General features: G+C 48.7%; 4 protein-coding genes across 10 annotated transcripts in view; 2 read left to right on the top strand and 2 right to left on the bottom strand.

Annotated features, from left to right (window-relative positions):
* Positions 1-39,257: 39,257 nt before the first annotated feature.
* On the top strand, positions 39,258-139,549 carry LOC140210768 (Fanconi anemia core complex-associated protein 24-like). Of its 3 annotated transcripts, XM_072280021.1 has the most exons (13): positions 39,258-39,712; positions 45,932-46,031; positions 50,752-50,825; positions 57,177-57,247; positions 65,737-65,890; positions 66,567-66,607; positions 76,195-76,276; positions 77,936-78,013; positions 79,630-79,710; positions 79,824-79,918; positions 120,186-120,325; positions 123,863-124,015; positions 132,514-139,549. In XM_072280021.1, the coding sequence occupies exons 1-13, from the start codon at positions 39,384-39,386 to the stop codon at positions 132,760-132,762; spliced, it is 1,647 nt and encodes a 548-aa protein (XP_072136122.1). In that variant the 5' UTR covers positions 39,258-39,383; the 3' UTR covers positions 132,763-139,549. The 3 variants fall into 3 exon arrangements, with proteins under 3 accessions (XP_072136122.1, XP_072136120.1, XP_072136121.1); XM_072280019.1 differs by lacking the exons at positions 39,258-39,712; positions 45,932-46,031; positions 50,752-50,825; ... (5 more) ...; positions 79,630-79,710; positions 79,824-79,918 and adding exons at positions 117,784-118,108; positions 119,654-119,840; XM_072280020.1 differs by lacking the exons at positions 39,258-39,712; positions 45,932-46,031; positions 50,752-50,825; ... (6 more) ...; positions 79,824-79,918; positions 120,186-120,325 and adding an exon at positions 119,713-119,840.
* LOC140210766 (uncharacterized) lies at positions 89,599-118,230 on the bottom strand. Of its 3 annotated transcripts, XM_072280016.1 has the most exons (7): positions 117,606-117,824; positions 114,073-114,281; positions 103,275-103,373; positions 102,347-102,448; positions 100,509-100,619; positions 96,103-96,217; positions 89,599-95,309 (listed from the first exon to the last, which is right to left on the bottom strand). In XM_072280016.1, the coding sequence occupies exons 1-7, from the start codon at positions 117,742-117,744 to the stop codon at positions 94,330-94,332; spliced, it is 1,755 nt and encodes a 584-aa protein (XP_072136117.1). In that variant the 5' UTR covers positions 117,745-117,824; the 3' UTR covers positions 89,599-94,329. The 3 variants fall into 3 exon arrangements, with proteins under 3 accessions (XP_072136117.1, XP_072136118.1, XP_072136119.1); XM_072280017.1 differs by lacking the exons at positions 114,073-114,281; positions 117,606-117,824 and adding an exon at positions 118,050-118,230; XM_072280018.1 differs by lacking the exon at positions 114,073-114,281 and having other exon boundaries at positions 117,606-117,693.
* A 2,284-nt stretch (positions 139,550-141,833) lies between the features above and the next one.
* On the bottom strand, positions 141,834-204,009 carry rhpn2 (rhophilin, Rho GTPase binding protein 2). The gene is made up of 15 exons (XM_072280015.1): positions 203,684-204,009; positions 174,123-174,238; positions 173,209-173,337; positions 172,007-172,082; positions 168,931-169,008; positions 167,906-168,030; positions 167,364-167,530; positions 166,063-166,250; positions 161,852-162,008; positions 160,149-160,268; positions 157,322-157,513; positions 156,620-156,696; positions 154,072-154,218; positions 149,817-149,975; positions 141,834-143,377 (listed from the first exon to the last, which is right to left on the bottom strand). Exons 1-15 carry the CDS (start codon positions 203,735-203,737, stop codon positions 143,141-143,143), a joined length of 2,022 nt encoding a protein of 673 aa, XP_072136116.1. The 5' UTR covers positions 203,738-204,009; the 3' UTR covers positions 141,834-143,140.
* A 22,075-nt stretch (positions 204,010-226,084) lies between these two features.
* The window catches only part of gpatch1 (G patch domain containing 1), a 72,714-nt gene continuing 10,440 nt past the window's right edge, over positions 226,085-288,358 (top strand). Inside the window, exons 1-19 of one of the 3 annotated variants that reach the window (XM_072280023.1) lie at positions 226,085-226,160; positions 232,094-232,234; positions 238,508-238,593; positions 240,333-240,493; positions 241,529-241,626; positions 243,971-244,029; positions 249,203-249,451; positions 254,543-254,690; positions 256,343-256,422; positions 258,599-258,803; positions 260,530-260,760; positions 261,498-261,676; positions 265,626-265,753; positions 267,263-267,396; positions 271,022-271,197; positions 274,016-274,217; positions 275,368-275,499; positions 286,949-287,154; positions 288,131-288,249. In XM_072280023.1, the coding sequence (XP_072136124.1) occupies positions 226,085-226,160; positions 232,094-232,234; positions 238,508-238,593; positions 240,333-240,493; positions 241,529-241,626; positions 243,971-244,029; positions 249,203-249,451; positions 254,543-254,690; positions 256,343-256,422; positions 258,599-258,803; positions 260,530-260,760; positions 261,498-261,676; positions 265,626-265,753; positions 267,263-267,396; positions 271,022-271,197; positions 274,016-274,217; positions 275,368-275,499; positions 286,949-287,154; positions 288,131-288,249 (2,810 nt within the window). Of the gene's footprint in view, positions 226,161-232,093; positions 232,235-238,507; positions 238,594-240,332; positions 240,494-241,528; positions 241,627-243,970; positions 244,030-249,202; positions 249,452-254,542; positions 254,691-256,342; positions 256,423-258,598; positions 258,804-260,529; positions 260,761-261,497; positions 261,677-265,625; positions 265,754-267,262; positions 267,397-271,021; positions 271,198-274,015; positions 274,218-275,367; positions 275,500-282,323; positions 282,611-286,948; positions 287,155-288,130; positions 288,250-288,358 lie in introns of those variants that run through there. The other 2 variants (XM_072280024.1, XM_072280025.1) reach the window with 2 other exon arrangements.

Below are 288,358 nucleotides of genomic sequence, written 5' to 3' on the forward strand. Positions count from 1 at the left end.
AGAAGAGGTTCACTAACATGTGTCCTGGAATAGAGAGTATTGGGTATTAGGAGAGGCTGAGGAGTGACATGATAGAGTATATAAAATTTTGAAAGGTATAGGCAGAATAGAGCCGTTTTTCACAGGGTAAAAATGTCAAATAACTGCACTATGGGCAGCCCCAAGCCCAGCTGCAAAAGGAGGATGGTTCGGCATGGGGATAGCAACCCATCCTGTCGAAATCCAGAGTGTCCCAGACACTTACCCCCTTGCTGGTAAGGTCCAAATACTGCTTTCCTTCCTAATTGTTCATTGTGGTTGTAAGTTACATAACTTTCAGTGGCTAGTTTACTATGCACCCTAGTTCCACATTCGTGATTTTTCAGTCTCTTACTGTTTAAAAGAAAACTTGTTTTTTAAAAATTCTTCCTTCCAAGGTGGATGACCTCAAATTTTTGTTGTTCCACATTGTTGGAATGGTTATAAAATGCATGGAATTTTACAAGCAGTACCTCCAATATCTCTTTCAAAATCTGAGGGTTCATAGTTTTTTGGCCCCATCAGCTTTCAGTGCTGATGTCTGAAGTGAGCTGTTCATTCAATTCAGAGCCTATACTTTGCCATTGTCACCATGAAGTTCTCTGTGTATTTTGTGAAGTCATTTACAATGACCAATTAACCTATCATCTGGTACGTCTTTGGACTGTGGGAGGAAACCAGAGCACTCGGAGGAAACCCACACAGTCACAAGAAGAATGTACCAACTCCTTATAGGCAGTGGCAGGAATACTCTCTGGTTCAAGAGCCTGATGGCTGAGGGGTGACAACGTTCCTGAACCTGGTGGTGTGGTCCTGTGGGTCCTAAGGCTCCTGTCATTGAGGCATCCTGTCAATGATGTCATGATCACAATATCATGGGCCAAAGGGCCTGTGCCATGCTGTAATGTTCTATGTTTATTACTCCCTTAACCACCAGCTATTAACTCTCATTCTACAACACTGAATCCAGAATAAAATGTTTCCTCATGTATTCTCAACATGATGATGTAGAAAACAATCGTTTATACACCTGCTGCTTCACTCTCAATGAGTTCAGTGCCTTTTATGCATACTTTCAGAATCAGGTTTATTATCACTGCCATGTGTTGTGAAATGTATTATTTTGAGTCAGTAGTATAGTACAAGGCATAAAATATTGCTATAGGTTACAATAAAAAAAATTGAAAGAAGAATAGTGAAGTAGTTTTCATGACCGTTCAGAAATCTGATACTAGAAGTGAAGAAGCTGTTTCTAAAACATTTAGTGCGGTTTTCAGGCTCCTGCCCCCTTCCTGATGGTAGTAATGAGGAGGGAGCATGTCATGCGTGGTGAGGATCCTTAATGATAGATATTGCCTTCTTGAGGCATTGCCTTTTGAAGATGTCCTTGTAGGTGGGGAGGCTTGTGCCCATGATGGAGCTGACTGAGGCTACAACCCTCTGCAACCTGTTCCGCCTTCGTGATTGTATCAGTATGTTGGGCCCAGGATAGATCCTCTGTGATGTTGACACCCAGGAACTTGAAGTTGGTCACCCTTTCCACCGCTGACCCTTCAATCAGGATTGGTGTGTGGTCCCCCAACTTCCCCTTCTTGAAGTCCACAATCAGTTCTTTGATCCAGCTGATCTGTGTCACTCCTGTATGCTACTTTGTCCCATCTGAGATTCTGTTAACAGTGTTGTCGCTGATGATTTTACCAATTGTCTTTGAGCTGCACCTAGCAACACAGTCATGACGGTAGTGGGTAGAGCAATGGTATCCTTGAGGTACTTCAGTGTTGATTGTCAGTGAGGAGCAGACGTTATTTCTGATTTTCACTGGCTGTGGTCTCCTGACAAGGAAGTCAAAAATACTGTTACAGTGGGAGGTGCAGAAGGCTGTGTTTTGAACCTTGTTTATGAATACTGAAGGGATGTAGGTGTTGAATGGTGAGCTGTAATCAATAAACAGCAGTCTGGTGTAGGTATTCCTGTTGTCCAGGTGATCCAAGGCTGAATGAGGCACTAATGAAACTGTGTCGGCTGTAGACCTGTTCTGTTGCAGCAGGTCCAGGTCCTTGCTGAGACGGGAGTTAATTTTAACTTTGACCAACTTCTCAAAGCACTTCGTCATACTACTGCAAGTTAGTTGTTGAGGCAGCTCACCCTGCTCTTCCTGGGCACCGGTATGACTGGTACCCTTTTGAAGCAGGTAGGAATCTCCAACTGCAACAGAGATACTGAAGACGTCCTTGAACACTCCAGCTAGTTGGTTGCCACAAATTTTCAGATCCTGCCGGGTACTGGAAATGAGCTTTCAAATAGAGAATAACACTACATCTGTCTGAATCCCCACAGCATCGGCACTATCAGCAAGCACTTAAGTGTGAGCAAAGCAACAGCAAAAACACAGACTTGCAGCTACCCCAAAGACTACGAGTTACACCTGGCATTCGACATAACACAGATTCTCTCTCTCCATAATAAAGGAGAAAAGGATATCTCCATTTTTCCAGTGAGCAGGGAGTCATAACAAACAACTTGCTGGTTTACGATGTGAAGAAGTCCATTGCATCGCTTTTATCAAGCTCTGTACCTGAAGGTTGCAAATATTCCAGGTCTTCAGGTCCACAGCAGATATCCTGACTCCCCCAACGACACATGGGTCTCCTGTCGTGCCAGTGACCCTCGATCCACCCGTCTCCAGAGCCCTGAGATCTTCGGCTTCCGAATTCGAACCAGGCTCTCAAGCCGGACCCTTGGCGTGTCCTGAAACCTCGAGGCCGGGTCCCATTCCCACCAAGAACCAAAGTCAGCGTATGACTCCTGGTCAGGGTCTTCAAAAGAACCCTGAAAGGGAAAAATAAAGATATTAAAGATGGAAATAGAGCTGTTTCCAAAGATACAAGCAAAGGAGTCGCTGTTTAGTGCCATCGTCACGCTGCCTCCGTCTCCCAAAGGGCCCATTTTAATGAAACAGTCTAATGTGCATAAGTTGGAACTCATGGTTTCCATTTCGCCGATCCTCCATTAGTTTTTCCCAGACTTCATTGACTCCTGGCCCCACTCCAAGTCCACTCCGTTCTGGTGTCTACGACCTCTCCTGTTTGGCATCTTCTCTCTCCATTTTCTGCTGAACAAAAGAGCCAGGTCACCTTGGTGTCAGGCACACAGCACGAAAGCACACTCCCCTCACTGGACGGCTCACATTCCAAAGCACCCGTTACCTCTAACCATAACCCAAACACTGCTTCTACAGAAAGACCATTACATTAGCAGTGAAACCTTTCCCAGGTTGTTACACTAGCAAGAAAATATATCTCAGGGTAGTATATAGTAACATATATACTTTGATAATAAGGTTACTTTGACTTTTGATTGGTTGTGTATCTGGCCCTTGAGTTCTGGCAATATCTTTGTAAGTCTCCCTGCACTCTTTCCAGTTTAATAGTATTTTTCTTATAGCAGGGTAACCAAAAATGAGCAAAATATTCCAAATCAGCCTCACCAACATTTTGTATCATTGCAACATAACATCTCAACTTCTGTACCTGGAGCTCTGATGGATGAAGTCCAGTATGCCAAAGCTGGCTTCACCAACTTGTCTGTGATGCCACTTTCAGGGAACTGTGTACTTGTATTCCAAGGACCTTGTGTTCAACAGCATTCCCCAGGGCCCTGCTGTTCACTGTAGAAGTCCCACCCTCATTTGTCTTCCAAAAATACGATACCTCACACTTAACTGCCTTAGCTGTGGTTGCCATTCCTTAGGCCACTTACCCAACTGATCAAGATACTTCTGTAAATCCTGATAGCCATCTTCACTGTCAATTACACCACCTATTTTAGTGTTATCTGCAAATTTGACTGACTATGCCATCTATTCTCATCCAAGTTATTGATATAGATGATAAATAACATTGAGCCCAGCACTAAGCCCTAGGGAACTCCAATAGTTTCTGGCCTCTAGTCTGAAAAACAGCCTACTACCATCACCATCTGTTTTTTTACCATTAAGCCGATTGTGCATCCAACTAGCCAGCTCTCCCTGGATCTTCCAGTCTAACCTTTCAGAGCAGCCTACCATGTGGAACCTTATCGAAGGCCTTAGTGAAGTCCATATAGATCGCCCTGGCCTCATCAGCCTTCTTGCTTAATTCAAAATAACTCAAGTTCATGGGAAATGATCTGCCATGCGCAAAGCCGTTTGTTTATCCATAACCATAAGCAAACCATCGCTTTCTAAGTACTCATATATCTTATCCCACTGAGAAAACTCAGTCAGCTCCATCATAGGCACTAGCCTCCCCACCATTGAGGACATCTTCAAAAGGCGATGCCTCAAAAAAGGACATCCATCATTAAGGACTCTTGCCACCCAGGACATGCCCTCTTCCCCTGCCTATCAACAGTGGGGAGGTACGGGAGCCTGAAGGCTTGTACTCCCATGTTTTAGGAACAACTTCTTCCCTTTGCCCCCTTACTATCAACAGAGGGGAGGTGCAGAAGCCTGAAGGCTTTCACTCAGTGTTTTAGGAACAGCTTCTCCCCTTCTGCCATTTTCTGAATGGTCCATGAAAAATACCTCACTATTTTTGCTCTTTTCTTACACTACTTGATTTTAATTATATACTATAGTAATGATGTGTCAGTGATTATAAACGTAGTTCTGATTCACTGAATCCCCTCAAGTAACATAACTACTACAAATGTTAGGCTTATTGGTGTATAGTTTCTGTCCCTCCTTAAATAAAGGTGCAGCATTGGCCACCCTCCAATCCTCCTGCACCTCACCCATCTCCACTCATATGCATATACCTCAGCCAGGGATCCTGCAAATTATTCTCTAGCTTTTCACGGTGTTTTTGGTTATAATGGGCTGCCAGCGACGGTGGGGAGGCGGATACGATACAGTCTTTTAAAAGACTCCTGGACAGGTATATGGAGCTCAGAAAAATAGAGGGATATGGGTAACCCCAGGTAATTTCTCGGGTGGGGATATGTTTGGCACAGCTTTGTGGGCTGAAGGGCCTGTATTGTGCTGTAGGTTTTCTATGTTTGCCTGATCCGACCTGGAGATATCTCAGTCCAGATAAAAGACCCAACTGTTCATCTCCCTCCATAGATGCTGACTTCCTCCAGTTTAATGTGCTTATTTATGATATTCTCAGCAGGTGAGAGGAAAGAAGAGGTCAATCCTTATTTGCCAAATTAACAGGTTTGTCTGGAATGATTTGCCAGGGCTTGTTTCTTATAAAATTCTGCACTTTGACATCAGAATTGGTAGTCCTTGTACTGTACGACTTCCTATACTTTCTGGTTTTCACAGGAGCAATTCTTATTGACAGTGATATCTGTCATTGGATAGGTGTACAAGCTCGACTTTTCCCTTCCTGCAATTAAAACTTGGTCTGCTTCATGTGCAGTGCGCATGACTTTCTAATGCATTGTTTTTACCTAAGATGGAGGAGATTACACAGGATCTTTGCAATGAATAGTAATTCATTCTTGTGCAAAGCACAATGCTACACATGTTAAAAGAACAGCAAAGTCCCGACTCCATGGTGTGTTGTCTCTTTCCACTGGACACAAATCTTGTTTAGTTTTGGGATGTGGTGTTTGTACAGTTCTAGAGCATAGACCAGTACAGAACAGGAACAGGCCCAGGCCCTTTTGTCCACAATGTTGTGCCAAACCAATTAAATTAGTAATCAAATGGCTAACTAAACTAATCTCTTCTGCCTACACAATGTCCATACCCTTCCATTTTCCTCATGTTTACGTGCCCATCTAAACGTCTCTTAAAAGTCTGTAATGTTTCTGCCTCTACCACCAACCCAGGCACCCACCATTCTCTGTGTGTTTTTTAAAAAAACTTTGTCCCTCACATCTCCTTTGAAATGATCCCTCTCATTTTAAATACATGCCTTCTGGTATTTAGACATTTCAACCTTTGGAAAAAGAGATTGTGTGCACTAGTATCTTTCCATGGAGGCCCACTGTTGGCCGAGGTTGACCGTGGATGTTGCATCCCAGCTGACTGCATGATACACAAGCCAGGGCAGTACGATATGAAGAGCAAGCTGTTTCCCTTTGCCTGTCCACGCAGCCCATGAACCTGAAGGAACAGCATAGACTGATACAGTTTGGCACCAGCGACATTACAGGAGTTGCCAGACAGTGTAGAGCTGAACATAACCTTGAGGACTCCAGCTCCAGACTTTTCCTCGGAGTTTACTCAGGCCATGAGCCAGTATAGACACAAGGCAGTGGAGATTTGAGATCAGGGTTTTCCTCTTGGATGAGCTGCCAACCACAGCTGATGAACCCCATCTGCCCAAAGCGACTGGTTCTAAGGCACCAGTAACACGCTTTGCCCTTTCTGTCAGTAGAAGCTGTTCTGCCGGACTTAGTAGCTAGGTTGAGTGTGAAGGTTAGGAGCTGGACTTGGTTATCAGAGACTATTAGAGATTCACACCATTGGGAGCATTTAATAGTTGTGCAAGCTTATCCCCACCCCCCACCCCCCACCCCTGTCTATGACAGCCTTAAAAAACCCTACTCCATCTATGCGGCTCATAATCTTATAAACCTCTATCAGATTTCTGCTCACCCTCCCCCACTCCAGAACAAGCAGCTCAAGTTTGTCCAACCTCTCTAATCCAGCCCCGACATCTTCCCTATTATGAGGCGACCAGATATTTTGCTAGCTTTGCTAGTATTTGATAGGTTCACCTCTTGTCTCTGTCCTGCTGAAAGGCTTCTGAAGGCTCTGGTTCTTTTCCTAGTTTAGAGTAAGCTAGTGGAAAACCTGGCACACTGCATTTGTTCTGGGGTAAATAATTATACTTCTTCACCCAAAGGACTGGACTTCAAGAAGATATTGGCCTCATCTGAAGAGTATTTGGGGTTATAATTAGGGTTATAAATCCTGATGCATGGGGAACCTGAGGAGGAACTTCACTGAGAGTGTGGTGCAAGTGTGGAACGAGCTGTAATTGGAAGTGGAGGATGAAGGTTCAATTTCAACAATTAAGAGAAGGTTGGATAAGTACATGGATAGAAGGGGGATGGAGGACTATGGTCCAGGTGTGGGTCAATGGGGCTAAGCAGAGAAACAGTTCCACAGTGACTAAAATTCACAGTAAATTTATTATCAGAGTAAGTATATGTCACCGTATACTATCCTGAGAATCATTTTGTGGCAGGCATCTACAGTAGATACAAAGAGACATAATAGAATTGGTGAAAAACTACATACAAAGAAAGATGAGCAAACAACCATTGTATAAGAAGACAAACTGCAATGGCCTGGATGGTAGGGGTCCTTGATGATGGATGCTGCTTTCTTCTGGCAATGGTGGGACTAGATGGGCCAAATATCCTGTTTTAGTGGTGCTTTGTTCTATGATTCTTAAATGCTGGCCTTATCAGTGGGAGAAGATTATGAAAATTGATTATAATTTTAAAAAAAGCTCTAAGATTGGCATGTCAGCTTAGATTTTTGAGCAGTGCGGTTGGTGTGTGACTTGAACCCTCATTATTCTTTGGTGGAGTATTGGTTTGATTTACATAGACTTTGGTAAGGTTCCACATGGGAGACTGGTTCAAAAGGTTAGGGCCCAAGGGGTTGAGCATTTTGCAAAGTTGAATCCAATATTGACTTAGCAGTAGGAGACTGAGGGTGATATAAATTGGTATGATTGTATCCCTTAGGTATTGGTGGTACTGAGATAGAGAAGAAGCTTTGTTTTGCATGCCATCCGTGCAAATCATGTAGATACACTGAGATAGTACAAATGAAAAACAATAACAGAAAACAGAATATAGTGTTACAGAGAAAGCACAGTGCAGGCAGACATTAAGGTGCAAGGACATAACAAGGTAGATTATGAGGTCAAGGGTTATTCTTAACCATTCAATAGTCTGATTATGGTGGGATAGAACTTGCCTCAGCCTGGTGGTACGTGATTTCAGGCTTTTATATCTTCTGCCGGACGGGAAATGGGAAAAGAGTGTGTCCAAGGTGGGTGCTGTATTTGATTATGCTGGCTGCTTTATTGAGGCAGTGATCTTGGAGGGCAGTTTGGTGATGTCAGCTTTCTTTAGCCTCCTGAGGAAGTAGAGGTGTTGGTGAGCTTTCTTGGCCTGAACGCCAATGCAGCTGGACCAGGTCAGGATTTTGGTGATGTTCACACCTTGGAACTCGAAGCTGTCAACCTTGTTGACCTCAGCATCTTCGATGTAGACAGAAGCATGTGCACTGTCCCCTTTCCTGGACTCAATGACCAGCTCTTTTGTTTTGTTGGCACTGAAGAAACGGTTGTTGTCATCACACCATGTCACTAAGATCTCTATCTCCTACCTGTATTCTGGCTTATCATCCCTCTACACTGGTATCACCAGCAAACCTGCTGATGGAGTTAGAGTAGAATCTGGCTACACAGTCGTGGGTGTACGGGAAGTAAGGAAGGGGCTGAGGACACAACCTGTGGGGCACCGGTATTTTGTGGCAGAGGGGTTGCTGTCTATCCTGGCTGATTGCAGTCTGTTGGTCAGGAAGTCGAGGATGCAGTTACCAAGGGTGGTATTGAGTCTCAGGTCTATGAGTTTGGAGATGAGTTTGCTTGGAAATATGGTACTGAAAGCAAGCTGTAGTTAATAAGCAGTAATCTGACATGTGTGCTTTTAATACTTTAGATGCTTGGGATGATAATGAACTTCTTAAAGCAGGCTGGAACCTTGAATTGATGTCACAGGCAGAGTGGAGACCTTTGTTGTTTATCATAAATGTGGACAAGTTGGATGTGGGAGGCAAGGTCAGTAAGTTCGTGGATGACACAAAGATTGGTGGTTTTGTTCATCGTGTGAAAGGTCCTCAATGTACTGGTGAAATAGCCAGCAAGTGGCAGCTGGAGCTTAATCCAGACAAATGGGAGGGCATTCACATTAGGAGTACCGACGAGGCTAAGGCATTCACGTTGGGAGTACCGGTGAGGATAAGGCATTCACCTTGAGAGTACCGGTGAGGCTAGGGCATGCACTTTGGGAGTACCGGTGAGGATAAGGCATTCACATTGGGAGTACTGGTGAGGATAAGGCATTCACGTTGAGAGTACCGGTGAGGATAAGGCATTCACGTTGGGAGTACCGGTGAGGATAAGGCATTCACATTAGGAGTACCGACGAGGCTAAGGCATTCACGTTGGGAGTACCGGTGAGGATAAGGCATTCACGTTGGGAGTACCGGTGAGGCTAAGGCATTCACGTTGGGAGTACCGGTGAGCATAAGGCATTCACGTTGGGAGTACCGGTGAGGATAAGGCATTCACGTTGAGAGTACCGGTGAGGATAAGGCATTCACGTTGGGAGTACCGGTGAGGATAAGGCATTCACCTTGAGAGTACCGGTGAGGATAAGGCATTCACGTTGGGAGTACCGGTGAGGATAAGGCATTCACGTTGGGAGTACCGGTGAGCATAAGGCATTCACGTTGGGAGTACCGGTGAGGCTAGGGCATTCACGTTGGGAGTACCGGTGAGGATAAGGCATTCACCTTGAGAGTACCGGTGAGGCTAGGGCATTCACGTTGGGAGTACCGGTGAGGATAAGGCATTCACGTTGGGAGTACCGGTGAGGATAAGGCATTCACGTTGGGAGTACCGGTGAGGATAAGGCATTCACGTTGGGAGTACCGGTGAGGATAAGGCATTCACATTAGGAGTACCGGTGAGGCTAGGGCATTCACGTTGGGAGTACCGGTGAGGATAAGGCATTCACGTTGAGAGTACCGGTGAGGATAAGGCATTCACATTAGGAGTACCGACGAGGCTAAGGCATTCACGTTGGGAGTACCGGTGAGCATAAGGCATTCACGTTGGGAGTACCGGTGAGGATAAGGCATTCACATTAGGAGTACCGACGAGGCTAAGGCATTCACGTTGGGAGTACCGGTGAGCATAAGGCATTCACGTTGGGAGTACCGGTGAGGATAAGGCATTCACGTTGAGAGTACCGGTGAGGATAAGGCATTCACGTTGGGAGTACCGGTGAGGATAAGGCATTCAAGTTGGGAGTACCAGTGAGGATAAGGCATTCACCTTGAGAGTACCGGTGAGGATAAGGCATTCACGTTGGGAGTACCGGTGAGGATAAGGCATTCACGTTGAGAGTACCGGTGAGGCTAGGGCATGCACTTTGGGAGTACCGGTGAGGATAAGGCATTCACCTTGAGAGTACCGGTGAGGATAAGGCATTCACGTTGGGAGTACCGGTGAGGATAAGGCATTCACGTTGGGAGTACCGGTGAGGATAAGGCATTCACGTTGAGAGTACCGGTGAGGCTAGGGCATGCACTTTGGGAGTACCGGTGAGGATAAGGCATTCACCTTGAGAGTACCGGTGAGGATAAGGCATTCACGTTGGGAGTACCGGTGAGGATAAGGCATTCACGTTGGGAGTACCGGTGAGGATAAGGCATTCACGTTGGGAGTACCGGTGAGGATAAGGCATTCACGTTGGGAGTACCGGTGAGGATAAGGCATTCACGTTGGGAGTACCGGTGAGGATAAGGCATTCACGTTGAGAGTACCGGTGAGGCTAGGGCATGCACTTTGGGAGTACCGGTGAGGATAAGGCATTCACCTTGAGAGTACCGGTGAGGCTAGGGCATGCACTTTGGGAGTACCGGTGAGGATAAGGCATTCACGTTGGGAGTACCGGTGAGGATAAGGCATTCACGTTGGGAGTACCGGTGAGGATAAGGCATTCACGTTGGGAGTACCGGTGAGGATAAGGCATTCACGTTGGGAGTACCGGTGAGGATAAGGCATTCACGTTGGGAGTACCGGTGAGGCTAGGGCATTCACGTTGGGAGTACCGGTGAGGATAAGGCATTCACGTTGGGAGTACCGGTGAGGATAAGGCATTCACGTTGGGAGTACCGGTGAGGATAAGGCATTCACGTTGGGAGTACCGGTGAGGATAAGGCATTCACGTTGGGAGTACCGGTGAGGCTAGGGCATTCACCTTGAGAGTACCGGTGAGGATAAGGCATTCACGTTGGGAGTACCGGTGAGGATAAGGCATTCACGTTGGGAGTACCGGTGAGCATAAGGCATTCACGTTGGGAGTACCGGTGAGGCTAGGGCATTCACGTTGGGAGTACCGGTGAGGATAAGGCATTCACGTTGAGAGTACCGGTGAGGATAAGGCATTCACGTTGGGAGTACCGGTGAGGATAAGGCATTCAAGTTGGGAGTACCGGTGAGGATAAGGCATTCACCTTGAGAGTACCGGTGAGGATAAGGCATTCATGTTGGGAGTACCGGTGAGGATAAGGCATTCACGTTGAGAGTACCGGTGAGGCTAGGGCATGCACTTTGGGAGTACCGGTGAGGATAAGGCATTCACCTTGAGAGTACCGGTGAGGATAAGGTATTCACGTTGGGAGTACCGGTGAGGATAAGGCATTCACGTTGGGAGTACCGGTGAGGATAAGGCATTCACGTTGGGAGTACCGGTGAGGATAAGGCATTCACGTTGGGAGTACCGGTGAGGCTAGGGCATTCACCTTGAGAGTACCGGTGAGGATAAGGCATTCACGTTGGGAGTACCGGTGAGGATAAGGCATTCACGTTGGGAGTACCGGTGAGCATAAGGCATTCACGTTGGGAGTACCGGTGAGGCTAGGGCATTCACGTTGGGAGTACCGGTGAGGATAAGGCATTCACCTTGAGAGTACCGGTGAGGCTAGGGCATTCACGTTGGGAGTACCGGTGAGGATAAGGCATTCACGTTGGGAGTACCGGTGAGGATAAGGCATTCACGTTGGGAGTACCGGTGAGGATAAGGCATTCACCTTGAGAGTACCGGTGAGGATAAGGCATTCACGTTGGGAGTACCGGTGAGGATAAGGCATTCACGTTGGGAGTACCGGTGAGGATAAGGCATTCACCTTGAGAGTACCGGTGAGGATAAGGCATTCACGTTGGGAGTACCGGTGAGGATAAGGCATTCACCTTGAGAGTACCGGTGAGGATAAGGCATTCACGTTGGGAGTACCGGTGAGGATAAGGCATTCACGTTGGTAGTACCGGTGAGGATAAGGCATTCACGTTGGGAGTACCGGTGAGGCTAGGGCATTCACGTTGGGAGTACCGGTGAGGCTAGGGCATTCACGTTGGGAGTACCGGTGAGGATAAGGCATTCACCTTGAGAGTACCGGTGAGGCTAGGGCATTCACGTTGGGAGTACCGGTGAGGATAAGGCATTCACCTTGAGAGTACCGGTGAGGATAAGGCATTCACGTTGGGAGTACCGGTGAGGATAAGGCATTCACGTTGGGAGTACTGGTGAGGATAAGGCATTCACGTTGGGAGTACCGGTGAGGCTAGGGCATTCACGTTGGGAGTACCGGTGAGGATAAGGCATTCACGTTGGGAGTACCGGTGAGGATAAGGCATTCACGTTGGGAGTACCGGTGAGGATAAGGCATTCACAACAGTAGGGTTTTAGGGAGTATTCAGGAACAGAGTAGATCCATCAATCCTTGAAGGTAACAATATTCTGGTGAGGATTCTGCCTGTCCACCCCTAACCCTTTTATTCAAAGGGCACAAAGTGCTGGTCAGTGCCATTTAGATACATGAGTGTGAGTCATGGCCCATGGAGAAGGCAGGAAAATTTGCATATTACAGGAATCTTTTAACGAACTATATCACTCTTGACTTGCAGACTCTGCCAATTAAATGCTGATGACATTTCCCTCAGGAGATATCAATGAATAATTGTTTATAGAACACAAACTTGTTTAGCAAATAAAACAATGTCTAGGGAGTTCACCGTCAGCTCCAATTCAACTGTATAGTTTAGGATGAGATGTGTTCATTCCTTACATCCCATTAAAATGTGAGCTTGCAACACAGACAAAATGCTGGAGGAACTCAACGGGCCAGGCAGCATCTATGAAAAAGAGCACAGTCAATGTTTCCGGCTGACACCTTTTCCGTAGATGCTGCCTGGCCTGCTGAATTCCTTCAGCCTTTTGTGTGTGTTGCTCGGATTTCCAGCATCTGCAGATTTCTCTTCTTTGAAACTGTGAGCTTGGGCAGCGTTCCTTCCAGCACTTTCCCTTGTTAATGAAGAACGTGGCAGTAACTCTGATCCCTACAAATATTCCTCATGCAAAGCTCTAGTGCGGCCACCGAGTCATAGAGCATTACAGCACAGATGTAGATGCTTAAGCCCATTGAGATCACGGTGCCTAACCAGCTAGTCCCAATTTTCTGTGTTCAGTCCATCTCTTTCAACCTCACTCCTTCATGAACCTATCTAAGTGCTTCTTAAATGATACTGTTCAACTTGCTATGTCTTTTTGAAAGTCTTATCAAATGGTTTGTGTAGGATTAAGAAATAAAGAGTTACAGGTTGATTCTGATGACCAATCATAACGTGTGTATATAAGGTGTTCTGATCAAAAGAAATCAAACAATGTTCATGTTCCAACTCCATTCGCCCATCCCTTCCTTCAGGTTACCATCACGGTGAAGTTTCGATAGTGAAACAGGCTTAAGAGGGAGTGTTAATGTACTTGCAACACTTCCCCAAAAATAAACTGTATAGAAACTGGTTAGTCAGTGACTGGATGCCAATCTGCTCCTTAGGGAAGAGTCTCTCCATTATCTTTCCAAACCTGCTAGTTCAGTAGGTTTCTCTCCCTGCAGAGTGTTGCAACTGGCAGTCACGTTCACTCCATGGCTTCTATGAACTATGCAGCCAATGAGAGAGTTGTTAAAGTTAGGGGAGTCCATGACCTCTCTGGGAGCGGCCTGAGCTTTGGTTAATCTACCGCGGTGTTGATTCAATATGTCATCGGAATCAGAATCAGGTTTATTGTCACCGGCATGTGTCGTGAAATTTGTTAACTTAGCAGCAGCAGTTCATTCAATACATAATATAGAAGAAAATATATATAATAATAATAAATAATCAATTACAGTATACGTATATTGAATAGATTAAAAAACATGCAAAAAACAGAAATAATAACAAGGTTGTCGTGATGGGAGATTTTAATTTCCCCAATATTGATTGGCATCTCCTTAGATCAAGGGGTTTAGATTGGGGTGGAGTTTGTTAGGAGTGTTCAGGAAGGTTTCCTGACACAATATGTAGATAAGCCTCCAAGAGGAGAGGCTGTAATTGATCTGGTATTGGGAAATGAACCTGGTCAGGTGTCAGGTCTCTCAGTGGGAGAGCATTTTGGAGATAGTGATCACAATTCTATCTCCTTTACCATAGCATTGGAGAGGGATAGAAGCAGAGAAGTTAGGAAAGCATTGAATTGGAGTAAGAGGAAATATGAAGCTATCAGGTAGGAACTTGGAAGTATAAATTGGGAGCAGATATTCTCAGGGAAATGTGCGGCAGAAATGTGGCAAATGTTCAGGGGATATTTGTGTGGCATTCTGCACAGGTATGTTCCAATGAGACAGAAAGGATGGCAGGTTACAGGAACCGAGGTGTACAAAGGCTGTCAAGAAGAAAAGCTTACGAAAGGTTCAAAAAACTAGGTAATGATGGAGATCTAGAAAATTATAAGGCTAGTAGGAAGGAGTTTAAGAATGAAATTAGTAGAGCCAGAAGGGCCATGAGAAGGCCTTGGTGAGCAGTATTAAGGAAAACCCCAAGGCATGCTGCAAGTATGTGAAGGGCAAGAAGAAAAGACGTGAGAGAATAGGACCAATCAAGTGTGACAATGGAAAAGTGTGTATGGAACCGGAGGAGATAGCAGAGATACTCCATGAATACTTTGCTTCAGTATTTACTACGGAAAAGGAACTTGGCGATTGTAGGGATGACTTACAGCAGACTGAAAAACTTGAGCATATAGATATTAAGAAAGAGGATGTGCTGGAGGTTTTGGAAAGCATCAAGTTGGATAAGTCACCGGGACTGGACAAGATGGACCCCAAGCTACTGTGGGAGGCAAGAGAGGAGATTGCTAGGACAGGAGAGGTTCCGGTGGATTGGAGGGTTTCAGATGTTTTTCCTTTATTCAAGAAAAGAAGTAGAGATAGCCCAGGAAATTATAGACCAGTGAGTCTTACTTCAGTGGTTGGTAAGTTGATGGAGGAGATCCTGAGAGGCAGGATTTATGAACATTTGGAGAGATATAATATGATTAGGAATAGTCAGCATGGCTTTGTCAAGGGCAGTTTGTGCCTTACGAGTCTGATTGAATTTTTTGAGGATGTGACTGAACACATTGATGAAGGAAGAGCAGTAGATGTAGTGTATATGGATTTCAGCAAGGCATTTGATAAGGTACCCATACAAGGCTTATTGAGAAAGTAAGGAGGCATGGGATCCAAGGGGACATTGCTTTGTGGATCCAGAATTGGCTTGCCCACAGAAGACAAGGAGTGGTTGTAGACAGGTCATATTCTGCATGGAGGTCAGTAACCAGTGCTGTACCTCAGAGATCTGTTCTGGGACTCCTCTTTGTGATTTTTATAAATGACCTGGATGAGGAAATGGAGGGATGGGTTAGTAAATTTACCGATGACAGAAAGGTTGGGGGTGTTGTGGATAATGTGGAGGGCTGTCAGAGGTTACAGCGGGACATCGATAGGATGCAAAACTGAGCTGAGAAGTGGCAGATGGAGTTCAACCCAGATAAGTGTGAGGTGCCTTGTTTTGGTAGGTCAAATATATGGCAGGATATAGTATTAATGGTAGTAAGATTCTTGACAGTGTGGAGGATCAGAGGGATCTTGGGGTCCGAGTCCATAGGACACTCAAAGCTGCTGTGCAGGTTGACTGTGTGGTTAAGAACACATACAGTGCGTTGGCCTTCATCAACCGTGGGACTGAGTTTAAAAGCCGACAGGTAATGTTACAGCTATATAGGACCCTGGTCAGACCCCACTTGGAGTACTGTGCTCAGTTCTGGTCGCCTCGCTACGGGAAGGATGTGGAAGCCATCGAAAGGGTGCAGAGGAGATTTACAACAATGTTGCCTGGATTGAGGAGCATGCCTTATGAGAATAGGTTGAGTGAACTTGGCCTTTTCTCCTTGGAGTGACAGAGGATGAGAGCTGACCTGATAGAGGTGTACAAGATAATGAGAGGCATTGATCATGTGGCTAGTCAGAGGCTTTTTCCCAGGGCTGAAATGACTAGCACAAGAGGGCAGTTTTAAGGTGCTTGGAAGTAGGTACAGAGGAGATGTCAGAGTTAAGTTTTTTACGCAGAGAGTGCTGAGTTTGTGGAGTGGCTCCCAGCGACAATGGTGGAAGCAGCTATGATCGGGTCTTTTAAGAGACTCTTGGATAAGTACATGGAGCTTAGAAAAATAGAGGGCTATAGGTAACCCTAGGTAATTTCTAAAGTAAGTATATATTTGGCACAGCATTGTGGGCCAAAGGGCCAGTATTGTGCTGTAGATTTTCTATGTTTCTAAATAACATACATTAAAAAGTTAGGTAGTGCTCACAGGTTCAGTGTCCAATTAGGGATCAGGTGGCAGAGGGGAAGAAACTGTTCCTGAATCGCTGAGTGTGCGCCTTCAGGCTTCTGTATCTCCTACCTGATGGTAACAGTGAGAAAAGGGCATGCCCTGGGTGCTGGAGGTCCTTAATAACGGACGCTGCCTTTCTGAGACACCGCTCTTTGAAGATGTCCTGAGTACTTTTTAGGCAAGTACCTAAGATGGAGCTGACTAAATTTACAACCCTCTGCAGCTGCTTTCAGTCCTGTGTAGTAGCTCCCCACCACCCCGCCCCCCCCATACCAGACAGTAAGGCAGTCAGAATGGTCTTCGTGGTACATCTATCGAAGTTTTTGGTGTATTTGTTGACATACCAAATCTCTTCAAACTCCTAATGAAGTATAGTCGCTGCCTTGCCTTCTTTATAACAGCATCGATATGTTGGCACCAGTTAGATCAGTGGTCCTCACCCTCCGGGCCGTGAAGCATACAGTGGTTTATTAGCTTGTTTATCTCGGCCTTTTTCTTAAAGATGTGCTGGGTGCGTCCCGGCCACCACTGCACTGCTGCAAGCTTCCGGTCCGCGGCCCAGAGGTTGGGGACCACTGAGTTAGATCCTCAGAGATCTGGACTCTTGTACTCAGTGTCCCAAATGATGAAGGCAAGCGTGGCGTTTGTCATCTTCAGCACTCTGTCTTCAGTGGTAAACCCTCACTCCATTCATTCCAGCATTGTAAAGTTGAATTATGTGTGTGGGTGGTGGGGAGGCCATACAAGCTTTGGTTTAAAAGGATGAAACGTAGAGACCTCATTAGTCCATTCACTTGTGGAGCCAATGGCTGTTAGCTCGGTGCAAGCTTACCTGAGGATAGTTTAGTTTGCTATTTGATTGTTAATTTATTTGGTTCTGCACAACATTGTCGGCTGAAAGCCCTGTTCCTGTACTGTTCTACATTCTGGCACCATGGACCTGTACTTCTCAAAGCTGGTCGAACCTAAACCTACGTGCTGCCTCTAGACAATAGGACCCTTGATCAACCTTGACAAACTTATTGGCAAATATAGCAGGACTGTGTGCAGTTTGGATTTGAAAATATAGTCGGCCCTCCTTATCCGTGAGGGATGGGAGGTGATAGAGGTATATAAAATTAAAATTATGATGGGTATAGATAGAGTGAATGCAAGCAGGCTTTTTCCACTGAGGCAAGGGGAGAAAAAAACCAGAGGACATGGGTTAAGGGTGAGGGGGGAAAAGTTTAAAGGGAACATTAGTGGGGGCTTCTTCACACAGAGAGTGGTGGGAGTGTGGAATGAGCTGCCGGACGAGGTGGTAAATGCGGGTTCTTTTTTAACATTTAAGAATAAATTGGACAGATACATGGATGGGAGGTGTATGGAGGGATATGGTCCGTGTGCAGGTCAGTGGGACTAGGCAGAAAATGGTTCGGCACAGCCAAGAAGGGCCAAAAGGCCTGTTTCTGTGCTGTAGTTTCTATGGTTCTATGGTTCGGTTCTGAGACCCCCCACGGATACCAAAAAACGCAGATGCTCAAGTCCCTTACTTAACCTGTCTCAGGGTGGGTGGACTTTAGGACCCAGGGCAGCACAGGACCCGCCGCCCTCAGTGTTTGTGTTCCGTTGACTTATAATACCTAATACAATGTAAATGCTATGTAAATAGTTATACTGTATTGTTTAGGGAATAATGACAAAAAGAAGTCTGTACATGTTCAGTAGAGACGCAACCATCGTAGCTCTCCTGGGAATGCTGATGCCGATTCTCCCGTGATCATTAAGTTCTTGAGGCTGTAGCACTTTACATGGCCAGCCAGCCATCCCTAGCACTAACACTTCCACGAATTTCAGCTTCTTTCTGCGTTATTGTACGAATGCTCGATTCGTTCTTACCGACCTTACAGCTCACTTCAGAATGCAACCTGCCACTTTTCAAAAGATCTAATATTTCTAATTTCTCAGTGAGAGATAGCACTTTACGCTCCCTCTTAGCCTTTGAGGAATTGCTTTGACCACGTAATTGCTTTTTAGGAGCTAGTTTTTCACAGAAACAAAGTAGCGAACGAACAAGATGTGAGGCGAACAAGGAGCGCTGGAGAGAGAACTTCCAGGTTTTCTCGATTCGCAGTTGGTTGAATTCGCACATGTGAAACTTGCGGATAAGGAGGGTCGACTGTATATGCTCTGAATTCTAATCACTGTTGTACTGATGAGCAGGTGGATGCTGGATCTGTGACTATGCCTACCTCTTTGCTGGGTTAGGTAGGTACCTTCTGCTCCTGTTGCTCTCGGGGCCATCAGCCCAAAGAATGGCCAGATTCTGCTCTAACTCTATCTACAGGTTTGCAAATGATACCACTACAGTGGGCCATGTCGCAGACAAAGAGTCGTAGTACTGAAAGCAGATGGAGCTCACAGGTGTGGTGTCATGTCAACAGCCTATCCCTCAGTGTCAGCAAAAAAAAAGGAAAGGGGATGGTGCACTTGCTCCTGTCTACATAAGCTGTTCTGAGGTCAAGAGCTTCAAGTTCCTAGATGTGAACATCACCAATAGCGTGGCCTGACCAACTGCAATGACACAACCAAGTGAGATCACCAGTGCCTCTTAAAGAGGCTAAAGACATTTGGCATGTCCCCACTACATGGATGTTCTACAGAACACATCCTGTCTAGCTGCTTCACGACCTGGTTCGGCAATTACCACAAGAAGATGCAGAGAGTTGTGGACACAGCTCAGCTCATCATGGAAACTAACCTCCCAGGCTCTGTCTAGACTTCTCTCTGCCTCGGTAAAGCTGACAACATAATCAAAGACCCAGCCCACCCTGCATATTCGCTCTTCTCCACCCTTATCTGCCCCACTCCAGATTCAGGCAGAACAAGATCAATTGTGAGATGAAGAGTCCTGAAAGCATGTACCACAAGGCTCAAGGACAGCTTCTGTCCTCTGTTGTAAGGCTATTGATTGATTCCCTTGTGTGACAGAATGGACTCTTCATCTTACAATTGATCTTGTTATGATGTTACACCTTACTGGCGACCTGCACTGCACTTTCTTTGTAACTAACAGTTTATTCTATACTCTTTCCTCCTTCCCTTGTACTACCTCAATGCACTGTATAATGAATTAATCTGTATGAACTTTTTGGCTGTACCAGTACATGTGACAATAATAATCCAATTTACCAAGGTATTTTATAAATTCAAACTTTTCAAAAGGAAACAGTTGAATGCTTAATGCTGGCTCAGAGATTGGTGAAATCAGCTGTGTGGGTTGAGTTTGGATTATGAAGGATGATTCTGGGTGTAATGCTGAAGCTTTATAAGGCATTAGTGGGACTCACAGAACATATGCGCAGTTTTGGGCCCATCTCCAAGAAAGGATGAGTTTACATTGGAGATGGTCCTGGGGATATTCACAAGAATGATCCCAGGGATGAAATTGTCAGTGTATGAGGGGGGTTTGATGGCCATGTACCTGTAGTCACTAGAGTTTAGAAGAATGAGGGGAGGGATCTCACTGACTATTGATTAGATCAAGTGGATGTGGAGAGGATGTTTCCTATAGTGGACGAGTCTAGGATCTAGATAGGTTCATCTTCTACGCACAGCTTCAGAATAGAGGGACGTCCATTTCAGAAACCAGAAATCAGAAAGGGGTTTAATATCACCAGCATATATCATGAAATTTGTTGTCTTTGTGGCAGCAGTACAGTGCAATACGTAATAAAAGGAAAAAATGTGAATTAGAGTAAGTGTGTGTGTATATGTGTGTATATGAGTGTATATATATATATGTGTGTGTGTGTGGATATATGTATGCATGTATACAGTGGCATGCAAAAGTTTGGGCACCCCTGGTCAATATTTCTGTTACTGTGAATAGTTAAGTGAGTAGATGAACTGATCTCCAAAAGGCATAAAGTTAAAGATGAAGCGTTCTTTTTAATATTTTAAGCAGGGCTAAGGGTCTCGGCCTGAAACGTCGACTGTACCTCTTCCTAGAGTTACTGCCTGGCCTGCTGCGTTCACCAGCAACTTTGATGTGTGTTTCTTGAATTTCCAGCATCTGCAGAATTCCTCGTGTTAAGTGGAGGTTGATAAGTTCTTGATTAATCTTGATTAATTTGTGGAAAATTAATCAATTTTCCACAGTTGATTAATTGTGGAAAAGGCAAGAGAATGGAGTTGAGAGGGATAACAAATCAGCCATGATGGAATGCTGGTGCACACTTGATGGGCCAAATGGCCTAACCCTGCTCCTATGTCTAATGATCAGGGTGAGGTGGTTGCTCTGTGTTTGTTCACGGATAGTGTTCAGTTGCCTCTCTTTGTTTTCGCAGTGCTTTCTGTATGAAAGCAGTTTCTGCCACCAGGTACAGAACTGTTTAATTGGGTTCTTGTTCTCTTTCTGTTTGGGGACGGGCTGTGCTTTCCATAGCCACCTGATATGTATAATTAGTTTTCCTTTTCCAGTCACGTTTGTTGACTCAGCTGAACATTGGATCTGGTTCACCGTCCCTGCCCACTGCAGGTTGTCCTTGACGTCTGTATATCCGGCCTTGAAATGTGGAAATGAAATGTGTGATTGTGTGTCAGGATAATTCATCACTGGGTTTGGTGATCACTGCTCTGAAGAAGGTGTCATTTCTTACCAGTGAACATGTTTCAGGAAAAGGAGAGATGATTGCATCATCCCTTGTGTTCCTAATAGAGAAGTACAGCTCACAAACAGACCCTTCAGCCCATCTAGTCCATGCATTCCCAACGACCAGCACAGGAACCATAGTCCTCCATACCTCTACTATTTTTGTACCTGTCCAAACTTCTCTTAAACATTGAAATCAAATTTGCATGCACCTGTTTACAGTCAGCTCATTCCACACTCTCACTACCCTCTGAATGGAAAAAGTTTCTGCTCATGTTCCTTTAAACATTTCACCTTTCACACTTAAACCATGACTTCTGCTACCCAACCTTATGTGGGAAAAGCCTGCATGCGTTTACCCTATCTATACCCCTCATAATTTTGTATACCTCTATCAAATCTCCCCTCAATCTTCTATGTGCTGAGGAATACAGTCCTAACCTATTTAATCTTTCCATATAACTCAGGTCCTCCAGTCCCAGCAACATCCTTGTAAACATTCTCTGTACTCTCTCAACTTTGCTTATATCTTTCCTGTTGGTAGGTGACCAAGACTACATAAAATACTCCAAATTAGGCCTCATCAATATCTCATACAACTTCAACATAACATCTCATCTCCTGTACCCATTACATTAATTTGTGAAGGCCAATGTGCCAAAAGCTTTCTTTATGATCCTATCTACCTGAGACACTTGTTATTGTAACCTGTAACAGTTAAAGAACCAGCAGAAATGGAAAACACCTTTAAGTCTGGTATTGCTGTTATCACAAACTATTTTATTAGTAACTACGCAATACAGTAATATAAAATCAGATAAATCAAACAGGTCAGCAAAATTCATGAATATATGTGTGGAAATATAAAAACCAAGCTTCTTCAAGCCTAGGGGGTAAATGGATACAGCTTATGATAGGTAAATGAAATCAGTTCAGTTCGTGGTATTGAGTTGAGTAGTGATGGGGGGAGAGAGAGAGAGAGAGAGAGAGAGAGATGTTTAGTTATTCAGGGAAGTTGATGCCGTCGATTCTTTGTTGTCCTCCAAAATCATTTAGAAGTCACTGAATGTGACCACTACAAGGAGACCGTTTTCTGTGGTGGAGTTATCAACCCAGACGATGGTTGAACACACCAATAACTTCCCACCGGTCACAGCTTTTCCACACTGCGAGAGCCGCTGATCGATTCTCCTGATTGATCCTCCAAAAACCCCACTTTTCTGTGGGCATAACAAAGCTCATGCAGTGTACAAAACTGTGTGTGTCTAACAACCAGCTGACCTTGTATTTATCTGTGTATGCTGAACACCAGCTGTCCATCAAATAGCTCCTCCCTTCTCTCTCTGTAGCAACTCAGAGGCTGACAATGTCCTTGCAGAAATTCCAAACAAACCGTGAGCAGTCTTCGCCCCTCTCCCTTTCTGTAACAAGCTGTTGGTGCTGTACAGCTGCACACTTTTTTTTTAAAGGTACAGTCCATAAGGGATAATTCAGGATCCCATCACACACTACTTTCAACAAATTATGGACCTGTATTTCATTTGTTCTACCACACTCCTCAGTGACCTACCGTTCATTGTGTAAGACCTACCCTGGTTGGTCCTATCGAAGTTAAAAACCTCACACTCGTCTTCATTAAATTCCATCTGCCAGTTTTCAGCCCATTTTTCCAGCTGCAGAGATCCCTTTGCAAGCCATAATAGCCTTTCTCATTGTTCACTACACCCCCAGTCTTGGTGTCATCCACAAATTTGCTAATCCAATTAATCACATTATCATCCAGATCATTGATATACTGTAGGTAACAAACAACAATGGCCCCAGCACCGATCCCTGCAACACACTACTAGTCACAGGCCTCCAGTCAGAGAGGCCACCCTCTATTACCACTCTCTGGCTTCTCCCACAATGCCAATGTCTAATCCAGTTTACTACCTCATCCTGAATGCTGAGCGACTGTACCTTCTTGGCCAGCCTCCCATGTGGGACCTTGTCAAATGCTTTGCTAAAGTCCGTGTAGGCAACATCCACTACCACTTCATCCACTTTCCTGGTAACTTCCTCACAAACTCTATAAGATTGGTTAGACATGACCTGCCATGTGCAGAGCTGGCTGTACTTCCTGAGGAGGCTCCGGTCATTCACCATCTGCAGTACTGTGTTGCAAATGTTCTACGACTCAGTGGTGGCCAGCATTCTGTTCTACACTAGTCTGCTGGGGCAGCAGGGTGAGAGCAACTGACACCAAGAAGATCAATAACCTCATCAGGAAGGCTGGTTGTGTTCTGGGGGTGGAACTGGATTCTCTAGTGGTTGTGTCGGAGAGGAGGATGCTGCAGAAGCTATGGAGCACTATGGACAATCCCTCTCATCCCCTCCATGACATGCAGAGGAGCACTGAGGTGCAGCACTGAACGCCACAGGAGATCCTTTCTCCCCATGGCTAGAACACTCTACAACTCCCCCTCCTCAAGTATGCAAGTATCTGGTTTCATTGCACATCTGTATTTTCCACTGTTACTTTTTAATGCACATCTTGTCTTTTTCGTACCTCAGTGCTTAACATTTTGTACTTTGAGGTATATATTTCTGGCTGAGCATCCTTGCAACAATAACTTCCTTAGGGATAAGTAGTTTTGTAAATACAGATGGCAAGAAATTGTTGATCAGATGTGTCCTGGACCCTGGCACCCAGGAGGCAACAGGGGAATCTTGTTTTCACCCACAGAAACTCCTGTCCATTCCCCTAATGTATAATGTACCACTGCGGCTTATCACAGAAACAAAACAGACTCTCTGTGCTGTTCCAGCTATCTTTTCAAGTCTACGATTCTGGCTGAAGAACCTTGTCCCTGAAGAACAAAAGACCATAAGACATAGGAACAGAATTAGGCCATTCAGCGCAGACCCCACTCAACCCCATCCACTTGTCTTCTCACCGTGTCCTTTGCTGCCCTGACTGATCAAGAAGCTGTCAGCTTTCGCCTTAATTATACCCACGGACTTGGCCTCTGTGGCAGAGTATTCCACAGATTCACTACTCTCTGGCTAAAATAAAATCCTCCTTACTTCTGCTTTAAAAGGTCACCCCTCAATTTTGAGACTGTGCCCTCTAGTTCTGGATTCCCCCACCACAGGAAACACCCACTCCATATCCACCCTATCTACTCCAGTCTTAATCTTCATGTTGATGTGTAAGCAAATTTCACATCATATAAAACTCTATTGAGTCTCTATGGACTGCAGAACTATCAAATTCTCCAACGTTAGCTAACTCGCCCTTTTTGTTCACATTCAAACTGGCCACTTCTGTCTGTCATCGTCATTGTAGTTTCCTGTTTTTCTGTATAGTTTGGCCTTTGTGTATATCTCCAAGCCTTATCAGCACAAGACAGAGAAACATAATCTGACTTTACCTTCTCCTCAGCTGCCACATTAGAATCAGAATCAGGTTTATTACCATTGATATCTGTCGTGAAATTTGTTGCCTTATGGTAGCAGTGCAGTGCAATACATAAAAAAATTACTAAAGTTCCAATAAGAAATTTATATAAATAATAAATAATTAGTGCCAAAAAGTGAGGTAGTGTTCATGGTCTGTTCAGAAATCTGTTGGTGGTGTTCCTGAAGCATTGTGTGTGTGTATTCAGACACCTGTACCACCCCCTCGATGGATGGTAGCATTGAGAAAAGGACATGTCCTGGGCGTTGAATGATGGATTCTGTCTTCTTGAAGCACTGCCTTTAAAGATATCCTCGATAGTGGGGAGGCTAGTGTCCATTTAGGAGCTGGCAGAGCTTACAACCCTCTGCAGCTTTTTCCAGTCCTGTGAATTTGCTCCTCCATACCAGATGGTGATGCATCAAGTCAGAATGTCCTGCACAGTACTTTTGTAGAAATTTGCGAGTCTTTGAATACCAAGTCTCCTGAAACTCCTAATGAAATACAGCCTCTCTGGTGCCTTCATCAATATGTTGGACTCAGAATAGATCCTCAGAGATGTTAATACAGAGGATTGTCACCCCATCAGAGAGATTCCCTGTGTTTCACAAGTGACTTCCTCACCTTCTCTGCTATCTGAAACGCTTATTTTCTCCAAGTTTTCACTGAGATCCCAGACCTGAAATGTTAAGTAATGCTGCCTAACTTACTGTGTTTTTCCAACAGCATGTTTAGTTCTAAACATCTACCTGTGGTGGGGGCATGAGTGGCCTTGGGGAAGAGGTGGGCATTTCTGAGTATCCTTGGAGATGGTTCATTTGAAGCATTGGTGCCCACGTGTCTGACCTACTGAGTAAATCCCCCACCTCCTGCTTCTGATCACACTAACATCCATTTGGACGGAATGTCGAAGTCGGTATTCCTGATGACCACTAGTTTGCATTGATGTAGAATGTGTCATTGAAGGGCAGTGCTGTTTCTTCCCTGATCTAATCTAGGATGTTAAAAACAGAAATCACAGAGTGCATAGCAGGACAACTAAGCTGCTTTCAGCTGTCTTCTAAGCTCAAGCATGCTTTCATTTGCACCTATTAATTATGGAGACTTGGCAAATTGTACTAAGCATAAGACACAGCAGCAGAAATAGGCTATTCGGCCCATTGAGTCTGTTCTGCCATTCCATCGCCCCATTCTCCTGCCTTCTCCCCATGACCTTTGACACCCAGACTAATCAAGAACGTATCAACCTCTGTCTTAAGTATACCCAATGACTTGCCCTTCACAGCCTTCAGTGGCAATGAATTCCACAGATTTACCAACCTCTGGCTTAAGATATTCCTCCTCATCTCTGTTCTAAATGGATATCCCTCTATTCTGATGCTGTGCCTTCTGATCCTAGACTCCCCACTATAGGAAACTTCCTCTCCACTGCACTCTATCTAGTCCTTTCAGTATTCAGTAGGTTTCAATGAGATCCCCCCTCCCTAAACACTGAAAGTTTAACTGAAAGGTTAAATTGGATAGAAAATTATAAAGATTCCAGACACAGAACTTTATCTAAATAAATATTCCTATCTGGCAGTTAATCTGTCACCATCTTGTCAACAATTGGGATGAACTTTATTGACTAACTTTATGTGCCTTGTAAAAGTATTCATCCCCAACCCTTTGTTCACATAAATGAGTATTTGAACAGGGATTTGATCAATTTAATTGACAGTTTTTATCTGTGAATCGCATGCCCCTTTTTTCACAATAGAGCCCAAAAACAGGGAAAATTGTGAACAAACGAGAAAATCTGCAGATGCTGGAAATCTGAGCAATACACACGCAGTGCTGGAGGAACTCAGAAGGCCAGGCAGCATCTATGGAAAAGAGTACAGTCAAAGTCTTGGGCCGAGACCCTTCGGGAGGACTGGAGAACTAATGCTGAGGGGTGGATTTAAAAGATGGGGCGGCGGAGGGCAGAGAGAAACACAAGGTGATAGGTGAAACCAAAAGGGGGGAGGGGATGGAGTAAAGAGCTGGTAAGTTGATTGGTGAAAGAGATACAGGGCTGGAGAATGGGGAGTCTGATAGAGGACAGAAGGCCATGGAAGAAAAAAGAGGGGGAGGAGCACCAGAAGGAGGTGATGGGCAGGCAAGGAGATAGGTGAGAGAGGGAAAAGGTGATGAGGAATAGTGAAGGAGAGGGAGTTGGGGGTTTATTATTGGACATTCGAGAAATCGATGTTCATGCTATCTAGTTAGAGGCTATGCAGACGGAATACAAGATGTTGTTCCTCCAACCTACATGTGGCCTCATTGCGATAGTGGAGGAGGCCATGGATAGACATATCTGAATGGGAAGTGAAATTAAAATGGGTGGCCACTAGGAGATCCCACTTTTTCTGGTGGATGGAGCATAGGTGCTTGGTGAAATGGTCTCCCAGTCTACATCAGATCTCACCGATAACAGTGTAAACGTAACTTTGCTGGATCAAATAACGACAGCACAAAAAGATCGTTACTTATCTTTTCAGCCATTTATTTCTTCGAGCTCAGCCAGTGAGTGAACTTGGACCCGACATGAGGGAGAGACCCTTTCTCATCTCCCCGGCGGTTCTACAAGTTCACTGCCCGATGTCAGAATTGTCAGAAGTTTTAAGGCCACAGATACAAAAGAACAATCAATTGATTACCATTCTGGCCAAGTCAATGGACTATTGATACAGAGAACAATCACTTTGATAACTATTCTGGCCAAGTCAGTGGACTATTGATACAAAAGTACAATCAATTTGTTAGACACTCCAGCCACCTTAATTAAAGAAAAGAATATCCTGCCTGGTTTGCTAGCGCCACAACTTAATTACAAAGATAAGAACATCCGTCAAATTTATGCTTGAATTAAGAAAGCAATGTTCTGTCTAATTTCCATCAGGTACTGCCTTTTGTCAAAATCAAAAGGTGTGAAAAGCCCAGAGACATCTATGTGGATCTTGCTCCAAAGAAGGCAGCTGTGAGACATTATTCAAACACACTGCAGTCACAGACATAGTCAGTACTGAATTCATTGTTTACAGGAATCTTGAGAATCCCCCATTCGCTTAAACTTTATCAACAGGAGGCCACACCGGGAGCACTGGACACAGTGTATGACCACAACAGACTTGCAGGTGAACTGCCACTTCACCTGGAAAGACTGTTTGGGGCTCTGAATAGTAATGGAGGAGATGTAGGGGCAGGTGGAGCACTTATTCCGCTTGAATGGATGAGTGCCAGGAGGGGGATGAGTGCCAGGAGGGAGATCAGTGGTGAGGGATGAATGAACAATGGAGTCATGTCGGGAGCGATCACTGCTGAAAGCAGAAAGTGGTGGGGCGGGGGGAGGGAAAATTTGCTTGGTGGTATGATCCTGTTGGAGATGGCGGAAGTTCCGAATAATTATGTGCTGGACGCAGAGGCTGGAGGGGTGGTAGGTGAGGACAAGAGGAACCCTATTCCTAGTAGGTTGGTGGGAGGATAGAGTAAGAGCAGACGTGCATGAAATGGAAGAGATGCGGTTGAGGGCAGCATTGATGGTGGAGGAAGGGAAACCCCTCTCTTTAAAGGAGGACATCTCCTTTGTTCTGGAATGAAAATTATGAAGCATGAGAAACTAAAGATTAAAAAAATGTAATGTCAGCAGTCCAAAAGTATTCATCCGCCTTTGCTCAGTACCTAGTTGAATTGCCTCTTGCACCTATTACAGCCAATAATCTTTTCGGATAAATCTCTTAGCTTTGCACAATGTGATGAAGCAAGATTTATTCGTTCCTCCTTGGAAAATTGCTCAAGCTGTGCCAGGTTAGTTGGGGAGAGGCGATGAACAGCAAACTTGAGATCTTGCAAGAGATGTGGGCCTGTGGCTGTGACATCAATTGCTATGAAGTGCTTCGAGCGATTGGTTATGGCACACATCAACCACAGCCTACCGGTCAACCTCGACGCTTTGCAATTTGCCTACCGGAGCAACAGGTCAATGGCAGATGCCATCTCTCTGGCCCTACATTCCTCCTTAGAACACATGGAGAATAAAGATGCATGCGTAAGGCTCCTTTTCATTGACTACAGCTCTGCCTTTAATACCATCATTCCAAATAAACTGATTCCTAAGCTCAGGAACCTGGGCCTTAGCACTCAGATCTGCAGCTGGATCTTCAACTTCCTCACAGACAGGACCCAGGCTGTAAAAATAGGGGACAAGCTCTCCTCGACAATCACTCTGAGCACCGGTGCCCCACAAGGCTGTGTACTCAGCCCCCTGCTGTACTCACTGTACACCCATGACTGTGTAGCCAAGTTTCCATCAAACTCAATATATAAGTTTGCTGATGACACAACAATTGTAGGCCGTATCTCGGGTAATGATGAGTTTGAATACAGAGAGGAAATTAAGAACCTGGTGGCATGGTGCGAAGACAATAACCTATCCCTCAACGTCAGCAAGACGAAGGAATTGGTTGTTGACTTCAGAAGGAGTAGCGGACCGCATGACCCAATTTATATCGGTGGTGCGCAAGTGAAACAGGTCAAAAGGTTTAAGTTCCTTGGGGTCAATATCACAAATGTCCTGACTTGGTCCAACCAAGCAGAGTTCACGGCCAAGAAGGCCCACCAGCACCTTTACTTCCTGAGAAAACTGAAGAAATTTGGCCTGTCCCCTAAAACCCTCTCAAATTTTTATAGGTGCACCGTAGAAAGCATTCTTCTAGGGTGCATCACAGCCTGGTATGGAAGTTGTCCTGTCCAAGACCGAAAGAAGCTGCAGAAGATCGTGAACACAGCGCAGCACATCACACAAACCAATCTTCCGTCCTTGGACTCACTTTACACTGCACGCTGTCGGAGCAGTGCTGCCAGAATAATCAAGGACACGACCCACCCAGCCAACAGACTTTTCGTCCCTCTTCCCTCCGGGAAAAGGCTCAGGAGCCTGAAGACTCGTACGACCAGATTTGGGAACAGCTTCTTTCCAACTGTGATAAGACTGCTAAGCGGATCCTGACCCGGATCTGGGCCGTACCCTCCAAATATCCAGACCTGCCTCTCAGTTTTTTTGCACTACCTTACTTTCCTTTTTCTATTTTCTATTTATGATTTATAATTTAAATTTTTAATATTTACTATCGATTTGTACTCCAGGGAGCAGGAAGCACAGAATCAAATATCGCTGTGATGATTGTACGTTCTAGTATCAATTGTTTGGCGACAATAAAGTAAAGTATAAAGATGTTCAGTTGGGTTAAGGTCAGGATTCTGACAGGGTCACTGGAGGACATCAATTTTCTTCATTTGAAACCACTCCATATTTGCTCTGGCAGTGTGCTTTGGATCATTGGCCTGCTGAAAGACAAACTTCCTCCCCAGTTTAAACTTTCTGGCAGAGGTGCTCAGTTTTTATCCAGGATCTCCCTGTATTTAGCAACTTTCATCTTCTCATCAATCCCGACCTGAGTTCCAGTCCCTGCTATTAAAAAGCATTCCCATAGCATGATGTTACCTCCATCATACTTTCAGTAGCGATGGTGTCACCTGGCTGATTTATGCCCACATACTGTTCAGTGTTGAAGCCAGTAAGTTCCACTTTAGTCTCATCTAATTACAAAACCTACTTCCATATCTTTACGGCATCTTCTAAGTGACACTTTGCAAAGTCTTTACGAGCAAGGGTACGCTTTTTATTTTAGCCAGGGTTTCTTCCTTGCCACTTAGGCCTTAGAGATTATGGAGCCATAAACTTCATCTCTAGTTGCAGCCACTGACTTCTGCAGCTCCCTCAGTGACTGTTAGCCTCACAGCCCCTCTAAGTGCCATTCCTCTCTGGCAGTCTGACTTGGGTAGTGTGGCTGTAGGTTCATATTTTTTTCCACTTTTTCACAATGGAATACACTGAGCTCTAAGGTATCACAAACAGGAGAAAATCCGCAGATGCTAGAAATCTAAGCAACACACTCAAAATGCTGGAGGAGCTCAGCAGGCCAGGCATCATCTATGGAAAAGAGTAAACAGTGGACGCTTTGGGCCGAGAAGGTATGTTCAGTGCTTTTGAAATGAGCTTATGCCCTTCCCAGATTTATGCTTCTCTATTATCATTTCCCTGACTTGTCGTGGATGCTCCTTTGGCTTCATTTTGATTTGTTCTATTGAAAATCTACCATACTGTTGGGGATGAATACTTTTTTCAGCCTCACAATTTTGATTTTTAATTTTAATAATTTTGGAATTTTTCTTTTGACTTGATGTGACGCACAATGTTCTGTAGATTTAAAAAATCCTACTTCAATATATTTTAAATTTAGAAAAGGCAACAGTAAAATGTGAAAATAGTTGTGGGGCTGAATATTTTTTCTGGGCACTGTATTATCTTTTTACAGAGAGTAGTGGATGCATGGAATGCTCTGCCAGGACTGGTGGTGGAGGCAGTTACATTAGGGGAAATTAAGAAACTCTTCGACCCGATGGCCTGTACCCAACGGTTTTAAAGGAAGTGGATGAAGCAGTGGCCCCATCAGTTGAAACTTTTTCAGAACATATTAAATTTCACAAGAGTACCCAAAGATTTTAGAAAGTCCATGTGACTCCCTGTACAAATTGGGGGGAAGACAGAAAGCAGGGGCTATAGGGCAGTTTACCATCTATTGGTGGCAGGATGCTGGAGTCAGGTTGGGACATTGCTTTGTTAGACAACGTTCATATGATGTTGTCTGGAATGGAGGGTGTGACCATAAAGGGCCGTGGATAGTCCGTCTTCATTCTAGGCTGGATAATCGAGAATTAAAGGGCACAGGTTTAAGATGAGAATGGAGAAACTTAAAGCAGATTTGGGGGGAAGTTTTTTACTCAGAGGGTGATGAGTATCTGGATTGAGATGCCGGAGGAAATGAATGAGGCAGTTGCAATTACAGCTTTTAAAAGGCAGTTGGATGAGAAAGGCAAATGGGATTAATGTTGACAGGCATCAGGGTTAGCATAGAGGAGTTGGGCTGAAGGGCCTTTTTCTCAATGATTCTGTGGGAATGGTGGGACAGGCTTCTTCTGTACCTACGTACCATTGATTTTTCCTCCTAGTTCCTATAATAGCTTGCGTTTGTAAATCAAAGTAAAATCTGTTTTGGAGCAACATGCAGTTTTCACTTAAAATTACTCTTTTGCAATCTCCTTCCCTCCTCCTAACTTTATCATTGTGCAACAGTTTGTCGAGTCAGACAGGTGATGTATTTGTGCAACAGTGAAACTCTTGAGTTACAACCTGTTGAATTCCAGCTTGAACTCTCTTCTCCCACTCCTTTTCAATTGGTTTATTGTTGTCACAGGTACTGGGATAGAGTGAAAAGCTTGTCTTGCATACTGTCCATACAGATCAGGTCATTACACAGTGCATTGAGGCGGAACAGTAACAGAATGCAGAACGCTGCAGGAACTCAGCAGGTCAGTCGGCATCCGTGGAGAGGAATTAACAGTCGATGTTTCAGGCGGAGACCCATCCTCAGGAATGGGACAGAACGTAGAGTAAAGTAACGGCTACAGAGGAAGGGCAGCACAGATAAACAATAAAGTCCAAGATGATAATGAGGTAGATTGTGAGGTCTAGTTCAATTTATTGTACTAGGGAACTAATCGTTAACAGTGGGGTTGAAGCCGTCCTTGACCTAGTGATATGTGTTTTTCAGGCTTTTTTATCTTCTGCCCGATGGAAGAGGGGTGAAGAGAGAATGATGCTGCCTAGTTTACTGAGACAGTGAGAAGTGTCGGCAGGGTCCATAGTGGGGAGGCTGCTTTCTGTGATGTGTTGATCTGTGTCCACAGCACTGTGCAGTTTCTTGCAGTCATATGCAGAGTAGTTACCATACCAAGCTGTGATACACCTTGATAGGTTGCTCGAAGTGTAATATGATCATCCCTGAGAAGCTGGTGGGTAAGTTGTCGTCGTTGAATCTCAACACCTCTCTCTGTAACTGGATCTTGGACCTTGACCGGAAGGCCACAGTCAGTCCACGTTGGCAACACCATCTCTAGCTCCATCACACTGAGTACCGGTGCCCCCGCCAGGGCTGTATGCTCAGCCTGCTGATACGTGACTGTACCGCTAGAACCAGTTCAAACCAAATCATCAAGTTCGCTGATGACAACAGTGCTTGGCCTCCTCAACAACAACGACAAGATGGCGTACAGAGAGGAGATAGAGTGGCTGGTAGAATGTTGCGAGCACAACAACTGGAGTCTCAATGTGGGCAAAACCTAGGAGATGATTGTGGACTTTAGGAAGGTACAGGCTGACCAGTCCTCATTGCACATACATTGCTTCTTCATTGAGAGAGTTAGGAGCACTAAGTTTCTGGGAGGGCACATTGGATGATCTCAACTGGTCTTCACAACCATCTCTTTGGTCAAGAAAACACAGCAACGTCTCCACTTCCAGAAGACATTGAGGTGAGCGAGACTCCTCCCTCCCCACCTCCCATTCTAACCAGTTTTTACAGGAACATCCTGACCAACTACATCACTGTCTGGTACAGGAATTGCAAGCCACCTGACACAAGTCTTACAAAGGATTGCAAGGACTGCAGAGAGAATCGTCGAGGTCTCTCTTCCACCCACCAGAGATACTTACCAGTAGCGTACACAGGGCTCTCAGCATTGTCAATGATCCGCCCCATCCATCCAACTATCTTTGACCTCCTATCATCAGGGCATTAGGACAAGCACTGTTAACATGGGAAATGGTGTCTTCTCCCAGGCCGTAAAACTATGGAACTCCCTGCCACCACCCAAGTCTCATTACGTATCAAATGCCAGTAGTATTATAATGTATGCTTTTTAACTTGTATCGTAAATGAATATTATTATTTTTCTATTGTGGTAATATTATTTCGTTATATGTGTGAGTAATCAGTACTGGGATATGCACCTTGGTCCGGAGAAGTATTGTTTCATTTGGTGGTATACATGAGTACATCCTCAGCAGCAAAATAAAGACAACAATTATCATTACTTGTAACGTGCATTTAAACAGTTAAGTATACCATGAAATACATTGTTTATATCAACGGCCAATACGGTTTGAGCATGTGCTTTGGCAGCCCATAAGTATCACCAGGCTTCTGGCACCAACGTAGCGTGCTCACAACTCGCTAACCCTAACTGTATGTATGTCTTTGGAATGTGGTAGAAAATAATAATAATTATTGATCTCGAGTGGGAAATACTTTCGTTACAGCAGCAACATTTAAAAGCACACTTAGCAGTGTGCAGACTTAACTAATAATAATGTACAGAATACTAATATACATAATGTACCAATGTGCAATAATAATGTATGAAATAATAAAGCAGAGACTATTGTACTCCTGTCGCACAGAGATGGGCTGTTGTATATGTTTATTGCCTTTGGTAGGAAAGGTTTTCTGTAACAATCCTTGTGACAACAGAGCTGAATAAGTCTGTTTGAAAAGGTGCTCCGCTGCTTATTCAGTAGGTCATGGAGAGGATGTGCCTGATTGTCCATAATGGATAACAGTTTGTTCAGTGACCTCCTCTCCACCACCAACTCAAAAGAGTCTGGTTTGTAGCCAAGGCCGGATCCAGTCTTTCTGATGAGTTTATTTAGTCTTTCTGCATCATAGAAACATAGAAAATAGGTGCAGGAGTAGGCCATTCGGCCCTTCAAGCCTGCACCGCCATTTATTATGATCATGGCTGATCATCCAACTCAAAACCCTGCCCCAGCCTTCCCTCCATACCCCCTGACCCCCGTAGCCACAAGGGCCATATCTAACTCCCTCTTAAATATAGCCAATGAACTGGCCTCAACTGCTTTCTGTGGCAGAGAATTCCACAGATTCACCACTCTCTGAGTGAAGAAGTTTTTCCTAATCTCGGTCCTAAAAGGCTTCCCCTTTATCTTCAAACTGTGACCCCTTGTTCTGAACTTCCCCAACATCGGGAACAATCTTCCTGCATCTAGCCTGTCCAATCCCTTTAGGATTTTATACGTTTCAATCAGATCCCCCCTCAATCTTCTAAATTCCAACGAGTACAAGCCCAGTTCATCCAGTCTTTCTTCGTATGAAAGTCCTGCCATCCCAGGAATCAATCTGGTGAACCTTCTTTGTACTCCCTCTATGGCAAGAATGTCTTTCCTGAGATTAGGGGACCAAAACTGCACACAATCCTCCAGGTGTGGTCTCACCAAGGCCTTGTACAACTGCAGTAGTACCTCCCTGCTCCTGTACTCAAATCCTCTCGCTATAAATGCCAGCATACCATTCGCCTTTTTCACCGCCTGCTGTACCTGCATGCCCACTTTCAATGACTGGTGTATAATGACACCCAGGTCTCGTTGCACCTCCCCTTTTCCTAATCGGCCACCATTCAAATAATAATCTGTTTTCCTATTTTTGCCACCAATGTGGATAACTTCACATTTATCCACATTAAATTGCATCTGCCATGAATTCGCCCACTCACCCAATCTATCCAAGTCACTCTGCATCCTCTTAGCATCCTCCTCACAGCTAACACTGCCACCCAGCTTCATGTCATCCGCAAACTTGGAGATGCTGCATTTAATTCCCTCATCCAAGTCATTAATATATATTGTAAACAACTGGGGTCCCAGCACTGAGCCTTGCGGTACCCCACTAGTCACCGCCTGCCATTCTGAAAAGGTCCCGTTTATTCCCACTCTTTGCTTCCTGTCTGCTAACCAATTCTCCATCCACATCAATACCTTACTCCCAATACCATGTGCTTTAAGTTTGCACACTAATCTCCTGTGTGGGACCTTGTCAAAAGCCTTTTGAAAATCCAAATATACGACATCCACTGGTTCTCCCCTATCCACTCTACTAGTTACATCCTCAAAAAATTCAATGAGATTCGTCAGACATGATTTTCCTTTCACAAATCCCTGCTGACTTTGTCCGATGATTTCACCGCTTTCCAAATGTGCTGTTATCACATCTTTGATAACTGACTCCAGCAGTTTCCCCACCACCGACGTTAGGCTAACCGGTCTATAATTCCCCGGTTTCTCTATCCCTCCTTTTTTAAAAAGTGGGGTTACATTAGCCACCCTCCAATCCTCAGGAACTAGTCCAGAATCTAACGAGTTTTGAAAAATTATCACTAATGCATCCACTATTTCTTGGGCTACTTCCTTAAGCACTGTAGGATGCAGACCATCTGGCCCTGGGGATTTATCTGCCTTCAATCCCTTCAATTTACCTACCACCACTTCCCTACTAACATGTATTTCGCTCAGTTCCTCCATCTCACTGGACCCTCTGTCCCTTACTATTTCTGGAAGATTATTTATGTCCTCCTTAGTGAAGACAGAACCAAAGTAACTATTCAATTGGTCTGCCATGTCCTTGCTCCCCAAAATCAATTCACCTGTTTCTGTCACCGGCACTGATGCAGCAAAGAAGACAGCACTCACTACAGCAGACTGGTAAGAAATCTCCAGCATCCTGCTGCGCACATTGAAGGATCTCAGCTTCCTTAGAAAACCGGAGCACCGGAGGAACCCCATGCAGTCACTGAGAGAACATACAGACTGCTTATAAACAGTGGTAGGAACTGAACCCTGACGGCTGATGCTGTGAAGCGTGTCTTTAGAGTGACGCTAGGCACAGGAGTGTCTGTACAGAAGGTAACTGACAGGAAATGATAAAGTTGTGGTGGTGGGGTTATGGAGGGGTGGGTTAGTGTTGATTAGCCTCACTGCTTGGGGAAGGTAACTTTTTGTGACTGGCGGTCCTGGTGTGGATGCTATGTAGCTTTCTCCCTGATGGGAGTGGGACAAACAGTCTGGGTGGGATCGTTCCAGGTGTTACTGGCCCTTTTCCAGCACCTTTCATATTATTTATCCTTGATGGTGGGTAGGCTGGTGATGTGGTAGACTGTTTTGACTACCCACTGTACAGACTTCTTGTCTGCCACAGTGCAGTTTCTATATCCATGAAGTGATGCAGCTTGTTAGGATGCTCTCTACTGCGCATCTGTGGAATTGAGGACCAGGAGGAAGTATGCCTAGGAACAAGCTGTACAAGGCCGTAGTGAGACTGCATTCAATTTATTGTGTACAGTGTGGTCTCCTTATCTGAAAAGGACATGACAGGCAGTCCTTGGGGTTGCACAAGTACTCCATTCCTGAGAACTGTCTGTCAGATGATTTCTCAGAGTCAGAAGCATTCCTTTTCCTTAGTAACCAACTTCATAGTGCTCTACATAATTGAGGATAATTCACCCTCACACTGCCCATAATTAAACCTGACGGATCCTATACTGTATTCAGTTATTAATGCACTCCACAAAAGGCTTTTACTATCTTGAAAGATGCCTTTAAAATGTTAGTGTTGTCAGATATCTGTAAGCCAGGCCATCGCTGACCTGATGAGACCCTGAACTTGCTATAGAGCAGGATGAGCTAAGATTCTCCAGATTGCCTCCAGAGATGCCAGGTCTTTCGGATGAGCAGAAACCGGGCAGGCTAGGCTGGTGTTCTCTCAAGTCTTGAAGAGTGAAAGGAAAATATTTACATCAGGCTGCTATTTATCGACTACAGCTCTGTGTTTAATACCATCGTACTCTCAGGACAAAATCAACAAGCTCTAAAAACTGGGCTTCTGTACCTCCTTCTGCAACTGGATCCTCGACTTCCTCACCTGGAGCCGACAGTCTGTGCAGATCCGAAATAATATCTCACTGACAAGCAATACTGGCGTACCTCAGGAATGCTTACTGAGCCCACTGCTCTACTCTCTCTACACCAGCGGTCCCCAACCACCCGGCTGCAAAGCATGTGCTACTGGGCCGTGAGGAAACGATACGAGTCAGCTGCACCTTTCCTCATTCCCTGTCACGCACTGTTGAACTTGAACATAGGGTTGCCAACTGTCCCGTATTTGCCGGGACATCCCGTATATTGGGCTAAATTGGTTTGTCCCATACGGGACTGCCCTTGTCTCATATTTCCCCCGCTAAGGTAGAGCGTTCCTATGAAATCTTTCATGCTGAAATGGCGTAAAGCGAAGAAGCAATTACCAGTAGTTTATATGGGAAAAATTTTTGAGCATTCCCAGACCCAAAAAATAACCTAACAAATCATAACAAGTAACACGTAAAACCGAAAATAAATAACACTAACGTATAGTAAAAGCAGGAATGATACGATAAATACACAGCCTGTATAAAGTAGAAATAATGTATGCACAGTATAGTCGGGAAGATGAAGGAAAAGCCGATTTGTAGGGAAAAAATCAGCACGTACGCGCATGCGCACACAGGTGCCCACGCGAGGCTTCATGGTCATGGTAGTCTTTCCTGGGGTAAAGTGTCCCAAGATTTGACTGCTACTTTTGACCCTTATTTGGGAGTGAGGAAGTTGGCAACCCTAACTGTAAAAGACATGTTGAGGTGAGTTTAACCCTACTTGAACCCCCCCCCCCCGCCGTCGGCTGGTCCGCGAGAATATTGTCAATATTAAACCGGTCCGCGGTGCAAAAAGAGTTGGGGACCCCTGCTCTACACTACAACTATGTGGCTAGGCACAGTTCAAACCCCATCTATAAATTTGCTGATGACACAACTATTGGAGGCAGAATTTCAGGTGGTGATGAGGTGTTTAAGAGTGAGACAGATCAGCTGGTTGAGTATAACAGCCTTGTACTCAATGTCATGAAGACCAAGGAATTTATTTTGGACTTCAGGAAGAGGAAGTTGAGGGAACACACAACAGTCCTTATCGAGGGATCAGAAGTGGAAAGGGTAAGCAGTTTCAACTTCTTTGGTGATGCGATTACAAAGAAGGCATGACAGCAGCTATTTTTCATTAGGAGCGTGAGGAGAATTGGTATGTCACCAAAGACACTGTGGGGAGCATTCTAACTGGTTGCCTCACGGTCTGGTAAGGAGGGAGAGGGGCCACTGCACAGGGTTGGAGAAAGCTGCAGAAAGTTGTAAACTCAGCCAACTCTGTCACGGGCAGTGAAGACACCTGTCACCCAGTGAGGACCCCTTCAAAAGGCATTGCCTCATTAAGGACCCCCGTCAGCCAGGACGTGCCTCTTCTCATTGTTACCATCAAGGAGGAGCTACAGAAGCATGTAGACACACACTCAACATTTTGGGAACAGCTTCTTCCCCTCTGCATTTGATGTCTGAATGGATTATGAACCCATGAACACTACTTCAGTATTTTCCCTTTATGTTTGCACTATTTAATTTTTTAAAAATTTATACTTGTTGTAATTTTTCAATTTTTGATTATGTATTGCAATGTACTGCTGCCACAAGACAACAAATGTCACGATATATGCCAGTCTGATTCCAATTCGCTTATTGCATGCTATGTACTGATGGTAGGTTGAGCTTTATGCCAATCCTGGTTAAAACAGGAGGACACTCTAGTAGGAGCTTCACTCTGTATCCAAGCCATGCTGTACCTGTCTGGGTTGGTTTAATGGACAGTGCCAACATCCTTTGTCCTGGTCCTAACCTATGCAATCTCTGCCAGGAATATGGAAGTTTTTCATCCCCCTAACTATAACATTTATTGAAGATTGCACTGTAGCAGATATGAATTGAGGGCCTCTGGTACAGACAGTATGATCTAATTTCATGTACTTTGTTTAACAGCAAGTTTCGTGTTCCCAAGTGCCGATCATGGAACCTGTGCTGATGTACATTGGATTTCTGGACTCCTGGCTGGTTTAACAAGCTTCCTGCACTCTTTGTTTTTTCTGCATTTACACTCTCAGCAGAATGGGGACCCAGGAAATTCCTGTTGAGAATCTTCAAGACATTGATTGTGATGTGAGCAAGGATGAGCCCCTGTCTTTACACAAAGCTGTTGGCACTGGTCACATCCAGCAGAACAATGGGATGGGCAGAACCGGGAGTGATGGCACCAACTCTGCTGACAGCGATCTGGAGGGTTCCCCAGTTAGCACGTCATGGGACAATTCCAAAAGAACCTCTTCCGTCGAATCCCTTTCTTCACATCAGAGCCTAGACGCGGTGTTGGAGGATGAGACTGCATCGGAGTGCAAAGAATTCATGAGGGGATATGTGGAAAAAATTTTCACTGGGAGGTGAGTGATGAAAAATATTATGTTTGTGCAGAGCAAGAGCAAGGGCAGAGTCATATGATTAGACATTCTCACTGAGTCATGGTAGTCACGGTAGACAGCTTGCAGTGTGGAAGCTATGAGCAGAGTCTGCTGAGATGAAAACGTGCACACATAAAAGCCCAGCTGCAAAAACAAAGTCTCTCCTGTATGTAGGAATCCCGATCAATTACTTGCACGAGTGATCAGCCATATTCTCACAATCGATCTGATACCTTTCAGAAATGGCCGTCACCACTGTGGGATAATGGCCTGCATCATTATCAGGTGCATAGAGTGTAGATAGAGTGCACGGAGTGACGGGTTGTAGAGGGTGCAGGGTGACGGTGTGTATGGGGGGTGCAGGGTGACAGAGTGTGCAGGGTGATGGGGTGTACAGGTGGGGTGATAAGGTGTACGGGGTGTACAGGGTATACAGGTGAGGTGATAAGGTGTACGGGTTGATGGGGTGTACAGGTGGGGTGATAAGGTGTACAGGGTGTACAGGGTATACAGGTGAGGTGATAAGGTGTACGGGTTGATGGGGTGTACAGGTGGGGTGATGAGGTGTACGGGGTGACAGGGTGTACAGGTGAGGTGATAAGGTGTACGGGGTGTACAGGGTGATGAGGTGTACGGGGTGACAGGGTATACAGGTGAGGTGATAAGGTGTACGGGTTGATGGGGTGTACAGGTGAGGTGATAAGGTGTACGGGGTGTACAGGGTGATGAGGTGTACGGGGTGACAGGGTGTACAGGTGAGGTGATAAGGTGTACGGGGGGTGCGGGGTAATAAGGTGTACACACAGGACTTTCCCAGGGCAGAAATGGCTAATAGGAGGAGGCATAATTTTGTGATTGGAGGGATGTATAGGGGGATGTCAAAGGTAGGTTATTTACACAGGGAGTGGTGGGTGTGTGGTATGTACTGTCAGGGTAGTAGCTGAGCCAGATACATCAGAGGCATTTAAGAGACCCTTAGACAGACACATGGATGAAAGAAAAATGGAGGGCTATGTGGGAGGGAAGGGTTAGATTGATCTGGACTATGTTAAAATATTGGCACAATTTTGTTCTATGTTCTATAACCTCATTGTAACCAAGGTTACCAATTTCATCCTGTTCCATCCAACAGCCCAGCATCAATCTGACTGTGGCTTGGATAGGTTACTGGTGGAAGGCTTGTAGTTGGGAGAGAAACCCAGCACCTGGAGCCAAGCCCAATGTGCTTGCCCACTGATGGATTGGCGGGGAGTAAATGTCCTCCAGCAAAAATCTTTTTTAAAACTACAGCAATTGGAAGTTTGAAATATTTTTTTAATAAGGAGCGATTGATGGCTTTGGACGTGTACTTGCTTGAGTTTAGAAGAATGAGGGGGGATGTCATTCAAACTTTTTGAATATTGAACGGCCTAGGTAAAGTGTATGTGGAGAGGCACAACTTGTTTGCTTTCGGGGGTGAGTGCACAGCCTTAAATAGAGGGAGATGAGGGATTTCTTTAGCCAGAGGGTGGTGTATCTATGGAATTCATTACTGTGGATGGCAGTGGAGGTGATCATTGGGTCCAAGTGGCAGGCAGTTGAGGGCTGTGGCTGGGCTGACTGCCTGTCCCTCTTCCGGAGATATGTTCGTGCCTGGGTGCCCTTGGAAAGGAGTGGTCGTGTCACAGGGTGCAGATGATTGGAGGGTGACGAGAGCATGGGACATGGTGAGGGGGAAGAGGAGGACTCTTTTTGAAGCCAAGATGGCGGACTTCCTTGACCCCAGCACCGAGTCACAGCTCGTCTCTGTGGAGGACATTCGGACGTTCGTGAAGGACTACAGGAGGAACTTGTTGAAGGCCCAGCTGGCCACTGATCGATGGTTGGGTCTGCAAGGAGTCATTCAGTCTATCCGCACTCTCCTCCAAAAGAAGGGGAAGGGAGCTGAAGTGACGTGCAAGGAGAGGTGCCAGTTTAAGAGAATCCTGGAGTTCCTGGAAAAGGGTTGTTGGGTGATGATGGGAGAAGGCTTGAGGGAGAGCTCTGCTCCTTCTTCCAGGGGTTCTGGTGAACAGTCCCAATAAGATGTGTCATGAAGTTAAGGATAGCAACCCTTAACGTCAATGGCAGTAGGGGGCTCTCCATAGATTCCATCATCCCTCCGTCCTCCGGGATGGCGGATATGTGGTAAGCTTCCTGCTGGAAACTCACATCGTTCCAGGAGACGAATTCACTGGACTCCAGGAATGGTGAGGGAGGGGGAGTCCACATGAGCCACCCAGCTCCACTTCCAGCGGCATCTTGTTGGGCCCTTCTTTCCAGCCTGAGATTTTGCAGATTCAGGAGCTTGTGCTGCTTCACTTTGCCATCTGCCGAAATGGCAAGTTGATGCATTTTGTAAAAGTGTACACCCCTGAGCCAGCCTGATGCAGATGTGCCTGTTCTGAGAGGTGTCTGCATTGCTGAGGTCCATAGATCCCAGTGAGTACCTTGTCCTGGGAGGCGATTTCCCTCGAAGATAGGGATCGCACTGGCCCCCATCGTGGTTGAGCTTGTAAGAAAGTTAAGGGAATTGGTTGTGTCCTCTGATTGGTCGATGTCTGGCGGAGTCTTCACCCTAACCTTTGTGCTTTCTCAAGGAGGTACAGAGGGTTGGAGGCTCGCGGATCGATGAACTGTACATCTCCAGGGCGCGTGTTTCCCAGGAGACAGCCGCCTCCATGCGCCAGGTTGTACTCTCAGACCAGCACCTGGTGTGTGTGCTGCCTGCACGGGTGGGGTCCGTGTACTGGCATTGCAACAACCGGCTCTGGAGGACAGCTGTCTCCAGGATCTGTTCCGGCAATTTTGGAGGACCTAGCAGGAAGAACAGGGGAGTTTCCCCTCCCTGAGGCTTTGGTGGGATGTGGACAAGGCTCACATCCGACGTTCTGCCAGGCTTATGCTCGTGGGCAGATGTCTGGGATGACTGGCTGCACCATTGCCTGATATGGAAACACAATGCCTTTGAATGGAAAAGCCTACAAAAGGCAGTGGATACAGTCCATCTATCACAGGCCATGCTCTCACCTCGCTGCTTGAGAAGGAGCTGATCAACGTAGGGTCCTGGCTAGGGCCGATTAATGGACATCACCCCTCTGGGAAGAGTACAAGAGGAAGAAGGCATCGCTGAGGCACCTGCAGCTCGAGAGATCCCAAGGCGCTTACCTGAGGTCGTGGGTCCAGATGCTGCAGGCTCTGGACCATGGCTTGCCCTCCTTCTGTTCTCTTGAGAAGGGAAGGGGTGTCCTCAGACAGCTCATGGAATCGCTGGCAGAGGATGGCTCCACAGTCAGAGATCCGGTGAGAATTATTGCGGAAGTCTGTTTCTTTTATATGGCTCTCCTGTGCAGTGAGGATGTCCGCTGTCTCTGTGCGAGGACTTACGAAGGGTCAGCCCTGGGGGTGCTGAGTGGCTAGATGCTCTGCTATCTTTGGAGGAGCTGACCGACCCCTCAACCAGCTGCAGAGGGGCAAGTCCCCAGGACTGGATGGATAGAGAGTTGAATTTCTCCTAGGAATTGATTATGCCGGGGTATTGAGGGAAAGCCTGGTGATGGGTGAAATGCCCCTCTCCTGGGGCACAGAGCTGTTGTAGCCCCGCTACCAAAAAAAAGAGGATTGCTGTTGCCTAGAGTGTTGGCACCCAGCATCTCTCCTAAGTGCAGAGTATAAGATCTTTGCCTGGGCAATGGCCAATCGTCTGGCTCTGTGCAGACCAAGTGATCCACCCTGATCAGTCCTACATGGTCCCAGGGTGATCTATCCAGGACATTATCCACCTTCTCTGGGATCTGATTTACCTGGTCTGTCAGTTGCTTTTCTCTCCCTTGACCAGTAGAAGGCATTTGACAGGATGAACCACAAGTACCCTTTTGGGACTCTGCAAGCATTTGGGTTTGATTGTTGTACACTGCTACAGAAGGCCTCGTTAAGGTTTATGAGTCCCTGACAGCATACTTGTGCTTGGGGGTGGGGCGCATTTTGGGGGCAATTGTGTTCTGTTTGCATGGAGTCATTCCTGTGCCTTCTCCATAACTGTTGGATACCTAAGGAGCACTGGACTAATTGGTGGCATCCGTTAGTCTCGTGAGACCATGGATCTGTGCCTGTAAAGACATAGCATCACTGACCTTCATAAAATTCTGGGGATCTCCCATCCACTGACACGAACCCCATAGCTCCCTCACCCCACACCTCCCGTTTCTACTTCCTACATAAGATCCACAAACCTGCCTGTCCAGGTAGACCCATTATTTCTGCTTGTTCCTGTCCCACTGAAGTTGTACCTTCATACCTCGATTCAGTTTTATCCCACCCTCCAGCTCCAGCTCACCTTCCTACTTACATCCATAACAGATCACATGCTCTTGACCTTTTCAAAGGTTTCAACTTCCTTGATCATCTTATTTTCACTACAGATGTCCAGTCCCTGTACACCTCCATCCTCCACCAGAAAGACCTCAAAGCTCTCCGTTTCTTTCTGGACACCAGAGCCAACCAATTCCCCTCCAGCACTACTTTCGTCCATTTGGTGGAACTGATCCTCAGTCTCAATAATGTCTCTTTTGGCTCCTCCCACTCCTTTCAAACAAAAGGTGTAGCCATGGGCACCTGCTTGGGTCCCAGCTATGCCTGCCATTTTGTGGGCTACGTGGAACAATCTATCTTCCAAGCCTTTACTGGTAGGCAGTGGAGGCCAATTCTCTGGATTCTTTCAAGAAAGAGTTAGATAGAGCTCTTAAAGATAGTAGAGTCAAGGGATATAGGGAGAAGGTAGGAACAGGGTACTGATTGGGGATGATCAGCCATGATCACAGTGAATGGCGGTGCTGGCTCGAAGGGTTGAATGGCCTACTCCTGCACCTATTGTCTACTGTCTACTCACTAACTGAGATTCTACGAACAATGGTTGTATCGTCAGCCATAGATGGTATTTGAGCTATGCCTAGCCACACAGTCATAGGTATAGAAAGAGTAGAGCAGTGGGCTAAACACACGCCCCTGAGGTGCACCATTGTTGATCGTCAGCGAAGAGGAGTTGTTATCACCAATCCACACATCTTGTGGTCTTCCAATTAGGAAGCTGAGGGTCCAATTGCAGAGGGAGGTACAGAGGCCCAGGTTCTGCAACTTCTCCACTGTTCTCCCTCCTAGCATTTATCCTTGAAAGTGGAACATGTGCTGCATCTGCCCCTACACCACCTCCCTCACTACCATTCAGGGCCCCAAACAGTCCTTTCAGGTGAGGTGACACTTCACCTGTGAGCCTGTTGGAGTCATATACCGTGTCCGATGCTCCTGGTGTGGCCTCCTATATATCGTTGAGACCCAACGTGGATTGGGAGGCCACTTCGCCGAGGACCTATGCAACATCCACCAGAATAAGCGGGATCTCCCAGTGGCTGTCATTATTATTCCACTTCCCATTCCCATTCAGATATGTCAGTCTATGGCCTCCTCCACTGTCGTGATGAGGCCATACTTAGGTTGGAGGAACAACACCTTGCATTCACCTGGGTAGCCTCCAACCTGATAGCATGAACATCGATTTCTCTAACTTCTGGTAATGTCCCCCCTCACCATTCCCCATTCCCTTTTTCCTCTTCCACTTTATCTCCTTGCCTGTCGATTGCCTCCCTCTGGTGCTCCTGCCCCCCCACCTTCTTCCATGGCCTCCTGTCCTGTCCCCTTCTCCAGCCCTGTATCTCTTTCACCAATCAACTTTCCAGCTCTTTACTTCATCCCTCGCCCTCCCAATGTTGCCTATCACCTTTCTTCCTCCCCCCACCTTTTAAATCTACTCCATCTTTTTTTTTTTACCTCCAGTCCTGCCGAAGGACCGAAATGTAGACTGTACTCTTCCCCATAGATGCTGCCTGGCCTGCTGAGTTCCCCCAGCATTTTGTGTGTGTTGCTCGGATTTCCAGCATCTGCAGATTTTCTCTTGTTTGTTTCAGACAGTAATAATTATATTTTAATTTGAATTTATTCACTATCTTGTAAATACTTAATGTTGGTACTTTGTGTATTTTCTATGTAAATACACTTTTTAGTTTTGTTTAAAGAAGATGAAAGGTGTGATGCTGAGGAAGATTCACACTGTGGGAGGGCTGGGCTTTGTAGCAGGGAATTGCTATCCTGATATGCCTCATCCTAACTATGGTGATTGTTTTGTTGCAGGGAGGAAATTGGCCAGGAGGAAAAGGCCCGGTTTGGGGAGCTGTGCTCAGAAGAAAACAATCACGGCAGAGAGTGGTTTGCGAAATACGTTAGTGCTCAGGTGCAGACAGTTGGTGGCTTAGTAGAAGATTACGAGTTGTGATTGTGCTACACATATTCTGGCTGTAGGTTCTGGGCTTCGGTTATTGCTGGGTTTTGACCATAAGAAGACATAGGAGCAGAATTAGGCCATTCAGCCCATCGTGTCTCCTCTGTCATTCAATCATGGCTGACCCTTTTATCCCTTCCTTAGCCCCACCTCGGCCTTTTCCCCATAGCCTTTGATGCCATGTCCAATCAGGAACCTGTCGAGCTCTGCCTTAAATACACCCAACGACCTGGCCTCCACAGCTGCCTGTGGTAATAAATTCACTACCCTCTGGCTAAAGAAATTTCTCCACATCTCTGTTTTAAATGGACGCCCCTCTATCCTAAGGCTGTACCCCTTTGTCCTAGACTCCCCACCATAGGAAAGGTCCTTTCCACATCTACTCTGTCTAGGGCTTTCAACATTCAAAAGGTTTCAATGAGATCCCCTCCCCCCTCCTAAATTCCAGCAAGTACAGACCCAGAGCCAAAAAACATTCTTCGTATGAGCAAATAGTGAGGTAGTGTTCATGGACAGTTCACAAATCTGATGGCAGAGGGGAGGAAGCTGTTCCTGAATCATTGAGCATGGGTCTTCAGGCTCCTGTACCTCTAGGCTAGCTGGTGGCGCAATAGCATCACCGCTGGACTCTGGAGCGAAGGCTGCCGAGTTCGAATCCAAGTCGGGCCACCCCCGAGCACGCTTTCCATCCGTGCCAGGTTGAATGTCGAACTAGCCATTCGGCCTCATAAAAAACAAGGGTCGAGTCAGGAACGTTCATATCGTGACCTGGTTAATCTGATAGGAGACCAATCCTGACACCATGCGCCAGACAAGAATGGCTGACTGTCTGGTGCGACACGCTAAAAAAAATCTCTTCCCTGATGGTAGCAATAAGAAGAGGGCATATCCTGGGTAGTGAGAGTCCTTAGTGAGGGTGTTAAGGTCTGATGTTCCTCTTGTACACTCTCCAGGTGATAACATCATAAATTGTCCAAGCTTGCAAATTTAGTTATTCTGTCTCAGCAAGTGTTGTGGTCCAGCTGACCTCCAGTCGTCTATTCCAGGGAACATGGGGTATTCTGTCCTCCAAGATCTTTTAATTGCATTTATTTATTTAGAGATACAGCACCAAAAAGGCCCTTCCAGGCGTTGAGCTGCACCGCGCAGCAACACCGCAACAACCCCAATTTCACTCTAACCTAATCACAGGACGATTTACAACAACCAGTTAACCTCCCTGGTACGAGCTGTAATAGAGTTGCACTGCTGTGGTGCCTAATTACATTTGTATATCTGCAGGGAAAGAGTAGGAGTCAGACAGTTTGAAGAGCTCATTCCAAGAGCTGTCACTGGCCTGTGGGACTGTATGCTTAGCTTGGTTGTTTGATTTTTAAACCTTTGTCACTGAAGCCTGCACCACATCTACTGAAATTCTGATCCTAAATAACACCTTATGATTTCCCAAAGAATATGTAAATGCAAGAAGTGGACTTCAGAGCAGGTAGAGCTGACTCCAGCAGCCCTCGCGTCTGCCACTGTCTGTGTTAAGTTTGCACGTTCCCTTTAAACACTGCAGGCCATTTAGACCACAATTCCATTGGACTGATGTAAATTCCCCCAACTAGTACAGTTGGATGACAGGTAAATTGGGGAGTCCCATCCCACAATACTGACTATTTATTCTCCTCCATAGGTACTTCCTGGATTCCTCGTGTGTGTGTGTGTGTGTGTGTGTGTGTGTGAAATTTGTGGTAGCAGTACAGTGCAAATACATAAAATTACTAAAAATTACATAATAAGGAATAACGAGGAGTAATGTATTCAGAAATCTGATGGCAGAGAGGAAAAGCTGTTTCTGAGACATTGAGTGTGGGTCCTCGGGCTCCCTGGTAGTGGTAATGAGAAGACAGCATGTCCTGGGTGGAGAAGGTCCTTCATCACCACCTTGAGGCAACATGTTGTGAAGATGTCCTCGATGGTGGAGAGACTTGTGCCCATAATGGAGCTAGCACTCTCTGCACCAAACGGTGACATGACCAGTCCAAATGCTCTCCACCATACATCTGGAGAAATTTGCTAGGGTCTTCAGAAGCAGAATCAGGTTTAATATCACCAGCATATATCATGAAATTTGTTAACTTAGTGCGTCAGCAGTACGATGCATTAGGTGATAAGTATAGAAAAAATAAATGAATTACAGCAAGTATATATACAGTGGCATGCAAAAGTTTGCGCACCCCGGTCAAAATTTTTGTTACTGTGAATAGCTAGACGAGTAAAAGACGAACTGATTTCCAAAAGGCATAAAGTTAAAGATGACACATTTCTTTAATATTTTAAGCAAGATTACTTTTTTATGTCCATCTTTTACAGTTTCAAAATAACAAAAAAGGAAAAGGGCCCGAAGCAAAAGTTTGGGAACCCTGCATGGTCAGTACTTAGTAACGCCTCCTTTGGCAAGTATCACAGCTTGTAAATGCTTTCTGTAGCCAGCTATGAGTCTTTCAATTCTTATTTGGGGGATTTTTGCCCTTTCTTCCTTGCAAAAGGCTTCTAGTTCTGTGAGATTATTGGGCCATCTTGCATGCACTGCTCTTTTGAGGTCTATCCACAGATTTTCATTGATGTTTAGGCCGGGGGACTGTGAGGGCCATGGCAAAACCTTCAGCCTGTGCCTCTTGAGGTAGTCCATTGTGGATTTTGAGGTGTGTTTAGGTTCATTATCCTGTTGTAGAAGCCATTCTCTTTTCATCTTCGGCTTTTTTACAGACGGTGTGATGTTTGCTTCCAGAATTTGCTGATATTTAATTCATTCTTCCCTCTACCAGTGAAATGTTCCCCGTGCTACTGGCTGCATCACAAGCCCAAAGCATGATCGATCCACCCCCGTGCTTAACAGTTGGAGAGGGGTTCTTTTCATGAAATTCTGCGCCCTTTTTTCTCCAAACATACATTTGCTCATTGCGGCCAAAAAGTTCTATTTTAACTTCATCAGTCCACAGGACTTGATTCCAAAATGCATCAGGCTTGTTTAGATGTTCCTTTGCAAACTTCTGATGCTGAATTTTGTGGTGAGGACGCAGGAACTGTTTTCTTCTGATGACTCTTCCATGAAGGTCATATTTGTGCAGGTGTCGCTGCACAATAGAACAGTGCACCACCACTCCAGAGTCTGCTAAATCTTCCTGAAGGTCTTTTGCAGTCAAACGGGGGTTTTGATTTGCCTTTCTAGCAATCCTACGAGCAGTGCTCTCGGAAAGTTTAATTGGTCTTCCAGACCTCAACTTGACCTCCACCGTTCCTGTTAACTGCCATTTCTTAATTACATTGCGAACTGACGAAACGGCTACCTGAAAACACTTTGCTATCTTCTTATAGCCTTCTCCTGCTTTGTGGGCATCATTTATTTTAATTTTCAGAGTGATAGGCAGCTGCTTAGAGGAGCCCATGGCTGCTGATTGTTGGGACAAGGTTTGAGGAGACAGGGTATTTATAAAGCTTTGAAATTTGCATCACCTGGCCTTTCCTAATGATGACTGTGAACAAGCCATAGCCCTAACAAGCTAATTAAGGTCTGAGACCTTGGTAAAAGTTATCTGAGAGCTCAAATCTCCTGGGGTGCCCAAACTTTTGCATGGTGCTCCTTTCCTTTTTTTCACTCTAAAATTGTACAAAACAAAAATAATACATTAATCTTGCTTAAAATGTTGAAAAGAATGTTTCATCTTTAACTTTATGACTTTTGGAGATCAGTTCATCTTCTATTCACTTAACTATTCACAGTAACAGAAATTTTGACCGGGGTGCCCAAACTTTTGCATGCCGCTATTTATATATTAAATAGTTAAATCTAAAGTAGTGCAAAAACAGAAATATTTAAAAAGATGAGGTAGTGTTAATGCGCTCAATGTCCATTTAGAAACAAGACAGCAGGGGGAAGAAGCTTCAGGTTGGCATACCTGAGTGCCATGTCCCAGTTTGTCCTAGGGAGGGTATTATGGCCACCTTGTCTGTTGTGACCATCAACTATCAAGGACAGACTTTATTCCTTCCCTTTATTCTCCTTGCATTCTCATTAACTCCCTGCAGATCCTGTTGCCTACCCACCCACCTGGCACAGGCTATGGGTTTAATTAACTGGTCATCCTCAGTGTCTTGGGTTGTTCTGGGGGACAATTTCACAGTCACCAGCAGAATGTACAAACTCCCTGTTCAGGATCGGGCCCAGATCTCTGGCGCTATGAGATAATGGCTGTACCTGCTGTCTGTTGTAATGCCTCAGAAGAGCAGTACCAGAAACTTAGTTACTGTCCCAGCAGTCATGAGAAGATAGAGCGCGCACATAGGGGCCACAATGAGTGCAGTTCTGGTCACTGCACGAGGTGTAATTCCACCAGACAGGGGTCAGTGGGGATTCCACAGGCTGGAGCATTTTGGATGCCAGAACAGGATGGGCAATCTGGCTTTGTTTTCTATGGCTGAAGGAGGCTGCGATCTGGAGCACATTGTCTGATGAAACATTTTGGATAAATACTTGAAATGCCAAGACAAGTATTGGTGATACTTTGGGCCAGTGCTGGAAAATGGGATTAGTATAGATAGGTACTTGATATCTGGCATAGGCAGATGGGCTGAAGGGTCTGTTCCTGTATTCCAATGCTCTGACTCTGGATTCTTTCCACCTTCCCAGCGGTGCCATTCCAAATGCATTTCCGAACATGCTTTCTACCGACTGGTGCAGTCTTTCGCTGTGGTTCTGTTTGAGTGAGTATTTTTTCATTTGTGTTTGAGTTACTTGTAGTATTATGTCCATTTCCAGTTGCCTCATTACAGGAAGGATGTGGAAGCTTTAGAGAGAGTGCAGAGGTGATTTACCAGGATGCTGCCTAGACTAGAGAGTATGTCTTATAGGAAAGGTTGAGTGTGCTAGAGCTTTTCTCTTTGGAGTGAAGGAGAATGAGAGGTGACTTGATAAAAGTGTTCAAGATGATATGAGCTATAATTCGAGTGGTCAGCCAGAGACTTTTTCCCAGGGTGGGAAGCTAATACAAGGGGCATAACTTTGAAGTGATTGGAAAAAGTATGGGGGTCTGTCAGAGTTAGGTTATTTACAGAGTGGTGGGTGTGTGGAATGCGTAATCAGGGGTGGAGGTAGAAGCAGATAGATTTGGAACATTTAAGAGACTATAAGATAGGCCCATGGGTGAAAGAAAAGTGGAGGACTATGTAGGGGGAAAGGGTTAGATTCATCCTAGAGTAGGTTAAAGGGTTGGCATAAAATCGTTGGCCAAGAGGCAATGTTCCCTCTAATTTTTAGCAGTCAGTGTGCACAAAAATCTTATGTTGTGCAAATTTTTTTTCCTGTGACAAAAGTATGTGCGCACTGAATGCACACATGCCACAGTTTATGTAGATTTACAAAATATTTGACATAAAACTGCACAGAATAATAACAAAATACCATACATATTCAAGTCACTCCGTTATTTTTTCTCTCTCCTGTCTTTGGCATTTACCCATTCTTTGTAAACTCTATCTAGACTAACAGAAGTTCCATCCAATTGATAGCTTTTGATTCTCATTAACAAATCCAAATGACATTCACCTAAATGGTTTTTCAGCTTGGTTTTGAGTTGATTCATTAGGCTAAAACCTCGCTCACAGTCCGCACTAGATGCAAGAAAAGTTCCCGCAATGTCCATCGACTGTGCAAGCTCGCAAGACTGTTCATTTTGAAGTACACATGCCACCATTTGAGCAAAGTTTGAAATCAGTTTGGATTTAATTTTTTCTTGCATGGAAAATTTGAAATTTTAAACTATCTAACTATTACAGTATTTTCAGCTAGAAATTCATGATATTTTAGACATAAGGCATTAATGTGTCATCGCCAAACATGAAGTCACAATCTGCAATTGCGGAGAAATCAAAAGCTGACCATTCTTGTACCTCATCTTCAGGAAACCTTTCTTCTAAATGAACACAAAGACTATTTATAAAAGTCAACAGCGAACTTTTATCTACTGTGACGTTTTCTTCTCGTTGTTGGCTTCGCAAAACTTTAACTTTGTCACTCCACGAAACATTGTCTTCTAGATACTGTTGTCTTATCTTGTTAATTTTGCCTTGCGCAAAATGAAGTGAATCAATCTTTTGCAGAATCTTGCACAGTGCAGCCAGTTCATCAAAGACATCACTTAAAACCTCTAAACTTTGCATGTGACGTTTATCAATTTCTTGTGACAGTGTTTAGACATTGCTCTGTGACGACACCAGTGCCAAGCTTTATTGGCCCTAGTGCCCTTCCCTTGGACAACATCGGTGGCATGGAGAGGGGAGACTTGCAGCATGGGCAACTGCCAGTCTTCCATACAACCTTGCCCAGGCCTGCGCCCTGGAAACCTTCCAAGGCGCAAATCCATGGTCTCACAAGACCAATGGATGCCTAATAAATAATTTAGCTCCAGGGTCATTTGACTGATCTTTTTCAATAAAAACTCAGTAAGCTATCTACAGGATTAGAAACAGATCTTTGTAAACTTTATGATATAAACACTGTCCGCCAAAGATGGCTGCCGCCGTGATGCAGCTGTACAAACCAAAACAGGAAAGGTGAAGTGATGTAAAATAGTGACGTGCATTGTGGTATTTGAAAAACCGACTAACTAGTTAACAGAAACATTTAACTAAAAGATTAATCTCAATAAGTATAATTATTAATTACTACATTATTTTAGGTAACTAATTTTGTGTGCACATTAATTTCCTTTGTGCGCTGGTTGAAAAATGTGTGTGTACGCGCAACGCGCACAGCTTACAGAGAACATAGCCAAGAGGCCTGTAGGATGCAATGTTCTGTGTTTTGAAATGTAATCAATTGCATATACCACATACTCTGGCATTTTGAAAACAATGCATTGATCCTCCCCACCCCCTCTACAAACTGCCCTGCAGACCCTTGCCCAATAACTCCACATCAGCTCCCAAACCCGCCACGTCCATCGCCAAATAGACCGGGGCAGTGGGTGCTTTCTGCAGCTGCCCCAACAATACACCATCTTATCAATGGTCCCTTATCATCTCTAGGTCTAAATGATGGGATTCTCTCCCCAGCAGCACAGCGAGGTCACCTCCACCAGGACATCAGCAGCTCACCGGAGCCGCCTTGAGGGCAGTGAAAACTGGTCATGCTGGAATACCGTTAACCCGAAAAATCAGTGTGCACTTGGTAACAGCTGCCACCCACAGACTGTGTGTCTCCTCACAGCTAACTTTGTGCCCCTTGCACATTGCTCTATCTCCTGCGCAGCCAGTCTGAATCGGTGTGTCTGTGATGTGAGGACGGGTCTGTGCGTTTCTGTGATGTGAGGACGGATCTGTGCGTGTCTGTGATGTGAGGACGGCTCTGTGCGTGGCTGTGATGTGAGGACGGCTCTGTGCGTGGCTGTGATGTGAGGACGGCTCTGTGCGTGGCTGTGATGTGAGGACGGCTCTGTGTGTGGCTGTGATGTGAGGACGGATCTGTGTAGCTGTGATGTGAGGACGGGTCTGTGTGTGTCTGTGATGTGAGGACGGATCTGTGTGTGTCTGTGATGTGAGGACGGATCTGTGTGTGTCTGTGATGTGAGGACGGATCGGTGTAGCTGTGATGTGAGGACGGGTCTGTGTAGCTGTGATGTGAGGACGGGTCTGTGTGTGTCTGTGATGTGAGGACGGGTCTGTGTGTGTCTGTGATGTGAGGACGGGTCTGTGTGTGTCTGTGATGTGAGGACGGATCGGTGTAGCTGTGATGTGAGGACGGGTCTGTGTAGCTGTGATGTGAGGACGGGTCTGTGTAGCTGTGATGTGAGGACGGGTCTGTGTGTGTCTGTGATGTGAGGACGGATCGGTGTAGCTGTGATGTGAGGACGGATCGGTGTAGCTGTGATGTGAGGACGGGTCTGTGTGTGTGTCTGTGATGTGAGGACGGATCTGTGTAGCTGTGATGTGAGGACGGATCTGTGTAGCTGTGATGTGAGGACGGGTCTGTGTGTGTCTGTGATGTGAGGACGGGTCTGTGTGTGTCTGTGATGTGAGGACGGGTCTGTGTGTGTCTGTGATGTGAGGACGGATCGGTGTAGCTGTGATGTGAGGACGGATCGGTGTAGCTGTGATGTGAGGACAGATCGGTGTAGCTGTGATGTGAGGACGGGTCTGTGTGTGTGTCTGTGATGTGAGGACGGGTCTGTGTGTGTGTCTGTGATGTGAGGACGGATCTGTGTAGCTGTGACGTGAGGACGGATCTGTGTAGCTGTGACGTGAGGACGGGTCTGTGTGTGTCTGTGATGTGAGGACGGGTCTGTGTGTGTCTGTGATGTGAGGACGGGTCTGTGTGTGTCTGTGATGTGAGGACGGATCTGTGTGTGTCTGTGATGTGAGGACGGATTGGTGTAGCTGTGATGTGAGGACGGATCTGTGTGTGTCTGTGATGTGAGGACGGGTCTGTGTGTGTCTGTGATGTGAGGACGGGTCTGTGTGTGTCTGTGATGTGAGGACGGGTCTGTGTGTGTCTGTGATGTGAGGACGGATCTGTGTGTGTCTGTGATGTGAGGACGGATTGGTGTAGCTGTGATGTGAGGACGGATCTGTGTGTGTCTGTGATGTGAGGACAGATCGGTGTAGCTGTGATGTGAGGACGGATCTGTGTGTGTCTGTGATGTGAGGACGGGTCTGTGTGTGTCTGTGATGTGAGGACGGGTCTGTGTGTGTCTGTGATGTGAGGACGGGTCTGTGTGTGTCTGTGATGTGAGGACGGATCTGTGTGTGTCTGTGATGTGAGGACGGATCGGTGTAGCTGTGATGTGAGGACGGGTCTGTGTGTGTCTGTGATGTGAGGACGGATCTGTGTGTGTCTGTGATGTGAGGACGGATCGGTGTAGCTGTGATGTGAGGACGGATTGGTGTGGCTGCTCACTGCCACCCACACAGAGACCAGCCTCAGCCATGTTGCTGTCTGTATTTGTGTGAACCCAAATTCAAGTGAATATTACCCTCAGGAGAAGAGGAAAGGAATTGGAAATAAAAATGTATAATGAAAATATGTAAGTAGCAAATTGTAGTCAATAATTTTCAACCCTTATAGAAACGTGCGCGATGCAGGCAGTGAAACTGTTGCAGCAGAGTAGATTACATCGCTGCCCCTCTGTTCTGTGGGAACTTATATATTGGCGTCCGTTAGTCTCGTGAGACCATTGGTAGGTTTCCAGGGTGCAGGCCTGGGCAAGGTTGTATGGAAGACCGGCAGTTGCCCATGCTGCAAGTCTCCCCTCTCCACACCACCGATGTTGTCCAAGGGAAGGGTATTGGCACCGGTGTCGTCGCAGAGCAATGTGTGGTTAAGTGCCTTGCTCAAGGACACAACACGCAGCCTCAGCCAAGGCTCGAACTAACGACCTTCAGATCACTAGACGAACGTCTTAACCACTTGGCCACGTGCCAACATCGGTGGGAACTAAGATGAGAATTATCAGTAACATGGTGGCATAATGGTTAGTGTTAACACTTCACAGCACATCCTCAGACTGTGTTGGTCATTAACACAAACTCCCTTACCACCATTCAGGGCCCCAGATTGTCCTTCCAGTTGAGGCAACACTTCACCTGTGAGTCGGCTGGGGTGATATACTGTGTTCGGTGCTCCCGATGTGGCCTTCTATATATTGGCGAGACGCAACGCAGACTGGGAGACCGTTTTGCGGAAAACCTATGCTCTGTCCACCAGAGAAAGCAGGATCTCCCAGTGGCCACACATTTTAATTCCACGTCCCATTCCCATTCTGATATGTCTATCCACGGCCTCTTCTGCTGTAAAGATGAAGCCACACTCAGGTTGGAGGAACAACACCTTATATTCCGTCTGGGTAGCCCCCAACCTGATGGCATGAACATTGACTTCACTTTCTAACTGTTAATGCCTCTCCTCCCCTTCTTACCCCATGCCTTATTTATTTATTATTTTTTTCCTTTTTTGTCTCTGGGTCCCTCTCACAATAACTCCTTGCCTGCTCTCCGTCTTCCTCTGGTGCTTCCCTCCCCCTTTCTTTCTCCCTAGGCCTCCCATCCCATGATCCTCCCCCTTCTCCAACTCTGTATCCTTTTTGCCAATCACCTGTCCAGCTCTTGGCTCCATCCCTTCCCCTCCTGTCTTCTCCTATCATTTTGGATCTCCCCCTCCCCCTCCAACTTTCAAATCTCTTCCTATCTCTTTCTTCAGTTAGTCCTGACAAAGGTTCTTGGCCTGAAACGTGAACTGTACCTTTTCCTAGAGATGCTGCCTGGCCTGCTGCGTTCCACCAGCATTTTGTGTGTGTTGCTTGACACATTTTACTATACGTTTCAATGTACCGTATGAATCAGAATTGGGTTTAATATCACTGGCATACTGTATGTTGTGAAATTTGTTATTTTGTGGCAGCAGTACTTTGCATTACATAATAAGAAAACTATAAAGTACAATAAGATACATATAGTGTAGTAAGTTGTGCAATAAGAGAGAAAAAAGTACTGAAGTAGTGTTGATGTGTTCATTGTCCATTCAGAAATCTGATGGCAGAGGGGAAGGAGCTGTTCCTGAAATGTGTGTGTGTGTCTTCAGGCTCCTGTATCTCCTCATTGACGGTAGCAATGAGAAGAGGTCATGTATGTCCTGGGTGATGGGGGTCCTTAATGATGGATGCTGCCTTTTTGAGTCATCACCTTTTATAGATGTCCTCGATGCTGGGGAGGCTAGTGCCCATGATAGAGCAGGCTGACTTTGCAATTATCTGCAAATTTTTCTGGTCAATGTGGCAAATAAAGCTGATCTTCAAGCAGTCACTCCTGGACTGCTGGTGACTTAAATTTGCTTTGCTTTCCTGTCACTGTGGCAATTATGTGGCAGTCATAATCTTCAGAAACACTATGCCAAGAGAGATTCCTGGGCTGGTCCTCCCACAGGGTGTGTGTGTGCTATCAACTCCATCTGGTGTCCCACCTCCTTCCCATTTTGTGTGTCTGTGTGTGTGTGTGTGAGCGCGCGCACACAGTGGGGCCCTGAATCGTGAGCACAGACTACAGGATGTGGTGTTTATATCGCAGGTGCTACCAGAGGGATGACTTTGGCCCGGCCAAGAATCTAATGACAATGTGCTTCACCTTCTATCACATGGGTAAGTGAGAGCTTTGGTTGGATTCTGCTGACATTGACTTATGGCATGGCTCGGTGAGGCTACTTCGGGGATCTGTAATGGGGCTGAAGAGCGAGTTCATGCAGAACCATTAATCTGCCTGGTTGTATCGACCTGCATCCAGACCATAGCCCTCCGTACCTCTACTGCCCATGTACCCATCCAAATTTCTATTAAATGTGGAAACTGAACTCACTTCCTCTGGCAGCTCGTTCCACACTCCCACCACCTCCGAAGTGAAGAAGATCCCCCTCATGTTCCCCTTAAACATTTCACCTTTCACCCTTAAGGCCAGCGATGTTGTGGGGTTGGAACTGGACTCTCTGACGGTGGTGTCTGAAAAGAGCATGCTGTCCAAGTTGCATGCCATCTTGGACAATGTCTCCCATCCACTACATAATGTACTGGGTAGGCACAGGAGTACATTCAGCCAGAGACTCATTCCACCGAGATGCAGCACAGAGCGTCATAGGAAGTCATTCCTGCCTGTGGCCATCAAACTTTACAACTCCTCCCTTGGAGAGTCAGACACCCTGAGCCAATAGGCTGGTCCTGGACATTTCCTGGCATAATTTACATATTACTATTTATGGTTTTATTACTCTTTATTATTTATGGTGCAACTGTAACGAAAACCAATTTCCCCCGGGATCAATAAAGTATGACTATGACTAATCCCTGACCTCTAGTTGTAGACTCACCCAACCTCTGGAAAAAACTTGCTTGCATTTACTCTATCTATACCCCTCATAATTTTGTATACCCCTATCAAATATCCCCGCAATCTTCTATGCCCAAAGTTAAAAGTACATTTATTATCAAAGTTTATATACTTTATACAACTTTGAGATTCGTCTCCTTACAGGCAGCCACAAAATGAAGAAACCCAATAGAACCCATATTTTTTAAAAAAGAGAGATTGTCAAGCACCCAGTGTACAGAGGGAAAAAACAAGTCATGCAAACAGTGAAAATAAGCAAATAATATTCAGAACTGAAGTTCACAAAAGTGAGTCCTCAGGAGTGAAGCCAGTCTCAGCTGATCCAGGCCACAGCCTGGGTAGAGCACAGAGATGAGTAAACCCCTTGCTGAGCAGCAAGCTGAATACTGGCCCAGTCTTCTCCAGCCCCAGCCCCAGCCCCCTGACCTTTCAATCTAGGGAATGAGATCCGAATCTATTCAATCTTTCCCTGTAACTCGGGTCCTCCAGTCTTGGCAACATCCTCGTAAATTTTCTCTATACTCTTTCAAACTTATTTCCAGCTTTCCTGTAAGTAGATCACCAAAACTGCACACAATACTCCAAACTAGGCTTCACCAATATCTTGTACAACTTCAACATAACATTACAACTCCTGTATGCAATACATCGATTTATGAAACAGGAAGTGACTGTATCCTGAACAGACCAGAGGCAATATTCAGAGTGCTGCAAATTCTGCCCATAAACATCACCTAATGTACATTTATACTCTTGACTGGTGTGTTGGTCATCACATCAGACTAAGTACTGATACAAATCTCAGATACCAGAAATCAGTGACTGTGTGGATGATCTTGAGACAAAGCTTAAGCATTTGTAACAATGTTCAGCCAAAGTGCCTTCCGTCAGCTTCGGATTTCATCTCAATCTTGGTTCAACATAGACCAAAGAGCTGAATTCCAGCGACACTGGCAGTGACTGCCCTTCACCTCAAACCAACATATGACGGAGTATCATAGAACCCCAGGATCGTCAGAAAATTAGATTATGAGAACACTCAGTCCTCTTTTATTGTCATTTAGAAATGCATACATGCATTAAGAAATGATACAATGTTTCTCTGGTGTGATATCACAGAAAACAAGACAGACCAAAGACTAACACTGACAAAACCACATAATTATAACATATAGTTACAGCAGTGCAAAGCAATACCATAATTTGATGAACAATCTATAGGCACAGTAAAAAAAAAAAGTCTCAAATTTCCCGAGTCGGTGGACTCCCGAGTCCCCAATAGCAGCGGCAAAAGGGAAAAACTCCCTGCCATAAACCTCCAGGCACCGTCAACTTGCCGATACCTTGGAAGCAGCCGACCCTGAGTCGATCCGTCCAAAAACTCCAAGCTTCCAAGCAGCCTCTCCGATACAGCCTCTGGAGCGCCATCCTCTGCCGAGCGCCTTCGACCTCTCCCCGCCCGCTGAAACACAAAACCGAGGATTTCGAGGCCTTCAGCTCCAGAGATTCCGGTTACCACACTGTAGCAGCGGTAGCAAAGCAGACATTTCAGAAGTTTTCCAGATGTTCCGCTATGCTCTCACGTCTGTCTCCACCAAATCAGAATTGTGCACGGTCCCGTACTTGACAGATAACGGATATTCATCACCGAAGAGGCCGCGCACGCTGTCGTCACGCCGCTGTCTTCTCCCGAAGATGCAGGAGTTGGTGCAGGAGTTATCCAACTGGTCTCTCAAATTTGCCCACCATTCAATATGATCATGGCTGATCTACCTCAAGTCTCATCTCTTCCTCTGACAGTACCCAGTTCATTGGTTATTGAGGGTAAAACGTAGGCACAGCAGTTAGCATATCACTTTTACAGATTCCCACCGCTGTAAGGACATTCTCCCCGTGACTGTCCTCCCACATTCCAAAGACGTACCATGCAGTAGGTTAAATGATCACATGGGTGTAATTGGATGGTGCAGGCTCATTGGGCTGTTAGGGCCTGTTACCATGCAGTACAGTGCCTATGAAAAGTATTCATCCCTCGCAGAAGTTTTCATGTTTTATTGTTTTACAACATTGAATCACAGAGGATTTAATTTGACTTTTTTGACACTGATCAACAGAAAAAGACTTTTTTGTGTCAAAGTGAAAACAGATCTCTACAAAGTGATCTACATTAATTACAAATATAAAACATAATAATTGATTGCATAAGTATTCACCCCCTTTAATATGACACAACAAATGATCACTCATGCAGCCAATTGGTTTTAGAAGTCACATAATTAGTGAAATGGAGATTTGTTTTTGGAGACCTGTGTGCAGTCAAGGTGTTTCAATTGATTGTAGTAAAAATACACCTGTATCTGCAAGGTCCAACTGCTGGTGAGTCAGTATCCTGGCAAAAACTACACCATGAAGACAAAAGAACACTCCAAGCAACTCTGCGAAAAGTTATTGAAAAGCACAAGTCAGGAGATAGATACAAGAAAATTTCCAAGTCACTGAATATCTCTTGGAGTACAATTAAGTCAATCATCAAGAAATGGAAAGAATATGGCAGAGCAGTAAATCTGCCTAGAGCAGGCTGTCCTCAAAAACTGAGTGACCGTGCAAGAAGGGGACTGGTGAGGGGGGTCACCAAGAGACCTACGACAACTCTGGAGGAGTTACAAGCTTCAGTGGCTGAGATGGGAGAGACTGTGTATACAACTGTTGCCCGAGTGATTCACCAGTTGCAGCTTTATGGAGAGTGGCAAAGAGAAAGCCACCGTTTAAAAAAAAATGCACGTGAAATCTCGGCTAGAGTTTGCTGGAAGGCACGTGGGAGATTCTGAAGGCAGCTGGAAAGTCCTATGGACTGATGAAGCCAAAATTGAGCTTTTTGGTCATCAGACTAAATACTATGTATGGCGTAAGCCAAACACTGCACATCATCAAAAACACACCATCCCTACTGTGAAGCATGGTGGCGGCTGCATCATAAGACCATAAGACATAAGTGCAGAATTGGGCCATTTGTCCCATCGGGTCTGCTCTGCTGTGTAATCATGGCTGATCCTTTTTATCCCCTTCTCAGCCCCACTCCCCAGCCTTCTTCCCGTAAGCTTTGATGCCATGTCCAATCAAGAACCTGTGAAGCTCTGCCTTAAAAACACCCAAAGACGGCCCACACAGCTGCCTGTGGTAATAAATTCCACCATGGGAAACATCCTTTCCATATCTACTCTGTCTAGACCTTTCAACATTTGAAAGGTTTCAATGAGATCGCCTTTTGTCCTTCTAAATTCCAGTGAGTACAGACCCAGAGCTATCAAATGTTCCTTGTATGATAACTCTTTTATTCCTGGTATCATCCTTGTGAACCTCCTCTGAACCCCCTCTAATACCAGCACATCTTTTCTTAGATGAGGAGCCCAAAACTGTTCACAATACTCAAGCTGAGGCCTCACCAGTGCCTTATAAAGTCTCAGCATCACATCCCTGCTTTTGTATTCTAGACCTCTTGAAATGAGTGCTAATATTGCATTTGCCTTCCTCACCACCGACTCTACCTGCAAGTTCACCTTTAGGGTGTTCTGCACGAGGACTCCCAAATCCCTTTGCATCTCAGATTTTTGGATTTTCTTCTCATTCAGAAAACAATCTGCACATTTATTTCTACTGCCAAAGTGCTTGACCATGCATTTTCCAACATTGTATTTCATTTGCCACTCTCTTCCCCTTTCTCCTGATCTAAGTCCTTCTGCAGCCTACCTGTTTCCTCAACACTCCTTGCCCCTCCATCAATCTTCATATCATCTAAAAACTATGCAACAAAGCCATCTATTCCATCATCTAAATCATTGATATACAGCATAAAAAGAAGTGGTCCCAATGCCGATCCCTGCGGAACACCACTGGTTACTGACAGCCAACCAGAAAGGATCCTTTTATTCCCACTCACTGCTTCTTACCAATCAGCCAGTGCTCTAACCATGTTAGTAACTTTCCAGTAATGCCATGGCTCTTAACTTGGTAAGCAGCCTCATGTGTGGCGCCTTGTCAAAGGCCTTCTGAAAGTCCAAACATACAACAGCCACTGTGAGGATGCTTCACTGCAACAGGCCTTGGAAGGCTTGTGAAGGTAGAGGGTAAAATAAATGCAGCAAAATACAGGGAAATCCAGGAGGAAAACCTGATGCAGTCTGCAAGAGAACTGCAAGTCGATTTGTTTTCCAGCAGGACAATGACCCCAAGCCAAAGCTACACAGGAATGGCTTGAAAACAACAAAATTAATGTCCTGGAGTGGTTAAGTCAGAGTTCAGACCTCAATCCAATTGAGAATTTATGGCTAGACTTGAAAAGGGCTGTTCGCTTATGATCCCCATACAATCTGACAGAGCTTGAGCAGTTTTGTAAAGAAGAACGGGGGAAATTTTCAGTGTCCCCATGTGCAAAGCTGATAGAGACCTATCCACACAGACTCAAGGCTGTAATTGCTGCCAAAGGTGCATCTACTAAACTCTGATTTGAAGAGGGTGAATACTTGTGCAATCAATTATTTTGTGTTTTATACTTGCAATTAATTTAGATCACTGTGTAGATATCTGTTTTCACTTTAACACAAGAGTCTTTTTCTGTTGATCAGTGTTAAAAAAGCCAAATTAAATCCACTATGATTTAATGTTGTAAAACAATAAAACATGAAAAATTCCAGGTTGTGGGTGAATACTTTTTTAGGCACTGTATGTCTAAGTAAACTAAAAACCATTGCAGTGGTGGGAGTTTTATACCTAGTATGAAGAAGAATGGCTGAAGTCAACCCAACTCCAGGATGTCACTGGGGGATTTTCACTGACTTCACCCCACCCATCTTCAGCTGCTTCCTCAGTGACCTTTCTTCCATCACAAGGTCAGATGGGCTGAGTATTTACTGAATTTTCCATTGTGCAGCATCCCTTGGTTAGCTAACCCGCCCCAACACAAGCCAATCTCCCCACACAGATACAGTTCATCATCCTATTGTAGTTCCAAGTAGTCTGGTGTATACAGATCCCATTGGCCCCGAAATCTAAATCTATTGCACTTCCCTGCCTACGACCTATGCATTCATCTGTATTCACTGGCACAAGGCGCAGGTAGTAAGTAACTAGCAGATTGCTCCTGCTATAAGCCTCCTCCTTTCTTACCATGTCATGGATTGTGACCGGTGCTGCTCAGTGAGTTCCTGCCCCTGTAATGTATCTGGCATCCCAGGCCCTGCTCATCTGTGAATCCCCATTAATATATCGGATGTCCCAATATAGTGGAGTAGAGAGAATTACAGAGGCATGAGGGAGAAGTTGGCCAGATTTGATTGGGAAAAGAACACTGGCAGGGATGATGGCAGAGCAACAATGGCTGGAATTTCTGGAAGCATTTCGGAAGGCACTGGATATATACATCACAAAGAGGAAGAAGTTTTCTAAAGGCAAGATGACACAGCTGTGGCCAACAAGGGAAGTCATAAAAGCCAAAGAGAGGGCATATAATGGAGCAAATATTAGTGGAAAGTTCGAAGATTGGGAAGATTTTAAATACCAACAGAAGACAATGACAAAAGTCATTAAGAAGGTAAAGATGGAATACAAAAGTAAGCTAGCCAATAATATTAAACAGAATACCAAAGTTTCTTCGGATACATAAAGTGTAAAAGAGAGGTGAGAGTGGATATCGGACCTCTGGAAAATGATGCTGGAGAGGTGGTAATGGGGAACAAGGAAATAGCGAACAAGCTGAATAAGTTTTTTGCATCGGTCTTCACTGTGGAAAACACTAGCAGTATGATGGAAGTTCCAGGTGTCAGGGGGACGAAGTGTATGGAGTTACCATAGCTAGAGAGAAGGTCCTTGAAAAACTGAATATCTGAAGGTAGTTCAGTCACCTGGACCAGATGGTGTACACCCCAGAGTCTTGAAAGAGGTGATGAAGCAATTGTGGAGGCATTAGTAATGATCTTTCAATAATCTCTAGATTTTGGAATGGTTCCAGAAGAATGGAAAATTGGAAATGTCACTCCATTCTTCAAGAGGGGAGTGAGGCAGAAGAAAGGAAATTATAGGCCTGTTAGTCTGACCTCAGTGATTGAGAAGATGTTGGAGTCAATGCTTAAGGATGTGGTTTTGGTGTACTTGGAGGCACATGATAAAATAGGCCATTGTCAGCTTGGTTTTCTCAAGGGAAAATCTTGCCTGACAAATCTGTTGGAATTCTTTGAAGAAATAACAAGCAGGAGAGACAAAGGAGAATTGGTTGATGTTTTGTACTTGGAATTTCAGGTGATTTTTGACAAGTGCCACATGAGGCTGCTTAAGATGCTATGAGCCCGTGTTATTACAGGAAAGATTCTAGCAGGGATAAAGCAGTGGCTGATTAGCAGGAGGCAAAGAGTGGAAAGGCTGGCTGCTGATGACTAGTGGTGTTCCACAGGTGTCTGTGTTGGGACCGATTCTTTTTACGTTATATCAATGATTTGGATGATGGAATTGATGGCTTTGTTGCAAAGTTTGCAGATGATATGAAGATAGGTGGAGGGGCAGGTAGTTTTGAGGAAGTAGTGAGACTACAGAAGGATTTAGATTATGAGAATGGGCAAAGAAGTGGCAGATGGAATACAGTGTCAGGAAGTGTATGATTATGCACTTTGGTAGAAGAAGTGAAAGGGTTGACTATTTTCTAAATGGAGAGAAAATACAAAAGTCTGAAGCCCAAAGGAATTTGGGAGTCCTTTTGCAAGTTTAATTTGCAGGTTGAGGCTGTGAGAAGAAGGCAAATGCGATGTTGGCATTCATTTCAGGAGAACTAGGATATAAAAGGAAGGGTGGAATGTTGAGACTTTATAAAACAGTGAGACCTCACTTGGAGTATTGCAAGCAGTTCTGGGCCCCTTATCTGAGAAAGGATGTGCTGAAACTGAAGGGGGTTCAAAGGAGGTTCACGAAAATGATTACACGATTGAACAGCTTGTCATATGAAGAGTGTTTGGTGCCTCTGGGTCTGTATTCTATGAAATTGAGAAGAATGAGGGGTGACCTCATGGAAACCTATCAAATGGTGAAAGGCCTTGATGAAGTGGATGTGGAGAGGACGTTTCCTATGGTGGGAGTGTCGAAGACCAGAGGACACTGCCTCAGAATACTCCTTTTAGAATGGAGATGAGGAATTTCTTCAGCCAGAGAGTGGTGAATTTGTAGAATTTTTTTGCCACAGGCAGCTATGGAGGCCGTCTTTATGTGTCTTTAAGGCATGGATTGATAGATTCTGGATTGGTCCCAGCATGAAGGTGTAAGGGGGGAAGGCAGGAGAATGGGGCTGAGAGGAAAGTTGGATCAGCCATGCTGAAATGGTAGAGCAGACTCGATGGGCCAAATGGCCTAATTCTGCCCCTGTATGTTACATTCCAGCCACAATCCCAGGCCCTGCTCATCTGTGAGTCTCTGTTAATATATCGGATGTCCCAACCTCAACCTCAGGCCCTGCTGAGCTGTGGGTCCCCGTTAATATATCAAATGTCCCAACCTCAACCCCAGACCCTGCTGAGCTGTGGGTCCCCTTTCTTCAGCGACTTGCTGCAGCTGAACTCTGCCGGATGTGCCACGAGTGGCTGGGAGCTGACGTGGCAGTGGGATCTGAATGGTACCCGAGCTCCAGGCTGGTGTGCCTGTGTGCAGATGTTTGCCTCTGTACCTGCCGGTGTTGTGTGTGTCCAGAGTTCTCAGCTATCTTTGTACTCTGCAGGCAAATCACATCCAAACGTGCTTGAGCTGAAGAGAAAGGCCGCAGGGTCCGGGGAGAAAACTGGGAATGGTTGGCTGGGTCGGAGAGACCTGCTGAGGAATACGGAAAATGTGAAGGGATTCTTTGGGGCTCTGGAGATGAAGCTGAAGAATGGGTAAGTATACTGCAGCAAGTTGCCAAGCGTTACTTGGTCCCCTTCCAACATGTCTAGCAGGTGCAGACTCAGAAGGTTCTATACTGCAGTGTATAGAGTCTCAGAGCAAAACAACACCGACACAAATACTCTATGTCAACCACAGTGTCCACCCAGCTAGTCCCAATTCCCTCCAAGCACTGCCCTTTCATGTCCCTCTCCATGTCAACCACAGTGTCCACCCAGCTAGTCCCAATTCCCTCCAAGCGCTGCCCTTTCATGCCCCTCTCCACGTGCCCCTCGCCACCTCTTGCCTCATTACTCTGTTTATTATTTTGCCAGAGCAGTTAATTCTATCTCTTCTGAGCGAGTTGCTTTTGGACCCAACATTACACTCACTCGACTGTAAAAGAGTGTGAGCTGTCACAAGTATGTAATTTTAGATGAGGCCAGTCTCCATTCTCTTGAGGGGTCTCATTGGAGTAGCAATGCCTCTTCATTAAATCTGGATGGAATAGAGGGATTTCTCCTCACCCTTTGGTGTAGCCTCAGCTGCTGTGCCCGTGTCCAGACCTGCCCCAGTGCTGAGCTGAGGGGGAAGGACATGGGGTGGTCTTGCTGACAGACTGCTGTTCACTCATTGTTCCTGCTGACTGGCAGGCAAAGCCACTAACTCAGAGCCTTGCTTATGTTGCAGACACGCAGTAAACCGGGCCCAGGAGAAGTACAAGCGTGGAGGTGAGTTAAAGACAAAGATCCTTCTAGGTTTCACTTAATTTGTCATACGTGCATCGAAGCACACAGTGAAATGTGCCGTTTTGCATCAATGGCCAACATAGTCTGAAGATGTGCTGGTGACACCACACCATGCTTCTGGCACCAATACAGCTTGGCAACATCTCACTAGCCCTAATCCATGTGCCTGGAATGTGAGAGGAAACTGGAGCACCCCATAGAAACAACGAACATAGAAACCTACAGCACGTTACAGGCCCTTTGGCCCACACTGTCCTGCTGACCATGTAACCTACTCTAGAAACTGCCTAGAATTTCCCTACCGAAACACCTTCTGCTTTTCTAAGCTCCATGCACCTATCTTAACAATCTCTTAAAAGCCCCTATTGTATCCACCTCTACCGCCTTCGCACTCACCACTCTCTGTGTGAAGAACTTACCCCTGACATCCCCTCGGTACCTGTTTCCAAGCACCTTAAACCTATGCCCCCTCGTGTTAGCTATTTCAACCCTGGGAAAAAGCCTCTGGCTATCCACACAGTCAATGCCTCTCGTCACCTTATACACCTCTGATCCTCAGTCGCTCCAAGGAGAAAAGGCCGAGTTCACTCAACCTATTCTCATAAGGCATGCTCCCCAATCCAGGCAACATCCTTGTAAATCTCCTCTGCACACTCTCTATAGTAACCACATCCTTCCTGTAGTGAGGTGACCAGAACTAAGCACAGTACTCCAAGTGGGGTCTAACCAAGGTTTTGTATAGCTGTAACATTATGTCACAACTCTTGAACTCAATCCCACGTTTGATGAATGCCAACACACCATACGCTGCCTTAACAACACTGTCAACCTGCGTAGCAGCTTTGAGTGTCCTATCAACACAGACCCCAAGATCCTTCTGATCCTCTACACTGTTAAGAGTCTTACCATTAATACTATATTCTGCCATCATATTTGACCTACCAAAATGAACCACTTCACACTTATCTGGGTTGAACTCCATCTGCCACTTCTCAGCCCAGTTCTGCATCCTATCAATGTCCCGTTGTAACTTCTGACAACCCTCCAGACTATCCACAACACCCCCAACCTTTGTGTCATCAGTAAATTTACTAACCCATCCCTCCACTTCCTCATCCAGGTCATTTATAAAAATTACCAAGAGGAGGGGTCCCAGTCAGATCCCTGCGGAACACCACTGGTCACTGACCTCCATGCAGAATACAAACCATCTACAACCACTCTTTGCCTTCTGTGGACAAGCCAATTCTGGATCCACAAGCAATTTCCCCTTGGATCCCATGCCTCCTTACTTTCTGAATGAGCCTTGCATAGGAAACCTTAACAAGTGTCTTATTGAAATCCATATATACTACATCCACTGCTCTACCTTCATCAATGTGTTTAGTCACATCCTCAAAAAATTCAGTCAGGCTCATAAGGCATGACCTGTCCTTGACAAAGCCATGCTGACTATTCCTAATCAGATTAGGTCTCTCCAAATGCTCTTAAATCCTGCCTCTCAGGATCTTCTCCAACAACTTGCCCCCCACTGAAGTAAGACTCACTGGTCTATAATTTCCTTGGTTATCTCTGCTCCCTTTCTTGAACAAGGGAACAACATTTCCAACCTTCCAGTCCTCCAGTACTTCTCCCCTCTGTATTGATGATGCAAAGATCATCGCCAGAGGCTCAGCAATCTCCTCCTTTGCTTCCCACAGTAGCCTGGGGTATATCTCGTCCGGTCCCGGCGACTTATCTAACTTAATGCTTTTCAAAAGCTCCAGCACATCCTCTTTCTTAATGTCTATAGATTCAAGCATTTCAGTCCGCTGTAAGTCATCCCCACAAATGCCAAGGTCCTTTTCCCTGGTAGCAAAGTACTGAAGCAAAGTATTCAATAAGTACCTCCACTACCTCCTCCGACTCCATGCATATGTTTCCACTCTTGGTCCTGATCGGTCCTATTCTCACAATGCTTATCCTCTTGCTCTTCTCATGGTCCCTCTGGCTCTCCTAATTTCATTCTTAAGTTTGTTACTGGCAACCTGTAATTTTCTAGAGCTCTAACTGTACCTAATTTCTTAAACCTTTAATAAGCTTTCCTTTTCTTCTTAACTAGGTTTTCCACATCCTTTGTACACCATGGTTCTTTTACCCTGCTATCCTTTCCCTGCCTCAATGGAACGTGCCTATGCAGAACACCATGTAAATGTTCCCTGAATATTTGTCACATTTCTGCCATTCATTTCCCTGAGAACATCTGCTCCCAAGCTTCTGCCTGATAGCATCATATTTCACCTTACCCCAATTAAATGTTTTTCCAAACTGTCTGCTCCTATCCCTCTCCAGTGCTCTGGTAAAGGAGGACTACCTCCAAAATGCTGTCCCACTAAGAGATGCTGAAGAAACCTACATGGTGACAGGGAGTACATACAAACTCCTCACACAGAGAATTGAACCCAGATCATGGCACTATAAAGCGTTACACTAACCGCTACACCACTGCTGTGAGTTGTTCAGGAATGAAGCAGTTCCAATTCTGCTCTGGGTTTTTGGATTCCTTCAGCTTCCAGGGACTCTGGGTACTAAGTCGAGTTTATTGTCACCTACACAAGTACATCTACACATAGGTACAATGCAGCAGCATCACAGATACGGCATCAGAGAAGCAGAATTCACAACAAAACCACCAATTAAACATAGCTTCTACGCTGATTTTAGAAGAAAGAACAAAAAAGCTGAGTAAAAAGTGCCAGGCTGTAGTGATTAGGGTTATGCTGGTTGGTTCAAGAACCAAATGGTTGAAAGAAAATAACTGTTCTTGAACCTGGTGGTGGGGGGCTTCAGGCTGATGGTAGTGTGAGGAGATGGTATGGTCCGGGGAGTGGGGAATCTTCAGGCTGCATTTCCTGTGGATGATCCAGATGGTAGGGACAAATATGGCCATGATGTACTGAGCTGAGTCCATTGCTGATCGCAGTTTCTGCAAGTGTGTGTCACAGCTTGGGTTTCTTTCTGGTGTTTACCCCAAATTTTTCTGCATCAACTTATGCCTCAATTTGGAATTGATTTTGTATTTAAGTATTTCAGTTCTCTCTGCATGAGGCCCAGTGCATCAATGACAGGATCTGAAATGAACTGCTCCTTTGGGGCCCTCCGGAAATCTCAGGGGCAGCAGGGACAGGAATCACCAGCTGAGAATGAAGATCAGGGACAGGAATCACAGGAAGAGAATGAGAATTGAAAAAGAGAATGCACAGTTACGGGGAGTACATACAAACTGCATTGCACAGGACCAGATCTAAGGTAGCACGTTCCCTTGTAGGTTCAGTAACATGCTGTTCAAGAAAGCCAGCACCGATGCATTCTATGAAGTCCTCCTCAAGGCTGCCACGATCAACATGATTCACCCAATTTATGTGCAAATTAAAGTCCCCCATGATGACTGCTGTTCGATTCTTACATGCCTCAGATAATTCTCTGTTTCTTGCCTGTGCCACTGTAATGTTATTAGTCGGTGGCCCATAGACAATTCCCACCAGTGAATCTTTTCCCCTTTATTATTCCTAATCTGTACCTAGATGGATTCAGCATTCTGCTCCTTCAATCTTATATCATCTCTCTCTATTACCCTGATCACATCTTTAACTAAGAGCGCTATCCCACCTCCCTTACCTTCCTGCCTATCTTTCCGCATTACCTGATATCCTTGGATACTTAATTCCCAATCCTCTCCACCCTGCAATCACGTTTCTGTAATGGCCACTGAATCAGCCCTTTTGTGCTGATTTGAGACACAAGTTCACCGCCCTTGTTTCAAATACTACAGGCATTTAAATAAAGTGCCCTTGCACTCATTGTGTTTTTAAAATCTTGTAATCTTTTACTCTTTTTCACTTGACTATTCTTCACTCCACTCTTACTTTGCTTTTTTATCTTTTGTTTTATCTTTATCTACAATTTTCTCTTTTACTTTATCCTTTCTTCTCCAATCTGTTGAACCCACACCCCTACTATTTAGTTTAAAGCCCCATCCACAGCCCCAGTTATGTGATTCACTAGGATCCAGGTCCCATCACGGTTCAGATGGAGCCCGTCCCATTGGTACAGCTCCCTCCTTCCCCAATGCTGGGGCCAATTTCCCATGAATTCAAACACACTTCTCCCACACCAGCCATGCATTTAACTCTTTAATCTTCTTGACCCTCTGCCAATTTGCACATGGCTCAGGTAGTAATCCAGAGATTACCACGTTTTTGGTTCTGCTTTTTAATTTATTCCCTGTCCCTAGCTACTCATATTTCCTCAGTAGAACCCCCTTCCTCATTCTACCTATGTCATTGGTACCCACATGGACCATGATGACTGGGTCTTTCCCCTCCCACTGCAAATCCTTCTGCAGGTCAGATAAGCTGTCCCGAACCTGGGCACCAGGCAGGCAACACAGCCTTAGGGACGCTCAGAACTCACAAAAGAGAACTCTGTCTATTCCCCCAACTATATTATCCCCAATTACCACTACATTTCCCTTCTCTCCCCCCTCTTGAATGGCTCCCTGAACTATGGTGCCACAGTTAGGTTGTTCATCCTTCCTACATCCCCCACTCTCATCTGCACAGGGAGCAAGAATCTCAGACCTGCTGGACAAGCTCAAGGGCTGAGGCTCCTCCAGCACTGTCTCTTGGATCCCACTACCCGCCTCACTCGCAGTCACACCCTCTTGTCCCTGACCACAGACTAGATTTGAGGCAGCTAATCTAATGGATGTGACTACCTCCAGAAACAGAGAATCCAGGTAACTCTCACCCTCCCTGATGTGCCTCTCCCAGAGAATAAAAACGAGGGAAAGAATGAAGATTAGGGATGGGAATCGCAGGTAAAGAAAATGAAGATCGGGGCAGAAATCGCACGGACAGAGTATGAAGATAAAAGAACAGAATCACAGGGACAGAATGAAGATCAGGGATTGGAATCACAGAGACAGAGTATGAAGATAGATAACAGGAGTCACAGGGACTGAAAATGAAGATTAGAGACAGAATGAAGATTAGGGTCGGGAATCACGGGTACAGAGAATATAGATCAGAAAATGAAGATCAGAGACCAGAATCACAGGGACAGAGAATGAAGATCAGGGAGTGGAATCATAGGAACAGACATTGAGGATCAGGGAGAGGAATCACATGGGCTGAGAATGAACAGACTGAATCTCTGTGAAGGTTCTCAGGGAGGAATAGGCAATGTGCCAGACTGTATGTGTAGGAAGAGTTCTGAGGGAACGGCCCACAGGTCAGGCTGTATCTCGGAACGGATTTAAGGGAGCAGTAGTCAGTGAGTCACACTCCATAGGGAATAGTCCTGAAGGTGGAATAATCAGCGGGTTAGACTATATCTCTGGGAATGGTTCTGAGCGAGTAACAGGCAGTGGGTCAGACTGAATCCTTAAGAACGTTTGAGGCCATAGTTTGTAGATCAGACTCTGTGGGAATGGTTCTGAGGGAGAAACAGTCAGTGGGTCAAACTGTATCTGTAGGAATGACACTGAGGGATCTGTTAGTGGGTCAGACTGTGTAGGAATGACACTGAGGGATCTGTCAGTGGGTCAGACTGTATCTGTAGGAATGGTTCTGAGGGAGAAACAGTTGGTCAGACTGTACCTGTAGGAATGGTTCTGAGGGAGAAACAGTGGGTCAGACTGTATCTGTGGGAATGGTTCTGAGGGAGAAACAGTGGGTCAGACTGTATCAGTAGGAATGGTTCTGAGGGAGAAACAGTGGGTCAGACTGTATCAGTAGGAATGGTTCTGAGGGAGAAACAGTGGGTCAGACTGTATCAGTAGGAATGGTTCTGAGGGAGAAACAGTGGGTCAGACTATCTGTGGGAATGGTTCTGAGGGAGAAACAGTGGGTCAGACTGTATCTGTAGGAATGGTTCTGAGGGAGAAACAGTCAGTGGGTCAGACTGTATCTGTAGGAATGGTTCTGAGGGAGAAACAGTCAGTGGGTCAGACTGTATCTGTGGGAATGGTTCTGAGGGAGAAACAGTCAGTGGGTCAGACTGTATCTGTAGGAATGGTTCTGAGGGAGAAACAGTCAGTGGGTCAGACTGTATCTGTAGGAATGGTTCTGAGGGAGAAACAGTCAGTGGGTCAGACTGTATCTGTGGGAATGGTTCTGAGGGAGAAACAGTCAGTGGGTCAGACTGTATCTGTAGGAATGGTTCTGAGGGAGAAACAGTCAGTGGGTCAGACTATCTGTAGGAATGGTTCTGAGGGAGAAACAGTGGGTCAGACTGTATCTGTAGGAATGGTTCTGAGGGAGAAACAGTCAGTGGGTCAGACTGTATCTGTAGGAATGGTTCTGAGGGAGAAACAGTCAGTGGGTCAGACTGTATCTGTAGGAATGGTTCTGAGGGAGAAACAGTCAGTGGGTCAGACTATCTGTAGGAATGGTTCTGAGGGAGAAACAGTCAGTGGGTCAGACTATCTGTAGGAATGGTTCTGAGGGAGAAACAGTGGGTCAGACTGTATCTGTAGGAATGGTTCTGAGGGAGAAACAGTTAGTGGGTCAGACTATCTGTGGGAATGGTTCTGAGGGAGAAACAGCTAGTGGGTCAGACTGTATCTGTGGGAATGACACTGAGGGATCTGTCAGTGGGTCAGACTGTATCTGTAGGAATGACACTGAGGGATCTGTTAGTGGGTCAGACTATCTGTAGGAATGGTTCTGAGGGAGAAACAGTGGGTCAGACTGTATCTGTGGGAATGGTTCTGAGGGAGAAACAGTGGGTCAGACTGTATCTGTAGGAATGACACAGGGATCTGTCAGTGGGTCTGACTGTATCTGTAGGAATGACACTGAGGGATCTGTTAGTGGGTCAGACTGTATCTGTGGGAATGAAACGGATCTGTCAGTGGGTCAGACTGTATCTGGGAATGATACTGAGGGATCTGTCAGTGGGTCAGACTATCTGTGGGAATGACACAGGGATCTGTCAGTGGGTCAGACTGTATCTGTGGGAATGACACGGATCTGTCAGTGGGTCAGACTGTATCTGGGAATGATACTGAGGGATCTGTCAGTGGTCAGACTGTATCTGTGGGAATGATACTGAGGGATCTGTCAGTGGGTCAGACTGTATCTGTGGGAATGATACTGAGGGATCTGTAGTGGGTCAGACTGTATCTGTGGGAATGACACGGATCTGTCAGTGGGTCAGACTCTCTGTGGGAATGACACGAGGATCTGTCAGCGGGTCAGTCTGTATCTGTGGGAATGACGCGGATCTGTCAGTGGGTCAGACTGTATCTGGGAATGATACTGAGGGATATGTCAGTGGGTCAGACTGTATCTGTGGGAATGATACTGAGGGATCTGTCAATGGGTCAGACTGTAAATGGGAATGACACTGAGGGATCTGTCAGTGGGTCAGACTGTATCTGTAGGAATGACACAGGGATCTGTCAGTGGGTCAGACTGTATCTGTGGGAATGACGCGGATCTGTCAGTGGGTCAGACTGTATCTGTGGGAATGACACGGGGATCTGTCAGCGGGTCAGACTGTATCTGTGAGAATGACACGGGGATCTGTCAGTGGGTCAGGCTGTATCTGTGGGAATGACACAGGGATCTGTCAGTGGGTCAGGCTGTATCTGTGAGAATGACATGAGGATCTGTCAGTGGGTCAGGCTGTATCTGTGGGAATGACACTGAGGGATCTGTCAGCGGGTCAGTCTGTATCTGTGGGAATGACGCGGATCTGTCAGTGGGTCAGACTGTATCTGGGAATGATACTGAGGGATATGTCAGTGGGTCAGACTGTATCTGTGGGAATGATACTGAGGGATCTGTCAATGGGTCAGACTGTAAATGGGAATGACACTGAGGGATCTGTCAGTGGGTCAGACTGTATCTGTAGGAATGACACGGATCTGTCAGTGGGTCAGACTGTATCTGTGGGAATGACACAGGAATCTGTCAGTGGGTCAGACTGTATCTGTGGGAATGAGGCGGATCTGTCAGTGGGTCAGACTGTATCTGTGGGAATGACACGGGGATCTGTCAGCGGGTCAGACTGTATCTGTGAGAATGACACGGGGATCTGTCAGTGGGTCAGGCTGTATCTGTGGGAATGACACTGAGGGATCTGTTAGTGGGTCAGACTGTATCTGTGGGAATGACACTGAGAGATCTGTCAGCGGGTCAGACTGTATCTATAGGAATGATACCAACGGATCTGTCGGTGGGTCAGACTGTCTGCAGGAGAACATTTCTGAGGGTCGGTCTCCAATCTGAAATTGTGAAACTGTTTCCTTTCCTACAAATGCAACCTGATCTGCAGAGTGGGTCCAGCACTTTCTGTTGGACGTATGTACGGAGATGGTGCAACCAGAATATCGCATACAAAATGCTGGAGGAACTTAGCAGGTCAGGCGGCGTCTGTGGAGAGGCATAAACAAGTCAGTATTTTGGGCCGAGACCCTATTGGGACTGAAAGGGAAGAGGTCCAAGAGGGCTTTGGAAGGTGGCTTGCTGTGATTTGTGTCTGTTGCTGAAGATTTGCTGCATCTGCAGAATCTCTTGTGTCAGAGTGAAGAATGAGATTGTTACCCTGAGAAGTGCTGCCACGCAGGCTAGGGGAGCAGATTCACCTAGAGCTGGAGAAGTCTGCAAGGATGTGGAAGAGCAGGGCAATGAGACCTGCTGTGATTCACAGGAGCAGAATTAGGCCCTTCCATCCATTCCATTGCTCTGTCATTCCATCAGGGCTGATTTAAAGTTCAACCGTGCACATAAATACAGCCAAGTGAAAGTGTTGCTCCAGGACCAGCGTGCAAAACACAGCGCGTACAGTCACACACGGCACACAGCACATATAATTAAGTTAACTGCGTCTGGACCTGGAAACCCTGATGTTCTGTGTGTGCCGCCTTCTCATGGGACATTATCCCTCTCAACCCCATTGTCCTGCCTTCTCCCCATAACCTTTAACATGCTGGCTGATCAAGAACCTATCAGCCTCCACTTTAAATATACCCATGACTTGGCTTCCACAGCCATCGACGTTAGCAATTTTACTGGCTAGCCAGATGAAAACTACATCTCACAACTGAACACGCTACTGTAGTTGATCCATAATCTCACATTTTCTCCTTCCTTGAAAAACAGCCTTCAAAGAGTGAATTTGTACTGGAGCAGCTGGCAGTGTGAAGGGTGAGGCCCCCTCCCCATGTGCTTTTGGTTTCTGTGCGGGGATTTGTTTATGGAGATCGTAACGGTGGAGGGGGAGGGGGAGGGGGGAAGAGCAAGTGTTTATTTTGCTTACAGATACAGCACAGAACAGGACTTTCCAACCCGAGCTGCATCTCCCAGTAACCCCCCAACTTAACCCTAGCCTTATCAATGGATAATTTACAATGTCCAATTAACACACCAACTGGTACGTCTTTGGAATGTGGGAGGAAACCAGAGCACCTGGAGGAAAACCACGTGGCTCATGGCGAGGGCAGGGGAGTTCCTTACGGAGGATGCCTCGCTGAGCACTGTGCCCAGAGAACTGGGTGATGAAATGCATGTTTCTTTCTGCAGCCTCAGAGGGGAAGCCCTGTGTGGAGGAGACGAGAGGGGTGAAGGTTTACCTGTACACTCAGCTGAAGCAGCAACCCATCTGGTAATGTTTCACTGTACCTGAATTAATCACAGAGTGCTCAATGCAGGATGTCCATTTGTCCGATTATACTGGGGGCTGAGGCTGAGGTTGTACACTGGATGCGATGCTGGCTTTGCGGAGGAAGCCAGACAGTGGTAGTAGACAGTTCAGTGTTGTCGTTTAAAGTTAAATTGGACAGCTATGTGGACAGGAAAGGAGTGGAGGGTTATGGGCTGAGTGCAGGTCGGTGGGACTAGGTGAGAGTAAGAGTTCGGCACGGACTAGAAGGGCGGAGATGGCCTGTTCCCGTGCTGTAATTGTTATATGTTATCTGGTTATATTATAAGTAGTGCAAAAAGAGAACAAAATCATGATGAAGTGCTGGTTGGTGGAGGGTAAGAAACGGTTCCCAAATCATTGCCTGTGTGTCTTCAGGCTCCTGTACTTCCTCCCTGGTGGTAGCAATCAGATGGGTGGTGGAGGCACTTAATGATGGTGAGGAGGGTTGTACCCATGGTGGGGTTGGTTGGGTCTACCATCCTGTGCAGTGACCCCTCCGCCCCATACCAGACGGTGATACAACCAGTTCGAATGCCCTCCTGTAGAAATCTGCAAGTGCCTTTGGTGACATACCAATTTTCCACAAAGTCCTAAAGAAATATGGCTGCTGTCGTGCTTTCTTTGTAATTGCATTAATATATTGAGCCCAGAATAGATTCTCAAAGATGTTGACACTCAAGAACCTGAAACTGCTCCCCTTTCCACTTCTGATCTCTCAGTGCAGACTGTTGCGTGTTCCCTTGACTTCCCCTTCCTAAAATCCGCAAACAATTCCTCAGTTTTACTGGCGTTGACTGCATGGTTGTTGTTGCGACACCGCTCAACAACTGATCTATTTCACTCCTGTACATCTCCTCGTCACCATCCAAACTCTGCCAACAATAGTTGTGTTATCAGCAAATTTATAGATGGTGTTTGAGCAGTGCTTAGTCAGGCAGTCATGGGTGGAGAGTAGAGCAGTGGGCTAAACACACATCCTTGAGGTGTGCTAGTGTTGACTGTCAGTGAGGAGATGTTATTACAACCCACACAGACTGGATTCTTGGTAAAGAAGTCAAGGATCCAGTTGTAGAGGCCCAGGATTTGGAGCTTGTTGATTAGTAATGAGGGGTATGATTGTGTTGAACGCTGAGCTGTAATCAGTAAGCATCAGCCTGACATGTTGTCCAGGTGATCGAAAGCCAAGTGGAGAGCCAGTGAGATCGCATCACTGTAAACCTGCTGTGGCAGAGAGACTCCTCAGGCGAACCGTGTGAATGTCCAGCTCTGCTTCCTTCTGTCCCACTGTGGTCAGGGAGGGAGGGTGGGGGTTAATGTGGGAAGTGTGCTGGTCAGGCTACAAGGGTGCAGGTCATGTGGGGGAAGGTTTGAAGGTGTGGGTTGTGTTGTTTCTGAGCAACACACACAAAATGCTAGAGGAACTCAGCAGGCCAGGCAGCATCTATGGAAAAAAAGTACAGTTTATGTCTCGGGCCGAGACCTGGACTGTATTTTTTTCCATAGATGCTGCCTGGCCTGCTGAGTTCATCCAGCAACTTCTGTGTTTTTGCTCAGGTTTCCAGCATCTGCAGGTTTTCTTGTTTGGGCAGTTTCTGACTCACCTTTTCCCCTCTGTGTAAGGCACAGTTTGCGGTTCTGGAATGCTGCTTTCTTCGACGCCGTGCACTGTGAGCGCAGGAAACGATCCCCCACCACCAGGTATCAGGCAACAGGAGAGATCTTCACCTTCCAGCCTCACCGCCCCCCCAGCCCCCAGCTTGCATGCCTCCCACCCCACCAGCTTGTGCACTCCTAACCCTCACTCCCTCTCATCCACCCGTGAGGTCCCCACCAGCTGGGGTGGGAATGGAAGGACTAGGGAAGTGATTGAGTGAGATGGGGTGTCATCTAGTTGGACACTGACACTCCCACCCTTCCCCCATCATTTACCCTCTAGCAGCCTTCCCCCGCTGGGGAACAGTCGTATTCAGGCCTCGACTGCGGTATTAAGTCCTGGGGAGCCTTGCTCAGCTGTGGGGAGAACCTCAGTGCCGGCAGATTGCCCACTCCAGCCCCAGCGCTGGAGGAGGTGTGTCACTGCTGGTCATCGCTGTCCAGCTCTCCCAATGTCAGTCTGTCTCCCAGTGTCAGTCTGTCTCTCACTGTGCTGTCCCTGTCTCCCAGTATCAGTCTGTCTTTCACTGTGCCATCCCTGTCTCCCAGTGTCAGTCTGTCTCTCACTGTGCTGTCCCTGTCTCCCAGTGTCAGTCCGTCTCTCACTGTGCTGTCCCTGTCTCCCAGTGTCAGTCTGACTCACTGTGCTGTCCCTGTCTCCCAGTGTCAGTCTGTCTCACTGTGCTGTCCCTGTGTCCCAGTGTCAGTCTGTCTCACTGTGCTGTCCCTGTCTCCCAGTGTCAGTCCGTCTCACTGTGCTGTCCCTGTCTCCCAGTGTCAGTCTGTCTCTCACTGTGCTGTCCATGTCTCCCAGTGTCAGTCTGTCTCTCACTGTGTCAGTCCATGTCTCCCAGTGTCAGTCCGTCTCTCACTGGTGCTGTCCCTGTCTCCCAGTGTCAGTCCGTCTCTCACTGTGCTGTCCGTCTCCCAGTGTCAGTCCGTCTCTCACTGTGCCATCCCTGTCTCCCAGTGCCAGTCTGTCTCTCACTGTGTCAGTCCCTGTCTCCCAGTGTCAGTGTGCTGTCCCTGTCTCCCAGTGTCAGTCCGTTTCTCACTGTGCTGTCCCTGTCTCCCAGTGTCAGTGTGCTGTCCCTGTCTCCGTGTCAGTCTGTCTCACTGTGCTGTCCGTCTCCCAGTGTCAGTCCGTCTCTCACTGTGCCATCCCTGTCTCCCAGTGTCAGTCTGTCTCTCACTGTGTCAGTCCCTGTCTCCCAGTGTCAGTGTGCTGTCCCTGTCTCCCAGTGTCAGTCCATCTCTCACTGTGCTGTCCCTGTCTCCCAGTGTCAGTCCATCTCTCACTGTGCTGTCCCTGTCCCCCAGTGTCAGTCTGTCTCACTGTGCCGTCCCTGTCTCCCAGTGTCAGTCTGTCTCACTGTGCCGTCCCTGTCTCCCAGTGTCAGTCCGTCTCTCACTGTGCTGTCCCTGTCTCCCAGTGTCAGTCTGTCTCACTGTGCTGTCCCTGTCCCCCAGTGTCAGTCTGTCTCTCACTGTGCTGTCCCTGTCTCCCAGTGTCTGTCTGTCTCTCACTGTGCTGTCCCTGTCTCCCAGTGTCAGTCCGTCTCTCACTGTGCTGTCCCTGTCTCCCAGTGTCAGTCCGTCTCTCACTGTGCACAGGCTAATCCCACCATCCCTCACTGACATCTGTGAATTCCCCAACACAGGGAGAAGTGGTGCCACATGACTCCAGAGGAACGGGACGACACCCATCGGTTTGACAAGAACATTGCCTTTGGACAGCTAGGGTAAGGCTGGTGCGCAGGAATGACTCACGGGAAATGGGTGTGCCGGTGCATTGTGCGGAGTGAGTGAGATGTTATTGTGTCCGGTTGTGAACTTCCTGTGTTTGCTACCACAGGACCTTCACACAGAACATGCTGGATTTCGGATTGAGCAGGGAACTGTGCACCAACTTCCTGAAGAAACAGTCAGTGATTGGGAACCTGAATCCAGGTGAGATCAGGGACAAGGCACAGCTCGTCATTGAACATAGAACACCACTAGATCACTCTAACCCTTCCCTCCCACATAGCGCACAGAGCTCTACCCCTTGTGCTGTGCCAGCCCAGCCCTCCCCTCAACCTCTTCCTCCCGTGCCAGCCCAGCCCTCCCCTCAACCTCTTCCTCCCGTGCCAGTCCAGCCCAGCCCTCCCCTCAACCTCTTCCTCCCGTGCCAGCCCAGCCCTCCCCTCAACCTCTTCCTCCCCTGCCAGCCCAGCCCTCCCCTCAACCTCTTCCTCCCGTGCCAGCCCAGCTCTCCCCTCAACCTCTTCCTCCCGTGCCAGCCCAGCCCTCCCCTCAACCTCTTCCTCCCGTGCCAGCCCAGCTCTCCCCTCAAACTCTTCCTCCCGTGCCAGCCCAGCCCTCCCCTCAACCTCTTCCTCCCGTGCCAGTCCAGCCCAGCCCTCCCCTCAACCTCTTCCTCCCGTGCCAGTCCAGCCCTCCCCTCAACCTCTTCCTCCCCTGCCAGCCCAGCTCTCCCCTCAACCTCTTCCTCCCGTGCCAGTCCAGCCCAGCCCTCCCCTCAACCTCTTCCTCCTGTGCCAGCCCAGCCCTCCCCTCAACCTCTTCCTCCCCCGCCAGCCCAGCCCAGCCCTCCCCTCAACCTCTTCCTCCCGTGCCAGTCCAGCCCAGCCCTCCCCTCAACCTCTTCCTCCTGTGCCAGCCCAGCCCTCCCCTCAACCTCTTCCTCCCCCGCCAGCCCAGCCCAGCCCTCCCCTCAACCTCTTCCTCCCCCGCCAGCCCAGCCCAGCCCTCCCCTCAACCTCTTCCTCCCGTGCCAGCTGCGTAAACACCTGACACTGGAAAGAGATTACGTTGCAGAGGGTGTGTCTCTTAAATTTGTGTCTGATGACAGTTACCTCTGGCCTTACTTGTCCCAAGAGGGCTAGATGGGGAAGCAGGACCTTGTTGAGAATGAAAGGCATGTAACCAAGGACGATTCGTTGCATGGGAGCATCACCAGCTCCATCTGTAAATAGATGTCTTTGACCGTGATCCCCCTACTGAGAGCCTGCTGCACCAACTCATCGTTCCCCAGATAAAATGCTGCCTTCCGGAACTCTTTCTCGGAGGCCAAAATACGACCTTGCCCAAACAAGTTCTCCGTGGCCTCCACACATTGTTCCAGAGTTACTCCAGGACACAAAATACATTGCACCCCACGTTCATCTTCCACCGACCGAAACAGGGCATGGTCCGAGGGTGGAGAGCCAGCTGCCTTTGGAGACCAGTCCGGCACGGTGGCACGATGTCCGATCCGAATGGAGGAATATGTGGCGGTGCTGGTGGTAAGTCCTGGAGTGAGTACCGTAACCGGACAGAAAAGTTTGCACTTCTTGCATTTCGCCCGCACCTGTGGCATCAGCAATCCTGTTGGTCCGGCCACCCCAAAGGTTTTGGTCCCAAGAAGCCGAAACACATTACAGACGGTTCAGATTCCCCTTAAGCAGCTAGAATGGAGAGGATTCTTCTGTTGCTGGGGCAATAGGAAGGCACTCTGCACTCGGCAGTACCTTACTGGCTTGGCGCCAGGAAAGGGCTCCATCGGTCCTGAAGAGCTCCCAAGCTGTGAGAGGTTGAAACATCTAAAAATTGTCCGGCTCCTACACCAAACGAGAATCACGACGACCAAGGAGGAGGGATGCTATCCCGATGTTAGAGGGGGAACAATGGCATTTGTCTCCCTGTTTTTGGAGAGAAATGGCTTCCTGGTGAGTTGTCAGCAGCCACAGCAGGGAGCTACGCAGTTAGCAGCTGCCAACAAATCCAGTGCAAGCAGGCAGGAAAAACTCCGAACAAAGCCTCCACACTAAAACAGCCACTCACTCAGATGTCCAAGGGACCCTTTCAATCCCCTCCAATGTATCTCATGAACTTTAAGCAGCAGTTTTTCCTCCATTTCTCCCTGCTTAATCAGAACAGCTCCACGCTGTGTCTGACCCTGGGAGTGTGTAACAGGACAGTGTGGAGGAAGTTCACTCTGTATCTGACCCCCTTCCCCCTATTCTTTCTTAAATTGCAAAAATACTTTTACTACACTAATGTATTACAAATGAAAAGACCACACAAATCATAACATTGATATAATCACAACCTTATTAAAGATGGTGGTGCCTAACGGTCCCGAAACACTTCCATGTTACCCGTAGATGGAATGTGTTCTTTTTTATCAGCTAACTGGGTATGTACAATGCCAAGCAGTCAGCCTGCTCAGAAACCTCCACTGCCTGTCTCCAGGACCCACAGATAGCTATCTTTGCAAGCCCTAGGAGCTGGTTATCTAGGACATCCTCCTCTCTGCCTGCCCCCTTCCTTACCGAATGAAATGCAGCCAGAAGGCGAGGAGCAGATAGTGCGAAGAGGCTGCAGCCTGGCACACTCCATATGCATATGAGCCCACAGAAGTGACGGGCAGCTGGGAGATCTGTGCAGAAACTGAGAAACTTGTTGCAGGGCACAGCTCAATGCAGTACCCTCCACCCCAGGTCCCCAGTGTGCAAGGAGTAACACCCCCAGAGGATTTCCACTGGAGACCCCCTCCCCTTTGTCCCAAGTGGAAAGACTGATCACCATGGCGTGTCAGGACAGTGAACAAGAGCTAGGAAGCGGATGGTGTGGAGCAGCAGACCATACAGGTACCTGCTACCTGCATATCTGAAAAGGGACTGTTGGTGTTGATGAGAGACAGTTCAAGTTTTGATGGACAGTTTTGTCTCTCGGTCCCTGCCAGTTCGCCGGTCAGGTCTCCCCAGAAGGATTCAGTAGACTTCCAGGTAGAAGAGATGCTTGGTGTCAGGAGTTCATCTTCCACACTAAGAATCCAGAACATCTCGCCCAGTTGATCCTGGTGGAGTACACTGCCAAGAAAACCTCCTGGCATCAGGAGCCAGTCCTTGGCATAGGCCAAGAGGACAACCTCCATGTCTGAATCATGTAGAACCAGACCTGTCAACCTCTTCCTCCAAAGACACTGGAATGGCTGTACACAGATGACATACATCTGGCTGAACATGGGGCATCCCTAACATACTCCTCTTTAAAATGGAATGGGCACTGTAAGCGATCCATTGATCTTGATGAGGCACTTTGCAGCAGAGCACTAGAGCCAAACCCAGGCTATAAAGTGTGGTCTGAGCCCAAATACCTGCAGAGTGGAAACTGTGGTCTACATGGTCAAACACCTGGTCAAGGGAGGGAAATGCTACCAGGACTCAGTCTCTTGGACAGGTGGATCAGGCCCTGACTAGATGGACATTGCCCTGAATGGACCAACCTGGGACAGTGTAGGATTGGTCAAAATGGGTCAGCTGCCCCAACATGGCCAAGATGGCTGGCCATTGCAAGATCTTGTAGTCCATACATGAGAGAGTCTAGACGCCAGATTTTTAGCAGGTGAAGGTCTTGTTTCTTGGACACCAGCACGACAACTCTCTGCCACGAAAGGGTCATCTCTGCGGTGGCTGTGCTCTCCGCTAGGACAAGACTATTGTCATCCCCCAGTACATCTCAGAAAACCTGACCATCTAGGCCAGGGGTCTTGCCCCTCCTGAGCTGTGGGTTTTCTGAGATGTACTGGGGGATGACAGAGCCCTATCCCCACAATAAATGACAGAGAGATCGCCCCCAGGAATTCCTTGCAAACCAGGGGCTAATGGGGTCACCATGGTGAGTACATCCTTCACCTCAGGAGCCAGGTCTGATGTCTCCACTTCTAGGGGTCTACTGGGAAATGGATTCTGAGAGCGAGAGCGGCTGGTTGCTGCTTGCCCATCTTTACCCAGTGTACCCACCTCTAAGGAGGCACTAACCAATGTCTAATGTCCAGGACATAACCTTCCCGTGCACACACTTCACCTACCACGGGGATCGAGGCCACTTCCAGGAGTTCAGGATTGAACATAGGAAATAGGAGCAGGAATAAGTCGGCCATCTGGTCCGTCGAGTCTGCTCCGTCACTCGATGAGGTAATGGCTGATCTGGCCATGGAATCATCTCCACCTACCTGTCTTTTCCCCATATAAGATTCACCTATTGTGCAAAAATCTATTCAACCTTGTCTTAAATATATTTACTGAGGTAGCCTCCACTGCTTCATTAGGCAGAGAATTCCACAGATTTGCCACTCTCTGGGAAAAGCAGTTCTTCCTCATCTCCGTCCTAAATCTACTCCCCCGAATCTTGAGGCTATGTCCCCTAGTTCTAGTCTGACCTATCAGTGGAAACTTTCCTGCCTCTATCTTATCTATCCCTTTCATACTTTTATATATTTCTATAAGACGTCCTCTCATTCTTCCGAACTCCAGCGAGTACAGTCCCAGGTAAGTCAATCTCTCCTCATAGTCTAACCCCCTCATCTCTGGAATCAACCTGATGAACCTCCTCTGTACCGCCTCCAAAGCCAGTATATCCTTCCTCAAGTAAGGAGACCAGAACTGCACACAGTACTCCAGGTGCGGCCTCACCAGTACCCTGTATAGTTGCAGCATAACCTCCCTCTAGCAATGAAGGCCAACATTCTATTTGCCTTCCTGACCGCCTGCTGCACCTGCAAAGCAACCTTTTGTGATTCATGCACAAACACTCCCAAGTCCCTCTGCACAGCAGCATGCTGCAATCTTTTACCATTTAAGTAATAATCTGGTCTTCCATTTTTTCCTTCCAAAGTGGATGATCTTGCATTTACCAACATTGTACTCCATCTGCCAGACCCTTGCCCACTACTTAACCTATCTATATCTCTCTGCAGACTCTTCCTGTCTCTGCACAATTCCCCGTTCTACCTGTGTCATTTGATAGCCACGTGGACCACAACAACTAGATCTTTCCCCTCCCACTGCAAATTCCTCTGCAGGTCAGAAAAGATGTCCTGAACCCGGGCACCAGGCAGGCAACACAGCCTTCAGGATGCTCTTCGAATGGTTCCCTGAACTATGGTGCCACAGTTCGGTTGCTCATCCTTCCTACAGCCCCCACTCTCATCCACACAGGGAGCAAGAATCTGACCTGTTGGACAAGCTCAAGGGCTGGAGCTTGAACACTGTCTCTTTAATCCTGCTTCACTTGCAGTCACACCCTCCTGTCCCTGACCACAGACCGAATTTGAGGCAGCTAATCTAATGGGGGTGACTACAACAGACTCCAGGTAACAGAGACTGTAACTCTCCCCCTCCCTGATGTGCTCAGATTCCAGGTCATCAACTTTGAGCCTGAGTTCCTCGAGCAGCCAACGCTTGTTGCAGATGTGGTCACCAGGAACCACAATGGGGTCCACCAGCTCCCACATCATGCAGCTACAGCACATCAGCTGAACCTGCATCATCCCTACTTTAATTAATTAGCTGTAATTCAGTGACTTTATTTAACCACTACAAAAGCCTTACCTGCTGCTTGCATGTCTCCCTGCCAAAGCCTTGTTCCCACTCCTACACTGGTCCACTCACACTTTGACCTTGCTAATGAGTCGTGAATCGATTGGTCTGCCACTAATGCGCCGAGCCCCGCCAAACGCTTTTTTAAAACTCTTCTCTCCTGTCTGCGAATCAAATGATCTGCCGCTAATGTTTGGGGCCAACCACCTCCAGGATTCCCACCCCCTCTGATTTTTCTCCCATGTCTACGCTCTTTCCCCTGTTAGGAGAAGAACTCCTTTTCCTCTTCAGGCTGGAGGACCACACAGGTACAGGGAACACCAATGCAGCAGCACCCTCAGCTTCCAACACCCCGTCCCCCAATGCACTTTCCTCGGCCTTCCGCTGAACCTCAGGGCAAGCAGGTTCCTTGGTATAAGGCACAGGGGCAGGTATAAACTGTGTTCTCAGGGGCCTTTTTTCCAGGTGTTTAGATTTCTACTTTGCTTTCCTGCCCTGCAGAATCTGCTCCCCATCCTGCTCTGCAGGTACGCTACACACGGCCTCGAGTTTCCTCACTTAACCACAGGGGCAGAAGCAGACGCAGGGGGAGAAACAGGGTTATGGGCAGCAAGGGCAGTGGTGCCAGAGGTAGAATCCTTGGGCTGGGGATTGGGACAGTCCCTCCAAAAGTGCCCCACGGGCGCTCTGAGCTCCAGTACACCTGGTAGTTTACTGCTTTGTACCAGACAGTAAATAGCTGGTACTAGTAAGAGATTACATTGTGGTGGGTGCATCTCCAAAATTTATGTCTGGTGGTAGTGATCTCTGATCTTAATTTGTTCCAAGAGGGCTAGATGGGGAAGGAGGACCTCACTGGGAATAAAGGATTTGATGTGCACTTTTGATCACCTACCTACAGGAAAGATGGAAACAAGGTTGAAAGAGTGCAGAGAAAATTTACAAAGATATTGCCAGGTCTGGAGGACCTGAGTTATAAGGAAAGATTGAATAGGTTAGGACTGTATTCTTTAGAACATAGAAGATTGAAAGGAAATTTGATAGAGGTATATAAATTTATGAGGGGTATGGATGCAAATGCAAGCAGGCTTTTTCCACTAGGACTACAACTAGAGGTCATGGCTTAAGGTTGGAAGATGAAAACTTCAAGGGGTACCTGAGGGGAAACTTCTTCACTGAGGATGGTGAGAGTGTGGAACGAGCTGCCAGCACAAGAGGTGTATGTGAGCTCGATTTCAATGTTTAAGAGAAGTTTGGATGGTTACATGGATAGTAGGGGTATGGGTGTGTCAGGTCACTTGTCTGAGTGCTACTGGTACCGTGTAACCCAGTACTACCTGTCGTATGGTCGGGTGGTTGGCGAATAAACCGGCTCCCCCACCTGGTGAGGAGGGTGGCTAGACACCCTGCGGGACGAAAATCCATTCACGTACACGCTGTTCCTTTCTGAGGAGTGGGGTACCACCCCACTAACTGACTGAAAGGAACCATCATCATCCTATGGGATGGATAGCCAGAGGGAGGGGTATGGAGGGCTGTGGTCCCCGTGCCAGTTGAGTAGGCAGTTTCAATGGTTTTGGCATGAACTAGATGGGCCAAATGGTCCACTTCTGTGCTTTACTTCGCTATGACTGTATAACCATTAATGGGGCTATGTTACAGACCACTTACCAGTCCCGGGGATTTAGAGGAACTAATCTGCATCCGTGATGTTACAATAGGTGATTTTAACTTTCCACATATTGACTGGGAATCCCATACTATGAAAGGACTAGATGGGATGGAGTTTCTCAAATGGGTTCAGGGAGATTTCCTTCATTAGTACATAGGAGTCCCAATGAGATTAGGGAGTGAGACATGGCAGATGATAGATGTTTGTGTAGGGGTACACTCTGCGTCTAGTGACCACAAAGCCATTAGTTTCAGAGTAACCATGCAAAAAGATAGGTCTGTCCATGGGATAAGATTCTGAATTGGAGAAAGGCCAATTTTGATGGTATCAGAATTGATCTGGCAAGCGTGGATTGGGACAGGCTGGCTCCTGACAAAGGTGTACTTGATAAAATGGGGGGCCTTCAAAAGTGAAATGTTGAGAGTACAAAGCTTGTATGTGCCTGTCAGAATAAAAGGTAAAGATAACAGGTCTAGGGAACCTTTGTTTTCAAGAGACATTGTTAAGAGGAAAAAAGAGATACATAGCAGGTATGAACGAATGAGGTGCTTATGGAGTATAAGAAATGCAAGAGAACACTTAAAAGAAATCAGGAGGGCAAAAAGAAGGTATGAAGTTGCTCTAGCAGACAAGGTGAATGGGAATTCTCAGAGATTCTACAGATATGTTCAGAGCAAAAGGATCACAAGGGCCAAAATTGGTCCTCTGGAAGATCAAAATGGTAGCCCATGTGTGGAGCCAAAAGAGATGGAGGAGATATTAAATAATGTTTTTGTGTCTCATGAGTAAATACAGATGCAGAGTCTATAGAAGTGAGCAGCTTCAACATCATGGACCCTTTACAGATTACAGAGAAGGTTCTGGCTATCCTGAGGCAAACTGGGGTGGATAAATCCCCAGGGCCTGACAATATATTCCCTCAGACCCTACCGGAAACAAGTGCAGAAATTGCTGGGGCCCTAGCGGAGATATTTAAATCATCCTTAGTGGCAAGAGAGGTTCCAAAGGATTGGAGGGTAGCCAGGGTTGGTCCACTGTTTGAAAAAAAGCTCTAAACCTATACCTGGAAGTTATAGGCCAGTGAGTCTGACATCAGTTGTGGGAAAGTTATTGGAAGGTATTCTAAGGGACCGGATATATAAGTATTTGGAGAGACATGAGCTGGTTAAGGACTGTCAGCATGGCTTTGTGCATAGTAGGCCATGTCTAACCAATCTTATAGAGTTTTTTGAGGAAGTTACCAGGAAAGTAGATGAAGGCTAGGCAGTAGATGTTGTCTATATGGACTTTAGTAAGGCATTTGACAAAGAGTCCCACATGGGAAATTGTTCAGTCATTTGGCATTCAAGATGAGGTAATAAGTTGGATTAAACATTAGTTTTCTGGGAAAAACCAGAGAGTGGTAGTAGAGGGTTGCCTTTCTGAATGGAGGCCTTTGACTAGTGGTGTGTTGGGTCCTTTGTTGTCTGTATCAATGATTTAGATGGTAATGTGATGAACTGGATCAGCAAATTCACCGAGATAGAGGGTGCAGTGGACAGTGGGGAAGGCTATCATGGCTTGCAGAGGGATCTGCATCAGCTAGAAAAAATGGGATGAGAAATGGCAGGTGGAATTTAATGCAGCAAGTGCAAAGTTTTGCACTTTGGTGGGATTAATAGACAATAGGTGCAGGAGTAGGCCATTCGGCCCCTTGAGCCAGCACCGCCATTCATTGTGATCATGGCTGATCATCCACAATCAGTATCCAGTTCCTGCCTTATCCCCATAACCTTTGATTCTGCTATCTTTAAGAGCTCTATCCATCTCTTCCTTGAAAGCATCCAGAGACTTGGCCTCCACAGCCTTCTGGGGCAGAGCATTCCATACATCCACCACTCTCTGGGTGAAAAAATCAACCAGGATAGGTCTTACAGAGTTAGGCACTGAGGAGTGTGGTAGAACGAAGGAATCTGGGAATACAGGTCCATTATTCATTGAAAGTGGTGTCACAGGTGGATGGGGTTGTAAAGAAAGCTTTTGGCACATTGGCCTTCATAAATCAATGCGTTGAGTGCAGGAGATGGAATGTTATGTTGAAGTTATATAAGACGTTGGTGAGACCTAATTTGGAGTATTGTGAGCAGTTTTGCTCATCTATCTACGGGAAAGACGTAAACAAGATTGAAAGAGTACAGAGAAAATTTACAACAATGTTGCTGGGGCTGGACGACCTGAGCTATAAGGCAGGATTGAATAGGTTAGGACTGCATTCCTTAGAATATAGGTTGAGGGATTTGATAGAGGTAGACAAAATTATGAGGGGTATAGATAGGGTAAATACAAACAGGCTTTTTCCACTGACTACAACTAGAGGTCATGGGCTAAGGGTGAAAGGTGAAAAGTTTAAGGAGAACAGGAGGGAAAACTTCACTTGGAGGATCATGAGAGTGGGGAATGAGCTGCCAGCATGTGGTGCATGTGAGCTCAATTTCAGTGTTGTAGAGAAGTTTGGCTAGGTAGACAGATGGAGGGCTATGGTCCTGGTGCACATCGATGGGAGTAGGCATGGACTAGATGGGCCAAAGGACCTGTTTCAGTGCTGTTCTTGAATTGACTTTATTACTTATATCCTTCATATACATGAGAAGTAAAAAATTTTGTTACATCTCTGTCTAAATGTGCAATTTATAGTAATTTATAATAAATAGTATGTATTACTACAGGGTAGTCAATATAACAGAAATACCGTTGTGTCAACATGAATTAATCAGTCTTATGGCCTGGTGGAAGAAGCTGTTCCGGAGCCTGTTGCTCCTGGCTTTTATGCTATGGTACCGTTTCCCAGATGGTAGCGGCTGGACGTTCCTTTGTTTCCCACTGGTAGGAGATTCTGGCTCTCAGTTCATACAGCTTGTTGTCCGGGGACTGAACGTTAGTCAGGGGTATGCCAGGGAGCGGCGACCGTCTCAACCTCACCAGGATGCTGGCCCTCGCCTCCAACACTGCTTCTGAAGTAGTGGCGTGGAGAAGGTGAGCCTACCATTGGTAGCGCAAGCAGGAGATCCCATTGTAGGTAAATGCCCCCTTCCCGCTGTTCAGAAGAGTCAGTCTATCGTATCTGATGTGACCATCAGCTACTTGAACAAGAAATGTAAAGAAAATTGCAGAAATTAACAGTATACTGTACAGTTGGAATGGAGTTTGTAACACGGCGCCATCTTTTGACTCTAGATGGATGTTCACTCTGTACTTGACACTGGGAGTGTGTGCTGGGACGGTGTGGAGTGAGTCTCACTCTGTATTTGACACTGGGAGTGTGTGATGGGACGGTGTGGAGTGAGTCTCACTCTGTATTTGACACCGGGAGTGTGTGATGGGACGGTGTGGAGTGAGTCTCACTCTGTATTTGACACCGGGAGTGTGTGATGGGTGGAATCGCTCACTGACCTATGTGTTCCTTTGGATTTACAGAGCAGTACAAGTTGCTGTGTGACCACATCGAACATAAGGCACTGGAGTAAGGGAGATGAATTCATCGTCATACATAGAACTTTGGGGAACTGCACCTTAAACTGCCATCCTTCAGAGCTGCTGTCGCCATGGTTGCTGTGCCAACATCTCTGAACTTCTTGCCCTCTGCTGGCAGAGTGACACAATTGCTGGCTCCAGTAATATCCCTGACATGCAGCATTGAGATACAGAGCCACCAGTAACCCTTTCCAAGTCGAAAGGACTGTAAAGATGGAGAAGACATTGGTCTGTGTGTTCCACAGGAACCAGGCTAACTGCAGTTTGGAACACTCTGCAGTCCTCACTGTGTGTGGATGAATGGGCTAAAACCTGGCAGGAGCCAGCACTGGAACACATCACAGGTCTCCCACATGTTTTATTGAGAGCAGAGGTTAAATTCCCTTCTGTAACAGTCTCTAGTACTGAGCCCCACAGCCTCAGTAATGTGTTTCACAATGCCTTGCCTATGGAGCCCTGCTCTGTGGTTTTGGGAGATTTCAGTGTTAGCACCTGCCATGTGAAATCCCTATGCCCCTTTGTGTTGGAATGACTTTTTTTTAAAAACAAACAGAACTGCTCTAGTCAATGTTTTGAGCCCTTTTAAGCAATAACCTGGTTTTCTGTCTATCCTGGCCCTGATTCCTGTGTTTTCACAATGTTTTAACCTGTGACTTTATGGAAAAGCCCATTGTGTTCCTTGCTACAGCTAGATCTGGTGGAAGTTTTCTCCATCAACACAAGATGGGCTCAGACTATCGCATTCCTTAAACAGTCTGGTACAGAATGTGTTTGCATTAAAATGTGAACTCTGTTTGGACAGTCTCTACAGGAACTGGTATGACTTTAGTGGTATTGGATGAGGGTAATTGTGGGATCTTCCTTCCTGAAATATATGGTGGTGAAGAAGTGGTCGAGTTACTTAACTGGGAGTTAGCAGGAAGTTGTCTTTTCAGTGAATTGGCTGATACTTGTTACACAGATTTATCCTTTGGTGCTTAACATTCCTCAAACTTGGAGCTAATTCTGTTTTATAGTCATAAAACACTACAGCACAGAGGCCCTTTGACCCATCTAGTGGTCCATGCTGAACTATTAATTTGCCTTGGCCATTTGACCTGTACCTGGACTGTAGCTCTCCATTTCCCTCCCATCTATGCACCTATCCAAATTTCTCAAGTGTTGACATTGAACCCACAGTCACCATTTCCCCTGGCAGCTTGTTCCATCCTCCCAGCACCTTCTGAGTGAAGCTATCAGAGATCATAGCCCTTGAGGCCCTGGTTTTGAACCTTCTGCCCAACACAGAGCGCCAGGATGGTATAGAGGTTAGCATGACACTATCACAGCTCGGGCTGTCCGATTTCGCATTTCAATTCTGGCAGCCTCTGTGCGGAGAATGTATGTCTTCCCGGTGACCTGTATGGGTTTCCTCCCACAATGAAGGTTAATTGGTTGTTGGAAATTTGTCTTGTAATTAGGCTTTGGTTAAATTAATGGATTGCTGGTAGCTTGACTTGAGGGGGTGGATATGCCTATTTCTCACTGAATCTTTAGATGAGAAATAAAATCATGTTCACTCTAAAGAGCCTTATCCATTTTCCTGGCCACGTCAATGGCACCAAGATCTCTGGCTACTCGCCCTCCCTCCAGAGTATATTCTGAGACCTCCTGGATTCTGATGATGAGTGTGTGTCTGTGTGTGTGGGGGGGGGGGGGAAGGAGAGATAATTTATTGGTTGTCATGTCTGTGATCAATGTTGCTATGCCAACCTAAACTGAATGTTTCTTGACTTGCTACAGACTAATTGTTCAGTTCCAGTGAATGAGTTTTGAATGGCAAATGGGAACTTGCTTTCCCACTAAGATGAAAAACTGGCCCATGATTGACCTGCTGAATCACGTGGCGCTCAGCCACCAGTCTGTTACTTGTATAAGTGCCATCACCTGAGTGTTGTAGGGATAACCTGTTGAAATGACTACTGTGCCTGTGTGGATGTGTTGATGTGTTACTGTGCCTGATGCTGTAAATAAATGTTTCTCATTGAACTACTGAGGAATGTTTGTGTCGTGTACAACATTTGAGAGAGAACCTGCATTTTTGTAGAGCCATGCAGCCAGGTTTACCTGGCTCTCAAACTTCCTGACTTTCTGAATGAGCGTATCATAGGGAACCTTATTAAATGCCTTACTGAAATTCATACACACCACATCCACTGCTTTGTCACATTCTCTAAGGATTCAGATTCAGATTTCAATCCTGGCAGCCTATTTCCTGTAATGCCATAGGATTTTACCTTGTTAATCAAACAACTTTGAGTAAATGACATCCACTGCCTCTCCTTTGTCCACGCTGCTTATTACTTCCTTGAAGAACTAACAGATTTGTCAGACCAGGTTTCCCTTTAGAGAAACCATACTGACTTTGACTTATCCTCAATCTCCAAGTACCTTGAAACCTCATAATAGACTCCAACACTTTCCTAACCCACTGAGGTTAGGCTAACTGGCCTATAATTTCCTTTCTTTTGCCTTCCTCCCTTAGAGTAGAGTGACATTTGCAATCTTCCAGTCCTCCAGGACTATGCCAAGCATTTTTTTTTAAAGATCATGGCCAATGCATCCATTATCTCTTCAGCAACCTCTCTCAGGACTCTGGGACGTAGTCCATCTGGCCCAGGAGACTTATCCACCTTAGGACCTTTGAGTTTGCCTGGCACTTTCTCCTTTGTAATAGCACTGGCACTCACTCCTGCTCCCTGACACTCACACTGCTAGGGTAAAAAAAATCATTATAGGAATCATACAAGCCTCCAGACAGTAGCCAAGATGTGGGGGTGAGATCGAGATTGCAAAGGGAGCTGGAAAAGGCATGTAATGACACAATGGGGGACTTCAATATGCAATGGGATTGGGAAAATTAGGTTGGTGTTGGATTGCAGGAGAGGGAATTTGTTGACTGCATGCAGGATGTTTTTTTAGAGCAGCTTGAGCCTACACAGGGAAAGGCCATCTTAGATTGGGTATTGTGTTGTGTAATAACCCAGATATTATTAGGGAGCTTAATGTAAAGAAACCCTGAGAAAACAGTGGTCATAATACAGTTGAATTCATACTGCAATTTGAGAGGGAGAAACACAGGTCACATGTATTAGTATCACAATGGAATAAAGATGTCAGGGTCACCATTACTAGAAAGATGGTTGTTCAAGATGAAAAACAAGAACACATACAAGATATGGACCCCAGGGGTCTTCAACAGAATCCCCAATTTCCTCACTGCAGGCAAATTCCTTGAAGTTGTGTTGGGTAGCCTGGGAGCTGTGTAGGAAGTAGAGGGTGGAATAGGAAGCTGGCAGAGATTTCATGTGACCTTGTGTATTTGCATTAGCCATGCCAGTATTGAGCTTCGATCTTCTGTTGGGAGAGTCTGGCTGCTGCAATCCTTTTGGAGAGAGTTTCTTCACATCCCACCACGTCATCTCCAAAGGTACACACCTGTGCCTAGCCAAGGGGAGACTGAGGTACCTCATGAATGTCCTGGATAAAGTAAACAGCAGGAGTCTCCATAACCTAGGGGTGAAGCTGCAAGTTGGACAGCGGACAGAACCTCCAGCAATTTCTGGATGAGCACTGAGTAGCTGAAAGGACCAGGAAGTGGGGAAGTAAGGAAGGCAATATCCATCTTGGCCAGATGAGCTGAAAGTGGCCTCCTTCACAACTCTACGAGCTCAGTTCACCTAGATGTTTCTGCAATCGAACACTAGGAACCCTCCATTCTTGCTAACAGGGTGTGCGTTCGCAGCTCAGCACATTGCCAGCATGTTTGGCAGTCAGATAATTCCTTTGGACTTGTACCCTATAAACTGCCCCATCTCATTCCTGGCAGGGTGGGTAACCCAGCGGCCAGAGGGAGTTAGCTGGCTGCAGAAGGGGAAATACTCGTCGTCACTGGTGTCAGACAGCGAAGACTCTTCACTGGATGAGAACAGTCCCCCGTCCGGGCTGCCCGGAGCCATCGCCACCCGTTTACTCCCAGTCCAGCTGGCACAGTCTGCCTGGCACTGCCGCGGCCTCTTTCGCAGGTTCCAGCGCCAGGGAGGGGTGGGGGCTACCTTGCCCAGCTGGTGGTGGTCCTCACTAACCACGGGACATTCTCGCTGTCGCCCTTGGCTCCCGGCTGCTGTGGGCTGTCCCTTCTGCCCAGAGCTCAGTCTGAAGAGGAGGACCCTGGGCTGGAACTGGGAACACTGCAGCAGCCTGCCCTGGACCTCCGGTGAGAGGGGAGCTGTGGCCAGCAACTCGATTTCCAGCCCCTGGTTTGGTGATCGTGCACACTGGTGGGTCCCTTCCGTGACCTGTGATTTCCTGATTCCTGCTTCAGCGCTGTCGTCCTGGGGCAGAGGGCAGGCTGCGGCTGGGCTCCCTCCTTGCTGAGACTGCAGGGGATCAGGAGGGGACTGGGTCAATGAGGGGAACCCTCCCACTTCCTCGTCAGACAACTGGTCAAAGTGTAAGGCAGAAAAGACCACGGGTTGCAGCCTTCTGCCACAATTCTCTCCCCCACCATCTCTCTCCGTCGGTCCCCTGCTGAATAGGTGCCCTGTAGGAGGGGGTTTCATGGATGCCAGTCCCGAAATGGCCTCAGACACTGTCTGCTCCTCCTCCGAAGCCTGCTCCCTTGATGACACGCAGCTTTCGCCCTCCTGAGTGTTTGCCGTCACCAGCTCTGTGCCAGGATGGTGCCCACACTCTCCCCTGGTGCTGCTCCCAGAGGATCCTGACGCCAAGTCACCACTGCCCTGACCGCCATCTGTGAAAGAATGCAGACACCTCAGTACACAGGTGTGGCAGAGGTCCTCACCCCTACAGGGGGGCAGATATTCCACTCCACTCTCAACTAACAGGTCTTGCTGCCCCAATCAACCCCAACCATCACCGCCCTGCATCTCCCACCCCCCCCAAACCCACAAGCACACTGCAGATTGCTGGACACAAGGAGGGAGGAAGGTCTGGAGACCCCGGGTGCCACTCCCTAATGTTGCCTGTCCCTTCCACTCCAAGAGAAGCATCCTCTGCACTCGTCTCCCCAGTCAGAGTCAGACTCGGGCATGAGCACTGGGTTAATCCCTTCCCAGGACTGCGTGGGTAAAATGAACCCAATTCAGACAGCCTGTGTGGGGCATCTTGGTCAACACAGATGAGCTGAGCTGGAGCCTACTTCCATGCTTTTGGACTCTGATTATTTATGCACCCCAGTAGCTCTCCCCAATCATAACCCCTTCAGCATACTCTGCATAGCCTGGCTCTCCGGGCAAATGGAAACTCCTGTGTGGTTGCCTCATTCCCGAGGTCGGTCTCAGTAAGGACAATCACTCAACAGCAATGTCTGCGGCTTCTCATGTTTTCAGCACCAACCCACAGGACTCAGTGGGGGGGCGGGGGGGAGAGAGGGGCAGAGCTGATGGACAGGGGTCACACACACACACACAGCCATCTGTGGTGCCTCAGGTTGCCAGCCCCAGTGAGGAGATGTACTTTCCCTCAACATCAGCCCCTGGGCTGCCGGTCGTGATCAGCTTGGGCAATCCCTCTCTTCCACTCACCGCTCTTCTCGCAGATCCATGGCTGCTGCAGGAGAATGTCTGGATCCGTAAGCAGAGAAACAAGGGACTCCTCCTGCGGGGAGAGGCTGCCTCGGTCCACACACGAGGCAAGGAGCTAGAGATAGAGATTAGCTTTAATTCTCGTGTGTACCCCAAAACAGAGTGAAATGTGTCACTTCCATCAACGACCGACAGACTGAGGATGTGCTGGCAGCAGCCCGCGGGCGTCACCATGCTTCCGGCACCAACGTACTGAGGCAAGCCCGCAACTCACTTACCCTAACCCATACATCTTTGGAATGAGGGAGGAAACCTAGACAATCATGGGGAGAATGTACAGCCATGAAAACGAACCCCGATTGTCGGCTTTGTAAGGGGTTATGTAACTGCCGTGAAGGCAATGAGGAGAAGAGGGGAGAGGTTGAACTGCGGCCCAGGGAAGGTGCAGCCTGGGATCTAACAAACAACAGCACAGAGGGTGGGGGAGAAGGGGGGGGGAATCAATGATGCAGTTGGGTGGGATTGTGAACAGCTCTGACTCTCCGAGTGAAGGGAAACTGAAGCCGGAGCCTTGAGCCCATGTCACTGTGTGAAGTTCCAGGCAGCAGGACTCAGGGGGCGACGGCAGGGTCTAGGTATGGGGCTAGGTCTGTGTGACTGGATCCCTACCCCAATCAGTGTGTGTGATCCACACCAGATACACACCATCCCTACCCTAATCAGTGTGTGAACACCAGATACACACCATCCCTACCCCAATCAGTGTGTGTGATCCACACCAGATACACACCATCCCTACCCCAATCAGTGTGTGAACACCAGATACACACCATCCCTACCCCAATCAGTGTGTGATCCACACCAGATACACACCATCCCTACCCCAGTGTGTGTGATCCACACCAGATATACACCATCCCAACCCCAATCAGTGTGTGAGCACCAGATACACACCATCCATACCCCAGTGTGTGTGATCCACACCAGATACACACCATCCCTACCCCAATCAGTGTGTGTGATCCACACCAGATACACACCATCCCTACCCCAATCAGTGTGTGAGATCCACACCAGATACACACCATCCCTACCCCAATCAGTGTGTGAGATCCACACCAGATACACACCATTCCTACCCCAATCAGTGTGTGATCCACACCAGATACACACCATTCCTACCCCAATCAGTGTGTGAGATCCACACCAGATACACACCATCCCTACCCAAATCAGTGTGTGTGATCCACACCAGATACACACCATCCCTACCCCAATCAGTGTGTGTGATCCACACCAGATACACACCATCCCTACCCCAGTGTGTGTGATCCACACCAGATACACACCATCCCTACCCCAATCAGTGTGTGATCCACACCAGATACACACCATCCCTACCCCAATCAGTGTGTGTGATCCACACCAGATACACACCATCCCTACCCCAGTGTGTGTGATCCACACCAGATACACACCATCCCTACCCCAATCAGTGTGTGTGATCCACACCAGATACACACCATCCCTACCCCAATCAGTGTGTGTGATCCACACCAGATACACACCAGCCCTACCCCAATCAGTGTGTGTGATCCACACCAGATACACACCAGCCCTACCCCAATCAGTGTGTGTGATCCACACCAGATACACACCATCCCTACCCCAATCAGTGTGTGTGATCCACACCAGATACACACCATCCCTACCCCAATCAGTGTGTGTGATCCACACCAGATACACACCATCCCTACCCCAATCAGTGTGTGTGATCCACACCAGATACACACCATTCCTACCCCAATCAGTGTGTGATCCACACCAGATACACACCATCCCTACCCCAGTGTGTGTGATCCACACCAGATACACACCATTCCTACCCCAATCAGTGTGTGAGATCCACACCAGATACACACCATCCCTACCCAAATCAGTGTGTGTGATCCACACCAGATACACACCATCCCTACCCCAATCAGTGTGTGAGCACCAGATACACATCATCCCTACCCCAATCAGTGTGTGTGATCCACACCAGATACACACCATCCCTACCCCAATCAGTGTGTGTGATCCACACCAGATACACACCATCCCTACCCCAATCAGTGTGTGTGATCCACACCAGATACACACCATCCCTACCCCAGTGTGCGTGATCCACACCAGATACACACCATCCCTACCCCAATCAGTGTGTGTGATCCACACCAGATACACACCATCCCTACCCCAATCAGTGTGTGTGATCCACACCAGATACACACCATCCCTACCCCAATCAGTGTGTGATCCACACCAGATACACACCATTCCTACCCCAATCAGTGTGTGAGATCCACACCAGATACACACCATTCCTACCCCAATCAGTGTGTGAGCACCAGATACACATCATCCCTACCCCAATCAGTGTGTGAGATCCACACCAGATACACACCATCTCTACCCCAATCAGTGTGTGAGATCCACACCAGATACACACCATCCCTACCCCAATCAGTGTGTGTGATCCACACCAGATACACACCATCCCTACCCCAGTGTGTGTGATCCACACCAGATACACACCATCCCTACCCCAATCAGTGTGTGTGATCCACACCAGATACACACCATCCCTACCCCAATCAGTGTGTGATCCACACCAGATACACACCATCCCTACCCCAGTGTGTGTGATCCACACCAGATACACACCATTCCTACCCCAAGCAGTGTGTGAGCACCAGATACACACCATCCCTACCCCAATTAGTGTGTGTGATCCACACCAGATACACACCATCCCTACCCCAGTGTGTGAGCACCAGATACACACCATCCCTACCCCAATCAGTAGGTGAGATACACACCAGATACACACCATCCCTACCCCAATCAGTGTGTGAGATCCACACCAGATACACACCAGCCCTACCCCAATCAGTGTGTGAGATCCACACCAGATACACACCATCCCTACCCCAATCAGTGTGTGATCCACACCAGATACACACCAGCCCTACCCCAATCAGTGTGTGATCCACACCAGATACACACCATTCCTACCCCAATCAGTGTGTGATCCACACCAGATACACACCATTCCTACCCCAATCAGTGTGTGAGCACCAGATACACACCATCCCTACCCCAATCAGTGTGTGAGATCCACACCATCCCTACCCCAATTAGTGTGTGATCCACACCAGATACACACCAGCCCTACCCCAATCAGTGTGTGAGATCCACACCAGATACACACCATCCCTACCCCAATCAGTGTGTGATCCACACCAGATACACACCAGCCCTACCCCAGTGTGTGAGCACCAGATACACACCATCCCTACCCCAGTGTGCGTGATCCACACCAGATACACACCATCCCTACCCCAATCAGTGTGTGTGATCCACACCAGATACACACCATCCCTACCCCAATCAGTGTGTGATCCACACCAGATACACATCATCCCTACCCCAATCAGTGTGTGAGATCCACACCAGATACACACCATCTCTACCCCAATCAGTGTGTGAGATCCACACCAGATACACACCATCCCTACCCCAATCAGTGTGTGTGATCCACACCAGATACACACCATCCCTACCCCAGTGTGTGAGATCCACACCAGATACACACCATCCCTACCCCAATCAGTGTGTGTGATCCACACCAGATACACACCATCCCTACCCCAGTGTGTGTGATCCACACCAGATACACACCATCCCTACCCCAGTGTGTGAGCACCAGATACACACCATCCCTACCCCAATCAGTAGGTGAGATACACACCAGATACACACCATTCCTACCCCAATCAGTGTGTGAGCACCAGATACACACCATCCCTACCCCAATCAGTGTGTGAGATCCACACCAGATACACACCATCCCTACCCCAATTAGTGTGTGTGATCCACACCAGATACACATCATCCCTACCCCAATCAGTGTGTGATCCACACCAGATACACACCATCCCTACCCCAATCAGTGTGTGATCCACACCAGATACACACCATCCCTACCCCAATCAGTGTGTGATCCACACCAGATACACACCATCCCTATCCCAATCAGTGTGTGAGCACCAGATACACACCATCCCTACCCCAATCAGTGTGTGTGATCCACACCAGATACACACCATCCCTACCCCAGTGTGTGATCCACACCAGATACACACCATCCCTACCCCAATCAGTGTGTGTGATCCACACCAGATACACACCATCCCTACCCCATTTAGTGTGTGTGATCCACACCAGAGACACACCATCCCTACCCCAATCAGTGTGTGTGATCCACACCAGACTTTCTCCTGTCCCTGACCATAAGGAGAATAGACCTCCCAGCTTCAGGGTGTGCACACGGTGAATGCAGGGTGAGGGTGGGGGGGTGATACCTGATCAAGCCGGGGAGGCGGCAGGACTTTCTCGAGCCTCTCAAGGAACTCCCACAGCAGGTTCTGAGCCGCCACCATGAACGAGGTGCCGTACGCATCCTCCAGCTCATCCTTGGGCAGGAACAACAACACAATCAGCTCCTCCTCAACTGCAGGGGAACAGACACCAACCCAACTTATCCCCTCTCCTCAACCCAACCTCCTCTCCTCAATCCAACCCCCTCTCCTCAATCCAACCCCTTCTCCTCAATCCAACCCCCCTCCTCAACCCAACCCCCATCCCTCAACCGAACACCCCCTCCTCAACCCAACCTCCTCTCCTCAACCCAACCTCCTCTCCTCAATCCAACCCCCTCTCCTCAATCCAACCCCCCTCCTCAACCCAACCCCCTCTCCTCAACCCAACCCCCTCTCCTCAACCCAACCTCCTCTCCTCAACCCAACCCCCTCTCCTCAACCCAACCCCCCCTCCTCAACCCAACCCCCCTCCTCAACCCAACCCCCTCTCCTCAACCCAACCCCCATCCCTCAACCCAACCTCCTCTCCTCAATCCAACCCCCTCTCCTCAATCCAACCCCCTCTCCTCAACCCAACCCCCTCTCCTCAACCCAACCCCCTCTCCTCAACCCAACCCCCCCTCTCCTCAACCCAACCCCCCCTCCTCAACCCAACCCCCTTCTCCTCAACCCAACCTCCTCTCCTCAATCCAACCCCCTCTCCTCAATCCAACCCCCCCTCCTCAATCCAACCCCCTCTCCTCAACCCAACCCCCTCTCCTCAACCCAACCCCCTCTCCTCAACCCAACCCCCCCTCTCCTCAACCCAACCCCCCCTCCTCAACCCAACCCCCTTCTCCTCAACCCAACCTCCTCTCCTCAATCCAACCCCCTCTCCTCAATCCAACCCCCCCTCCTCAATCCAACCCCCTCTCCTCAACCCAACCCCCTCTCCTCAACCCAACCCCCTCTCCTCAACCCAACCCCCCCTCTCCTCAACCCAACCCCCCCTCCTCAACCCAACCCCCTTCTCCTCAACCCAACCCCCTTCAACTGTCACCCCTCCTTATCTGTAGGGGTAGGATACTCAAGAACACAGCTCCCCACACAGACACACAGAGTCCTACCAACGGAAATGCACACACTCAATTCCCCCACCAGCCTCTAAACAACAACCCAGACAGACCCTCACGTTGTGTCCACCTGTGCTAATGTCGCTGGTATCCAGGCAGACTGGGCCATGGGAACTGTGGTGTCCAGCTGTGCTAAGATTTCTGCTTTATTTGACCAGACCACACCACAGATGTTACTGACTCCCCAGGGTAAAGGGAACTTGGAGTATTGTGCTTAGTTCTTGTCAGGGGGAGGATGTGGAAGCTTTAGAGAGGGTGCAGATGAGATTTACCAGGATGTTGCCTAGACTAGAAAGCATATCTTAGGATAGGTTGATGGGCAAGGGCTTTTCCCTTTGGAGTGAAAAAGGCTGAGCGGTGACAGAGATGAACAATATGATAAGAGACATAGATAGAGTGGGCAGCTAGTGACTTTTTCCCCAGGGCCAGAATGGCTAACGTGAAGGGAAATTATTTTAAGAAGATTAGAGGAATGTCTGGGGGGAGTTGTCGTGGTTAGTGGAACGCACCATCGGGGTGGTAGAAGAGGCAGATACATTAGGAACATTGAAGAGACTCTTAGATAGGCACATGGATGATAGAAAATGGAGGGAAGGGTTAGTCATTTAAAGGGTCAGCACAAGATTGTGGGCTGAGCGGTGTTTCCATGTATAGGGCGAGTACTGGTGAACCAGTTCCTTACCCACTACTTCCATCTCCAACACCTACCTGCAGGAACCGTTCCCTGTAATCCCTGTCTCGGATCAGCAGCAGGACCAGTTTGCGGAACTGCAGCCGACACTGCTGCTCCCTCTGAATGTCACTTGTGGTCTGTGGATGAACCAGAGAGACGGTTACATCCCCACCCCTATCCCTGAGCCTGGATCTGTAAAACCCTCCTTGGACTCGTCCTACCCGTACCAATTCCCAATGGATCTGCTACCAAGGACTTACCCCACCCCCACAGCAACTGTTCCCCTTGGATTAGCACCCACAGACAACCACCCACACCCATTCCCCATGGGGCTGCCCCTACAGACCACCCCAGCACCCGTTCATAGAAACATAGAAAACCTACAGCACAAAGCTGTGCTGAACGTGTCCTTACTTTAGAAATTACCGAGGGTTACCCATAGCCCTCTATTTTTCTAAGCTCCACGTAGCTATCCAGGAGTCTCTTAAAAGACCCTATTGTATCTGCCTCCACCACCATCGCTGGCAGCCCATTCCACGCACTCACCATTCTCTGTGTAAAAAATTTACCCAACATCTCCTCTGTATCTACTCCCCAGCACCTTAAAACTATGTCCTCTCGTGCTAGCCATTTCAGCCCTGGGAAAAAGCCTCTGACTATCCACACGATCAATGCCTCTCATTATCTGCACACCTCTATCAGGTCACCTCTCAGGAGAAAAGGCCATGTTCACTCGACCAAGTTCCTCACAGACTGCCCCCAGCACCTGTTCCCTATGGATCTGCACCCTTGGACTGCTCCCTGTACTCGTTCCCCACAGATGTGTACCCACCATCTCCCCGTCCCACCCCAGTGTCTGCTCTCCATCAGCTGAGAACATCGGTCCGGGTCAGTCAGTGGAAGGAGCCAGGTGAAGAGCAGGCCACGGTGCCTGCTGCATCAGTCAGCTGCTCAAACACTTACCGCTCTGGGCTCAGCCGGAAGCAGCTCGGGGAAGAACTTGTCCAGCATTTGCAGGATGTCCAGTAAGCTCCTTTGCTTTACAAACATCTCCATCACCATCTGTACAGAGACAGGAATTCAGAGAAAAGACCCATTAGCATAAACTGGAAACACTCCAAATTTGCACAGTCACCACCTCCTGCTGCAAGACACAGCAGTGGAGGACCGACATCCATCACTGGGGACCCCCAACATCCAGGACATGTCCTCTTCTCATTGTTACCATTAGGGAGGAGCTACAGGAGTCTGTGTCAGTGATCCGGGTTCCATTCCAATGTCAGTCAATGTAACATTTCACTGTGTCAGCGATCCGGGTTCAATTCCAATGTCAGTCAGTGTCAGGCTTCACTGTGTCAGCGATCCGGGTTCAATTCCAATGTCAGCCAGTGTAACGTTTCACAGAGCCAGTGATCCGGTTCAATTCCAGTATCAGTCAGTGTAACGCTTCACTGTGTCAGCAGTCCGGGTTCAATTCCTGCCACAGCCTGTAAGGAATTGGTATGTTCTTCCTGTGATTGTGTGGGTTTCCTCTGAACGCCTCAGTTTCCTCCCACATTGCAAAGTTGTACGGGATAGGGTTAGTAGGTTGTGGGCACGCTGCATTGGTGCCGGAAGCACAGCGACTCTTGCAGACTGCCTCTAACACATCCTTGGACTGTGATGATTTTGGACACAAATGATCCATTTCAATACATTTCAATGCACAGTACATGTGACATTTAAGGATTTTACAAAAGTCTTTAAATGTGTCCTTTGGAGGTGAGCGTAGCCTCAACAGTGCACAGACCAAATACTGACTGTGTTGCTGTCTCTGAGTCAGTGCGCTGGGGGAGCCTTAGTTTCCAGCCTCACCACCCACCCCCCCCCCCCAGGCGTCCTGCAGTATGAACCTGCTGGCATAACCTCACAAAACAAGCCGAATACAGCGGTGGCAATTGAACAGGGGCTACACCAACCACTATGCTAACCTCTTGCTCTATGTCACAAGGCTGGTCCAGTCACCATGGTTCCCGTCTCACCTCACAAGGTCAGAGCCTGCTTTAATGTCACTGCCATACAGTATGTTGTGAAATTTGTTGTTTTCATTGCAATACAACTTCCGCACTTGATATTGGACCCAGTAACTTCAGAATCTCACTCTCTGTATCAGACAAGACAGTCTTACTGCAGCTCGTGCTCCATTATTGTCAGTCAGTCCTGGGCACTTCTGACAGGTCTGATGGCTGTGGGGCATAGCTGTTAGTGCAATCACTTTACAGTGTCGGCTGTCAATTCCAGCCAGACTATGAGGAGTTTGTACCCTGGTAACCCTGTGGGTTTCCTCCAGGTGCTTCAGTTATATTGGTTGGGGTTAATAAGTTGTGAGTATGCAATAAGACCAAAAGACCACAAGACACAGGAGCAGAATTAGGCCATTCAGCCCATCGTCTGCTCTGCCATTCCATCATGGCTGATCCCAGATCCCACTCAACCCTATACACCTGCCTTCTCACCATATCCTTTGATACCCTGACCGATCAGGAAACGGTCAACTTCAGCTTTAAATATCCTCAAGACCTTGGCCTCCACCAGAGACTGTGGCAGAGCAGTCCAGATTCACTAATCTCTATAAATAAAAAAATCCTCCTTACCTCTGTTCTAAAGGGTTGTCCTTCAATTTTCAGGCTGTGCTCTCTGGTACTGGATGCCCCCCCTAGAGAACATCCTCTCCACACCCACCTTGTCGAGTCCTTTCAGCATCCAATAGGTTTCAATGAGATCCCACCGCATTCTTCTAAACTCCAATGAGCACAGGCCCAAAGCTCCTCATATGTTAACCCCTTCATTCCCGGAATCATCCTCATGAACCTCCTCTGGACTCTCTCCAATGACAACTCATAATTCTAAAGACACAGGGCCCAAAACTGTTGACAATACTCCAAGTGCGGCCTGACTAGTGTCTTATAAAGACTCAACATTATCTCATTGCTTTTATATTCTGTTCTCCTTGAAATAAATGCCAACATTGAATTTGCCTTCTTTACCACAGACTCAACCTGTGACTAATCTGGGAGTCTTGCACGAGGACTCCTAAGTCCATCTGCACCTCTGATGTTTGAAACTACTCCACATTTAGATAATAGTCCGTACTATTGTTCCTTTTACCAAATTGCATTATTGTACATTCCCCAACACTGAATTCCATCTGCCACTTTTTTGTCCATTTTTCCAATTTGTCTAAGTCCTGCTGCAATCGCATTGCTTCCTCAGCCCTACCTACCCCTCCACCTATCTTCGTATCATCCACAAACTTTGCCACCAAACCGTCAATTATATTATCTAAATGAAGTGGAGGATAAATGTGTGGCTGAGGGATTGGAGCAGGTAGCAGGGATTCAGATTTCTGGATCATTGGGACCTCTTTTGGGGCAGGCGTGACCTGTACAAAAAGGACAGGTTGCACTTGAATCACAGGGGACCAATATCTTGGTGGGGAGGTTTGCTACAGCTATTGGGGAGAGTTCAAACTAGGATTGCTGGGGGGTGGGAACCGAACTGAAGAGATGGAGGAAGAGACAGTTGGCTCACAAATAGAGAAAGCCTGGAGACAGTGCAAGAGGGAGGATAGGCAGGTGCTAGAGAAGGGACGCACTCAGACCGATGGTTTGAGATGTGTCTATTTTAATGCAAGTAGTATCATGAACAAAGCAGATGAGCTTAGAGCCTGGATCAGTACTTGGAGCTGTGATGTTGAAGCCATTACAGAGACTTGGATGACTCAGGGGCAGGAATGGTTACTTCGAGTGCTAGGCTTTAGATGTTTCAGAAAGGACAGGGAGGGAGGCAAAAGAGATGGGGGCGTGGCATCATTGATCAGAGATAGTGTCACGGTTGCAGAAAAGGAGCAAGTCATGGAAGGGTTGTCTACAGAGTCTCTGTGGGTGGAGGTTAGGAACAGGAAGGGGTCAATAACTCTACTGGGTGTTTTTTTATAGACCACCCAATAGTAACAGGGACATCATGGAGCAGATAGGGAGACAGATTCTGGAAAGCAGTAATAATAACAGGGTTGTTGTGGTGGGAGATTTTAATTTCCCAAATATCGATTGGCATCTCCCTAAAGTGAGGGGTTTAGATGGGCTGGAGTTTGTTAGGTGTGTTCAGGAAGGTTTCTTGACATAATATGTGGACAAGCCTACAAGAGGAGAGTCTCTACTTGATGTGGTATTGGGAAGTGAACCTGGTCAGGTGTCAGATCTCTCAGTGGGAGAGCATTTTGGAGATATTGATCACAATTCTATCTCCTTTACCACAGCATTGGAGAGGGATAGGATCAGACAAGTTTGAAAAGTGTTTAATTGGAGTAAGGGGAAATATGAGGCTATCAGGCAGGAGCTTGGAAGCATAAATTGGAAATAGATGTTCTCAAGGAAATGTACGGCAGAAATCTGGCAAATGTTCAGGGGATATTTGCCCGGAGTTCTGCATAGGTACGTTTCAATGAGACAGGGAAGGATGGTAGGATACAGGAATTGTGGCGTACAAAGGCTGTTGTAAGTCTAGTCTAGAAGAAGAGCTTACGAAAGGTTCAAAAAACTAGGTAGTGATAGAGATCTAGAAGATTATAAGGCTAGCAGGAAGGAGCTTAAGAATGAAACTAGAAGAGCCAGAAGGGGCCATGAGAAGGCCTTGGTGGACAGGATTAAGGAAAACCCCAAGGCAATCTGCAAGTATGTGAAAAGCAAGAGGATAAGATGTGTGAAACCAGGACCAATCAATGACAGTGGAAATGTGTATGGAACCGGAGGAGATAGCAGAGGTACTTAATGAGTACTTAGCTTCAGTACTCCATATGGAGAAGGATCTTGGAAATGTAGGGATGACTTGCAGCGGACTGAAAAGCTTGAGGAAAGCATCAAGTTGGATCAGTCACCGGGACCAGACGAGATGTACCCCAGGCTACTGTGGGAGGCAAGGGAGGATGATTGCTGTGCCTCTGGTGATGATCTTTGCATCATCAACGAGGACTGGAGAGGTTCCGGAGGATTGGAGGGTTGTGGATCTTGTTTCCTTATTCAAGAAAGGGAGTAGAGATAGCCCAGGAAATTCTAGACCAATAAGTCTTACTTCAGTGGTTAGTAAGCTGATGGAGAAGATCCTGAGAGGCAGGATTTATGAACGTTTGGAGAGGCATAATATGATTAAGAGTAGTCAGCATGGCTTTATCAAAGGCAGATTGTGCCTTGCGAGCCTGCTTGAACTTTTTGAGGATGTGACTAAACACATTGAAGAGGGTAGAGCAGTAGATGTAGTGTATATGGATTTCAGCAAGGCATTTGATAAGGTACTCCATGCAAGGCTTATTGAGAATGTAAGGAGACATGGAATCCAAGGGGACATTGCTTTGTGGATCCAGAACTGGTCGGTGACCAGTGGTGTGCCTCAGAGATCTGTACTGGGACCCCTTCTCTTCGTGGTTTTTATAAATGACCTGGATAAGGAAGTGGAGGGATGGGTTAGTAAATTTGTTGATGACCCAAAGGTTGGGGGTGTTGTGGATAGTGTGGAGGGCTGTCAGAGGTTACAATGGAACATTGATAGGCTGCAAAACTGGGCTGAGAAGTGGCAGATGGAGTTCAACCCAGATTAAGTGTGAAGTGGTTCATTTTGGTAGGTCAAATATGATGGCAGAATATAGTATTAATGGTAAGACTCTTGGCGGTGTGGAGGATCAGAGGGATCTTGGGGTCTGAGTCCATAGAACACTCAAAGCTGCTACGCAGGTTGACTCTGTAGTTAAGAAGGCATACGGTGCATTGGCCTTCATGAACAGTGAGATTGAGTTTAAGAGCCGAGAGGTAATGCTGCAGATATAGGACCCTGGTCAGGCCCCACTTGGAGTACTGTGCTCAGTTCTGGTCGCCTCACTGCAGGAAGGATGTGGAAACTATAGAAAGGGTGCAGAGGAGATTTACAAGGATGTTGCCTGGATTGGAGGGCGTACCTTATGAGAATAGGTTGAGTGAACTTGGCCTTTTCTCCTTGGAGCAGCGGAGGATGAGAGGTGACCTGATAGAAGTGTACAAGATAATGAGAGGCATTGATCGTGTGGATAGTCAGAGGCTTCTTCCCAGGGCTGAAATGGCCAGCACGAGAGGGCATAGTTTTAAGGTGCTTGGAAGTAGGTACAGAGGAGATGTCAGCGGTGTTTTTTACGCAGAGAGCGGTGAGTGCGTGGAATGGGCTGCCAGCGGCAGCAGTGGAAGCAGATACAATAGGGTCTTTTAAGAGACTCCTGGATAGGTACATGGAGCTTAGAAAAATGGAGGGCTATGGGTAACCCTAGCTAATTTCTAAGGTAAGGACATGTTTGACACAGCTTTGTGGGCCAAAGGGCCTGTATTGTGCTGTAGGTTTTCTATGTTTCTAAATCATGGACAAACAATGTGAAAAGTAGCAGTACCAATCCTGACCCCTGAGGAACACCACCAGTCACTGGCAGCCAACCAGAGAAGGTTACTCACTGCCAGTCAGCCATTCTTCTGTCCATTACAAAATATCATTCCTCTAATGATCATGGTCTTATGATACACATACATCCAAAACATTTACATAAAATGAACAGAGATCCCAACACTGACTCCTGGAGAATCCCACTAGTCACAGGCCTCCAGTGAGAGAAACTACCTTCAAGCCAGCACCCTCTGCTTCCTATTCCCCTGAATCCCATAAGACACAGGAGCAGAGTTAGTCCATTCAGCCCATTGAGTCTGTACCTCCATTCCATCATGGCTGATGGCTGATCCCTGATCCCACTCAACCCCACATTTGTGGACTGTCCCCACACTTCTGACTGTGTTGGTCATTGACACAAATGACACATTTTACTGAATGTTCCGATGCACGTGACAGATAAAGCTCATCTTCACAACCATTTCAATAATCCATCAACCAGACAACTCCCCAGCATTCCTTGTCTATTACCCCCTCCCCAGCGTTCCCCTCGTCTATTACCCCCTCCCCAGCATTCTCCTCATCTGTCACCCCCTCCCCAGCATTCCTTGTCTATTACCCCCTCCCCAGCATTCCACCTGTCTGTCACCCCTTCCCCAGCATTCCCCTCGTCTGTCACCCCCTCCCCAGCATTCCCCTCGTCTGTCACTCCCTCCCCAGCATTCCACTCGTCTGTCACCCCCTTCCCCAGCGTTCCACCTGTCTGTCACCCCCTCTGCAGCGTTCCGCTTGTCTGATACCCCCCTCCCCAGCATTCCACTCGTCTGTCACCCCCTCCCCAGCATTCCCCTCGTCTGTCACCCCCTCCCCAGCATTCCGCTTGTCTGTTACCCCCTCCCCAGCATTCCCCTCGTCTGTCACCCCTCCCCAGCATTCCCCTCGTCTGTCACTCCCTCCCCAGCGTTCCCCTCGTCTGTCACCCCCCTCCCCAGCGTTCCACTCGTCTGTCACCCCCTCCCCAGCATTCCCCTTGTCTGATACGCCCTCCCCAGCATTCCTCGTCGATTACCCCCTCTCCAGCATTCCCCTCGTCTGTCACCCCCTCCCCACCATTCCACCTGTCTGTTACCCCCTCCCCAGCATTCCCCTCGTCTGTCACCCCCTCCCCAGCATTCCGCTTGTCTGTTACCCACTCCCCAGCATTCCCCTCGTCTGTCACCCCCTCCCCAGCATTCCCCTCATCTGTCACCCCCTCCCCAGCATTCCCCTCGTCTGTCACTCCCTCCCCAGCGTTCCCCTCGTCTGTCACCCCCTCCCCAGCGTTCCACTCGTCTGTCACCCCCTCCCCAGCATTCCCCTTGTCTGATACGCCCTCCCCAGCATTCCTCGTCGATTACCCCCTCTCCAGCATTCCCCTCGTCTGTCACCCCCTCCCCACCATTCCACCTGTCTGTTACCCACTCCCCAGCATTCCCCTCGTCTGTCACCCCCTCCCCAGCATTCCCCTCATCTGTCACCCCCTCCCCAGCATTCCGCTTGTCTGTCACCCCCTCCCCAGCATTCCCCTCGTCTGTCACCCCTCCCCAGCATTCCCCTCGTCTGTCACTCCCTCCCCAGCGTTCCCCTCGTCTGTCACCCCCTCCCCAGCGTTCCACTCGTCTGTCACCCCCTCCCCAGCATTCCCCTTGTCTGATACGCCCTCCCCAGCATTCCTCGTCGATTACCCCCTCTCCAGCATTCCCCTCGTCTGTCACCCCCTCCCCAGCATTCCGCTTGTCTGTCACCCCCTCCCCAGCATTCTCCTCGTCTGTCACCCCCTCCCCAGCATTCCCCTCGTCTGTCACTCCCTCCCCAGCGTTCCCTTCGTCTGTCACCCCCTCCCCAGCGTTCCACTCGTCTGTCACCCCCTCCCCAGCATTCCCCTTGTCTGATACGCCCTCCCCAGCATTCCTCGTCGATTACCCCCTCTCCAGCATTCCCCTCGTCTGTCACCCCCTCCCCAGCATTCCACCTGTCTGTTACCCCCTCCCCAGCATTCCCCTCGTCTGTCACCCCCTCCCCAGCATTCCCCTCGTCTGTCACCCCCTCCCCAGCGTTCCACTCGTCTGTCACCCCCTCCCCAGCATTCCCCTTGTCTGATACGCCCTCCCCAGCATTCCTCGTCTATTACCCCCTCTCCAGCATTCCCCTCGTCTGTCACCCCCTCCCCAGCATTCCACCTGTCTGTTACCCCCCTCCCCAGCATTCCCCTCGTCTGTCACCCCCCTCCCCAGCATTCCCCTCGTCTGTCACCCCCTCCCCAGCGTTCCCCTCGTCTGTCACCCCCTCCCCAGCGTTCCCCTCCTCTGTCACCCCCTCCCCAGCGTTCCACTCGTCTGTCACCCCCTCCCCAGCATTCCTCTTGTCTGATACACCCTCCCCAGCATTCCTCGTCTATTACCCCCTCTCCAGCATTCCCCTCGTCTGTCACCCCCTCCCCAGCATTCCACCTGTCTGTTACCCCCTCCCCAGCATTCCCCTCGTCTGTCACCCCCTCCCCAGCATTCCGCTTGTCTGTTACCCCCTCCCCAGCATTCCGCTTGTCTGTCACCCCTCCCCAGCATTCCCCTCGTCTGTCACTCCCTCCCCAGCGTTCCCCTCGTCTGTCACCCCCTCCCCAGCGTTCCACTCGTCTGTCACCCCCTCCCCAGCATTCCTCTTGTCTGATACGCCCTCCCCAGCATTCCTCGTCGATTACCCCCTCTCCAGCATTCCCCTCGTCTGTCACCCCCTCCCCACCATTCCACCTGTCTGTTACCCACTCCCCAGCATTCCCCTCGTCTGTCACCCCCTCCCCAGCATTCCCCTCATCTGTCACCCCCTCCCCAGCATTCCGCTTGTCTGTCACCCCCTCCCCAGCATTCTCCTCGTCTGTCACCCCCTCCCCAGCATTCCCCTCGTCTGTCACTCCCTCCCCAGCGTTCCCTTCGTCTGTCACCCCCTCCCCAGCGTTCCACTCGTCTGTCACCCCCCTCCCCAGCATTCCCCTTGTCTGATACGCCCTCCCCAGCATTCCTCGTCGATTACCCCCTCTCCAGCATTCCCCTCGTCTGTCACTCCCTCCCCAGCGTTCCCCTCGTCTGTCACCCCCTCCCCAGCGTTCCACTCGTCTGTCACCCCCTCCCCAGCATTCCCCTTGTCTGATACGCCCTCCCCAGCATTCCTCGTCGATTACCCCTCTCCAGCATTCCCCTCGTCTGTCACCCCCTCCCCAGCATTCCACCTGTCTGTTACCCCCTCCCCAGCATTCCCCTCGTCTGTCACCCCCTCCCCAGCATTCCCCTCGTCTGTCACCCCCTCCCCAGCGTTCCACTCGTCTGTCACCCCCTCCCCAGCATTCCCCTTGTCTGATACGCCCTCCCCAGCATTCCTCGTCTATTACCCCCTCTCCAGCATTCCCCTCGTCTGTCACCCCCTCCCCAGCATTCCACCTGTCTGTTACCCCCTCCCCAGCATTCCCCTCGTCTGTCACCCCCTCCCCAGCATTCCCCTCGTCTGTCACCCCCTCCCCAGCATTCCCCTCGTCTGTCACCCCCTCCCCAGCATTCCCCTCGTCTGTCACCCCCTCCCCAGCGTTCCCCTCCTCTGTCACCCCCTCCCCAGCGTTCCACTCGTCTGTCACCCCCCTCCCCAGCATTCCTCTTGTCTGATACACCCTCCCCAGCATTCCTCGTCTATTACCCCCTCTCCAGCATTCCCCTCGTCTGTCACCCCCTCCCCAGCATTCCACCTGTCTGTTACCCCCCTCCCCAGCATTCCCCTCGTCTGTCACCCCCTCCCCAGCATTCCGCTTGTCTGTTACCCCCTCCCCAGCATTCCGCTTGTCTGTCACCCCCTCCCCAGCATTCCCCTCGTCTGTCACCCCCCTCCCCAGCGTTCCCCTCGTCTGTCACCCCCTCCCCAGCGTTCCCCTCGTCTGTCACCCCCTCCCCAGCGTTCCCCTCCTCTGTCACCCCCTCCCCAGCGTTCCACTCGTCTGTCACCCCCCTCCCCAGCATTCCCCTTGTCTGATACACCCTCCCCAGCATTCCTCGTCTATTACCCCCTCTCCAGCATTCCCCTCGTCTGTCACCCCCTCCCCAGCATTCCACCTGTCTGTTACCCCCTCCCCAGCATTCCCCTCGTCTGTCACCCCCTCCCCAGCATTCCCCTCGTCTGTCACCCCCTCCCCAGCATTCCACCTGTCACCCCCTCCCCAGCATTCCCCTTGTCTGTCGCTCCCTCCCCAGTGTTCCACTTGTCTGTCACCCCTCCACAGCGTTCCCCTCATCTGTCACCCCTCCCCAGTGTTCCCCTTGTTTGTCACTCCCTCCCCAGCATTCCGTTTGTCTGTTACCCCTCCCCAGTGTTCCCCTTGTCTGTCACCCCTCCACAGCATTCCCCTCGTCTGTTACCCCCTCCCCAGTGTTCCGTTTGTCTGTCACCCCTCCACACTCCCTGCCCAGACTAGCCGCTGTGTAACTTGATTTCTCAGCTCCCTGCTGGAGGCTGTCATTCTGAGATATTAACTGAGTTCCTCTCTCCACAGAACCTGTCCAACCAGCTCAGCATTTATCTTTATTTCAGCACGTCTTTATCATCACCTTTTGTCCCCATTTTGGGCAGATGGGGTGCATCAGCCGTGGTTGGCAACTTTCAATGTACCTGTGACAAACAAAGCTCATCTGTACATCTTTAATCTTTAACCACCTCGCCACCGTGCCTGTATTACTGAGAGTTACAGGAGACTACAAATACTGAGAAATGACTACCAGCAGCAGGGAGAAGCTTTCTCAGTCTCTGCTGGTGAACCCAGCGCACACCCCCAGTGCTGTCAGCCGCGCACACTGTGCTGTCTGTACAATACATTAGAGGAGAATCAGACCATTCGGCCCGTCGAGTCTGCTTCGACATTCCATCATGGCTGATTTATTAAATCTCTCAACCCCATTCTCCCTTAACTTCTGACACCCTTACTAATCAAGAACCCATCACCCTCTGCTTTAAGTATACTCAATAACTTGGCCTTCTGTCAATGGCAATGAATTCCACAGATTTACCACTCTCTGGCTAAAGAAATTCCTCATCTCCTTTCTAAATGGATGTTCCTCTGTTCTGGAGCTGTATCTTCTGGTCCTAGCCTCTCCCACTATAAGAAACAGCCTCTCCACGCCCACTCTCTTGAGGCCTTTCAATATTCAGTAGGTTCCAATGAGACCCCCCTCCCCCCATCCAGTACCTTGGCTTTGAACACACCACTGACCGCAGAGTGCTGTCAGCCGTGCACACTGGGCTCTTTGTACAATACCTTGGCTTTGAAAGCGATGCAGAGCTTGACGTAGTGGCGATAACTGACGAGGTATGAAGCCTGTTGCCAGACGATGTTTACAAAGTCCACCACCCTCCCATAGTGTTCTGTGCAGCGTCGTGTGACAGCGCTCCACAATGCAGCACAGGCGACTCGAAGTGACAGAGGCCCACTGTCAGTGAGGCTGGCATCCCACCCCCGCAGACAAACTGCAGGAGAAATCACACAGCACTCTGGGTTAATGAGGGCACCACTCCAACCTCAGCTCAGTGCTAGGTAACATGACAGGCTAATAACACGTCCGTTCTCTCAGCCTTGCCACAGTTTGTGTGGATTGCTAATAATGCGAGGTTGGACAAACCTGGGCTGTTTTCTCCGGTGCAGCAGAGCCTGAGGGGAGATCTGATCCAGGTTTACAAGATTGAGAGGCAGAGACAGAGTAGACAGACAGTATCTTTTCCCCAGGGTTCAAATGTCTAATACCAGCGGGCATGCATTAAGATGAGTCAGGTAATTTCAAAGGAGTTGCGAGGGTCAAAATTTATTTTATAAATATAAGGAGTGTTGGGTGCTTGGAACACGCTGCCTGGGGTGGTGCTAGCTGAAATATTAGAGACTTATAAGAGATGTTTAGATAGGCACACGATTGAAAAAAATGGAAGGATATGGGCATTGTGTAAGCAAGAGATTTGTTTAGTTAGCCATTTGATTACTAATCTGTAATTTAATTGGTTTGGCAAAATATTGGGGGCCAAAGTGTCTGTTCCTGTGCTGTATTGTTCTATGAACCATCTGTTCCTCACTGACAATCAAAACAATCACCAAGCTTCAATCCCTGGGCCCCTGTACCTCCCTTTGCACCTGGATCCTCGACTCCCTCATCAAGAGACCACAGTCACTGTGCATCAGAAATAACACAGGAAGCTGAAGAACACACACCCGTCCTCAGTGAGGGTCAGCAGTGGAAAGGGTGAGCAGCTTCAAGTTCCTGAAGATCTCAGCTTCAGATCTCTGAAGATGCACAATCAGATAAGTGAACATGTGAACTATATATATAGTTCGTTGTCCATTCAGAAATCAGATGGAGGTGGGGGAGAACCATCCATGCAAGCCAGAGTGTGGAGGCTGGAAAATACCGACAGCATTCCCCACACTCAAGGGACAAGCATTCTCTTACAACCCAACACATGCATTTGGGAGTGGTGCCACAGTTGTTCTACACTGTGAACAGACAACACACCTGGGCCCATGCACGTAAACAAATGACACCTTTGATCTGCAGAAAGGGGGGGAAAAAACACCCACCACACTTCAAACCCCCCCGAACCCACCTCACCTCCGACCACCCCCGAACCCACCTCACCTCCGACCCCCCCCGAACCCACCTCACCTCCGACCACCCCCGAACCCAGCTCACCTCCGACCACCCCCACCTCCGACCCCCCCCGAACCCACCTCACCTCCGACCCCCCCCGAACCCACCTCACCTCCGACCCCCCCCGAACCCACCTCAACTCCGACCCCCCCGAACCCACCTCAACTCCGACCCCCCCGAACCCAGCTCACCTCCGACCACCCCCACCTCCGACCCCCCCCGAACCCACCTCACCTCCGACCCTCCCCACCTCCGACCCCCCCCCGAACCCACCTCACCTCCGACCCCCCCCGAACCCACCTCACCTCCGACCACCCCCGAACCCAGCTCACCTCCGACCACCCCCACCTCCGACCCCCCCCGAACCCACCTCACCTCCGACCCCCCCCGAACCCACCTCACCTCCGACCACCCCCGAACCCACCTCAACTCCGACCCTCCCGAACCCACCTCACCTCCGACCACCCCCGAACCCAGCTCTCCTCCGACCACCCCCACCTCCGACCCCCCCCCGAACCCACCTCACCTCCGACCCCCCCGAACCCACCTCACCTCCGACCACCCCCCGAACCCAGCTCACCTCCGACCACCCCCACCTCCGACCCCCCCCCGAACCCACCTCAACTCCGACCCCCCCGAACCCACCTCAACTCCGACCCCCCCCGAACCCAGCTCACCTCCGACCCCCCCCACCTCCGACCCTCCCCGAACCCACCTCACCTCCGACCCCCCCGAACCCAGCTCACCTCCGACCACCCCCACCTCCGACCCCCCCCGAACCCACCTCACCTCCGACCCTCCCCACCTCCGACCCCCCCCCCGAACCCACCTCACCTCCGACCCCCCCCCGAACCCACCTCACCTCCGACCACCCCCGAACCCAGCTCACCTCCGACCCCCCCCGAACCCACCTCAACTCCGACCCCCCCGAACCCACCTCAACTCCGACCCCCCCCGAACCCAGCTCACCTCCGACCCCCCCCGAACCCACCTCACCTCCGACCCCCCCCGAACCCACCTCACCTCCGACCCCCCCCGAACCCACCTCAACTCCGACCCCCCCGAACCCACCTCACCTCCGACCCCCCCCGAACCCACCTCACCTCCGACCCCCCCGAACCCACCTCACCTCCGACCCCCCCCCGAACCCACCTCACCTCCGACCCCCCGAACCCACCTCACCTCCGACCCCCCCGAACCCACTTCACCTCCGACCCCCCCGAACCCACCTCAACTCCGACCCCCCCCGAACCCACCTCAACTCCGACCCCCCCCGAACCCACCTCACCTCCGACCACCCCCGAACCCACCTCACCTCCGACCCCCCCCGAACCCACCTCAACTCCGACCCCCCCGAACCCACCTCAACTCCGACCCCCCCGAACCCACCTCAACTCCGACCCCCCCCGAACCCACCTCAACTCCGACCCCCCGAACCCACCTCAACTCCGACCCCCCCCGAACCCACCTCACCTCCGACCCCCCCCGAACCCAGCTCACCTCCGACCCCCCCCGAACCCACCTCACCTCCGACCCCCCCCCGAACCCACCTCACCTCCGACCCCCCCCGAACCCAGCTCACCTCCGACCCCCCCCCGAACCCACCTCACCTCCGACCCCCCCGAACCCACCTCACCTCCGACCCCCCCCGAACCCACCTCACCTCCGACCCCCCGAACCCACCTCACCTCCGACCCCCCCCGAACCCACCTCACCTCCGACCCCCCTGAACCCACCTCACCTCCGACCCCCCCGAACCCACCTCAACTCCGACCCCCCCCCGAACCCACCTCAACTCCGACCCCCCCCGAACCCACCTCAACTCCGACCCCCCCCGAACCCACCTCACCTCCGACCACCCCCGAACCCACCTCACCTCCGACCCCACCTCACCTCCGACCCCCCCCGAACCCACCTCAACTCCGACCCCCCCGAACCCACCTCAACTCCGACCCCCCCGAACCCACCTCAACTTCGACCACCCCCGAACCCAGCTCACCTCCGACCCCCCCCGAACCCACCTCAACTCCGACCCCCCCGAACCCACCTCAACTTCGACCCCCCGAACCCAGCTGACCTCTGACCCCCCTCGACCCGACCCCCCGACCCCACCCACAGCATCTCCCCGCGTCCCGACCCGCCCGGGACCGTCACTCACCCCGCGTCAGCGGCTCCAAGCGGTGCCGGCAACTGTACTCCAGCACCAGGCTGTACACCCGAGACCGGTCGGGCTCTCGGGGTGGAAGAGCGGGACCGGGGACGGGGCCCGGGACCGGGGCCTCTCTGGCCGGCTCCATGGGTCCGACCAACTCCAGACCCACCACCTGTCAACCGGCGACATGTCCCGACATGCAGACAGTCGGCCGGCCGGCCAGAATGAGCGGCTGCGCACCACTGACCAATCAGCGATACGACCTGCCAGAAACCACCAATCACAGCCGTGTTGGCATCTGATTGGCTACTGGTCCATTTAAATCTACTGCCCCCTGTGCCGCCATCACCAACCGGATCGTCTCTCTCTCGGCTGCCCGCTGCTCACCAGGATCGCCGGCCCTCCTCTCTCACCACCACTTCGGGCCCCGAACGGGGAGGCGACACTCACCTGTGGCCCTGTTGTGCTCATTGTCCGGGTCCGGGTCCGCTGCGGCCTCCTGTATATCGGTGAGGCCCGACGCAGAGGGAGACCGCTTGGGAACACACGCCGCCAGGCCTGCTGAGTTCCGCCAGCACTGTGTGTGTTTGTCGCTGGGATTTCCAGCACCGGCAGATGTTCTCCTGTTTCTGATAGCATGAATTTCCGGCAATGTCCCCCCTCCACCTTTCTCCATGTCCCATCCCCTCGCCCCCCTCCCCCCTTTCTTTCTCCCATGGCCCTCCTGCCTCTTTCACCAAACTTTCCGGCTCTTTACTTCATCCCTCCTCCTCCAGGTTTCACCTGTCACCTGGTTCTCTCTCCCTCCCCACATTTTAAATCTACCCCACAGCCAGCCAGCCCTGCCGAGGGTCTCGGCCGGAAGCTCCTTTCCATAGATGCTCAGTCCTCCAGCATTTCCCGTGTCTGTACATTTTCCATTGTATACGGCGAAAATTGATTGGGTACGCTGTGTGCAGGTACAGATACTATTGGTTACTATGTCCATCAATCATCATAACTCGATAAGCTATTGGTGAGAACGGGAAGATCAGTCTGAGGGCGGGAAGTAGTCGGACTAAGTGAGTGGCAGTCTGCGGCAACGATTCACATACACACTGCCTTTGCCTCGGATCATTGGCATCCCCCCTCACCTCCCCACTCCCCTCAACTTCACAACCCAGACCCCCCCCCACACACACCCCCTTCATCTGTCACAGTCCAGACCCTCAGCCTTCCCCCACCCCCTCCCTCAACTTCACAACCCAGACCCCCCCCCCACACACGCACCCCCTTCATCTCTCACAGTCCAGAACCCCCCACACACACCCTCCCTTCATCTCCCTTGTAGATGAACTTGGAGCAGACTCAGGCCATGCGGTCATGAGTGTACAGGAAGTACTTTGTAGGAGGCTGAGCACCAGTCTTTAGAATAATCATAATGGAGGCGTTGCTGCCTGTCCTTACTGATAGCAATCTGTTGGCCAATAGTCAAGGACCCAGTTGCAGAGGGAAGCATTAACTCCCAAGGTCTGGAGTTTGCTTGGAATTCTAGAGTTGAAGGCAGAACTATAGTCAGTAGACTATATGTCTGATGTTGGTGTCTTCACAGTACAGATGCACAAGCGATGAATGTAAAGCCAGGGAGATGGTGTTATACCATCAATAGGCAAGTTGCAGTGGGGCGAGGTTATCTGGAAAGCTGGAGTTGATGTGTGTCATGGACCAGACTCTTGAAACACTTCATAATAGGAGATGTTAGTTGTCAAGGCATGTTACCTTGTTTTCTCAGGTACCAGGATGATAGTGTTCTTCTTAAAGATTGAAGCAGGGAGAAGTTAAAAATGTCTGCAAATACCTCACCAGCTGATCTGAGCTGGACGAAAGGACATAACCGAGGACACCATCCAGGCCCAGTGCTTCCCACGGGTTCATGTGCATCAAAGGTGGCGGGTGGTGACATACCAATCTGCTTCTGTTCCTAATGTAGCTGGAATGCGTTAATCTCATCGGGAGGGGATGTGCTGTTGTTGCCAATGTCATCCCATCCATTTGTATTTCTGTTTATCTCCCAGGCATGTTCTGCAGAGCCACGCGTGACAGGTTTTCAGGCACGCTCACTGGGTGACGGTTCCATGGATGCATTACTGAATCCGAGCGTGTGTAGCACTCCGGTCCGAGCAGGGGCTAGTGCAGTTCCCTTTGGACACGTGATTGTGAATGAGAAGTGGAGGGGTTCAGAGCTGGCTCTCGGCTGTCAGGGTAAGTGGGAAAGACTGGGAACAGACTGGCAGGACTGCTCCCTCTGCATCAAACCTCACTTGCCTCTTCCTCTCTCCAGCCCGTGGCCTGGCCCTGTTAACCCCACCCAGTGGTCTAGGCCATTATCCTGCCGAGGCCTCCCATCTCCAGCACTCTGAATGAAAATCTCATTGTGACTTTGTGACTTCCATCAGAATGATAGCAACTCCCTCACCCTCTGTCACTCCTCTGTCCTCCCTCCACCTCAGCTGCTCCCCCTCTCCTCAGCTCACTTCCACCTCTGCACTGTCCTTTTAATCTCAGAAACGTGGCTGACTGAGTGCTCTCGCATGCTGTTCCCTCCAGGCAGGATTACTGTCGTGTTTGAGGATGGTTTGGGCCTGGTCGATTTCCACCTCTCCAAACGACTCTGTGTCTTGTACATTTCTGAGGCAGACCTCGTGGCCGGAAATGGTTACAAAAGGAAACTTGTGCGATTTCGGAATGTAAGTCAGAATAGTTTCTCTTGGGCTAAGATATTGCCTGTTTCTGTCAAGTTCAGAGAAACATATCAGAATCAGGTTTATCACCACCAGCATATGTCGTGAAATTTGTTAACTTAGCAGCAGTTCAGTGCAATACATGATAACAAAGATCAGCCATGGTTGAATGGTGGAGCAGACTCGATAGGTCAGATGTCTTTGGGAAAAAATAAATAAGCAAATCAATTACAGTAAGTATAAGACCATAAGATGTAGGAGCAGAAGTCGGCCATTCAGCCCATCGAGTCTGCTCTACATTCAATCATGGCTGATCCAATTCTTCCACTCATCTCCACTCCCCTGCCTTCTCCCCATACCCTTTGATGCCCTGGCTAATCAAGAACCTATCTATCTCTGCCTTAAATACGCCCAATGACTTGGCCTCCACAGCCACTTGTGGCAACAAATTCCACAGATTTACCACCCTCTGACTAAAGTAATTTCTCCACATCTCAGTTCTAAATGTCAGTCAACATCTCGGTCCTTCAATCCTGAAGTCGTGCCCTCTTGTCCTAGAATCTCTGACCATGGGAAATAACTTTGCCATATCTAATGGTTTAGGCCTTTTAACAGTTGGAATGTTTCTATGAAATCTCCCTCTTATTCTCCTGAACTCCAGGGAATACAGCCCAAGAGCTGCCAGATGTTCCTCATATGGTAACCCTTTCATTCCTGGAATCATTCTCGTGAATATTCTCCGAACCCTCTCCAATGTCAGTATATCCTTTCTAAAATAAGGAGCCCAAAACTGCACACAATACTCCAGGTGTGGTCTCACGAGCGCCTTATAGAGCCTCAGCATCACATCCCTGCTCTTATATTCTATACCTCTAGAAATGAGTGCCAACATTGCATTCGTCGTCTTCACAACCGACTCAACCTGGAGGTTAACCTTTAGGATATCTTGCACAAGGACGCCCAAGTCCCTTTGCATCTCTGCATTTTGAATTCTCTCCCCATTTAAATAACAGTCCATACACTTTCCAACATTGTATTTCATTTGCCACTTCTTTGCCCATTTCCCTAAACTATCCAAGTCACTCTGCAGGCTCTCTGTTTCCTCAACACTACCCACTCCTCCACCTATCTTTGTATCATCGGCAAATTTAGCCACAATCCATTAATTCCATAATCCAAATCATTGATGTACATCGTAAAAAGCAGCGGTCCCAACACCGACCCCTGTGGAACTCCACTGGTAATCGACAGCCAGAATAGGTTCCTTTTATTCCCACTCTCTGTTTTCTGCCGACCAGCCAATGCTCCACCCATGCTAGTAACTTCCCTGTAATTCCATGGGCTCTTAACTTGCTAAACAGCCTCATGTGCGGCACCTTGTCAAAGGCTTTCTGAAAATCCAAGTACACCATATCTACTGCATCTCCTTTGTCTACCCTGTTTGTAATTTCTTCAAAGAATTGCAGTAGGTTTGTTAGGCAGGATTTTCCTTTCAGGAAACCATGCTGGCTTTGGCCTATTTTGTCATGTGCCTCCAGGTGCTCCATAATCTCATCCCTAACAATCGATTCCAACAACTTCCCAACCACCGACATCGGGCTAACAGGTCTATAGTTTCCTTTCTGCTGCCTCCCACCCTTCTTAAAAAGCGGAGTAATATTTGCAATTTTCCAGTCATCCGGTACAATGCCAGAATCTATCGATTCTTGAAAGATCATCGTTAATGCCTCCGCAAACTCTCCAGCTACTTCCTTCAGAACCCGGGGATGCATTCCATCAGGTCCAGGAGATTTATCCACCCTCAGACCATTAAGCTTCCTGAGCACCTTCTCAGTCGTAACTTTCACTGCATATACTTCATTTCCCTGACACTCTTGAATGTCCAGTATACTGCGGACGTCTTCCACTGTGAAGACTGATGCAAAATACACATTCAGTTCGTCTGCCATCTCTGCATCTCTCATTACAATATCTCCAGCGTCATTTTGTATTGGTCCTATATATATATATCCTCAACTCTCTTTTATCCTTTATATACTTTAAAAAAAAAAAAAGCTTTTAATACCTTCTTGGATATTAGTCGCCAGCTTCCTTTGATAATTCATCTTTTCCTTCCTAATAAGTATATGTGTATATTAAATAGTTAAATTAAAAATAGTGTAAACAGAAATAATAAAAGTTAGGTAGTGTTCATGGGTTCAGTGTCCACTTTGGGATCAGATGGCAGAGGGGAATCACTGAGTGTGTGCCTTCAGGCTTCTGTACCTTCTACCTGATGGTAACAGTGAGAAAAGGGAATGTCCTGAGTAATGTACATAGAATGCATTCAGTTCATCGGGAGGGGATGTGCTGATGTTAGCTATGTTTGCTTCTCTCTCGTCCCATCCATTTTGATGATAATGGACGTTGCCTTTCTGAGGCACCACTCCTTGAAGATGTCTTGGATACTATGGGGGCTAGTACCCAAGATGGAGCTGATTAATTTTACAACTTTCTGTAGCTTCTTTCAGTAGCCCTCAGCCCCCATACCAGACAGTGATGCAGCCTGTCAGAATGCTCTCCACACTACATCTGTAGAAGTTTTTGAGTGTCTTGGGTGACAAACCAAACCTCCTCAAACTCGGAATGAAATGTAGCCGGATTTAAATGTAAAGGAGGAGGAGCTGTTCGGTCTCTGGAATGTATTCCATTCAGTAGGATCTTGGCCTCCCACCGCTTTCTCAATGTTCCCACACCCCTCTGTTGGTTGTAGTTTGAATAACACAGTCCCTTCCTCAAATCATGCACTAGTATTTTCACTGTTCAAGAATTAAGATTATTTAGTGTCATTTACAGTATGTATGTGTAAAGGAGAATGAAATAATTGTTACTCCGGATCAGATGCAGCACAAAAAAACTGAGAATAATAATAATAAATCCATAATAAATATAAATACACAAGACCAGAGGTGTTTGTACAGAAGGTGACTCTGACAAGAAATCATAAAGTGGTGGTTGGGGTGTGGAGATGTGGATTAGTGGGTAGAAACGTTGATGAGACATGCTGCTTGGGAAAGTAACTGCTTTGGACTGATCCACAAAGGGTGCCAGGCACCCAGAGAACGGGACTTACTCAGAGTGCAGCGGAGATCACGAGGGGTTCCAGATGGTTTTCAATGTGTGCTGTCTCTCCTAGCGAGGCAACCTACTGCTTTTTATAGGTAACTTGGGGACAGAACCACTAACAGGCAAATGCTTGAAAAAGCAGGTCAGAGAGGGATGTGGGATTCGTGTGAGCAAGTGGGATCAGTATAGGAGGGTGAGATCGTTAACACAGGTCAGAGAGGGATGTGGGATTCAGGTGAGCAAGTGGGATCAGTATAGCAGGGTGAGCATTAACACTGAGGTCAGAGAGGGATTTGAGATTCGTGTGAGCAAGTGGGATCAGTACAGGAGGGTCAGATGGTTAATACAGTGAGCTACAGGGCCTGTTTCTGTGCTGTACAACAAGGCATTGGAAATCCTTCCATCTGTTTCTTTTGCCCCTTTCCCCACTGAAACCAGGCGAGCACGTTGAACGGGGTAGTGCTAGTGGAGAAGACTCGGCTGAGTGAGCAGTATTTTGCGGGGGTGCAGAAGTTTGTCGTGTTGGAACTGGGCCTGACGCTGTTACCTGTGGCTAGTCAGTCTGAGGCTGCACAGCTCATTGCCCAGCTGGTAAGTGACCTTCCCTCGTGCCTCAGTGCATGTTCAGTGGGCACATCTCTAGCACGTGCATGACCCGTGTGTGGAGGCAGTGTTGAGCCTCTCTGTACCCAGCTCTTGTTTCTTCCATCCTCAGAAACTGTTGGAAACGGTGAGCAGAATGGCTGATGTTACAGGATAGTGACTCCTCGCAAAGACTGCAGGGTGTGGAGGTGGGAACTCTGAGTGGAGAGCAGAGGTGGGGAAACAGTGATGATTAGGAGGGAACTGTACCACTCCTATGTACACTAGGGCTTGGAGCAGGGATAGCAAATCTTTGAGAGTGTGTGCCCAGACTGCTGATGATCTAAAAAAAATTCCCCCTCGTGCCATGGTAATTTTGAGCAGAGATTTTCATTGATGAATTAGTAACAGTAATTATAGACTTTAAGAATGAGGGATGAGTTCTGTTGCTTAGTTACGTGTATACATGGTACAGACTAGATGGGCTGTAGTGTTCTATGACAAAGCTATTAATCTAGTCCTATTGATCTTCACCTAGGCCATAGCCCTCAATCCCTGTCCCATCCACGTACCTATCCAAGTTTCGCTTAAGTGTTGAAATTAAAACTCTTAGCCACCACTTCCACTAGCAAGCACGTTGTTCCACAGTCTCACCACAATTCGAGTGAAGAAGTTCCCCCCTTGGGTTCCCCTTGAATACCTTTCGCCTTCAATCTATGACCACTAGTTTTAGTCTCATCCAAAAAGCCTGCTTGTGTTTACCCTAAATATACCACTCAATTTTGTAAGCCACTATCAAATCTGCCTTCATTCTCCTACACTCCAGGAAATAAAGTCCCAATCATTTCAACCTTTCCCTGTAATCCAGGTCCTCAAGTCCTGATAACATCCTTGTAATTTTTTTCAGTATTCTTTCAATAAAATTATAGGAAATTCAGATTGAAATATTTCAAAAAACCTGTTCAAAAAAGATTAATCTTTTAAAAAGGCAATTGAAAATTAAATGTCATGGAGGTGCTAAACTATATTCAGTAGTTTACTAGGTCCTTTTTACAAACGTAGTACATGCAGTACTTACCATAATTGTCACTGAATGTCCAGTGTTCACTCACAATCAACAGAAGAAAAAATGTAAGCAGAGCAAAGCCAATGCAAATTAGCCCAACGGTTTACAATCCAACACCAGGGATTTCAAAACGTGTTATCCACCATCACATGCTGTTGCAAGTGTCCTGGTGAGTCCAATGTCTAGGTGAGACGTTTTCTACAAAAACATCTCTCTTCTCTCGGGTTGTAAAACATTATTGGCTGTTTTATTTGGAAGTAAAGATAGTTATTATGTAGCTTTTTATTATGGGTGAGGTTTAAAGAATCAAGAGGTGGCACTGCATGCCATGTGTCAATATAATAAAAGCCAAAGAGAGGGCAAATAACATAGCAGGAATTAGTGGGAAGGTAGAGGATTGGGAAGCTTTTAAAAACCAATTAAAGCAAACCATAAGGAGAGAAAAGATGAAATATGAAGATAAGCTAGTCAATAATATAAAAGAGGATGCAAAAGGTTTTTTGTAAATTTACAAGAGAGGCAAAGAGTGGATAATTGACCAGTGGAAAATAACGCTGGAGAAGTAGTAATAGGAATAAAGAAATGGTGGAGGAATGAGTAAGTATTTGGTGTTAGTCTTCACTGTGGAAGACACTGGCAGTATGCCTGAAATTCTAAGGTGTCAAGGAAGAAATGGGTGTAGTTGCTATGACTAAAGAGAAGGTTCTTGGGAAGCTGAAAGGTCTGAAGGCGGACAAGTCACCTGGACCAGATGGACTACATACCAGAGTTCTGAAACAGGTGGCTGAAGAGATAGAGACAATTGTAATGATCTTTCAAGAATCACTAGATTCTGGAATGGTTCTGGAGAACTGGAAAATTGCAAATGTCACTCCATTCTTTAAGAAGAGAGGGAGGCATAAGAAAGGATATTATAGGCTAGTTAGCCTGACTTCAGTGGTTAGGAAGATGTTGGAATTCATTAGTAAGGATCAAGTTTCAGGGTACTTGGATGCACATGATAAAATAGTCCAAAGTCAGCATGATTTCCCCAAGGGAAGATTTTGCCTGACAAATCTGTTGGAATTCTTTGAGGAATAAAGATGAAGGTAGAGCAGTGGATCTAGTGTTAATGGATTTCATTGAAGCATTTGATAAGGTTCCCCATGCGAGGCTCATTCAGAAAGTAATGAACGGTGGGATCCAAGGAGACCTTGCTCTGTGGATCCAGAACTGGCTTGCCCACAAGGCGAAGGGTGGTTGTGGATAATTCATATTCTGCATGGAGGTCGGTGACCAGTGGTGTTCCACAGGGATCTGTTCTGGGACACCTCCTCTTTGTGATTTTTATAAACGACCTGGATGAACATAGAATATTATAGCACAGTACAGGCCCTTCAGCCCACAATGTTGTGCCGACCCTCACACCCTGCCTCCCATATAAGCCCCCACCTTAGGTTCCTCCATATACCTGTCTAGTAGTCTCTTAAACTTCACTAGTGTATCTGCCTCCACCACTGACTCAGACAGTGCATTCCACGCACTAACCACTCTCTGAGTAAAAAACCTTCCTCTAATATCCCCCCTTGAACTTCCCACCCCTTACCTTAAAGCCATGTCCTCTTGTATTGAGCTGTGGTGCCCTGGGGAAGAGGCGCTGGCTATCCACTCTATCTATTCCTCTTATTATCTTGTACACCTCTATCATGTCTCCTCTCATCCTCCTCCTCTCCAAAGAGTAAAGCCCTAGCTCCCTTAATCTCTGATCATAATGCATACTTTCTAAACCAGGCAGCATCCTGGTAAATCTCCTCTGTACCCTTTCCAATGCTTCCACATCCTTCCTATAGTGAGGCAACCAGAACTGGACACAGTACTCCAAGTGTGGCCTAACCAGAGTTTTATAGAGCTGCATCATAACATCGCGACTCTTAAACTCTATCCCTCGACTTATGAAAGCTAACACCCCATGAACTTTCTTAACCACCCTATCCACCTGTGAGGCAACTTTCAGGGATCTGTGGACATGTACCCCGAGATCCCTCTGCTCCTCCACACTACCAAGTATCCTGCCATTTACTTTGTACTCTGCCTTGGAATTTGTCCTTCCAAAGTGTACCACCTCACACTTCTCCGGGTTGAACTCCATTTGCCACTTCTCAGCCCACTTCTGCATCCTATCAATGTCTCTCCGCAATCTTTGACAATCCTCTACACTATCTACAACACCACCAATCTTTGTGTCATCTGCAAACTTGCCAACCCACCCGTCAACCCCCACATCCAGGTCGTTAATAAAAATCACGAAAAGTAGAGGTCCCAGAACAGATCCTTGTGGGACACCACTAGTCACAATCCTCCAATCTGAATGTACTCGCTCCACCACCACCCTCTGCCTTCTGCAGGCAAACCAATTCTGAATCCACCTGGCCAAACTTCCCTGGATCCCATGCCTTTAACTTTCTGAATAAGCCTACCGTGTGGAACCTTGTCAAATGCCTTACTAAAATCCATATAGATCACATCCACTGCACCACCCTCATCTATATGCCTGGTCACCTCCTCAAAGAACTCTATCAGGCTTGTTAGACATGATCTGCCCTTCACAAAGCTATGCTGACTGTCCCTGATCAGACCATGATTCTCTAAATGCCTATAGATCCTATCTCTAAGAATCTTTTCCAACAGCTTTCCCACCACAGACGTAAGGCTCACTGGTCTATAATTACCTGGACTATCCCTACTACCTTTTTTGAACAAGGGAACAACACTCGCCTCCCTCCAATCCTCCGGTACCATTCCCGTGGACAACGAGGACATAAAGATCCTAGCCAGAGGCTCAGCAATCTCTTCTCTCACCTCGTGGAGCAGCCTGGGGAATATTCCGTCAGGCCCCGGGGACTTATCTGTCCTAATGTATTTTAACAACTCCAACACCTCCTCTCCTTTAATATCAACATGCTCCAGAACATCAACCTCACTCATATTGTCCTCACCATCATCAAGTTCCCTCTCATTGGTGAATACTGAAGAGAAGGATTCATTGAGGACCTCACTCACTTCCACAGCCTCCAGGCACATCTTCCCACCTTTATCTCTAATCTGTCCTACCTTCACTCCTGTCATCCTTTTTTCTACACATAATTGAAGAATGCCTTGGGGTTTTCCTTTACCCTACTCGCCAAGGCCTTCTCATGATGCCCCCTTCTTGCTCTTCTCAGCCCCTTCTTAAGCTCCTTTCTTGCTTCCCTATATTCCTCAATAGACCCATCTGATCCTTGCTTCCTAAACCTCATGTATGCTGCCTTCTTCCTCCTGACTAGATTTTCCACCTCACTTGTCACCCATGGTTCCTTCACCCTACCATACTTTATCTTCCTCACCGGGACAAATTTATCCCTTACATCCTGCAAGAGATCTCTAAACACCGACCACATGTCCATAGTACATTTCCCTGCAAAAACATCATCCCAATTCACACCCGCAAGTTCTAGCCTTATAGCCTCATAATTTGCCCTTCCCCAATTAAAAATTTTCCTGTCCTTTCTGATTCTATCCTTTTCCATGATAATGCTGAAGGCCAGGGAGCGGTGGTCACTGTCCCCCAGATGCTCACCCACTGAGAGATCTGTGACCTGACCCGGTTCATTACCTAGTACTAGATCTAGTATGGCATTCCCCCTGGTTGGCCTGTCCACATACTGGAAGTAGAAGGGTGGATTAGTAAGTTTGATGATAGAAAAGTTGGGGATGTTGTGGGTAGTCTGGAGGGCTGTCAGAGTGGGACATCAATAGGATGCAGAACTAGGCTGAGAAGTGGCAGATGGAGTTCAACCCAGATAAGTGTGAGGTGGTTCATTTTGGTAGGTCAAATATAATGGCAGAATATAGTGATGGTAAGAGTCTTGGCAGTGGGGAGGATCAGCAAGATATTGGGGTCCGTGTCCATAGGTCACTCAAAGCTGCTGCGCGGGTTGACAGTGTTGTTAAGAAGGCGTAGGGTGTGTTGGCGTTCATCAACTGTGGGATTGAGTTCAAGAGCCGTGAGGTAATGTAACAGCTATATAAGACCTTAATTAGACCCCACTGAGTACTGTGTTCAGTTCTGGTCACCTCTCTACAGGAAGGATGTGGATACTATAGAGAGAGTGCAGAGGAGATTTACAAGGTTGTTGCCTGGATTGGAGAGCATGCCTTATGGGAGTAGGTTGAGTGAACTTGGTCTTTTCTCCTTGGAGCAGCGGAGGATGAGAGGTGACCTGATAGAGGTGTACAAGATGATGAGAGGCATTGATTGTGTGGATAGTCAGAGGCTTTTCCCAGGGCTGAAATGACTAGCACAAGGGGGCACAGTTTTTAAGGTGCTTGGAAGTAGATACAGAGGAGATGTCAGAGGTAAGTTTTTGACGCAGAGATTGGTGGGTGCGTGGAATGGGCTGCCAGCAACGGTGGTGGAGGTGGATACGATAGGGTCTTTTAAGAGACTCTTAGATAGGTACATGGAGCTTAGCAAAATAGAGGGCCATGTGGTAGGGAAATTCTAAGCAATTTCTAGAGTAGGTTGTATGGTCTACACAACATTGTGGGCCAAAGGGCCTGTAATGTGCTGTAGGTTTCTATGTTCAAATAACAGGCAGGATAGACAGAGCCAGTGGATGTTGTTTACTGGGATTTTCAGAAGGTATTTCATGAGGTGCCACACCTGAGGCTGCTTAACAAGAGAAGAGCCCATGGTATTACAGGAAAAATACTAGCATAGGTAGAGCATTGACTGGTTGGCAGGAGGCAAAGAGTGGGAATAAAGAGAGCCTTTTCTGATTGGCTGCCAGTGACTAGTGGGGTTCTGCAGGGGTTGGTGTTGGGACTGCTCCTTTTCCCGTTATAGGTCGATGATTTGCGGCAATATGAAGATAGGTAGAGGGGCAGGTAATGTTGCAGAACCTGGGATTCTGCAGAAGGACTTGGACAGATTAGGAGAATGGACAACAAAGTGGCAGATGGAATACCCAGATGGTGTGTGTGGTCATCCATTGAGGTAGAAGGAATAAAGGCATAGACTACTTTCTAAATGGTGAGAAAATTAAAGAAAACAAGGTTCAAAGGTACTTTGGAATCCTCATGCAGGATTTCTTGAAGATTAATTTGTAGGTTGAGTAGGTGGTAAGGAAGACAAATGCAATGTTATCATTCATTTTGAGAGGACTGAAATAGAGATCTGTGATGTAATGTTGTTTGAAGTATTGTGAGCAGCTTTGGGCACCTTATCTAAGAAAAGATGTGCAGGCATTGGAGAGAGTTCAGAGGAGGTTTACGAGAATTATTCTGGGAAGGAAAGGGTTGACGTATTGAGGAGTGTTTGATGGCTGTCTTCCTGTACTTTGTTAGTTTAGAAAAATGTGGAAGGATCTCATTGAAACCTGTCGAATATTGATGGAGTAAATGTGGAGAGGATGTTTCCAATAGCGGAGGAGTCTAGGGCCAGAGGGCACAGGCTCAGAATAAAGGGACATACATTTAGGACATTAATCTTCCAGATTAGGAGGAATTTTGAATTTCTTTAGCCAGGGGTGGTGAATCTGAGGAATCCTGGGCTAGTAGTTGAGTGCATTTGCAACAGATTGATCGGTTCTTGATTAGTCGGGGCATTAAAGGTTATGGGGAGAAGACAGGAGAATTGGGTTGAGAGGGATAACAAATCAGCCAGGATGGAATGGTGGAGCAGACTTGCAGCTGAACGGCCTAATTGTGCTCCTGTGTCTTATAGTCTTAAGATTTTAATGCCATTTTGGGCAGTCATGCCATAGAGCAATACAATTCGAATACAGACCCATCAGCAACATCAGCTACATGCCAACCACATTGTCCAACTAGCTTGTCCCAACTCTCTGCAAGAGTTCGTGAATGGTTTTATTGCTGTGTCCCTCTCTCCGATCTTGTCGCTGTAGCCCAGAGACTGGATTCTGCCCTTCTGTATTGTCACACATTTCCCTGTCACTCTCACCAGAGTCCTCTTCTGTACTTGCTTGAAATTTATTAACTCAGCCTTTCCCAAAGCTGATGTGAATCTTTTTACCCTGAAGTATGTAACTGTTCCTCTCTCCACAGCTGAGAGCTTCTAGCACCCTCTGTTTCCACAGCATCACTGGCACTCGCAGTCTCTGTGCGGGCTGGAGGCCAACAGACATAGTGTGGATAGAGGCCCTTTGGCCCATTGAGCTGCTCCTATCTGTCCTTAGTACCAGATCTGTGTTTGATAAAGTTCCTGTGACTCAGGCTGAGAGGCTTTATCACCGACACTCTGTGTCCACTGTTGGTGGGACTCTATTCTCCAACCAAAGTGCTGGGGTAAACAAGAGATTCTACAGATGCAGAAAATCCAGAACAACACGCGGAAAACGCTGCAGGAACTCAGCAGGTCAGGCGGCGTCTGTGGAGAGGAATTAACAGTCGATGTTTTGGGCTGAAGCCCTTCTTCAGGACTGGAAAGGAAAGGGGAAGATGCCAAAAGATAAGGTGGGGAGAGGAGGAGAGGACAAGCTGGAAAGTATCGGGTGAAGCCAGGTGGATGGGGAGGGAATGAAGAGAGAAGCCAGGAGGTGAAGGGTGGAAAAGGCAAAGGGCTGGAAAAGGAGGAATCTGTTAGAAGAGGAGAGTGGACCATGGGAGAAGGGGAAGGAAGAGGGCACCAGGGGGAGATGATGGGTGAGGAGAAGTGGTAGGAGGCCAGAGTGGAGAGTGAAAGAGGGAGAGGAAAACTTACGAGGAGAAAAATTGATGTTCGTGTCAGGTTGAAGGGTACCTAAAGAGAAGTTGCTCTTGTACCCTGAGAATGGCCTCACCATGGCAGAGGAGGTGGCCTTGGACTGACATGTCAGAACAGGAATGGGGATAGGAATTAAATTGGTTCGTCACCAGGAAATATTAATTTTTGGCAGGTTGATTAGGAGCAAGGATACTGGTTGATTGTGTCTTAATTCAGCTAAAGTTCCCTGGTTGGAATTCCTGTGTTCTGGTCCAGGTCTGATCTGTTTGAGATCTCTCCTGGAAACTGATTAACACGGTGGTTAGAACGTAGAACTGTACGGCACAGGTTCAGGCCCCGAGCCCACAATGTTGTGCCGAACCAATTAAATTGGTAATCAAATGGCCAACAGATCTCTTCTGTCTAGACAATGTTCATATCCTTCCATCTTCCTCATTCATGTGTCTATCTGAACGTCCTTTAAATATCCCCAATGCTTCTGCCTTCACCAGCACCCCAGACCACACATTTCAGGCACCTGCCATTCTATGTATAAGTAAATAAATACAAACAAGCTTGCTCCTCACATCTCATTTGGTTGTGTGGTACAGTTCCCTCACCTGAAGCTCCAAGAACTGCAGGGCACCCCAGTCAGCATAAGGGTCTGTGTGTGGAACAGGCTGATGTTGGAGGGTGAGCTCACCCCGACTCTCTCTGCAGGTACACGAGGAGGGTCGGGACCGGGACCACAATCCATTTCTGCGCCACAGCCGCTCTGTTTTGTCTGACACTGGGATCCTTGCCTCCGTCCAGAAGATCCCTGGAGTAGGGAAGGTGAAAGCCATGAATCTGCTCTGTCGGTTCCCCAGTATCCAGCAGCTCAGTGCTGCTACACAAGAGGAGCTGGAACCGGTGACAGGACCAGCTGTAGCTCAGCAGATCACGGAGTTCTTTTCACCAGTCCCCTGAGAAAGCATGTCCCAGCAGCCAAATCATGTCGCTTTACCACAGTTACAAAGGTGCAGGGCACGGGAAACCACCTCCTCCATATGGAGCTGTCTGATCCAGCTTTTCCCCACTGCTTGGTGTCTCATGATCAATCCACCAGATCCTCGACACGTGTACGCATCGGCTGTGGCTCCACCGCAGCCACACGCGCAGGATGCAAGAACCTCTCTCCTCTATACGGGGTTGTTAGCTCTAAGCTTACCCCGCCGCTTGGTGTCTTGTGGACAACTTGCCAGATTCTCAACACATGTACGCACCAGCTGGGGCTTCACCACAGCGACACACCTTCTCTATATGGGGCCATCTGCTCCAACCTTACCCCACCGCTTGGTGTCTCGTGAACTTCTCACCAAGCTTCTGACACAGGCATGCACCAGCTGACAACTATGTGACTTTGCTGTAGCTACACAGACACAGGGAACAGGAATCTCTACCTCCATACAGGGTTGTGTCTACTCCACTGATATTTTGTGAACTCCTCGCCACTCCCCTGAAAAGGCACAAACCAGCTGTCTGACAGATACTCAAACACGTGGCTCCACTGAAGCTACAGAGACACAGGGATCGGAAACCTCTACCTCCATCTCCATAAGGGGCCGTCTGCTCCAACCTTGCCCCACTGTTTGGTGTAGTGTGAACTTCTCACTACCCCCCTGACACAGGCACACACCAGCTGTGGCTTCAGCATAACTCCACAGGAGTGAGGCAAAGGGACCTCTACCTCCATACAGGGGTGCCTGCTCTGCCCTTACCCCACTCTGCTTGGTGTAGTGTGAACTTGTGCTGTTTCAGTTGTTGGGGGGTTGGGCAGTGTGACTGCGGGGGCACCTCGAATGTCCCTCACTCCCCAAGCAACACTCCCCACAGTGTGACTGCGGGGCACCACGATTGTCTCTCACATCCAGTGAGCAACACTCCCCACAGTGTGACTGCGGGGCACCACGATTGTCCTTCACGTCCAGTGAGCAACACTCCCCACAGTGTGACTGCGGGGCACCACGATTGTCCTTCACGTCCAGTGAGCAACACTCCCCACAGTGTGACTGCCGGGGCACCTCGAATGTCCCTCACGTCCAGTGAGCAACACTCCCCACAGTGTGACTGCGGGGCACCACGATTGTCCCTCACGTCCAGTGAGTGGCACTCCTCACTTGGGTTCAGATCCCGCTGCCCTGTGGCGCCATGTCAGAGATGTGCAGGTGGGGAGGGGTGAGAGATCTGTTCCTGTTGCACGTCTAGCTCTGCTGTGGCCACTGAAGGGGGTGGGGGGCGGTGCTGGAGCTGGACGCGTGCTGCCGGATTCCGCACTGGGTTGGAGACTGGTCCCTCCCGTCGGTATTCACTTGGTAGGAGACAAGTCGCACTACATGATATGAGAAAGTGTTCTTGCAGAAACGAGGCTCCAGGATACCATCCATGCACCATCAATCTAAAGGCTGTGACACTCAGGGACTTGAGCTATGTTATTTTTTAAATTTTTTTGGTAAATGTTTTTCTGCTTTCATAATTGTGTGTGCTGTGTGTCTGTTGGTTCTGTGTTTTGTACTTTAGCCCCAGTGGAATGCTTTTTCATTTAGCTGTATTCAGGGGTATGGTTGAATGACAATTAAACAAACTTGAAATACAGAAGCTCAGAATGGGCTGTGTACTGGGAGCTGGCACTGCATTTGTACATAGACCTACTTCTGCCTCCTGGAATTTGGGACTCTGGGCCAAATTAGGATGCAGCTTTGGTGTGAGGGGACTGCAGGGTTGCGGGGGGAGGGGGAGGAATTCTGGCCAAGATGCTGGTAGGGTGTTGAGATGTAACCCTGTCTCCTCCCCAGCTAGTCTCATGGCACTGAAAAGACTGGATACAGTCTGTCTGGGGATGAGTACAGAAAGGACACATGGTAACGTGATGACCAGCTCGGCACACCACAGCCCTGTGATAGGGGAGCTCCTCAGATATAGTCTGTCAAATAACTATGAACTTGGATCCCAAGATCTCACTGCTGAGCAACACTGTTAAGGTTCTTGCCTTTAATTGTGTACTGTCTCTTTGCATTTGCCCTACCAAAGCACAACATCTCATATTTATCTAGGTCAAGCTCCATTTGCCTTTTCTGTGCCCATATCCACAACTGATCTATATTGTGCTGTATTCTTTGCCAGTCTTCTACACTATCCACAACTCCACCAATTTTGGTGTCATCTGAAAACTTACTAATAAACCCCTCTACATTTTCTTTCAGGCCTGTAAGGCCACAAGACAAAGGAACAGAATTACACCATTCAGCCCATTGAGTCTACTCTGCCATTCCATCAAGGCTGATTCCAGATCCCACTCAACCCCATACACCTGCCTTCTCACCATGTCCTTTGATGCCCTGACTGATCAGGAAATGATCAACTTCCATCTTAAATATACCCACAGACTTCGCCTCCACCACAGTCAGTGGCAGAATATTCTACAGATTAACTACTCAGGCTAAAAAAATTCCTTTTACCTCTGTTCAAAAGGGTCACCCCTCAATTTTGAGGCTGTGCCCTCTAGTTCTGGATACACCCACCATAGGAAACATCCTCTCCACATCCACCCTATCTAGTCCTTTCAACATTCGGTAGTTTTCAATGAGATTCCCACCCATTCTTCTAAATTCTAGTGAGTTCAGGCCCAAAACTGCCAAACGCTCATTTGTTAACACTTTCATTCCCAGAATCATCCTTGTGAACCTCCTCTAGACTCTCTCCAATGACAACATATCCTTTCTGAGATATGGAGCCCAAAATTGTTGACAGTACTCCAAGTGCAGCCTGACTAGTGTCTTATAAAGCCTCAGCATTGACTCCTATTGAAAGAAATGCTAATATTGTATTTGCCTTCTTTACCACAGACTCAATCTGTAAATTAACCTTCTGGGAGTCTTGCACGAGGACTCCTAAGTCTCTTCACACCTCAGATATTTGAAACTTCTCCCCATTTAGATAATAGTCTGCACTAGTGTTCTTTTTATGAAAATGCATTAGTACACATTTCCCAACACTGTATTCCATCTGCCACTTTTTTGTCCATTCTTCCAATTTGTCTAAGTCCTGCTGCAATCACATTGCTTCCTCAGCCCTACCTACCCCTCTACCTATCTTCGTTTCATCCACAAATTTTGCCACAAAGCCAGCAATTCCATTATCTAAATCACTGACAAACAATGTGAAAAACAGCAGTCCCAATACTGACCCCTGAGGAACACCACTAGTCACTGGAAGCCAACTGGAAAAGGCCTTATGTGTGGCGCTTTATCAAATGCCTTCTGAAAATCCTTGAAAATGACATCCACTGCCTCTCTTTTGTCCACCCTGCTTGTTACTTCCTCAAACAGATTTGTCAGTGTTACGAGACCACAGGTTTTGTTCACTGTGGACTGTCACTTTAAGAGACACCTGGTTGAGGTGGGACTATGATATCAGTATGACAGACTGCTGAGATTTTCAGTGTGTTGTAAGGACAGAGAGACAGGCTGTGGGAACTTCAGCTTGTCACTGCTATGGTTTGGTCACGCGACAGTGAGAGTAGGAATGCGATGAGGTGGAGGATAAATGCGTAGCTGAGGGATTGGGGCAGGGATTCAAGTTTTTGGATCATTGGGACCTCTTTTGGCGCAGGCGTGACCTGTACAAAAAGGACGGGTTACACTTGAATCCTAGGGGGACCAATATCCTGGCAGGGAGATTAGCGAGGGCTACTGAGGTGACTTTAATCTAGAATGGTTGGGGGGTGGGAATCAAATTAAAAGGCTAGGCGTGAGGAGGTTAGTTCACAACAGGGGGATGGGAACCAGTGCAGAGAGACAGGGGGGTGTAAAGTGAGGGTAGAAGCAAAAAGTACTAAGGAGAAGATTAAAAGTGGCAGGCCGACAAATCCAGGGCAAGCATTAAAAAGGGCCACTTTTCAACATAATTGTATAAGGGCTAAGAGAGTTGTAAAAGAGCGCCTGAAGGCTTTGTGTGTCAATGCAAGGAGCATTCGTAATAAGGTGGATGAATTAAAAGTGCAGATTGTTATTAATGATTATGATATAGTTGGGATCACAGAGACATGGCTCCAGGGTGACCAAGGATGGGAGCTCAACGTTCAGGGATATTCAATATTCAGGAGGGATAGACATGAAGGGAGGGGAGGTGGGGTGGCGTTGCTGGTTAAAGAAGAGACTAACGCAATAGAAAGGAAGGACATAAGACGGGAAGATGTGGAATCGATATGGGTAGAGCTGCATAACACTAAGGGGCAGAAGACGCTGGTGGGAGTTGTGTACGGGCCACCTAACAGTAGTAGTGAGGTCGGAGATGGTATTAAACAGGAAATTAGAAATGTGTGCAATAAAGGAACAGCAGTTATAATGGGTGTCTTCAATCTACATGTAGATTGGGTGAACCAAATTGGTAAAGGTGCTGAGGAAGAGGATTTCTTGGAATGTATGCGGGATGGTTTTTTGAACCAACATGTCAAGGAACCAACTAGAGAGCAGGCTATTCTGGACTGGGTTTTGAGCAATGAGGAAGGGTTAATTAGCAATCTTGTCGTGAGAGGCCCTTTGGGTAAGAGTGACCATAATATGGTGGAATTCTTCATTAAGATGGAGAGTGACATAGTTAATTCAGAAACAAAAGTTCTGAACTTAAAGAGGGGTAACTTTGAAGGTATGAGACGTGAATTAGCTAAGATAGACTGGCAAATGACACTTAAAGGATTGACAGTGGATATGCAATGGCAAGCATTTAAAGGTTGCATGGATGAACTACAACAATTGTTCATCCCAGTTTGGCAAAAGAATAAATCAAGGAAGGTAGTGCACCCGTGGCTGACGAGAAATTAGGGATAGTATCAATTCCAAAGAAGCAGCATACAAATTAGCCAGAGAAAGTGGATCACCTGAGGACTGGGAGAAATTCAGAGTTCAGCAGAGGAGGACAAAGGGCTTAATTAGGAAGGGGAAAAAAGATTATGAGAGAAAACTGGCAGGGAACATAAAAACTGACTGTAAAAGCTTTTATAGGTATGTAAAAAGGAAAAGACTGGTAAAGACAAATGTAGGTCCCCTACAGACAGAAACAGGTGAATTGATTATGGGGAGCAAGGACATGGCAGACCAATTGAATAATTACTTTGGTTCTGTCTTCACGAAGGAGGACATAAATAATCTTCCAGAAATAGTAGGGGACAGAGGGTCCAGTGAGATGGAGGAACTGAGCGAAATACTTGTTAGTAGGGAAGTGGTGGTAGGTAAATTGAAGGGATTGAAGGCAGATAAATCCCCAGGGCCAGATGGTCTGTATCCCAGAGTGCTTAAGGAAGTAGACCAAGAAATAGTGGATGCATTAGTGATAATTTTTCAAAACTCGTTAGATTCTGGACTAGTTCCTCAGGATTGGAGGGTGGCTAATGTAACCCCACTTTTTAAAAAAGGAGGGAGAGAGAAACCGGGGAATTATAGACCGGTTAGCCTAACATCGGTGGTGGGGAAACTGCTGGAGTCAGTTATCAAAGATGTGATAACAGCACATTTGGAAAGCGGTGAAATCATCGGACAAAGTCAGCATGGATTTGTGAAAGGAAAATCATGTCTGACGAATCTCCTTGAATTTTTTGAGGATGCAACTAGTAGAGTGGATAGGGGAGAACCAGTGGATGTGGTATATTTGGATTTTCAGAAGGCTTTTGACAAGATCCCACACAGGAGATTAGTGTGCAAACTTAAAGCACATGGTATTGGGGGTAAGGTATTGATGTGGATGGAGAATTGGTTAGCAGACAGGAAGCAAAGAGTGGGAATAAACGGGACCTTTTCAGAATGGCAGGCGGTGACTAGTGGGGTACCGCAAGGCTCAGTGCTGGGACCCCAGTTGTTTACAGTATATATTAATGACTTGGATGAGGGAATTAAATGCAGCATCTCCAAGTTTGTGGATGACATGAAGCTGGGTGGCAGTGTTAGCTGTGAGGAGGATGCTAAGAGGATGCAGAGTGACTTGGATAGGTTGGGTGAGTGGGCGAATTCATGGCAGATGCAATTTAATGTGGATAAATGTGAAGTTATCCACTTTGGTGGCAAAAACAGGAAAACAGATTATTATCTGAATGGTGGCCGATTAGGAAAAGGGGAGGTGCAACGAGACCTGGGTGTCATTATACACCAGTCATTGAAAGTGGGCATGCAGGTACAGCAGGCGGTGAAAAAGGCGAATGGTATGCTGGCATTTATAGGGAGAGGATTTGAGTACAGGAGTAGGGAGGTACTACTGCAGTTGTACAAGGCCTTGGTGAGACCACACCTGGAGTATTGTGTGCAGTTTTGGTCCCCTAATCTGAGGAAAGACATCCTTGCCATAGAGGGAGTACAAAGAAGGTTCACCAGATTGATTCCTGGGATGGCAGGACTTTCATATGAAGAAAGACTGGATGAACTGGGCTTGTACTCATTGGAATTTAGAAGATTGAGGGGGGATCTGATTGAAACGTATAAAATCCTAAAGGGATTGGACAGGCTAGATGCAGGAAGATTGTTCCCGATGTTGGGGAAGTCCAGAACAAGGGGTCACAGTTTGAGGATAAAGGGGAAGCCTTTTAGGACCGAGATTAGGAAAAACTTCTTCACTCAGAGAGTGGTGAATCTGTGGAATTCTCTGCCACAGGAAGCAGTTGAGACCAGTACATTGGCTATATTTAAGAGGGAGTTAGATATGACCCTTGTGGCTACGGGGATCAGGGGGTATGGAGGGAAGGCTGGGGCGGGGTTCTGAGTTCGATGATCAGCCATGATAATAAATGGCGGTGCAGGCTCGAAGGGCCGAATGGCCTACTCCTGCACCTATTTTCTATGAACTCTCCTATGCCCGAAAGATTGGGGTGATCATCAGCACACAGTCCACAACGGATGTGTGACTGTCACTTTGTATAATCTATATGTATGGATTTGTGGGAGTACCCTGTGGTATCACTTTTGTTGGCCCTTACCTGGAATCGAGGTGTTTTGTTGTAAACACTTGAAGACGATATTCCTGTGACTGTCACCTAGTGATATTTCTAAGTGGATTTCAGAACGACTCAACTGATAAGATCTTCGGCGACTGTTATTTCGTTTACCCAGCGTGGAACCTGTGGAATTCTTTGTAATTGCCTTCTCTCTACACTTTCGTGTGGATTTTTCGTGTGGCATAATTTACATATTACTATTTAATCATTTATGGTTTTATTACTATTTATTACCTATGGTGCAACTGTAACAAAAACCAATTTCCCCCAGGATCAATAAAGTATGACTGTGACTATGACTATGGCTATTAACGATTCTCTCCCCTCACACGTATTCTGTGGATTACTGAACTTTTTTACTTTACCATCTTAAGACTTTAAGCATTGTTTCCCAAGCTTGATAGTTTGGGAGCTATATGTACACATGTATACATGCATAACACTGTTAACTTGTTTATTTCATTTAATCTTTCATATTTGGAGTAGATACTAATAAAGATAATGGTTTTAACATCAAAAACCAGACTCCATTTGTGATCTATTGCTGCTGGTACGTAACATCAGGCAAGATTTTCCTTTACAGAAACATGCTGACTTACTTTATCATTAGTCTCCAAGTACCTTGAAACTTTATCGTTAATAGTAGACTCCAACACTTTCCCAACCACTGAGGTTAGACTAACTGGCCTATAATTTCCTGTCTTTTGCTTTCCTCCTTTCTTAAAGAGTGGATTGACATTTTCAATCTTTCAGTCCTCTGGGACCATGCCAGAATCTTGAAAGATCACAACCATTGCATCAGTTATCTCTTTGGCAACTTCTCAGGACTCTGGGATGTAGAGATTAGGAACAGTAAAGGGAAAAAAAAAATCACTAGTGGGAGTTGTCTATTGGCCACCAAATACTAAAATTATAGTGGCACAGGCAATAGAGAAATATCTGAGGCATGTGAGTATGGAACAGCAGTTATCGTGGGGGACTTTAACTTACACATAGACTGGGTGAATCAAGTTAGTCAAGGCAGTCTTGAGGAGGACTCCATAGAATGCATCCATGATGTTACTGAACCTACAAGGGAACGTGCTATCTTAGATCTGGTCCTGTGCAATGAGATGGGTAAAATTAATGATCTTATAGTTAGGGATCCTTTTGGAATGTGTGATCACAGTATGACTGAGTTTCTCATACAAATGGAGGGTGCAATAGTTCGATCTAAAACCAGTGTACTGTGTCTAAACAATGGAGACTACAACGGGATGAGGGAGGATTTGTTTGTGTAGACTGGACTGGGAACACAGGAACAGCAGAAGACTTTCAAGTTGATTTTTCATGGTGCTCAACAAAAGTATATTCCAGTTAAAAGCAAGGACAGTAGGGTGGGGAGAGCCAGCCTCGGATAACTAAGGAAATAAAAGAAGGCATCAAACTAAAGGCTCATGCGTACAAAGTCACTAAGAGCAGTGGGAAACTGGAAGATTGAGAAAACTTTAAAAAGTAACAAAGAACCACGAAGCAAGAAATAAAGAAAGCTTGATTAGGAAAATAAACTAGCACAAAATATAGAAAACGTAGTAAAAGTTTTTACAATTATATAAAGCGGAAAAGGGTGGCCGAAGTGTACACAGGTCCCTTGGAAGACGAGAAGGGGGAATTGATATTGTCCCTGATTAGTTGTGCAACTCTGCCCCTCACCCCATGGGACTGGTCCTGTGGAGGGGGGGAGCTGGGGGCTCCTCGGAGATAGTCAGCACATGTCCAGCAGAGTTTGAGGTCTGAAATTACTGAGTACTCGGATCAGATGAAACAAACATTTTGCTGGGAAAGGCCAGGAGAGTTTATCACCCAGAACCTCCCAGCCTACCCAATCAGAGGGACAGGCTAATTACAACCAAACTTACCCCCTCCCATCTCCCCTCAGTCAGCAAGAGTCCATCACCCTCCCCAGCACAGCCAACCAGGGTCTCTACCTAGTTGATTCTAACAAGTGTGACACTCCTCTGGTTCAATAAACATGAGACACAGGCAGATTTACATGTGCTTTTAATTCCTGCACAAATAGAAACACATTACAGATAATCACAGAAGGGCGACTACATTGTTTTAAGCAGCTCCAGTGGTAACAAATCACCTGTTTGTAGGCAGGCGAGGGTTCTATTCTCTCTTAGAATGAGAAAGGGACATCACTCAAACAGACATCGCCTTGTGGTCAAGGGTCACCTGTGCTACAGAAGGCTGAGGAGGCCAAGTTATTGAGTATACTCAAAGCAGAGATTGATGAGTTGCTGATTAGTCAGAGTGTCAAAGCTCACAGGGAGAAGGCAGGAGAATGGGATTGAAAGAGATAATAAAATGGTGGAGCAGACAGGATGGGCCAAATGACCTAATTCTGCTCCTTTGTCTTAACACCTAAGGGTCAGAGGGCTCTATTTTGATCTCGGGTTGGCATCAGTGAACTTTGGTTCCAGTTTCTCATGTCAGGTGCAGGACTGGGAGAATGTAAAGTGCTCATCACAAACATGGGGATTGAGGAATTGTAAATAGCAAAGCATGAACAGCAGAAAGACTTCATTTACAGCCGCACCCACGCAAACCCCGGTGAATGATTTATACTGGAAAAATAAAACTTGCCATATAAAGTTGCTTCATTTATAAAAATCATTCTCTAGTTATAGGATTTTCTTATTTCTAGTCTATTTGTTAAATTAAGACAATTTCCATTTGAGTATCAAACAGTAATATTTTAAATCTACGCTGTAGACATCGATCATCTAAGTGTATAGAGACGAGCTGGTTTCCACTCGACCCAAATCTGGCCATTAATAGCCACAGATTGTGAGGAGAGTTTCATGTAGGCACCATACATTGACCCCGCCTCTGTTCTCACCGGTTCCCCAGACAAGGTGGGGAAGCCCACCATGCTCAAACAGCAGCCGAACCAAGCCAATGGAGACTGCATGGCACCTGTTCTCAACAGCTTCTTGATTAGTCAGGGCTCGAAAGGTTATGGAGAGAAGGCAGGGGAATGGGGTTGAGAGGGATGATATATCAGTCATGATGAGCAGAGCAGACTCAGTGGGCTGAATGGCCTAATTCTGCTCCCATACCTTCAGACGTGAACTGTAAAACCATGTGTTGTGGAGTGAGGCCAAGGAGAAATACCTGGGGGCCGCACACACATCTGAATGTCAGACATCCCGTGAGAGAGGCTCAGAGGTGACTGAGTCACCAAACTCACGATTCAAGAGTTGTTCAGGTTATGACTGTTGGTTGGGTGAGAGCTGGATCAGGCGACGAGTGTCTCTGCACCAAGTCGTGATGATGGACGGTCAGTCAGAAAAGGGAGCTTTCATTGGGGAGATTGCCTCCAGAGAAAGACTTGAATCCAGTGTCCATGGCCAAGTGAAGGTGGACCGTGCTCGAAGCCTTCTTTCTGTTCTTGCTCCCCCAGCTCAGAAATGACAGCTTCTTTGAGACTTTCTTGTTTTCACTGTTCTTCCCCTCATCAAGGGCCCAGCAGGACAGGGAGTAGGCTTTGGACAACCCACTGCTGAATGTGGCACACTTGGGCTGCAATCAAATATCAACCAAAACACATCAAGACATGTGAAAACACCATCTGTGTGTGAGATCATGGACCTGCTAAACCAGCCCCACTGGCTAAACCCCAGGAAGGGTCCAGGTGCTCAACAACATAAACACAAAAGATTCTGAAGATTATGGAAATACTGAGCAACACAAAACAAATACCAAGCAACACGAAAAGCAGCAGGTCAGGCAGCATCTATGGGGAGTAAACAGTCAACAATTTGGGCTGAGACCCTTCATCGGGACTGGAAAGGAAAGGGACAGAAGCCAAAATAAGAAGGTTATGGAGGGAAGGAGCTCAAGCTGTAGGGGAGATGTGAACCCAGGTGTAGGGGAGGAAGTGTACTGACATGGATAGTGGATTGGTTAACCAATAGAAGGCAGAGAGTTGGTATAAATGGGTGTTTCTCCGGCTGGCAGTCAGTGGTGAGTGGGGTGCCGCAGGGGTCGGTGCTGGGCCCGCAGCTGTTTACCATTTACATTGATGATTTGGAAGAGGGGACTGACTGTGAAGAAGATTTACTGATGACACTAAACTGAGTGGAAAAGCAAATTGTACAGAGGATGTAGAGAGTCTGCAGAGGGATATAGGTAGGTTAAGTGAGTGGGCCAAGGTCTGGCAGATGGAATACAACGTTGGTAAATGCGAGATCATCCACTTTGGAAGGAATAATAGAAGAGCAGATTATTATTTAAACGGTGAAAGATTGCAGCATGCTGTTGTGCAGAGGGACTTGGGAGTGCTTGTGCATGAATCACAAAGGGTTGGCTTGCAGGTACAACAGGTTATTAAGAAGGCAAATAGAATAACCATATAACAATTACAGCACGGAAACAGGCCATCTCGGCCCTTTTAGTCCGTGCCGAACTCTTACTCTCACCTAGTCCCACCAACCTGCACTCAGCCCATAACCCTCCATTCCTTTCCTGTCCATATAGCTGTCCAATTTCACTTTAAATGACAACATCGAACCTGCCTCAACCACTTCTGCTGGAAGCTCGTTCCACACAGCTACCACTCTCTGAGTAAAGAAGTTCCCTCTCATGTTACCCCTAAACTTTTGCCCTTTAACTCTCAAATCGTGTCCTCTTGTTTGAATCTCCCCCACTCTCAATGGAAAAAGCCTATCCCCCTCATAATTTTAAACACCTCTATCAAGTTCCCCCCTCAACCTCCTACGTTCCAAAGAATAAAGACCCAACTTGTTCAACCTTTCTCTGTAACTTAGGAGATGAAACCCAGGTAACATTCTAGTAAATCTATGTACTCTCTGAATTTTGTTGACATTTTTCCTATAATTCGGCGACCAGAACTGTACACAATATTCCAAATTTGGCCTTACCAATGCCTTGTACAATTTCAATATTACATCCCAACTCCTTACTCAATGCTCTGAGTTATAGAGGCCAACATACCAAAAGCTTTCTTCACCACCCTATCCACATGAGATTCCATCTTCAGGGAACTATGTACCATTATTCCTAGATCCCCCGTTCTATTGCATTCTTCAATGCCCTACCATTTACCATGTATGTCCTATTTTGATTAGTCCTACCAAAACGTAGCTCCTCACATTTATCAGCATTAACCTCCATCTGCCATCTTTCAGCCCACTCTTCTAACTAGCCTAAATCTCTCTGCAAGCTTTGAAAATCTACTTCATTATCCACAACTCCACCTATCTTAGTATTATCTGCATACTTACTCCTCCAATTTACCATCTCATCATCTAGATCATTAATATCTATGACAAACAACATTGGACCCCGTACAGATCCCTGAGGCACACCACTACACACTGTCCTCCAAACTGACAAACAGTTATCCACCACTACTCTCTGGCGTCTCCCATCCAGCCACTGCTGAATCCATTTTACTACTTCTATATTAATACCTAACAATTGAACCTTCCTAACTAACCTTCTGTGTGGAACCTTGTCAAAGGCCAAACTGAAGTCCATATAGACAACATCCACCGCTTTACCCTTGTCAACTTTCCTAGTAACCTCTTCAAAAAATTCAATAAGATTTGTCAAACATGACCTTCCATGCACAAATCCATGTTGACTGTTCCTAATCAGACCCTGTCTATCCAGATAATTATATATACCATCTCTAAGAATACTTTCCATCAATTTACCCACCACTGACGTCAAATTCACAGGCCGATAATTGCTAGATTTACTCTTAGAACCCTTTTTAAACAATGGAACAACATGAGCAATACGCCAATCCTCCGGCACCATCCCCGTTTCTAATGACATTTGAAATATTTCTGTCAGAGCCCCTGCTATTTCCACACTAACTTCCCTCAAGGTCCTAGGGAATATCCTGTCAGGACCCGGAGACTTATCCACTTTTATGTTCCTTAAAAGCGCCAGTACTTCCTCTTCTTTAATCATCATAGTTTCCATAACTACCCTACTTGTTTCCCTTACCTTACACAATTCAATATGTGAATACTGAAGAAAAGAAATTGTTCAAAATCTCCCCCATCTCTTTTGGCTCCGCACATAGCCGTCCACTCTGATTCTCTAAGGGACCAATTTTATCCCTCACTGTCCTTTTGCTATTAATATAACTGTAGAAACCCTTTGGATTTATTTTCACCTTACTTGCCAAAGCAACCTCATATCTTCTTTAAAAACGCAAACAAAAGGAATTCTGCAGATGCTGGAAATTCAAGCAACACACATCAAAGTTGCTGGTGAATGCAGCAGGCCAGGCAGCATCTCTAGGAAGAGGTACAGTCGACGTTTCAGGCCGAGACCCTTCGTCAGGACTAACTGAAGGAAGAGTTAGTAAGAGATTTGAAAGTGGGAGGGGGAGGGGGAGATCCAAAATGACAGGAGAAGACAGGAGGGGGAGGGATGGAGCCACGAGCTGGACAGGTGATTGGCAAAGGGGATATGAAAGGATCATGGGACAGGAGGCCCAGGGAGAAGGAAAAAGTGGGGGGGGGGAACCCAGAGGATGGGCAAGGGGTATAGTCAGAGCGACGGAGAAAAAGGAGAGAGAGAGAAAGAATGTGTGTATAAAAATAAATAATGGATAGGGTACAAGGGGGAGGTGGGTCATTAACGGAAGTTAGAGAAGTCAATGTTCATGCCATCAGGTTGGAGGCTACCCAGACGGAATATAAGGTGTTGTTCCTCCAACCTGAGTGTGGCTTCATCTTTACAGTAGAGGAGGCCGTGTATAGACATGTCAGAATGGGAATGGGATGTGGAATTAAAATGTGTGGCCACTGGGAGATCCTGCTTTCTCTGGTGGACAGAGCGTAGGTGTTCAGCAAAGCGGTCTCCCAGTCTGTGTCGGGTCTCGCCAATATATAGAAAAATCTCAACCCTGGGTCCAGTCCTATCCTTCTCCATAATTATACTGAAACTAATGGTATTGTGATCACTAGACCTGAAGTGCTCCCCAACACCTACCTCCGTCACCTGACCTATCTCATTCCCTAACAGGAGATCCAACACTGCCCCTTCTCTAGTTGGTACCTCTATGTATTGCTGCAAAAAACTATCTTGCACACATTTTACAAACTCCAAACCATCCAGCCCTTTTACAGAATGAGTTTCCCAGTCTATGTGTAGAAAATTAAAATTTCGCACAATCACAACCTTGTGCTTACTACAAATATCTGCTATCTCCTTACAAATTTGCTCCTCCAATTCTCGCTCCCCGTTAGATGGTCTATAATACATCCCTATAAGCGTTACTATACCTTTCCCATTCCTCAATTCCACCCAAATGGCCTCCCTAGACGAGTCCTCTAATCTATCCTGCCAGAGCACCACTGTAATATTTTCTCTGACAAGCAATGCAACGCCTCTCCCTCTTGCCCCTCCTATTCTATCACACCTGAAGCAACGAAATCCAGGAATATTTAGTTGCCAATCACACCCCTCCTGCAACCACGTTTCACTAATAGCTACATCATATTTCTAGGTATCAATCCATGCTCTAAGCTCATCCACCTTTCTTACAATGCTCCTAGCATTAAAATAGATGCGTTTAAGAAACTCTCCACCTCTTACTCTCTGTTTATCCCTAATGGAGCAAACAACTTTGTTATCTTTTTCTTCCTTGTCCCCGACTTTTTCGGAATGTTGGCCTTCATTGCTAGAGGGATTGAATTCAAGAGCAGGGAGGTCATGCTGCAACTATACAGGGTACTGGTGAGGCCGCACCTGGAGTACTGTGTGCAGTTCTGGTCTCCATACTTGAGGAAGGATATACTGGCTTTGGAGGCGCTGCAGACGAGGTTCACCAGGTTGATTCCAGAGACAAAAGGGTTAACCTATGAGGAGAGATTGAGTCATCTGGGACTATACTCTCTGGAGTTCAGAAGAATGAGAGGGGATCTTATAGAAACATACAACATTTTGAAAGGGATAGATAAGATAGAAGTAGGAAAGTTGTTTCCATTGGTAGGTGAGACTAGAACTAGGGGACATTGCCTCAAGATTCAGGGGAGAAGATTTAGGACAGAGATGAGGAGTAACTGTTTTTCCCAGAGAGTGGTGAATCTGTGGAATTCTCTGCCCTGGGAAGCAGTTGAGGCTTCTTCACTAAATATATTTAAGATACAGTTAGATAGGTTTTTACATAGTAAGGGAATTAAGGATTATGGGGAAAAGGCAGGTAGATGGAGCTGAGTTTACGGACAGATCAGCCATGATCTTATTGAATGAAACACTCAGGGCACGCTGGAGGAACTCAGCAGGTCGGGCAGCATCAGTGGAAACGTCGACTCATCGTTTCCACGGATGCTGCCCGACCTGCTGAGTTCCTCCAGCGTGTTGTGAGTGTTGCTTTGACCCCAGCATCTGCAGATTATTTTGTGTTTATCTTATTGAATGGCGGGGCAGGCTCAATGGGCCGGATGGCCTACTCCTGCTCCTATTTTTTATGTTCTTTACAGAAGTCTTGAATATAATTTAGTAACTCAGTGCTGGTCTGTACTATAGTTCCTGCTGGATCTCAGCAGGAAAGGGGTTGGGATATTTGCTGAAATCTGCAGTTAGGTGCAGAGAGGAAGTGGGAAGCTCCTCACTGCGAGGAAAATGTTTGCTGAGGCTTATCTGATCTTGTGTAAAGGGAGCACACCTACACAGGGCACTGTCTGCTCCACCCCTGTCCACAGATCCACCATCTGATACTCAGTACCCTCCCCCATTGAGATCAGGCCTCGAGGACACGGTTCCCTCTCATTTCATTTTAAGCAGCTGTGCAGACCAACCATTGCCCTCAGCAGGAAAATTTTACACAGCTTGAAAACTGCAGAGCACTTTAATAAAATATCATAGAAAAGAAAATTCCAGCTGCACGACACCAAGGCTACATGCGTGGGAGCATTTCAGTTACTGCGCAGCCGCTCACCCATGCAGTTTAGAGGAAACAGTGTTCAAAGGGCACAGGTCACTGCAGGTGATGATGTTAGCATATTCCCAGGGTTGAAATGTCTAATACCAGAGGGCATGCATTTAAGTAGAGAGGGGTAATTTCAAAGGAGATGTGAGGGCAAGTTTGTTTCCCAGACAGAGTGACGGTTGCCTGGAATGGACTGTCTGGGATGGTGGTAAAGCAGATATATTTAGGGACTTTTCACAGAAGTTTAGATAGACACATGAATGTAAGGAAAATGGAAGGATATGGACAACACATACAGAATGGTGGAGGAACACAGCAGCTCAGGCAGCATGAATGGAAACGAATAAACAGTTGATCTTTCAGGCTTCACGGGCTGGAAAGGAAGGTGTGGGGAGGAGACACCAAAATAATAAGGTAGGAGGAGGGGAAGAAGTACAAGCTATGGTGATAGGTGAAGCCAGGTGGTGGGAAAGGTAAAAGGCTGGAGAAGGTATCTGATAGGAGAGGAGAATCGATCATGGGAGAAAGGGAAGGAGGAGGGGCACCAGGGGGCGGTGATAGGCAGGTGTGAGGAAGAGGGAAGAGGCCAGAGTGGAGAATAAAAGAAGAGGGAAGGGGAGGAAAAACATTGACAATATGTAGGCAGAGGGGATGAGTTTAGTTAGCCATTTGGTTACTAATTTAATTGGTTTGGCACAATATTGTTCCTGTGCTGTAGTGTTCTGCGTTAGGCTAGATCAATGGGAGGGAGGGACTGAGCGGCATTAGTTGTGCCATTGGACCAGTGAAGGGTAAACCAGGCCGAACTGTTTTCTTGTGCCACCCATGAGGATGCCTCCCAACCCCAGAACCTCAACTCTTACACAAAGAGTAAGCCAGCCTTTGGAAGTACCAGCGATCACCTAGCCCCTTGCCCCTGTCAATCAACTTTTCCGGGGCAGGGTCTGACTGGCAAATCCAGACTGGATTTCTAGTCTCCTGCTTCTGTGGCCTGCCTCAGGGGATTGGAGCCAAAACCCACCTCCCCCAGCCACACGGACTCACCATCTGTGCGGGCTCCAGCACCTGGGGACTGACCACCTCGATGTCCAGTCCATCATCAGGCATTCCTCTCAGCATCTCCAGCACCTTGCTCACCGAGCTCCACTTACAGTCTGTTCCTGCCACCCTCACAATGACATCTCCATCCTTCAGACCCAGAGCCTGCAGAGAGTGGGAGACATTCAGATACAGAGCCATTTAACTGTCACATCTGCACTGAGGCACGCACCACACATTCCAGCACTAACACAGCATGCCCACGACGTTCACAGAACACAACAACCAACAGTCATAACAGCAGAACAAACCCTGTTCCTCCCTTCACCAGCACACTATCCTTCCCCAGTAGAACAAACCCTGTTCCTCACTCACACACCATCCTTCCCCAGTAGAACAAATCCTGTTCCTCACTCACTCACTCACCATCCTTCCCCAGTAGAACAAACCCTGTTCCTCACACACTCACTCACCATCCTTCCCCAGTAGAACAAACCCTGTTCCTCACTCACTGACACACCATCCTTCCCCAGAACAAACCCTGTTCCTCACACACTCACTCACCATCCTTCCCCAGTAGAACAAACCCTGTTCCTCACTCACACACCATCCTTCCCCAGTAGAACAAACCCTGTTCCTCACACACTCACACACCATCCTTCCCCAGTAGAACAAACCCTGTTCCTCACACACTCACTCACCATCCTTCCCCAGTAGAACAAACCCTGTTCCTCACTCACTCACTCACCATCCTTCCCCAGTAGAACAAACCCTGTTCCTCACACACTCACACACCATCCTTCCCCAGTAGAACAAACCCTGTTCCTCACACACTCACCATCCTTCCCCAGTAGAACAAACCCTGTTCCTCACACACTCACACACCATCCTTCCCCAGTAGAACAAACCCTGTTCCTCACACACTCACACACCATCCTTCCCCAGTAGAACAAACCCTGTTCCTCACTCACACACCATCCTTCCCCAGAACAAACCCTGTTCCTCACACACTCACTCACCATCCTTCCCCAGTAGAACAAACCCTGTTCCTCACACACTCACTCACCATCCTTCCCCAGTAGAACAAACCCTGTTCCTCACACACTCACACACCATCCTTCCCCAGTAGAACAAACCCTGTTCCTCACACACTCACCATCCTTCCCCAGTAGAACAAACCCTATTCCTCACTCACACACTATCCTTCCCCAGTAGAACAAACCCTGTTCCTCACTCACACACCATCCTTCCCCAGTAGAACAAACCCTGTTCCTCACACACTCACTCACCATCCTTCCCCAGAACAAACCCTGTTCCTCACACACTCACTCACCATCCTTCCCCAGTAGAACAAACCCTGTTCCTCACACACTCACTCACCATCCTTCCCCAGTAGAACAAACCCTGTTCCTCACTCACTCACCATCCTTCCCCAGTAGAACAAACCCTGTTCCTCACACACTGACACACCATCCTTCCCCAGTAGAACAAACCCTGTTCCTCACTTCACCAGCACACTATCCTTCCCCAGTAGAACAAACCCTGTTCCTCACACACTCACACACCATCCTTCCCCAGTAGAACAAACCCTGTTCCTCACACACTGACACACCATCCTTCCCCAGTAGAACAAACCCTGTTCCTCACTCACACACTATCCTTCCCCAGTAGAACAAACCCTGTTCCTCACTCACACACCATCCTTCCCCAGTAGAACAAACCCTGTTCCTCACACACTCACTCACCATCCTTCCCCAGTAGAACAAACCCTGTTCCTCACACACTCACACACCATCCTTCCCCAGTAGAACAAACCCTGTTCCTCACTCACACACCATCCTTCCCCAGTAGAACAAACCCTGTTCCTCACACACTCACCATCCTTCCCCAGTAGAACAAATCCTGTTCCTCACTCACTCACCATCCTTCCCCAGTAGAACAAACCCTGTTCCTCACACACTCACTCACCATCCTTCCCCAGTAGAACAAACCCTGTTCCTCACACACTCACACACCATCCTTCCCCAGTAGAACAAACCCTGTTCCTCACACACTCACACACCATCCTTCCCCAGTAGAACAAACCCTGTTCCTCACTCACACACCATCCTTCCCCAGTAGAACAAACCCTGTTCCTCACACACTCACACACCATCCTTCCCCAGTAGAACAAACCCTGTTCCTCACTCACACACCATCCTTCCCCAGTAGAACAAATCCTGTTCCTCACACACTGACACACCATCCTTCCCCAGAACAAACCCTGTTCCTCACACACTCACTCACCATCCTTGCCCAGTAGAACAAACCCTGTTCCTCACACACTCACCATCCTTCCCCAGTAGAACAAACCCTGTTCCTCACTCACACACTCACCATCCTTCCCCAGTAGAACAAACCCTGTTCCTCACACACTCACTCACCATCCTTCCCCAGTAGAACAAACCCTGTTCCTCACACACTCACACACCATCCTTCCCCAGTAGAACAAACCCTGTTCCTCACACACTCACTCACCATCCTTCCCCAGTAGAACAAACCCTGTTCCTCACTCACACACCATCCTTCCCCAGTAGAACAAACCCTGTTCCTCACTCACACACCATCCTTCCCCAGCAGAACAAACCCTGTTCCTCACAGACTCACTCACCATCCTTCCCCAGTAGAACAAACCCTGTTCCTCACTCACACACCATCCTTCCCCAGTAGAACAAACCCTGTTCCTCACAGACTCACTCACCATCCTTCCCCAGTAGAACAAACCCTGTTCCTCACTCACACACCATCCTTCCCCAGTAGAACAAACCCTATTCCTCGTGCGCATGCGCGCGCGCACACACACACACACACACACACACACACACACACACACACACACACACACACTCACTCACTCACTCACTCACTCAAAATCTCGCAAAGATTTGTGACTTACAAACCCGGGTCTCCAACCATCAGGTCTGACTTCTGGATTTCCAATCAACCGTCCGGCTTTGATTTTTAGTACTGACCCAGAACTCGCTGATCGCTTGTTTGATTCGAGTTACAGTGTGGAACAGGTGCTGGTGCATGCTCTTTGGCCGAGTGGAGAAGAGGGTTTTTGAGTACATTGGCTGCTTTACTAAGGCAGTGAGAATTTTTGACAGGTATCATGGAGGTGAGACTTGCTCCTGTGACGGAGTGGGAAATGGCCGTAGTGATTTAACTTTTCTGTGTTTCATTAACTATTTAATTTATTGACTGATTCTTCAGGAACAGTTCCTAATTTGGGGTTTCATTCATTCAAAGTTTATTTATTTATGCAGGGATACGGTGTGGAACAGGCACTTCCAACCCACTGAGCCGCACCACCCTGCAACTCACCGATTTGACCTTAACCAAATCACAGGACAATTTACAATGACCCATCAACCTACTAACCGGTATGTCTGTGGACCGTGGGAGGAAACTGGAGCACTCGGAGGAAATGGTTAGACACACAAGTACATATGAACTTTCTCACGGAGGATGCAGGAATTGAACTACAAACTCAAATGACTCGACCTCTTAAAGCACTTGCACTAACCACTGCACTACCATGGTGCCCATTGACGAATGAGGACCATGGATGAAGATCTGAACTCCAGACTCACCAACAGCATGAACCAGTCACTAGACCTCAAACTACAGTCTTGTCCATTTGCATATGCTGGGGGTGGGGGATGTGGGAGCAGTCACTGTCACTCGTGCCTCATGTAAACAGAAAAATCCCCAGCACCTAGTGCAGACTGTTCCCAATACCATAGTGCTGACTGTTACCCAGTACACAGACAGCTCTCCCTACAGCCTGCCTTAGATTGGAACAACTGGGTTATATCTGCTCACCTCGCGGCCATTTTCTGAATCAGAATTGGGTTTAATATCACTGGCATATGTTGTGAAATTTATTGTTTTGTGGCAGCAGTATATAATAATAAAAATACTATAAATTACAATAAGTATATATTAAAAAATAAGTTAAATAAGTGCAAAAAGAGAGCAAAAGAAGAAGAAAGAAAAAAATAAGTGAGGTCTTGTTTATGGGTTCATTGTCCATTTAGAAATCTGAAGACAGTGGAGAAGCTGCCATGAAATGTTGAGTGTGTGTCTTCAGGCTCCTGTACCTCCCTGATGGTAGCAATGAGAAGAGGGCGTGTCCTGGGTCTGGGTAATGGGGCTCCTAAGTGATGGAGAGTTTCTATACAACTCTGACTGAGTGTTCAGAGAGAGGGAGATTACTCACCGCGACTGCACTATTGGGGTCCATTCCTGTCACAAGCACCCCCGCCTCACCCTGCAGCCTGAATCCCTGTTCCCAATCTCCCGGCTTCAGGTGGATCTTGCGAGGGGCTGTCCACTGCTGCTTGGCCGAGAAGAGAGTTGGTGGGCCCTGCCAGAGAGAATTGCAGACATGGTAACGGAGTATGAGACACGGAACCACTTCAGTTTGAAGTTGTTCACACCAAACATCAGAATGGAGGAGAAATTTACTCAGGAGACGGACAGAGTCTATAGAAGTGAGGCAAGGTGGCATCAACTTCATGAACCCTCTCCAGACTACAGAGGAGGAGGTTCTTGTTGTCTTGAGGCAAATCAGGGTGGATCACAATCCCCAGAGCCTGACAAGATGTTTCCTCGGACTCTGTGGGAGGCAAGTGCAGAAACTGCCAGGGCCCTAGCAGAGATAGTTAAATTGTCCTTAGCGACAGGTGAGGTACCAGAGGATTAGAGGATAGCCAATGTTGTCCCACTGTTGAAAAAATAAACCAGAAATTTATAGGCTGGTGAACCTAACATCAGTAGTGGGAAAGTTTATGCAAGGCATTCTAAGGGACCAGGTATATAAGTATTTGGACAGACATGGACAGATTCAGGATAGTCAGCATGGCTTTGTGTGTGGTGGGTCACGTCTAACCAATCTTGTAGAGTTTTTCAAGGAAGCTACCAGGAAAATGGATGAAGGCAGTACATGTTGTCTGCATGGACTTTAGTAAGGCATTTGACAAGGTCCCACATGGGAGGCAGGTCAAGAAGGGTCCGTCACTTGGCATTCAAGCTGAGGTAGTAAATTGCATTATACTTTGGCTTTGTGGGAGGGTGGTAGTAGATGGTCACCTCTCTGACTGGAAGCCTGTGACCAGTGGAGTGCCACAGGGATCGGTGCTGGGTCCATTGTTTGTCATCTATATCAATGATCTGGATGATAATGTGGTAAATTGGATCAGCAAATTTGCAGATGACATCAAGGTGTGGGGTGTAGTGGACAGTGAGCAAGGCTATCATGGCTTGCAAAGGGATCTGGATCAGCTGGAAAATGGGCTGAAAAATGGCAAACGGAATTTAATGCAGGCAAGTGCGAGGTGTCGCACTTTGAGTAGGACCAACCAGTGTAGGTCTTACACAGTGAACGGTAGGGCACTGAGCAGTGTGGTAGAACAAAGGGATCTGGGAATACAGGTCCATAATTCATTGAAAGTGGCGTCATAGGTAGATAGAGTTATAAAGAAAGCTTTTGGCACATTGGCCTTCGTACATCAATGTATTGAGTATAGGAGATGGAATGTTATGTTGAAGTTGTATTGGACATTGGTGAGGCCTAATTTGGAGTATTGTGTGTAGTTTTGGTCACCTACCTACAGGAAAGATGTAAATGAGGTTGAAAGAGTTCAGAGAAAATTTACAAGGATGTTGCCCGGTCTGGAGGACCTGAGTTATAAGCAAAGATTGAAAAGGTTAGAACTTTATTCCTTGGAATGTAGAAGATTGAGGGGAGGTATACAAAATTGTGAGGGGTATCGATAGGGTAAATGCAAACAGGCTTTTTCCACTGAGGTTGGGTGGGACTACAACCAGAGGTCATGGGTTAAGGGTAAGGGTGAAGGTGAAAAGTGGAAAGGTGAAGGGGAAACTTCTTCACTCACAGGGCTGTGAGACTGTGGAATGAGCTGCCTGCGCAAGTGGTGCATGTGGACTCGATTTCAACACTGAAGCGAAGTTTGGACAGGTACAGGGATGGCAGGGGTATGGAGGGCTATGGTACTGGTGCAGGTCGATGGGAATTGGCAGATTACGTGGTTTCGGTATGGACTAGATGGGCCAAAGGGCATGTTTCTGAGCTGTACTTTTCCATGACTCTAAATGACTTTGACCGTGGAATGATTGCTACGGCCAGGCAGGTTCAACCTGGCAGGGAGGCAGCAGTAATACAACAGTAGTGTGCAGAAGTTTGTGGAACCTTGCTGTGCTAATGGGTGAGTGAGGGTGTCCAGCTTGACCCCATCTCTGTCAGTGAAATGAGGTGCTAGTGGAATTGTCACAGGTTTCAAGGCAGGTACGGAAAGGAACAAGTAAGGGTCCTGAATTGGGGTGAAAACTACTAGAGGAACTCAGTATCTGTGGAACAAAAGAATGGTCAACGTGACAACACAGGCACATGACAGGGTGGCCTTCAGAGGTTCCAGCACTGTGTAAGAGGCGTAGATTGACTGAGACTTTTCCCCAGGTTGAAAAATGGCTAACACCAGGCAGGCATTAATTTTGGGGAGATTGGAGGAAAGTATGGGGAGACGATAGAGGTAAGATGTTACACAGAAAGTGGTGATAGAGGCAGATACACTAGGGACATTTAAGAGACTCTTAATGACACATGGATAACAGAACAATGGAGGGAAGGGTTAGATTGATCTTAGAGTAAGTTAAAAGGTTAACAGAACATCTTGGACCAAAGGGCCTGTACTGTTCTATATTGAATATTAAAGATAGGATGTTATGTAACAACACAGTTTACGTACCAGCTTTTGGAAGAAGTCAACCACTTTCACATTGGACAACAGTGGCTTCACCATCTCAGTCTGCTGCCTGCTTCTGCCTGTAGGGTGTAAACATTGAGACAGGGACTGACAACCAGGCTGGGGTCAGAGTGAGGGAGGGTGGCAGTGACATGGGAACTAGCAGCAAGCCATTCAGCCCTTTGAGATTGCCCCTCTATTCAGGATGATCTGTGCCAGGCCTCGTCTCCTGTGTCCATTCTCTATTGCCTTCAGTTCCTCGACCCTTCAAACTTTTATTTATTTCGAGAGAGAGCACGGTAACATCCCACACCACCCAGTTACATCCATGGACCAATTCATCTACCTGTGCATCTTTGGACTGCGGGAGGAAACCGAGGCGGGCACGGGGAGAACGTACAAACTCCTTACAAGCAGTGGCAGGAATGGGATCTGCGCCACTGGCACTGTAGTAGCGTTACACAATCGTGCTGCTCCAACTGATCTAGTCCCTACGATCGAGAACTCCGGCCTCAGCCCTCACTCTCCACCAGAAGTGGTTTGTACACACCTCAGTTTTAACAACCATGTAACCACGTCCGGCTATTCAAGACTGTCCCACTAGTGCAGACTAGTACATCTCCTTCATGTCCCCTCATGATCCGTCCTGCTAAACTCAGATGGCATAATCCGTGGTGACCCTGAGCTTTATACAGAGAGCCGTACCAATTATATTGGGAGCCTCCATCATGTCAAAGTCATCCTCCTGCTCGAGTTCGGCGTACTTGGTGAGAGAACGTTTGTGGGATACTCTGAGAATCTCCTGGATGATGTCCATCTTCCTCAGAGTTTTGCACAGACCCTGAACCCTCAGAGCCTCCTCGTACCCCATGATTGATGACCGCAGATGGGCTTTACCTGTGGACAGAAGGAAACATTCAGCCAGGTGGATCAATAAGCACAGTGATGGGGGGTGGTCAGACCGAGGCTTGTGGAAGTTGTGGTAAGGCAAGGATAGATCGCAGACAGCCCAGGCAAGAAAGGTCTTTGAAGAGCAGAGCTTCCCTTTGCACACCAGGGGTCTGGCGAAGAAATAAACGATTCAAAGCACACACACCAATTAAAGGACAATTGCCTTACTAACTTTACCAGAGTTTTATAGAGCTGCATCATAAGAGTCACGATGTAATGATGCAGCTCTATAAAACTCTGGTTAGGCCACACTTGGAGCACTGTGTCCAGTTCTGGTTGCCTCACTATAGGAAGGATGTGGAAGCATTGGAAAGGGTACAGAGGAGATTTACCAGGATGCTGCCTGGTTTAGAAAGTATGCATTATGATCAGAGATTAAGGGAGCTAGGGCTTTACTCTTTGGAGAGAGGGAGAATGAGAGGAGACATGATAGAGGTGTACAAGATAATAAGAGGAATAGATAGAGTGGATAGCCAGCGCCTCTTCCCCAGGGCACCACTGCTCAATACAAGAGGACATGGCTTTAAGGTAAGGGGTGGGAAGTTCAAGGGGGATATTAGAGGAAGGTTTTTTACTCAGAGAGTGGTTGGTGCGTGGAATGCACTGCCTGAGTCAGTGGTGGAGGCAGATACACTAGTGAAGTTTAAGAGATTACTAGACAGGTATATGGAGGAATTTAAGGTGGGGGGTTATATGGGAGGCAGGGTCTGAGGGTTGGCACAACATTGTGGGCCGAAGGGCCTGTACTGTGCTGTACTATTCTATGTTCTATTATTGGTTGTCAGCTTGTACTTTCTATTGACTCTATAACACCTGTATTGTGAATAGTGATTGATTTTGCAAGTAAGAAATTAAAACGTACACAATTTACCAAATCAACATACACAAAGTCCTAGAGGAACTCAGCAGTTCAGGCAGCATCCCTGGAAATGAGTAAACAGTTGATCTTTCGAGCCGAGGCCCTTCGTCGCGGCCAGAAAGGAAGGGGAAAACACCAGAATAAAAAGGGAGGGGAATGAGGCTAGCTAGAAGGTGGTAGGCGAAGCCAGGTGGGTGGGAAAGATAAAGGGCTGGAGCGGAAGGAATCTGATTGGTGAGGAGAGTGGTGGACCATACCAGGAAGGGAAGTGGGGGTGGGGGCACCAAAGGGGGAGGGGGTGAAGGTGATAGGCAGTCAGGAAGAAGAGGCCAGAGTGGGGAATAGACAAAAGGAGGCAGGGAAGGACTTTTTTTTAAACCAAAAGGTATTGCTTCTCCACCTTGTGCACAAGAGAACATGGACCAACATGTCAGAACTGGAATGGGAACTGGAATTAAAATATTGGGCTACCAGGAAGTTCCACTTCTGACAGATGAAGTGAGGTGCTTGACGAAGCAGTCCCCAAATTTACAACCGGCCTCACTAATGTAGCGAAAGCCACATCAGGAGCATCAGATACAATAGCTGATCGCAGTAGATTCACAGGTGGAGTGTTGCAGGTGAACTCCTCAGGGCCCTGCAGGGAGGTGAGGGAGCAGCTGAATGGGCAGGTGAAGCATGTTGGCCACTTTCAGGGATAAGTGCCGGGATGGAGATCAGTAGGGAGGGATGAATGAACAAAGGAATTGTGAAATTTACCAAATGGTCAATATCTCCAACTGAGAAGCCAATTCTGTATAAAAATAGCAGTTTTCGCTTCAGACTTTAGAACAGTGTGGGTAACAGGGGGCCGTGCTGTTCTCCCAGTGCACGTGGAAAATAAAATGTGGTTGAGTGTGTCTATGTCTGTGTATCTGTCTCTGTGTCCATGTCTGCATGCGTGTCTGCATTTCTGTGCGTCTCTGTGCATGTTTGTACGTGTGTGTCTGTGTATCTGTCTCTGTGTGCCTGTGTCTGCGTGTGTCTGTGTTTCTGTGCGCGTCTGTGTATCTGTGTGTGTCCGTGTCTGCATGCATGTTTATGTTTCTGTGCATGTGTGTCTGTGTATCCATGTCTGCGTGTCTGTGCGTCTCTGGGTCTGTGCGCATGTGTCTGTGCGTCTCTGGGTTTGTGTGCGTGTGTGTGTGTCCTGTTATTTTCTTTTATTATCGGTGACGAGAGCAGAGCCTTGGAGAGGATGCAGGAAGACTCCAGTGTGATTTGGACAGGACAAAGTACTGGGCAAATACCTGGCGGTGTAGTGGATGAGTGACAGCCTAACTCTGGTGTCAATAACAGGAAGGCAGCTTCTTTATCTGCAAGGTAATTGGAAAATCGGTTCTTATGCACCCACTGAAGGAAAGCATCCTAATGATTAAAAAGGCAATTTGCACATTATTCAAAGCACAAGGATTTGGGCAGAGGAGGAGGGATGTCTTTCTGCAACAGCACAGCCTTGCGGAGCTACACTGTCTGTACTGTGTGCAGTTTCTGTCTCCATATCTGAGGAAAGATGTTCTTGCTGTGGAAGGAGTTTAGCACGAGTTCCCCCAATGGGAGAACTGAGAGTTCAGGAATGTCTGACACCCCACTGCCATCAACTCCTGCCCCCAGCACTAGATCAAACACGAATCCTGACCAGATGCATGACATGTTGACATGTGGCCTGGGCACTAGCCTTACCGAGCCGTTGCCGTTGCTCTTTGGACCGGAGGACGGTGAGAGGGGTCAGTCCCTCAGGCATCTGCTGGTAGAGGTCAGTCAGCACCTTCTCCTGCTGGTCAGTGTCATCGCTGGGGCTCACTGCAACAGGGACAGTAGACACTGAGTGTCCTGACACCCATTCTGGTTCCCCCTCACTCCAGCAAGCAAGCCCACTCTGCAATCACTTGTCCCCATCACCGACACATCCTTCCCCTGCCTTCGTGACTAACCCGTACCTCAGATGTGTTGGCATTGGAAAGGGTCCAGAGGAGGTTCACATGAATGATTTCGGTGCTGAGAGCATGAATGTATGAGAAGCATTTGATAGCTCTGGGCCTGGACTCACTGGAATTTAGAAGAATGAGGGAGGATCTCATTGAAACCTATTTAATATTGCAAGGTCTTGATAGAGTGGATAGAGAGAGGATGTTTTCTCAGAGTAAAGGGATGTCCCATTAGAACAGAGAAGGGGTGGAATTTCTTCAGCCACAGCGTGGTGAATCTGTGGAATTCATTGCCATGAATGGCTGTGGAAGCCAAGACATTGGGTACTGTACACTTAAAGCAGAGATTGACAGGTTCTTGATTAATCAGGGTGTGAAAGGCTACAGAGGGAAGGCAGGAAAATGGAATTGAGAGGGGTTGGCCAAGCCATGAAGAAATGGCAGAAAAGACGACATCTGAAAGGCCTAATTTTCCTCCGAGGTCTTATTGTCACTACCAAAACATCCCTCAGGTTGAGCAAACTGCCCTCAACACTGCAATCACCCCCACACTACAGTCACTGCTCCCCCCTCCCCAAGCCACAGTCACCGACCCTGCAGATCAATCCCCTCCCCACACCACAGTCACCGACCCCTACAGATCAATCCCCTCCCCACACCACAGACATCGACCCCCCTACAGATCTGACCCACACCCTGGTGACCAACCCTCCCCACGCCACAGTCATCAATCCCCTCACAGATCAATCCCCTCCCCACACCACAGTCACCGACCCCTACAGATCAATCCCCTCCCCACATCACAGTCACCGACCCCTACAGATCAATCCCCTCCCCACACCACAGTCACCGACCCCTACAGATCAATCCCCTCCCCAAGCCACACTCACCGACCCCTACAGATCAATCCCCTCCCCACACCACAGTCACCGACCCCCCTACAGATCAATCCCCTCCCCACACCACAGTCACCGACCCTACAGATCAATCCCCTCCTCACACCACAGTCACCGACCCCTACAGATCAATCCCCTCCCCACACCACAGTCACCGACCCCCCTACAGATCAATCCCCTCCCCACACCACAGTCACCGACCCTACAGATCAATCCCCTCCCCACACCAGTCACCGACCCCTACAGATCAATCCCCTCCCCATACCACAGTCACTGACCCCTACAGATCAATACCCTCCCCACACCACAGTCACCGACCCCCCGTACAGATCAATCCCCTCCCCAAGCCACAGTCACCGACCCTACAGATCAATCCCCTCCCCACACCACAGTCACCGACCCTACAGATCAATCCCCTCCCCACACCACAGTCACCGACCCCCCTACAGATCTGACCCGTTCACCCTGGTGACCGACCCAATGTATCATCAGCCTTTCCTCAATGCTGGCATACTGTTGCCATGAAGACACCCCTCCCCGTGATCATGGCCCTCGTACTCACGCTGATGGTCCAGTAATGCGATGGAGACTAGGTAATGTGCCAGTGCGCAGTAGTGCTGCAGTTTCACCTGGACCGTGTGGCACCAGGCCGCAGGGACGTGCTCTGCCACTGGAGGCTGGCGGACACACTGATTCACCAGCGTGTACGAGTCCGACAACTGCAGCGCAGAAACTGAGGTCAGTGCAATTGCAGAGATCCCTCACCCTCCCCCCTCACACCAGGGATGCTTCACCCCTCACACTGGTGTTCCCTCATCCCCCCACCCCAGAGATTTCTCATCCCTCACCCCAGAGATCCCTCATCCCTCACCCCCACCCCAGAGATCCCTCATCCCTCACCCCCCACCCCAGAGATCCCTCACACCCGGGGCCTGGCTGACACACTGGTTCACCAGCGTGTACAAGTGTGACAATTGTGGCAGGAACCGGGGTCAGGGCAACTGCAGAGATCTCTCACCCCTCACCCCCACCCCAGAGATCTCCCAACCCCCACCCCAGAGATCCCTCACCCCCACCCCAGAGATCTCCCAACCCCCACCCCAGAGATCCCTCATCCCTCACCCCAGAGATCCCTCATCCCTCCCAGAGATCCCTCATCCCTCACCCCAGAGATCCCTCAACTCTCACCCCCACCCCAGAGATCTCCCAACCCCCCACCCCAGAGATCCCTCATCCCTCCCAGAGATCCCCCATCCCTCCCAGAGATCCCTCATCCCTCACCCCAGAGATCCCTCATCCCTCCCAGAGATCCCTCATCCCTCACCCCAGAGATCCCTCAACTCTCACCCCCACCCCAGAGATCTCCCAACCCCCCACCCCAGAGATCCCTCATCCCTCCCAGAGATCCCCCATCCCTCCCAGAGATCCCTCATCCCTCACCCCAGAGATCCCCCATCCCTCCCAGAGATCTCTCACCCCTCACCCCCACCCCAGAGATCTCCCAACCCCCACCCCAGAGATCCCCTCACCCCCACTCCAGAGATCTCTCACCCCTCACCCCCACCCCAGAGATCTCCCAACCCCCACCCCAGAGATCCCTCATCCCTCCCAGAGATCCCTCATCCCTCACCCCAGAGATCCCTCAACTCTCACCCCCACCCCAGAGATCTCCCAACCCCCCACCCCAGAGATCCCTCATCCCTCCCAGAGATCCCCCATCCCTCCCAGAGATCCCTCATCCCTCACCCCAGAGATCCCCCATCCCTCCCAGAGATCTCTCACCCCTCACCCCCACCCCAGAGATCTCCCAACCCCCACCCCAGAGATCCCTCACCCCCACCCCAGAGATCTCCCAACCCCCACCCCAGAGATCCCTCACCCCCACCCCAGAGATCTCTCACCCCTCACCCCCACCCCAGAGATCTCCCAACCCCCACCCCAGAGATCCCTCACCCCCACCCCAGAGATCTCTCACCCCTCACCCCCACCCCAGAGATCTCCCAACCCCCACCCCAGAGATCCCTCATCCCTCCCAGAGATCCCCCATCCCTCCCAGAGATCCCTCATCCCTCACCCCAGAGATCTCTCACCCCTCACCCCCACCCCAGAGATCTCCCAACCCCCCACCCCAGAGATCCCTCATCCCTCACCCCAGAGATCCCCCATCCCTCCCAGAGATCCCTCATCCCTCACCCCCACCCCAGAGATCTCCCAACCCCCACCCCAGAGATCCCTCATCCCTCACCCCAGAGATCCCCCATCCCTCCCAGAGATCCCTCATCCCTCACCTCAGAGATCTCTCACCCCCCACCCCAGAGATCCCTCACCCCCACCCCAGAGATCCCCCATCCCTCCCAGAGATCCCTCATCCCTCACCCCCACCCCAGAGATCTCCCAACTCCCACCCCAGAGATCCCTCACCCCCACCCCAGAGATCTCTCACCCCTCACCCCCACCCCAGAGATCTCCCAACCCCCACCCCAGAGATCCCTCATCCCTCACCCCAGAGATCCTTCATCCCTCACCCCCACCCCAGAGATCTCCCAACCCCCACCCCAGAGATCTCTCACCCCTCACCCCCACCCCAGAGATCTCCCAACCCCCACCCCAGAGATCCCTCAACTTTCACCCTCACCCCAGAGATCCTTCATCCCTCACCCCCACCCCAGAGATCTCCCAACCCCCACCCCAGAGATCTCTCACCCCTCACCCCCACCCCAGAGATCTCCCAACCCCCACCCCAGAGATCCCTCATCCCTCACCCCCAGCCAGAGATCACCACCCCCCTCAGAGATCCCTCATCTCTCACCCCCACCCCAGAGATCTCCCAACCCCCCACCCCAGAGATTTCTCATCCCTCACCCCAGAGATCCCTCATCCCTCACCCCCACCCCAGAGATCCCTCATCCCTCACCCCCACCCCAGAGATCTCCCAACCCCCACCCCAGAGATCCCTCATCCCTCACCCCAGAGATCCCCCATCCCTCCCAGAGATCCCTCATCCCTCACCACCACCCGAGATCCCCCATCCCCCCACCCCAGAGATCCCTCATCCCTCACCCCAGAGATCCCTCATCCCTCACCCCCCACCCAAGATCCCTCATCTCTCACCCCCACCCCAGAGATCCCTCATCCCTCACCCCCACCCCAGCGATCTCTCACCTCTCACCCCCACCCGAGATCCCCAACCCTCCACCCCAGAGATCTCTCATCCCTCGTCCCAGAGATCCCTCATCCCTCACCCCCACCCCAGAGATCCCCCATCCCCCACCCCACCCCAGAGATCCCACAACTCTCACTCCCACCCCAGAGATCCCTCATCCCTCACCCCAGAGATCCCTCATCCCTCACCCCCACCCAGAGATTCCTCATTCTTCACCCCCACCCCAGAGATCCCCCATCCCCCCACCCAAGATCCCTCATCCCGCACCCCCACCCCTGAGATCCCCCATCCCCCTCACCCCAGAGATACCTCACCCCCACCCCAGAGATCCCTCAACTTTCACCCCCACCCCAGATCCCTCATTCCTCACCCCAGAGATCCCTCATCCCTCACCCCCACCCGAGATCTCTCATCCCTCACCCTTACCCCAGAGATCCCTCATCCCTCACCCCCACCCAGAGATCCCTCATCTCTAACCCCCACCCCAGAGATCCCTCATCCCTCACCCCACCCCAAAGATCCCTCATCCCTCAACCCCCATTCCAGAGATCCCCCATCCCTCACCCCACCCCAGAGATCCCTCATCCCACACCCCCAACCCAGAGGTCCCTCATCCCTCACCCCCACCTCAGAGATCCCTCATCTCTCACCCCAGAGATCCCTCAACTCTCACCCCCCACCCCAGAGATCCCTCATCCCTCACCCCCACCAGAGATCCCTCATCCTTCACCCTCACCCCAGAGATCCCTCATCCCCACCCCTGAGATCCCTCATCTCTTACCTTACCCCAGAGATCCCTCATCCCTCACCCCCACCCAGAGATCCCTCATCTCTAACCCCCCACCCCAGAGATCCCTCATCCCTCACCCCACCCCAAAGATCCCTCATCCCTCAACCCCCATTCCAGAGATCCCCCATCCCTCACCCCACCCCAGAGATCCCTCATCCCACACCCCCAACCCAGAGGTCCCTCATCCCTCACCCCCACCTCAGAGATCCCTCATCTCTCACCCCAGAGATCCCTCAACTCTCACCCCCACCCCAGAGATCCCTCATCCCTCACCCCCACCAGAGATCCCTCATCCTTCACCCTCACCCCAGAGATCCCTCATCCCCACCCCTGAGATCCCTCATCTCTTACCTTATCCCAGAGATCCCTCATCTTCACCCAAGATCCCTCATCACTCAGAGATCCCTCACCCCTCACTCCCACCCCACAGATCACTCATCCCTCACCCCAGAGATCCCTCATTCCTCACCTCCACCCCAGAGATCCCTCATCGCTCACCCCAGAGATCCCTCACCCCACCCCAGAGATCCCTCACCCCTCACCCCCACCCCAGAGATCCCTCATCCCTCACCCCCCACCCACCCCAGAGATCCCTCATGCCCGGGCCTGGCTGACGGATTAGTGTGACAACTGTGGCTGGGACTGGAGTCAGAGCGACTGCAGAGGACCCTCAGTCCCGGATGCCCCTCACTTCAACCTGCAGATCCCTCACCCTCAGAGATCCCTCACTGCAGAACTCCTTCAGCACCACATCCCACACCTATGGCATCCCCTCCCACATGACCCAGCCTCTGTACGCCGCTCCCTGCCAGTGACTCACCGCCGCAGCGTCCTGAGCCAACCGCAGCAGGGTGTCGAAGTGGTTGGCAGTGCCGGGCAGTAGCGCCTCCTCGAAGGCGCATTCCTCAGCCTGGGTCTGCATCAGGCGCACCAGCAGCTTCAGCATGACTGGGCTGAGGTCGAAGCTCGGCGTGTGGGGGTACGTCTCCTGCAGCAGCTGCAGCACTCCTGTAACGGCACAGCATGTCACTCCGGGGGGGGGGCAGGTTTGACGAGGGGGAGTTGAGATGGGGGGGTCAGGACATGGTGTTGGGAGGGGGTGTGTGTATCTCAGTACTCCTAGGTGAGGAGTTATATGTACTGCGATGTACACCTTGGTCCAGAGGAAAGGTGTTTCATTTGGTGGTATACATGTGTACAGTCGAACCACAATAAACTGAACTTCAGCTTGGGTGAGAGTGAGGTCATGGGGGTGGGGAAATTTTGACCTGCCCAACTGTTCCCCCCGCCCGACTTGCAATGGGACCCTCTATTGTACCCCCACCCCCCACCCTCCTGTTCAGCTGGGCAGATCCCTTCTGGCCCTATGAGCACAAACCACAAACAGACAGACCCTTTGTTCCGTTGGCCCATGCCTACCCTGCAGCATTTAAACCCTTGTCAAGATCCCTCGAACCAAAGTATGCCCCATCTTTGACTGTCCACAGCAAAACTGGCGCCTTCGCCCTACCAACTCTCCTTCACACATGCTCCTCCGACTGTTTCCCCATCCCCAGCTGACCTGGAACCGTGGGGCACAGACTGGCAAGGAATCCATTTCTGCCAACCCCAAACACCCTCGCTCGTTGCTCCTCTGCGACTTTTGCTTGGTGGCAGAGTAACCTGGGCCAGGACAATCTACACTCATGCTACTCAGGGACTTGAGCTAGATTACTTTTTTTCTTTGTGACGGTACGTTTTTCATGTAGAACCATATGTGCTGTTTCTGCTGTGTGCTGTGGGTAATGTGTTTTGTGCCTTGGCCCTGGAGGAAGTTCTTTCATTTGATTATATACATGTAGAATTAAATTAAACATGACCTCCTGACCCACACCTTGGGGGGTGGGGGGCAGGAGGAATTCTGACCTGTGACCCTCTGGAAGATGGAGAGGGAGTGGGGAGGTGGGGAGTTTGAGGAGAAACCAGGAAGAGTGTTGATACTGATCTGCAGTGCTCTAGAAGGCAGAGGTGAAGAGACAGACAGGGAAGTGGGTGAGATCCCAGTGGGAGAGTGAGTTGATACCAGGGGCTGGTGGGCTAGGTGTGAGGAGATCCCGTTGGGGGGGGGGGGGTGATACTGACCTGCGGCGCTCTGGAAGGCAGAGACGGAACAGTGGAGGCCGGCCGTGGAGGTTCGGTCGGTGCGGGCCCCGATCTGCGTGTGAAGAGCAGCGATGTTGAAGAGCACGCTGGCCTTCTCCAGGGAGAGGTGTTGCTGGCAGAGTGGCAGGCCTGTCAGCGAGTCGTACCTGCAAAGGCAGCACCCTCAGTCCTGGCTATGGGTGGGTGAGAGGAGGAAGAGAGGTGTAGGGAGGAGCAAGGAGATATAGTGAGGGGGAGGGAGGGAGGGTGGGTGGGAGAATCTGCAGGCAAACACTGACTGAGTATAAGGGAGGGATTAAGGGTGGGAAGGTGTTGGTTAGACTGGAGACTGGACAGGTGGCTTAGGGGAGCAGACACCAGGGTGTTAGCCGGGGTGGAACGGGGAGGGAGGTGGGGTTAGGGGTGGTTTAGGTGACAGACACCACGCACCAGGTGAGGAAGAGTCTGGGTAGGGTGTTAGCTGGGGTGGAACGGGGAGGGAGGTGGGGTTAGGGGTGGTTTAGGGGACCGACACCACTCACCAGGTGAAGAAGAGGCCAGGGTGACGACTGGAGAGGAAGAACCGGGTTTCCAACAGGCTGAGCTGGGAGTAGTAGGAGGTCAGTAAGTCCACACCTGCTTCACTCCGGCTTGGGGTTCGCGTCGCCTGAAACCACACACACCAGTCAGATTTATCAGGAGTCATGAACAAGGGCAGTGGAGCTAATGGCGGGGGGAGAGTCATCAACGAGGACGGGGCGAGGAGCCTGGGGAGGATGCAGACACGTAGGGAATGGGACTGCAGTTCAGACAGCACAGAGTCAATGGGCCGAATGTCCTTATTGATCAGAGGAGGATGGGAAGTGAGGGATGGCATCTGTTGGTTTAGATGAATGGGGGGGATCTCATTGAAACCTATCAAATATTGAAAGGCCTAGTTAGAGTGAATGTGGAGAGGATGTTTCCCATAGTGAGGGAGTCTAGGACCAGAGGACACAGCCTCAGGATAGAGGAACGTCCATTTAGAATGGAAGTGAGGATTAATTTCTTTAGCCAGAGAGTGGTAAATCTGTGGAATTCATTACCACAGATGGATGTAGAGGCCAAGTCATTGGGTGTATTTAAAGTGGAGATTGATAGGTTCTTGATTCATCAGGCTGTCAAAAGTTACGGAGAGAATGCAGGAGAGTAGGGTTGAAAGGGATAATAAATCAGTCATGATGGAATGACAGAGCAGACTCCATGGGCCAAATGGCCTAATTCTGCTCTTATGTTTTATGGTCTGTGTGGGGTTGAGTTCCAGGGATCAGAAATAGCATTGTGCGCTGGCGTGTACCAAGCGTTAGAGGGTGGGGTTGGGCAGGGGTGGTGGTCAGAGGGAGGGGGTGCTGGGGATCAGAGGGTGGGGTTGGGCAGGGGTGGTGGTCAGAGGGAGGGGGTGCTGGGGATCAGAGGGTGGGGTTGGGCAGAGGTGGTGGTCAGAGTGAGGGGGTGCTGGGGATCAGAGGGTGGGGTTGGGCAGGGGTGGTGGTCAGAGGGAGGGGGTGCTGGGATCAGAGGAGCTCACCTGCCGCAGGTCCATCAGGTCAAAAATCTGATCCTCAAAATCATCTGGATTCTCCCCGTAATGTTTCTGGATGAAGTCCTGGGGATGAGATGGGACATTATGGGTCTCGCTGTCTCCCCACTCCTACCTCACCTCACACCAGTCTTAGTGTGATCCATACCTTCACCCATCCAACCCCAGCCCACAGCTGACCGAAGAATGGAACATTTTACTAGCTGCTTTGTTCTTGGGAATGGAGTTAAAATTAAATATTTCTGTAGATACTAAAGACATGGGCAGGAAGGTACCACCAACATTTTCAGAATCAGAATTAGGTTTAATATCACTGGTATATGTCTTGAAATTTGTTGTTTTGTGGCAGCAGAACATAATAAAAAAAACTATGAATTACAATCAGTATATACAGTGGATTCCAGTTAATTGGGCCATTGGTTAATAGCAGCAGCTGTTTATTTGGGACAACTCTTAAAGAACAAAAACTAAATTGAGAAGATAGCCAGGATTCCTTACACTTATTTGGGACACAATGCCACTTAATTGGGACAGGAGATTGTTGCCAAACAGCTTCTAACTAGCGTCAGTCACATGAACTTGTGTGGCCATTAGACACTCCACTGTGCTTAGAGAACAGGTTTTAAATAGCATCAGTGGCATGTGCTTGAACAGTGATTTTTTGTACTGATAGTTGGAGGGAAATGAGCAGTAAGACAATTCAGAACTGTTTTGCTCGTTGTGGTTTCAAGCATTCAGGCTTGGAGATGTGAAGGGCAGATCATGTCTAACAAGCCTGATAGAGTTCTTTGAGGAGGTGACCAGGAAAAAGATGAGGGTAGTGCAGTGGATGTGATCTATATGGATTTTAGTAAGGCATTCGACAAGGTTCCACACGGTAGGCTTATTCAGAAAGTTAGAAGACATGGAATCCAGGGAAGTTTGGCCAGGTGGATACAGAATTGGCTTGCCTGCAGAAGGCAGAGGGTGGTGGTGGAGGGAGTACATTCAGATTGGAGGATTCTGACTAGTGGTGTCCCACAAGGATCTGTTCTGGGACCTCTACTTTTCGTGATTTTTATTATCGACCTGGATGTCGGGGTAGAAGGGTGGGTTGGCAAGTTTGCAGACGACACAAAAGCTGGTGGTGTTGTAGCTAGTGTAGAGGATTGTCAAAGATTGCAGGGAGACATTGATAGGATGCAGAAGTGGGCTGAGAAGTGGCAGACGGAGTTCAACCCAGAGAAGTGTGAGGTGGTACACTTTGGAAGGACAAACTCCAAGGCAAAGTACAAAGTAAATGGCAGAATACTTGGTAGTGTGGAGGAGCAGAGGGATCTCAGGGTACATGTCCACAGATCCCTGAAAGTTGCCTCACAGGTGGATAGGGTAGTTAAGAAAGCTTATGGGGTGTTAGCTTTCCGAAGTCGAGGGATAGAGTTTAAGAGTTGCGATGTAATGATGCAGCTCTATAAAACTCTGGTTAGGCCACTCTTGGAGTATTGTGGCCAGTTCTGGTCACCTCACTATAGGAAGGATGTGGAAGCATTGGAAGGGGTACAGAGGAGATTTACCAGGATGCTGCCTGGTTTAGAAAGTATGCATTATGATCACAGATTAAGGGAGCTAGGGCTTTACTCTTTGGGGAGAAGGAGGTTGAGAGGAGACATGATAGAGGAGTACAAGATAATAAGAGGAATAGATAGAGTGGATAGCCAGCGCCTCTTGTATTGCTCAATACAAGAGGACATGGCTTTAAGGTAAGGGGTGGGAAGTTCAAGGGAGATATTAGAGGAAGGTTTTTTACTCAAAGAGTGGTTGGTGCATGGAATGCACTGCCTGAGTCAGTGGCGGAGGCAGATACACTAGTGAAGTTTAAGAGACTACTAGACGGGTATATGGAGGAATTTAAGGTGGGAACTTATATGGGAGGCAGGGTTTGAGGGTCGGCACAACATTGTGGGCCGAAGGGCCTGTACTGTGCTGTACTATTCTATGTTCTATGTTCTATATCAGAAACAGCCAGGAGTGAAAATGAAACAATTTCACTACTTCAACAAGTTAGGACCTACAAAGAATTTGAAGGTATCAGCAATCATCTTGAATGATACAATGAAAATGAAGATTTGGAGGATGCAAATTTCAAAAGTATTGTGTGAAAGCAGTCCACTATTTACACTACGTGTCTGTGCTGATTTATATTCAATCAAAAGGACACAGCAGCGAACGTCAGATGAATTCCTCTGTCAATAACTATCGAGAACTAATACACAGTTTTATAGTACTGAAATATTATTGATAACTTTTTACTTTGTTTTGTATTTCACTTAAATACATAATTTGTTAGTTAAATAGTAGTTTGTATTTTTAATATCTTTTTAACTATTCCCATGAAACTTCAGCTAATTAAGCCAAAATGTACTCGTCCCGATGTGTCGCAATTAACAGGAATCCACTGAATATTGAAAAACTTAAATTAAATAACAAGAACAAAAAGAGAGCAAAAAAATAGAGGTAGTGTTCATGGGCTCATTGCCCGTTCAGAAATCTGATGACGGAGGGGAGGAAACTGTTCCTGAAACACTGAGTGTGTGATTCCTCTTGTAACTCCCTCCCAGCATAGGCCGGTGAAGAGCTCACCACATTCATTCTGCCCATCACTCTTCTACTGCCCCAATCTGCGACATCTCAGAAGCAGTCACTCACAGTCCTGATTCAGAATCACACCTCCCACCACCGCTCCCTATGAGCCGAGACCCACCTTGCCCCTTTTTGACCCCAGTCCTGGATCCTTTCATATGCTCATAAGACACAGGAACAGAATGAGGCCTCTTGGCCCATCAAGGGTTAATGATTCAACCTCAGAAATGGGTGGTGGATCAAGTGAAGGAGGGGGAAGCTGGGGGAGATAATGTTAGAACCCAATGACAATCCACAAACAATCCCACTCCTCCATACCAATACACATTCTCTACACCACCTTGGATCATTACCTGGAGAACTGTTCCTCCACATCTGCCCAGTGACCCCACCTACCCCTTCCCTCCCCCATGGAACCAGCCCCACACCTACCACCCAGACTCACCTTCAGTGGAGCTACAAAGTCCACCTCCTTGGTTTCCTTCAGGCCCAGAGGAATGAGGGGGAAACAGTGATCCTGCCTGTGGACAGAGAGAGCATCAGTCTGGCTAGAACATGGGACCACTGACTGGGACACAGAGCCGCCCACAGACCACTCATTCCCTGGGACATGGAGCCACCTGCTGACCGCTCACCGACCGGGACACTGGGCCATTCGCTGACCGCTCACCGACCGGGACACGGGGATACTGACCGGGACACGGGGCCATTCGCTGACCGCTCACCGACCGGGACACGGGGATATCTGCTGACCGCTCACCGACCGGGACACGGGGCCATTCGCTGACCGCTCACCGACCGGGACACGGGGATATCTGCTGACCGCTCACCGACCGGGACACGGGGCCATTCGCTGACCGCTCACCGACCGGGACACGGGGATATCTGCTGACCGCTCACCGACCGGGACACGGGGCCATTCGCTGACCGCTCACCGACCGGGACACGGGGATACTGACCGGGACACGGGGCCATTCGCTGACCGCTCACCGACCGGGACACGGGGATATCTGCTGACCGCTCACTGACCGGGACACGGGGCCATTTGCTGACCACTCACCGACCGGGACACGGGGATACTGACCGGGACACGGGGCCATTCGCTGACCGCTCACCGACCGGGACACGGGGATATCTGCTGACCGCTCACTGACCGGGACACGGGGCCATTTGCTGACCGCTCACCGACCGGGACACGGGGATACTGACCGGGACACGGGGCCATTCGCTGACCGCTCACTGACTGGGACACGGGGCCATTTGCTGACCGCTCACCGACCGGGACACGGGGATATCTGCTGACCACTCACTGACCGGGACACGGGGCCATTCGCTGACCGCTCACTGACCGGGACACGGGGCCATTCGCTGACCGCTCACTGACCGGGACACGGAGCTGCCCACAGGCCGCTCACTGACCAGGACACAGGGCCGCCCGCCGACCATCTACTGGGACACTACTAAGAGCAGCCTGGCTCTGCTCCTCCCACGCTCACCCCATCCCCGTACACCCTCATGCAGACCCTCCCCCTCCCCCTCCCCGGCAAGGGCACTCACTGTTTACTCTGGTAGATCCCCACCAAACTGTTTAACCCCTGCACTGCCGCCCCCCTCCCCCCTCCCCCCCCCCACGATGCAGACACTCACTGCTCGCTCTGGTAGACCCCCACCGATCCGTTTAAACCTTCAAGCTCCTCCTTCAGCAGCTGCAGGTTGGAGTTGACGAAGCTCAGTTCCAGTAGAGCCACCTCTCGGACATGGGGGTTGTCTGTCGCCCTAGAACACCAAGACAGTGAGTAGCCTACCCTCAGTCTGCTCCCCACACCCTCTCCTCAACCTTCACCTCTCATGTCAACACTGCCCTGTCCAGCTACCAAAACTGAGAGTCACTCTGGAAAACTGAGAGAGTGATCGTCCAACCTATCACCCCCAACCCACAGATTGCTCCCCACCCCACAACCCTCTCTCCACATCTCACCATCCCACCTGCCACCTCCCTCTGCATGCTGCCTCACTGGCCCTTCAGTCCGTGATGCTGAGCCAACCTTTGAACTCTGAGATCAATCTAACCCTCCCCTCCCTCATTTGACTATCATGACTGAATGTACCACCATCCCTGGCAGCCTGTTCCACCCACCTCCAACTCTCTGTGACATTCCCCCTATACTTTCCTCCAATCACCTAAAAATTATGCCCCCTTGTATGTCATTTCCACCCTGGGGAAAACTCTCTTGGCTGTCCACTCGATCTTCTATGAGTCTATCGAGTCACCTCTCAGCCTACTTCACTCCAAAGAGTAAGTCCCTAGCTCCATCGGCCTATCCTCATGAGACATGCTCTGTAATCCAGGCCGCTTCTTGGTGAATCTCCTCTGCACCCTCCCTAAAGCTGCAAACAGAAAATCCCTTGTTCCCTCAACCTTTCTTCGTGAGACATGGCCTCTGAATCTTCCCAGATTTTCTGGCTTTGTTGCTTTTGCCAACTGCCCTTTGCCCACGAATGTCGGTAGACAGAAGCAGATGGAGACGCAGCCAGCCAGAGGGACGTGGATGTGGACTTACCGCAGCAGGTTTTCTGCGCCTGCCCGCAGGCGTGACGCTTTGATGATCTGCTGGTTGAGCAGGACCCTGTGGCTCTGCAGCTTGCTGCGGCCGGTCTGTGCGTACGGATTACATCCCTGGAACAAAAGCCACCATCAGTAGGCACAGTGGGTGGAGCTGTTGCCTCACCGCCCCAGAGACTTGAATCAATCCTGACCTCGGGCGCTGTCTGTGCAGAGTCTGCAAGCTCTCCCTGTGACCAAGTGGGTCTCCCGGGGGGAGGGAGGGGGTTGGGGGACTCCAGTTTGCTCCCACATCCCAAAGACATGCATAGCCTCTCACCCAGATAGATAATTTATTGATCCCAAAGGAAATTATAGTGTCACAGTAGCGTTACAAATGCACAGATATAAATATTAGAAGCAGAAGGAATAAAAAATCAATTTCCACAAATAGTCCAACGGGAGGGGGTCATCACTTCTAGTGTTGACTCATTATAGAGCCTAATAGACCCATATAGCGCTCTCTGGAGCAGTGCAGTTGTCTTCGTCTATTACTAGAAGTGCTCTGTTCAGCCAAGGTGGCATGCAGAGGGTGAGAAACATTTTCAGCGACCAGGATTTTCCGGAGGGTCCTTTGTTCTACCACAGCTTCCAGTGTGTCCAGTTCGACCTCTATAACAGAGCCAGACTTCTTAATCAGTTTATGGTGCCTATTGTCATCACCTGTATTGATGTCATTGCCCCAGCATACCATCAGTTAGAAGATTGTACTGGTGACGACAGGCTTGTAGAACATGTGAAGAAGAGGTCTGCATATGCCAAAGGACCTCAGTCTCCTCAGGAAGTAGAGGAAACTCTGGCCCTTCTTGTACACAGCCTCTGTGTTGCTCCACTCAAGTCTGTCATCCAGGTTCACCCCCAGGTACTTGTACATCCTCACCATCAATAGTAACAGGGAGCAGTGCGGGTTTAGTCTTCCTAAAGTCCATCACCATCTCCCTTGAGCTGCAATGATTCAGCTTGCACCATTTGACAAAGTCCTCCACCAGAGCCCTGTATTCATCTTCCCGTCCTCCCTTCATACATCTGACTGTTGCTGGGTCATCAGAAGATTTCTATAGATGACATGACTCAGTGTTGTATCTAAAGTCTGAGGTATACAGGGTAAGCAGGAAGGGAGCCAATACAATCCCCAATGTCTGACACACAGCTCTGAAGCCACACAAACTGTGGTCTGTCAGTCAGGTAGTACATTACCCAGGATACATTGGAAGTGCCAACCTGCATTGAACGGAGACTTTCCCCAGCAGAGAGGGCTGCATGGTATTGAGTACACTTGGGAAATCAAAAAACATGACCCTCACAGTGCTTATCCAAATGGGAACAGGCTCCGTTCAGCAGGTAGATGATAGCATTGTCAACTCCAATATGCCCCTAGTAAGCAAATTGATCTGACCGGGGGTCTGAAGTGAGTCAGGACCAGCCTCTCTAGGGTCTTCATGATGTGTGAGGTCAAGGCCACCAGATGGTAGTCATTCAAGACTTTCATTTGGCCCTTCTTGGGTACTGGCACCACACATGACTTTTTCCCAGATTGAAAATGTACTGGAGAACTCCACACAACAGCTCAGCACACTCCTTCACACCATCTGGTCCCAATGCTTTGTCGTGTCTGAGCTTCCCCAGAGCCCGTCTCACCTGCTCAGCAATGAAAGTGAGCCCATGATGACTGGGAAGCTGGGGGCTACGGCAGCTGAAGGTCGGGACGATAGCAGTTGGTATGTGGAGGTGTGGATGGTAAGTGAGGGCAAGGAAGGGAGGTAGACAATGGACCTAATGGCATGAACATCAATTTCTCTAACTTCGGTAACTTATTCCTCCTTTCCCCATTTCAGTTCTCCACTCTGGCCTGTTACCTCTTCTTACCCACCTATCCCCTTCCCCTAATGCCCCATCTCCTTCTCTTTCTCCCATGGGTCGCTCACCTCTTCTGTCAATTTCCGACTTCTTCAAAACTTTACCTTTTCCATGTATGGGCTCCCAGTTTCTGACTTCACAGCCTCTTATCCAGCCACCTGGCTTCACCTATCACCTGCCAACTTGTCCATTTTTCCCTCTCCCCTTCTGATTCAGGCATCTTTCCCCTTCTTTCCAGAACTGAAGAAGTGTTTCGGCCTGAACTGTCGGCATTTATTCAATTCCATTGCCGGACCTGCTGAACTCCTCTCCAATTCTGTGTTCATACAGAATGCTCTAATTCCCCACCCTGTGTGTTCATACAGTTCAGTGGGTTAACTAGCTGCTCTAATTCCTCCCCACCCCACGTGTTCATACAGTTCAGTGGGTTAACTAGCTGCTCTAATTCCCCCCCACCCCGTGTGTTCATACAGTTTAGTGAGTTAACTAGCTGCTCTAATTCCCCACCCTGTGTGTTCATACAGTTCAGTGGGTTAACTAGCTGCTCTAATTCCCCCCCACCCCACGTGTTCATACAGTTCAGTGGGTTAACTAGCTGCTCTAATTCCCCCCCACCCCGTGTGTTCATACAGTTCAGTGAGTTAACTAGCTGCTCTAATTCCCCACCCTGTGTGTTCATACAGTTCAGTGGGTTAACTAGCTGCTCTAATTCCTCCCCACCCCACGTGTTCATACAGTTCAGTGGGTTAACTAGCTGCTCTAATTCCCCACCCCGTGTGTTCATACAGTTCAGTGGGTTAACTAGCTGCTCTAATTCCCCACCCTGTGTGTTCATACAGTTCAGTGAGTTAACTAGCTGCTCTAATTCCCCACCCTGTGTGTTCATACAGTTCAGTGGGTTAACTAGCTGCTCTAATTCCTCCCCACCCCACGTGTTCATACAGTTCAGTGGGTTAACTAGCTGCTCTAATTCCCCACCCCGTGTGTTCATACAGTTCAGTGGGTTAACTAGCTGCTCTAATTCCCCACCCTGTGTGTTCATACAGTTCAGTGGGTTAACTAGCTGCTCTAATTCCCCCCCACCCCGTGTGTTCATACAGTTCAGTGAGTTAACTAGCTGCTCTAATTCTCCCCACCCCGTGTGTTCATACAGTTCAGTGGGTTAACTAGCTGCTCTAATTCCCCACCCCGTGTGTTCATACAGTTCAGTGGGTTAACTAGCTGCTCTAATTCCCCACCCTGTGTGTTCATACAGTTCAGTGGGTTAACTAGCTGCTCTAATTCCCCCCCACCCCGTGTGTTCATACAGTTCAGTGAGTTAACTAGCTGCTCTAATTCTCCCCACCCCGTGTGTTCATACAGTTCAGTGGGTTAACTAGCTGCTCTAATTCCCCCCCACCCCGTGTGTTCATACAGTTCAGTGAGTTAACTAGCTGCTCTAATTCTCCCCACCCCGTGTGTTCATACAGTTCAGTGGGTTAACTAGCTGCTCTAATTCCCCACCCCGTGTGTTCATACAGTTCAGTGGGTTAACTAGCTGCTCTAATTCTCCCCACCCCGTGTGTTCATACAGTTCAGTGAGTTAACTAGCTGCTCTAATTCTCCCCACCCCGTGTGTTCATACAGTTCAGTGAGTTAACTAGCTGCTCTAATTCCCCACCCCGTGTGTTCATACAGTTCAGTGAGTTAACTAGCTGCTCTAATTCCCCACCCCGTGTGTTGGTACAGTTCACTGGGTTAACTAGCTGCTCTAATTCCCCCCCACCCCGTGTGTGAGTGGGGTAATTGGAGATCAGGTCTGGAGGGAGTTGATGGGAAGGTGGAGACAATGAACTGGGATCTGTGCCAGTGGATGGAAAAGCCTTTCCCTTCAATATCAGGATGGTGCACATTTCTGTTTACAGCAACATTACAGCAACAAAGCAGAGCTTCAGAGCTTCAAGTCCCTTGTAGTAAACGTCACCAAAATTCTGTCCTCGTCCAGTCATGTTGATATCACAACCAAGAAAGACAGTGAGCGCCTAAAAATCCTAGAGAAATTTGTCATGTCCCACTTGACTGTCAACAAGTTTTATCGATACAGCATAGAAAGCATCCTGTCTGAGTGAATCACGGCGTGATATGACAACTGTTGCGCAAGTGACCACAAGAAACTGCAGGAGGTGTGGACACAGCTGAGCACAGACACCAGCCCTGCCTCCATGGACCCCACCGTCTTTCCTTCTCACTGTCTCGGCTAAACAGCCAGCAGACATGCATTTTGGTTTATATTTTATTAACACATTTATGGTAATATTTTGTTTTATGTGCTGTATGTGATGTCTGCTGTGTGGGTCACTGTGGTCTGGAGGAACATTCTTTCGTCTGGTTGTATACATGTACAGTCAGATGACAATGCATTTGAACTTGACTTATTCAAAGACCCCACCCACCTCAGACTTCTCTTTTCTCTCCTCTCCCACTGGGCAGAAGTTATAAAAGCTGGAAATCAGATTCAAAGACAACTTCTATCCGCAGTGATAGACTATTGAATGGCAGTCTAGTACGATAAAATGAACACGACCTCATAATCTACCTTGTTATGGCCTTGCATCTTATTGTTTGGCTACACTGCACTTTCTCCTTAAGTGTATCACTTTACTCTGTATTCTGTTATTGTCTTCCCTTGTTCTACATCAATGTAATGTGATGGTGAACTGGTCTGTACGAACAGTAAGCACTGTACTGTAACTCAGTGGCCACTTTATTAGGTACACCAATACACCTGCTCGTTATTGCAAATATCTAATCAGTCATCATGTGACAGCAACTCAATCATAAACTAATGCAGACATGGTCGAGAGGTTCTGTTGTATATGACAACCATAGACCGATTCCAATTTGAAGTTATAACAGACATGGCAGGAGTTTATCACGGAGTCTGTTTCACATGGTTGGTTGGGGGGGGGGGGGGGGTTTCAAACTCAAGAGCAGAGGTTTGTGATAGGGAAGAGGTTTAAAGAAGATATGAGGGGTAAAATGTTCACGTAAAATACAATTAGTATATAAAATGAGCTGCTGGATGAATGGTCTTGGCAGGAACAGTAACAACTTCTAAGAGGACATGTACCTGAATGAAAAGGGCACAGAGGGGCATGGAGCTCGTGTAGGCAAGTGGGATTGCTGTAGACAAGCATGGTGGCCTAAAGGGCCTCTCTCAGTGCTCCATGACGATGCGGCAGGATTCCAGTCCAGATCAATGTGTGTCTCCAGCAGGGCAGCAGTAAGCACCCCTGCATTCAGCGTGTGTAGAACATAGAACAGTGCAGCACAGCACACGTGGCGTGCATAGAACATAGAACAGTGCAGCACAGCGCACTCGGCGTGCGTAGAACATAGAACAGTGCAGCACAGCGCACTCGGCGTGCGTAGAACATAGAACAGTGCAGCACAGCACACTCGGCGTGCGTAGAACATAGAACGGGGCAGCACAGCGCACTCGGCGTGCGTAGAACATAGAACGGGGCAGCACAGCGCACTCGGCGTGCGTAGAACATAGAACAGTGCAGCACAGCGCACTCGGCATGCGTAGAACATAGAACAGTACAGCACAGCGCACTCGGCGTGCGTAGAAGACAGAACAGTGCAGCACAGCGCACTGGGCGTGCGTAGAACATAGAACAGTACAGCACAGCGCACTCGGCGTGCGTAGAAGATAGAACAGTGCAGCACAGCGCACTCGGCATGCGTAGAACATAGAACAGTGCAGCACAGCGCACTCGGCGTGCGTAGAACATAGAACAGTACAGCACAGCGCACTCGGCGTGCGTAGAAGACAGAACAGTGCAGCACAGCGCACTCGGTGTGCGTAGAACATAGAACAGTACAGCACAGCGCACCCGGCGTGCGTAGAAGACAGAACAGTACAGCACAGCGCACTCGGCGTGCGTAGAACATAGAACAGTACAGCACAGCGCACTCGGCGTGCATAGACCATAGAACAGTACAGCACAGCGTACTCGGCGTGCGTAGAACATAGAACAGTGCAGCACAGCGCACTCGGCGTGCGTAGAAGATAGAACAGTACAGCACAGCGCACTCGGCGTGCGTAGACCATAGAACAGTGCAGCACAGCGTACTCGGCGTGCGTAGAACATAGAACAGTGCAGCACAGCGCACTCGGCGTGCGTAGAACATAGAACAGTGCAGCACAGCGCACTCGGCGTGCGTAGAAGATAGAACAGTGCAGCACAGCGCACTCGGCGTGCGTAGACCATAGAACAGTGCAGCACAGCGCACTCGGCGTGCGTAGAACATAGAACAGTGCAGCACAGCGTACTCGGCGTGCGTAGAACATAGAACAGTGCAGCACAGCGCACTCAGCGTGCGTAGAACATAGAACAGTGCAGCACAGCGCACTCAGCGTGCGTAGAACATAGAACAGTGCAGCACAGCGCACTTGGCGTGCATAGAAGATAGAACAGTATTTTTTTTTACAAAATTCTTTATTACAAATGTCGGTGCTATACAATATTTACAAAACCAGTGACTAACACATTTACTACACTACAAACAGACAATACATGTTAAACCAGTATATTGCCATCCTCATCAATGATGGCATTTACACCCCACAGAGCCCAACGGTCCCGGAACACCTCTATGGTCGCCGTGGACTGTGCGTATTCCTTTTCAATATTCACCCGAGCACAAACATACCCCCTAAACATAGCCAGGCAATCCGCCCGGGGAGAACCTCCTGCCACCCTTTTCCAGGAGCTACGGATGGCAATTTTCACCAGCCCCAGGAGCAAGTTGACAAGGACATCCTCATCCCTCTGTGCCCCCCTCCTTACTGGATGACCATATATGAATAGGTTGGGACTGAAATGCAACCAGAAGGCGAGAAGCAGCCCACGCAAATACGCGAAAAGGGGCTGCAGCCTCACACACTCAACATACATATGGTACATGGTCTCCTCCAGCCCGCAGAGGTGACACGCGGCTGGGAGATCCGTGTACAGACTAAAGAACTTATTGCAGGGCACCGCTTTATGCAGCACCCTCCAGCCGAGATCCCCAAGGTGCATGGGAAGGACTCCCTTGTAAAGGGACTTCCACTGGGGACCCCCCTCACCTCCAGGTGGAAAGACCGACCGCCGTGGCGTGTCGGGACGGTGGACAAATGCTAGGAATTGGAGGGTGTGGAGCAGCAGCCCATAAAGGTACCTCCTGCCTGCATCCCTGAATGGGATTGTGGGTGTCGATGAAAGACGGCTCAAGTTGTGTGGATTCGTCTCTCGGGTAAGGCTGCGGGGCCTGGGCCCGACGAGCAGCTCAGCCCGAGTTGTTCCACACACCTGAGCCGCACTGACATCCGTTGAGACAGGGCAAGGGTCGGCCAGGACCCCGCCCTCTGCCAGAGGAGGGGATTCCCGGCCTGAGGCAACCATGTTCCAGACTCTCAGTAGGTCCTGATAGAAGCCGGGCAGCCTCTGCAAAGCAGCACGGCTGACGCCCACCGGTGGTAGCTGCATGTCTTCGTGAAGACAGCGGCCCCTCCGGAGGAAGAAAGTCGCCAACACGTGCCACCTGGGAGGGTGCTCGGCGTACAGGAATCTCTGCAGAGTCCTGAGGCGGAGAGCCACCAGTCGTGTGCGTACACACACCAGCGACTGTCCGCCCTCTCCTACTGGGAGACTCAGAACCGCTGCAGAGACCCAGTGCTTCCTGTTTCCCCAGAAGAAGTCCACTAGCTTCCTCTGCATTCTCGCGACAAAAGGGGCAGGGGGGGCCAAGGTGACCATCCGGTACCACAACATGGAGGCCACCAGCTGGTTTATGACCACCACCCTGCCTCGATAGGAAAGCACCCTGAGAAGGCCTGACCAGCGCCCTAGCCGGCCCATGACTTTTGTCTCCAGGTCCTGCCAGTTCGCCAGCCAGGTCTCCCCAGGACTCAGGTAGACTCCCAGATAGAGAAGGCGTCTGGTGCTCCACTCAAAAGCTCTCATCTCCTCCGGCAGGGAGTCCACCTGCCACTGGCCTACTAAGAGTCCGGAACATTTCGCCCAGTTGATCCTGGCGGAGGATGCCGCCGAGGAAACATCTTGGCACTCGCGCATCCTCCACAGGTCACAGGGGTCTGTCATCATGACGAGTACGTCATCGGCGTAGGCCAAGAGGACGACCTCCATGTCCAGTTCGCGCAGGACCAGACCTGTCAGCCTTCTCCAAAGAAGGCCGAGGAATGGCTCGACACAGATCGCATACAGTTGACCGGACATGGGGCACCCTTGACGCACTCCTCTTCGGAAGTGGATAGGTCCTGTCAATGATCCATTAATCTTAACTAGGCACTCTGCGGCAGAGTACAGGAGCCGAACTCGGGCCACAAAGTGTGGTCCGAGCCCAAAAGCCTGCAGGGTGCCCACCAGGAAACTGTGGTCCACCCGGTCAAACGCCTTCTCCTGGTCAAGAGGAAGAAACGCTGCCGGGGTCCCAGTCTCCTGGAGTAGGTGGATCAGGTCCCGTATTAGGTGGACATTGTCCTGGATGGAGCGGCCCGGGACTGTGTAAGATTGGTCAGGATGGACCACCTTTCCAATTACCGAACCCAGACGGTTGGCCATTGCCCGGGCGAAGATCTTGTAGTTCGCGCACAAGAGGGAGACCGGCCGCCAGTTCTTTAGCAGGCGGAGGTCTCCCTTCTTGGGCAGTAGGACCACAACAGCTCTCCGCCATGAGAGAGGCATTTCTCCGGTGGTTAGGCTCTCCCCTAGGACAAGGCTGTAATCATCCCCCAGGACATCCCAAAAAGCTTCGTAAAACTCAACACTCAGTCCATCCAAACCAGGGGACTTGCCCCTCCAGAGTTGCCGAAGGGCAGTGGACAGCTCCTCCCGAGTTAGGGGGGGCATCCAGACGCACTGCGTCCTCTGGGCTGACCTTAGGCAAATCCTTCCAGACCTCATTACACGCCTCCGCATTTGACGGATCAGGCGAGAATAAGGACCGATAGAATGAACGGACTTCGTTGTTAATTCCATCAGGGTCCGTGATGGAGGAGCCATCGGCAGCCAGCAGCTCCACTAGCTGCTTTTGAACTCCCCACCACCTTTCCAACGAGTAGAAGAAGGGTGAGCCACGGTCCAAATCCTGCAGCATTTGGATCCGTGACCTCACGTACGCACCTCGGGACTGCTGGAGCTGCAGGTTCCTTAGTGTGTCTTTCTTCTCCTGGTATTCCTGCCCCAGCTGCTGGTCTCCAGCGGTCCGACCGAGGCGGGACTCCAGGTCAAGCAACGCTCTCTCAAGCCGCTCAACCTCAGAGCTCCGCCTCTTTGTCGACCCCCCAGTGTACTCCCGACATAAAAACCGGATGTGGGCTTTGCCCACATCCCACCACAGCCGAGGGAGCAGAACTCTCTCCGCCTCTCCTTCCAGGAGACCCAGAACGCTCGGAACGAATCCCGGAATCGGCTGTCCTCCAGCAGCCGGTTGTTAAAATGCCAATACCTGGATCCCACCCGAGGGTGTAGTGGAATAAGTTCCATCCACACAAGGTGATGATCCGAGCACGACACTGGCCGCATGGAGGACGCCGACACGCGGGAGACGTAGGCCCGAGAGATATATATGCGGTCTATCCTGGAACCCCCTTCTCTAGACCTTCTCGAGAAGGTGCTAGAGTTGGGGTGAAAATTCCGCCAGCTGTCCACCAAGTCAAAGGAGCCGACTAGCTCCTTTAACTTTTTTGCTGATGCTGGGTCGCGTTGGAGGCCCGAACGGTCCTCCGCCTCGAGGGTACAATTGAAATCTCCCCCGAGGATGACGCAATCCCCAGGATCGATGGAGCTCAGCAGGGTGGACAGCTGGCAGAATAGGCGCGTCTGCATCACACCGCGCCTGGGAGCATACACATTGATAAAATGCAATGGTACGCCATCCAGGCGCACAACCAGGTGGAGCAGACGGCCAGGCACAACGTCCTGGACTCTTTCAATTACTGGCTGGAAGGTCGGGGCCAACAGGATCGCCACCCCGCTAGAAATGGAGCTGAGGTGACTCATGTAGACCCCGCCCCGCCACTCCAGGAGCCAAGCAGACTCGTTCCCAGGGATGGTATGGGTTTCCTGCAGGAAACTCACCGTATACCGCCCATCCCTGAGGACTGAGAGATTGTTATGCCTGCGAAGAGGACCCCTGCTGCCGTTTACATTGAGACTAGCTATGGTAAGCTTCATGGCGGGAGCACACTAGGCCTCAGCAGCTGTGCCCATTTCGGTGAGAGCGGAGGCGCCCTCCACTACACTGTCCGGAAAGAAAGCAAGGATACTTTTTGCCTTCCGGGCTCGAGCGGTACCAGCGACACCCTGTGACCCACCATCCCCCGTAGGAGTGAGGCTGCTTCTCCCTCTGATGTCCCTTACTAGGTCATCTAGGAAAGATTTTAGTTGCCGTCTGTCGTTCCCCGCCACCGCATTCCTCTTTCCCTTTCGTCCAAGGATGACTTGCAGGGACCTCACCAGCCTCGGCATGCTGGGCCAGCGAAGCGAGGCCAGTTGAGGTCGGTGCTTGGCACCCTCAGAGGTGAGAATAAAATGCTTAATTCCTCTACAGGTATCAATGGGGACTTCTCAGGAGGGGTGAGGGTGCCCATTGTTTCACTATCGAAAGAGTCCCCCTCCAACCCGTCACTGCAGATAGAATCCCCATCGGCCTCCCCGCATGTTCCAAAAGATGGCCGCGCTTGTGACCCATACCGCGCAGCGGGCACCTCGCTCTTACCTGCCCGCTCCACTGTCGCATCAGCCTCATCCACATTTACGACAGTGGAGGGACAATCCCCAGGGATTCCCTGCAAGTCATTAATTGCTGGGGTCGACGTGCACAGAATATCGCCCTCCCCAGGGGGCAGGCATAGAGGGGAACCCGGCACCTTTGGTCCAAGGGATTCACAAGCTGCCTGGTGCTGAGAAAGAGAGAGCTTTGTCTCGTCTCCTCTTACACTATTCGGTACACTGGCCTCCAGAGAGGCGCTGACTTGTAGGTCCTGGGTGGAGGCCTCCAGGGCTGCCTCATTTGTGCAAACAGGGCTATCACAAGCTTTTTGCACAACCACACCATCTACCCCAGGACTGGTGGCTACATCTGGGGACTCAGGTTTAGAACCAACCCCTACCCGGATTACCACCCCTTCCTGGGACTCCCCCGTATCTACATCCCCTGCCCTCTTGCGGGAACGTTCCCTTCTCCTCTTCATGCCGGAGGAGCACACAGGTGCAGGCTTCACCGATGGGGCGGCGCTTCCTGTTTCCATCGCACCATCTGCTTGCGCACCCCCCCAAGCCCCACGCTCCACTTCAGGCGAAATGGGCGTGAGCTCTGCGGCCTCAAAGGCCCGCTTCTTACTGTGTTTGGATTTCCCCTTTGCCTTCTTACTCCGCAGACTCTACCCCGTCCCCCACCTGAACCACAGGGAGAGGAGCAGGGACCAACCCAACCGTAGGAGTAGGGACAGGGGTAGGGGTAGGGGCAGGGTGAGGGGCTGGGGCAGATGCAGGCGCAGACGCACGCGCAGGAGTAGGATCGGGGCAGAGGTAGCTGGGGCACTGGTGCCCGAAGTGGGCTCCCTCGGGTTCCGGGCGGCAGGACAATCCCTCCGAAAGTGCCCCACCTCCCTGCACGCATGGCACCGTGGGCGCTCGGAGCTCCAGTACACCTGATAATCCACTCCCTCGTGCCGGACAGTAAACCGGCCCTCAACATCGTCCTCCCTTTCCAGCTGCATGAAAACCTGACGCCGGAAAGAGATTACGGTGCGGAAGGTGCGTCTCTTAAATTTGTGTCGGATGGCAGTGATCTCCGACCTTACTTGCCCTAAACGGGCCAGTGGGGGAAGCAAGTCCTCATTTGGAATGAAAGGCTTAACATGCCCAAGCACGATACGTTGCGTGGCGGCCGTCACCAGCTCCGTAGGTAGAAAGATGTTGTCTACCGTGACTCCCCTGCTTAGGGCCCGGTGCACTAGCTCTTCATTCGCCAGATAGAACACCGCCTTTCCGAACTCCTTCTCGGTGGCCAGAATACCACCTTTCCCCACAAGGTCCTCCATTGCCTCCATACACGTTTCTAGTGTCATTCCAGGGCGCAAAATACATTGCACTCCACGTTCCACCTTCACTGACCGAAACAGGGCGTTGTCCGAGGCCGGGGAGGCAGCCGCCCTTCCGTAACTCCCCGAAGGCCCGCGACTCCCTGGAGACCGGTCCGGCATGCTGGCGCTCTTTCCAGTCCGAGAATCCTACAGCGGTGCCGGTTAGAAGTCCTGGAACGAGTCGAATAACTGGCCGGGAAAGTTTGCAGTCGACAGTTCCTCGCTGGCTCGGCGCCAGGAAAGGCTCCGTCAGACTTGCAGAGACCCAGGCCAGGAGAGGCCGAAACGTCCTTCCAGATGCTCCGGCACCGACACCGGACGAAAATCCGGAAAACAATGGAGGAGGAACGTTGCCCCGATGTCAATGGGGGGGGAACGAGGTTTTGGAGTGAAACCGGCTTCCTGGCGAGTTGCCAGCGGCCGCAGCTGGGAGCTACGCAGTTAGCAACCGCAACAAACCCAGCCCAAACCGGCGTGCGTAGAACATAAAACAGTGCAGCACAGCGCACTCGGCGTGTGTAGAATATAGAACAGTACAGCACAGCGCACTCGGCGTGCGTAGAACATAGAACAGTACAGCACAGCGTAGGTCCCTTGGCGTGCATAGAAGATAAAACAGTACAGCACAGCGCACTCGGTGTGTGTAGAACATAGAACAGTGCAGCACAGCGCACTCGGCATGCGTAGAACATAGAACAGTGCAGCACAGCGCACTCGGCGTGCGTAGAACATAGAACAGTACAGCACAGCGCACTCGGCGTGCGTAGAACATAGAACAGTGCAGCACAGCGTAGGACCCTCGGCATGCGTAGAACATAGAACAGTGAAGCACAGCGTACTCGGCGTGCATAGAACATAGAACAGTACAGCACAGCGTACTCAGCGTGCGTAGAACATAGAACAGTGCAGCACAGCGTACTCGGCGTGCGTAGAACATAGAACAGTACAGCACAGCGCACTCGGCGTGCGTAGAACATAGAACAGTACAGCACAGCGCACTCGGCATGCGTAGAAGATAGAACAGTGCAGCACAGCGTACTCGGCGTGCGTAGAACATAGAACAGTGCAGCACAGCACACTCGGCGTGCGTAGAACATAGAACAGTGCAGCACAGCGTACTCAGCATGTGTAGAACATAGAACAGTGCAGCACAGCGCACTCGGCATGCGTAGAACATAGAACAGTACAGCACAGCGTAGGTCCCTCGGCGTGCGTAGAACATAGAACAGTACAGCACAGCACACTCGGGATGTGTAGAACATAGAACAGTACAGCACAGCGCACTCGGCGTGCGTAGAACATAGAACAGTGCAGCACAGCGTACTCAGCGTGTGTAGAACATAGAACAGTACAGCACCGCGCACTCGGCATGCATAGAAGATAGAACAGTACAGCACAACATACTCGGCGTGCGTAGAACATAGAACAGTACAGCACAGCGCACTCGGCGTGCGTAGAACATAGAACAGTGCAGCACAGCGTACTCAGCATGTGTAGAACATAGAACAGTGCAGCACAGCGCACTCGGCGTGCGTAGAACATAGAACAGTACAGCACAGCGTAGGTCCCTCGGCGTGCGTAGAACATAGAACAGTGCAGCACAGCACACTCAGGATGTGTAGAACATAGAACAGTACAGCACAGCGCACTCGGCGTGCGTAGAACATAGAACAGTACAGCACAGCGCACTCGGGGTGCGTAGAACATAGAACAGTGCAGCACAGCGTACTCAGCGTGTGTAGAACATAGAACAGTACAGTACCGCGCACTCGGCATGCGTAGAAGATAGAACAGTACAGCACAACATACTCGGCGTGCGTAGAACATAGAACAGTACAGCACAGCGTACTCGGCGTGCGTAGAACATAGAACAGTACAGCACAGCGTAGGTCCCTCGGCCCACACTGTTGTATTGAGTTTTAACCTACTCTACAATCAGTCTCACCCTCCATTTTCCTATCATCCATGTGCCCATCCAAGAGTTTCTTAAGTATCCCTGATGAATGTACCTCCAGCACCACCCTGGTAGTCTGTGTCAAAACCCTACCTCTGACAATCCTCTAACTTTCCTCCAATCACATTAAAATTATTTTTATTTATTTAGTGACACAGCACGGAGTTGGCCTTTCCAGCCACACCCCTGCAGCCCCACAACCCTGACGAACCCTAACCTACTCACAGGACAATTTACAATCACCAATTAACCTACTAACCGGTACGTCTTTGGACTGTGGGAAGAAACCGGAGCACCCAGGGAAAAGCCACGCATTCCACGGGGAGATCCTTACAGAGCGGTGTCGGAATTGAACTCCCAACTCCAGAACAGCCCAAACTGTAATAACGTGTGTAAACGGCTACGCGACCTTGGCTTCCCCTCGGGACAAATTCCCTGGCTGTTCACTTGACCTATGCCTCTTATCATCTTGTACACCGAGGGCTGTTCTCTCATCCTCCCTCACTCCAGAGAGAACTGCTCTAGCTCACTCAACCTATCCTTATAAAACATGCTTTCCAATCCTGGTAAATCTCCTCTGCATCTTCTTTAAATCTTCCACATCCTTACAATAACCTCCACGCACTCTCCCACCCCTCCACACCTCCAACCACCACTACTTTATCATTTTCGGTCAGAGTTACCTTATATACAGACACTCCTGTGTCTAGCGTCACATTATGGACAATCAATCAATCTGTGTATATAAACCTAACTTATGCATTTATATTTATTGTGTTCTTTTATTATTGTGTTCTTTATCTTATTGTGTGTTTTTGTGTTGCATCGGATTCTGAGTAACAATTATTTTGTTCTCCTTTACATTTGTGTATTGGAAATGACATTAAACTATCTGGAATCGATGAGGAAGTGACCAGAACAATATTGCAAGTGTGATCTAATCAGAGTTTTATAGAGCTGCACCATTACCTTACAGCTCTTGAAGTTGCACCTGTATTTGTGACTTTATGTACCTGAAACTAAACACTAAAATGCAGCTGGTGTTGCTTACAAATTAGCAGTGACATACACACCTATACGTGCACACTGACACGTACATAAACACACGTCACCACAAGCTCTAGCTCGACAACTCCCAACACAACCTTCCTCAGGGCAGGGTGGAGTTAGACTGACAGGGTTGTGTTATGGAGCACTCAGCAATGGGCGTTGTCATGGTGTTGACGCCTGATAGGAGCTCACACAGAGCGTCACCACGACACGGTGTCATTGACAAGAAGGCGGGGCTGTTCCTTGCTGCCCAGAGTAAAACTGATTCCTCCTGCCAGTGCCCAGCCTCGGGAGTGGGGGTAGATACCAATCCCAATCCAGGTTACATGGGAGAGGACAGTTGAGAGCAATGCAAGAGCTCAGGGTCAGTGGAGAAGGGATGGAAACCAGGAGGGTTCCAGACCCGAGCTGGAGAGGATTATGGTGGGGGTGGGGGGGGGGGATTACAGAGGGTGGAGGGGGAGAGATGTTTCAGGATCAGAATCAGGTTTATTACCACTGACATTGGTCGTGCAGTCTATTGCTTCGTGGCAGCAGTACAGTGCAATGCACAAAACACTATAATACATAAATAATAGTGCAAAAAGAGAGGGAAATACTGAGCTAGTGTTCATGGGTTTGTGAACTGTTCAGATATTGGTGGCAGTGGAAGGCAGGTGGAGCGCCACCAAACGCAGTGAGTTCTTTCTCCTTGCATGGGGGTTTTTCTTATTTTTTAAACCATAAAAAAAGAGGCAGATTCTAGAAGAGAGGCCATTGTTGGAGTGGAGGCCTAGAGTCAGAATGGGAACTGCGAGACCAACTCAAGAAGCTTCGACGAGAAGAGGCTGAGACCAAAGAAACAGGTAAGAAGGGTAGGTTTTTCCTTTCGTCATTGCTGATTTGGTCTTGGGTGCCCCTAGTACAGTGCAGGCAGGATGGCAGTGGTATGCTCCTCTTGTAGGATGTGGGAACTCATGGAACCCGATAGTCTCCCTGATGACTACACTTGTAGGAAGTGTAGCCACCTCCAGACATGAAAGACCACATTAAGGAGCTGCAGCTGGAGTTGGATGAACTTAGGATCATCCGGGAGGCAGAGCACTTGACAGATATGACTTTTGAGTAGGTAGTTACACCCTGAGTGCAGAATTCGGGGAGTAGATGGGTGAACACTGAGAGGTAAAGGGAAAAAGAAGTCAATGCAGGGTCTCCTGTGGCCATTCCCCTCAGCAACAGGTTTACCCCTTTGGATACTGCTGAGGGGGATGATCTATCTGGGCAAGGCAGCAGCAGCCAGACCAATAGCACTGTGGTCGACTCTGAGCCTCAGAAGGGTAGGGTGAAGTTAGGTGGAGCAACAGTCATAGGGGACTTGATCGACAGACAGGAGATTCTGCGGCAGCAAAAGAGATGCCAGATAGTGTGTTGCCTCCCGGGTGCTAGGGTCCAGGATGTCTCTGAGTGGTTGCAGAATATTCTTGAAGGGCAGGGTGGGCAGCCAGAGGCCGTGCTAGATATTGCTACCAATGAAATGGGCAGGAGAGGGGTAGAGGTCCTGCCCAGTAAGTTTACGGAGTTAGGAAGGAGCTTGAAGAGCAGGATGTCCAAGGTGGTAATTGTCGAATTACACCCAGTGCTACGAGCTAGGGAAGGTCAGAACAGGAAGATAGTGCAGATGAGCAGATGGTGCAGGGGAGAAGGTTTCAAGTTCTTGGATCATTGGAACCTTCGCTGGGGAAGGAGTGACCTGTACAAGTGGGTTGGGTTGCACCTGAACTGGAGGGGTTCCACTATCCTGGGAGGGAGGTTTGCTGATGCTATTGGGGAGGGTTTAAATTAGATTTGTATGGGGTGGGAACCGAAGTGAAGAGGCAGAGGATGGAGCAGTAGGCACACAGGTAGAGACAGCTTGTAGAGAGTTCGTGAAGAAGGATAGGCAGATGATAGAGCAAAGATGCACTCAGCCAGATGGTTTGAAGTATGTTTATTTTAATGCAAGGAGTATCTTTAATTAGACAGATGAACTTAGAGCATAGATCAATACATGGAACTCTGACATTGTGATCATTACAGGGACTTGGATGTATCAGGGGCAGGAATGGCGGCTGAGTGTGCCGGGTTTTAGATGTTTCAAAAAGGACAGGGAGGGAGGCAAAAGAGGTGGTGGCGTAGCATTGCTAATCAGGGATAGTGTCAAAACTGCAGAAAAGGAGAAAGTCAGAAACAGGATGGGGCAATAATTCTACTGGATGTTTTTATAGACACCCCCCCCCCCCCCAACAGTAACAAGGACATTGAGGAGCAGATAGGGAGGCAGATTCTGGAACAGTACAATAATAAGAGGGTTGTTGTGATGGGTGATTTTAACTTTTCTAATATTGATTAGCATCTCCTTAGAGCAAAGGTTTTGGATGGGGTGGAGTTTGTTAGATGTGTAACATGGGGAGGAGAGGCTGTACTTGATCTAGTATTGGGAAAAGAACCTGGTCAGATGTCAGATCTCTCAGTGGGAGAGCATTTTCGAGGTAGTGACCACAACTTTATCTCCTTTACCATAGCGCTGGAGAGGGATAGGAGCAGACAATTTGGGAAAACATTTAATTGGGGTGGGGGGAAATATGATGCTATTAGGCAGGAACTTGGGAGCAGGTATTTTCAGGGAATGCACAGCAGAAATGTGGCAAGTGTTCAAGGAACATTTGCATGGCATTCTGGCATAGGTATGTTCCATTGAGGCAGGGAAAGGATGGTGGGGTTAAAGAACGAAGGATGTGGAAAATCTAGTTAAGAAGAAAAGAAGAACTTACAAAAGGTTCAAGAAACTAGGTACTGTTAGAGTTCTAGAAAATTACAAGGTTGCCAGGAAGGAGCTTAAGAATGAAATTAGGAGAGCTAGAAGGGGCCATGAGAAGGCATTGGCGAGCAGGATTAAGGAAAACCTCAAGGCATTCTACAAGTATGTGAAGAGCAAGAGGATGGGCCGGGTGAGAATAGGACCGATCAGGTGCGATAGTGGAAACTTGTGCATGGACTTGGAGGAGCTAGCTGAGGTACTTAATGAATACTTTGCTTCAGTATTCACCAGGGGAAAAGACCTTGGCAATTGTGGGGATGACTTACAGCTGACTGAAACACATGAGCATATTAGACATTAAGAAAGAAGATGTTTTGAAAAGCTTAAGTCACCGGGTCAGGCCAAGATATACCCCAGGCTACTGTGGGAAGTGAGGGAGGAGATTGCTGAGCCTCTGGCAATGATCTTTGCATCATCAATAGGGATGGGAGAAGTACCCAGAGGATTGAAGGGTTGCAAATGTTGTTCCCTTGTTCAAGAAAAGAAGTAAGGATAACCCAGGAAATTATAGACCAGTGAGTCTTACTTCAGTTGTGGGCAAGTTGTTGGAGAAATTCTGAGAGGCGGGATTTTTGAGCATTTGGAGAGACATAATCTGATTAGGGATAGTTAGCACGGCTTTGTCAAAGGCAGGTTGTGCCTTACGAGCCTGATTGAATTCTTTGAGGATGTGACTAAACACATTGATGAAGGCAGAGCAGTAGATGTGGTGTATATGGATTTCAGCATGGCATTTGATAAGGTTCCCTATGCCAGGCTCATTCAGAAAGTAAGGAGGCATGGGATCCAAGGGGACCTTGCTCTGTGGATCCAGAATTGGCTTGCCCACAGAAGACAAAGGGTGGTTGTAGATGGTTCATATTCTGCATGGAGGTTGGTGACCAGTGGTGTGCCTCAGGGATCTGTTCTGGGACCCCTTATCTTTGTGATTTTTGTAAATTACCTTGATGAGGAAGATGAAGGATGGGTTAGTAAGTCTGCTGATGACACAAAAGTCTGGGGTGTTATGGATAGTCTGGAAGGTTGTCAAAGGTTACAGTGGGACATCGATAGGATGCAGAACTGGGCTGAGAAGTGGCAGATAGAGTTCAACCCAGATAAGTGTGAAGTGGTTCATTTTGGTAGGTCAGATTTGAAGACAGAATATAATATTAATGGTAAGACTCTTGGCAGTGTGGAGGATCAGCGGGATCTTGGTGTCTGTGTCCATAGTACACTCAAAGCTGCTGCACAGGTTGACAGCGTTGTTTAGAAGGTGTCTGATGTGTTGGCCTGCATCAACCATGGGATTGAATTCAAGAGCCCTGAGGTAATGTTACACCAATATAAGAACTTGGTTATACCCCATTTGGAGTACTATGTTCAGTTCCGGTCACCTCACTACAGGAAGGATATGGATACTATAGAGAGAGTGCAGAGGAGATTTACAAGGATGTTTACAATCCTGCCGAAGGGTCTCGGCCCGAAATGTCAACTGTACTCTTTTCCACAGATGCTCCCTGGTCTGCTGAGTTCCTCTAGCACTTTGGGTGTGCTACTTGGATTTCCAGCAACTGCAGGTTTTCTCTATTTTGTAATTGGTTTACAAGGATGTTGCCTGGATTGGAGAGTGTGTCTTATGAGAATAGATTGAGTGAACATGGCCTTTTCTCATTGGAGCGATGGAGGTTGGGAGGTGATCTGATAGAGGAGGATAAGGTGATGATAGGGATTGGTTGTGTGGATAGTCAGAGGCTTTTTCCCAGGGCTGAAAAAGTTAACAAGAGGAGATATAGTTTTAAAGTGCTTGGAAGTAGTTTTAAGGAGATGTCAGAGGTAAATTTTTCCACACAGAGAGTGGTGGGTATGTGGAATGCACTGCCAGCAACGGTGGTAGAGATGTGTACAATCCCTCTAGCAATGAAGGCCAACATTCCATTTGCCTTCTTGATAGCCTGCTGCACCTGCAAACCAACCTTTTGTGATTCATGCACAAGCCTCCAAAGTCCCTCTGCACAGCAGCATGCTGAAATCCTTAACCACTTAAAGAATAATCTGATCTTCCATTTTCCTTCCAAAGTGGATAACCTGGCAAATACCAACATTGTACTCCATCTGCCACACCCTTGGCCACTCACTGAACCCATCTATATCTCTCTGCAGACTCTCCATATCCTCTGCACAATTTGTTTTTCCACTCAATTTAGTGTCATCAGCAAACTTAGATACACTACATTCTGTCCCCCCTTCCAAGTCATTAATGTTTATCAGGAACAGTGGAGGGTCCAGCACCGACCCCTGATTGGCAACTGGAGAAACACCCATGTATCCCAACTCTCTATCCATGCTAATGCATCACTCCCAATTCTATGTATCTTTATTTTATGGATAAGTCCTTTATGAGGTACCTTATCGAACACCTTCTGAAAATCCAAGTAATTAACGTCCATCTGTTCCCTTTTATCCACTGTGCTTGTTATTTCCTCAAAGTACTCCAGTAAGTTTGTCAAAAGGACCTGCCTTTGCTGAATCTATGCTGCATCTGCCTGATGGATCCACTTCTTTCCAGACGCCTCACTATTTCTTCTTTAATGATAACTTCAAGCATTTTCCAACTACAGATGTTGAACTAACTAGCCTATAGTTACCTGCCTTTTGCCTACATTCTATTTTGAACAGTGGTGTGATATTCGCCATCTTCCAATCCACCAGGACCTGCCCAGAGTCCAGAGAATTTTGGTAAATTATCACCAAAGCCTCCACTATAACCTCTGCCATACCTTTCAGTACCCTGGGATACATTCCATCAGGACCAGGGGACTTGCCTATCTTCAGGCCCCCAAGTTTGCTTAGCACTTTCTCTTCAGTGATCGCTAATATATCAAGGTCCTCACCTCCCATCGCATCCATAACATCTCTCTGTAGCATGTTAGACATGCCCTCCACCATGAAGACCAACACAAAATAGTCATTCAAAGCCTCGACCATTTCCTCATTACCCAATATCAATTCACCCCCTCATCCTCCAACAACCTGTGTTCACTTTGGCCACCATTTTCCACTTTATATAATTATCAAAACTTTTACCATCTGTTTTTATATTTTGTGCTAGTTTATTTTCATAATCTATCTTCACTTTCTTTATTATTCGCTAGAGGTTCTTTGTTGCTTTTTAAAGTTTTCCCAGTCTTCCAGTTTCCTACTATACTTGGTGACTTTGTACACATAAGCATTTCGTTTGATGCCTTCCTTTATTTCCCTAATTATCCGTGACTGGCTCTCTCCACATTTACTGTCCTTGCTTTTAACTGGAATATACTTTTATTGAGCACCGTGAAAAATCTCTTTGAAAGTCTTCCATAGTTCCTCAACCATTCCACCATATAGTCTGTGTTCCCAGTCTACCTTATCCAAGCCCTCCCTCATTCTATTGTAGTCTCCCTTGTTTAGGCATAATACGCTGGTTTTAGATTAAAGTATTACACCCTCCATTTGTATGAGAAACTCAATCATACTGTCATCACTCTCTCCAAGAGGATTCCTAACTACAAGATCACTAATTTTACCTGTCTCATTGCACAGGACCAGATCTAAGATAGCACGTTCCCTTGTAGGTTCAGTAACATGCTGTTCAAGAAAGCCATCACGTATGCATTCTGTGAAGTCGTCCTCAAGAATGCCTCGACCAACTTGATTCACCCAATCTATGTGCAAGTTAAAGTCCCCCACGATAATTTCTGTTCCATTCTTACATGCCTCTGATATTTCTCTGTTTATTGCCTGAACCACTGTAATGTTATTACTTGGTGGCCACCAGTGATTTTTTCCCTTTACTATTCCTAATCTCTACCCAGAAGGATTCAACATTCTGCTCCTTAGTTCTTATATTGTCTCCCACTATCGCCCTGATCTCATTTTTAAGAGTGCTACCCCACCTCCCTTACCTTCTGACCTATCCTTCCGTATTACCTGATATCCTTGGATATTTAATTCCCAATCCTCTCCACCCTGCAACCACATTTTTGAAATGGCCAACAAATCATATCCCTTTATACTGACATAGGATCAGAAGGTGTAGCGTCTCAATGAGTTGAGTTAAGAAATGGCAAGGATAAAAGGACCTTAAAGGCAGTTGTATACAGGCCTCCAAACAGCAGCCAGGATGTGGATTACAAATTACACCAGGAGATAGAAAAGGCATGTCAGCAGGGCAATGTTATGATAATTGTTGGGGATTTTAACAAGAAAGAGGATTGGGAAAACCAGGCCAGTACTGGACCTCAAGAGAGAGAATTTGTAGATTGTCTAAGGAATGGCTTTTTAGAACAACTTGTTGTTGAGCCCACCAGGGGATCTGCTGTGCTGGATTGGGTATTGTGTAATGAACCGGAGGTGATTAGAGAGTTTATGGTTAAGGAACCCTTAGGGAACAGTGATCACAAAATGATTGAGTTTACTTTGAAATTTGAGAAGGAGAAACTAAATTCCAATGTGTCAGTATTTCAGTGAAATAAAGGAAATTACAATGGCATGAGAGGGGAACTGGCCAAGGTTGACTGGAAAGAGACACTAGCAGGAAGGACAGCAGAGCAGCAATGACTGGAGTATCTGTGAAAAATGACGTAAGTGCAAGACAGATATACTCCAAATAAGAAGAAATTTTTGAAGGGAAGAAGGACACTACCGTGGCTGACAGGTGAAGTCAGAGTCAAAGTACAAGCAAAAGAGAGGCCATACAAGGAAGCCAAAGCCAGTGGGAAGATAGAGGATTGGGAAGCTTTTAAAAACTTGCAGAATGAAACTAAGAAGGGAAAGATGAATTATGAAAGGAAGCTGGCGACTAATATAAAAGAAGATACTAAAAGCTTTTTTAAGTATATAAAGAGTAAAAGAGAGTGAGGGTAGGTATAGGATGATTAGAAAATGACGCTGGAGATATTGTAATGAGAGACGTAGAGATGGCAGAGGAACTGATTGCGTATTTTGCATCAGTCTTCACACTGGAAGACGTCTGCAGTATACCGGACATTCAAGAGTATCAGAGAAGTGAAGATTGTGCAGTGAAAATTATGACTGAGAAGGTGCTCAGGAAGCTTAATGGTCTGAGGGTGGATAAATCTCCTGGACCTGATGGAATGCACCCTCGGGTTCTGAAGGAAGTAGCTGGAGAGATTGTGGAGGCATTAACAATGATCTCTCAGGATCGATAGATTCTGGTATTGTACCGATTGCCTGGAAAATTGCAAATGCTACTCCACTATTTAAGAAGGGTGGGAGGCAGCAGAAAGGAAACTATAGACCTGTTAGCCTGACATCAGTGGTTGGGAAGTTGGAATTGATTGTTAGGGATGAGATTACAGAGTACCTGGAAGCACATGACACGATAGGCCAAAACCAGCTTGGTTTTCTAAAAGGAAAATCCTGCCTGACTAACCTACTGCTATTTTTTGAAGAAATTACAAGAAGGTAGACAAAGGAGATGCAGTAGACATGGTGTACTTGGATTTTCAGAAGGCCTTTGACAAGGTGCCACATGAGTCTGCTTAGCAAGATAAAAGCCCATGGAATTACAGGGGAGTTACTAGCGTGGGTCTGCAGAAAACAGAGAGTGTAAATAAAGGGATCCTATTCCGGCTGGCTACCAGTTACCAGTGGAGTTCCACAGGGGTCAGTGTTGGGACCGCTGCTTTTTATAATGTACATCAATGATTTAGATTATGGGATTAATGGATTTGCGGCTCAATTTGCCGATGATACAAAGATAGGTGGAGGAGTGGGTAGTGTTGAGGAAACAGAGCCTGCAGAGTGACTTGGATAGTTTAGGGGAATGGGCAAAGAAGTGGCAAATGAAATACAATGTTGGAAAGTGTATGGTCATGCACTTTGGTGGAAGAAATAAATGGGTAGACAATTATTTAGATGGGGAGGGAATTCAAAATGCAGAGATGCAAAGGGACTTGGGCGTCCTTGTGCAGGATACCCTAAAGGTTAACTTCCAGGTTGAGTCAGTGGTGAAGAAGGCGAATGTAATGTTGGCATTCATTTCTAGAGGTCTAGAATATAAGAGCAGGGATGTGACGTTGAAGCTCTACAAGGCACCCGTGAGACCACACTTGAAGTATTGTGTGTAGTTTTGGGCTCCTTATTTTAGAAAGGATATACTGACATTGGAGAGGGTTCAGAGAATATTCACGAGAATGATTCCAGGAATGAAAGGGTTACTGTATGAGGAACGTCTGGCAACTCTTGGGCTGTATTCCCTGGAGTTCAGGAGAATGAGGGGGGATCTTATAGAAACATTCCAAATGTTAAAAGGGTGAACAGATTAGATATGACAAAATTATTTCCCATGGTAGGGGAGTCTAGGACAAGAGGGCACGACTTCAGGATTGAAGGATGTCCATTTAGAACAGAGATGCGGAGAAATTACTTTAGTCAGAGGGTGGTAAATCTGTGGAATTTTTTGTCACGAGCAGCTGTGGAAGCCAAGTCATTGGGAGCATTTAAGGCAGAGATAGTTAGGTTCTTGATTAGCCAGGGCATCAAAGGGTATGGGGTGAAGGCAGGGGAGTGGGGATGACTGGAAGAATTGGATCAGTCCATGATTGAATGGCGGAGCAGACTTGATCGGCCGAATAGCCAACTTCTGCTCCTATATCTTATGGTCTTATACTGATTTGAACCACGAGTTCACTGACCTTGTTCTGAGAACTATGGCCACAGATAAAGTGCCCTTACACTCACTGTGTTTTTAAAATCCAGTAATCTTTATATCTTTTGCACGACTTTTCTGCACTCCACCCTTGTTTTTTGCATTTTTAACTTAACTTTTTACTTTACCTTTATCCACACTTTTCTCGTTTACTTTATCCGTACTTCTCCAATCTGTTGAATCCACCCCCTATCCACAGACTTAGTTATGCTATTCACTGGGATCCAGGTCCCATCACGGTTCAGGTGGAGCCCGTTCCATTAGTACAGTTCCCTCCTTTCCCAATACTGGTGGCAGTTTCCTACAAATTCAAAATCACTTCTCCCACACCAATCCTTGAGCCACGGATTTAACTCTCTAATCTTCTTCACCCTGTGCCAATTTGCAAGTGGCTCAGCAGTAGTCCAGAGATTACCACCTTTTTGGGTTCTGCTTTTTTAATTTAGTTCCTAGCTGCTCAAATTCCCTCAACAGAACCTCTTTCTTTGATCCACCTATGTCGTTGGTACCCACATGACCATGACAACTGGATCTTTCCTCTCCCACTGCAAATTCCTCTGCAGGTCAGATAAGATGTTCTGAACCTGGGCACCAGGCAGGCAACACAACCTTTGGGATTCTCTACCCTCACAATGGAGAACTCTGTCTATTCCCCTGACTATACTATCCTGAATTACCACTACATTTCTCTTCTCTCCCCCCTCTTGAATGGCTCTCTGAACCATGGGGCCACAGTTAGGTTGTTCATCCTTCCTACAGCCCCCACTCCCATCCACACAGGGAGCAAGAATCTCAGACCTGTTGGACAAGCTCTAGGTTTGAGGCTCCTCCAGCACTGTCTCTTGGGTACACTGTCTACCTGCCTACCTTGCAGTCACACCCTCTTGTCCCTGACCACAGACCGAATTTGAGGCAGCTAATCCAATCAATGCACTTACCTCCTGAAACAGTGTCCAGGTAACTCTCCCCCTCCCTGACATGGTCAGGTAGATTTTTGCATAGTAAGGGAAATAAGGGTTATGGGGAAAATACAGGTAGGTGGATCAGCCATGATCTTATTGAATGGCAGAGCAGGCTCAACGGGCCAGATGGCCGACTCCTGCTCCTATTTCTTATGTTCTTATGAAATCAAACTAACACCCACCACTTCCACTGACAGCTTTTCCACACTCACGGGTTCTCTTTAAGTATACATATCACCTTAACATATGACCTCTAATTCTCGACTCACACAACCTCAGTGGAAAAAACCTGTCTATACCCCTCATAACTTGGTAAACCTCTACCATAGTCATAGTCATACTTTATTGATCCCGGGGAAAATTGATTTTTGTTACTGTTGCACCATAAATAACAAATAGTAATAGAACCATAAATAGTTAAATAGTAATATGTAAATTATGCCAGTAAATTATGAATAAGTCCAGGACCAGCCTATTGGCTCAGGGTGTCTGACCCTCCAAGGGAGGAGTTGTAAAGTTTGATGGCCACAGGCAGGAATGACTTCCTATGACGCTCTGTGTTGCATCTCGGTGGAATGAGTCTCTGGCTGAATGTACTCCTGTGCCCACCCAGTACATTATGTAGTGGATGGGAGACATTGACCAAGATGGCATGCAACTTGGACAGCATCCTCTTTTCAGACACCACCGTGAGAGAGTCCCGTTCCATCCCCACAACATCAGTGGCCTTACGAATGAGTTTGTTGATTCTGTTGGTGTCTGCTTCCCTCAGCCTGCTGCCCCAGCACACAACAGCAAACATGATAGCACTGGCCACCACAGACTCGTAGAACATCCTCAGCATCCTCAGATGTTAAAGGACCTCAGTCTCCTCAGGAAATAGAGATGGCTCTGATCCCTCTTGTAGACAGCCTCAGTGTTCTTAGACCAGTCCAGTTTATTGTCAATTCGTATCCCCAGGTATTTGTAATCCTCCGCCATGTCCACACTGACCCCCTGGATGGAAACAGGGGTCACCGGTGCCTTAGCTCTCCTCAGATCTACCACCAGCTCCTTAGTCTTTTTAACATTAAGCTGCCCTACCAAATCTCCCCTTATCCTCCAGAGCTCCAGAGAATAAAGTCCTGACCTTTTCAACCTTTCCCTATAACTCAGGTCCTCAAGTCCTGGCAACATCCCTGCAAATTTTCTCTGTATACTAAGTTACAAAAAATATTGATATATTTTTGTAAGGTATAGCAACAGTTGAAGTGCTGAAAGGTTGACGGATTTGCTAAATGAAATCTATGATAGTGAGGAAATCGACAGGACAGTATTTATTGCATTGCCAATTGAACCGAGAGCAATTAAATGTGAGTTATACTTCACAACCAGTTTGATGAGTCATGTTGTGCTACAAATCATGATGAGAGGAAGAGACCGCATGAAACCAGAGATCGCGCAAAAGCAGTGTGGCTTCACCGAAGATAGTACAATGCAAAACGTAATCTTCATCCTTAGCATGATATGTGAGCACACCGGAGAGGTCAAGAAAAACCCATTCCTATGCTTCATTGATTACACCAAAGCTCTTGATAAAGTGAGACACGAGGAGCTTATAAAAACTCTGCAGCACTTGGACATTGATGGGAAAAGTAGCAGAATTATCAGAAATTTGTGTTGGGAACAAAGAGGGTTGAAAAATGAGATGTGGTTTTGGCCAGATTAAGAGGGGAGCCAGACAGGGCTGTGTTCTGTCACCGATTCGAAGATAAATTAGCAGAGGATGCTGGTGGGGATGACGACAGAGAAGAGATGGCTGAAATTTCTGGGAATAGTTCACAAGGTGCAGGATAGATATGTCCCACAGAAGAAGAAGTTCTCAAATGGCAGGGGTAGGCAACTGTGTCTTACAAGGGAAGTTAAGGACTGCGTAAAAGCCAAGGAAAGAGCATAAAAGTGATCAAAAGTGAATGGGAAGTTGGATGATTGAAAAGCTTTTAAAATCCAACAAAAAGCAACTAAAAAAAGCCATAAGAAGGGAAAAGGTGAAATATGAGTGCAGACTAGTCAATAACATAAAGCAGGATAGTATTAGTTTTTTCAGTTATATAAAGAGTAAAAGGGAAGTAAGAGTTGATGTTGGACCACTGGAAAATGATGCTGGTGCTGTACTAATGGGAGACAAAGAAATGGCAGATAAACTGAATGGGTAACTTGCATCTGTCTTCAATGTGGAAGACACCAGCAGTGTGCCAGAGGTTCTTGAGTGTCAGGGAGCAGGAGTGAGTGTCATTGCTATTACAAAGGATAAAGTGCTAGACGAACTTAAAGGTCTGAAGGTGGATAAATCACCTGGACCAGATGGACTACATCCCAGAGTCCAGAGAGAGGTTACTGAAGAGATAATGGATGAATTGGTTATGGTCTTCAAGAATCTCTTGACTCTGGCATGGTCCCAGAGGACTGGAAGATTGCAAATGTCACTCCATTCTTTAAGAAGGGAGGAAGGCAAAAGAAAAGAAACTATAGGACAGTTAGCCTAACCTCAGTGGTTGGGAAAGCATTGGAATCTATTATTAAGGATGAGTTTTTGGGGTGCATGGAGACTAATGATAAAGTAAGTCAAAGTCAGCATGGTTTCTGTAAAGGGAACTCTTGCCTGACAAATTTGTTAAAGTTCTTCAGGAAAGTAACAAGCAGGGTGATAAAAGGAGAGGCAGTGGATATCATTTACTTGGCTTTTCAGAGGTGTTTGGTAAGGTGCCGCACATGAGGCAGCTTATCAAGATAAAACTCTATGGTATTACAGGAAAGATACTGGCACAGATAGTGGGATGGCTGACAGGCAGGAGGCAGCGAGTGGGAATAAAGGGGGCCTTTTCTGTTTGGCGATGGTGACTAGTGGTGTTCTTCAGGGGTCAGTATTGGGACCGCTGCTTTTCATATTGTTTGTCAGTGATTTAACTAATGGAATTGAAAGATCTGTGGCAAAGTTTGCGGATGATAAGAAGTTAGGTGGAGGGGTAGTAGTGCTGAGGAAGCAATGTGATTGCAACAGGACTTAGACAAATTAGAAGAGAGGGCAAAAAAAGGTGGTAGATGGAATACAATGTTGGAAAATTTATTTTGGTAAAAGGAACAATAGTACAGACTATTATCTAAATGGGGAGAAGGTTCAAACATCAGAAGTGCAGACGGACTTAGGAGTCCTTGCACAAGACTCTCAGAATGTTAATTTACAGGTTGAGTCTGCGGTAAAGAAGGCAAATGCAATGTTCCATTTATTTCAAAGGGAATATAATATAAAAGCAGGGAGATAATGCTGAGCCTTTATAAGACACTAGTCAGGCCCCACTTGGAGTATTGTCATGTGTTGTCATTGGAGAGAGTCCAGAGTTCATGAGGATGATTCCAGGAATGAAGGGGTTAACATATGAGTAGTGTTTGGGTGCTTTGGGCCTGTACTCACTGGAATTTAGAAGAATGGCGGGGGGGGGGGGGAGAGAGAAGAAGAAGAGAGAGATCTCATTGAAACCTACCGAATGTTGAAAGGACTAAATATGGTGGATGTGGAGAGATGCTTGTTGTGGTGGGAGTGGCCAGAACTAGAGGATAGCACCTCAAAATGGAGGGGCAACCCCTTAGCACAGAGGTAAGAAGGAAATTCTTTAGCCAGGTAGTAGTAAATATGTGGAATGCTCTGCCACAGAATACAGTGGAGGAAAGTCCGTGGGTAAGTTAAGGCGGAAGTTGATGATTTCCTGATCGGTCAGGCCATCAGAGGATATGGCGAGAAGTATGGGGTAGAGTGGGATCCGGGATCAGCCTCGATGGGCTGAATGGCCTAAATCTGCGCTCATGCATTATGGTATTATTTAAAAGACACGAGGACAGGTACATGGGTAGGAAAGATAGGGCTATTGGCCAAACGGGACGAGATTAGTGAACACAGGGTGGGCACAGCCTTGTTGGGCCGAACGGCCTATTTCCGTGCTGTTAGAATGATTATCTGCCTACTCTCCACCCCCACCACATCCCGGCTACACTAACCTTGTGGAAATAGCCGTTCTCCCGCCGGTTTCCGGACCGAACCGAGTCGGTCATCGCCTCTCCTCCGCTCTGGATCTGCCCCGACTCGCTCTCTCCGCTCCCGAGCTGCTCTCTCCTGGCCGGTTCCGTGTCGCGGACACCCGCTCTTCTCCCGTCACTCCGGTGCCGACCTACCGCTTCTGCGGACTATGGGTGACAAATTTAACCACAGTGCCGCTCCCAGCCTCGGCTACAAACCGCACAGCTCCCTCACACCGCCTACGGGCCGGCGGAGCAGCGGCCGTGGGTGTGGCCTGAAGGTGTCAGGTGTACAGACCGGTAGTGCTGGCGTACCTGCTCTGAGGACGGCGGATGTCGGGGGTGGGAACCTGGAGTGAAGGGTGTCCGGACTGGTGATGGGATGGAGGGTGTGGGGATAGAGTGAAGGGTGTCTGGACTGGTGATATCGGGTGTGGGAACCTTGGGTGACGGGTGTCTGGACTGGTGATGGGTTGGAGGGTGTGGAGTCAAAGATATCGGGTGGTGGGACAGACAGTGACGGGTGTCCGGACTGGAGATAGAGGAGAATGGGGGATGTGGACTGGTAATGTCGGGTGTGAGATGTGAAAACTATGCGTGAAGGGTGCAGGGCAGAGGGTGTCAAGGACTGTGGGTGAAGGGTGCGGGGGAGAGGGTGCCGGGTACTGTGGGTGGAGAGTGAGGGGGAGAGGGTGTCGGGGACTGGGTGAAGGGTGAGGGGAAAGGGATGTCGGGGACTGGGTGAAGGGTAAAGGGGAGAGGGTGTCGGCGACTGTGGGTAAAGGGTGAAGGGGAGAGGGTGTCACAGACTGTGGGTGAAGGTGCAGGGGAGAGGGTGTCGAGGAATGTGGGTGAAGGGTGCAGGGGAGAGGGTGTCGGGGACTGTGGGTGAAGGGTGAAGGGGAGAGGGTGTCACAGACTGTGGGTGAAGGGTGCAGGGGAGAGGGTGTCGGGGACTGTAGGTGAAGGGTGCGGGGGAGAGGGTGTCGGGGACTGGGTGAAGGGTGAAGGGGAGAGGGTGTCGGGGACTGTGGGTGAAGGGTGTGAGGGAGAGGGTGTCAGGGACTGTGGGTGAAGGGTGAAGGGGAGAAGGTGTCGGGGACTGTGGGTGAAGGGTGCAGGGGAGAGGGTGTCGGGGACTGGTTGAAGGATGTAGGGGAGAGGGTGTCGGGGACTGTGGGTGAAGGGTGCGGGGGAGAGGTTGTCGGGGACTGTGAGTGAAGGGTGAAGGGGAGAGGGTGTCGGGGACTGGGTGAAGGGTGCGGGGGAGAGGGTGTCCGAGACTCTGGGTGAAGGGTGCGGGGAAGAGGATGTCGGGGACTGTGAGTGAAGGGTGTCGGGGACTGGGTGAAGGGTGCGGGGGAGAGGGTGTCCGGGACTCTGGGTGAAGGGTGCGGGGGAGAGGGTGTCGGGGACTGTGAGTGAAGGGTGAGGGGGAGAGGGTGTCGGGGACTGTAGGTGAAGGGTGCGAGGGAATGGGTGTCCGGGACTCTGGGTGAAGAGTGCGGGGGAGAGGGCGTCGGGGACTGGGTGAAGGGTGCAGGGGAGAGGGTGTCCAGGACTGTGGGTGAAGGGTGCGGGGGAGAGGGTGTCGGGGACTGGGTGAAGGGTGCGGGGGAGAGGGTGTTGGGGACTGGGTGAAGGGTGCGGGGAAGAGGGTGTCGGGGACTGGGTGAAGGGTGCGGGGGAGATGGTGTCACGGACTGTGGGTGAAGGGTGCGGGGGAGAGGGTGTCGGGGACTGTGGGTGAAGGGTGAGGGAGAGAGGGTGTCGGGGACTGTAGGTGAAGGGTGCGAGGGAATGGGTGTCCGGGACTCTGGGTGAAGAGTGCGGGGGAGAGGGCGTCGGGGACTGGGTGAAGGGTGCAGGGGAGAGGGTGTCCAGGACTGTGGGTGAAGGGTGCGGGGGAGAGGGTGTCGGGGACTGGGTGAAGGGTGCGGGGGAGAGGGTGTTGGGGACTGGGTGAAGGGTGCGGGGAAGAGGGTGTCGGGGACTGGGTGAAGGGTGCGGGGGAGATGGTGTCACGGACTGTGGGTGAAGGGTGCGGGGGAGAGGGTGTCGGGGACTGTGGGTGAAGGGTGAGGGAGAGAGGGTGTCGGGAACTGTGGGTGAAGGGTGAGGAGAGGGTGTCGGGGACTGTGGGTGAAGGGTGAGGGAGAGAGGGTGTCGGGAACTGTGGGTGAAGGGTGAGGGGGAGAGGGTGTCAGGAACTGTGCGTGAAGGGTGCGGGGGAGAGGATGTCGGGGACTGTGGGTGAAGGGTGCGGGGGAGAGGGTGTCAGGGACTGGGTGAAGGGGAGAAGGTGTCGGGGACTGGGTGAAGGATGCCGGGGAGAGGGTGTCGGGGACTGGGTGAAGGGTGCGGGGGAGAGGGTGTCGGGGACTGTGGGTGAAGGGTGCGGGGGAGAGGGTGTCGGGGACTGGGTGAAGGGTGAAGGGGAGAGGGTGTCGGGGACTGTGGGTGAAGGGGAGGGGGTGTCACGGACTGTGGGTGAAGGGGAGAGGTTGTCATGGACTGTGGGTGAAGGGTGCAGGGGAGAGGGTGTCGGGGAATGTGGGTGAAGGGGAGAGGGTGTCGGGGACTGTAGGTGAAGGGTGCGGGGGAGAGGGTGTCGGGGACTGAGGGTGAAGGGGGGTGGGTGTCAGGGACTGGGTGAAGGGTGCCGGGGAGAGGGTGTCGGGGACTTAGTCAGGGAGTAGGGTGTTGGGGATGGTTGTGATGGGCGTGGTGTGTGGGGTGTTGGGGACGGTTGTGATGGGCATGGGGTGTAGGGTGTTGGGGACTGTGGATGAAGGGTGCGGGGTCTGCGGTGTTGTTGGGGGGGCACCTCTCAGGCACTGAGGTGCGACTGTAAGGGGCAGTCTCCAGGCATTACCTGTCACCTGTTGAATGAGCATGAAAACTGTTGGCTGTTGCACTGAACACTGCCCTATCAGCAATCACTCTCTGTGGCTCAACAGCCCTCCACCCTGAAAAGCAAACATTGCTTCTGACCACAGCAGTTGATTATATTTTCTCGTCCGTTCCCACAGCAACTACTGAAAAGCCTTGGCTCAGCCCCAAGCTCCAGTGCCAAGGGATAAAGAGCAGCGGTACGTGCCGGCTGGCATAGCCAACTAACACTCCCAGGGAAAACAAGAAAGCCAGTGTACAGAGAGGTGCCCAGTTGGTGCATCACAGAGCAGGTGTTCAACTGTCTGCTTTGGGTCGGGGAGGGTCCACGTTCACGTCGGGGGTCTCCCCTGGGGTCAGTATTGGAGCCTGGCACGCTGCCTCCTGGCTCAGAGACCACGGTTCCACTCAGGCCTCAAGAACTATCGTGTGGAGTTTGCACATTCCTGTCACCATGTTGGTTTCCACTGCAGATTCCCATTCCCTCCCACATCCAAACGATGTGTGGGGTGGGTAGGTTAACCGCTGCTTTTAATCGTGCCCACCCCCATGTGAGGTAGAGTCTGGGGAGAGCTGAAATATCTTGAGGCTATATTTCTTTCAGAGTTTGAGGAGATTTGGTATGTCACGAAAGGCTTGCAAATTTCTACAGATGTACAATGGAGAGCATTCTGACTTGCTGCTTCAACATCTGGTATGCGGGAGGGGTACTGCACAGAATCAGAAAATACTGCAGAGGGCTGTAAACTCAGCCAGCTCCATCGTGGAAACTAGTTCCCCCCCCCCCACCCTCCAGCATTGAGGACAGCAACAAAATGCAATGCCTCATTGAGGACCCCCGTTACCCAGGACATACTCCATAGAAACCATAGAAAAACTACAGCACAGAAACAGGCCTTTTGGCCCTTCTTGGCTGTGCCGTATCATTTTCTGTCTAGTCCCACTGACCTGCACACGGACCATATCCCTCCATACACCTCCCATCCATGTATCTGTCCAATTTATTCTTAAATGTTAAAAAAGAACCCGCATTTACCACCTCGTCTGGCAGCTCATTCCACACTCCCACCACTCTCTGTGTGAAGAAGCCCCCCCCTAATGTTCCCTTTAAATTTTCCCCCTTCACCCTTAACTCATGTCCTCTGATTTTTTTCTCCCCTTGCCTCAATGGAAAAAGCCTGCTTGCATTCACTCTATCTATACCATCATAATTTTATATACCTCTATCAAATCTCCCCTCATTCTTCTACGCTCCAGGGAATAAAGTCCTAACCTATTCAAACTTTCTCTATAACTGAATTTCTCAAGTCCCGGCAACATCCTTGTAGACCTTCTTTGCACTCATTCAAACTTAATATCCTTCCTGTAATTTGGTGACCAAAACTGAACACAACTTCTTCCCCCCTACCTTCAGATTGCTGAATGCATGAATCCATGAACACTACCTCATTTTTCTTCTTCTTTTCCTGCACTTTTTTGCACTATTGTTTTAATTATATGCAGTATATTGTGTGTGTAAATGTGTATGCATGCACTAGAATCATTCCTGCACAGATCCAGAGCAGAGCTTGAAAAACCCAGTCTCCATTAGGGAACTGGAGTAGGAGCTGGATGACCTGGGGATCATTCAGGAGAATGAGGAGATTATATATAGTAGCTACAGGGAGGTAGTTACGCCAAAGGAGCAGAGCACAGGAAATTGGGTCACTGTCAGGCGAGGGAAGGGGAAAGGGCAGGCAGAGCAGGGTTCCCCTGTGGCCATTCCCCTCAACAACAAGTATACCGCATTGGATACTGTTGGGGGGAATGACTTACCTGGGACAAGCTGCAGCAGCCAGATCTCTGGCACTGAGTCTGGCTCTGCAGTGCAGAAGGGAGGGGGGAAAAGAGGAGAGCGGTAGAGATAGGGGACTCGATAGTTAAAGGTACAGATAGGAGGTTCTGTTGTCATGACAGAGAATCCAGGATGGTTTGTTGCCTCCCGGGTGCCAGGGTCAAGGATGACTCTGATCGATTGCATGACATTCTGAAGTGGGAGGGTGACCAGCCAGATGTCGTGGTGCACATCGGTACCAATGACATAGCAAGGAAGAGTGAGGAGGTCCTGGAGAGTGAGTATAGAGAGCTTGGTAGGAAGTTGAAAAGCAGGACCTCGAGGGTGGTAATCTCAGGATTGCTACCTGTGCTACGTGCCAGTGACGGTAGGAATAGGATGCTCTGGTGGATGAACAAGTGGCTGAGGAATTGGTGTAGGGGGCAGGGTTTCAGATTTCAGGATAATTGGGACCTCTTCTGGGGCAGGTGGGACCTGTACAAGAGAGACGGGTTACACTTGAACTACAGGGGGACCAATATCCTTTCAGGGAGGTTTGTTAATGCTACTGGGGAGGCTTTAAACTAGATTTGCAGGGGGATGGGAACCAGAGTGCCAGAGCTGACAGTGTGGCTGGGGTGAAAATAAATGATGTTAAAAGTTCAAGCAAATCCGCTAATAGAAAGGTTGTGAGTGGTGGTAAAAATCTTCTGAGGTGTATATATTTCAATGCTAGGAGTATTGTGGGGAAGGCGGATGAGTTGAGGGCGTGGATTGACACGTGGAATTATGACGTTATAGCAATTAGTGAAACTTGGCTACAGGAGGGGCAGGACTGGCAGTTTAATAATCCAGGGTTCCGATGTTTCAGATGTGATCGAGGCAGAGGAATGAAAGGTGGGGGAGTAGCATAGCTTGTTAGGGAAAATATTACAGCAGTGCTCAGGCAGGACAGATTAGAGGGCTTGTCTACTGAGTCCTTATGGGTGGAGCTGAGAAACAGGAAAGGTATGGCCACATTAGTGGAATTGTATTACAGACCACCCAATAGTCAACGAGACTTGGAAGAGCAAATCTGCAGAGAGATAGCAGGCAACTGCAGGAAACATAAAGTTGTGGTGGTAGGGGATTTTAATTTTCCATACATTGATTGGGTCTCCCATACTGTTAGGGGTCTAGTTGGTTTAGAGTTTGTAAAATGTGTTCAGGAAAGTTTTCTAAATCAATATATAGAGGGACCAACTAGAGGGGATGCAATATTGGATCTCCTGTTAGGAAACGAGTTACGACAAGTGACAGAAGTCTGTGTAGGGGAGCACTTTGGTTCCAGTGATCATAACACCATTAGTTTCGACTTGATCATGGACAAGGATAGATCTGGTCCTAGGGTTGAGGTTCTTAACTGGAAGAAGGCCAAATTTGAAGAAATGAGAAAGGATCTAAAGAGCGTGGATTGGGACAGGTTGTTCTCTGGCAAGGATGTGATCGGTAGGTGGGAAGCCTTCAAAAGAGAAATTTTGAGAGTGCAGAATTTGTATGTTCCTGTCAGGATTAAAGGCAAAGTGAATAGGAATAAGGAACCTTGGTTTTCAAGGGATATTGCAACTCTGATAAAGAAGAAGAGGGAGTTGTATGACATGTATAGGAAGCAGGGAGTAAATAAGGTGCTTGAGGAGTATAAGAAGTGCAAGAAAATACTTAAGAAAGAAATCAGGAGGGCTAAAAGAAGACATGAGGTTGCCTTGGCAGTCAAAGTGAAGGATAATCCAAAGAGCTTTTACAGGTATATTAAGAGCAAAAGGATTGTAAGGGATAAAATTGGTCCTCTTGACGATCAGAGTGATCGGCTAAGTGCGGAACCAAAGGAAATGGGGAGATCTTAAATAGGTTTTTTGCGTCTGTATTTACTAAGGAAACTGGCATGAAGTCTGTGGAGTTAAGGGAAACAAGTAGTGAGATCATGGAAACTGTACAGATTGAAAAGGAGGAGATCCTTGCTGTCTTGAGGAAAACTAAAGCGGATAGATCCCCGGGACCTGACAGGGTGTTCCCTCGGACCTTGAAGGAGACTACTGTTGAAATTGCAGGGGCCCTGGCAGAAATATTTAAAATGTCGCTGTCTACAGGTGAGGTGCCAGAGGATTGGAGAGTGGCTCATGTTGTTCCGTTGTTTAAAAAAGGATCGAAAAGTAATCCGGGAAATTATAGGCCAGTAAATTTAACGTCGGTAGTAGGTAAGTTATTGGAGGGAGTACTAAGAGACAGAATCTACAAGCATTTGGATAGACAGAGACTTATTAGGGAGAGCCAGCATGGCTTTGTGCATGGTAGGTCATGTTTGGACAATCTATTGGAGTTTTTCGAGGAGGTTACCAGGAAAGTGGATGAAGGGAAGGCAGTGGATATTGTCTACATGGACTTCAGTAAGGCCTTTGACAAGGTCCCGCATGGGAGGTTAGTTAGGAAAATTCAGTAGCTAGGTATACATGGAGAGGTGGTAAATTGGATTGGACATTGGCTCAATGGAAGAAGCCAAAGAGTGGTAGTAGACAACAGGAATTCTGCAGATGCTGGAAATTCAAGCAACATCCGTCTGGGTAGCCTCCAACCTGATGGCATGAACATCGACTTCTCTAACTTCCGCTAATGCCCCACCTCCCCCTTGTACCCCATCTGTTACTTATTTTTATACACACTTTCTTTCTCTCACTCTCCTTTTTCTCCCTCTGTCCCTCTGACTATACCCCTTGCCCATCCTCTGGGTCCCTCCCCCCCTTGTCTTTCTCCCTGGGCCTCCTGTCCCATGATCCTCTCGTATCCCCTTTGCCAATCACCTGTCCAGCTCTTGGCTCCATCCCTCCCCCTCCCGTCTTCTCCTATCATTTTGGATCTCCCCCTCCCCCTCCCACTTTCAAATCTCTTACTAACTCTTCCTTCAGTTAGTCCTGACGAAGGGTCTCGGCCTGAAACATTGACTGTACCTCTTCCTAGAGATGCTGCCTGGTCTGCTGTGTTCACCAGCAACTTTGATGTGTGTTGAGTGGTAGTAGACAATTGCTTCTCTGAGTGGAGGCCTGTGACTAGTGGTGTGCCACAGGGATCAGTGCTGAGTCCATTGTTATTTGTCATCTATATCAATGATCTGGATGATAATGTGGTAAATTGGATCAGCAAATTTGCTGATGATACAAAGATTGGAGGTGTAGTAGACAGTGAGGAAGGTTTTCAGAGCCTGCAGAGGGACTTGGACCAGCTGGAAAAATGGGCTGAAAAATGGCAGATGGAGTTTAATACAGACAAGTGTGAGGTATTGCACGTTGGAAGGACAAACCAAGGTAGAACATACAGGGTTAATGGTAAGGCACTGAGGAGTGCAGTGGAACAGAGGGATCTGGGGATACAGATACAAAATTCCCTAAAAGTGGCGTCACAGGTAGATAGGGTCGTAAAGAGAGCTTTTGGTACATTGGCCTTTATTAATCAAAGTATTGAGTATAAGAGCTGGAATGTTATGATGAGGTTGTATAAGGCATTGGTGAGGCCGAATCTGGAGTATTGTGTTCAGTTTTGGTCACCAAATTACAGGAAGGATATAAATAAGGTTGAAAGAGTGCAGAGAAGGTTTACAAGGATGTTGCCGGGACTTGAGAAACTCAGTTACAGAGAAAGGTTGAATAGGTTAGGACTTTATTCCCTGGAGCGTAGAAGAGTGAGGGGAGATTTGATAGAGGTATATAAAATTATGATGGGTATAGATAGAGTGAATGCAAGCAGGCTTTTTCCACTGAGGCAAGGGGAGAAAAAGTCCAGAGGACATGGGTTAAGGGTGAGGGGGAAAAAGTTTAAAGGGAACATTGGGGGGGCTCCTTCACACAGAGAGTGGTGGGAGTATGGAATGAGCTGCCAGACGAGGTGGTAAATGCAGGTTCTTTTTTAACATTTAATAATAAATTGGACAGATACATGGATGGGAGGTGTATGGAGGGATATGGTCCGTGTGCAGGTCAGTGGGGCTAGGCAGAAAATGGTTCGGCACAGCCAAGAAGGGCCAAAAAGGCCTGTTTCTGTGCTGTAGTTTCTATGGTTCTATAGTTCTATTAAAGAGAGGTACTGTCTTGCAGAGCGGTTATCGTCAGAGTGGTGAGGCTTTGGCCAATGCCAGGGTCCAAGATATTTCTGAACATGTCCACAATATCCAGAAAAGGGAGGGTGAGCAGCCAGAAGTCGTGGTACATATAGTTACCAACAACACAGGCACTTGCCTGGATTGAACTCAGTCTGCCACTTTTCAGCCCAGTTTTGTATCCTATCGATGTCCCGCTGTAACCTCTGACAACCCTCTAGACTAACCACAACACCCCCAACCTTTGTGTCATTAGCAAACTTACTAACCCATCCTTCTACTTCCTCATTTGGGTCATTTATAAAAATCACAAAGAGGGGGGGGTCCCAGAACAGATCCCTGCAGAACACCACTGGTCACTGACCTCCATGCAGAATACAAACCATCTACAACCACACTTTGCGTTCCGTGGGCAGGCCAGTTCTGGATCCACAAAGCAAGGTCTCCTTGGATCTCATGCCTCCTTACTTTCTCAATGAATCTTACATGGGGAACCTTATCAAATGCCTTACTGAAATTCACATACACTACATCCACTGCTCTACCTTCATCAAGGTGTTTTGTTACATCCTCAAATAATTCAATCAGACTCATAAGGCACGACCTGCCCTTGACAAAGCTATGCTGACTATCCCTAATCAGATTATGTCTCTCCAAATGCTCATAAATCCTGCCTCTCAGGATTTTCTCCAACAAATTGCCCCCCACTGAAGTAAGACTCGCTGGTCTATAATTTCTTAGGTTATCTCTACTCCCTTTCTTGAACAAGGGAACAACATTTGCAACTTTCCAATCCTCTGGTGTTTCTCCCGTCCCTATTGATCTACAAAGACCAGAGGTTCAACAATCTCCTTCCTCACATCCCATTGTAGCCTGGGGTGTATCTTGGCCTGATACACCCCAGCACATCCTCTTTCTTAATGTCTCTATGGTCATGCATTTCAGTCAGCTGTAAGTCATCCCCACAATTACCAAGGTCTTTTTCCCCGGTAAATACTGAAGCAAAGTATTCAATAAGTACCTCTGCTACCTCCTCCAAGTCCATGCACAAGTTTCCACTATTGCTCCTGATTGGTCCTATTCTCACACGGCCCCATCCTCTTGCTCTTCACACACTTGTAGAATGCCTTGAGGTTTTCCTTAATCCTGCTCGCCAAGGCCTTCTCATGGCCCCTTCTGGCTCTCCTAATTTCATTCTTAAACGCCTTCCTGGCAACCTTGTAATTTTCTAGAACTCTAACGGTGCCTAGTTTCTTGAACCTTTCGTAAGCTTTTCTTTTCTTCTTAACTAGATTTTCCACATCATTTGTACACCATGGTTCTTTAACCCGACCATCCTTTCCCTGCCTCATTGGAACATACCTATGCAGACACCATGCAATTGTTCCCTGAACATTTGCCGCATTTCAGCCGTGCATTTCCCTGAGAACATTTCCTAACTTATGCCTCCAAGTTCCTGCCGAATAGCATCGTATTTCCCCCCACCCCAATTAAATGCTTTCTCAACTTGTCTGTTCCTATCCTTCTCCAATGGTATGGTAAAGGAGATAGAGTTGTGATCACTATATCCAAAATGCTCTCCCACTGAGAGACCTGACACCTGACCAGGTTCATTTCCCAATACCAGGACAAGTACAGCTTCTCCTCTAGCTGGCTTAACTACATACTGCGATCAGGGAACCTTCCTGAACATGCCTAACAAATTCCACCTCATCTAAACCCCTTGCTCTAAGGAAGGATTTAGGACGGAAACTGAGAAGCAGGACCTCAAGGGTAGTAATCTTGGGACTGCTGCCTGTGCCAGGCAGTAGTGAGGATAGGAATAGAATAAATATGTGGCTGAAGAATTGGAGCAAGGACAGGAATTCAGATTTCTGGATAATTGGGACCCCTTCTGGGGCAGGTGTGATCTGTGCAAAAGGGATGGGTGCATTTGAATCCGAGGGGGAGTTTGCTAGAGCTTGTGATGAGCCAGCAGGTTTACAAATAGATGATGGGTATAATATGAATGTAAGGGAGGACAAGCCAATGATTTGGTACAAATGCAGACAGTGCAAAGAGTTACATTGTACCACAGAGGCAAAATTCAAAAGGGCGAAGAATGCAGGACTGAAGGGGCTGTATTTAAATGTGTGTAGCATTCAGAATAAGGTGGACAGACTCGTGGCGCAAGTAGAGATTGGCCCATACGACGTTGTGGGCATCACAGAGTCATGGCTGAAAGAAGGTCATAGTTGGGAGCTTAACATCCCAAAGATATAATTTATATCGCAAGGACAGGCAGGAGGGCATAGGCAGTGATGTGGCTCTATTGGTAAGAGATGGAAAGAGGTGACATCAGATCAGAGAATGTCGAATCTTTGTGGGTGGAGTTAAGAAATTGCAAGGGTTAAAAAAAAACATTATGGGAATCATATATAGGCCTCCAAATAGCAGGCAAGATGTGGGGTTGAGATTGCAAAGGGAGCTGGAAAAGGCATGTAATGACACAGTTGTAATAGGGGACTTCAAAATGCAAGGGGATTGGAAAAATCAGGTTGGTGTTGGATCGCAAGAGAGGGAATTTATTCAATGCCTATGAGATGGCTTTTTAGAGCAGCTTTTGTTTGAGCCTACTCAGAAAGGCTATCTTAGATCGAGTGTTGTGTAATAATCCAGATTTTATTAGGGAGCTGAACGTAAAGGAACCCTTAGGAATCAGAATCGGGTTTATTATCACTGGCATGTGACATGAAATTTGTTAACTTAGTAGCAGCAGTTCAATGCAATACATAATATAGAAGAAAAAAATAAAATAATAATAAATAAATAGGTAAGTAAATCTTATTCAGTATGCTTTATACAGTATACGTTTATTGAATAGATTAAAAATAGTGCAAAAAACAGAAATACTATATATTTTTTAAAAAGTGAGCAAGTGTCCAAGGGATCAATGTCCATTTAGGAATCAGATGACAGAGGGGAAGAAGCTGTTCCTGAATCGCTGAGTGTGTGCCTTCAGGCTTCTGTATCTCCTACCTGATGGTAACAGTGAGAAAAGGGCATGCCCTGGGTGCTGGAGGTCCTTAATAATGGACACTGCCTTTCTGATTTCTGAGACACCACTCTTTGAAGTGTCCTGGGTACCTTGTAGGCTAGTACCGAAGATGGAGCTGACAAAATTTACAACCCTCTGTAGCTTCTTTCGGTCCTGTGCAGTAGCAACCCCGCCCCCCCCCGCCATACCAGACAGTGATACAGCCTGTCAGAATGCTCTCCACGCTACATCTATAGATGTTTTTGAGTGTATTTGCTGACATACCAATCTTCAAACTCCTAATAAAGTATAGCCACTGTCTTGCCTTCTTTATAACTGCATCAATATGTTGGGACCAGATTAGTTCCTCAGAGATCTTGACACACAGATCTTGAAAATGCTCACTCTCTTCACTTCTGATCCCCCTATGAAGATTGGTATGTGTTCCTTCGTCTTACCCTTCCGGAAGTCCACAATCAGCTCTTCCGTCTTACTGACGTTGAGTGCCAGGTTGTTGCTGCGGCACCACTCCACTAGTTGGCATATCTCACTCCTGTACGTGCTTTCATCACCTCCTGAGATTCTACCAACAACGGTTGTATCGTCAGCAAATTTATAGATGGTATTTGTGAGCCACGGTACTGTCCTTCCATTCAAAAATTTCTTCATATTTGGAATATACCCATCTTGCACTTCCCTCATAATGCACAGAAACTCCAGCCATTGCTGCTCTGCTGTCCTTCCTGCTAGTGTCCCTTTCCAGTCAACCTTGGCCAGTTCCCCTCTCATGCCATTGTAATTTCTTTTATTCCACTGAAATACCGACATATTGGAATTTAGTTTCTCCTTCTTAAGTTTCAAAGTGAACTCGATCATATTGTGATCACTGTTCCCTAAGGGTCCTTAACCATAAACTCTCTAATCACCTCCGGATCATTGCACAACACCCAATCCAGCACAGCTGATCCCCTAGTGGGCTCAACAACAAGCTGTTCCAAAAAGTCATCCCTTAGACATTCTACAAATTCTCTCTCAAGAGGTCCAGTACTAGCCTGGTTTTCCCAATCCACTTTCATGTTAAAATCCCCAATGATTATCATGACGTTGCCCTTCTGACACGACTTTTCTATCTCCTGCTGTAATTTGTAATCTACATCCTGGCTGCTGTTTGTATACAACTGCCATTAGGGTCCTTTTACCCTTGCCATTTCTTAACTCAACCCATAGAGACTCTACACCTTCCAATGCTATGTCATCCCTTTCTAATGATTTAATATTAATCCTTTTACACAGGGCCATACCACTCCCTCTGCCTACTAACCTATCTTTCCAATACACTGTATTTCCTTAGACGTTCAGCTCCCAATGGCAGCCAACCTGTAGCCAAGTTTCAGAGATGACCACAACATCATTTATGACCAATCTGCAGCTGAATTTCAAGATCGTCCATTTTATTTCTTAAGTTGCGTGCGTTCAAATATAACATTTTCAGTCCAGAATTTGTCACTTTCTGTTTTAACTGCACCATGCCTCTATTGTCCTGTAACTCATCCCACTGGCTGTGATTATACCTCATTTCCTGCCTGTCTCTGTCGCACGCTACCTTTGATTTATTTCTGTTTTCCCCTTCCTCAGCCCTATCACTCTGGTTCCCATCCCCTGCCAAATTAATTTAAACCCTAACAGCTCTATTAAACCTGCCTGCTAGGATGTTGGACTCCTGTGAGTGCATACCCCGATCACAGCCGACAAAAGGCCTGTGCCCACCCTGGGCACCTAGCCAGGAGGTATCCTAATCCCCTGACCCCAGTAATGTGTGTCCCCCCCCCACCATACTCTAAGGGTGCTGTCTCTGGATACAGTTCAGATCCCAGTAGCATGACGTGGGGGCGTCCGGCCAAGGTCAGCTGCAGAGCCCAGGATCACTTCCCTGCGCTTTTTTTTTAGTTCCAACTCTCCTGGGCGCAGAGTTCGGAAAAAGCGACGCAACAGACTTTTAACATCGTAAATCTGCGAGTTGTTTGTTATGTCTCCCCTCTCACCGTGAAAAGAGGACATCTCTACTTCCCTTATTAGTGAGAGGGGGAGCCTGTGGTATGTTGAATTACCAGGTGAATGAGTAATTTTTGGTGTACTGCGAGTCTGTCTTTATTGATGCTTTGCTGCATGCTTGAGTGCTCGGTGGAGGGTGCTGATGCTATTCTGCTGGTGGAGGGAGTCGTTGCCTTGCTGCTGCTCGTGTGGGGGGGAACTGGGGGGGGTACTTTGGGTTGTAACATTTTAACAGTCGTTCATTCTTTGGGGCACTTCTCTGTTTTCGTGGACGTCTGCGAAGAAAAATAATTTCAGTATGTATATTGTATACATTGTGTACATTTCTCTGACATTAAATGTACCTTTTCAATTATTGAGTGTTCTTGCCTATTCTTTCTTGGGTGATCTGTTAGTTTTTGTGTGGGGGAGGTTGGGGTTTGTGAGTTTTTGTTTCTTTTTCTTTGAGTTTTGTATCTCAGAGTTGTATTCTGCATACATACTTTGATAATAAAATGAACCTTTGACCTTTGAGACAGGCCTTTTACATTGGTTCGGCCCAGCAGCAGAACCAGGAGATCGTGATCTATCCTCAGCAATTGTGCCACACCAACAAACAGGAGTACAGGGCTGAAGAACAACACAGAACAGCTCCTGTAGTCTCATATTTCATGTTCATGGAATAAGGATTACTCCTGGCCACAGAAGTTACCCATTCTGGGAATCCAAAAAACAGTTTCAAAACTTTCTGCTGTGCACGAGGAAGGAGAACTACTGCATCGGCAGTCAAAGTTCGAAGTAAATTTACTATCAAAGTACACACACGTCACCATATATGATCATGAGATTCATTTTCTTGTGGCACTCACAGTAATAGAATCAATGAAAGACCACAACCAACAGTGTGGACAAACAAAACAACAACAAGCTGTTTAAATACAAACAGAAACAAAATAGTAAGCAACAAATATCAAGAACATGAAATGAAGAGTACTTGAAAGTGAGTCCATTGGTTGTGGGTTATTGGTCCTGACGAAGGGTCTCGGCCTGAAACGTCGACTGTACCTCTTCCTAGAGATGCTGCCTGGCCTGCTGCGTTCACCAGCAACTTTGATGTGTGTTGCTTGAATTTCCAGCATCTGCAGAATTCCTGTTGGTTGTGGGAACAGTTCGTTACTGGGGTGGGTGCAGCTGGTTCGAGAGCCTGCTGGTTGAGGAGTAATAACAGTTCCTGAACCTGGTGGTGTGAGTCCTGAGACTCCTGTACCAGCTTCCTGATAGCAGCAGCAGAGACCTGGGTGGTGGGGGTCCTCGATAATGGAAGCTGCTTTTTTGCAACAGCGCACCATGTACTGTAGATGTGCTTAGTGGTGGGGAGGGCTTTTTCATCGGGTAAATCCTCTGTTGGGGTATGCCTCTCACCGCCAGAGGAGAAAAAACACAGGCTGACACGGACTATTTGGCCCAAAGGGCTGTAATGCGCTAACTCTCTAATAGTCTGTCTGGAACACAAAGATAAGCCTATGTATAGGAATCATAAAACGTAGGAGCAGAATTAAGCCATTCAGTCCATTGATCTGCTCTGCCATTTCATCACAGATGATTTCTCATTCTACTGAAACCTAGGCTGCCACACCCTCCCCATAACCTTTGATGCTCTGACTAGTCAAGAACCTATCAAGCTCCACTTTATATATACTCAGTGACTTGGCCTCCACAGCTGTCTGTGGCAATGAATTGCACAGATTTGCCACCCTCTGGCTGAAGAAATTCCTCCTCATCTCTGCTCTAAAGTGATGTCCTTGCATTCTGAGACTGTGCCCTCTGGACCTAGACTCACTCACGAGAGGAAACATGTCCATTTCCACTCTGTCAGCAGTGTAGGTAATGCCTTTGCCAAGTCTGAAGTTGTAGAGGACCAGATGCAACACTAGCTTTCCACTGCATATTGATACTTCTTCTTAAGCCCATCACCCCTACTAGGGCAAAGGTCACTGACAACAGCTCCCCAGAGTCCTGTGCCCTGGGCCAGTCTTACACCTACTTGGGGCAAAGGTCACCGACGGCAGCTCCTGGGCCAGTCTTACACCTACATGATACAAGGTTGATCAGCCCTGTGCCTTCCACGGACTTGCGCTTTTCACCACGTCTTGTTGGCGAAGATCCTTCTTCTCCCAGGGATGAGGTCTTTTTAGCTTCTGTTGTCTTTTCTATAGCTCTGGATTTTTATGGGATGGGATTGCTGGCCCCATGCCCAATCCTTGTCCTTGCAACAGTCCATGGCGGAGTTTACATGTTGGTACATGTGACAATAATAAGGCAAAACAAACTAAACCAGACCAGCTTCACTGGGGAATGATTTAGGATCTGGTGTGATGTTGATCTAAGAAGGAGATCGCTCATCTGGGATAACCCTACAGTTTTGGTGCCCACTCTGTTGGAACACCAGAGGCTCCGGCCATGAGTCTGCAGTATGTGACTTACTTCTCTGCCACTGGGTCTGTCCATACATGTCTCCCTCCCCGTCCCAGTAGGCCAGGCACTGGGGGAACCTGTTTGGCTCGTCTCAAAGTGAGAACAGAAATAGCTCATCTAAATTCATCACATTCCACCCCAGTGTCTGGTTGGAAGAACACACACAAAATGCTGGTGGAATTTAGCAGGTTAGACAGCATCTTTGGAAATAAATTAATGGTCGACATTTCAGGCCAAAATCTTTCATCAGGACTGGAAAGGAAGGGGGCAGAAGCCAGAATAAGAAAGTGGGGGGGGGGGAGGGGAGTGTACAAGCGGGTGATGGGTGGATGAAGGAGAGGTGAAGTGAGAAGCTAGGAGGTGATGGTGTGAAGAGGTAAAGGACTGAAGAAGGGGGGAATCTGATAGGAGAAGAGAGTGAACCATGGGAGAAAGGGAAGGAGGAGGTGATGGGCAGGTGAGGAGGAGAGAAGTGGAACCATAAAAGTCATAGGGTACTACAGAAACAAGCCATTTAGCCCATCTGCTCCATACCAAACCATTAATGTACCTAGTCCCATCGACCTGCACCTAGACCACAGCACTCCATACCCTTCCCATCCATGTACTTAGCCAAATCCTTCTTAAATGTTGAAATCAAACCGCATTCAGCATTTTGTTCCATACTCACACTATCCTCTGAGTGAAGATCTCCCTCCGATTCTCCTTATACATTTCTGTTTTCACCCTTAACCTCTAGTTCTAATCACAATGGAGAATGGAAAAAGAGGAGGGGGAAGGAGGAGAAATTAGCAGAAGTTAGAGAAATGCCGTCAGGTTGGAGGCTTCCCAGCCGGAATACGAGTTGTTGTTCCTCCAATATGAGATTGGTCTCATTGTGACAGTAAAGGAGGCCATGGACCGACATATTGTAATGGGCGTGGGAAGTCAAATTGAAATGAGTGGCCACTGGGAAATCTCAGGTTTGAGTGCTATAACTTCCCCTATGTCTGGTCCGGTGACCACTCTGCCTGACTGGCCCCCGCTCTCTTCCACAGCTCACGTCCAGCTTCACTCTGGATATCTATCCTTGTCCCTCAGCAGGCCCCCATTCTAGGGCCAATAACCGGTCCCAGTGTGGGGTTGCCAATGTTTGGCTGTTCGGGGGAGGCTGCAGACCTAGGTTCTCTACGGGATCTGTCTCTCCCAGATCCCAGAACAATCCAGTTCCATTTCTGTCCCAAGAAACAAACTGCAGGGGCACTCAGAGGGTCAGTGTGTGAGTGTATAGTGTATAAGGCGGGAGGGAGAGGGGAACGGTTGACCCTACACCAGATTCTAGTACAGTATACTCATGTCATTCCACAGATCACAGTAGAGATCAGTCTAGCAATCTGCCTCACTACATGATATGGAAACTGCTCTACAGTGGACAGGAAGGCTCTACAATGGGTCATCAAAACTGCCCAATGTATCATCAGCACCAGCCCATCCACCATCAGGGACATATATACAGAAAGGTGCCAGAAAAGGGCCAGTAACCTCATGAAGGATCCTACCCAACCTACTCATGGACTGTTTGTCCCTCTCCCATCAGGAAAGAGGCTACACAACATCCACACCAGGACCACCAGTCTCTAAAACAGTTACTTTCCCCAAGCAGTAAGGCTGATCAACACCTCCACTCATAAACCCACCCCTCCATACCCCCAAACACCACTACTTTATCATTTATGTACAGATAGCGTCACTTTATGGACATGTATATAAGCTATATTATGTACTTATATTTATTTTTATTATTATTATTGTGTTTTTTCTACGGCATCGGATCCGGAGTAACAAATTATTTCACTCTCCTTTACACCTGTATACGGTAAATAACATTAAACAATCCTGAATCTATCTATAATTTTGGCACACTCTGCCCCACTCATTAAAGAGACTACATTCCTGTCTACACCCAGTAACCTTTCACGCTCTTGCTTATCAACAATCTACTGACCTCAGGGTTAAAATTTTGCACCTCTGTTTGAGGAAGATAGTTTCACAGACTCACAACCCTCTGAGGACAAAGTTTCACCCATCCTTGTCTAAAGTGGACAACTTTAAACAAGCTTTAAAATTTCCGCAGGAGAAAGTACACTCAGTGGTCACTATATTAGGTACACCTGTACATTAATGCAAATATCTAATCAGCCAATCATGTGGCAGCAACTCAGTGCATTAAAGCATGCAGACATTGTCAAGAGGTTCAGTTGTTGTCAGTCCAAACTTCAGAATGGGGAAGAAATGTGATCTAAGTGACTTTGACAGTGGAATGATTGTTTACACGGTGGAACAGATGGGGTGGTTTGAGTATCTCAGAAACTGCTGATCTCCCACAATTTTCATACACAACAGTCTCTAGAGTTTACAGAGAATGGTGCAAAAAACAAAAACATTCACAGAGCAACACTTCTGTAGGTGAAAATGCCTTGTTAATCAGAGGTCAGAGAAGAATAGCCAGAGTGGTTCAAGCTGACAGGAAGGCAACAGTAACTAAAATAACCACACATTACAACAGTGGTGTCCAGAAGAGCATCTCTGTATGAACAATATGTTGAACTTTGACAGAGTACGGCAGTGGGCTAAGCACACATCCCTAAGGTGTGCCAGTGCTAATTGTCATGAGATGGATTTGTTATTTCCAATCCGCACAGATTGTGGTCTTCTGGTTAGAAAGTTGAGGATCCATTTGCAGAGGGAGGTACACAGGTCCAAGTTCTGGAGCTTTTTGATCAGAATTGCAGGAATGATGGTGTTAAACACTGAGCTGTAGACAATGAACAGCATCCTGACATAGGTATTTGTATTATCCAGGTGATCCAAGGCCATGTGAAGATTAGATTAGATTATGAGGACACACAGTCCTCCTTTATTGTCATTTAGTAATGCATGCATTAAGAAATGATACAATATTCCTCCGGTGTGATATCACAGAAACACAGGAAGAGCCAATAAGATAGCATCAGCTGTAGACCTGTTGTCTACAACAGAGATCTGGATAAAGAAACCACTAGCGTCTGCCAGAAAGTTTAAACTGGGGAGGAAGTTTGTCTTTCAGCAGGACAATGACCTAAAGCACAATGCCAGAGCAACCACGATATCCTCGAGTGGCCCACTCAAAGTCCTAACCTTAACCCTATCAAACTTCTCTGGCAAGACCTCCAGATTGCTGTCCAACTAACTTGGCACAGCTTGAGTAATTTTACAAGGAGGAATGGGCAAATCTTGCTCCACCATGTTGTATAAAGCTAATAAGAGACTTATCCAAAAAGACTAATTCCTGCAATAGCTGTGAGAGGTGGGACAACTAAGTATGAGTAAAGGGGGATGTATACATTCGAACTGATGAAATTTCAGCTTTTGAATTTTTAGTTTTTCATGCTTTACAATTGCCCTGTTTTTTTGGGAGCAATTTACTATTTGACATCTGTAGTCCAGAAAATGCTTGAAGCTGTCATTAAGGAAGAAATAACGAAGCATTTAGAAAGTAGTGGTTCCATTAGACAGACGCAGCATAGGTTCAGAAGGGGCAGGTCCTGTTTGACAAACTTACCGGAGTTCTTTGAGGACATAATGAGTGTAGTGGATAGAGGGGAACAGGTGGATGTCGTATACTTGGATTTCCAGGAGGCGTTCGATAAGGTGCCGCACAAGAGACTTATAAATAAGATACGGATGCATGGAGTCGGAGGAAGTGTATTGGCATGGATAGTGGATTGGTTAACCAATAGAAGGCAGAGAGTTAGTACAAATGGGTGTTTCTCCGGCTGGCAGTCAGTGGTGAGTGGGGTGCCGCAGGGGTCGGTGCTGGGCCTGCAGCTGTTTACCATTTACATTGATGATTTGGAAGAGGGGTCTGAGTGTAGCGTAGCAAAATTTGCTGATGACACTTTTTTGAGTGGAAAAGCAAATTGTACAGAGGATGTGGAGAGTCTGCAGAGGGATATAGATAGGTTAAGTGAGTGGGCCAAGGTCTGGCAGATGGAATACAATGTTGTTAAATGCAAGATCATCCACTTTGTAAGGAATGATAGAAGAGCAGATTATTATTTAAATGGTGAAAGTTTGCAGCATGCTGTTGTGCAGAGGGACTTGGGAGTGCTTGTGCATGAATCGCAAAAAGTTAGCTTGCAGGTACAACAGGTTATTAAGAAGGCAAACGGAATGTTGGCCTTCATTGCTAGAGGGATTGAACTTAAGAGCAGGGAGGTCATGCTGCAACTGTACAGGGTACTGGTGAGACGGCACCTGGAGTACTGTCTGCAGTTATAGTCTCCATACTTGAGGAAGGATATACTGGCTTTGGAGGCAGTGCAGAGGAGATTCACCATTTTGATTCCAGAGATGAAGGGGTTAACTTATGAGAAGAGATTCAGTCGCCTGGGACTATACTCTCTGGAATTCGGAGAATGAGAGGGGATCTTATAGAATCATACAAACTTTTGAAAGTGATAGATAAGATAGAAGTAGGAAAGTTGCTTCCATTGGTAGGTGAGACTAGAACTAAGGGACATTGCCTCAAGATTCAGGGGAGAAGATTTAGGACGGAGTTGAGGAGAAACTGTTTTTCCCAGAGAGTGGTGAATCTGTGGAATTCTCTGCCCAGGGAAGTAGTTGAGGCTTCTTAGTATAATTTGTTTAAGAAACAGTTAGATAGATTTTTACATATTTGGGGAATTAAGGGTTATGGGGAAAAGGCAGGAGATGGAGCTGAGTTTACGGACAGATCACCCATGATCTTATTGAATGGCGGGGCAGGCTCGATGGGCCAGATGACCTACTCCTGCTCCTATTTGAGGGTGAGAATCGGTGGTGAGGGCGGGTTTGGGAGTGAGGATTGGAGTTGTGTCTGGGTTTGGGGTTGAGAATCGGGGGTATGGGCAGGTTTGGGGTGAGAATCAGCGTGGGGGTGTTGGGTGTGAGGGCAGGTTTGGGCGTGAGAATTGGGAGGTGATGGCAGGTTTAGAGGTGAGAATCGGGTCAGGGTGGGTTTGGGGAGAGTATCGGTGGTGAGGGCGTGTTTGACGATGAGAAGCGGGGGTGAGGATAGGTTTGGGGGCAAGACTTGTGTGCAAGGGCAGGTTTGGGGCTGGGAATCAGGATGAAAGCGGGTTTGGGATGAAAATCAGGGGTGTGACTGCATTTGGGGTGAGGGCGGTTTTGGGGATGACAATCAAGTCTGAAGGTGGATTTGGGGTGAGAATCGTGGATGTGACTGGATTTGGGGGTGAGAATTGAGGGTAGGAGGGTTAGAGTATGAGAATTGGGGGGTGAGGGCAGTTTTATGGGTGACAATTGGGGGGTGAGGGCAGTTTTATGGGTGACAATTGGGGGGTGGGTTTGGGGGTGAGAATCGGTGGTGAGGACGGGTTTGGTGAGAATCGGGAGTGAGAGCGGGTTTGGGGGTGAGGGCGGGTTTGGAGTTGAGAATCTGGAGTGATGGGGGTTTGGGGAGACTATTGGTGGTGAGGGCGTGTTTGAGGGTGAGAATCAGGGTGAAAGCGGGTTTGGGGTGAGAATCTGGGTGAGGGGTGTTTGGGTGTGAGAATCGTTGGTGAGGGAGAGAATGAGGGGTGGGGGTGTTGGGGTTGAGAATCGGTGAGGGGATGTTTGGGATGTGAATCGGGGAGGGGGTTTGGGAGTGAGAATCGGGGTGATGGTGGGAATTGGTGGTGAGGGTGGGTTTGGGAATGAGAATAGGGGGTGATGGTGGGTTTGGGGTGAGAAAAGTTGGTGAGGGCGGGTTTGAGGATAAAGTCGGTGATGAGGAGTGAGGGCGGGAATCGGTAGTGTGGTTGAGAATCGGGCTGATGGCGGGTTTGGGGTGAGAATCGGTGGTGAGGGGTGTTTGGGGGTGAGGGCGGGTTTGGTGGTGGGAATCGGTGCTGGGGTGTCTAACGGTAACGCTGCGGGGCGAGGAACGGTTGTTCCATCATTCAGGATCAACGGCGAGGGGCCGAGTGGCCACCTTCCTCTCTTCGTGCTCGGTCCCGCCCCCTGACCCGGATGTGGAAGATGGCGGCCGCCGAGGAAGACGAGGAAGATTTTGTGTATTTCGGCACACCGCTGGAACCGCTTGACGGTGAGCGGGGGAGCGGGGTAACGGAGACTGGAGGGTGAAGGGGGGGAACGGAGACCGGAGGGTGGAGAATGGGGGGAGCGGGGTAACGGAGACCGGAGGGTGGAAGGGGGAGTGGGGTAACGGAGACCGGAGGGTGAAGGGGGGAGCGGGGTAACGGAGACCGGAGGGTGAAGGGGGGAGCGGGGTAACGGAGACCGGAGGGTGGAGGGGGGGAGTGGGGTAACGGAGACCGGAGGGTGGAGGGGGGGAATGGGGTAACGGAGACCGGAGGGTGGAGGGGGAGCGGGGTAACGGAGACCGGAGGGTGGAGGGGGGGGATGGGGTAACGGAGACCGGAGGGTGAAGGGGGGGAACGGAGACCGGAGGGTGAAGGGGGGAACGGGGTAACGGAGACCGGAGGGTGGAGGGGGGGAGCGGGGTAACGGAGACCGGAGGGTGCAGGGGGGGGAACGGGGTAACGGAGACCGGAGGGTGAAGGGGGGGAACGGAGACCGGAGGGTGAAGGGGGGAACGGGGTAACGGAGACCGGAGGGTGGAGGGGGGGAGCGGGGTAACGGAGACCGGAGGGTGCAGGGGGGGAACGGGGTAACGGAGACCGGAGGGTGGAAGGGGGAGCGGGGTAACGGAGACCAGAGGGTGAAGGGGGGAGCGGGGTAACGGAGGCCGGAGGGTGGAGGGGGGGAACGGGGTAACGGAGACTGGAGGGTGAAGGGGGGAGAACGGGGTAACGGAGACCGGAGGGTGAAGGGGGGAGCGGGGTAACGGAGACCGGAGGGTGAAGGGGGGGAACGGGGTAACGGAGACCGGAGGGTGCAGGGGGGGAACAGGGTAACGGAGACCGGAGGGTGCAGGGGGGGAACGGGGTAACGGAGACCGGAGGGTGGAGGGGGGGAATGGGGTAACGGAGACCGGAGGGTGAAGGGGGAGCGGGGTAACGGAGACCGGAGGGTGAAGGGGGGGAACGGGGTAACGGAGACCGGAGGGTGAAGGGGGGAACGGGGTAACGGAGACCGGAGGGTGAAGGGGGGGAACGGGGTAACGGAGACCGGAGGGTGAAGGGGGGAACGGGGTAACGGAGACCGGAGGGTGGAGGGGTGGAGTGGGGTAACGGAGACCGGAGGGTGGAGGGGGGGAGCGGGGTAACGGAGACCGGAGGGTGCAGGGGGGGAATGGGGTAACGGAGACCGGAGGGTGGAAGGGGGAGCGGGGTAACGGAGACCGGAGGGTGAAGGGGTGAGCGGGGTAATGGAGACCGGAGGGTGGAGGGGGGGAACGGGGTAACGGAGACCGGAGGGTGGAGGGGGGGAGCGGGGTAACGGAGACCGGAGGGTGCAGGGGGGGAATGGGGTAACGGAGACCGGAGGGTGGAAGGGGGAGCGGGGTAACGGAGACCAGAGGGTGAAGGGGTGAGCGGGGTAACGGAGACTGGAGGGTGAAGGGGGGAGCGGGGTAACGGAGACCGGAGGGTGAAGGGGGGAGCGGGGTAACGGAGACCGGAGGGTGAAGGGGGGAGCGGGGTAACGGAGACCGGAGGGTGGAGGGGGGGAGTGGGGTAACGGAGACCGGAGGGTGAAGGGGGGAGCGGGGTAACGGAGACCGGAGGGTGGAGGGGGGAGCGGGGTAACGGAGACTGGAGGGTGGAGAATGGGGGGTAACGGAGACCGGAGGGTGGAGGGGGGGAACGGGGTAACGGGGACCGGAGGGTTGAGGGGGGAGCGGGGTAACGGAGACCGGAGGGTGAAGGGGGGAGCGGGGTAACGGAGACCGGAGGGTGGAGGGGGGAATGGGGTAATGGAGACCGGAGGGTGAAGGGGGGAGCGAGGTAACGGAGACCGGAGGGTGGACGGGGGAGCTGGGTAATGGAGACCGGAGGGTGAAGGGGGGGAGCGGGGTAACGGAGACCGGAGGGTGAAGGGGGGAGCGGGGTAACGGAGACCGGAGGGTGAAGGGGGGGAACGGGGTAACGGAGACCGGAGGGTGGAGGGGGGGAACGGGGTAACGGAGACCGGAGGGTGGAGGGGGGAGCGGGGTAACGGAGACTGGAGGGTGGAGGGGGGGAACGGGGTAACGGAGACCGGAGGGTGGAGGGGGGAGCGGGGTAACGGAGACCGGAGGGTGAAGGGGGGGAATGGGGTAACGGAGACCGGAGGGTGGAGGGGGGGAACAGGGTAACGGAGACCGGAGGGTGGAGGGGGGAGTGGGGTAATGGAGACCGGAGGGTGGAGGGGGGGAATGGGGTAACGGAGACTGGAGGGTGGAGGGGGGAGCGGGGTAACGGAGACCGGAGGGTGAAGGGGGGGAATGGGGTAACGGAGACCGGAGGGTGGAGGGGGGGAATGGGGTAACGGAGACCGGAGGGTAGAGGGGGGAAACGGGGGAACGGAGACCGGAGGGTGAAGGGGGGAGCGGGGTAACGGAGACCGGAGGGTGAAGGGGGGAGTGGGGTAACGGAGACCGGAGGGTGGAGGGGGGAGCGGGGTAACGGAGACCGGAGGGTGGAGGGGGGGAACGGGGTAACAGAGACTGGAGGATGGAGGGGGGAAACGGGGTAACAGAGACTGGAGGGGTGGAGGGGGGAGTGAGGTAATGGAGACCGGGGGGTAACAGAGACTGGAGGGTGGAGGGAGGAACGGGGTAACGGAGACCAGAGGGGGGAGTGGGGTAACGGAGACCGGAGGGTGGAGGGGGGAGCGGGGTAACGGAGACCGGAGGGTGAAGGGGGGAGTGGGGTAACGGAGACCGGAGGGTGGAGGGGGGAGCGGGGTAACGGAGACCGGAGGGTGGAGGGGGGGAACGGGGTAACAGAGACTGGAGGATGGAGGGGGGAAACGGGGTAACAGAGACTGGAGGGGTGGAGGGGGGAGTGAGGTAATGGAGACCGGGGGGTAACAGAGACTGGAGGGTGGAGGGAGGAACGGGGTAACGGAGACCAGAGGGGGGAGTGGGGTAACGGAGACCGGAGGGTGAAGGGGGGAGTGGGGTAACGGAGACCGGAGGGTGAAGGGGGGAGCGGGGTAACGGAGACCGGAGGGTGGAGGGGTGGAGTGGGGTAACGGAGACCGGAGGGTGAAGGGGGGAGCGGGGTAACGGAGACCGGAGGGTGGAGGGGGGAACAGGGTAACGGAGACCGGAGGGTGGAGGGGGGAGCGGGGTAACGGAGACCGGAGGGTGAAGGGGGGAGCGGGGTAACGGAGACCGGAGGGTGGAGGGGGGGAATGGGGTAACGGAGATCGGAGGGTGGAGGGGGGAGCGGGGTAACAGAGACCGGAGGGTGAAGGGGGGGAATGGGGTAACAGAGACTGGAGGATGGAGGGGGGAAATGGGGTAACGGAGACCGGAGGGGTGGAGGGGGGGAGTGAGGTAATGGAGACCGGGGGGTAACAGAGACTGGAGGGTGGAGGGAAGAACGGGGTAACGGAGACCAGAGGGGGGAGTGGGGTAACGGAGACCGGAGGGTGGAGGGGGGGAGTGGGGTAACGGAGACCGGAGGGTGGAGGGGGGAACAGGGTAACGGAGACCGGAGGGTGGAGGGGGGAGCGGGGTAACGGAGACCGGAGGGTGAAGGGGGGAGCGGGGTAACGGAGACCGGAGGGTGGAGGGGGGGAATGGGGTAACGGAGATCGGAGGGTGGAGGGGGGAATGGGGTAACGGAGACCGGAGGGTGAAGGGGGGGAATGGGGTAATGGAGACCGGAGGGTGGAGGGGGGAGCAGGGTAACAGAGACCGGAGGGTGAAGGGGGGGAATGGGGTAACAGAGACTGGGGGGTGGTGGGGGGGAATGGGGTAACGAAGACCGGAGGGTAGAGGGGGGGAGCGGGGGAACGGAGACCGGAGGGTGAAGGGGGGAGCGGGGTAACGGAGACCGGAGGGTGAAGGGGGGGAACGGGGTAACGGAGACCGGAGAGTGGAGGGGGGGAACGGAGTAACGGAGACCGGAGGGTGGAGGGGGCAAGCGGGGGAACGGAGACCGGAGGGTGAAGGGGGGAGCGGGGTAACGGAGACCGGAGGGTGAAGGGGGGAGCGGGGTAACGGAGACCGGAGGGTGGAGCGGGGTAACGGAGACCGGAGGGTGGAGGGGGGGAACGGGGTAACGGAGACCAGAGGGTGGAGGAGGGAAACGGGGTAACGGAGACCGGAGGGGGGGAGTGAGGTAATGGAGACCGGGGGGTGGAGAGTGGGGGCGTAACAGAGACTGGAGGGTGGGGGGAGGAACGGGTAACGGAGACCAGAGGGGAGAGTGGGGTAACGGAGACCGGAGGGTGGAGGGGGGAATGGGGTAACGGAGACCGGAGGGTGGAGGGGGGAACGGGGTAATGGAGACCGGAGGGTGGAGGGGGGGAGTGAGGTAACGGAGACCGGGGGGTGGAGAGTGGGGGGTAACAGAGACTGGAGGGTGGAGGGAGGAACGGGGTAACGGAGACCGGAGGGGGCAGCGGGGTAATGGAGACCGGAGGGGGGAGTGGGGTAACGGAGACCAGAGGGTGGAGGGGGGAACAGGGTAACGGAGACCGGAGGATGGAGGGGGAGTGGGGTAACGGGGACCGGAGGGTGAAGGGGGGAGCGGGGTAACGGAGACCGGAGGGTGAAGGGGGGAGCGGGGTAATGGAGACCAGAGGGTGGAGGGGGGGAACGGGGTAACGGAGACCGGAAGGTGAAGGGGGGATAGGGGTAACAGAGACCGGAGGGTGGAGGGGGGAACGGGGTAACGGAGACCGGAGGGTGAAGGAGGGGAGCGGGGTAACGGAGACCGGAGGGTGAAGGGGGAACGGGGTAACGGAGACCGGAGGGTGGAGGGGGGAATGGGGTAACGGAGACCGGAGGGTGAAGGGGTGAGCGGGGTAACGGAGACTGGAGGGTGGAGGGGGGGAACGGAGACCGGAGGGTGAAGGGGAGAGCGGGGTAACGGAGACCGGAGGGTGGAGGGGGGGAACGGGGTAACGGAGACCGGAGGGTGAAGGGGGGGAACGGAGACCGGAGGGTGAAAGGGGGAGCGGGGTAACGGAGACCGGAGGGTGGAGGGGGAGAACGGGGTAACGGAGACTGGAGGGTGGAGGGGGGGAGAGGGGTAACGGAGACCGGAGGGTGGAGGGGGGAATGGGGTAACGGAGACCGGAGGGTGGAGGGGGGGAACGGGTGAACGGAGACCGGAGGGTGGAGCGGGAGAATGGGGTAACGGAGACCGGAGGGTGGAGGGGGGAACGGGGTAACGGAGACCGGAGGATGGAGGGGGGGAGTGAGGTAACGGAGACCGGGGAGTGGAGAGTGGGGGGTAACAGAGACTGGAGGGTGGAGGGAGGAACGGGGTAACGGAGACCGGAGGGGGGAGCGGGGTAACAGAGACCGGAGGGTGGAGGGGGGGAGTGGGGTAACGGAGACCAGAGGGTGGAAGGGGGGAACGGGGTAACGGAGACCGGAGGGTGGAGGGGGGAGCGGGGTAACAGAGACCGGAGGGTGAAGGGGGGAGCGGGGTAACGGAGACCGGAGGGTGAAGGGGGAGCGGGGTAACGGAGACCGGAGGGTGAAGGAGGGGAGCTGGGTAACAGAGACCGGAGGGTGGAGAATGAGGGGTAATGGAGACCAGAGGGTGGAGGGGGGAACGGGTTAACGGAGACCGGAGTGTGGGTGGGGGGGAACAGGGTCTTGCATGTTTGTATAAGGTCACTCCTTATTCTTGTAAACTGAAAGGAATACAGACTCAAACTGTACAGCCTCACTTGATAGGAAACTCTCTCATCCCAGGAATTAGCCTGTTGAATCTCTTTTGGATTTCCTCCAAGGCTAGTATATGCACAAGTTTTTGCAGATGTTGAAAATCTTGAACAACACACACAAAATGCTAGAGGAATTCGGCAGGTCAGGCAGCATCTATGGAGGGGAATAAACAGTTGACGTTTTTGGTTGAGACTGTTCATCAGGGCTACTCTTTTTTATAGATAAGGGACCCTGTGTGAAGAAACCAGTTCCTCTGCAGGAGCAGACTGTGAAGGATGAAAAGGGACGATACAAGCGCTTTCACGGTGCATTCACCGGGGGGTTCTCTGCAGGGTACTTCAATTCTGTGGGCTCAAAGGAAGGTAAGGACATTCTGAAGGCACTTTCCCCAAGACCAGCCAGTGACGGTGACAGAGAGAATGAACTTACCCAATTATAAGATGGGCGGACTTCCCAAACGTTCCTTCAGTGAGAGCAGCCATCACCTCTTCACCCAGGAACTGGCTATTTTTAAAAAAACAGATTAAAGATGAGCTTTACTTGTCACATACTTGTACATGGAAACATACAGTGAAATGTGTAATTTGTGTTAATGACCAACAGTCCAAGGATATTGTGGGGGGCAGCCCGCCAGTGTCGCCCTGTTTCCAGTGCCAACATCGCACGCCCACCAATTATTAACTTTGGAATGTGGCAGGAAACCAGAGCACCAGGAGGAAAACCACACAGTCAAAGGGAGAATGTACAAACTCCTTACGTATAGTTGCTGGCACTGTACTAGCGTTATGCCAACAAACTACCTATCGTTCTTCATTGTTTAGGATGTGTGTTTCTGGTGGGCACTTGGCACCGACCCCTGACTGTCCTCAGAAGGTGAAGGAGAGCTGTCTTTGTGAACTACTGTAGTCCTTCTGGTGCACGTAGCTGCTTCTGGGGTGTTGGGGAGGGAGTTGTGCCATCTTGATATGGTGACAGTGAAAGCTTGTCACTTCGTGGCCTCTTTATTACGTACACCTGCTTGTTACTGCAAGTATCTAATCAGCCGATCATGTGGCAGCAACTCAATGCATAAAAGCATGCAGACATTGTCAAGAAGTTCAGTTGTTCAAACCAAACATCAGAGTGGGGAAGAATTGTGATCTAACTGACTTTGACCGTGGAATCATTGTTGGTGCCAGATGGGGTAGTTTGAAACTCTCAGAATCGCGATCATCTGGGATTTTTACACACAAAAATGTAGAGTTTGTAGAAAATGGTGCCAAAAGCAAATGACATCCAGTAGGTGGCAGTTCTATGGGCAGAAAAAGCCTTGTTAATGAAGTACGTCAGAGGAGAGTTGTCTGACTTTCAAGCTGATAGGAAGGCAACAGTAGCTCGAGTAACCACCATTACAACAGAGTGCTGAAGAGCATCTGTGAGTGTTCAACACGTTGAATCTTGAAGTGGATGGGCTACAGCAGCAGAAGACCATGAACATGCACTCAATGGCCACTGTTTAGATACATGAGATACCTAATAAAGCAGCCGCTGTTGTACTTCCAGATCTAAAGGTGCAGAGAGAAGCTGCAGATGCAATGTTTACCTTGCCCCACCTGAAGAGGTCCCGGGGATCTGTGGGGCTGTATCTGAGGGTGAGAGCTGGGGTTTGAGGCTCTATTTGACTGACCTGATGCAACGTCATGCTGGTGGACTGTGAACAGACTCTACCAGGCCTTTAGCATAAGGCTGGGATGTTTTCCAGTTTATCCCATGATTCCCTAACGGGCCACCCACCTCCCCGGCTCAAGGAATCAGTTAGTTTATGGGAGAGGGCGGTGGGTGCCTCATGTACTCTGCTCACAGGAAGCCTTATGTGCATTTGGCCTGTTGTGCTATGCATCACAGCGGTCTAACTAGAAGACTGCATGTTTCCCCAGCTTGGGCACAGGTATCAGTGTGTCATGTGTCACCCAACTCGCGTATGGAGGATTGTGTGGGATGCAGGGTTGACATATTAACCAATTTTTTCAAGAGCACTATTGAGAGTGTCCTGACCAACTACATCACTTTCTGACCACAAGTCCCTGCAAAGGATTACAAAGACTACTGAGAGGATCATCGGGGTCTCTCTTCCACCCATCTGAGATATTTATCAGGAGTGCAGTGTACACAGGGTCCTCAGCACTATCAATGGTTCCTCCCATCCATCCAACAATCTCCTTAAACCCCTGCCATCAGGCAAGAGGTACTGTAGCATTAGGACAAGAACTGTTGGGATGAGAAACAGCTTCTTCCCCCATACCGTAAGACAGGGGTCCCCAACCTTTTTTGCACTGCGGACCGGTTTCATATTGACAATATTCTTGCGGACCGGCTGACGGGGAGGGGGGTAGGGTTGCCAACAGACAAGAGTAGCAGTCAAATACATTGCGTTTACCCTGAAAAGACTACAATGACCATGAAGCCTTGCGCGGGTACCAGTGCGCATGCGTGACTTGCACGTGCCAATTTTTTTTTTACAAATCGTTTTTGGCGATTCTGTTTGCGCGGCGAGGGGGGGTGGGGGGGGTGGTAGTTAATCACGACCGGAATATCGGTGATAAGTGGCTAATACACTCAATTTTGTTTCTAAAAGGGTTTATCTAACGAATTTAATATTAAGCACACCGCATATTTTCCTCGCATGGATATAGTGATAAGTCAGTTATCAGGGGAGGACAGGAGAGCTTGAAGTAAGTGTTGAACGAACTTCCAGTAGAAGTGGCAGAAGCAGGTTCGATATTATCATTTAAAGTTAAATTGGATAGGTATATGGACAGGAAAGGAATGGAGGGTTATGGGCTGAGTACAGGTCGGTGGGACTAGGTGAGAGTAGCGTTCAGCACGGACTAGAAGGGCAGAGATGGCCTGTTTCCGTGCTGTAATTGTTATAGGTATATAAGTAAGTCAATAGCATCATAACATTTTAAGTAACGTTTGGATATTAAACACGCAGCACATGTTTTCCCCGTATGAACATATAAAATCATTGCAACACACCAATATCGCTGAATCAGTGGGAGCCCTGGGCTTGTTTTCCTGCAACAAGACGGTCCTATCGAGGGGTGATGGGAGACAGCGATACTCGAAGGGGGTTCCTTATGTCCAGTCTATTCCGCAATATAGTTTTTGTTACATTCATCGCAGAGATATGTTGGAAATGGAAGCAACGTTTTCAGTGCTTTTGTGGCTATCGCAGGATATGACCCTTGACTTTGATCCAGAATGCTGGCAGAGATATTATGTCAAACATACTTTTCAGCCCACCGTCATTTGCAAGCTTGAGGAGTTGATCTCCTTCCCGCGCTGACATGGATGACGCGCGCGTAATGATCTCGTGTGCGTTCAAGATCAGCAGTGGGCGTGACAGGGAATGAGGAAAGGTGCAGCTGACGCATGTCGCCAAATCATATCGTTTCCTCACGGCCTGGTAGCGCTTGCCTTGCGGCCCGGTGGTTGGGGACTGCTGCCGTAAGACTATGGAGCTCCCTGCCACCACGTCTGAATCTCATCGTACAATTTAATATCACCCAGCATTTTTTGTGGAAATTGTTGTTTTGTAGCAGCTGTACATTGCAATAAAAAGTAATAAAAACTGTAAATTACAATGTGCATATTTTTAAAAAATTAATAAATAGTGCAAAATGAGAGGCAAAAAATAGTGTGTTCATGTGTTCATTGTCCATTCAGAAATCTGATGGCGGAAGGGAAGATGTTGTTCCTGAAATGTTGAGTTTGTGTGCCTTCGCATTCTTGTACCTCTTCCCTGATGGTAGCAATGAGAAGAAGGCAGGTCCTGGTGATGGGGATCCTTCATGATTGGATGTCGCCTTCTTGAGGCATCGCCTTTTGAAGGTCTCCTTAGTGCTGGGGAGGCTGGTGCCTATGATGGAGCTGGCTGTTTACAACCCTCTGCAGCTTCTTCCGATCGTGTGCAGTGGTCCCTCCACACCAGACAGTGATGCACCCAGTTAGAATGCGCTCCATGGCATGTATATCTGAAACAATTCGTGAGCGTCTTTGGTGACATACCAATACTCCTCAACCTCCTAATGAAGTATAGCTGCTGCCATATCTTCTTTGTAGTTGCATCAATATGTTTGGCGCTGGATAGATCCTCAGAGATGTTGACACCCAGGAGCTTGAAACTGATCACTTCTTTCACTTCTGATCTCTCTGAGGAGTGGTGTGTGTTCTCTCAACTTGCCCTTCCTGCAGTTCACAATCAATTCTTGGTCTTACTGACATTGACTGCAAGATGGTTGCTGCGACACTTCCCATCAGCCGATCTCGATCCCGATCTGTTTTGCTCCTGTACACCACCTCCATCCCTCCATCTGAAATCCTGCCATTTGAGCAGTGCCTGCCCGCACCATTGTGGGTAAAGAGAGGGTAGAGCAGAGGAGTAAGCTCACATCCTTGATCGTCAGCAAGGAAGAGGTGTTATTTCCAATCTGTAGAGACTGTGGTCTCCCTCTCAGGAAGTCAAGGATCCAGTTGCAGGGGGGGTACTGAGGCCCGGATTTTGGAGCTTGTTGATTAGTACTGGGAGTATGATTGCATTGAACGCAGAGCTGTAATCAATAACTAGCAGCCTGGTGTAAGTCTTAGTATTGTTCAGGTGATCCAAGGTCGAGAGGAGACCAATGTGATCCTATTGTGGCGATAGACACCCCAGCAGCTCCAGCTGCTTGCTAAGGCAGCGGTTGATTTTAGCCAAGACTAACCTCTCAGCGCACATCATCACAGTGGTGTGAGTGCCACTGGGAGGTAGTCATTGAGGCAGCTCAGCCTGCTCCTCTTGGGCACTGGTATGATTGTCACCCTTTTGAAGTAGATGGGAACCACAGACTGTATCGGTGAGAGATTGAAGATGTCCTTAAGCACACCCACAAGTTAGTTGGCACAGGTTTTCAGAACCCTTTTCAGCTATACTGTCAGGGCCTGACACCTTGTGAGGGTCTGACCTCTTAAAAGATGTTCTGATATTTGTCTCTGAGCCAGGGTTCACAGGGGGACACTGGGTGCTGCAGGGATCCTCATAGCTGTAGTTTTATTCTTTCTTTGAAAGCTTGAATGAAATGCGTTGAGCCTACCTGGGAGGGAAGCGTCACAGCCATTTATGATGCTAGGTTTTGCTTTGTAGAAATTAATGACTTGCAAACCCTGCCAGAACTGACATGCATTGCATTCTGTCTGTAGCCTCAACTGGAATTGTTTCATTCGCTCTTAAAATCACCTTCCATAGGTCATACCTGGACTCCTTGTATAATTCTGGATCACTAGTCTTAAATGCCACAGACTACGAATCTCCTGGTTCATCCCCGGCTTTTGATTTGAGTATGTCCGTTATATTCTCATAGACGTACATTCATCCACATAGGTTTGGATGAAATCTGTGATAACTGTTGTGTACTCATTCAGCTTCAAAATGAATTCCTGAATATTGTCTAGTCCACCAACTCAAAGCAGTCCTGTAAGCGCTCATCTGCCTCTGTTGACGATACCTTCTTGGTCCTCACTACTGTTGCTATGGTCCTTAGTATCTGAGTAGAAGTATATCCAGATGATCAGAGTGTGGCTATGGGATGGTGAACATCCTTTATGGTGGTGTAACAGTGATCAAGTGTGTAGGCTTCTCTGGTTCCACAGGCGATATGTTGGTGGTAGTTGCTCAGACTTATTCAAGATGGCCTGGTTGAAATTCCCCGTGGTAATAGGGAAACCATCAGGGTGCACTGTTTCGTGCCTGCTGATTATGGAGCTTAGCTGCTCCAGTGTCTTCTTGACGTTGGTCTGAGATGGAAATTACAAAACTACTAGAATGATGGCAGAAAACTCCCTTGGCTGATAAAATAGATGACATTTGACCACTAAGAGTTTTAGGTCAGGTGAGCAGGAGTGAGATATAATGTCTATGTACCACAAGTTAATTATAAAGCATACTCCACCTCCTTTGCCTCTAAGAGACTGAGTTGTCCTGTGTTTACGGTGAAAGGTGAAGCCATTGAGTTGTAGCACTATGTCTGAAGTGGCAGGGGATAGCCATGTTTCCGTGAAGCAAAGCACACAGCAGTTCCTGATGTCCCTTGGGCAATGTTGCTCTGCTATCTTCAGTTTTATTTTCCACAGACTGTACATTCGGCAGAAAGGTAGACGGGAGTGAGGATCAGAAACCTTTGCGTTTCAATAATACTTGTAGCCCAGCCCGCTTTTCACGCTTCCTCTCTCTTAAGGGGAAACTGCAGTCCGGGATCCTTTGATTTTTGAGTGTCAAGTGATTTGCTTACTGAAGTGCCCATGGCTGTGACTGTGGATTTCAGCTGTGGTAGTCTTGAATAGGAATATTTGATGATTCTCATCGAAGCTACACACAAGTCACTCTTTATTGGCACTATCTTAAACTATGAAGTGCCAGGAGTGTTATACTGTTTACTTTTTAACTTGTATATGCACCTTATTATTTGTTAATTTATTTGTGGTGAGTTATACGCCGTGTGAGTGAGTTATACGTTCTGTGTAGTGCACCTTGGTCTGGAAGAATGTGGTTTTGTTTGATGATATACAAATGACAATAAACTGAACTTGCACTGAATGAATGATGTGACTCTGTGCAGGATGGACACCTTCAACCTTTGTGTCTTCACGACAGAAAAAGGCAGACAAGCAGCTGTTCGGCCCCGAGCACTTCATGGACGAAGAGGTACAATGGGAGGAGGTCCCTGCCAACTTATTCTGTGACTGGGTCTGGGGGTAAGAGATGAGGTACAGTAGGGAGGAGGTCCCTGGGAACTCTATGGCTGGGTGGGGGTTGGGGCAGGAGATGAGGTACAGTAGCAGACTACACAGAGGGAGGAGCTCACTGGAAACTATGGGGCTGGGTCGGGGGTAAGAGATGGGCTCACTGTCCCCTTAATGAGGATTCAAGGTGAGCAAGGCAACGCTCTGTTCTGAGCTGACTTTGGCAAGACCATCAGACATAGGAGCAGAATTCAGCTATTTGGCCTATCGAGTCTGCTCCACCATTCCCTTATACTTCACAACCATATTCTCCTGCCTTCTCCCCACTTCCCTTCATGCCTTGACTAATCGAGAATCTATCAACCTCTGCTTTAAGTATACCCAATAACTTGGCCTTCACAGCCGTCTGTAGAAATGAATTCCACAGATTCACCAGCCTCTAGCTAAAGTCATTTCTCCTCATCTCCGTTCTAAAAAGATGTCCTTGTATTGGCAAATGCAATGCTGGCATTCATTTCAAGAGGAATATAATATAAAAACAAGGAGAGAATGCTGAGTCTTTATAAGACACTAATCAGGCCACACTTGGAGTATTGTCAACAGTTTTGGGCCCCATATCTCAGAAAGGATGTGTTGTCATTGGGGAGTCCAAAGGAAGCTCATGAGGATCATTCCAGGAATGAAGGGTTTAACATACGAGGAGCATTTGGCAGCTTTAGGCCTGTACTCACTGGAATTTAGAAGAACATGTGGGGAATCTCATTGAAACCTACTGAATGTTGAACAGACTAGATAAGGTGGATGTGGAGAGGGTGTTTCCTATGGTGGGGGTGGCCGGAACTAGAAAGCACTACCTCAAAATTGAGGGGGAACCCTTTAGAACAGAAGTAAGGAAGAATTTTTTTTAGCCAGAGAGTAGTGAATCTGTGGAATGCTTTGCTACAGACAGCTGTGGAGTCCAAGTCTGTGGGTATATTTAAAGCAAAAATTGATAGTTTCCTGATTGGTCAGGGCATCAAAGGTTAATGGCGAGAAGGCAGGTGAATGGGGTTGGCTGGGATCCATGATGGAATGGCGGAGCAGACTCGATGCGCTAAATGGCCTAATCCTGCACCCATGTCTTGTGGTCTTATTCTGAGGCTGTGCCCTCTGGGTACAGAGCTGAGGACACAGACAGTATGGAGGGCGGTGCTGATGTGGGGGAAGTGGGGGGGGTGCTACCAGGTTACTGAATGGAGGTTAACACTCTTCCCCCCCCCCCCACCAGTCTGCTGCCTGATGGAGATTGAGGAGGGGAGGAAAGGAGGAGGGATGGTGGGGTGGAGGGACGATTTGGAATATGGAAGCTGAGGGAGGTGGAGGAAAGGTGGGGTGGGGTATGGGGTGAAGAGAGGGGTAGGGTATTTGGGTAATTGAGCTGGATTTGGGAGGAAGAGAAAGGGGTGAAGGATGAGGGGAGAGCTGGGAGGAGGAGTTGGGGAAGGAGTGAGGGATGTGGGAGTTGAGTGAGGTAGAGGAAGAAGGGGAGAGGAAGAAGTGGGATGAGGTGGAGGGAGGGGAATGGTGGGGTACACGGGAGGTTGAGGGTTGTGGAAGGAGTAGAATGGGAGGAATGCAGGGACAGGGCTGTGGGAGTTAGTGGACAGTTGCAGGTAAGGAGTCTCACGGATACAGGGTAACTCTGTACTCTATACTTTGAAGGATCTCGAGGAGCACGGCATTGCACCAAGGAGAATCGTGACTACAGGAGAGTTTGCCTCCAAGGCGACAGACAGGTTGCAGGAGAAGTCCCGGGCTTTGGCGAGTGTAATGGGTCCAATTCCCGGGGCCACCATCTTGGAGGACCTGATCTGCCCGGCAAAGTAAGAGAGGCTTCTGGGGCAGGGTTGGGTAGAGGGGGGCTTTAATTAGCCCTGGTGTATTCCTTGCTGCTCACATCCAGGCAAGTGCAGATGGTTGCAAGTGCCCTCCTGTGCTTTGATGGTGGCAAGGCTATGGTGGGTCTCATAGAGTGCCCCAGTGGGGGTGGCTGACAAATTACGCCTCCACTCGCTGACTTTGGAGGGCAAGGATTTTCCCTCCTCAAATATGGTTCACTGGACAGTCATCTGGAGTAGGTGCCCAGCTGACCTTTTTAACTTTTCCCCTTGCTCTCCCTCCAGTGTCAGGGCTGGCAGGTGGTTGGTTGGGCTGGGGATATTCCGACCACACTGTGGAGGGAGAGCGGTCTCGGGCATTTCCACCCTGAGGCCACAGGCACTAAACACATTCCGTGCGGATGCTAAGCGGTCTGAAAGCAAAGGAACAAGGCCTTTGTAGATTATGCAGAAGCTGGAAATCTTGAGACAGACAGATGGACACACACACACACACACACACACACACACACACACACACACACACACACACACACACACGTGCTGGAGGAATTCAGTAAGTCAGGCAGCATCTCTGGAGTAGGATAAAATGTTGATGTTTCGGGCTAAGGCTCCTCATCAGGACTGGGTCTTTGCCTGGAATGGCGGTTGTTGTGGAGGAATTGATATTGAAATCGCTCTAGCCATCAAGCCCATAATAGAGAGCAGGAATCGTGTCCATGGGGATGGTGAGCTGCTTGTCTTCTGGGTTGTCCCCACACTTAGGAGTTCCCTAAAGGGGAATCTGAGGATCTGCTTCAACAGTCATCACGTCACTGAAGCTTAGGTTGCTGTGGTACTGTTCCCTGACACCAGGATGGGAGTAATGGAGAGGGATATGTTCAGAATCCACTCGGATGGTGATTGATTGCTTAGGCTTACCAAGCTCACTACATCCCACTGACATGACCTGATTAACTTCTATCAACCAACTTTGTTAATCGGAGGATGTGAATTAAAATGGCTGGATGTTCCATGCAGGGTAACAATTGGTGTGCAGCTGCTGCGGAAAATGGGCTGGAAAGAGGGCCAAGGATTAGGACCACGTGTGAAGAGAAAGGCTCAAAGACAGCAGACTGGTGAGACCATCCCACTATCACTTCTAAATACGAGAAATGCTGTCTGTACCAATTAACTGGACTCTGACAACTTGCACTCAATCACAATTTATTTACATGTACACAAGAAGAATAGCCTGTTACCACACTGCTGTGAAGTTTGAGTGAAGAAATGTGATTTTCATACAGAATTGATCCAACAGAAACTGCACTTCTCAACCCTATCATTTGCATATTTAAATACCAGTCATAATGCATATCTCAGGGTATTAACTAAATCCTCGTGTTTAAGGCCAATAGTACTTGAATAACTGTCTAACTGTAAGGATTCTTCATTTGCATCTATATCTTGTCTTGGTGAGTTCAGTGACCGTGGTTTCCAGGTTTGAACAGAAAGGCTATACAAAAGTTCGGCTTTCAGTGGGTATTCATCCTGGGTGACTGCCCTATGTCTCTGTCTGTTTACCATTTACCATTGCCTTAGTGAACTTTCACACAGAGAAAGGCTACACAAAGTGACTGCACTCTGTTTGGTAGCACACCATTTTAAGCCTTGCTTTGCTGAAATTTCCAGAATGCTGGAGATCCAGAGTAACGTACACAAAATGGTGGAGGAACTGTGCAGGTCAGGTAGCATGTATGGAGAGGGTTAAACAGTTGCTGTTTTGGGCAGAGACCTTTTAGCAGTCCCGGCCTGCAATCTCAACTGTTTATTTGTTTCCATAGATACTGCCTGACCTGCTCAGTTCTTCCAGCATTTTGTGTGTGCCACTGTCGCTCCTGACTGGTTTAGGTTTCAAGACCCCTAGAAGTAGGAAGAATGTTGCATCACTGTAGCATCTTCCAGAGATTGGGTTGTCTCAAAGGTGATGAAGTCATTTTGACAATGAGGTCATTTTTGTGGCTTCTAACTTGTGTCATAAGGTTCAACGGAGACAGTGTGTCACTGAGTGGGTGACCTGTTACAGTGATGGTGAGGAATAATTATTGATCACACTAAGACCATAATACATAGCAGCAGAATTAGGCAATTTGTCCTAACGAGTCTGCTCTGCATTCAATCAGTGCTGATTTATTTGCCCCCTCGACTCCTTTCTCCTGACTTCTCCCCATAACTTTGATGCTGTTACTAATTAAGTACCATCACCCTCTGCTTTAAATATATCTAAGGAACTAGATGTATGATTATTTGGATAGACAGGGACTGATTAGGGATAGTCAGCATGGTTTTGTGTCTGGTAGGCAGTGTGCTGCCAATCACAGAGACGTTCAAGGATGTTACCAGGGAAGTTGATGAAAACAAGGCAGGGGATGGTTTCTACGTGGACTTCAGCAAGGCCTTTTGACAAGGTCCCGCATGGGAGATTGGTCATGAAGGTTCAATTGCTTGGCGTTTGGGATGACACAGAAAGTTCACATGAGAAGCCAGAGTGGTAGTAGATGGTTGCCCCTCTGACTGGAGCCCTGTGACTATTGGTGCCGAAGGGATCAGTGCTGGGCTGTTGTTGTTTGTCATCAATATCAATGATCTGGATGATAATGTAGTTAACTGGATCAGCAAATTTGCAGATGACACCAAGATTGGGGGTGTAGTGGACAGCGAGGAAGACTATCAAAGCATGCAGTGGGATCTAAGACATTGGCAGACTTAATATAAAACATTGTGTGCAGTTTTGGTCACCTACCTACAGGAAAGATGTAAATAAGATTGAAAGAGTGCAAAGAACATTTACAAGGAATTGCCAGGTTGAGTACTTCAGCACCTGATAGGCTGAAGGGCCTGTTTCTGTGATGTAGTATTCTGTGACTCTATGACTATGATCAGCTGTGTTGTGGGGTGGCTGAGAGAGCCAGTGGATGTGTGAATAGTTTATCAGAATGGAGGATGTGCTTTGTCTAGCAGTCTGCTGAACCGAAGGATTAGCTTAGGTTCAACAGGACCTACCTTTTAATCAGATTGGCAGTTCTTGTGTGATTTCATTGCCACTGAAGGGAGTGGAGGCCAAGTTGGTGGATATATTTAACAGAGTCTTGATTAGTAAAGGTGTAAAATCTTACAGGAAGAAGGCAGGAAAATGGGGTTGGGAGAGATAATAAATCAGCCATGTTTGAATGGGGAGCAGATTTGATGGGCTAAATGACCTAATTTTGCTCCTGTGTTTTATGGTCTTATGTTTTTCTCCCCAAGCACAGTTCTGCCCCTGAGCATGTGTTGGATTAAGAGACACCCAGTGCAGAGCAAGGATCACATGGGCCCACGGTCAGACATCACTCATTGTCTGCCTGAACAGTTATACACCTCCGAAGAGCTGAGAACATACAGCGGACTCATTTTCACCAACTGTTCATGTTATTCACCACACAGATACTGGTGTGAAGGTGTATGGCTGTTCCCTGCCCGATGAAGATTGGCAACAATCACAGGTATGTAGTGTGGTCTCCATTCTTGTCCCATGTCGTTTCAACTTCCTTAATCCCAGTGCATATGGTATTGATTTATTATTGCCACATGTACCGAGATGTAGCTTCTGCCCCTGTTATAAGACTATTGAATACTTCCCCAGTACAATAACAATGGACTCTTGACCTCATAATCTACCTTGTTACGGCCTTGCATCTTACTGTCTGCACTTTGTTACTGTAACACTTCATCTTGCATTCTATTATTGTTTTCCCTTGTTTCACATCAGTGTGTTGTTTAATAAAATGATACGTACGGATGCAGAGAAAACAAATCTTTTCACTGTGCCTCAGTAAAGCAGCCAGCATAATCAAAGACTCCACCCAACCCGGACACACTCTCTGTCCCCACTTCCATTGGGCAAAAGGTACATACCACCAGGCTCAAGGTCAGCTTCTACCAGGCCATTATAAGAGTATTGAAAGATTCCCTTGTCTAAAAGGGTTCCTTGACCTCATAATCTACTTCGTTATGACCTGCTCTACGCTTTCTCTGTAACTGTAAGACTTAAACCTGCATTGTTATTGATTTACCTAGTACTAGCTCAATACTCTAATGATTTGATCTGTATGAACAGACTACAAGACATGTATTTCACCACCTCAGTATCTATGACAATAATTTACTGTGTACAACTTAGTTTTGCAAGCTGTGCCATTTAATGTCTTTAAAGGCATCCGTTAGTCTTGCAAGACCATGGATCTGCACCTGGAAGATCTTCACTCTCCAGGGCGCAGGCCTGGGCAAGGTTGTATGGAAGACCAGCAATTGCCCATGCTGCAAGTCTCCCCTCTCCACAACACCGATGTTGTCCAAGGGAAGGGCATTAGGACTTATACAGCTTGGCACCAGTGTCGTCGCAGAGCAATGTGTGGTTAAGTGCCTTGCTCAAGGACACAACATGTTCCCTCAGCTGGGGCTCGAACTTACGACCTTCAGGTAGCTAGTCCAATGCCTTAACCACTTGGCCACGTGCTCACAATTTTCAATGTCTTATGCCCTGCTTTTCCCAGTTAGATAATACTGAATACAATGGATTCCGGTTAATTGGGACACGTCGGGATCAGTACATTTTGGCCTAATTAAGTGGCTGCCCCAATTCGCCAAAATTTCATGAAAATTGTCAAAAAGGACAAACTACCATGTAATTGAGTAACAAATTGAAATTATGTATTTAAATTAAATACAAAAGTTAGAACACTGTCAATAATATTGCAGTTCTATAAAACTGTATATTAGTTTGCTATAGTTATTGACAGATGAATTAATCCATTCTACACTGCCTTGTTCTTTTGATTGACTGTAAACGAACAAAATCAGCACAGATTCATAGAACACAGAACATAGAATAGTACAGTACAGTACAGGCCCTTCAGCCCACAATGTTGTGCTGACCCTTAAATCCTATCTCCCATATACCTCCTCCCACCTTAAAATCCTCCATGTACCTGTTTTGCAGTCTCTTAAATTTCACTAGTATATCTGCCTCCACCACTGACTCGGGCAGTGCATTCCATGCCCCAACCACTCTCTGAGTAAAAAATCTTCCTCTAATATCTCCCTTGAACTTCCCACCCCTTACCTTAAAGCCATGTCCTCTTGTATTGAGCAGTGGTGCCCTGGGGAAGAGGTGCTGGCTGTCCACTCTATCTAGTCCTCTTAATATCTTGTATACCTCTATCATGTCTCCTCTCATCCTCCTCCTCTTCAAAGAGTAAAGCCCTAGCTCCCTTAATCTCTGATCATAATGCATACTCTCTAAACTGGGCAGCGTCCTGGTAAATCTCCTCTGTACCCTTTCCAGTGCTTCCTCATCCTTCCTACAGTGAGGCGACCAGAACTGGACACAGTACTCTCAAGTGTGGCCTAACCAGAGTTTTATAGAGCTGCATCATTACCTCGCGACTCTTAAACTCTATCCCTCGACTTATGAAAGCTAACACCCCATAAGCTTTCTTAACTACCCTACCTACCTGTGAGGCAACTTTCAGGGATCTGTGGACATGTACCCCCAGATCCCTCTGCTCCTCCACACTACCAAGTATCCTGCCGTTTACTTTGTACTCTGCCTTGGAGTTTGTCCTTCCAAAGTGTACCACCTCACACTTCTCCGGGTTGAACTCCATCTGCCACTTCTCAGCCCACTCCTGCATCCTATCAATGTCTCTCTGCAATCTTTGACAATTCTCTGCACGATTCACAACATCACGAACCTTTGTGTTGTCTGTAAACTTGCCAGCCCACCCTTCTACCCCCACATCCAGGTCGTTAATAAAAATAACGTAAAGCAGAGGTCTCAGAACCGATCCTTGTGGGACACCACTAGTCACAACCCTCTAATCCGAATGTACTCCCTCCACCACGACCCTCTGCTTTGTGCAGGCGAGCCAATTCTGAATCCACCTGGCCAAACTTCCCTGGCTCCCATGCCTTCTGACTTTCTGAATAAGCCTACCGTGTGGAACCTTGTCAAATGCCCTACTAAAATCGATATAGATCACATCCACTGCACTACCCTCATCTGTATGCCTGGTCATCTCAAAGAACTCTATCAGGCTTGTTAGACACAGTCTGCCCTTCACAAAGCCATGTTGACTGACCCTTATCAGACCATGATTCTCTATAAATGCCCATAGAATCTATCTAAGAAGCTTTCCCACCACAGACGTAAAGCTCACTGGTCTATAATTATCCGGACTATCCCTACTACCTTTTTTTGAAGAAGGGGACAACATTTGCCTCCCTCCAATCCTCCGGTACCATTCCCGTGGACAACGAGGATGTGAAGATCCTAGCCAGAGGCACAGCAATCTCTTCCCTCACCTCGTGGAGCAGCCTGGAGAATATTCCGTCAGGCCCCGGGGACTTATCCATCCTAATGTATTCTAACAACTCCAACACCTTCTTTCCCTTAATATCAACGTGCTCCAGAACATCAACCTCACTCATATTGTCCTCACCATCATCAAGTTCCCTCTCATTGGTGAATACCGAAGAGAAGTATTCATTGAGGGCCTCGCTCACTTCCACAGCCTACAGGCACATCTTCCCACCTTTATCTCTAATCGGTCCTACCTTCACTCCTGTCATCATTTTGTTCTTCACATAATTGAAGAATGCTTTGGGGTTTTCCTTTACTCTACTCGCCAAGGCCTTCTCATGTCCCCTTCTTAAGCTCCTTTCTTGCTACCCTATATTCCTCAATAGACTCTGATCCTTGCTTCCTAAACCTCATGTATGCTGCCTTCTTCCACCTGACTAAATTTTCCACCTCACTAGTCACCTATGGTTCCTTCACCCTACCATTCTTTATCTTCCTCACCGGGACAAATTTATCCCTAACATCCTGCAAGAGATCCCTAAACATCGACCACGTCCAATCTTCTGTCCTTGGACTCACTTTACACCACATGCTGTCGGAGCAGTGCTGCCAGGATAATCAAGGACACGACCCACCCAGCCAACACACTTTTTGTCCCTCTTCCCTCCGGGAGAAGGCTCAGGAGCTTGAAGACTCGTACGGCCAGATTTGGGAACAGCTTCTTTCCCACTGTGATAAGACTGCTGAACGGATCCTGACCTGGATCTGGGCCGTACCCTCCAAATATCCAGACCTGCCTCTCAGTTTTTTTTGCACTACCTTACTTTCCATTTTACTATTTTCTATTTATGATTTATAATTTAAATTTTTAATATTTACTAATTTTTACTATTTTTAATATTTAAAATTTGTAATCCAGGGAGCGGGAAGCGCAGAATCAAATATCGCTGTGATGATTGTACTTTCTAGTATGAATTGTTTGGCGGTAATAAAGTATAAAGTATAAAAGTAGTACATTTCCCTGCAAAAACATCATCCCAATTCACACCTGCAAGTTCTAGCCTTATAGAGTCATAACTTGCCCTTCCCCAATTAAAAATTTTTCTGTCCTCTCTGATTCTGTCCTTTTCCATGATAATGTTAAAGGCCAGGGAGCGGTGGTCACTGTTCCCCAGATGCTCACCCACTGAGAGATCTGTGACCTGACCCGGTTCATTACCTAGTACTAGATCTAGTATGGCATTCCCCCTGGTCGGCCTGTCCACATACTGTGACAGGAATCCGTCCTGGACACACTTAACAAATTCTGCCCCATCTAAACCCTTGGAACTAATCAGGTGCCAATCAATATTAGGGAAGTTAAAGTCACCCATGATGATAACCCTGTTATTTTTGCACCTTTCCAAAAACTGCCTCCCAATCTGCTCCTCTGTATCTCTGCTGCTACCAGGGGGCCTATAGAATAATCTCAATAGAGTAACTGCTCCCTTCCTGTTCCTGACTTCCACGCATACTGACTCAATAGAGGATCCTGCTACATTACACACCCTTACTGTAGCTGTAATAGTATCCCTGACCAGTAATGCCACCCCTCCTCCCCTTTTTCCCCCTCTCTGTCCCTTTTAAAGCACTGAAATCCAGGAATATTGAGAATCTATTCCTGCCCTAGTGCCAGCCAAGTCTCTGTAATGGCCACTACATCGTAATTCCATGTATGTATCCAAGCTCTCAGTTCATCCCCTTTGTTTCTGATGCTTCTTGCATTGAAACCGAGTGCAGATAATGGACTGCCATCTTACAATGCTTTTGACAATTGCATCCTCCAAATCTTCATTTTCATTGTAACATTCAAGGTGATTGTCAATACCTTCAAATTCTTTGCAGTTCCTAAATTGTTTCATTTTCACTCCCGGCCTTTTCTAGCATCTACAAGTCTGAGTGCTTGAAATTGCAGAGCACAAAATAGTTATGTATTGTCTTATTGCTTATTTCTCACCAACTATCAGTGACAGAAATTGCTATGTCCGAACACAAGCGAAAACAACTGATGCGATTTAAAAACTGTCCACTCTGAGCACAGTGGAGTGTCTAATGGCCGCACAGGTGCATGCAGCTGATGCTAGTTAGAAACTGTTCAGCAACAATCTCCTATTCCAATTAAGTCCCAAATAAATGCAGGGAATATCAGCTATTTTCTTGATTAGTTTTTGTTCTTTAAGAGTTGTTCTAAATAAGTGACTGCCCCAATTAACAGGAATCTGCTGTATTTTAAGGACACTGTGTAATGTAACCAAGTGCTGGTTGCCTCTCTGTAGGAGGAGCACGAGGAGGAGTATCTTCCCGAAAACATTACCTTTGCACCAAAGGAAGTAACACCGATAGACTTCACACCGAAGGATGACCAGCGTGGGCTGGGGTACAGTGGGATTGATCCTCGCAGGGCATTGTACGGGCTGGCCACAGAGGAGCTCGACAGTGTGTTCAACACAGACTCCAACCGGTCTCACAGCCTACTGGGTGATGTCCAGTCCAGCAGTGAGAGGAAAGTGGGGATCACTGGTCAGGTGAGTCTGGTGTCTCATGAAAGAGAGCTTGTGGAGATTGGGGTTGAGAAAGGGCCTGAGTCCCTCCCTCAGGGAGCAGCCGAGAGTGTTCTGTGGGGGATAGAAGCAGCAGTGAGACTCTTAAAATGGAGACTTCGCTGCGCCTAGAGGGAGTTGGAGGAAGGGCAGTGTGAGATGGAACAGTGTTGGGGCGGGGGGTGCGATGGGGTAGTGGATGTTGGTGATGGGGGTCAGTGAGGGGTGACAGTGGATGTTGGTGATGGGGTCAGTGAGGGGTGACAGTGGATGTTGGTGATGGGGGTCAGTGAGGGGTGACAGTGGGTGTTGGTGATGGGGTCAGTGAGGGGTGACAGTGGGTGATGGTGATGGGGTCAGTGAGGGGTGACAGTGGGTGTTGGTGATGGGGGTCAGTGAGGGGTGACAGTGGGTGATGGTGATGGGGTCAGTGAGGGGTGACAGTGGGTGTTGGTGATGGGGTTAGTGAGGGGTGACAGTGGGTGATGGTGATGGGGTCAGTGAGGGGTGACAGTGGGTGATGGGGTCAGTGAGGGGTGACAGTGGGTGATGGTGATGGGGGTCAGTGAGGGGTGACAGTGGGTAATGGTCAGGGGGTCAGTGAGGGGTGACGGTGATGGTGATGGGGGTCAGTGAGGGGTGTCAGTGGGTGATGGTGATGGGGTCAGTGAGGGGTGACAGTGGGTGATGGTGATGGGGTCAGTGAGGGGTGACAGTGGGTGTTGGTGATGGGGGTCAGTGAGGGGTGACAGTGGGTGATGGTGATGGGGATCAGTGAGGGGTGACAGTGGGTGATGGGGTCAGTGAGGGGTGACAGTGGGTGATGGTGATGGGAGTCAGTGAGGGGTGACAGTGGATGTTGGTGATGGGGGTCAGTGAGGGGTGACAGTGGGTGATGGTGATGGGGTCAGTGAGGGGTGACAGTGGGTGTTGGTGATGGGGGTCAGTGAGGGGTGACAGTGGGTGATAGGGTCAGTGAGGGGGTAGTGGATGTTGGTGATGGGGGTCAGTGAGGAGTGACAGTGGGTGATGGTGATGGGGTCAGTGAGGGGTGACAGTGGGTGATGGTGATGGAGTCAGTGAGGGGTGACAGTGGATGTTGGTGATGGGGGTCAGTGGGTGATGGTGATGGGGTCAGTGAGGGGTGACTGGGTGTTGGTGATGGGGGTCAGTGAGGGGTGACAGTGGATGTTGGTGATGGGGGTCAGTGAGGGGTGACAGTGGGTGATGGTGATGGGGGTCAGTGAGGAGTGACAGTGGATGTTGGTGATGGGGGTCAGTGAGGGGTGACAGTGGGTGATGGTGATGGGGTCAGTGAGGGGTGACAGTGGATGTTGGTGATGGGGGTCAGTGAGGGGTGACAGTGGGTGTTGGTGATGGGGTCAGTGAGGGGTGACAGTGGGTGATGGTGATGGGGTCAGTGAGGGGTGACAGTGGGTGTTGGTGATGGGGGTCAGTGAGGGGTGACAGTGGGTGATGGTGATGGGGTCAGTGAGGAGTGACAGTGGGTGTTGGTGATGGGGTCAGTGAGGGGTGACAGTGGGTGATGGTGATGGGGTCAGTGAGGGGTGACAGTGGGTGATGGAGTCAGTGAGGGGTGACAGTGGGTGATGGTGATGGGGGTCATTGAGGGGTGTCGGTAATGGTCAGGGGGTCAGTGAGGGGTGACAGTGGGTGATGGTGATGGGGTCAGTGAGGGGTGACAGTGGGTAATGGTCAGGGGGTCAGTGAGGGGTGACAGTGGGTGATGGTGATGGGGGTCAGTGAGGGGTGATAGTGGGTGATGGTGATGGGGTCAGTGAGGGGTGACAGTGGGTGATGGTGATGGGGTCAGTGAGGGGTGACAGTGGGTGTTGGTGATGGGGGTCAGTGAGGGGTGACAGTGGGTGATGGTGATGGGGATCAGTGAGGGGTGACAGTGGGTGATGGGGTCAGTGAGGGGTGACAGTGGGTGATGGTGATGGGAGTCAGTGAGGGGTGACAGTGGATGTTGGTGATGGGGGTCAGTGACGGGTGACAGTGGGTGATGGTGATGGGGTCAGTGAGGGGTAACAGTGGGTGATGGGATCAGTGAGGGGGTAGTGGATGTTGGTGATGGGGGTCAGTGAGGGGTGACAGTGGGTGATGGTGATGGGGTCAGTGAGGGGTGACAGTGGGTGTTGGTGATGGGGGTCAGTGAGGGGTGACAGTGGGTGATGGTGATGGGGATCAGTGAGGGGTGACAGTGGGTGATGGGGTCAGTGAGGGGTGACAGTGGGTGATGGTGATGGGAGTCAGTGAGGGGTGACAGTGGATGTTGGTGATGGGGGTCAGTGACGGGTGACAGTGGGTGATGGTGATGGGGTCAGTGAGGGGTAACAGTGGGTGATGGGATCAGTGAGGGGGTAGTGGATGTTGGTGATGGGGGTCAGTGAGGGGTGACAGTGGGTGATGGTGATGGGGTCAGTGAGGGGTGACAGTGGGTGTTGGTGATGGGGTCAGTGAGGGGTGACAGTGGGTGATAGGGTCAGTGAGGGGGTAGTGGATGTTGGTGATGGGGGTCAGTGAGGGGTGACAGTGGGTGATGGTGATGGGGTCAGTGAGGGGTGACAGTGGGTGATGGTGATGGAGTCAGTGAGGGGTGACAGTGGATGTTGGTGATGGGGGTCAGTGGGTGATGGTGATGGGGTCAGTGAGGGGTGACTGGGTGTTGGTGATGGGGGTCAGTGAGGGGTGACAGTGGATGTTGGTGATGGGGGTCAGTGAGGGGTGACAGTGGGTGATGGTGATGGGGGTCAGTGAGGGGTGACAGTGGGTGTTGGTGATGGGGGTCACTGAGGGGTGACAGTGGGTGATGGTGATGGGGATCAGTGAGGGGTGACAGTGGGTGATGGGGTCAGTGAGGGGTGACAGTGGGTGATGGTGATGGGAGTCAGTGAGGGGTGACAGTGGATGTTGGTGATGGGGGTCAGTGACGGGTGACAGTGGGTGATGGTGATGGGGTCAGTGAGGGGTAACAGTGGGTGATGGGGTCAGTGAGGGGGTAGTGGATGTTGGTGATGGGGGTCAGTGAGGGGTGACAGTGGGTGATGGTGATGGGGGTCAGTGAGGGGTGACAGTGGATGATGGTGATGGGGTCAGTGAGGGGTGACAGTGGGTGATGGTGATGGGGTCAGTGAGGGGTAACAGTGGGTGATGGGATCAGTGAGGGGGTAGTGGATGTTGGTGATGGGGGTCAGTGAGGGGTGACAGTGGGTGATGGTGATGGGGTCAGTGAGGGGTGACAGTGGGTGTTGGTGATGGGGTCAGTGAGGGGTGACAGTGGGTGATGGTGATGGGGGTCAGTGAGGGGTGTCAGTGGGTGATGGTGATGGGGTCAGTGAGGGGTGACAGTGGGTGATGGTGATGGGGTCAGTGAGGGGTGACAGTGGGTGTTGGTGATGGGGGTCAGTGAGGGGTGACAGTGGGTGATGGTGATGGGGATCAGTGAGGGGTGACAGTGGGTGATGGGGTCAGTGAGGGGTGACAGTGGGTGATGGTGATGGGAGTCAGTGAGGGGTGACAGTGGATGTTGGTGATGGGGGTCAGTGACGGGTGACAGTGGGTGATGGTGATGGGGTCAGTGAGGGGTAACAGTGGGTGATGGGATCAGTGAGGGGGTAGTGGATGTTGGTGATGGGGGTCAGTGAGGGGTGACAGTGGGTGATGGTGATGGGGTCAGTGAGGGGTGACAGTGGGTGTTGGTGATGGGGTCAGTGAGGGGTGACAGTGGGTGATAGGGTCAGTGAGGGGGTAGTGGATGTTGGTGATGGGGGTCAGTGAGGGGTGACAGTGGGTGATGGTGATGGGGTCAGTGAGGGGTGACAGTGGGTGATGGTGATGGAGTCAGTGAGGGGTGACAGTGGATGTTGGTGATGGGGGTCAGTGGGTGATGGTGATGGGGTCAGTGAGGGGTGACTGGGTGTTGGTGATGGGGGTCAGTGAGGGGTGACAGTGGATGTTGGTGATGGGGGTCAGTGAGGGGTGACAGTGGGTGATGGTGATGGGGGTCAGTGAGGGGTGACAGTGGGTGTTGGTGATGGGGGTCACTGAGGGGTGACAGTGGGTGATGGTGATGGGGATCAGTGAGGGGTGACAGTGGGTGATGGGGTCAGTGAGGGGTGACAGTGGGTGATGGTGATGGGAGTCAGTGAGGGGTGACAGTGGATGTTGGTGATGGGGGTCAGTGACGGGTGACAGTGGGTGATGGTGATGGGGTCAGTGAGGGGTAACAGTGGGTGATGGGGTCAGTGAGGGGGTAGTGGATGTTGGTGATGGGGGTCAGTGAGGGGTGACAGTGGGTGATGGTGATGGGGGTCAGTGAGGGGTGACAGTGGATGATGGTGATGGGGTCAGTGAGGGGTGACAGTGGATGTTGGTGATGGGGGTCAGTGGGTGATGGTGATGGGGTCAGTGAGGGGTGACTGGGTGTTGGTGATGGGGGTCAGTGAGGGGTGACAGTGGATGTTGGTGATGGGGGTCAGTGAGGGGTGACAGTGGGTGATGGTGATGGGGGTCAGTGAGGGGTGACAGTGGATGATGGTGATGGGGTCAGTGAGGGGTGACAGTGGATGTTGGTGATGGGGGTCAGTGGGTGATGGTGATGGGGTCAGTGAGGGGTGACTGGGTGTTGGTGATGGGGGTCAGTGAGGGGTGACAGTGGGTGATGGTGATAGGGGTCAGTGAGGGGTGACAGTGGGTGATGGTGATGGGGTCAGTGAGGGGTGACAGTGGGTGATGGTGATGGGGTCAGTGAGGGGTGACAGTGGGTGATGGTGATGGGGTCAGTGAGGGGTGACAGTGGGTGGTGGGGGTCAGTGAGGGGTGACAGTGGGTGATGGTGATGGGGGTCAGTGAGGGGTGACAGTGGGTGATGGTGATGGGGGTCAGTGAGGGGTGACAGTGGGTGATGGTGATGGGGGTCAGTGAGGGGTGACAGTGGGTGATGGTCAGGGGGTCAGTGAGTGATAGTTGGAGGTGAGGATGAGGATAGAACTGTACAGTTCAGGCTGGGTAACACTATTTTGATGTTGTGTTCCTTCTCAATATGTCTGAAAGGCGTTTGGTGTCGGGGCTCTGGAGGAGGACGATGATGATATCTATGCCAGAGATTCGCTTTCACGTTACGATTCGGTGTTGGGTGAGGCGGAGACGGGAGACGGGTTGTATGGATGGACTGCTCCACAAATCCACAGGAAGGGAAAAGGTGAGGTCGAGATGTCTGGGGTTGTGGGAGCTTGCTGCACGATATGAGATGGGGGCGTGTTGTGGGACAAGAGACGCCCCTCTGAAGGGTTGCAACGTGAAGGCAGAGCAACACACAAATACTGGAGGAGCTCAGTCGGTCGGGCAGCATCTGTGGAGGGGAATGAGCAGGTCTACTGAGTTCTGCTAGCATTTTCGGTGTTGCTTTGGATTTCTAGCAACTGCTTAATCTTTTGTGTTTAATAATTAATGCCTGGATTTTTAGCAGTGCATCTTGGGGTCCACTCCATAGATCGCTCAAAGTTGCAGTCGTTAAGAAGGTCCGGAGTGTTGGCCTTCATTAATTGGGGAATTGCATCCAAGAGCCGTAAGGTAATTTTGGAAAAGACAAATATCAGAGTTGTATTGCACATGCGTGCTTTGACAATAGAATAGACCTTGTAATGTTGCAGCTCTATAAAAAACCCTGGTTAGACCATACTTGGAATATTGTGTTCAGTTCTGTTCACCTCCGTATTGGAAGGATGTGGAAGCTTTGCAGAGCTTGGAGAGATTTACTAGGACGCTGCCTGGGTTAGAGTGCATTTCTCTTTGGAGTGAAGAAGGCTTGTTTCCTAGGGCAGAAATAATTAATATAAGGTGGCAAAGTGTTAAAGGATTGGTGGAAATATGGGGGGATGCCAGAGGTATTTTTTTTTAACACGGAGAGTGATGGGTATGTGGAATGTGCTGCCAGGAGTGGCGGTAGAGGTAGATACATTAAGGGTATTTCAGAGAATCTTAGATAGACACATGGCTGATTTAAAAAAAAAAAATGAAGGGCTGTGTGGGAGGAAAGAGCTAGATTGATCTTCGAGTAAGGTAAGGTCAGCATGACATGGGTTGAAGGACCTGTACTGTGCTACGTTCTTCCAGCATAATATGTGAGGATTTTACTCACATGCTACGTCATCACATCTACGTGCTGGGGTTTAAAAATAACAAACTCCGCTTACAAGCTAATAACAAATCACATGCAGGGTGTTGCCTGGATTTGGGGCTCTGAGCTACAAGCATAGGTTGCGTGGACTTGGATGTTATTCCCTGGAACACTGAGAGGTGACCTGCTAGGGGTATATAAGATCATAAATGGGGAAGTTATTGAAAACAAGAGGGCACAGGTTTAAGATCAGAGGAGAGAGATTAAAGACAAGATCCTCATTATAGGAAGGATGTGTAAGATTTAGAGAGGGTGCGGAGATTTACCAGGATACTGCCTGGATTCAACAGCATGAAGGAGTGAAGGAGACCTTTTCCTAAGGCAGAAATAACACTAATATGAGACGGAATAATTTTAAGGTGATTAGCGGAAATATAGGGGTGATGTCAGAAGTAGATTTTTTTTACACAGAGACTGGTGGGTAGTGGAATGGCCTCGCCAGGGGTGGTGGTAGAGGCAGATACATTAAAGGCATTGAAAAGACTCTTAGATAGGCACATGGATGATAGACAAATGAAGGTCTGTGTAGGAGGGAAGGATTAGATCGATCCTGGAGTAGGTTAACAATGAACTATTCTACGTTCTATGAACGCTGGATCAGACTGAGGGGTGCAGGTCTCCACACCATCTCTCCTGTCCCCTCTGTCACCAGCCTAATTCACTCTGTGTTGCAGGCTCAGATATTCCGACAGGATACATCGGCAAACTGCTGGAGGGTTTCACACTGGGATCCAAGCTGCCCAAATCAATGAAGGTACTTGTGACACCTTGTATGCCTGTGGGGTGACCGAAGGATGGAGTATTGTGGATGGGCTTCGTCAGCCTAGTAGGCGGGTTCTTTGTCTGTTGATCCCAGGATGTGCCGTGTGGGTGAAAGGCACTGCACAGTCCTGCTCCACGTAAGGGGAGAACGCAGAGCCAAAGGACTAGCCAGGGAGCCCAGTCTGTGAGCTCACCCCTGGGGCTGGGAGGGACAACACTGGGAGGCTCTTGGCATCCTGGCCATCGTCGGTCAGTACACTGAGTACAGGAGTTAGGCAGTCACATTACAGCTGTACCTGTACATTAATGAAACTTTATTTGGAGAATTACATGCAGTTCTGGTCACTCAACTGTTGGAAGAGTTAAAGATAAAGATTCGATTTATTTGTCACATGTACATCAAAACATTGAAATATACAGTAAAATATATCATTTGCATCAATATAGTCCGAGGATGTGATGGGGGAAGGTTGCTAGTGTCGTCAAGCTTCTAGCCCCAACATAGCATGCCCACAATACACTAACCCTAACCTGTATGTCTTTGGAATGCGGGAGGAAATCAGCATCCAGAAGAATCCCACGTGGTCACAGAGAAGCGACACTTCACCTGTGAGTCTGTTGGGGTCATTTACTGTGTTCGGTGCTCCCGGTGTGGCCTCCTGTACATCGGTGAAACCCAATGTCGATTGTTTCACTGAGCATCTATGCCCTGTCCACCAGAGCAAGCAGGATCTCCCAGCGGCCACCCATTTTAAATCCACTTCCCATTCCCATTCTGATATATCCATCCATGGCCTCCTCCACGGCCTCCTCCACTGTCGTGATGTGGCCACACTTAGGTTGGAGGAACAACACCTTATATTCTGTTTGGGTAACTTCCAACCTGATGGCATGAACATCAATTTCTCAAACTTCCAGTAATGGCTCCCCCTTCACCATTTCCCATCCCTTATTCCTCTTTCACCTTATCTCCTTGCCCGCCCATTGCCTCCCTCTGGTGCTCCTACTCCCTTTTCTTTCTTCCATGGCCTTCTGTCTGCTTCACCAATCAACTTCCCAGCTCCTTACCTCATCCCCTCCCCCTCCAGGTTTCACCTATCACCTGGTGTTTCTCTCCCCTCTCTCCCCACCTTTTAAATCTACCTCTCAGCTTTTTACTCCAGTCCTGCTGAAGGGTTTTGGCCCGAAACGTCAACTGTACTTTTTTCTCATAGTTGCTGCCTGGCCTGCTGAGTTCCTCCAGCATTTTGTGTGTGTTGCTCAAACATTCTTTACTGGTATCTCATCTCAGCTTAGTGGAAGAACAAGCTAGACCAAAACCATCTATAGTCATGCTACTCAGGCTCTTGGGATACATTGGACCATAAGATATAGGAGTAGAATTAGGCCATTTGGCCCATCGAGTCTACTCTACCATGTCATCAGTCTGATCAAATTTTCCTGTCAGCCCCACCCCAATCTCCTGACTTCTCCCCATATCCCTTAATGCCCTGACCAATCAAGATTTTGTCAACCTCGGCCTTAAATATAAAGACTTGGTCTCATAGCTGCCCGTGGCAAAGAATTCCACTGATTCACCACTCTCTGGCTAAAGAAATTCTTCCTCATCTCCATTCTAAAATTATGCCCCTCTATACTGAGCCTGTGCCCTCTGGTCTTCGACTCTCCCACCACAGGAAACATCCTCTCCACATCCACTCCACCAAGGCCTTTCACCATTTGAAAGCTTTCAATGAGGTTCCCCCTCATCCTTCTGAATTCCAGCGAATATAGGCCCAAAGCCATTAGACACTCTTCATATGACAAGCTGTTCAATCTGGAATCATTTTCGTGAATCTTCTTTGAACCCTCTTATTTTTTTCTTTGTGACTGTGTCTTTTTCTGAAATTGTAACCGTATGTTTGTGTACTGTTGGTAATGTGTTTTGCACCTTGCCCCCCGGAGGAATACTGTTTAATTTGGCTGTATTCATGTACAGTTAAATGATTAAACATGAACCTGATGTGCATTCCAAATAGAGACAAAACATTGGGAAACCAGGCCACATTCCAACCTGACACACCCAGCTTCCATTTTATTTTATCACAATTAACTCTTACCTTACAGACAGTGGGGAGAGGGCCTGCGACTGTCTTTAACCGTTCATGTTCACCTGTTCCTTGCCCCAGGTATACGAACCTCCAGAACTGCCCAGGGATTACCGACCCGTTCACTACTTCCGGCCAGTGGTGCCTTCAGGTGCCGTCAGCAGCACAGTGGCCCAGGCCCTGCTGGAATCGACAGGGCAGCTCAGCAGTGACACGACCATAAAGAGCCGTCACCAGCTGAACGCAGCTCAGCGCAGGGAGCTGCTGGGAGAGAGAGCTCTGCCAGGTACAGCACCCTCCTCAGCACCAGGCCTTTGCCTTGAGGAGAGAGACCAAAGCACAACTCATGGAGTACCCACGTGTAGTAAATTTATTATCAGAGTACATATATGTCACCATATACAGCCCCAAGGTAATCAGTCAGCGGTATGTCATGTGTACACTGAGTCACTCTGTGCTAAATAGAGAAGGAACGTGCATGTGTACAGAATCTTTCACAACATTCATGTGTGTCGAGTGAGAGAGCAACATTGAAGAACATTCCGGCCTCTGGTCATTACCGTGACTGATGACTGCACAGTATTTGCACCACATTACCACAGGTAATACCCAAACACTGGGGAGCGCTCGCTCCTTCAAGGTCCCAGTGGATCATTAGCATCTGTCTTGAGTTTGTCTTATCGGAAAGATGGCATTTCTGACAGTGTGGCATTCCGCCTGTAATGCCACTGGGGCTGTGTGGCACTCCGCCTGTACAGTCCCACCAGCTGTGTGGGATAATGGCTACACCACTCCTCTGGCTGTGTGGCACTCCGCCTGGTACTGCCCTGCTGGCTGTGTGGCACTCTGCCTGCTACTGCCCTGCTGGCTGTGTGGCACTCCACCTGCTACTGCCCTGCTGGCTGTGTGGCACTCCGCCTGGTACTGCCCTGCTGGCTGTGTGGCATTCCATCTGGTACTGCCTTGCTGGCTGTGTGGCACTCCGCCTGGTACTGCCCTGCTGGCTGTGTGGCATTCCATCTGGTACTGCCCTGCTGGCTGTGTGGCACTCCGCCTGGTACTGCCCTGCTGGCTGTGCGGCACTCCACCTGGTACTGCCCTGCTGGCTGTGCGGCACTCCTCCTGGTACTGCCCTGCTGGCTGTGTGGCATTCCATCTAGTACTGCCCTGCTGGCTGTGTGGCATTCCATCTGGTACTGCCCTGCTGGCTGTGTGGCACTCTGCCTGGTACTGCCCTGCTAGCTGTGTGGCACTCTGCCTGGTACTGCCCTGCTGGCTGTGTGGCACTCTGCCTGGTACTGCCCTGCTAGCTGTGTGGCACTCCGCCTGGTACTGCCCTGCTGGCTGTGTGGCATTCCATCTGGTACTGCCCTGCTGGCTGTGTGGCACTCTGCCTGGTACTGCCCTGCTAGCTGTGTGGCACTCCGCCTGGTACTGCCCTGCTGGCTGTGTGGCATTCCATCTGGTACTGCCCTGCTGGCTGTGTGGCACTCTGCCTGGTACTGCCCTGCTAGCTGTGTGGCACTCCGCCTGGTACTGCCCTGCTGGCTGTGTGGCATTCCATCTGGTACTGCCCTGCTGGCTGTGTGGCACTCTGCCTGGTACTGCCCTGCTAGCTGTGTGGCATTCCATCTAGTACTGCCCTGCTGGCTGTGTGGCGTTCCATCTAGTACTGCCCTGCTGGCTGTGTGGCACTCCGCCTGGTACTGCCCTGCTGGCTGTGTGGCTAACTACATGTACCGCACCTCTTGCTGTGTGATTATCTCCAAGAGGGATTTCTTTCTTGTAGTTTGAGAAGTTTCCTGGGATTTGTTAAAACCTTAAATTTACTTTGTAAGCTTAAGTTATTGGTTATTGACAGCCTGGGATTGATAAGTTACTGGTTATGGATGGACGATTGGATAAGTTGATAGTTACTGATGGAACAGTGCTGGTGAATTGCTAGTTACTGACTGTGTGGTGGATCATATACTTGCTCCTGGAGATCTGAAGGTTTCTTCTGTTACCTGCAGGGCCCTGCTCAGTGTTCGATCTCCTTGCTGAAGAGGATAAGTTGAGGCTACAGGAGGTGCAGCGAACAGCAAGCCATGTTCCCAGCCCACACCCGCCTGGGCCACTGCCCTCCCAGCCCAGCAGCAGTGGGTGCTTGGCCAGATCCAGTGAGTTTAAACCCTTCCTGAAGGAGCCTGAAAAGCAGAAGCGGTACGAGGAGTACGTGAGGAAGCTGAACGCTGGCCATCATGGTGAGAGTGGTCGGTGCCTCTGCTTTGTGTTGGCCCATATGCTGATGTCTTCCTTGTCCTGACTGATGGCCACTGTTGCAACATCTTCCACCAACTCTCGGCACCCGCCCCCCCCCCCCCCCCCCCCCACCAGCCTCAATAGGGAGAAGATTCCAGACTCCCATCCCTCGTGTGAAGAAGTGGGCGGTGAGAGGACAGGACAGGAATCAGAGTCAGGTTTAATATCACTGGCGTCTATCATGAAATTAGTTTTGTGGAAATAATACAGTGCAATACCTATAAACTATGAATTATAATAAGTATATATTAAAAAAATTAAGTAGTGCAAAAAGATATTGAGGTAGTTGCCTCTGGCAACTCATTCCATATACTCACCACCCTCTGCATGAAAGTGTTCTCCTCAGGCCCCTTTTGAAACTTTCCCCTCTCACCCTAAGACTTGGTCTCCCCTTTCCTGGGGAAATAACTGTTACCTTATCATTGCCTCTCACCATTTTAAACATTTCTGCTAGGTCACCATTCTCCTACGCTCCAAGAATAAAGACGCAGCCTGGTCAATCGCTCCCTCTGGTCCTGGCAATACGTTCAATTCCCTGCTGTCCATCCAGGAGCGGCGCAGCTCACGGGAAAAACTGACTTCTTGGGTCAGCCGGTCACCTTCTGATGTGAAGGCGTGGAGGCTTGGTTGCACTGCCTGCCCCCTGTAACCCCACCCTGTTGTGTGTGACTTTCCTTAGATGCCCTGAACATCAGCCTGGACCCCAGCATGACGGAATGGGAGCAGGGGCGTGAGCGGGAGGAATTCAGCAGAGCCGCAGCTCTGTATCGCCCCATCAGCGCCTCCTTGTCCTCCCGCTTCACTCGTGCCAAGCTGCCGGATGACTCGGACCAAATGGAGGTCCCAGAACAACAAGAGGTAGTCTGAGGCGGTGTGGGGGTGGGGGAGCATCGTCACTCTGGTGGTGGGTGAGTCACAAGCACACATCTTTAAGGGGATCAGAGGGTGGTGAGAGTGTGGAATGAGCTACCAGCGCAAGAGGTGAATGCAGATCCAATTTCAATGTTAAAGCAAAGTTTGAACAGGCCCATGGACGGGCCAGCCGGTGCTGTAGTGGCATCAGCACCAGACTTTGAGGTGGATGGTCCTGAGCTTGAATCTGGCTGGGCAGCAGTATCTGCGCAGAAGAAAACCCTGGCAACTTACTCCCGTATCTTGCCACGAAAACCTTATGGACAACTTCACTATTGCTAGGGGCACCATGAGTCGACAATGACTCGATGGCACTCAACAACAACAGCATGGATGGGAGGGATGTTGGAGGTCTACGGTCTGGATGCAGGTCGATGGGACTAGGCAGTCCCATGGGATCAATAAACTATTAATCTAGGCACGGATTAGTTGGTTCAAGGGGCCTGTTTCTGTGTAGTGTTCTATGTCGTGCCGAGTTGTGAGGGACACGTGTCCCGTGTCTTAAACAAAAGAGCAATGCTGGTTGCACTTCGGTGATCTGGGAACTCACCTGTGGTTAGAAACCCAGCAATTTCCTGTCTTGCCTCAATATTACGGGATAGATCCCATCGGGCTCTGTGGACTTGTAGTTTAATGTTCTTCAGGAGACTTTTGTTCTCCTTCTTAATGTTAGCCCTAGAATGTCAACACACCAATACCTGATCTCCTTTATTGTATACTATACAAAGTACATCGCCCAGAAACAGGCCCTTCAGCCCAACTCATCTGTGCTGACTGTGTTGCCCAGCTTGTTAGTCCAGTCTGCCTGCCTTTGACCTTTAGCCCTCTGATCTTCTCCTATCCTTTATACTGTATACTTTATTGTTGTCAAACAATTGGTACTAGAACATACAATCATCACAGCGATATTTGATTCTGCGCTTCACACTCCCTGGATTACAAATATTAAATATTATAAATATTACAAATAGTTAAAATTAGTAAATATTAAAAATTTAAATTATAAATCATAAATAGAAAGTAGAAAAATGGGAAGTAAGGTAGTGCAAAAAAACCGAGAGGCAGGTCCGGATATTTGGAGGGTATGGCCCAGATCCGGGTCTTAAACCCATCCATGGACTTATCCGCAAACAATTCTGCAGATGCTGGAAGTTCAAGCAACACACATAAAAGTTGCTGGTGAACGCAGCAGGCCAGGCGGCATCTCTAGGGTCTCGGCCTGAAACGTCGACTGCACCTCTTCCTAGAGATGCTGCCTGGCCTGCTGCATTCACCAGCAACTTTGATGTGTGTTGCATGGACTTATCCGGATGGTTTTTAGTGTTAATGTAAATGTTACTACTGTAATCACGACTTCGGTAGCTCATTTCAAATATGCACTGCCTTTTGTGTGAAGAAATGTGCCTTTCAGAATAGTACAGCACAGGCCCCTGAGCCCAGAGTAGTACGGCACAGGCCCCTGGGCCCGGAGTGGTACGGCACAGGCCCCTGGGCCCGGAGTGGTACGGCACAGGCCCCTGAGCCCAGAGTAGTACGGCACAGGCCCCTGGGCCCAGAGTAGTACGGCACAGGCCCCTGGGCCCGGAGTGGTACGGCACAGGCCCCTGGGCCCGGAGTGGTACGGCACAGGCCCGTCGGCCCAGAGTGGTACGGCACAGGCCCCTGGGCCCAGAGTGGCACGGCACAGGCCCCTGGGCCCAGAGTAGTAGCGCACAGGCCCCTGGGCCCGGAGTAGCATGGCACAGGCCCCTGGGCCCAGAGTGGTACAGCACAGGCCCGTCGGCCCAGAATAGTACGGCACAGGCCTCTGAGCCCAGAGTAGTACGGCACAGGCCCCTGGGCCCGGAGTGGTACGGCACAGGCCCCTGGGCCCAGAGTGGTATGGCACAGGCCCCTGAGCCCAGAGTAGTACGGCACAGGCCCCTCGGCCCGGAGTAGCACAGCACAGGCCCCTGGGCCCGGAGTAGCACAGCACAGGCCCCTGGGCCCAGAGTGGTCGGCACCGGCCCCTCGATTCACAACTTACTCACCGATCAATCGAACCCTGCCCTCCTACGCAGCCCATAACCCCACATTGTTCTTACATCCACGCGCCTGCCTAAGAGTCTCTTGATGTCCCTCGTGTATTTGCCTCCACCACAACTCCCAGCAGTGCGGTTTAGGCACCACCACTCTCAATGTGTAGAACCTGCCTCTGCCATCTCCCCTAAGCTTTGCTCCTTAAATTCATCTTAAATGTTCTGTGGAATTGGCTATTGCTGGACAAAAGTCTCTGGCTGTCCACTCTACCTATGTGTTTCATAAACTTGTATACACCTCGCGAGTTGTCCCTCATTCTCCTTTACTCCAAAGTGAAAAGCCTTTGCTCAACCTATCCTCATGGGACATGCATTCTGGTAAATCCCCTCTGCACCCTCTCTAAAGTCTCTCCATCTTTCCTATAATGAGGCTCTTGCCTCTGATCTCTCCCGTCTGATCTTTAACCTGTGCCCTCTTGTGGTCAGTAACCTCTCCCTCAGGAAGCAGACTGTGTGCTTTCTCCCTTTTTATGATTCTGTGTACTGTGCCTCTATCAGATCACCCCTTCCATGGAATAAAACACGAGTCCACACAACTCCCTCTTTTAGTCCAGGACTCCAAATCCAGGCAACCTACTGCTAAGTTATTCTGCATGTGATTTGTAATTAGCTTGTAAGTGAAGTTTGTATTTTTAAAACCCAGTACATAGACGTGATGACGTAGCAAGTGAGTAAAATCCTTGCATATTATGCTGCAGTGCACAGATCAGGAAGAACATAGAACAGTACAGCACAGCACAGCACAGTATAGGCCCTTTGACCCATGTTGTGCCAACCTTTTAAACTATTTCAAGATCTGACTAACCTATCCCTCCCAAATCGCCCCCCATTTTTCTTCCAAATGATGTGCCTATCAAAGAGTCACTTAGATGTCTCTAATGTATCTGTTTCTAGCACCACCCCTGGCAGGGTGTTCCACCCACCAATCATTTCGTGTAAAAAAAAATACTTAGCATGTAAACGTTTAAAATTTCCACCTTAAAGCTATGCCCTTTAGTATGTGACCTCACACCTTATGCCCTCTAATATATGACCTACGAGACTATGCCCTCTGGTATGACTCCTCTCACCCAATACCCTCTGGTATGCGACCTCTCACCCTGTGCCCTCTGGTATGAGACCTCTCACCCTCTGCCCTCTGGTATGCGACCTCTCACCCTCTGCCCTCTGGTATGTGACCTCTCACCCTCTGCCCTCTGGTGTGCGACCTCTCACCCTCTGCCCTCTGGTACGCGACCTCTCACCCTCTGCCCTCTGGTATGCGACCTCTCACCCTGTACCCTCTGGTACGTGACCTCTCACCCAATGCCCTCTGGTATGCGACCTCACACCCAATGCCCTCTGGTATGCGACCTCTCACCCAGTGCCCTCTGGTATGAGACCTCTCACCCTGTGGAAAGTCTCTAACTATCTACCCTGACTATGCCTCTCATGGGCTGGGATGGGGTGAAATATGCTGAGCAACGAAGTTAATACAGAAATCCCACACGGAGTCCATCTCTTCCCTACCACCAAGATTGACTACTATCATACCACCTGAGCCCTCATGTCCCAGCTGAACCCCCGCCTCTCTGTTAACCTCCAGCTGACCACTGCCCCCCCGCCAGCTGACCCCTCCTCTCTCTGTCACCTCCCCCAAGCTGATTGCTGCTCTCTCTGTCCCCTCCACGCAGCGGACCCCTGCTCTCTGTCGAACCCCCAGCTGACCCTTCCTCTCCCTCCCCCCCCCCCCGCTGACCCCTGGCTCTCTGCCACCTCCCCGGCTCACCTCTGCCCACTCTGTCGCTCCAGATGACCCCTGCCCTCTCTCTGTACAGGGTGACGTCAATGACAAGGAGGCTGCAGTGAAAATGAAGATGTTTGGGGCTCTGACCAGAGACAAGTTTGAGTGGCATCCTGACAAACTGCTCTGCAAACGGTTCAATGTCCCAGACCCCTACCCTGGGTACGTAGAGTTTTCAGTCCTCACTGGGCTGTGGTTGTCTGACCCCTACCCTGGGTAAGTACAGAGTTTTCGGTCCCCACTGGGTTGTGGGTGTCTGACCCCTACCCTGGGTAAGTACAGAGTTTTCAGTTCTCACTGGGTTGTGGGTGTCTGACCCCTACCCTGGGTATGTACAGAGTTTTCAGTCCCCACTGGGTTGTGGGTGTCTGACCCCTACCCTGGGTATGTACAGAGTTTTCAGTCCCCACTGGGCTGTGGGTGTCTGACCCCTACCCTGGGTATGTACAGAGTTTTCAGTCCCCACTGGGTTGTGGGTGTCTGACCCCTACCCTGGGCACGTACAGAGTTTTCAGTCCCCACTGGATTGTGGGTGTCTGAGACCCCTACCCTGGGTACTTACAGAGTTTTCGGTCCCCACTGGACTGAATATCTGGTGCCCCGACACTGGGTACATACAGCATGTTTGGTCACATGCTGAACTGTGTGATCTCCACCCACTCTCTTACCTAGTGCAACCTGATCGTCACCTTTCCCCCCTCTTCAGTCCCCCAATCACCACTCGCCTCTCCTTAGGACCCGAAGCGTCGACATTTCCTTTCCTGCCACTGATTCTGTCGACCTGAGGAGTTCCTAAGTCAGCAAACTGCCTGTTGTTTGTGTAGTGAATTACAGTTGTTGAGTGTGCAGGAAACGAGCTCTCAGTAGATGAAAGAGGGTCTCAGAGCAGAATATGTGGGAACCTTCAATACTCGCTGAGCAAGCAATCAACATAGCACTCCCTCTCCCTCTCCCTCTCCCTCTCCAGACCACAGGATCAAATTGACTGGACAGGACTTTAAACCTGACATACTAGTGGCAGGTGATAGCAGAGTCGGCGGGTGAGTGAGACCAGCTGTTCTGCCAGAGATATGGAGGTTGTTGGGTCTTAGAGTCACAAAGGCCCTTCGGCCCACTGGGATGGTGCTATCCATTAACCACTCATTTAGAGTGATAGAACACTCCAGCACAGAAACAGGACCTTTGGTCCATCTAGTCCATGCCACTGTATGGTATGGGTGCCATGGTAACAGAGCAGCTAAGGGCGGGGGTGTCGGAGTTTGGAGTTCAGTTCCGGCATCACCTGTAAGAACTTCATACGTCCTCCCCGTGGGATGTGTGGATTTCCTCCCACAGTCTAAAGAGGTTCCAATTAGTAGGTTAATTGATCATTGTAAATTGTTCTGTGATTAGGCTAGGGTTAAAACAGGAGTTACTGGATGGCACGGCTCTGTGTATCTGGAAATAAATAAAATAAATACCAAGCAGTTATTCTGCTTAGACCCATCAACCTGCATCTGGACCATGGCCCAAACGATGAATCCACATTCCAACAGCTCCCTCAGACTGGCACACTTGGGACAACTGGCCGTGGCTGTTAATGTACCAAACTGCATAGCTTTGGGATTTGTTCGACTTTCTCTCTGGACTGTTTTGTGACAACTCTATGTACCTTGATGCTTGATTCTACAGGTCAACAGTTGTTGGACTGCTTAAGGTGAAACGAGACAAGTATTCGGTGTTCAACTTCTTAACGGCTCCCTCTGTTCCTGCATCCAGTGGGATGGAGCCAACAAAGGGATCTGGACAGTCAAACACGTCATCTAGTGAGTGGTTATCAACATATGGGGACTTCAACTACCCTGAGGGTAATGGGCACATCACCTAGTGAGTGGTTATCAGCATATGGGGACTTTAGTTGAAGCGGGCACGGGTGCAGGGGATATTGAGGGAATTCAATTACCCTGAGAGTAATGGGCACTCAGTCAGGTGCACAGAGTATTGAGGGAATTCAGTTACCCTGAGGATAGTGGGCACTCAGTCAGGTGCAGGGGGTATTGAGAGCAGAGAACTCCTGAAACACATTCGGGTTCTGTGTAGCATACCAGGCAAGTGAGGAATGAGCTGGTCAATGCATATCCAAAGATAAGAACATTAGAAGGTAACTAAGGATTGTGTGCAGTTCTGCACAGGTACGTTCCAATGAGACAGGTAAGTTATGGTAGGGTACAGGAACCGTGGTGTACAAAGGCTGTAATAAATCTAGTCAAGAAGAAAAGAAAAGCTTACAAAAGGTTCAGAGAGCTAGGTAATGTTAGAGATCTAGAAGGTTATAAGGCTAACAGGAAGGAGCTTAAAAAGGAAATTAGGAGAGCCAGAAGGGGCCATGAGAAGGACTTGGTGGGCAGAATTAAGGAAAACCCCAAGGCATTCTACAAGTATGTTAAGAGCAAGAGGATAAGACATGAAAGAATAGAACCTATCAACTGTGACAGTGGGAAAGTGTGTATGGAACCAGAGGAAATAGCAGAGGTATTTAATGATAACTTTACTTCAGTATTCACTATGGAAAAGCATCTTGGTGATTGTAGTGCTGACTTGCAGCAGACTGAAAAGCTTGAGTATGTAGATATTAAGAAAGAGGACATGCTGGAGCTTTTGGAAAGCATCAAGTTGGATAAGTCTCTGGGACTGGATGAGGTGTACCCCAGGCTACTGTGGGAGGTGAGGGAGGAGATTGCTGAGCCTCTGGCGATGATCTTTGAATCATCAATGGGGACGGGAGAGGTTCCGGAGGATTGGATGTTGCGGATGTTGTTCCTTTATTCAAGAAACAAAGTGGAGAGAGCCCAGGAAATTATAGACCAGTGAGTCTTACTTCAGTGATTGGTAAGTTGATAGAGAAGATCCTGAGAGGCAGGATTTATGAACATTTGGAGAGATATAATATGATTAGGAATAGTCAGCATGGCTTTGTCAAGGGCAGTTTGTGCCTTACGAGTCTGATTGAATTTTTTGAGGATGTGACTGAACACATTGATGAAGGAAGAGTAGTAGATGTAGTGTATATGGATTTCAGCAAGGCATTTGATAAGGCACCCATACAAGGCTTATTGAGAAAGTAAGGAGGCATGGGATCCAAGGGGACATTGCTTTGTAGATCCAGAACTGGCTTGCCCACAGAAGGCAAAGAGTGGTTGTAGACGGGTCATATTCTGCATGGAGGTCTGTCACCAGTGGTGTGCCTCAGGGATCCGTCCTGGGACCCTTATTCTTTGTGATTTTTGTAAATGACCTGGATGAGGAAGTGGAGGGATGGGTTAGTAAGTTTGCTGATGACACAAAGGTTGGAGGTGTTGTGGATAGTGTGGAGGGCTGTCAGAGGTTACAGCAGGACATTGATAGGATGCAAAACTGGGCTGAGAATTGGCAGATGGAGTTCAACCCAGATAAGTGTGAGGTCATTCATTTTGGTAGGTCAAATATGATGGCAGAATATAGTATTAATGGTAAGACTCTTGGCATTGTGGAGGATTAGAGGGATCCTGGGGTCTGAGTCCATAAGACGCTCAAAGCAGCTGCATAGGTTGACTCTGTGGTTAAGAAGGTATACGGTGTATTGGCCTTCATCAATCGTGGAATTGAACTTAGGAGCCGAGAGGTAATGTTACAGCTATATAGGACCCTGCTCAGACCCCACTTGGAGTACTGTGCTCATTTCTGGTTGACTCACTACAGGAAGGATGTGGAAGCCATAGAAAGGGTACAGAGGAGATTTACAAGGATGTTGCCTGGATTAGGGAGCATGCCTTATGAAAACAGGTTGAGTGAACTCGGCCTTTTCTCCTTGGAGTGATGGAGGATGAGAGGTGACCTGATAGAGGTGTATAAGATGATGAGAGGCATTGATCGCGTGGATAGTCAGAGGCTTTTTCCCGGGGCTATAATGGTTGCCAGAGGAGGACACAGGTTTAAGGTGCTGGGGAGTAGGTACAGAGGAGATGTCAGGGGTAAGTTTTTTACTCAGAGAGTGGTGGGTGCATGGAATGGGCTGCCGGCAACGGTGGTGGAGGTGGATACGATAGGGTCTTTTAAGAGACTTTTAGATAGGTACACGGAGCTTAGAAAAATAGAGGGCTATGGGAAGCCTAGTAATTTCTAAGGTAGGGACATGTTTGGCACAACTTTGTGGGCCGAAGGGCCTGTATTGTGTTGTAGGTTTTCTATATTTCTAAGAGTAGGGACTGTTGAGTTTCGAATAGGACAAGTGTGCACAGTGGGATAATGTGCTCAGTTGAGGACAGGCGTTAGCTGATGTTTTTGTGACTGAGGGCTGTTACCTGTGCATCGGCTGAGCTCAGCACTGATCCCTGATGTTTTCGTCTACACTGTGTTTTAGAATTAAATGTCGAGTATTGGTCGTGCTTGTGACAGTGAGGAAAAGAGCTTCAGTCTGCAGGAATGTATCAACAGTCTGGTCAGAGAGGAATCAATGGTCTAGTCAGGGTGAGGTGGATGGGGTGGGGACACACAGGAGAAAGGTGGGAGGGGAGACGATTGGGGGCCAATGTCAGGGAGAGGCTGGTCAGTGGGTGAAGGTGCAGATGGAAGGGGTTATTGTCAGGGAGAGACAGACGGGCAGGTCAGTGGGTGGAGGGGCAGATGATGGATGGGCGTTGTTGTCAGGGAGAGAGCCAGTCAGGTCACCACATCACAGGAAAGGTGTGACTCTGTTGGAGAGGTTGCATATTGCCCTGCCTGGAAGAACTGGATAGAATGAGGTTGTTTTCCATAAAAGATGCTGAGGAAATTACTTCAGCAACACAGAATCGCTCGAGGTCGAATCAACGAAAAGGATCTCTTTCCCTTGGCAGGTGGGCAGATCCCACCTGGAGAGTGGCATCCTTCTGAGTGGAGACGGTAACCCCAGTGGCGTAGCAGTTAGCATGATGCTGTTTCTCGGGGCGCTGGGCACTGCAGTTTGGAATTCAATTTTGGTGTTCTCTGTACATCCTCCCCATGGAATGTGTAGGTTTTCTCTGGATGTTCTGGTTTCCTCCCACAGTCCAAAGTTGTATTGGTTGGTAAGTTGATTAGTCACTGTAATTTGTCCCGTGATTAGGCTAGGGTTAAACTGGTGGGTTACTGGGCGGTCAGCTGGAAGGGCTAGAAGGGGCTGTTCTATGCTGTACTGTATCTTCATAGTAAAGTAAATAAATAAATCTCACTGGAGGGTGGCAACCTTCTGAAATGTTAGCAAGCAGTAACTGTATCTCACTGAGCACGAGGTGAAGCTGAGGTCCGCACACTTGTAGGCAGGGCACTGGGCTGAGTGCGGTTCTCTGCTGGTAGTGGTAGTTGGTCAGTGGGAAGGTTTCCAGTGTTGTCAGTTCTCTGTGCTGTTATGAGCCATATTAATCCATCCCACAAATTCTCTGCTGTCTGATCCAGAAGCTCCTGAATTGAAGCGAAAGTCCAGGTGGGACCTGTCAGCGGAGGACAAGGGGAAAGGTGCTGCTGGACAACCGCGGGCTGTGGCTGGACCTGAAACAGTGCCGGAAAGCAGCTCAGCTCTGCCGCAGGGAGAGAAACCTGGACACAGCCAGCAAAACCAACCGGAAGATAAGGTAAACAACAGGAATTCTGCAGATGCTGAAAATTCAAGCAACACACATCAAAGTTGCTGGTGATCGCAGCAGGCCGGGCAGCATCTCTAGGAAGAGGTGCAGTCGACGTTTCAGGCCGAGACCCTTCGTCAGGACTAACTGAAGGAAGAGTTAGTAAGGGATTTGAAAGTGGGAGGGGGAGGGGGAGATCCAAAATGATAGGAGGAGACAGGAGGGGGAGGGATGGAGCCAAGAGTTGGACAGGTGATTGGCAAAAGGGATACGAGAGGATCATGGGACAGGAGGTCCGGGAAGAAAGACAAGGAGCGAGGGGGGGGAACCCAGAGGATGGGCAAGGGGTATATTCAGAGGGAGAAAAAGGAGAGTGAGAGAAAGAATGTGTGTATAAAAGTAAGTAACAGATGGAGTACGAGGGGGAGGTGGGGCATTAGCGGAAGTTAGAGAAGTCGATGTTCATGCCATCAGGTTGGAGGCTACCCAGACGGAATATAAGGTATTGTTCCTCCAACCTGAGTGTGGCTTCATCTTTACAGTAGAGGAGGCCGTGGATAGACATGTCAGAATGGGAATGGGATGTGGAATTAAAATGTGTGGCCACTGGGAGATCCTGCTTTCTCTGGCGGACAGAGCGTAGGTGTTCAGCAAAGCAATCTCCCAGTCGCATGAAAACCCCAGCAGTTTCTGAGATACTTAAAACACCCCATCTGATACCAATAATCATTCCACCATCAAAGTCACTTAGATGACATTTCTTCCCTGTTCTCATGTTTGGTCTGAACAACAACTGAATCTTTTCACCATGTCTATATGTTTTATGCATTGAGTTGCTGCCACATGACTGGCTAATTGGATATTTACATTAGCGAGCAGGTGACCAGGTATACCTAATAAAGTGGCCCCCGTGCGTATATTGAATAATTCCAGCCTTGGACCCACTGTTACACAATTCTGTTGGGTCATACCACAGCAATCCATCGTGTCCATCCTAGCCATCCTAAATTAATATAATTAGGGCCATCCCTAAAGGCTAACTTACAGTTGTGAGGAAGACAAATGTTAGCATTTGCTTTAAGAGGACTAGAATATAAAACCAAGGATGTGATGCTGAGGGTGTACAAGGCAATGGTCAGACTGTTGGAGTATTGTGAGCAGTTTTGGGCCCCTTATCTAAGAAAAGATATGCTGGCATTGGAGAGTGTCCAGGGGAGGCTCACATGAATTATTCTGGGAATGAAAGGGTTAATGTGTGAGGAGCGTTTGATGCTTCTGAGGATGTATTCACTGGAGTTTAGAAGAATGAGGGGAGGATCTCATTGAAACTTATTGAATATTGAAAGACCTTGATAGAGTAAATTTGGAGAGGATATCTTTAGTTGGGGAGTCCAGGACCATTGGGCACAGCCTCAGAATATAGAGACATTCATTTACGTAAGAACAATAGAAATAAGATCATAAGATATAGGAGCAAAAGTAGGCCATTCAGCCCATCGAGTCTGCTCTGCCATTCAATCATGGGCTGTTCCAATTCTTCCAGTCATTCCCACTCTCCTACTTTCACCCCATACTCTTTGATGCCCTGGCTAATCAAAAACCTATCTATCTCTGCCTTAAATACACCCAATGACTTGGCCTCCACAGCCGCTCATAGCAACAAATTCCACAGATTTACCACCCTCTGACTAAAGTAATTTATCCACATCTCTGTTCTAAAAGAACGTCCTTCAATCCTGAAGTCATGCCCTCTTGTCCTAGGCTCCCCTACCATGGGAAATAACTGCCATGTCTAATCTGTTCAGGCCTTTTAACGTTCTGAATGATTCTATGAGATCCCCCTTCATTCTCCTGAACTCCAGGGAATACAGCCCAAGTGCTGCCAGACATTCCTCATGTGGTAACCCTTTCATTCTATTTGCCTCTTGACAGCCTGCTGCACCTGCAAACCGACCTTTGATTCATGCACAAGCACTCCCAAATCCCTCTGCACAGCAGCATGATGCAATTTTTTACCATTTAAATAATAATCTGCTCTTTCATCTTTCCTTCCAAAGTGGATGACCTCGCATTTACCAACATTGTACTCCATCTGTCAGACCCTTGCCCACTCACTTAACCTATCTATATCTCTTCTCTGCAGACTCTCTGTATCTTCTGCACAATTTGCTTTTCCACTCAATTTAGTATCATCAGCAAACTTAGATATACTACACTCAGTCCCCTCTTCCAGATCTTTAATGTAAATCGTGAACAGTTGCAGGCCCAGCATCGACCCCTGCGACACACCGCTCACCACTGATTGCCAACCAGAGTAACACCCATGTATCCCAACTCTCTGCTTTCTATTAGTTAACCAATCCTCTATCCATACTAATACATCACCCCCGACTCTGTGCATCCTTATCTTATGGATAAGTCAGACAGAGATGAGGAGAAATTTCTTTAGCCAGAGGGTGGTGAATCTGTAAAATTCATTGCCACAGACAGCTGTGGAGGCCAAGTCATTGAGTATATTTAAAGCAGAGGTTGCTAGGTTCTTACTTAGTCAGGGCGTCAAAGGTTACAGGGCGAAAGCAGGAGAGTGGGGTTGAGAGGGATAATAAATCAGCCATCATGGAATAGCAGAGCAGACTCGACGGCCTAATTTGCTGCTGTGTCTTCTGGTGTTACGGTCTTAATACCCTCAACGCTTATCCATTTACAAGTGCCAGACCTGCAGTAGGGTTGAGATGCTTCCTGTTTGATCACCCCCAATGCCAGTCTTGCGAGGCAAGTCTGGAGTGTAGCTTCTGGTTTCCAGGGTAACCCTCCATTGTCCACACAGGCAGATTCTGAGGAGGATGAGAAAAGCCGACTGCCCATGGACTTGTTCAAAGCCGTCTTTGCTAGCTCATCAGAGGAACGATCCTCATCATCATCATCCTCTGATGAAGACGACGAGGACAACAGTGAAACAGAGGCTGCTCCTGAGCAACAAGATACTGTCAAGCCTGGACAGCAAGCTAATTCTCCCAACGATCAGCCAGGTATGGTGATGTCTCTGAGAGTTCACTCAGCACCTCTGTGATCGGTTAATTTCAGGTTTGCTTTTTCCCTTGAATATTCCAATTCCTTGTACGGATCTCTATCGTGAGCAGCTCTGATACTGCTCAGTACCGGAAGAAGTTTCACTCTGAGTCTGACCCTGGGAGTGTGTGGTGTGATGTGATGGTGTAGAGGGAACTTCACTGTGTGTCTGACCCCAGGATTGTGTGATGAGACAGTGCAGAAGGAGCTTCACTCTGTCTGACCTTGGGAGTATATGATGTGATGGTGCAGAGGGATCTTCACTGTGTGTGGAGGGAGCGTCACTCTGGCTACGCCCACACTAGACGGGATAAATCTGTAACCGAAGCTTTTTCTCTTCGTTTTGACCCTCCGTCCACATTGAAACGGCGTTTTCCTCCCCCGAAAACGGAGTTTTTCTAAAACACTCTCCAGAGTGTTTAAATCTGAAAACACCGGTTGGCCATTGTCGTGTGTACGGGGTAACTGGCTAATTTTAAAACCGCTGTCATGACGTGCCGGAACAAATGGTGGCGGCAGCGCAGCATTTCATTGTTTTCGTGAACGCAACCTCCAACACCACAACAATATCTGACAATAGATGTGTAACAGCCTGATGTAGCATTGTATGGAAATACAAGATAACACTGATGCAGACATGTTTTATACATTTAACGAGGTGCTGTATTAATGTATTTATTGCTTGTGTAAACATTCAATAGATACATTTGACACTTTTGCCCAGTAACTCGTTTTATTGCACGTTAAATACAGCAAAATAATACACAAAAACATGGCAAAAGTAAAGGCAAACAAATGAGGTGACAGCAAACTTCACTTTTGCCCAGTAACAAACCTTATTGCATTTAGTTGTAGCTGTCGTCCCTTTCATCAGTGAAGAGACCATGGCTGTAGGAAATGTTTCTGGACAAATGTGCACCAAGTCTTTCATTTGGCAATTTCCTTTTCAGTTTTTCTAGTCTGTAACTGGACAAACGCGCACCAAGTATACTGTTTCCTCTTTGCTTGTTTTCTGTGTGTCCTCATTAAAGCAGATTGTATTGATGCTTGCCCTTTGCTTGACCTTGTACTGGAGCAACTTCTCTGGCTGAAGACAGTTTGTTGTTCCAGATTCGGTGAAGGAGGAGTTGGGTTTCAGAGCGAAAGGACATGATGGCACGACACGACCTGGGCAGTGCAATCCACAGACGTCCCCTGACTCAGAAGAGTTTGGGCCTCGGCTGCCCCCAGCTCTGCTTCATGGTGAGATTATAATCTCTGTAAATTCCTGGTACACCAGAGAGAAATTAAAGTCTTAAGGTATACTGGGGTGATTAATGAAGGTAGAGCTGTAGATTTTGTCTATGTGAACTTTGTGGAGAAAATCCCTCACAGTGGACTCATCCTGAAGATTAAGTTGCATGGGAACCATTATGACTTGGCCAAATAAGTGACTTGGATAAGTGCCGGGTGGGAGATCAGTGGGGATGGATTTGCAGATAAGGGAATCGCCGAGGGACCGATCCCTGCAGAAAGCAGAGAGAGGTGGAGAGGGAAAGATGTGCTTATTGGTGGGGTCCTGTTGAAGGTTGCTTAGTGGTGGGGTCTATACGACCTCGACTATACCTCTTCCCACCCCACCACATGCATAACTACCACGACTATACCTCTTCCCACCTCACCACATGCAAAAATGCCATTCCCTATTCCCAGTTCCTCCGTCTCTGCCGCATCTGCTCTGAGGATGAGGCTTTCCATTCCAGGACATCTCAAATGTTCTCTTTCTTTAAGGATCGTGGTTTCCCTTCTACTGTCATCAATGATGCACTCACCCGCAGCTCCTCCATTTCCCACACTTCAGCCCTCACCCCATCCTCCTGCAACCACAACAGGGACAGAGTTCCCCTTGTCCTCACCTACCACCCAACCAGCCTCCGGATCCAGCACATTATCCTCCGCAACTTCCGCCACCTTCAACAGGACCCCACCACTAAGCACATCTTTCCCTCTCCACCCCTCTCTGCTTTCCGCAGGGATCGGTCCCTCCACGACTCCCTGATCCACACGTCCCTCCCCACGGATCTCCCACCCGGCACTTATCCCTGTAAGCATAAGTGCTACACCTGTCCCTACACCTCCTCTCTTGCCACCATTCAGGGCCCCAAACAGTCCTTCCAGGTGAGGCAACACTTCACTTGTGAGTCTGTTGGGGTCATCTATTGCATCCGGTGCTCCTGGTGTGGCCTCCTCTACATCGGTGAAACCCGACGCAGATTGGGGGACCGCTTCGTCGAGCACCTCCGCTCTGTCCGCCACAACAGACAGGATCTCCCGGTAGCCACCCTCTTCAAGTCTGCTTCCCACTTCCATTCAGATATGTCCATACATGGCCTCCTCTACTGCCATGATGAGGCTAAACTCAGGTTGGAGGAGCAACACCTCATATACCGTCTAGGTAGTCTCCAGCCCCTTGGTATGAACATAGAATTCTCCAACTTCCGGTAATTCCCTCCCCCTCCCTTCCCCTATCCCTATTTCACTCTACCCACTCCCCCAACTGCCTATCACCTCCCTCATGGTTCCCCCTCCTTCTTCTACCCATTATTTTCAAGGGCTATGTCGTCAATGCTTCCCCTCCCCCATTCCCCATCCCTTTGTCTTTCAAATTACTGGTCTATCAACTGACGCTACAAGCATTCTTCAAATCCTTCCCCATCTTTCATTCTTCAGCCCTGACGAAGAGTTCTGGCCCGAAACGTGGACTCATCGTTTCTAACTGATGCTGCCCAACCTGCTGAGTTCATCCAGCGTACTGAAAGTGGGATATAGATCAGTTTAGATAACAGGAAGGTTGTTGGTGATGGATGGCAGAATGATGTTGATCAGCTGGTCGCTTGGGCTGAGTAATGGCAAGTGGAAGTTGATTGTGGCCAGGTCAAGGTGATGTATTGTGGGTATCTAATAGTGTGAACGATTCTGGTTACCGCAGTGGAGCTTAGAAGAATGAGAGGGGATCTGATTGAAACCTATTGAATACTAAAATGATAGAGTAGGTGTGGATAGGGTGCTTCTTGTAGTAGGGGACTCTCGGACCAAAGGGCACAGACTCAGAACAGACGGAGATTTTATATGGAATTCATGGCCACAGAGGACTGTGGAGGCCAAGTCATCGGGTATACTCATAGAGGAAGTTGATGGGTTCTTGCTTCGTCAGGGTGTCAAAAATTACGGGGAGAAGGAATGAGAGATTGACCTAATGGATTGAATGGCCTAATTCTGCTCCTATATCTGATCTAGAGGAAGGATGTTATTCAGATGCTGCAGAGGAGATTCACGTGGATATTGCCTGGGATAGAGTGTTCCAGTTGGAGATTAACTAGGCTGAGCTTCCTGAGGGATTATGATATATGTACACAAAATTGTGAAGATCCAGATACAATAGTTAATGAGAATCAGCATCAGGCTTATTATTACTGACATACCGTATTTTCTGGAGTATAAGCTGACCCAGAGAATAAGCTGACCCCCCCATTTTCAAGGTTAACAAAGTGACTTTTTCATGTTACCTTTGTATAAGCCGACCCCTTTCATAGAGGTTTTTGATTTAACCAGAAAAGATCGCAAGATCTCACATGCCGATACTCAGCTTTGCCAGATCCAGAACCTAGAAATTTTGTGAACCAGTACCTGCTAAGAAAACAGGCCTACACATTGTAGAGCGTTATAAGCAAATACTTATGTAGCCCCCCTGGCCACCCTCAGGGTCGCTCAGCTCGCTGTCGTCTAGGGAAACAGCCTCGGCCCCGCCAAACTGGGTAATTAGTTTGTGTGGATGGTGTGTGAGGTACCCCACCCCGCCCAAATAACAGACAATACACCAGATGCAATTAAATGATATACAGTTTATAGATATTACTGGAACTATATAATTAAAAGAGAATAAAATATAAACGGAAAATAAAAGGCGCCACACTTATCAAAGTTCAATCTCTTCGTGCACAAAAAAACCCGTCGGAGCTCAAGGACCTTCTTCTTCACCCTGTGACCCCTCGGACCACCTCGTCCGGCCGCCTGGGACCAACAACGGTGGTCGACCAGACGCTCCACACGAGTCCAAGTCCGTCTCCTCGCCGAACGTCCCGCTCGGGGTCTGACCCCGTTAGCGGACTCACAGCACCTCGTCCATCCTCTGTCTCGCTCTCCCGCCTTCTGCCCCCAAAACCCCCTCGCAAACAGTATCTTCAAATACACCAAAACCATAACAACTATCCCAATTGGTTAATAACGTATTTCTTATCACCCTCTAAACCACAACAAGCTGCTAGCGTAAACATTCTCAGCGTTTAAGACAACAAAGCCGCATTCCCCATATTAACATAACAAAGACGCCATTTTAATTAGCCTCTGCGGTAACATAAAAATCGAAACCTCCTTACACTCTCCCCCCACCAAATAAAGTCATGTCCTCATGACTTCTAAATAACTCGCCACCCAGTCCTACAGACACATAACACACACGTACACAGATACGCACAGTGACAGTGCTCCCCAAACAGTGGACCTTACACCCGTCCCACGGGCGCTAAATAGGCCAACCTATCTGGGAGCTTCTTAACCCTCTGAGACCTCCGTACCCCCTCACCTAAACCCAAAAGGCTCAGACACTACTAGGGATACCTCGGGCTTGCTTGCCAACTCCTCTCTCACTCAGGCCACCACTACAGCTCGGAGCCCCCAGTCCCGTGTCCAGGGCCCCGCTTCTCCTCCTTCCCAATCCTGCTGAACTCAGACTGCCCACAGCTAGCCCTCCCCACTACACCTGACTCAGTGGGAGAAGGGCCAAAGGTCTCTTCTTCAATCATGGGGAAGTTAGCGAAAGGCAGCATGTTCCACATGTGCAGCACATCATCCTTCGAATCCGTATCCTTCCTCATTCCCTCGATCGATAGCTGCTGGTTAAGTTTCTCCAAACTGAAACATTTAGCCGGGGCTACCCCTTCAGCCTCCTGTAGTCGAGACGTCAGCTTCTTCGGGGACTCCTTCAACTCTCGCCACAGCCTCAGCAGTTCTGACTCAGGGTTCCTGGCCATTTCAATCTGGGACGCAGTTACCCCACCAGTTTCTTCCTCCCTGACCTGAAAAGCAGCAGTTAAAGGATGTTTAGCCTCCGGTTGTTTCTTCCTGAGGGCGTCCTCCAGGTCAACGTTCAGTTTTTCCATTCCATTTAAACTCGCGATAGTCATCTTCAGGTTCCTTTCAAGCGTCCGCCTCCCCTTTCCGAGATCTGTCCTTCATTTCTTTACCTCCTCGGGAGTGTAGTCAAACTCCCCTCCCTGGGCTCTCGGTTTTCTGTTGACCTTAGTCAGAACACTTCCATGATCTTCCCCAACTTGCAAGTCTTCCAATCTGTTCTGAATCGACGTCTTGAGTTTCTGCTGATCCCTTCGAAGGCGGGTCATTGTTTCTTCTCACTGGATTAATTCGTCAGTATATGACCGCAGTGCGGTGCAAATCCCCTCTCTTCCCTGTGTCTCATTCAGATTGACGACCTGGGTTTCCATCCCCCGGTCCACCACCGTCTGTCCAAACACCAGGAAGTTCAACTGGTATGTCGGGTCATTTTCCTCACATTGCACCAAACTCCTCCGGCCAAAAACTCCTCCACATTTGACACTTCACTTCGGTTGCCCGGGCTCAGCCACTCGCCTCGCCTCATAGTCCCCCCAGGCGAATCCAAGCTCTAGGCGGTCATCCACATACGTCAAAACTCCACACACCTTCACTTCCCCAATGGTCTTCCTCATGCCCCGCGGGAAGGATGCAGGGGCTCTGGATATGCCATTGGGCATCTTTTCGGATCGGAAGAATCCTAGGGAACTAGTAAAGGCCATCTTCAGCTCAACAGCCGCACTCCTCAGGATCTGGCAACATCCACCCCTCAGATGCAGCACATTGAACCACATCGCATAATCCACACACACGCTGCCTTCATCTTCCACACCGCTAGGGTCCAGTTGCCGCGACCTCTCTCTCACTGAGGTGTCTTCAGCGGTCAACTCCCCTCCCTCGTGGTGGTTTGGAGCATCTACTAAGAGGGTCTCACCCTCAGCTACTTTCCCCAAGCCGTACCACCGCTGGGTCTCGTTTAAATTCGGTACCGGCTCAAGGCTGCTACACACGTCCTCAGAAGCAACTCGACACGCTGGGTGCCCAGAAAATGCCTCCATGAACTCCAGGGTCATTAACCAATCATCGTCTTCTGGATAATTACCGGCACTAGTACCCAAAGTCTCCGGTGCCCTAGCGGTTGTCAAGAATAAATGCTTCAGACACCGGTTGTAAAACGAACTGTCCAACAACTTGATCTGTGCCCCGGGGTCGAGAATAGCTTTAGCATCGCTTCCCTCGATCCATAGCGACACCCTGGGGCATGGTCCCTCTAAGCCTTCAGGAATAGGGTCTTTTCCTTGCGGAAGTTCAGTGGTACATTGCTGGGAACGTGCTTCCCCAGAGACCCCAAGCCTTTCCCCCACTGGGCCTCCACTAAGTTTCTCGATCCCTCTCTGATCAGCTGAACAACTGAGGGAGGGGCTGATCCCCTGAAATGATCCCCCTGGCACTGCAAGCAATTTAGCCGCCCTCCTAGCCAGAGAAGACACACTGAAAACTTGCCCCCCTCTTTCAAATAACTGACAGCTGTCACTATGGTGTAAGTGAACCTTACAGCTCTAACACTGTCACCAGCCTGCCTACTCAAACTTTTAACCAATCCCTGTCGCTCTCCCTCAACAGAGCACTGCCACTCAACTAACAACTGAGAGATCCGCTCCGCCCACATCTCGCACGCCTTCGCCCCTCTTGGGGTGGACACTATCCCAAGCACCAGACGGAGCCTGCCAGAACTAGAACATTTATTCGCAGACCCTACCTACAAATCAGACCACTCTTCCTTCTCTCTCCCAACTGCATGGACAGCCCCGAGTGCCACCTCCAACTCGGCAATGCTAGTCTGAACTTGAACAAAGACCTCACCCACAACGCATACAGCAATAACCAGCAAATAACCCACAGAGACACACATTACAGATTTAAACAGGGCACCCACACAGCATACCAACAGACTCAAGCATCCCGGACAAAGCCCCCACTATGTAGCCCCCCTGGCCACCCTCAGGGTCGCTCGGCTCGCTGTCGTCTAGGGAAACAGCCTCGGCCCCGCCAAACTGGGTAATTAGTTTGTGTGGATGCTGTGTGAGGTACCCCACCCCGCCCAAATAACAGACAATACACCAGATGCAATTAAATGATATACAGTTTATAGATATTACTGGAACTATATAATTAAAAGAGAATAAAATATAAACGGAAAATAAAAGGCGCCACACTTATCAAAGTTCAATCTCTTCGTGCACAAAAAAACCCGTTGGAGCCCAAGGACCTTCTTCTTCACCCTGTGACCCCCTCGGACCACCTCGACCGGCTGCCTGGGACCAACAACGGTGGTCGACCAGACACTCCACACGAATCCGTCTCCGTCTCCTTGCCGAATGTCCCGCTCGGGGTCCGACCCCGTTAGCGGACTCACAGCACCTCGTCCATCCTCTGTCTCGCTCTCCCGCCTTCTGCCCCCAAAACCCCCTCGCAAACAGTATCTTCAAATACACCAAAACCATAACAACTATCCCAATTGGTTAATAACGTATTTCTTATCACCCTCTAAACCACAACAAGCTGCTAGCGCAAACTTTCTCAGTGTTTGAGACAACAAAGCCGCATTCCCCATATTAACATAACAAAGACGCCATTTTAATTAGCCTCCGCAGTAACATAAAAATCGAAACCCCCTTACACTTAATAAATAAATCAGGGAGGGAAATTTTGGATTAGGTCTCCAATGGTAAAGAATCCTCTGAAATGTAACCCCTGTGAAGCCATTTAGTGCCCATCGTAATCTCGTTAAAACATAATGTGGGGTGGCGGGATCAGTATGTGTACTCAGTATTGAGTTACGACCAGCATGTACAAAAGATTAAAATGAATGTGATACGATGCTGGCTTCAAGCTGAAGGTTGTTGATTTTGCTAAAGGAACGAATAATTCTGCAGCTGCTAAGAAGTTTAGTGTAAACGAGAAACAGGTGAGAGAGTGGAGAAAGGCAGAGGACACGCTGAGGGAAAATGCCAAAGACGAAATGTGCAAACTGCGGGAAAATATGCCAGTGGCCAGAACTGGAAGAAAAAGTTTTACAGTGGGTGAATCACCAGTGGTCGTCTGTATACATTGTTACCAGAGAAATGATTTGTGTTCAAGCGTTGAAATGGGACGAAAAACACCGTGAGGTCAGTGAAAATTTGAAAGCTACGCAAAGTTGGTGTACCTGATTTATGAATAGATGTGATCTTGTGTTGAGACAAAAAACAAAGATTGCTCAGAAAATTCCCGCGGGGTGTTGTTTACGTCCAAAAACGCTGCTGGATGGACGAAGCGGGTTGCTTGAAGTGGGTTAAAGAGGTGTGGTGCCAACGTCCCGAAAGTTTTGGGAAGGAAAAACTGCTACTTGTCTGGGACATGTTCAAAGTGCACTTGTCAGGTGAGACAAAAGCAGCACTGAAAGCTGAAAATACGGACAATGCAGTCATCCCCGGTGGTTTGATGTCCGTGCTGCAGCTACTAGATGTGAGTTTAAACAAACCATTCAAAGAACTCATGCATCGACAGTGGAACGAATCTGACGCAAAATCAGCCAATAAATGTGACCTGTCTTCGGTGTATTGGTTTTTCCAAAGTTGGCACCCTCTGTATAAGCTGACCCCCTAATTTTAGGACCAAAATTTAGGCCAAATTCTTGGCTTATACACCGGAATTTATGGTATGTCATGACATTTATTGTTTTGTGACAGCAGTACATTGAAATACATAAAAATTACTGTAAGTTATAATAAAAATAAATAAAATGTGAAAGGAATAATGTTCATCGATTGTTGAGGAATCTGATGGCAGAGTGGAAAAGCTGCTGCTAAATCACTGAGTATGGATTCAGACCACTGAACCTCCTCCACAATGGCAGTAATGAGAGGATGGCATGTTCCAGGTGGTGAGTGTCCTTAGTGATGGATGCTGCCTTCCCGAGGCACCGCCCTTTGAAGATTTATTTATTTATTTGTAACAACTGGCCGTCTTTTGATATCCCAAGGACGTGACCTGGAAGGCGAACGTGCCTTCAGAGTTCTAGGATTTCATGACTCTGGGGACGTGCTGATTCTAGACTGGTGCCCCTATAGAGGTGTCGCAGTTACAACAGGGAAGATCAGGAGCAGCAAGTTTGCTGCGGGGGTTGTGCGTCCGGAGAGCTACGCCCTTTTGGTACTGACTCCGGGCACAGAGCTCATATACATTTCTCTGGCATTACTTATACCTATTGGGACATAATGCGGAATAGGTCCTTCTGTTCCGTCGAGCCATGTCACCCAGCAGTCTCCTAATTTAACCCTAGCCTAATCCTGGGACAATTTACAATGACCATTTAACCTACCAGCCGGTATGGTTTTGGACTGTGGGAGGAAACCAGAGCATCCGGAGGAAACCCACGTGGTCATGGGGAGAACGCACAAACTCCTTACAGACAGTGGTGAGAATTCAACCCAGGTCCCCTGTACTGTAAAGCGCTGTGCTAACCACTACACTACTGGACCACCATAAGGTCCTCAGTGGTGGGAAGGGTTGTGCTTATGACAGTGCTGGCTGTGTCTACAACCCTCTGAAGCCTCTTTCGATCTTATGCGTGTCCTCCAAGGCATATATGTAGAAATTTGCTGGAGTCTTTGGTGACATACCAAATCTCCTCAAGCTCCTAATGAAGTAAAGAAGTAGAATTTGTAGATGGCATTTGTGAGTTGCCCCTGGCCACACAGACATGAGTGTAGAGCAGTGGGCTAAGCACACCTCTTTGAAGTGTGTCTATATTGATTGTGAGTAAGAATGAGATGTTATTACCCCTTACAACTTTTCCCAATAACATTGACATCTAAAGCCTGAGAGTATCTGATGAAGGTACAGAGTAAGAGCTGTACAGGTTTGTGAGAATCTGGAGCACACTATCTGAGGGGGATGGTGGAGACAGAGACACTCGGTGCTTACAAATATCTGCATGAGCCAAGGCATAGAAGGTTACGGACCAAGTGATGGTAAATGGTCAGCAGGGACATTGTGGGCCAAAGCACCTGATGCCTGTGGTGTAAGACATTGTGATATAGATTGCAGGAGGTTGGCCAAGGAACTGGAGAGCAAACAGAAGGTACGTTCTCACAGCGAGCTCAGGCAAATGGGATATAATATGGGAAAATATGACATTCAGTAAAGCAAACAGCACATTATCTGATGGTTAGCGGCGGCAGCACCCTGAGATCTGAGGGATCCGCCTGTCATTGTGTGTAGTCTGCACTATGTATGTGAAGTAGTTAATTCGTAAAGTTAACAATGTTGTTGTTCATTGGTAGGGAAACCAAATACAAAAGTGAAATGTTTGCTTCAGTCCTGTAGTGAGCTTGTGATGAAGAGGTGGTGTTCGATTTGGTGATATTGATTTGAAGTTCAAGAATAAAATTGTCGTTAAAAAGGCTTATGGTTGTTGGCCTTCATCAACCATGGGATTGAGGTCAAGAGCCATGAGATAATGTTACAGCTATATAAGACCTTAATTAGACCCCACTTTGAGTACTGTGCTCAGTTCTGGTCACCTCACTACAAGAAGGATACCATAGAGACAGTGCAGAAGAGACTTACAAGGATGTTGCCTGGATTGCAGAGCATGTCTTATGTAAATAGGTTGAGTAAACTTGCCCTTTCTCCTTGGAGCGAAAGAGGATGAGAGGTGACCTGGTAGAGGTGTATATGATGAGAGACATTGATCGTTTGGATAGTCAGAGGCTTTTTCCCAGGGCTGAAAAGGCTAACGCGAGGGGGCATAGTTTTAAGGTGCTTGAAAGTCAGTACAGAGGGGGATGTCAAAGGTAAGTTTTTCACAGAAAGTGGTGGGTGTGTGGAATGCACTGCCGGTGACGGTGGTGGAAGCGGATACAATAAGGTCTTTTAAGAGACTCCTGGATAGGTACATGGAGCTTAGAAAAATATAGAGGGCGGATTGGTCGATAAAGCATTTTATTAAGCATTACAAGAACAAAGAACAAACAGATAAAAACAACAAATAGTTGAGTCATCTCAAACTCAGGCTAGAAATAACAACATTCCATTGAGAACAATTCACCTATAAAATAGCCAGATTCAAATGACATGACATCCACTACAGAAAAACTGAGAAGCTCCTGGAAAATATAGGATCAGCTATACACAATTACTGGAAAATTTAGTGAACAATTACATGTGATTACATAAAAATATAAGCAATGACAGGAAAGTTAAACTACAAGAATCAACAATTCTACACCCTAATGCAACAGTGGTAAAGAATGCATTTAATATGCTGACCTTCATTCCGGACTTTGAGTTTCGGAGAAGGACATTATGCCGCGATTATATAAAAACTGGCGAGACTGCATTTTGAGTATGGTGTCACTCTGCTTTGGTAGCCCTGCTCATTAAGGAAAGACATTGTCAAGCTACTGAGGCAGCAGAAGAGATTTACAAGGGTGCTGCCTGGCCTAAAGGGCCTGAGTAATGGGGAGAGACTGGTCATGCTGGATCTTTATTTGTTGCAGTGCAGGAAAATGAGGGGTGACCACTGAAGTTCATAAAATCATGAAGAATGGACAGTCATAGTCTTTTCCCCAGGGTTGGGAGTTCTAAACCAGAGGCTGCAGATACAAGAGGGGAGAGATTTAAAAGAGGCTTCTTTACACAGAGTAACGAGCACTTGAATGAGCTGGTAGGCAAAGTAGTCGAGTTGGTCACAACTGCAACACTGAGGCATTTGGACAAGTACGTGGAGGGGAGTGGTTTGGAAAGTGATGGGTTAAACTCAGACTAGCAGGGAGGATGCTAAGTGGGCCGAAGGACCTGTTTCCATGCAGTGTTGCTCTATGAGACCACATCTGCGTATTCTGTTGGTCTCCTCATTTGATGGAGAGCGAGAGTTTCGAGAAGATTTACCCAGAATGGGAAGGTAGTCTTATGAGGAGAGTTGGACAAGGCAAGGCTTGTGTCCATTGGGCTTTAGGAAGGGGAACCTGACTGAGGGATCCTCACAGGGTGGATGTTTGGAAGATGTTTCTTTTTGTGACAGAAAAGTATGAGGACTATAGAAAGGCTAGATTGCAGGAAAGCGCCCCCACCATTGGAGGCAGACAAAACTGGACAATGTAGATTTAGGGCGGGTTTCCCAACCTGGAGTCCACAGACCCTTCAGTTAATGCCAAGTCTCCATGGCATAAAAAAGGTTGGGAATCCCTGATTTAGAGAGGGAGAAGTGTCTCGGAGGGGATCTGCAGGAGCCCCTTTCATTCAGACACCGGTGAGTACATAAAATGTTCTGCATGAGAAATTGGTGAAACCAGAGTCATTGAAGAGATGTTTAAATGAATATGAGAAGGTTATGGATCAAAGGCTGGAAAATGGATTAGCACAGATGTGTGTGTGGTGGCCCAAATGGCTGTGTTATCCTGAGCTGGAACCAGGCTCCCCATTTCTGCTTGTAGGTCAGTAGTTTGTAGAGTTGCTGCTGGTGATCTGTAACTAGCTCTTGGTCATTGTATCTCAGGAACCCCGGTGCCTGGATCTATAAGAGCAGAAGCACACAGTGGCAGCACCTCGTACTTGGGCGAAAGGGAGCAACAGACACACAACAGCAGCCCCCCATGCTCGGCGGACAGAGAGCGACAGACATACAGAAGCAGCCCCTCACACTCTGAGGAGAGAGAGCGAAAGAAGCATAAAGATCGGCGGAAAGCGAAGAAGCAGAATAAGGTCAGTGCTGGGCTGGGTTGTTATAGAGTTGGGTTGTGCCAGGCTGTGTAGAGTTGGGTTGGACCAGTCAGCTTGAGCTAGGCTGTATAGTGTTGGGTTGGACCAGTCAGCTTGAGCTGGGCTGTGTAGAGTTGGGTTAGATCAGGTCATGTTGGACCAGACTGTGTAGAGTTGGGTTGGATCAGGTCATGTTGGACCAGACTGTGTAGAGTTGGGTTGGATCAGGTCATGTTGGACCAGACTGTGTAGAGTTGGCTTGGACCAGGTCAGATTGGGCCAGGTTTTGTAGAGTTGGCTTGGACCAGGTTTTGTAGAGTTGGGTTGGATCAGGTCAGACTGGGCCAGGTTTTGTAGAGTTGGGTTGGATCAGGTCAGATTGGGCCAGGTTTTGTAGAGTTCTATGGACCATGTCAGGTTGGACCTGCTTGTGTAGAATGTGAGAGGTTGCCACACTTACTTGAATATCTTAAGGGGCTGCTCCTCAGGTTTTGGTTGCACTTCAGCCCTGCGTTCCTGATATATAGGCACCATTGTGGAGGGGGGCACGGATCGGTTGGTGAATCTACTGGTGGGCTTGCTCCTGGGCCTGGCCAAGATGGCCGTTCATGGGTCCAGGTGATGCACAGTCAAGGGCTCTGCCAAGGCCAAATGCCTGCCCCTCTTCTGTGGTACCTTTATGCCCATGTGAGCATGTGGTCAAAATAAACATAGTGAGAGATTTCCAGGAATGATGGGCACCCTGGGGAATTGACTGTTTCATTGACAGTAATAGTCATATTTAATTTGAATTTGTTCACTGTCTTATAAATACTTAATGTTTGCATCTTGTGTATTTTTGTGTGTATGTGTTTCTGTAGTTTTGCAAAAAAAAATCAAGGGACAGTACTGAGGGAGGGTCATGCTGTGGGGGGGTGTTGTTGGTGCACAGCTGGTGAAAAGCCTGGTAGGAATGTTTGTTCTGTGTTGCTCTCTGTAGAAAAAGAAGCACAAGAAAAAAAAAGAGCGGCGGAGAGCCAGAGGTCGGAGTCCAAGCAGCAGCAGTGAAGGGACTGGAGGAGAATCACGGTCCCCTCCTATTGTGGATTTGTTGCAGAGGTGAGCACCTGCAAGCTTAAATCAGTAATCCAGCGACATGGCGCTGAGATTGCAAAGGAAGCTGGAAAGGGCATGTAACAGGGTAATGTCACAATTGTCATGGGGGTCT

This window comes from Mobula birostris, chromosome 15, assembly GCF_030028105.1.
Source record: "Mobula birostris isolate sMobBir1 chromosome 15, sMobBir1.hap1, whole genome shotgun sequence".
NCBI classification, from domain to species: domain Eukaryota; kingdom Metazoa; phylum Chordata; class Chondrichthyes; order Myliobatiformes; family Myliobatidae; genus Mobula; species Mobula birostris.

What these genes read in the sequence shown, in the direction of transcription:
- LOC140210768 (XM_072280021.1), top strand. Translation starts at nt 39,384, where the DNA reads ATGGGGACCCAGGAAATTCCTGTTGAGAATCTTCAAGACATTGATTGT. An exon ending in GAGATGAAGCTGAAGAATGG is followed by an intron (nt 65,891 to 66,566) that starts GTAAGTATACTG and finishes CTTATGTTGCAG; the next exon opens with ACACGCAGTAAACCGGGCCC. An exon ending in CACAGCTCATTGCCCAGCTG is followed by an intron (nt 124,016 to 132,513) that starts GTAAGTGACCTT and finishes CTCTCTCTGCAG; the next exon opens with GTACACGAGGAGGGTCGGGA.
- LOC140210766 (XM_072280016.1), bottom strand. Translation starts at nt 117,744, where the DNA reads ATGGAGCCGGCCAGAGAGGCCCCGGTCCCGGGCCCCGTCCCCGGTCCC. An exon ending in GCATCGCTTTCAAAGCCAAG is followed by an intron (nt 103,374 to 114,072) that starts GTATTGTACAAA and finishes GTCTCTGTACAG; the next exon opens with ATGGTGATGGAGATGTTTGT. An exon ending in ACAGGGAACGGTTCCTGCAG is followed by an intron (nt 100,620 to 102,346) that starts GTAGGTGTTGGA and finishes TTCCTGCCCAAG; the next exon opens with GATGAGCTGGAGGATGCGTA.
- rhpn2 (XM_072280015.1), bottom strand. Translation starts at nt 203,737, where the DNA reads ATGACCGACTCGGTTCGGTCCGGAAACCGGCGGGAGAACGGCTATTTC. An exon ending in ACCTGATGGACCTGCGGCAG is followed by an intron (nt 168,031 to 168,930) that starts GTGAGCTCCTCT and finishes GTGTGGTTTCAG; the next exon opens with GCGACGCGAACCCCAAGCCG. An exon ending in CCTGGCCTCTTCTTCACCTG is followed by an intron (nt 167,531 to 167,905) that starts GTGAGTGGTGTC and finishes CTGCCTTTGCAG; the next exon opens with GTACGACTCGCTGACAGGCC.